The 243793-nt window shown below is 49.0% G+C and overlaps 1 protein-coding gene across 7 annotated transcripts; it reads right to left on the bottom strand.

Annotated features, from left to right (window-relative positions):
- Nucleotides 1-204: 204 nt before the first annotated feature.
- Nucleotides 205-133264, bottom strand: LOC140408828 (Krueppel-like factor 3). 7 transcript variants are annotated; one of them, XM_072496567.1, is made up of 9 exons: nucleotides 103005-103102; nucleotides 90935-90986; nucleotides 87281-87345; nucleotides 34590-34686; nucleotides 20980-21412; nucleotides 19838-19921; nucleotides 19481-19622; nucleotides 8926-9089; nucleotides 205-6687 (listed from the first exon to the last, which is right to left on the bottom strand). In XM_072496567.1, the coding sequence occupies exons 4-9, from the start codon at nucleotides 34644-34646 to the stop codon at nucleotides 6506-6508; spliced, it is 1062 nt and encodes a 353-aa protein (XP_072352668.1). In that variant the 5' UTR covers nucleotides 34647-34686; nucleotides 87281-87345; nucleotides 90935-90986; nucleotides 103005-103102; the 3' UTR covers nucleotides 205-6505. The 7 variants fall into 7 exon arrangements, with proteins under 7 accessions (XP_072352668.1, XP_072352670.1, XP_072352667.1 ...); XM_072496569.1 differs by lacking the exon at nucleotides 103005-103102 and adding an exon at nucleotides 91103-91459; XM_072496566.1 differs by lacking the exons at nucleotides 87281-87345; nucleotides 103005-103102 and adding an exon at nucleotides 133211-133264.
- Between the last annotated feature and the right edge of the window lie 110529 nt (nucleotides 133265-243793).

The raw sequence follows: 243793 nt of genomic DNA, 5'->3' as shown, positions 1-243793 counted from the left end.
GTGCCCAACAGTGGAATCAGTCCTCCTCGATGTCATGTACATTGACTGTTCTGGAATATCAATCGGCCTCTGGTATGGACATTATTTATTCATATTGATTATGTTTGAAGTCGGAGTTGTAGTTAATTACGTGATAAGAAGGCAGAATTACAACTTGGGTGATTGATTCGGCATTGTGCTATATTCACTGATGAAAAAATATACTTTGTGTATATACAGTTTTATTGACAGATGTACAATACATATACATATTGAATACAGAATAAGAAGACTGTACAGTACAAATTTGTGTTCACAGTTTGATATGACAAAATGTCATTACTAAACTCCTATGGGACGATCTAGAAATTAAAAAGAAATAGTAAAAAAAATCTTTATAATTTCACATCTTTAATTATAGAGACTGCAGGCACTATCATATGACTTAAATAAAGTTAACAAGACTTAACATAAACCCAGAATTAGTCTTATTAACCCTTGAAACATAGTCCTATATCGTTCTACATTTTCAGCACAATTTATTGCTTAATCTAGCAGCAATAAACTCGAATACTCAAAGCAGGACTGCAGAGGTGCTGAGCAGATGAATTAATCCTGGCCATTCAAAGGGCATAACACTATAAACTGAGATGTGAAAGTGCTTAATAATGAGTGGTGGATAGAATTAACGTCACAACTTATGTTCTATTACCCTAATATTTTAGAGCAATAATTTTCAAGAACGTAAAATACACTTTTGGAAATCAGAGAAGTATTTTTATAACAGGCTGGCTGTTTTAAATTGTTCTCCAACATTCCTCCCTGTTGTAGGTTCTGATCACCATAAACCCATCACTAGTCAGAAGGTTTGGTGTAAGTGGAGGTGAGGGGGAATTGGGCTAGTTTGACCCACTTGATTGTTCTCACTGTTGCGGTGTCCACTGCATCTGATGGCCTGTCTGAGATCATGGAAAACATCCAGCTGGGGAAGTAAAATTCAAATGACAGGTCTGTAACTAATCACCTTCTGGTTGGAATTGGACTCTGAACTTTTGAACAATTATTGTAAAATTCAATACTTCTACATCTGCATTGTTCAAAAATTGATAACATGCATGCTTTAATAAAAAAAGAATTCATAAAGTAACTGCATTACATGTTTCATAGTTAATAGCATTTTGCTTGATGAATTCTTGCTGGTAAAAATTAATTTCCTCCTCTACTGAATGTTGCCAGGTTCACAGGTCAGTAGAGCAAGCGTTGAGGAACACATTTTTTTTTACCAACTGGCCTTTAAATATTCAATTGATTGTGGTTTTATACACATCCTTCTCCAATTGTTGAAAATTCTACATATTTATATTAAAGTTTAAAAGAATACATTTTAAAAAGTGTGAATACTTAATTTAGGATTTACGGCTGTGCATGTAATGCATAATAAATATCATCCCAATGCACAGTGCAGTTCCAAATAGTCCATCACTACAGGCAATATTTCTGTGGATCAGTTTAAAGTTCTATCTGTAACAACCACCCCATATGATCATTCATACAAAACAAACATATTTACGACATTTTCTTTCATCTGTTCAGCACCTCGAGTTTTCTTGAATGCCTCTTAATATTAATGCTGTCAAGCTATTATCCCAAAACCAACATTTTAAACCAAAACATGTTTTTCCTCCACAAAAAGTTAAAATTCACATTTTTAAGTATCTAAGCTGAGGAGAATTGATTCACAATGTAGATGTCATCTAAATCCCTCTTCCCACCTCAGTATACGACACAGCGTACAATTGGATGTTTCTGTTTTTTACACCCTTGCTGTGTCATTATAAATTTAAAAAAAAAATATTACTTTACTACCATTTGAGGCAGATGTTTTTTTATACAAAACAAGGAACTCACAACATTTTATAATTTATATTGTGAATATTACCTGATTACACTCATTTTCAAGTGCATTTTACTTTAACTTCTTTGAAAGATGTTCTATTGTATGGCAGGTGCCCCACACCCCTCTCCTATGAAAAACCACATCATTCTTTTATATAGAAAACAAAAGAATGACTACAACCCACAAGGCAGGCCAGCTGCCTCAAATTGTGTGTTCACATGTCCTAGTTACCCCTCAGCCCCATGTTTAGCATAGAAATAATTCACTAAAATGTATGTGAATCTGAAGTCCTCAACAGTTTTAGTCCTATTACACAGAATTTTGTACCGTGTGCTTCTGGTATTGAGCATCATCTGCAGTGATGTGCTCAAAATTCCTTATAGGTATTCCTACCAGTGATGACCCACGCTCAGAGTCTGATGCTGAAAAATTGCACTTAGAATATTTAGTTCTTACAAAATTAGTTTACATAGTATTTAAACACAAACTCATTTTGCTGCTCTGTGGAAAGCTACCATTATTTGCCACCATACTATGATGATACAATGAAAATGTATTTGTTTGTCAAAATCAATAAACCAAATTTCCTTCCCATTCTCTCTCTTATAGGATTTACTGCTGCTGGGCTGCAGGCCTATAGATCCAGACAACTCTATCTCCTCTTCTCAGTCCCGCCCGCACCTCCTGTGTTCTTCACCTAAGTAGCTGCTCAAGTGTAGACAGTGGATGTGTTGGGCCACAGTCAAGCCTAATCCTGTCCTAACCTAAAATCCACCCATGCATCACTCTCCAGCATCAGTCAATTGGTCCTGATTGGAACCCAGAATCACACAGCTTTGATTGTTTGTACCAATTTATCCAGAGACATTTAGGCTAGTTGTAGCATCTCCACTGCAGTGAGATTAACTCACACCGTATGAATTTGGTATCAAATCTGTACCCTTCCTGGTCTGTGTGACTCAATTCCAAGCTTTATTAATGCTTTTACCAGCTGAGCCATTAGGTGATCTGCAGAAATAAATGTTGCATCTCAAATTCTATTAGATTTCAAGGAATTTCAATATTTTTGATATTTGGTATGTACATTATTGATTTAAATGCATATTCAAATTGGCTGTAGTGGTCACTAACACAACTTAGGAATCAATGGATGGGATTTTCCAGCCCTTCCTGCTGGCAGGATTTTCTGGTCCCACTGACAAGGTGGGCCCCCTGCAGTAGGTTTCTCGGCAGTAGAATGGGTGAGCCACGTAAAATGCCGTGGATTTTGGCGGGACCAGAAGATCCGCAAGCGGCCAATGGCAAGCCGTCTCTGCTGCCTCCACCGCCAGAAAACATGACGAGGAGGGCGGGGGGGGTGCTGTGAAAAATGTGGCAGAGGCTGCCTGCCATTGGTCAGCAGTGGGATCTACTGGTCCCACTGTTGGCAACGGGGTTTCCCGTTGAATGTACCCCTCACAACCAAGAAACCCACCGCGGGCGTCCACCATTGGCTGAAGATCCCACCAGCGTGAACTGCCAGAAAGTTCCAGCCAGAGTCTTTTCAGAGCACGAACATAGACTGAAAATTGCTGTATTAGTGACTATTTTTTAAAAAAGTAATAGGCGAAATTCAAGGGGAATGATTCACTCAGTACATTTTTGAGCAGTGATTTACATATGTATGTGATGTCAGACTCACATACCCATTTTACAGATTTTATGTTGTCAGAAGTCGGACTGGTAGTTAATCATTTTGTTTCACTGTTCAGCTAAAAGATTGAATTGCTTTAAAAGTTCTACAGAAAACTTGGAACGGTTGGTGATGAATATATTTGAAAAGTTTCTCCCAAGGCAACTGAAATTTACTTCTCAAAATTTGGGATAAATTAATAAAATTGGAATCGAACAAATCACATTTTAAAATGCTTTCTGATGGCTATTAATGTAACTTTACATAGAACGGGGTTCACATCTGCCCTAGATATATCTATATAAAGATATATCTATATACCCTATCCTTTCTGCATTCAACTTGTTGACTCAATACAGTGAAATATGTTAAAATCTTATCAATCGCAAGCAATGAACCAATAATAAAAATATCTACACAAGAGTTTAAAAGACTGATGGTTATTTTTGAGCAGCTTAATATAATTGGTCTCAAATACCTTTAAAACAATTAAATGTTATAACAGTTGCAATAAATGAAAACAATTGAGCTTTGATAAAGTGCCTTGTTTGGCTGATTTTCTTACACCGGTTCCCCCAATTCTTCAATCCCATTTATTATTTTAGGGTTTCAAAAGAAAATTTTGCAGGGTACAGCAACTGCTGCATCTAGTCAATGCACAATGAAACCCCCATTGTATCTATGAATTTCTACCTACCAAAGGAATATGTCAAGGGCATTTGTTGTTGTTTAGCTAAGCTGTTGCTATATCCAATGATAGCAGCATGGAGCAGAATTCTTTGAAACAGAAATTGAAAAACGTTCCTTTATCACGCAGATATTTAAGGAATTTTGTTATTTAAAAAAAATTAATTTAGAGTGCCCAATTCATTTTTTTCCAATTAAGGGGCAATTTAGCGTGGCCAATCCACCTAACCTGCACATCTTTTGGTTGTGGGAGCGAAACCCACGCAAACACGGGAAGAATGTGCAAACTCCGCACGGACAGTGACCCAGGACCGGGATCGAACCTGGGACCTAAGTTTGTTATTTTTAATGTGAATGGAGCCATTTTTGACTCTTACCCATAACAAAGACAAATGGCAACAATATGGGTTATTGATGATTGCAAGACATTTAGAAGTTGTGGACTCACTACACAGCATTACGTTTACCTAATAGTCCTGGCTGTAAGGAATCAAATTTGGCCAAATTATTAAAATGACACAATATGATCAATATTTTAAAATAAATTTTTTAATATTCTACGTTTTTTGACCATCTTATGTTTGATTTGAAATAGTTCTTCCGACAAAGACAGATTCTGAAATTGGGCCTAAATTTGTTTTTGGTTATCTGAATTATTATATCTGGGATCTCACATTTTTCCATCTTTGTTTACCTTCTTAAGTTGGTTACAGATCTAGATCAAATAAAAAAAGATAATTAGACCATTAATGAAATAAAATGTTATGTAGTACAGGGCAAAGAATATGGGCGGGATTCTCCATCCCACCGCACCTATTTCATAGAATTTACAGTGCAGAAGGAAGCCATTCAGCCCATCGAGTTTGCACCGGCTCTTGGAAAGAGCACCCTACCCAAGGTCCACACCTCTACCCTATCCCCATAACCCAGTAACCCCACCCAACACGAAGGGCAATTTTGGACACTAAGGGCAATTTATCATGACCAATCCACCCAACCTGCATATCTTTGGACTGTGGGAGGAAACTGGAGCACACGGAGGAAACCCACGCACACACGGGGTGGATGTGCAGACTCCGCACAGACAGTGACCCAAGCCGGAATCGAACCTGGGACCTTGGAGCTGTGAAGCAATTGTGCTATCCACAATGCTACCGTGCTACCTGCTTTCAGGTGCGGTGCACTCCCGCCGGCAACGGGATCCTCCGTCCCGGGAACCGGTCAATGGGGTTTCTCATTATGGCCACTCCCACGCCGCCGGGAAATCTGCAGGCGTGGGTGCACTGCTGGCAAAGCAGAGGATCACACCAATGCAGAATTCAGCCTTATGTATTTAAACCTCACTCTTACAAATTCTATGGAACTGGATAGGTTGATTTCCTGTTCTTTTTGTTGAGCCTCAGCTCCACCAATGAAAGTGTGAAACTTCCATTTTTGGAATGGGAAACTTTATTTAAATGGAGCATTTCTAATAATGGAGATTGTCAGAAAATGAAGCTTCCATTGTTCATCGATATGAAGAGAAGACATTGTTGGTGAATTCTGGTGCTTAACTCCATTAGAGTGTTGAAGTTGATATTGAAACGTGGACATCACTGCTGAAAAAATGAATGTTTAGAATATCAACGCCGAAGAATTGTCAGATGACATTTGAGAAACAGGAGGCGAGTGCAATCCTGATATGCGTCAACATAGTCATCAAAATAGGCAAGTTCCTCCAATCCCAGGTTATGATCTTTTCTTCTTTCACAGTTATTTGCTTAAGAATTTCCTGGAGTCCTCCACCTCACAAAAAAATATGTAATTTGCACTACATATCTGTCTCTGAACAATGAGAAAAATATTTTTTTTCTGCAAAAACACATTTTGGATGAGGTGCGGTTTTGACAAAGGAAATGGCATACAGCAGCATTCTACACTGAAGCAGTGATTTCACTGGCAAGATGATAAAGACTTATTAATCAATTGAAATGCCGACAATTTCAACAAACAAATCAGGCTGCACAACATGTAATTTTAAATTTATATGATTGCCCAGCCAATGCACACAGTGGGGAATGTTATGCAAAAGACATTCATATTGTTAGATATAACCCCTGCATATAATAAGAAAAACGAGCTTTGTTTCTGTATCAGATACTGACTACATGAAGGTGTTCATTTGCTGACTGATTCAGCCCAGCTGAATCTTCGTTTGTTGAATCTTGGTTAAGTAACTGTATGAATTTAGTTTGCATCCCATCTGGCTCACATGGTGAATGGTGACAGGTTCAGACCAGCATGTGACGCTTTCTGTGCAGGGCGAGGTGGTCTGAACGAGAGAAGCTGCGGTCACAGTCAGGACACTGGAAGGGCTTGATGCCAGTATGCTTGCGGTAGTGCCTGGTTAGCTCATCAGAGCGGGCAAATTTCCACGTGCAACCTTCCCACGTGCATTTGTAGGGCTTCTCACCTTTAGAAAAAAGGAAAAATTAATAACAAACAGTTTGAAGTCATTACAATGGTTCTTATGAATAACTGTTGCATATTATCCAGGCAATCCCTACAGTGCAGAAGGAGACCATGAAATGAAATGAAAACCGCTGATTCGGCCATTCGGCCCACTGAGTCTGCTCTGACCCTCTGAAAGAGCACCTTACCTAGGCCCACTATTGTCAAGGGAATTCCAGACCAAACATCAAAGTAAATGTGAGTCTAGATACAATTGGCCTCACATTGGTTCAGAATAAAGATTAGTCATAATTTTAATTCATTACTATTGCGAAGGCATCAAATTGGAAACTGTAAGAAAAATCATTGAAATGCAAGTTTATTTCCACAGGAACACCAATAATAAAATGACTATGTGCAAATAGGATTCATTTTCAGCATGTATGCATGCACTGACTGAATAAACTGGTGTCAGCCATTCACATGTAAGGCTGTATTATGAATTCCTGCTCTCACTGCATGGGCGTCATTCTCCGACCCCCGCCGGGTCGGAGAATGGCCGTTGGCCGCCGTGAATCCCGCCCCCGCCGAAGTCTCCGGTACTGGAGATTGGGCGGGGGCGGGAAGCGGGCCGCGCCGGTTGGCGGGACCCCCCGCTCAATTCTCCGGCCTGGATGGGCCGAAGTCCCGCCCAGAAATTGCCTGTCCCGCCGGCGTAAATCAAAGCTGGTATTTACCGGCGGGACCAGGCAGCGTGGGCGGGCTCCGGGGTCCTGGGGGGGGGGGGGGGGGGGGGGCGCGGGGCGATCTGACCCCGGGGGGTGCCACCACGGTGGCCTGGCCCGCGATCGGGGCCCTCCGATCCGCGGGCGGGCCTGTGCCGTGGGGGCACTCTTTCCCTTCCGCCTCCGCCACGGCCTCCACCATGGCGGAGGCGGAAGAGACTCTCCCCACTGCGCATGCGCGGGAAACTGTCGGCGGCCGCTGACGCTCCTGCGCATGCGCCGCATTTCCGCGCCAGCTGGCAGGGCAACAAACGCCATTTCCGCCAGCTGGCGGGGCAACAAACGCCATTTCCGCCAGCTGGCGGGGCGGAAATCCCTCCGGCGCCGGCCTAGCCCCTCAATGTTGGGGCTCGGCCCCCAAAGATGCGGAGCATTCCGCACCTTTGGGCCGGCGCGATGCCCGTCTGATTGGCGCCGTTTTGGGCGCCAGTCGGCGGACATCGCGCCGTTGGGGGAGAATTTCGCCCCATATTAGGAATTGAAGCATGAATTCAGTGCAAGATTTCTCATCCAGTAAAATCAATTTGTTCTCTACTAATGTTAGTTTATAATATTCCAGACAATATTAACAGACAAACCAAGAAAATACTTGATATAAAGGGATGATGTCAAGATGATGAACTGAATTGCTTTAAAAAAAAAATAATAATAAAAATTTAGAATACCCAATTAAGGAGAAATTTAGTGCGGCCAATCCATCTCCCCTGCACATCTTTGGGTTGTGGGAGTGAGACCCACACAGACAGAGAGAGAATTTGCAAACTCCACACGGACAGTGACCCGGGGCGAGGATCGAACCTGGGTCCTCGGCTCTGTGAGGCAGCAGTGCTAACCACTGATCCTTCTACAGACGGGCAGCTTTCTCGCTGTGGCCTCTTGGTGCAGGAGTCAACAGTCCTCAACTCCGAACTAAGGGAAGCCGCATACCCTTTATCAGACACATGCAGCACTGACCGCCAACTCCGAGCAGTGTGTCCCGAGGGTCTTGGCCCGCCCAACTGAACTGCATTAATAAACTGTTTATCACTGGACCCCATTGCTGAACAAAAACAGAATAAACACAATTTTTAAAATCAATGGAATAAGTGGCCAGTAATAGCGGACAAAAGGAATTTATCAATGACATTGACCAAAAAAAAGACCGTTTGAACTACCGAAACCAATGCAGCTGAAAAAACATAATTCCGCTTGGAAATTCTGCATGATCCTCCAGCAAGTCAGTGGAATCCTAGGAATATCGTTAGCGTTTTGCTGAAGCTACAAAACATGAGATCAGGAGAAGCCTGCAAAATTCATGTTTGGGTTATTTAAATGATTCCACCAATGTTAGGGATTAGTTTGTACAACTTGATTAAAATGGTGAGGACACATAATCAGTCCCAGATGATTTTTGTACAGACAGTAGCTTAATGACTCCATTATAAAACATCGAGACTCATGAGAAAGAACAATCTCTAAGGCATAATTTCTCTTACCTGTGTGAGTCCGTCTGTGTGCCTTGAGATGCGAGCTCTTTGTGTACACTTTGTTACATCCGTCAAAGTCACACCTGTGTATGCGACGCTTCTTCTGAGTGTCTGGGGATTCAATTGGGTGGGGTCTTGATACAGCGTGTACAATAACTGAAGGAGTATGGCTCCTGTTGATTAGAAAACAAGTATCTCATTTCTTCTGTTCAACTAACAAAGAATTACTCATGCATTCATATCCAATTCCACTTCTTCTGCAGGAGTGTGACTTCAGATAAGACAGTGAAATTTCCAGGTTTGAGCTCATAACGTATGAAAAACATATAACTTGTAATACTTCAATTCAATGCCGATCAGAGGCAGCGTGGCCGATCAAAGCCGGGAAGCCCCGCTCCTGGGATATGCCCAGCACGCCATGCCTCACGAGAGTCAGCGCGATCTCGTGAGACATTGTGATATAAATCCCACACACAATGGGCAGGATCACATTTTGAAATCTGCATATTAGAGCGAAGAAGCAAGCCTCACCCTAATGTGCAGATTCCCGAGGTATCTGAGGCTTTGGGATTCAACCCCTTCACCTCGGAGACCTCGGTTGAGCGCGATTCAGCACTGGTCCCCACAAATGGGGACCAGACGGATCGGCACTCGTGATGGTCTCCCAGGGGATCAGAGACCCCCAGCTGCATGTCCTCTGGGAAGGGTGGTACCCTGGTGCTACCTGGGAACCCTGATGTTGTGTTTGGTCTTTTGTATCTTACAAAGGAATCCACCAAGCTCCTCGATTTGTCCAAACGAGAATCTTTTATTGAGTCTCGTGTGGTAAGATAGCAATCTGTAACAGCAAGTTATGATGGATTCTGCTTATTACTCCTCTGGAATGTGCACCTAACACCGACCATTCACTTGTATGTCTTCTTACCTTCTCGATCTTTTGCTGAAGGTGGCCGGATGTGTCTCTCCTTATATGAGAGTCACTAGCCACATGACCTTGGTCTTGAGACCGCATGGTGTGTCTGCACCGCCAGCTGCTGCTTAGAAGTCGCACACCATCCATCCATGATATTGCCCATAGGCATAGCACCACACCTGGTAGTGTCAGCATGGCAGAGCCACCTTGATGCCAGCCTGGCATTGCCAGCTGGTTTGGTACTGTCAAGGTGTCAAGCTGGCATTTTTTGCATGCGCGCGCGATTGGTCCGGGGTTGCCCAGCTGGGGTGTTGGGGAGTTACGGGGGCCATCCCATAGTCTGTTCATGGTTGGAGGGGGGTGTCAGGGATCATTTGGGGTACCTCGGAGATCGGGACGCCATCTCTCGCCACACCGGGAGCTTCGGCTAGTGAGTCCTGCCTCTGAGAAGTGTCAGCCAATCAAATGGCCAGCAGCTCTTTTGTTCCAGTATCAGGAGCACTAGTCACTAATGGGACTATAGCCCTTGAAGAAAGACCGTGGACCCTGACTTAAGGTAATCCTTGGATTTTATGTGGCCAGGCTGGCAGGCCCCAGTGAGGGAAGTGGGAACATAGAGGAGGTGGACGGTGGGGGTTGGTAGCTCTGATGGACGCATTGTGTGAGAACAGGAGACATCCAACAACTAGACCAACAACTGGGCACTTAGCCCTGGCACCCGCTGCTGGTGCAAAACCCTAGCAGTGTAGGGACGGAGTCATTTAAATGACTATTCATTGGCTATTGAAAGGAGTAATTGGTCTTCAGGCACCTCGGTCATCCAACGTCTTCCTCTCCAAAGGTAAAATCCAAGTGGAGGCGGATAAGCAGTGGGCACATTGCCATCCTGCCCATCTGCCACCCGCTCCAGAAGGATCATAATATTCCAGGTTCAAAGATAATACAATTTTGTGGATCATACACAACGAACACTAAAACAGCTGACTAAAGCTTGAAACCAACCTGAGAATAGCTATCTGTACTTCAATCTGTAACCATCTCTTTGTTTCAGTTTATAAACAGATCTTGAATTATAAAAAAGACTAGGTGTCCCCATTAGTGTTAAAATTACATTTAAGCAAATTGGTTCAAATGTATTTCTTTTTTTAACATGGAACAAAAGCTCATCATATTCTTCCACGTGTCAAATTGGTGGGCTCGAAAATCAAGAAGCTGAAAGAGGGAGCAGACAATTTCTAGGTGGCACTAGGTTATTAAGTGCTCGTCTTAAGTGATCATCCTCAGAGGGCAGCACGGTGGCACAGTGGGTTAGCCCTGCAGCCTCACAGCGCGGAGGTCCCAGATTCGATCCCAGCTCTGAGCCACTGTCCGTATGGAGTTTGCACATTATCCCCGTGTTTGCGTGGGTTTCGCCTCCACAACCCAAAGATGTGCAGGGTAGGTGGATTGGCCACACTAAATTGCCCCTTAATTGGAAAAAATTAATTGGGTACTCTAAATATTTTAAAAAATATGAACATGGCTGATCCTCTATCTCAATGTGATGATTTTACACAGAACACAGAACATACAGTGCAGGAGGAGGCCATTCAGCCTATCGAGCCCACTTAAGCCCTCACTTCCACCCTATCCCCGTAACCCAATAACCCCTCCTAACCTTTTTGGTCACTAAGGGCAATTTATCATGGCCAATCCACCTAACCTGCACGTCTTTGGACTGTGGGAGGAAACCGGAGCACCCGGAGGAAACCCACGCAGACACGGGGAGAACGTGCAGACTCCGCACAGACAGTGACCCAGCGGGGAATCGAACCTGGGACCCTGGCGCTGTGAAGCCACAGCCACTTGTGCTACCGTGCTGCCCTAGTCAATAAGCTTCAAAGGAAGTAAAGTTCACCAAGTATAAATCCTCTATATTCCAAGATGAGCAGCCCTGTTTATTCCTGGACAGCCAATGGATCACTCCACTGCCAGATTTTGAACTCCAGTGGGAGCAAATTAATCTGGGAAGAAGCTCTAAATCTTTGAATAAGGTCCTGTGAAATTTATCGGCAGACAAGCTGTCTTAATGATGATACGGTAAATTAGTAAATAAAATTATGTTCAATTATAACATTTGTTGCACAGTTTGTCAAATGTTCTTTAAAGATTTTAAAACACTGAGTTACATATTGCCAGTAGATCTTTTCTAATTTATCCTTTTGGAACATTATGTTTAAATGTTAAGAAATCTTATAGAATAAGTGATTTTTCCTTTGTTCACTGATGGTATCAAACTCAGGTATGTCGAGATGAATATATTACTCAAACTCAACACTATGCAAAATTTCTGCCTCAAGTGACATAAATGTGAATGACATTTCACCATATTTTAGATTTATCTCGTTACATTTAAATGCCAATTCTGAAATCTTTCTACATCACCATATATGGTTTATTCCCAATTCTTTTGTCAGCCAGTTGCAGTCTCAACTATTTGCATTAAACTGGAGGATGGTTCTGTGATGTCATGTACACTGGGATGTTCTGAATTTCTCAAGTTAAAATAGTCTGTCAGTGAAAGGCTGCAGTCACTCGGTGTGACTGGACAGGAAAATGAAAAGTTCCAACACATGACACCATCCAGTTCGCAAAACCTATATTCACAATTAGACAAATGAGGGAGTACTCAAACTGTGTTCAGTGCCTCTCCCTGAGTGCAGAGGCACGATGGAAGGTCTCTATGAATCCAAACCATTTCATGCCATTATAATTCTACCGCAATGAATTACAAAGCAAACCAGCTTCCATGTTTATGAAATAACACTGCAGTTCCATGTATTTTACTTTGTGACAAAATATAATTCCCAGGAATTATAAATTACAATATTATCTCAAATATTTCTGATTTAAAACATGTATAATGAAGGGACTAATTTCAAGTGTTTCATTCTTCAGCACTGACATCCTTTACCTTGATGAGTGCACCATTATGTTTAAGCTGTACCAGTTTAAACACTGTTCCCGTACCAGCCTCCCCGAACAGGCGCCGGAATGTGGCGACTAGGGGCTTTTCACAGTAACTTCATTTGAAGCCTACTTGTGACAATAAGCGATTTTCATTTCATTTTTCAAGATTTTTTGTTTTTTTAGAATCTAAATTCTCCTCCATTAGTTCTTCTGACTGCAAAAGTTTAGAACTCTGGATTTTTACTGTGGAGCCACTCCTTCAATGTGCTATTAACTGTTTCCTGTTGTTTTGATACAGCCCGTAGGGTGTGGCTGCTCTCTAACACTGATGTCAACACCTAAAAGTAGTTACAGCTGCGGGTCCCACCCACAGGATGTCTGCTACAGAGTCGCCACCTCACAAACAGATTTCCAAAAGGCGCTTTTGTTAGCTTAGTATTTAATATATAAAGATATTTAAATAGATATTAAGGTGACATTCCTGTATCTGCTGAAAAGTTTCGGTGAGGTTTTAAGCAGGAAGCAAGAGGTTTATGCTCAGAAATGACCTTACTTCTAAAATTAGCTTGGATGGGAACTTCACCTCTTTAAATACAGATGACCAAAGAATTCATTGTCTGTACTTTGCAGTCAGTTAATGCACTATAATCGTTCTTTTAGATAAGCTGCTTTTGATAAAGAAAGTTTTCACTAACATGTGTCTATATGGGGGTGGGGATTTTAAAGCACATTCTACCTCTTGAAAGTAAGCTGAGGAATTATTGACCAGTTGTTTGTGTACACTCTGCAATGCATAATTTACCATAGAAACAAGTTACTGCATTATAAAAGTGCAATTGCATAACCTGAACATAATGGAATGGTGCCAAAAGTGGCAGAGACACAATGTACTCTTAGCCTTGAGGCTGGAATATGTGACAGTTTACATGGGTGTCACTATATTTCCTCACCTTTTCTCCAAACACAACATGTATTTATAAAGGACCTTTAATATAATAAAACATCCCAAGCTGCTTAGAGGAACAAGATAAAACAACATTTGATATCTAGCCACATAAGGGGGTATCAGACAGATGGCCAAAAAGCTTGGTCAAAGAAGTAGGTTTTAAGGAACAACTTTAAATAGGCAGGAGACACAGAAAACTTTGGGGAGGGAATTCCAGAGCTAATAGTACAGGCAGCTGAAGACACAGCCACGAATGGTGGAGCAATTTAACTCAGGAGTGCTAAGAGGCCAAAATTAGAGGAGCGCAGATACTTTGGAGGATTGTGCATGTCAAGATTACAGAGATAGGGAAGGATGAGGTCATGGAGGAATTTAAAAACAAGAATGAAAATTAGGAAAGAGTGTCATAACTCAGAGCATTGTAGGGGCGACAACATAGGGGTGGTGGGTGAACAGGACTTGGTGTGAGTAAGGACATGGTCAAGGGTAAAATGTGGGTTTAGCAAAAGCCAATAGACTCCAACCCAATCCATCTATCAACCTTGTGCTTGATGACCTATATTGGCTCCCATCCAGCAATTCCTCAATTTTAAAATTCTCATCCTCCTTTTCAAATTCCTTCAAGCTTTGTCCCTCCCACACTCTGAACCTCATCCAGATCATACAACCCTCTGAGATAACTGCCATCCTCCAATATGCATTCCTATAATTTAATTACTCCACCATTGGCAGCTGCACCTTCTGCTGTCTCGGTCCTAAGCTTTGGAATTTCCCGAAACCTTCCCCTCCTTTGAGATACTATTTAAAACCTCTCTCAGTGACAACGTTTTTGGTCATTTATAGTTTTTTTTAAAGTAACTTGGTGTCAAACCCTGTTTGATAATGCTCCTGAGAAGAGCCTTGGGCTGTTTTCTGATGTTAAAGACCCTCCATAAATATGTCAGCAGGATTCTAGGGGCATCCCCCCCCCCCCCCCACCACCATGGGAATTACGGGTCACCCACTCCACAGCACCCATGCACGAGGGTGACCCGTCCCCCCACGACCCTCCTCAGACTCCCATCTCAGAAACCCCCATCTCAGAGACCCCCCCCAATATCATAGACACCCCCATCAGTTATCTCCCAGCTGTCACCCCTGCCCTTAAGCTAATGAGCAGACCAGGCAGAAACAGTGAAAAGTCACTGTTTTTTAAACTTACCATCCCCTTACACCTGCTGCCTCAGACAGAAGTATTGAAAGCAGCATCTGTTACTTCATAGAAAACCAAAACCACATCACAAGATTTTAAATCCCCTCAGATCCATGGATCTCTGATGGGGCGAATGATCTCTGATATGGAGTCCCTTTTGGGGGTCTGGGCAGAATTTGCTTTGTGGGGAGGGGGGAGGGGGAGAGGTAGCCCTCTGATTAACTTTTGGGCACCAACGTTAAATACTTACCCCCTCGACCCAGCATGTTAGGACCACATTTGAAAACACTTGCACCAATCCGTGCTTATATAAATTCCAGCCAAGAGGCCTGGAGCATCATGGGGGCATGGAGATTTGGGCTTCCTGCCTGTTAATCGGATGCAAACGGGTTCAAATGACCCATTTTCATCCTCTTGCCGGCACGGGGCTTGTAGCTCACTGCTGCCACCGGCGGAGGGGCCACAGAATCGGAACAGGATCGGCACCGACACTTGATTCTCCAGCCCATCGGGAACTCCACTACCGGCAGTGGATGGCCCTTCCTTCCCATTATTATTGTTGTTGTTGAAAAAGATAAATTTGCCCCATTTCTTTTAAGAATTTTCAACCTAAGCATTTCAATGTTAAACCATAAACCAACCTGGAATCCCAGGTATGATTACTTCCATCCTTCTGCAGAGCGAGGGGCAAATGAACTCCTGATGTTGGCAGTGCCACATCCTTTGATACCTGTCTTGTAAGAGTAGATAGAACATAAAAGCACCTTTCAAAGCTATACAGATTCTCTGACCTAATGCTCTCTAAGTACAAGGTCTTGATCCCGCCAGTGTAGTCTTTTCAGGTGGAAGCTGGAATGTGTTAAATGGACCATATACTTACAGCTGGGTGACTGTATATGATAATATTCTAATTCATTTTTAAAACTGTTTCCAATTAAGAGGCACTTTAGCACAGCCAATCCCTCTACCCTGCATATCTTTGGGTTGTGGGGATGAGATCCACGCAGACACAGGGAGAAAGTGCAAACTCCAGAAATATTCTAATTCATGATACTTAGAAATAAATTCCAGAGATGTGGGCAATAATGGCAAAGCAGTACTTATGACCCTTCGGTGGTTTATCTGATGGCATTTAAGAGCCAACTGCATGTGGCTGGAGTCAAATGCAGACTGGACCAGGTAGGGGATGGCAATTTCTCTTGCCTTAACGACATTCCTGAACCTGGGCTTTAGCAACAATCTAGCAGATTTCATTCTAGCCCATTTTTACCAGGTTCTTCAATTCAAATTAATAACCTGCTGTGGTGTGATTTGAACTAATGGTCTCTGTGTGGTCAGTCCAGTGTCAAACCCATTAGGGTATTGTGCTACCTTTAATTACTTTGTTGAAAAAAAAACTGCTACCATAAAACAAGCATTACTGAAAAAAGCTGCCATGTTATTTAATCATGTACATATTAAGAGCAAAGTGTAAAATGTGGCATGTTGGTAAAGACAAATCTTTCCTCAAATCACAAAACAGCTAATGTTGAATTGTAGCAGCACCAATAAGAAACCTATGTGAATACAGCATTAACAAATTTAATGTACACCTATTTTGTTAGCTCCCTTGAGGTTTTACTGAATAAATAGCTGCATAATAAAGACCATGAGGGTCACAGGATGGATCCTTGTTCTCTGTAGAGTTTTCTGACCCAAGGTAACAGTTGGGGACTACAATTTACCTCAGCATCATGTGTTTGGGGGTTACAATACTTTTGTGGCCCCGTAATCATTGCCTAATGAATCTGAGGGAGAGGTGTGTAGAGAGAATAATGATAGGATCAGACTCAATTGCAATGCTAACACCCCTCCCCAAACCCTCACATACTAAATTAAATATTTTTTTGAAATTTAGAGCACCCAATTATTTTTTTCCAATTAAGGGGCAATTTACCACATCCAATCTACCTAACCCCTACCCAGCACATTTATTTGTGGGGGCGAGACCCACGCAGCCACAGGGAGAATGTGCAATCTCCACACAGACAGTGACCCAGGGCTGGGATTGAACCCAGGTCCTCAGCGACGTGATGCAGCAGTGCTAGCCACTGTGCCACCGTGCCGCCCAAATACTAATGAAATAATTCAAACCCATTGTCTAGATTCATGAATGAAAAATGGTCACTAGGTGAAGAATGGGAACTGCAAAGTAACTCAGCAGGGTAATAATATTTTGGGGAAAGGATTAGAGAAAATGTCTGCAAAGGGGAGAAAAACACATTTCAATAACTACATAATTCCTAATAATTTGGTGGGTGTGTTCTACAGCTGCAATGTTGTACAGAATACAGTACACACCTCATACTGGTAAAAGTATTAATATTTAGAACATCTGACACAATGATGGGCAAACTAGGCTAGTGAGTGGGCCGCATGAGTGCCCCTTCTTCACCTTAGTAGGCCGCAAGATTGAAATCAGGGTTGTTCACTAACCATGACATCATGAATAAGATTAAATACATTTAATACACACCAAATAATTCATAATGAGTTATAGAAAATGCTAATTAATTTATAAATTAATAGAACTATCAACCTCAATGGTAAACACAAAATAAATATTTACGCTTTGGACACAGAGGGAGTAATGTTGGCCGGAATTTTCCGGCCCTTTGCTGACGTCGAGACTCTCTGGTCCCACTGACAGCACAACCCCACCCTAAGTTTCCCGGCAGCGTGGAATGGCTTCCATGGGAATTTCCATCGACAACAGCGGGAACAGAGAATCCCGCTTTGAGAAAACACGTGGCTGGGAGGCCGGAGAATCCCGTCCATTGTGTGCAATGAGCATGCACCTTACTGTACTTGGCCTTGCTTTACATGCATATCACTTCAGTCATTTGGTTTGGAAAATCGGGGGAATGTGGCAAACCTGCGCGTGGGAAATGGTCAACAAACTGTCTCGTAGGCAGCACTCAGAACTCAGATGAGCCACATGTCAGGGATCAAACATATGTTTGCCAAAAATTAAGATGGTGATTAGCAACTTATGTAGTCACTATGTCCACTATGCACCAATTAAAATGATACTGCACCAAGTAATAATGATTCAATCACAGTGCAGCATTGAGAATGTGAGCTTGATGTCAAAATATTTTTCATTGTGGAAAGTCATTGGCTAACATAAATGTAGTATTTACATGTTCCGTGGTTTCCTGCCATTATAGCTTGAAACATGACAATGCATTAAATAATAATATCATAATTAGTCCTCTAACCGGTTGTTATAACTCTCAGAATCTGACAGGAATGTCACCATTTGTTAATCTGGGATTACCTGCATAATGTCATTATCTGAAGTTGCTCAACATCTATTTCCAGTAAACTCTTGGGAGTAAATATTCATTATCTCACATACAGCTGTTAAAAGTCAACAACTCTCCAAATGTTCCCATCCTGCCTGTGGTGATGCCTGTCAGACAATCCAATAACACTGAGGACAGCAAGAGTCCAATGGAATCTTGTACTGACTACGCTTGGCAGCCATTGACCGCCTCATCAATGTTCAACTGGGGATGTGTAACGTCACTAAAGCATTCTATAATGCAGTAATGGTCATTTTACTATGCTGTGGCAATAACAGTACTTGCTCAGAAACCATTAAACTATAACACCTCTCGAGTTCCTTACTGCTTGTGGGATCACCCTCTTGTTTCTTACATTACAATGATCTAATTTCAAAAGTCTATTGGTTTTCAAGCAGTTTGGGAGATCCTAAGGTTGTGAAAGGCACTGTACACAACGAGTTGTATTTGCGTGGTGCTTTTAATACAATAAAACATCACAAGGCACTTCACAAGAGGGCTATACAGCAAAAATTGACACCGAGTCATGTAAGGGGATACTAGATCAGATGACCAGAAGCATGGCCAAAGAGGTATGTTTGAAGTAGTGTCTTAAAGAGAGATAGGGCTTTAGTGAAGGAATTGCAAACATTTAAGGCACTGATAAAATAATTTGAGTTTTTAAATACTTTGAATCGTTTCTCGAATCTTTTGCACAGCTGAAGAGCTGTGCATGACTTGGTAATGATCAACTGATAATTCCACCTGTTAACCTGGCATTCGTTATGATGTTCTGTCACAGCAAATAAAAGTGCAATAAATCAAAATCCCGGGATCATTTTCATAGCAATCCCTGATCGAACATGCCACAGCCACTATATACTTACACAAAAGACTTCTGACATCTCTCCTAGCTTCGACTGATGGTTAAGTTTCACTGCCCTTCCCCAGGAACAGAAACTTTCCTACAACCTGCAGGCTTACATTCCTTAAGGGCGCACAAGATCACATGTATAGATGCAATGAAAGACAGGTTGGGTGGCTCACTTAAGCAGTATTTCACAGCGGAAACATGGTGCAACAAAGATGATAGAATTTGAAAGGAAGCACCCCTCAATCTTTTCCCTCCTTTCCCTTCACAAGATTATCCACACACACATCATTTGTGCTCATGTCTTGTACCTCCATATTCATGCCTGAAATAAAAAAGGTCTAGACAAGGTGTACAAACTACTTACTCATGCGGTGTAACTGACTGCATTGGACTGTGGGCTGAAGGAGACACCTCACTGATGCAGTTACTTAAAAAATCGAACTCTTGCTCGCATTTTATCGCTTTCATCATCATGGGATCTTGCTCACCGGAATGAAATAGCTGACCTGCTCAACAGAAAACAAAGGCGCTATCAATCAAAGGCTGAGTTTTTTTTAAGGAGCATGGCAACATATTACACATGAAGAGCAGGCTCTTTATATTCAACGGCAAGCAGCTTTACATCCAATCTCATGTTACTTTTCCATTAGTTACTGGAATTCAGTGACAGTGTACAAATGTCAAAATATTTCCAAGTCAGGAGTGTGTCGTTCTTACTCACCTCCTCGTGGATGGTTACAAAGTTGCACGTGCTGTTGCCTAGAAAGATGTCGTGTACCAGGGATTGCACATTGCAGAAGAGGCCCTAAGAAAGGAAACAAAATAAAAAGGTGAAGTACTCAAGAAAGTAAATGGTGCATCACATTGTAATTTCAATGTCAATTACTTTATATGCAAATTTCAGCTATTTTCAGTGGCAGGTCTACAACCACCTCTCAGCCTTGTTCTCTATCCCCCCCCCCCCCCCCCCCGCCCTGCCATGACACTGCCACTCCTCGGTTTACCATTATATGTAAATACAGGCCGGGCTGGGAGCATTAAAAATAAGTTCTTCCATTCAATTTCTCTCTCATCCATTTCTATTATTTCTATCCTCAGGACATCTCATGGAAGGTGCTGGCAGACTTGAGATGTAGGTAGTCATGGCCCTGGCATGTAAGGCATTGTGGGAAAAGGCACTTTTGAGGCCTCTCTCTTCCAATTGTGATCTGATCCAGATTTCTCTGTTGGCCTTGGTCTCTCTGTCTCTGTAGGACTTACACACGTGTAGTTTCTACCTTCTCCCGAGGCTTTCGTTTCACTGTAGGTCCATCACTGGTGCTGTCACAATCTATCCATAGCAGCACTGCTTTAATTGCCTCTTTAACCATGCCGGGCTCGCTTATGGTGTTGGGAAACTCATTGGGAGACTTCTCGGGGATACTGGTCGATAGCCAGGCCCAGAAAAACAGGTCAAGGTAACAGGGGGAACTGGAAGCATATGGAAGGTCTGCCCTACTGCCACCCCACCACTGGAAGGAAAATCCAACCCATAATGCAAATATACTTAACCAAGTTTTTGATACTTTTGGGAAATTAAATAAATTTGAAATAAGTTCTCTCTTTAATTGCCAACATGACTCAGTGGCATCACTTTCAAGTCTGAGCCAGAGGGTTATGGCTTTGTTGCCTCGGACTTTAAAAATCTAGTCCAACTCTTCATTACAATATTGAGAAGAGTCCAAATTGTCAGTAGTCTCATATAAGCTGCAATGAAATCATTAGTTCATACACCAACATTAAAAAAGGGCAGAGTTTGCTCATACTGTAGATATCTATGACCTGCTCAGATAATACAATGCAGTCCTCAGTAAGTGCACTCACCTTGTTGATTATTTCTCATCTCCTCCTTTATCATTATAGGTTGCGTGTACACGACAGGCTGTACCACCACTGGATGAATAACTGAGTACAAGCCTGAGCGGGATAACAGTGGTGTTGTAAGCACTGTGGGGATGGTCAGCGGCATGCTGATAGGAGGCTGAGGTGACCTCTTATGCGGTGAATTGGATCGAGATATGTTCATTGTAGGAGATGCAGACGATAGCATTGCCATTGAATAGGGGGAAGAGGGGGAGCTTGACATATGCGGAGAGTGCCTTTTGTTCAGTGAAAGATCGACTGGTTCAAGTTGGCTTCCATTAGCCTCAAGCGATTGAAAGAGTCCACTGTGGCAGTCATGGGAGTAAATGATGCTGTGCTTATTCTCCGGTTTAATATCGTTCTTTATTCGGACCCTATACCCATGTTGGAATGGCTGTAAGAAAAAGGTTGGAGAATTATTAGAAAGAACTTTACAACTCTGGAATCACTTTGGATCACTCCAGTTTTTAGCTCTTTGATAATTTGTGAAGTATTGTGAAGATATTAAACATTCACCAGTAGACATCAACCATCCACAGGGAATGTAGTTTCTCATATTTGAACTTTGATCCGAAACGTTGGCATAATTTGAAGGTCAATGGGCAGGATTTGAATCCTATCGATCTGGTGGAAAGCTGATGGGCCATTTAAAACTGGCCATTACTTACCAATCCCAGAGCCACAAAACTGACAGATGCTGATTTTCATTTACTCACTCTACTTTCCCGAGCAGCCAGCAGGACATCTGTCAATCGAACTTCCCATGGCTGCTATGTGGTGGGCACTTGCACACGCGGTGGCTCCCGCCAGGGTACTTCGGTCTTTGGCCCTTTTGCCTGATTTATGACTGATTTTTTTGGAGGAAATGAGTGTAGTTTGATGGAATAGGATCCCTCATACGACTAATGCCCGGTTAGTATTACACAAGGCAGACGCTGAGCAAGGGATCACGGTCAGACTCAGAGGTTCTTTGAGCCTCAGCAGGGGCAGTTCTGGTATAAAGCGGAGGTGGAATTTGCTGTAATGTGGTTGTTTTTGTTATAATGAAAATCTTGCTTGAATAAAAATATATTTTCTGAAAAGGACATCTGTCAATAGCATTTTGGGCCTTGGATGATATAATCTGGACCCACCTGCAATTTTAGCTCAGCAGCTCGAGCAGAAAGTGACTGTGTGTCTCCTGCCAGACCAACCCAGCAGAGAAGAGAATCAGGGCTAGAATAGATCACCCGAAGCTCAGAGGAGCAGGAATTCTCCACCATCGTGTATAAGGAAAAAAATATATATAAACATTTCCTAATTGGCAGCATCAAGTTTACAAAAAGGTAACATATTTTTGAGATTTTAATACAGGTATGCAAAGGTTAAATCAGATTCTTATAATTTAAACCAAGGTTTCTTGAGGTAAAAGAAAACATTCTTGGATTGTGTCCCAAGAGTAGCTTAGGGCATGAAAATATGAAACTATAGTGATGCTTGCTGCTAATAGTAAAATGAATGGTGGTCTTTCAACTTTGTTTCCTCGAATTGTGCTATTATCCAACTTCACACTGTCATCATTATATGTAGAAGAATTACTGGAATTCTTAGGGTTTGAGGATATGTACTGGATTCAAGTTGGAAGCTAAAACAACATTTAGGGTAATCATACACGTGTGAAATTAGAGGTGCTACACAAAACCCAATAGGGAACAGGTGCAATGTGACTAAACTAGAACTTTACCAGATCTAGGGAGTGTGTGGCATAGTGGTTTAGCACTTTTAGCAACTGAATATCTAAAACACCCCTCCATTTACTAAATTACTAAAATGGAATAAAAGGCAATTAAACTTAACAAACTAACAGCTATTAGAATGATGCAATTGACACAATTAAATGCTGTGGAAGAATTTGACCTTTCTTCGAAGAGGAGCTGTCTTCATGTGAAGTGTGTGATATGTCTTGTGTGATATGTCCTTGGTCTTCCACACTGTTTCAATGAAGTTCAATGGAAACTCGAGAAACAGCATCTTGTCTTTTTATTAGGCACGTTGCTACCTTCCAAACTCAACATCAGTTTAACAATTTCAAATCAAAATCATGACTCCTACTTTTTCAGGCAGAAGGAGCTGGTAATGATTTAACTGTTGTCATTTACCATTCTTCTTGTCCAATCTGTTTTGTTTCTTTACTTGTTCCGTTACTCCCCCTTTTACCTCGCACCATCATCCCTTTTGTTATTTAATCTCACCTGCCCTCTAACCAACACAGGCTTTCCCTTTTGTTCTGCCATTCCCTCTTTACCTGACTCTATACTTGCTTTAAACCTATCACATTTCAAACTATTTTAGCTTTGGAGATAGGTCACCGACCTGACCCTAACCCTGTTTCTGTCTTCACAGATACTGCCAGACCTGCTGAGTATTTCCAGCTTTTCCGGTTTTTATTTTTAGATTTATTAGACATTATAATGTGACGACATAACTGACACAGAAATGTGTTATTTCATCGCAACAATGTCACGGGTTGGTGATATTTATGACCATTGGGTTGAAAGTGACATGACTGCCAATTGTCATCTCAGTAATTGAGACATTGTTCCTTTAAGAACCGAACGTTGTCATGCTAAAATTCTGATTGGCAGGATTGCCAGGTTTATTGGCCCATTTGCTTTTTGGAATGTCTGCTGCACTTCATAGATGTGAAGAGACTGATAAAGTCAATGACTGTATATGGTTTTACACAGAACTGGTGACAAACATGGATTTTTTTGTGAATAGGTAGGAGTGGGACAGAAAAAAATTAAACAGGCCAACGTGTTGTCCAGTTATTTTTATTAACTCTTTCTTAATATACACCCAGCCTCCAGATCACAAGAAAAGGTTCTTGCTTCCTCAGGTACTTTATATGTTTACTTGTTTCCTACATTGCAACTTCGGGAAAGTACTTCATTGACTGTGAAATGTTTTGGCACATCACAGAATAATGAAATGAAAGGCGATACATAAAAGCTAGTCTTTCTTTCCTTCTTTCCTCTTTCCCATCCCAGAGTTCCAAGAATCCAAGTGTGGCTCCAAGTTATATGTGACTCCAAGTTATATGTGACTAGATTCCCAATCAGATCATTTGTCAGATATGTCAGCATTAATTAGTGCGGCTGCCAATTCAATATTTTAATCTGTTTTACATCTTCCTCCTGTTGACATATATTAACTCTTTTTGGATTGTCTGGGCAGATGGTTATTTGACTGATAAAACCATTGTGTTCATGCAGAGCATTACTGAGCTCAGGCACAACATTGTGGGGAAACACAGTGCTGTGTTCTGTCTCAATTTCTTGGGGAGTGGAAATCCTCAGTATGATCACTATGGCCTGTCTTTATAACGTTCTTAAGAATTTAGTTAATTGCAGCAATGACAGCAGAAAGGGAGACATTTACACTACTTTTTACCTCAAAAAAATGTGATACTTTAAAGTGTTGAAGATGAAGGCATTAGCCAGGACACTGCACCAAACATTATCACCTAATTTCTGTTCTTTTTGTAAGGATATTGATAGATCATGTAAGAATAATGCCAAATATTTATGTTTTTTTGGCGAAAGAAGCAAGTAAGTGGTAGAAGAGATACTAGCAGGAGTTGCTCATTGCATTTCTATTTGGTAAAATTGATGTTCAGCTCCCCACTCTGTTCGTTCCTATCTAAAATATACAGAATCATTTGAAGATTACTCAGCCCCCCCATTCACAAATACGACAATTGCGTTTTTTCTTCAGCATACATTGCTAAAGAATACAATACCTACATGAACAGTGGAACCTTCAATGATCAACACTATAAACAAATCTCTTTCTACAAATCTTATTCAATGGGCAAAGCTGTATCAATTAACCAATATCCAAATTCTTCCTGCTCATTAAAAGGTACCGAAGTGATGCGAATGTTATCCCCCTGCCTCCCCAATTTAATGCATCATGGAGTCCTTTGTTCAGAAAGGTAACAGCAGTCTCGCCTGTGCTGAATGGTCATGTTGAGCTTTGTTGAATATGAAACCTTATTTGTACTGTTAAACCTCTTGAGATTACATTTGATTCACATCATGATAGCCTGATCTAAGCACAGTTCCCCTGAGTCTTTGGTGAGAGTTGTCTTAAATCAATTCATGCATTGAGAAGTATAGAATTAGATTTAATTAAATTGCTTGCCCATGATAAAGCGCATTTCCTGCAAGCATTAATATCAGTCTATGTGAATCATCTTCTCCACTTCTCCAGACCAAATTAGGGTCAAGAGAAGATAAATTTTCCTCAGAATGTAATGAGAATAAATATTGGCCGCGATTTAATCAAAGGAAATCAGAGTCCGTTCTGGGTGGCCGTTCTGGGTGGGATTCGCTGGGTTGTAGCACCGGGAACAACTGCACAATCGAACGGCACTTTGTTGCTATTTCGGTACTCTCACCTACTTACTCCATACCGCAACCCCTTGCGGAGGCTGCACCTAGTGTCATTTCCTGTACTGAGGAGCTACGATGAGTGGAGCTCCTTACCGCAGGAAGAAATGCTTCTCCATTCGATCCTCGAAATGAACTCGGGCCACCCCCAATGTTCTAACTCACCTATAAGCGGGACTTCAGGTCTCCAGCACCCCACCACACATGGGCAGGGCACCACCGGGCCCGATCCCTGTTGTGGGAAAAATGCCAGCCTGGCAGTGCCCCTGCTAGCCAGGCAATGCCACCTGGAAATCCTGGCAGTGACAGGGTGGTACCCAGGTGGAACTACCAGGTGCCCAGCTGGCACTGCCATGTTGCCAGGCTGGCAGTGTCAAGGTGCCCAGGTGGCATCACCAGTGCCAGGGTTCCACCCTGCCCAGAGGCTGACCACCCGGGGGATTCAGATTGCCTGGGTGAGCCCCCCCCCCCAATCCCAAATGCCGTTCTGCTTGGTGCCCATTTGCGGGAACCAATGCTAAACAGTGCCCAGCTGAAGTCTCCTTGGTGAGGCCAGTAGATTCCGGGTGGCCATTCGATTCGTTGTAGATAAAGTTAAGTGAGCTTCTAAGCTCACTTAACTATGTGATTCTGGACCCCGCACATTGTGGGCATGATCCGAATCGCGATGTCTCACGAGATCTGGTTAATCACGCAAAGCGTAATAACCATCAGGAATCCCGGGAGAGGCCACATCCGATCAAGATTCCGGTGGGGTGGGGCTGGTAAACCGCTCCCAATGTCTCATTTCTTTCCTTTTCCCGACATCACTGAGCTGAAAACTGACAACAGGTCAAATTTGTAACATCATGGATCTAACTCTGTTGCTTTGGGAACTTAGCAGGGATGGAATCTGACTTGCTGTACAAACAAAATACACTGGAGGCTACTAGACTCGCTCTGTTAAACTTCTTACAGCCAATTATCCAAATAAAGAAGCGTCTGCCCTTTGGATAGAAGGCCCGATCAACAAGTCTGTTTTCTACCATGTACCACACTGTACAAAATAACTAACATTTACTAAACAAGTAACGTCCAGGACAAGATATTCTTCCTTTGTGGAAGTTGCAAGACCTGTATAAAGTGGAAATTCTGATCATTGATGGCTGCTTCAAGGATTGAGTCTTTAAAGTGGTGTTGATAATTGCTGCTTTGCTAATGATGCCTGCCTCCCTGCTGACTTTCAACACTATGTTGGAATAAAATGCAAAGTCTGCTGATGTTTCACACCTGATATAGTTATTCACAGTACAGTTTTAAAAAAAAATTCAGTTGGAGTTTTTTTAAGCTTGGCTTATCTATTGGTTCTGACTCTATTGGTTCTGGTACCGGAGTTGGAACCCAGATGTTATGAATTCAAATCTCACTACTTCAAATTGGAATTTCACTACGAACATCAGAACTCGGAGTAGGTGTAGGTAATTCAGCCCCTCGAGCCTGCTCCACCATTCAATACAATCATGGCTGTTCTAATCTTGGCCTTAACTCTACTTTCCCGGCCGCTCTCCATAACCTTATAAACATTTACTAATTAAAAATCTGTCTATCTCCTCCTTAAATTTACTCAATGTTCCGGCGTTCACCACACTCTGGGATGGTGAATTCTATAGATTCACAACCCTTTGAGAGAAATGATTTCTCCTCATCACTGTTTTAAATCTGCTACCCCTTATCCTAAAACTATGAGCCCTCGTTCTAGATTGCCATACAAGAGAAAACATCCTCTCTATGTCTACTTTGTCAATCCCCATTATCATCTTTTATATTCAATTAGATCTCCTCTCATTCTTCCAAACTCGAGAGAGTAATGGCCTAAATCTGACATCAGGGGGAAAAAAAAATGACCGAAAGCTGTTGTAGAAACCCAACGGATTAACAAAGTGGAACAAATGTGAGGCTCAAAACTGGACATCCATGAGATTCTGTGAGTCTTCAGCAGCAGATTTATATGTCATCATAATCTGGGATCTCATGACATAGATCACCATTCCTTCACTGTCACTGGGTCAAAAATTGGGAATCCCTTACAAAGTACTGTTGGCAGTGCTGCACCTGATGGGATGTAGCAATCCAAGAAGGTACCTCACCACCACCTTCTCAAGTACAGTTAGGGATGGGCAACAGATTCTGGGTTTTGCTCAAAATCCTTGAAATAATCAAATAAATATCTGGCACATGCTTCTCTCATCCATGGGCATTGTGCCAAAGGATTGACTCAAGGTCAATGGGGCAGCACCAGGCACACTTGAAGATGAAACAGCAAGCCGGTGAAACAGTTACATGGGGTATCGGCATGCAATAGCACCAAAAGCAGTAGGTTCTACACAGAAAAGTAGAATTCAAACCCAATGGATCTGTAGCACCTCCGCAGTCAGTCAAATAATGGTAACAGATTGAAGTGTTTGCATGTGCCTTCAGCTAAAAGTGCCCAATGAATAATATTACTGTAGCTTCAATTTGAGAGATGCCAATGTTCAGTCAATTTGTTTTACTTCCATGAGATTAAAAATCAACTGATACCCTGAACATAGGAGCAGCATCTCAGTGGGAAGAATCATAACCTGTCCAACAGAATTGGCGTTACCTGATACTGGGGTTTCTGCCCCAACTATTCCAGAACAGCTACAACAGGATCTGCCCAAAAATGAAGTACACACAAAATATTCCATTAGTAATTGACCAAGTGGGGCAGCACAGTGGGTTAGCCCTGCTGCCACTCGGGATCCCAGGTTCGATCCCGGCTCTGGGTCACTATCCGTGTGGAGTTTGCACATTCTCCCAGTGTTAGCGTGGGTTTCACCCCCAGAACCCAAAGACGTGCAGGGTAGGTGGATTGGCCACGCTAAATTGCCCTTTAATTGGAAAAAATGAATTGGGTACTCTAAATCTTTTTAAAAAGCAAAGTAATTGACCAAGTGGAGGATAGTCATTAATGGTTCAGAGGCTCACATGGTAAAACAAGTGGTCAAATGGGATCATTTTAAACTTGACTTTTGAACCACAGGACATTTTGTGGCTTTGCCCAGATAGTGGGCGAGATTCTCCACTCCCGCGCCGGTTGGGAGAATCGCCTGGGCCGCCAAGATTTCCCGGGACACCGGTCCGACGCCCTCCAGCGATTCTCCCAAGCGGCGGGAACGGTCCCGTCGAGTTCCGCGGGCTGCAGGCCGGAGAATCGGCGGAGACACCCAAAATGGCGATTCTCCGGCACCCCCGCTATTCTCAGAGACGGATGGGCCAAGCGGCCAGGCCAAAACGGCGGGTTCTCCCCGGCGCCGTCCATACCTGGTCGCTGCCATCATGAATGGTGCGTGAACGCTGGGGAGGGGGGGGGGGGGGCGGCCTGCGGGGGGGGGGGGGGGGGGGTGAAGGGGGGATCCTGCACCGGGTGGGTACCTTAAATGTGGCATGACCCACGATCGGTGCCCACCGATCGTCGGGCCGTCCTCTCTGAAGGAGGACCTCCTTCCTTCCGCGGCCCCGCAAGATCCGTCCGCCAACTTCTTGCGGGGCGGACTTAGAGAGGACGGCAGCCACGCATGCGCGGGTGACGCCAGTTATACGGCGCCGGCCGCGTCATCTATGCGGCGCCGCCTTTACGCGGGCGACAAGGCCTGGCGCGTGTAGATGACGCGGCCCCGATCCTAGCCCATTGTCAGGGCCTGAATCGGTCGGGATCGGGGCCGTTTTGCGCTGTTGTGAACCTCAACGGCGTTCACGACGGCGCGGCCACTTCGGCGCGGGAGTGGAGAATCCCGCTCAGTGTTTTTGGATTTGTCCAGAAAAGTCTAGGTGAACAAGGTTGAATTTCCGTGATACCAAATCGTTCTTAATTCTTAAACACCGCCAGTCTCTATGTTGGGAACAGATCATCCTCATCACTTAAATCATGTTAATTACAGTATAAATTAAAAAAATAAGATCCTGGAAACAGTCAGTAGATCAGGCAACATCGTTGAGGAGAATAACCGAGTTAATATTTCAAATATAATGAAAGACCATTAACCCTTGGTTTCTTTCTTCACTGATGTTGCCTGACCTGCTAAATGTTCCTACCATCTTATATTTCTATTTGTGATTGCTGGTGCCAGGAATGCAATGAAATGAAAAATGAAATTAAAATTAAATGAAAATAAAATGAAATGGGGGTAAAAACTCCAGTATCAGGTCCTGCCCGTCATTTTTAAATGTCCCTAAAGGTTGCATATATTGTACCGTCGCAAGGATTGTCACTAGTTAATAATAATATTTGAGCCACACAGTCATTTTCACACATTGTCCATATTATTTGCTACAGGCACACTGCTTGCCTGGGTTCCATCACTGGATCGGAATAGCAATGCTCTGACTGCTCCTTCTAAAATTAACGTGACACTTTTGATACAGACTGTAGCAGTGTGACAGCTGACCTCTTCGTTCTGATTTATGTTTTTCCTTTTAACAGTTAGCTGTACTGACCGATCCGGAATTTTATCTAGTGAATAGCTGAGACACAGTTCAGAAAGGCTCTCTCCTTCTCCCCAGAGTTAGGGAGGAAAAGATTGGTCAAAAAATCCTTATTGCGAATGTCAGGGCAGAATATGATGAGGGTTGTCTGTGAATTGCTTTCCAGTTGAATAGTTTTGTTAAGTCCTCGTCAAGGCTCAAATATAAACAAGACGATACTGAGTAGAGCGCATACCTCATGCTAACTCAACGTACAACTGTGCAGCTCTTCCTTGAAATCCCTGAATGATTGATGCTCTGTAACTCCAAAGCTGAAGAAAGAAATCATTTTAGTCAGAGTTTCCACGTCACTGGGGAGGCTTCAGGCCAATCAACATCCAACAATTTGCTTGGAAAACTCTGCCCACGTTTTGACAGCTGTGACAAATTACAGCGCAACAGCTGAGACAATCCACCACATTCTAAAAATCAACAGTGTTCCAAATACAACAACACATTCTAAAAAAAGGCCAATTGGCACCATCTCCTAATGTTGATGGATCCTTTAAAAATATTCTGGGATATGGACCTGTATCTCTGCCAAAAATGAATCATTCTCCCTTGGGCCATACCATTAGCACGGTAGCATTGTGGATAGCACAATTGCTTCACAGCTCCAGGGTCCCAGGTTCGATTCCGGCTTGGGTCACTGTCTGTGCAGAGTCTGCACATCCTCCCCGTGTGTGCGTGGGTTTCCTCCGGGTGCTCCGGTTTCCTCCCACAGTCCAAAGATGTGCAGGTTAGGTGGACTGGCCATGATAAATTGCCCTTAGTGTCCAAAATTGCCCTTAGTGTTGGGTGGGGTTGCTGGGTTATGGGGATAGGGTGGAGGTGTGCCCTTGGGTAGGGTGCTCTTTCCAAGAGCTGGTGTGGACTCGATGGGCCGAATGGCCTCCTTCTGCACTGTAAATTCTATGATGATCTATGATGATCTCTGTGTATCAAGTTTTGTTGAAATTAGTTGATTAGTTTTTGAGATACAGGGCTGAATTTTACTGAGGGCAGGGGTGAACTGCTCACCACCTACCCCTGGAAGGAAAGTCAATCGGCAGACATGCTGCCAGGCAGCCGGGACACAATGGAGATGGGCTAAACTAAACGAGGGTAGGACCTCTTCCCCCTCCGTGGGAGGAAGGACCACCCTTGAGAGCTGCGAGCCAATCTAATTGGCTGAAAACTCTAGCAGTGTTGAAAATGCCAATAGTCAGTAGTGGGCACTGCTGGACTGCAATAAGGAGACTATGTTTGCCACAGAAAGGCATGTTCTGGACTTCAATAATAATAATCTTTCATTAGCATCACAAATAGGCTTACATTAACACTGCAATAAAGCTAACGTGAAAATCCCCTTTTAGGGTGGGAAGGGGTCCGAAAGCACAGGGAGGGGAAAGGAGGGGGGGGCAGCTTTTGGAGGGCAGGCAGTGAGCAAGAGAGAGTGATGATATCTTGGGGGGTGTTTCCCGAATGCACGCAGTGCATCCCCAAGATAAGGTGACCCCCCACACCTTCCTTCTTGCCAATTTTCATCTAGGCCACACAAAAAAAAGAACAACCTGCCCACTCCCACCCAACTGCCCACGCCAGCCATACTATGGCGTGGACAGCATATTATCCCGGTCAATAGGCTTGCTAACAAGCCTAATTGTCCTTTAATTATTCATTTAAATATGACAGGGGAGCTACCGATTTCAGCATCCACCCATCCAGCATTTTGTGAGGGTATGCTCGGAGTGGGCGGGAAAATGATGGGCTAGCCACCTAACTTACTTTACATGCCACCCCACCCACTGAAACACACCTGGCGGGTTGACTGCAAAATCCAGCCCATATTGTTTGCAGACAAATAAATCAACAAACAGGGGCATGAAGATTATCTTTGCCTCCCTGCAATGATGGAGGTAATAATGGTCATGTTATGACTGGCATTGGAAGATGATCTGCATCTGGGAATATTTTTTCCTGCAAATAATCAATGCTTTGAGAAGAAGAGTGAATGAGGGAGGAACATGGCTGAGAATAAAACAAGTAATTCATTGATCATAGCAGCTCCTGAATATTTTGCAACTCATTATTCAATTGTTCCTTAACCATGGCAAGACAAACTCCTCAGTTGTAGCTCTAGATTTACCTGATTTAGTTATTATTTCTACAGAACTGTTCAACAACATTTTGTTTTCACGTAATTTCACGGTTACAATAGTTTACACTAAGGTACCATTCAAATTCCACCCATGGTGTCTAAAGCATTATCCTGGGTCTCTGGAGTACTAGTCCAATGACAATATCACCATGTCACCACCTCCTCGTGGACAGAAAACAGAGTAGGAATAAACAGGACATGTTTGGGTTAGCAGGCTATAATTAGGGAGGTACTACAAGGATGAGTGCTTGGGCCTGAGGGAACTGAGTGTTGCATATTGAAGTTTGCTGGTAATACAGTCAGGTGGAAAGTAAGCAGTGAGGAAGATGCAATCAGGCTGCAGAAGAATATAAACGGGTCAGATGTGTCAACAAGAACATGGCAGATATAATAAAGTGTGAAGTTATCCACTTTAGTGTGAAGAAAAAATATTTAACAGTGAGAGACTGAGAATCTGTGAAATATTTGCAATTGGGGGGAGGGATCTGGGTGTCCTTGCACAAGAATGACAAAGTTAACAAGTGGGTACAGCAAGCAATTAGGAAGACAAATGGTATGTTACCTTAATTACAGAGGAATTGGAGTACAAGAGTAAAGTAGTCTTACTAAAATTATACAGGGCACTGATGAGGCCACACCTACATTGTATAGTTTGTTCTGCTTCTGGAAGGACACACTTGCCCTAGAGGGAGGGCAAAGGTTCACTAGGCTGATTCTTGAGATGAGGAGATTGTTCTACGGACAGATCAAGTAGACTAGGTTTATATTCCCTGGAGTTCAGAAGAATGAGAAGCATTCAAATTGAAACATATTGGGCGGGATTCTCCCGTACCCGGTGGGGCGGGGGGTTCCGGCGGGAAGGAGTGGCGTGAACCACTCCGGCTTCGGGCCGCCCCAAAGGTGCGGAATCCTCCGTACCTTCAGGGGCTAGGCCCGCCCCGGTTGGCGCCCCACCGGCTGGCATGGAAGGCCTTTGGCGCCGCGCCAGCTGGGGCTGAAGGGACTCCGCCGGCCGGCGCGGGTCCGCGCATTCGCGGGAGCGTCAGCGGCTGCTGACGTCAACCCCGCACATGCGCAGAGGGGGGGGTTCACCTACGCATCGGCCATCGCGGAGGCTTACACGGCCGGCGCGTAGGAAAAGAGTGCCCCCACGGCACAGGACCACCCGCGGATCGGTGGGCCTCGATCGCGGGCCAGGCCACCGTGGAGGCACCCCCCCCCCCCCCAGGACCCTGGAGCCTGCCCGCGCCGCCACGTCCCACCGGTAAGGGACCTAGTCCAATATACGACAGTGGGACCTGCATAGAACGAGCGGGACTTCGGCCCAGCGCGGGTTGGAGAATCGCCGGGGGGGGGGGGCCGACCGGCGCGGCATGATTCCCGCCCCCGCCAATTCTCCAGCGCCGGAGAATTCGGCGGCCGGCGGGGGCGGGATTCACGCCACCCCCCGGCAATTCTCCGACCCGGCGGGGGGGGGTCGGAGAATCCCGCCCATTAAATTGTTAAGGGGCTTATTAGGGTAAATGCTTCTCCCTGACTGGGGAAATACAGAAAGTAGGGTTACAGTCTCAGAATAAGGGATTGGCCATTTAGGGCTGAGATGAGGAAACCTTTCTTCATTCAAAGTGCGGTGAATCTTTGGAATTATCCACCCAGAGAGCAGTGCATGCTTATTCGTCGAGTATATTCAAGACAAAGATGGATAGATTTTTGAGTATGAAGATAATTAAGGGTTATGAGCCAGTGTACTTGGGGTAGAAGACCAACCATAATTGCATTGAAAAGCAGAACAGTTTGAGCAACTACATGGCCTACTCCTTCTCGTATTTCGTATCAAGTGGCAGGCAGGGCAGCACGGTGGCGCAGTGGTTAGCACTGCTGCTTCACAGCACCGAGGTCCCAAGTTCGATACCGGCTCTCGGTCACTGTCCGTGTGGAGTTTGCACATTCTCCCACTGTTTGCGTGGGTTTCACCCCCACAACCCAACGATGTGCAGCGTAGGTGGATTAGCCACGTTAAATTGCCCCTTAATTGGAAAATAATGAATTGGGTACTCCAAATTTAAAAACAAATGGCAGGACCTGTTTGAACCTGTTCTTATCCGAAGTCAGGTGGATATTTCCAGCAAAGGGTCATTGGATAATGATCATGAGGAGTGGAAACTCTTGCTTGTGTTCTTCCTTTTATTCCAATTAAGATTAGCTAATGGCACAGACGGTCAATCAAAATGAGAGCTTTTGGACCTGCATGGTTTGGCTATTAATTGGATAAACTCTGTGAGCTGAAACATAATCACATGTTTTGAAGATGGAAATTCTCCTGTAAATTAGCATGACCATTCCACCTGCATTGGTGAAGCATGTAGAAAGTCCTGAATCAGAAAATTGGTAAGACTCTTAAATTGAAGTAATGGATTTTACTCTCGGAGCTATTGCTCCTTAACCAACTATTTGCGATGCCAATTCAAACTCACCATTGAAACTGGCTCCATTGGGTCTTGTTTACCAGGCAAATGGTCAAACATCAGCATTTTGAATATGTTGCAACGCCAGAAGAGTTGTGCTTTCTGCCTGTCAAAAGAAAACGGAAAGTCTTGAGCTTGAATCATGAACTAATTCCGTACCTACACAGAAAGGTCAACTCAAGTGTAGCTGTGGAAGTGTGCCAGAGCATCTGAAATGTAGGCTCCAAGTACAAATGGGGAAGTATCAACCAGTATTGTCCACTTCCTTGAGGGTTGTACAATAGGTTCCCTCTCTCAAACTGCGGAAGAATGACAGATTGATACTAATGAGGGCACACCACTATTGATCTTCATCTATACAAAAAAAAACCCAGCCCAACACAATACCCAAGAAAAGCCAGCTGCTGTGCAGCCTTCCCCCACCATACACCTGCCTCTCCCTGCCCCACCCCTCAAATCTCTTGAGAATATGTCTAATTTTACAGCTGTGTAAGTGAATGGGCTTCCAGTGAGCCAAAATCAGGCCCAATAAATTACATATCTGTGAAAGCTGTGATTTGAATAGTCACTTTTATAATTTTGTAAAATGGTTAAATTTAAAATGGTTTCCATCTGGATCTTAATCTGGATCATAAACTAAGTGTTTGCCAAGTTTTCAGTTGCAGTTCATTCTGTTTACAATGCTAGCTTCTTACATAAATATAAAAATATTTGCATTGTTTTTCTTGTATTAAAGTATTACATTCAAGCTTTTGCATGACACAATGTGACCCAATATAACAAACAAAGGACATAATGTAAGTACATGACTCAGTGCAAATTAAAAGCTGCACTTCATTTATTAACACAAATCATATCCATAAGTTACTTCATCAATACATATTTGAAAAAAAGGATGCACCAAAAATATGCCACACAACAGGAAGTATGAGTCTTTTGGGAATTTTCAATGAAGCGATAAAGTGGAGCTTTCCTGCATTGCAACACAAAACAATGTGAAGAAAAACTAGCTCCATTCAACCCATATCCCAAACACTTTCAGTGCAATTACAAATACACGATTCAATAATTGCAAACTTGCCCCCGGGAAATGCATTTAGATATATGCAGGTGAGGGCTTTTGTGAGGCGATAGGTGAGGGAATTTCCGTTGTTCCAGGCACAAGAAGTTCAAGATAGGGTGATCTCGGGGGTATGGGTCGGGGAGGGCAAGGTGTCGGAAATATACCAAGAGATGAAAGAAGAGGGGGAAGCGCTAATAGAAGAACTGAAAGGTAAATGGGAGGAGGAGCTGGGGGAGGAGATTGAGGAAGGGCTATGGGCCGACGCCCTGGGTAGGGTTAATACCTCCTCCTCGTGTGCCAGGCTCAGTCTGATACAATTTAAGGTGGTTCACAGAGCGCATTTGATGAGGGTGAGGCTGAGTAGGTTCTTTGGGGTAGAGGATAGATGTGAAAGATGTTCAGGGAGCCCGGCGAACCATGTCCATATGTTTTGGTCATGCCCGGCATTGGAGGGGTTCTGGAGAGGAGTGGCTGGGGGCTAGCAATATTTGGAGTAGTGGATGAGCCGGGAGTGCAGGAGGCAAAAGAGGCCGGAATTCTGGCCTTTGCGTCCCTAGTAGCCCGGCGAAGGGCCTTGCTATTCTGGCAGGAGGCGAAGCCCCCTAGCCTGGAGGCCTGGATTAACGACATGGCGGGGTTCATAAAATTGGAGAGAATTAAGTTTGCTTTGAGAGGGTCTGCACAGGGGTTCTACAGGCGGTGGCAACCGTTCCTAGAATATCTCGCGGAGTGTTAGAAGAAGGTCGATCAGCAGCAGCAGCAACCCTGAGGGGGGGGGGGGGGGCGGGGGGGGGGAACGAGAGACTGTTTGAGGGGATGGATGAGCGGGAGATAGCATGGAGGGTGGGCGGAAACGGTACGCGCGGCCAAGAGCCAGTGTATAAAGCTATGTAAATATACCATCTTACAAAGAACAAAGAACAAAGAAATGTACAGCACAGGAACAGGCCCTTCGGCCCTCCAAGCCCGTGCCGACCATACTGCCCGACTAAACTACAATCTTCTACACTTCCTGGGTCCGTATCCTTCTATTCCCATCCTATTCATATATTTGTCAAGATGCCCCTTAAATGTCCCTATCGTCCCTGCTTCCACTACCTCCTCCGGTAGTGAGTTCCAGGCACCCACTACCCTCTGCGTAAAAAACTTGCCTCGTACATCTACTCTAAACCTTGCCCCTCTCACCTTAAACCTATGCCCCCTAGTAATTGACCCCTCTACCCTGGGGAAAAGCCTCTGACTATCCACTCTGTCTATGCCCCTCATAATTTTGTATACCTCTATCAGGTCGCCCCTCAACCTCCTTCGTTCCAGTGAGAACAAACCGAGTTTATTCAATCGCTCCTCATAGCTTATGCCCTCCATACCAGGCAACATTCTGGTAAATCTCTTCTGCACCCTCTCTAAAGCCTCCACATCCTTCTGGTAGTGTGGCGACCAGAATTGAACACTATACTCCAAGTGTGGCCTAACTAAGGTTCTATACAGCTGCAACATGACTTGCCAATTCTTATACTCAATGCCCCGGCCAATGAAGGCAAGCATGCCGTATGCCTTCTTGACTACCTTCTCCACCTGTGTTGCCCCTTTCAATGACCTGTGGACCTGTACTCCTAGATCTCTTGCCTTGTATATATCTTGCTCAGGGAGAATTTGCGTTATTTTGTTACGGGGGGGGGTTATTGTTTGTAAGGGGAAAAAATTGTGTTGTTAAAAAAACCTTAATAAAAATATTTTTTGAAAAATAAATAATTGCGAACATGTGAAGCTGCAGAATGAGTGACTTGTGCAAGATTCTACTTGGATACAAATTATGCATAGCACTAATGAATCTCCCCCTTCCCTCCCACCCCTCCCCCTTCCAAATAAACACTGGGCGGAATTCTCCCCCCACATGCTGGGTGGGAGAATCGCCGGGGCGCCACGCGAGTCCCGCCACGCCGCCCCGGCACCCGCAAGCGATTCTCTCCCTCCCCTCCCCCCCCCACCTCAACCGGCGCAGCGAGAATCACGGCTGGCCGCTGGGAGAATCAGCGCTCGCAACAGGCGAGCGGCGATTCTCCGGCCCAGATGGGGCGAGCAGCCTGCCCAACACGACGGGTTGCCGCCGGCGCCGTCCACACCTGGTCGCTGCCGGCGGGAGCAGCGTGGGAACACTGGGGGGGGGGGGCTCAAAAGGGGTCTGGCCCACGATCGGTGCAGGCCGGCCTCTCTGAAGGAGGACCTCCTTTCCTCCGCCGCCCCGCAAGATCCATCCGACATCTTCTTGCGGGGCGGCCTCGGGGAGGACGGCAACCGCGCATGACATCATTTACGTGGCGCCGGCAGTGTCATTACGCGGCGCCAAGGCCTGGCGCGTGTAAATGACGCGACGCCGCTCCTTGCCCCCCGGGGGCGGGAGAATAGGGAGCTGGGAGCGGGCTCCGACGCCGGAGTGAAACACCCCGGTTTTCACTCCGGCATCGGCATTTGTCTCCTGATGGCAGAATTGCACCCACTGTATTTTCTCAAACAGTTTCAGTGCCTATTTAAAGAGTTCTGCTTTTTCCCCCCAAAACTGCTGAAGATGCACATCTTCTTTATTTCAAAATTCAGGTCGAAGTCTGCAAATAATGTTTTTCCCCTTTTTCAAACACAGCACAGTAATACAGGCAGGCAAAAATAACTTGTGTTTTGTAGCCATCCAACAAAAATTCCACATCGCCTATCACCCCCAATCAAGCGAAATCGTAGAGCGAATGAATAGAACCCTCAAGGCAACCCTCAGGAAAATGGTGCAACAGCACAATACCACATGGGATACGGTTCTCTCCTTTGCACTCATGTTCATAAGGAACCGGACGACCCATGAAGGGAACAGAATACTTGTTCGGGCTTGATTTGGCCAGCCCCACAGTCACCGCCCTCACCCATGAGAAAGCAGTACAGCAGATCCTCGAAAACACTAAAGCAGCCCAGTTCGCCTCAGCTGTTAGGCTGGGCACACGGAAAAAACAAAGTAAAGCATGTTTTGATAAGACGGTACACCCGACGGAATTTTCAGTGGGACAGCAAGTCATGCTCTCCTTGTACAACCCCAGTTCATTTCTTTCCCCCAAATTCGCAGGACCCTACTCCATTTCAGATAGTCAGCCCCTCCGTTTAGAAGATCACTTATCCCAATGGCAAGTCAGGATGGTTTCACATAAATCAGCTTAAGCCTTATGGCACACAGAGCAACCACTCCCACCACATCTCACTTGCAGCAGCAGACGAACACGCCTCGCCCATGGACGACCTATTCCTACCCTCCCCCAACCAGTCCAGCCCGTCCTCGGACACCACATCGACTCCACCCCCCGAGACGCGACTCCGCCCCTCCCTTCATTCGACCAGCACCGACAGCGACAGGGACAGCACTGATACATTAGACCTCATGGAACCGCCACACAATTTCATTTCTGCACCAGGCCCCACTCCCAGCGACTCGGAACAGGATACGTTCGACCCCTTTGAGACCACTTACATAAAAGCCCCTGAACCGGACCCACCGCCCGATGACAATGGATTGCCCCCTACCGCCTCCAATCTAGACAGTAAGCATTTGCACCAAGACAATTCCTACCGACTCATCCGTAACGATGAGATGGACTCCACATCGCCCCAAGCAGCCTTAGCACAGCTACTCCAGTCACGAGTATGGCAACCGGGAGAAGATGATGACTCAGAGTCTGACTCCCACCAGACGAGCCCCTTTGCGACTCTTTTTGCAATAGAACAATGAGGTGTCCAGATGATGGTAAAAAGGAACCGATTGAGGTTTATGGTGTCCTTCTTTCTGATGGAGCCTGCCCGATTTTGTTATTTTAGTTTGCGGTTTTTAAATGTTGAATGTTTGTATTGTGTACGACCCTTTGATAAAGTTTATTCATGGCCCTACGCCACATTTTGATGCAGTCACAACTACTCTTTTAATGCCCATGGTAGTTAGAGGAACTAGTTTGTCGGCAGACACCCATTGATAGTCATAACTACTCTTCTGATTCAACGGCAATCATAAGAGGCAGTTTTTCCACGACGAACACAAATTCTTTTCGTTCTTGTCCGGTCACCCAGGCAGTGGAGTAACGGCACTGGTCCCCGCCCTGCCTGAGGACCCCCATCTGGTCAGCTACGCTCGGGTTGTGCACCTACTGCACTGGTCACCGTCCTACCCGGGGATTTCACCCATTCTTGCCCCACCGTGGCCCATACGCACCCCATTCGGAGCTTTTGGTTTGAAACTCTTTTACTGTTCTTTAAGTCTGTGGTTTAAAGAATGCTCTTTGCCACAAGTTTTGTTTGTTTTCCGGCGACCCTTAGGTTGCACTCCCACATGCTATTTACATTCCAAACACTTGGATGAAACGCTGGACGGAGAAATTATCTGCCCACTCAGCGCATCGATCACACAGGCTGCGAGACTGCTTGCGCTGTGACAGTATTTTCTTTTCGGATGTCTTGTCCCCAAAAATATTTGGTTTAAAAAAAAATGAGGGAGTCAGATATGGTGACAATTCTAATGGGCAATTGATAATAAAAGGAGAGACAGACAGATAGACGAGATATTAAACAAGGTAATAACAGATATCATGCTCGTGTCCACAGGAAATCCAAAACAACAGAAGACAGAGGAAGACCAAAGAAAAAAAAAGAGAAAATGAAAACGGACATCAGGGGCAAAATTCTCCCCCAACGGCGCGATGTCCACCGACTGGCGCCCTAAACGGCGCCAATCAGATGGGCATCGCGCCGCCCCAAAGGTGCGGAATGCTCCGCATCTTTGGGGGCCGAGCCCCGACATTGAGGGGCTAGGCCGGCGCCGGAGGGATTTCCGCCAACCGGCGCGGCCCGATTCCCGCCCAATCTCCGGTACCGGAGACTTCGGCAACCGGCGGGGGCGGGATTCACAGCTGCCAACGGCCATTCTCCGACCCGCTGGGGGGTCGGAGAATGACGCCCCATGATCTGCATTTGGATGTTCGTGGGATCACGACAGTTGCGCGCAGACGCGACCCCCCTGACCCCTACCCCACAGGCCGTGAATGTTTCCCATCCGTGCCATACACCACACCCAGAGACAGTAACTGACACACCAACCTTATAAAATGGTATTCCCTTTCATACATCGTAGAAGCCCTATTAGTGATAGCAATACTCTGTAGTGCCATCCAGACACTGAGACTTCGGAAATGGCGAACGAAAGCCTCCCGCACTCCGGTATAAACACTCAGACCCCCTATTTTCGGAAGCCAGCAAACTCCCCTCTCTCTCTAAGTAAATAAAGTGCATCGACTAATTTTTGTTTGTTCTAATAAAGAAATATGTGAAATTCTGTACTTGAAATGAAATGATAATCGCTTATTGTCACAAGTAGGCTTCAATGAAGTTACTTTGAAAAGCCCCTAGTCGCCACATTCTGGCGCCTATTCGGGGAGGCTGGTACAGGAATCGAACCGTGCTGCTGGCCTGCCGTGGTCTGCTTTAAAATCCAGCGATTTAGCCTTGTGTGCTAAACCAGATCACCATGATACAGAGAAATGTAATGCTGCTATTATATAGTTTATACTGTTTGTAAATTCTTTTGATTGACTAAAGATAGTTTAGAGAAGGATAGTTAAGAGGTTCCCGTGTTTTAAATGAAAAAGAAATGTAATGCATGCTTGAATGTTATAGTGCCCGCCCCTTAGAAGTTTAGAATGAAATGATGTGCATAAAAGCAATTTAGGTAAAGGTTCGAATCCACAGGACAGAGTAGGATAGAACCTGTCCTTGATTGCGGGTGCTCGACTTAGGCAGAGAACAAAGAAGATTCAGTAATATGATCCTTCACGCTTCGCGTTGAGGATCACAAGGAGGGGGTGTAGCCATCTGGGATGGCCACTTTCAGTATATAAAATGGATACTCACAGAGCATACAGGGAAAATGGACAATGCAAAGCAAACAAGCAGGCACAGAACCTGAATGTATATTTGGAAGGCAGTCTGCAGACGGAACCGAAACTCTGGGCCGATTTACATATTGATGGCCCATCTCCGGGAAACAAAGAACTAGTGCTCAGGTAGCTGATCCTGTCCCAGACAGTCCTGCACCACTACCCCAGCAAGAAGACACAAACAAAGCAAGGCCAACAGCCACTTAGGACACGCCCAGCCATCAAGGCACCCTCCCCTTTATTGGCTTAGATCAGTGTTCTTCAAAGTCGGAGGTGTGACCCGCGGGTGGGTCGCGGGCGGGTGTCGGGAGGGTCGCGGAGCCGTTGTCCGCGGTGCTCCCGATCGCACAAATCCCCGCGCAGCAGCTGGCTTTTCATAACGCCGGCTGCAAGCGGCCGCGATCATGTTAAGAAAAAAATTTGGCCACATTGCGCATGCGCGCCGATAATCGGGTACGCATGCGCAGTGCTGCCGCTATTTTTTAAAACCGTTGCAGCTTTTTGTTTTACAAGATCTGTAGTGGTTTTTATTCATTTATTCATTTAATTTTAATTTTTTTCATTTATTCTATTCACTTTTTTTTTACAAGTTCGGGGTTTTTTATTCATTTTTTTCATTTATTTTATTAATTTTTTTTTACAAGTCCGGGGAGGTTTTATTCATTTATTTTACTTTTTTTTTTACAAGTTCAATGGCCATTGTTCCTCTGACCTAAGTGGGCATCCGAAGTTAAGTATAGGTGTTAATGATAGATATAGTTTAGCCTGTAGTGTTATTGTGCATGAGTAAATCATACTGTGTGTAAATAAAGTAGTATTGACTTTGAACTAACTAACTGGTGTATTGGTTCTTTGATCGGTGTTCGGGTTGAACCTTGTGGCGGTATCGAGAGATACCTGGCGACTCTGAAAGTACACTCATAATTGGCATTAAGAAAGGCGACCTTATTAACTGCCATATTTATAGCAGTAAATATAGCAACAGTTTCTACCACAGAACTTCACAGGTAAGCTGGGAGCCAAGTCAGCAGTTCCCACAGGACTCTGTAACCAGAAAGGAAATATTGGTGAAAGTTGCCCTCCAGTTATGTTCCAACATCTAAGTTGTTATTCCAGCTTTTGGATAAATATCTGTCCTGTCATTGTGTTACCATCCCAAAATGAAACCCTGGCTCAAAAAATGCTCACCTTTACTCTTCTAAATAAAATATAGAGGAACAGTCACAAGACCGCCAATTAGTTTAACCGCAAGAAAAAATATATTAAACATGAAAAAATTGGATTATAGTACAATACGGCCTTTACTTCCACAACAATTACACACAGATTTTAGGATTAACATGGATTACAAAGCACACCTTGAGATCCAATGGTCTCAAACACACTAAGTCTCTTTTAAGCATACAAGATGACTGCGGTATGACACACTCCTCTCTGAACCCAAGTGAATGTCTGTGGATTTCTCCTCAAAATCCCCAGAGATCAATATACCCTGAGCCACCTTGTCTTACTGAACTCTGGCTTCCACACGAGTTATTCCAGATTCCACTTTCAAAAGTCACACTTTCAAATCTTTCAAATTATGCTTTTCCTTAGCTGTTTGCATTCCAAAATCCAGACCAGATTTTACAAATGACTCTTTTAAACAAAGGTTCTGCAAGGTGACACGGTGGCACAGTGGTTAGCAGTGCTGCCTCACGCAGCTGAGGACACGGGTTCAATCCCAGTCCATGTGGAGTTCGCATATTCTCCCCGTGTCTACATGGGTCTCACTCCCACAACCCAAAGTTGTGCAGGGTAGATGGATTGGCCACGCTAAATTGCCCCTTCATTGGAAAAATCAAATAAAATATATAATATTTTTTGAAAGTTCTCCTAAAACAAATCGAAACAAAATTTAACTTCTGCTTCACTTTTAACAACAAATCCAGTCCAGGATTTTACACCAGCCCATTTAGGATTTCTTTGTCTTCACTGCTGTACAAACTGTTTGCAATTGTTTTAACTCTCAATTCCTAGGCTGTATTAAAATTACATTAAAAAGTTCCACTGACCCTGTGCGTCCGGGCTGCCCCAGCACTAAAATCTATACCTTATTTCTAATGTTTACCAACACGATGATAAATCCCTTAAAACTACCTTTATTTTGTTAACACACTCCCTAGCTTAATTTGATGAACCAAAATGCAGAAGAGTGGAAGACTCAATGAAATCTATCATGTGTTACTGGTTGGGACATTCAGCTCCCACTATTCAGCTGGCTGCCACTTCACAGTGGATTTGGGCTGGCAACTACCTCACTAAGGATTGACTGAATCTCACGCTGTTGAGGTCAGGGGGAGGGGTGGTGCGGAGTTCCCATTCACTTCGGCACTTCCACCTGCCTCATTCCCACCACAGTTAAAATCAAGGTTTTAGTGATAAATTCCCAGATGGAAAATAGATTGTTATATTAGTTCTAGGCACAGTTACTAAAACATTCTCGTTTTTGACCAATCAGCCCAAATCATACAGCACCTTTTTCAATTAAAAGGAATAGCTTATTCTATTTTAGTGCATTCTCTTCCATTTCCTTTTGCATCATCCCAAGAAGCACAATGCTCCCTAGTTGTGAGAACTGAGGGGACCCTCCCCCTCTGTTTGAGACTATCATTGAGGGACAGGGGTAAGCTGTCCACTTGTTTACCAGACAGTGCAATTTTACAAAACTGAACACACCAAAGGGCTTATCACTCACCGTTGTTTTGAGAGTGAGAATGGATGGCCTCCACAACAATTGAAAACAACCTGCTACTTGAATAACCATGGGAAGGGTGTGCTGGCCTTTGTTAAAAGTTGCATGTGTCATGCCAGAAGTGTGGCATGACTGGTCTCCTCACCCACCCATGCTTGGGGGAGGAATTATGCTCTCCGGAATAGAAATGACAATCTTTTAAGGGCAACAACAAAGGATCTTTAATCATCACCCATCCCAAAGGAGAAAGCAACAAATATGATCTCTTGTCAGAATCCGATTAACACGGCTGCCTGAGATATGCCTGTTACATGCAAATTGTGTTTGAAGCATTTAATTCTAAATTAAAGCATTTCAAGAAAAATAAAGCAGATCTAAAGGAAAGGAAAGAACTTATATTTATGTTGCACCATTCACAACCTTGGGAAGTTCCAAAGCACCTTACAGCCAATAGTATACTTTAAAAAAAAAAAAAATTTTAAGTGCCCAATTTATTTTAGTTTTCCTATTAAGGGGCAATTTAGCGTGCCCAATCCACCTGACCTGCACATCTTTGTGTTGTGTGAGTAAGACCCAAGTAGACACAGGATAATGTGCAAACTCCACACGGACAGTGACCTGGGGCCGGGATCGAACCCAGGTCCTCAGCACCGTGAGGCAGCAATGCTAACCACTCTGCCACAGTGCTGCCCCAATAATGTACTTTTTGACCTGCAGTCACTCTTGTAATGTAGGAAATGTAGGAACCACTTTGTATGCACAGAAATTTCACTCAAACAGCAATTTGATAATGGCCAGATAATTTGCTTCTGTCACGTTGTTCAGAACATGGGGAAACTCTCCTACAAGCAGCACGTGAACAACGGTGCCCGATTTGAGAAAGGTAGATAATAAGTGCTTAATCTAGCTAATAATTCACTAGAGGACTCATTTATGTTACAACACCACTACTGATGACACTTGACTTTGGTGACAGTTCAAGAGAAGCAGGAGATTCACCCAGCGCATAGCATTTCATGGGCCTTTCTGCTCCCAGTAATGCCATCGATAGCGAATATCAACCGGCCAATTTTTCATCAGCAGCGGACAGTTGACTATCGACCTGTGAGAATATTTTCCGTTTGCTGGCATTTAGGCCCAGGAGCAGAAGTGAAAGTCGCGACTGCAGTAACTTGTGCCAGATGACGCAAACATGATAAAATTCCAAAGCACTGGCTGGTCGAGAACATTTCAGAATCACTTCTGCTTAAAGCAGTTCTGTAAAATACACAGGCTTATACAACCCTATACAACCCCAAAGCACCATATTTAACACTAGTTTATGAACAGCAAAATGGATAATGATATTAAAAAAGATAGGATCCACCATACATAGCACATGGACACATTTAATCAAACAGCTATAAACTACATATGCCACACACATCAATGTTGCTGTGAGGCAGTATATACTTCTGCACAAAGAAGATACTAAACCTTCAACAAATCTAAAACAAGGGATTTGATTTTAAAAAAACAGGATAAAATGCTTGAAGTTTCTCTGTCCACTATTTTAAGAATGCGATTAACTAAAATAAAATAAATGTTGACAATACAGTGGCACAGTGGTTAGCACTGTTGCCTCACAGTTCCAGGGACCCGGGTTCAATTCCAGCCACGGGTGACTGTGTGGAGTTTGCACTTTCTCCCAGTGTCTGCGTGGGTTTCCTCCCACAGTCCAAAGATGTGCAGGTTAGGTGGATTGGCTGTGATAAATTGCCGCTTAGTGTCCAAAAGGTTAGGTGAGGTTACGGGGATAGGATGGAGGCGTGGGCTTAAGTAGGGTGCGCTTTACAAAGGCCAGTGCAGACTCGATGGGCCAAATGGCCTCCTTCGGTACTGTAAATTCCATGATCTATGACCTTTGTTTAATTAGCAGACAACCAAATGAGCTTTTATGTTTGTTGTAATTTTCTCACAACACAATTTCAATTTCCAAGTTGTCCAGGTGCAGCAGAAATTCCAGATGTCAGACTGTTTGGATAGAAAGATGCTCTGAATCTGAACAATAAGAAATCTCCCACACATGGAAATAAGCAAATAGCGGTTGCTATTTCCACAATACAAGATTTAAAATAGCTCTTAACAGATAATGATACACTACCAGAACTAGAAGGCATGTGCAAACTCACCATCTCAATATCTTTTCCAAAACTATGTGTTTCACATAGAAGATGTGGGCATTAACTGAAAGGGCTACTTTTTCTATAACACAGAATGAGTCCTGTTTGTAATGGGCATTTGCAAGCCTCTTGGGCAGGGGGGGGGGGGGGGGGGGGGGCATTCCTTTCACTTCCTCACCAATTCCAGGAATCCATATCACACTGTTCATTCGTTAACAAAAATGCACAGTGTCTCTATTTCCTTGGCTAATAGTTTGTGTTGTCATGACCTTCTGTTGAGGAACACGGTTTCATGAGAGGGAAGGAACCAAAGGAAATCAGTATTAGTAGGGAAATGGTGTTGGGGAAATTCATGGGATTGTAGGCCGATGAATCCCGCAGGGATCGGTGTTAGGACCCCAGCTATTCACAATATTTTTTAATGATTTAGATAAGGGAACTAAATATAATATCTCCAAATTTTCAGATGACACAAAGCTGGGTGAGAGGTGAACTGTGAGGAGGATGCAGAGATGCTTCAATGTGATTTAGATAAGTTAAACGAGTGGACAAATGCATGGTAGATGCAGTATAATGTGCATAAATGTGAGGTTTCCATTTTAGTAGCAAAAACAAAGGCTGATTATTATCTGAATGGCTATAGATTGAGAAGGGAAATGCTCAATGAGACCTGGGTGTCCTGGTATACCAGTCACTAAGCATGCAGGTGCAGCAGTAAAGAAGATAAATGGTATGTTGGTATTCGTAGCCTGGAGATTAGAGTACATGCGGGGATCTCTTATGCAGGGCCTTGGTGTGGCCTTACCTGGAATGTTGTGAGCAGTTCTGGTCCTCTTACCTGAGAAAGGATGTTCTTGCTATGGAGCGAGTGCAGGAATGGTTTACCAGCCTAATTCCTGGGATGGCAGGACTGACACACGAGGAGAAATTTAGTTGGTTAGAAATACATTTGCTGGAGTTCAGAAGAATGAGGGGATATCTAACAGAAACCTATAAAATTCTAACAGGACTGGACAGAGTAAATACAGGAAGTATGTTCCCAATGATGGTGGAGTCCAGAACATGGCGACACGGGCTAAGGATATGGGGTAAACCATTTAGGACTGAGATGAGGAGGAATTTCTTCACCCAGAGTGGTGAGCCTGTGGAATTCTCTACCATAGAAAGCAGTTGAGGCCAAAACATGTATGTTTTCAAGAAACAGTTAGTTATAGCTCTTGAGGCTAAAGGGATCAAAGGAAATGAGGGAGGTGGGGGGGGAAATCAGGAACAGGCGACTGAATTGGATGATCAGTCATGATCATAATGAATGGCAGAGCAGGCTCGAAATGCTGAATGACCTACTGCTGCTCCTGTTTTCAATGGGTGCGATTTAACGGCCTCACCTCACCGAAACTGGTGGCACAGCGAGGTCGATGAATGTTGCAAGATTTTGACGCTTCAGATGCCTCAAGATTCATCCTAAACTCGCGAGACAGTGTGATCTGCATCACGCCCCCATTGGGCGAGATGGAAATTAACATATTTAAATGAGCCGTTAAATATGCCTGCACGTATTCATCCAGGGCCTGGGAACTAATGGCCTCGCCAGCGAGACCTCAACCAGGTGCCGTTTAGCAATAGTCTACACCAACATGGCCTTTGGAGACCCCTGGGTGGTTGGGCAGGGCAGTATGGCCCCCGGCTCTCCCTCAAGCTTGGCACTACCAGCCTTGTACCATGGTGCCCTACTCTCTTCCTGCACTGGCGAGTGGAGCTGGTTAGTGTAGGAATTGAGACAAAATGAGGTCCAGAAGTGAAGCAGAGTGCCATTTAATAGTGGGGTCGTTCTCAGCACTGCCAGCGCCGGGAAACACCCGACTAAACGTGGCTGATGTGGTACCCTGTCTCACTTCCATTAAATCACGCCCAAGTGTAGTTGAATAGCGATGTGGATCTCATCCTAAAAGTCGAGGAGAAACGCTCCACCGAACTCACCCAAAAGGAAACCTAGGGGGCGGGATTCTCTGCCCGCGTCTGCCCGGCGACCGGAGAATCCCGCCCGACTTCTCCATTGTCTGCGTCTTGCCCGTGGCGTTCTTGTGGGGGGCGGGGTGGAAGAATCCAGCTATAGAAAGTATTTGGTTGAATCACACCTTTTGGGAGCGATTCTCTCAAAAGGGAACAAGGTCCACTGGCAAGCGTGTTTAGCCGTGTGTTTCTCAGTACACGCAGGGCCGAGAAACACATGGCTAATCAACTCGACTGACAGTGAATAAGGGGCCTGAACGGGGAACGCGCGCCCAAGGCCGTTTTGTACAGTGGGGAGCTCCACCAAAAATGGCATCCTGATCTCCGAGGCCCACAAAACAATCCCTGACCACCACCCCGCCTAAACACACTATGGGAGGGCCCCCACCCCCCCCCCCACCCCCCCCCACCCCCCCGCTTTCTCCCAACACCCATGCCAGGCAACACTGCCCCGATCGCACATGCGCATTAAATGCCTGCTTGGCAATGCCACCTGGGCACCTGCCAGACTGGCACCCAAGTGGCATGGGCCAAGGTGCCAGGCTGGCACTGCCAGGGTACCAAGCAGCACCAGCAGTGCCAGAGCACCACCCTCCCTACCCAAAGAGCATGCAGCTGGGTGCCTCCGGTTCCCTGGGAGAGCCCCATGAGTACCGTTCCGCCTGATCACCATTTGTGGGCAACAGTGCTGAACAGTGCTCGGCCGAGGTCTCTGGGATGAAGGGGTTGAATCCCAAAGCTTCAGGCAAATTTGAAAGCTACTGCGAGGTAAACACAAAAGAAATCGGTACAACTGGCGCCAATACTCACCATGAGGCAGAGGTAGGGTTGCAACAGAAACAAACAGCAATTTTGATTGGCAGCCATCTTGTGCGTCCCCAGCCGGCCCAGTCCACACATGCGCAGTTCTCTGGACGACGCGAACCAGCAAAACAGTGTTTTGCGCATGCGCGAGAAGCCACGCATGCGCAGTTGCGAAAAGAGTGCACAGTAAAGGAAAAGCGATTTGCGCATCCACAATCCATTCCTACGCTTTACGTCACAAGCGTCATGACGTCAGAGGCCCCGGATCACGCCCACTTAAAGGGGAAATGTCCGAAAATTAAAAAGAAGAGTTTTAAAGCCGCAAAACACCATTCTTTCACCTTGAAAGACAGATCAATGCCTGAACGTCTACCAGTAGTTGAAATCAACCTCCGCAGAACCCTGCAACAAGCACTTAGCACCGCCCAAAGAGATGATTTGGTTCTTGAAGACTACTACTCAGACGATTTCTTCCTTGGACACAGAGAGCGCAATGACAACACCGAAACAAAAGAAGATAATTGGTTTATCGAAGAATACTACTCAGACATGGCTGAGTTATTCGGATATGCTGATCACAGCATCAGCAACACGGTTACAAAGCTCAACGCGACTCTACTCATGGTAGATTAATCCGATACCATGATGCCATGGCGGATCGTCGATACATTGGATGACAGCAACCTGTCAAATACCCACGAAGAAGACGAAGCCCACAGAGAGCGGCCTGATGCCACACGAAAAGTGTTTACGCACCATGTAGAGTCCCCGACTCCACACAGAGGGTGGTCCACGCACCACGAAGAGTCCCCGACTCCACACAACAGAGCGATGAAAGACTCCACAGAAAGACCACTGACAACTCCACACAACAGAGCGATGAAAGACTCCACAGCGAGACCACTGCACGACTCCGTTGAGAGCACACAGATCGACTCCACAGCGAGACCACCGCACGACTCCACACAGGGAACGATGCCAGATTCCACAGAGAGAGTGATACAAGCCTCCACAGCGAGCTCGTTGACAGACTCCACAATGGGAGCAACTCAAGACTCCAAAGCACAGTCCATGCATGATCAAGACCATGAAGGTCTATCCACCTTATCTGAGCAACCAGCAGCAGACGATGCACGTCTGCCACGCTCACGTGAACAACAGAATTACTATGACAGTCTGCCCAGATTACTTGAGCCACCAGAAGAAGACTCTGACAGTCTACCAAGCTCATCTAACCAACAAGACGACACTGCAGGTCTACCCACTGTATGTGAGACATGTGACGAAAGCATCCCAATTCCCATACGAGATGTGCAACATCACAGCGAGACTGACAGATCTCAGCTCGTGTGCACAGAGGCACTCGACAATCCAAGTGAATCTACTCGTGAGTCCAGTGCGACCACGTCAATTGAAACCTCATCCACTCGAGCCTCTCCGCGAGAAAATGAAATCTTGAACATTTTGACTCCAGACGAGGAGCATCAAGAAACCAAAGATAGATGATTCAAGTGAACCTGAAATGACTCCGACAGAGAACCATCAAGAAACCAAAGATGATTCAGGTTGTCACCTGATGATTCAGGTGAACGAGAACGGACTCCAGACGGGGACCATCAACAAGCCAAAGATGATTCAAGTGAACCGGACATGACTCCAGTCGGGGAGCACCGAGAAATCAAAGACGAAACGCTCAATGAAACAGTAGATGCCACAAAGGACACTGACACAAGTAATTTTGTGAAGGACTCGAATTCTCCACTCGGAATGGTCATTGAGCGCAACAAACACAACAAAACCTACAAATACAACAACACAGACAACAACAAGAAGCGTACCAAAGGCACCAACGTCAGCAACAAGCATGACAAAACCAACAACATTGGAACAACGACTGGTACAACATGGTACAACTCTGCCAATGCAGGACACTGTGACAGTACAACTCAAGAGAATGGCAAGTGTGCAGACATACCATGGCATGATAACGCATCTTACAAATTCACGTTTGCTACACTACAAACAAGCAGACCAGCTTTCAAGGCAGCTGACATACAGCATCGATACCGCAAACACAGACACCAGTCCAGGTCAGACTGGAAAGATGACATCAAGAATCGCTACCACAAGCATCGAAAAAAAAAAAGAGTCCAAATCAGACAACGAAGTGATTTGAACATTTGAACACCTCCTGATGACTTCTTGGTTCTTTAAGCACAGGGACAGTGACGGCGTTCACAAGGAAATGACAACATCATCGACACTTCAATAACAATCAAGAAAGCCACTCGACCATATAAATTCATGAACTTTGGACTCATAAATATTATTTGGTATTGTATAATCATCACTGTCATCATGACTTGTACATGCCATCACTTATCTACATATTTTGTTCAATTTTCTTTAACCAAGTACAGAAAATATGTAACACAAAAAAAGGGGGGGATGTGGTGATATGCATCACTGTTAAACAAGGGGTTAATGTAAATATACTACAACTAATTAACCACTAGAGGGAGCACTAGAGATGTCATGACATGCAGACATACAGCCAATGGGTCATTACAACAGGACACAACCAATGGGTAATCAGGACATTCAGAGGTGGCATTACCACAAGGGGGCACTTCACGACCCATATAAAAGGACAGGGCACACATGCTCTGTCTTTTTCCACAGACAGCCATCTAGAGGTACATCAGGATTGATCAACAGCATCACACCCAGCACGTGGCTTAGAGCAGGCTGGTAAAGATAGACTGAGTTACTACAGCTAGATTAGCAGAGAGTCAAACTCATTTAAGAACTGTGTTAATAGTTCAATAAACAAGTTGAACTCATTTCATAGTCTGGAGCTACCTTTGTCAAAGCATACATCAAGGAAGCAGCTTATGCTACACGAAGGGGCAGCACGGTAGCATTATGGATAGCACAATTGCTTCACAGCTCCAGGGTCCCAGGTTCGATTCAGGCTTGGGTCACTGTCTGTGCGTAGTCTGCACATTCCTCCCCGTGTGTGCGTGGGTTTCCTCCGGGTGCTCCGGTTTCCTCCCACAGTCCAAAGATGTGCAGGTTAGGTAGATTGGCCATGATAAATTGCCCTTAGTGTTGGGTGGGGTTACTGGGTTATGGGGATAGGGTGGAGGTGTGGACCTTGGGTAGGGGGCTCTTTCCAAGAGCCGGTGCAGACTCGATGGGCCGAATGGCCTCCTTCTGCACTGTAAATTCTATGATAATTCTATGAAGCAGCATAACACAACAGTAGCGAGACAGGTAGATCCTGCAAGAGGGATCTCCCGGCATCTACCGGCCGCGCCACCTTCTGGGCACAATGGGGCCAGTAGACCGTGCCCTATGTATTTATTTGCTGGCTGATTCATTCCATGTAAGTTGGTCCATGGACTGTATTCCCTTAATTATTCACTCATTTGTTGTTTTATGGCAATGTTTATTTATTTAGCAATTACAAAGTCCCTAAGCGAAGCAGTTTCTTGCGGTCCTCTTGTGATGAGTGCAGAAGGGCCTCCGCTGGGATGTAGATTGAACATTCTTTTATGATGGAGGAGCTGCGCTCTGAAATCTAGTGATTCCAAACAAACCTGTTGGACTTTAACCTGGTGTTAGAAAACTTCTTACTGTGCCCACCCCAGTCCAACGCCGGCATCTCCACATCATTCTTTTATGATGTATATAAAAACAAACTTCGAAAGTCGAAGCAGGAGGAGGCCAAGGGCTATATTAATTCCTTCTTGAAACTACACAATGTTTTCACCTCAATTACGTTTTGTGGTAGTGAATTCCACAGATTCACTACTCTCTGGGTGAAGCAATTTCTCCTCAGTCCTAAACGGTTTACCCCTTATTCCTCAAACTATGACCCCTAGTTGTTGAATTCCCGCACCATTTGGAACATTCTTCCTGAATCTACCCGGTCTAATCCTGTTAGAATTTTCGATAAGATCCCCCCTCACTCTTCTAAACGCCAGTGAATTGAATCATAACCGACTTAATCTCTCCTCATATGACCGGAATCAGCCTGGCAAACCTTTGCTGCACTCTCTCCATAGCAAGAACAAGAATATCCTTCCTCAGAGAAGGACACCAAACTGCACACAACACTCCAGGTGTGGCCTCACCAATGTCTGATACAATTATAGTAAAACTTCCTATTCCTATACTCAAATCCTCTTGCTATGAAGGCCAACATATCATTTGCTTTCTTTACTGCCTGCTGTACCTGTGCGCTTACTTTCAGTGACTGATGCACAAGGACACCAAGGTCTCGCTGAGTATCCATCTCTCTCAATTTATACCCATTCAAATAATAATCTGCCTTCCTATTTTTGCTACCAAAATGGATAACCTCACACATAGCCACGTTATACTGCATCTGCCACTTAGCCTGTCCAAATCCCGCTGAAGCATCTCTGCATCCTCCGAACAGGTCACCTTCCAACATGATCCAACTTTATATAATTTGCTAATTTGGAAATATTACATTTAGTTCCCTCGTCCAAATCATTAATATATAATGTGAACAGTTGCCTAGCACAAATCCCTGTCGTACCCCACTAGTCACTGCCTGCCAATCAGAAAAAACCCCATTCATTCCAACTTTTTGCTTTCTGTCTGCTAACCAGTTTTACATCCATCTCAAGACACTATCCCTAATTCCATGCGTTTTAACTTTACATATTAATCTGCAATGTGAGACCTTGTCGAAAGCCTTCTGAAAGTCTAAATAAACCACATCCACTGGGTCTCCCCTGGTCTACTCCACTAGTTACATCATCAAATAATTCCAGTAGATTTGTCAAATATGATTTCCCTTTCATAAATCCATGCTGATTCTGTCAGCACTGATTTCCAAATACTGTCCTATGAAATCCTTGATAATGGACTCTAGCAACTTCCCTACAACTGATGTTAGGCTCACTGGTCTATAGTTCTCTGTTTTCTCTATACCTCCTTTTTGAATAACAGGGTTATATTAGCTACCCTCCAATCTGTAGGAACCATTCCAGAGTCCAAAGAATTTTGGAAATTGACTGCCAATGGATCTACTATTTCTAGGGCTACTTCCTTAAGTACTCTGGGGTGAAGATTGTCAGGCACTGGAGATTTATCAGTCTTCAATCCCATCAATTTTCCCAAAACTATCTACTAATACTAATTTCCTTCATCTCCTCACTAAAACTTTTCTGAGACCTTTCGGGGCATTATTCAGGTCTTCCTTTGTGAACAGTAAGCAGTCTTACAACACCAGGTTAAAGTCCAACAGGTTTGTTTCAAACACTAGCTTTCGGTGTGCTCACCCCAGTCCAACGCCAGCATCTCCACATCATTCCTTTGTGAAGACAGAAGCAAAGTACAAATTTAGTTCCTCAGTCATTTCTTTTTTCTCCATTATGAATTCCCCCATTTCTGACTGTAAGTGGCCTACATTAGTTTTTATCAATCTTTTTCTCTTTACACACTTATAGAAACTTTTACAGTCAGTTTTATGTTCCCTACTAGTTTACTTTCAAATTGTCTTTTCCCTTGTTAATCAATCCTTTAGTCTGCCATTGCTGAATTTTAAACTGTTCCCATTCTCTGGTCTATTGCTTTTTCTTGCTAACTTGTAGGCCTCTTCTTTCAATCTAATCCTATCTCTAATTTCCCTTGTAAGTTATGGTTTGGCTTTGGTTCCCTTTCTACTCTTGCGCCAAATAGGAATAAACAACTTTTGGAGTTCACCTATTTGTTCCATGAATGCCTGCCATTGCCTGTCCGCTGTCTTTCCTTTCACTAATGTTTCCCAGTCCATCATAGCCAACTCATGTCTCATACCATCATAGTTACGTTTATTGACATTCAGAGCCCTAGTGGTGCACAGTTTGCTCCCTCCCACTAGTACATGGAGTTTGGCACTAATGCCCATCTCTGGAGGTTCGCCAAGCAGGGCCATTGCCAGTTCTGAACCTGTTGAGGGTCGACCGGTTTTCCTTAGAAGGCTGAAACCAGGCAGCTGGTGGGTTGGGTTTGAGACCAAGTACTTGTTTGTCATGTCCAATGATTCCTATTTATTTGTCCAGGTGTAATTTGCATTAAAGTTCTGTGTGGGAGGGTTCTTCCAGTTCGGCCTTCTTGATGGGAGTTGGACTTTGGGTGGGCTGAATAGGTCAGCATGGAATTGCAGGTGGGGGACCTTGCAAACATTTTCTATCATTTTGGGACTTGTTTCAAGTCAATGGATATGTGGAGGAGTGATGTTTGCCAGGACAGTGAGCCAAGGGAGTGGTGTTGAGCACAGTGTTCCAGTAATGATACACATGGTAGCACTCAGCTGGATGTCAATTCTATGCATGTGATTATCTTGACCAAACACGGGTGCAGTATTCTGCTACTGAGCGTGAGAGTGCGAGTACTGAGGTTTGGAGGGTGGTGGTAGCAGCACCCCATGTTGAATTGGCTAATTTGGCATCAAGTTATTTTTGTACTTGACCTTGGTTGCAGTTATTGTGAAATATTCTTGGAAGGCCAGTGATCTATTGAAGGTCACTCCAAGGTATGCTGGAATTGGGTGGTGCTTTAACTTGTAGCCATGGACGTTATGCTCTTTATTGGCTTTTGGATTGTAAAGATGCACTGAAAAGGCATTGAACATCTGACATTTCAATTAACTTAGACAACAAAGGAAAAACAACCAACTTTCTGGAAAAGAAGACATGGTTTCCCAATGATTTACCACTGTACGTTGAGGTAAAAGAGCTCCAGGTTATTCATGAAGTCCCACATTCTCAATCTTGTCCCTCGCCTGATGTGAGGTGATCTTCAGGTTAAATCACCAGCAGTCAGCTCTCCCCCTCAAAGGGGAAAGCAGTCTTTGGTCATCTGGAACTATGGTGACTTTACCTCTACCTTAAACATCGCTGTGTGTGAGGTTACTCCATTACGGGCAATGGGAATAATTACTGAGAATATGAAGACAGGACTGCACCATCTTCTGTAATGAGATAAATTTCCTGTAGACAATCAGCTCAGGGACAAGCTTGCTGCACCGGCTTCTGTGGTGCTAAAGATTCTGCTACAACCTCTGTGCTATCCTCCAGCTCTGAAGTGAAGACGTTTCCCTGGGACTGAAGTGTGGGTGTCAATTGACTTTCACCTGTTATAACCTGCCCGGATCCATTGGCTGGGGACACCCATGCGGGAATATGAGCTCCCCCAATGAGGTGGGGCTGGGCAATCCTTAGCAGTGCAGCTGTATAAATAGAGCTGGCCAGTGTGGTACTGGCTAGAGAGAAACTAATAGTGTGCCACTGGTACTTTGTACATATTGTTGTAAATAAAGTTAATTTCTGTTTGACTCTGCAAACTTGTGCTAGATTCTTCATGGTCCTCACAAATACCCTAGTGAAGACCTGATGCTGCTGAGTACTGGAGAAAATGGAGTCTCCATAACTCCCACCTGCTGGCCGGCCTCTCTGTGGGCCCTCAAGGCAGTAAACCAGGCAGGGCAAAGTCAGGGACTGCTCACCAAGTACAGTCACCGTTACGTCTCTCCAGTGTGGCTCCTTCTACCCCCAAATTTTCTCAAGCTGCATTCCAAAGTTCGTTCACCCTGTGGTGATGTGTCTTTTACATCAATGTCTCCACTGTTGCCACCATGTCCTGAGATGGAATCCTTCTTCTTGGATTCTAGGTGTGGGACTTGGTTCTTAGAGAGTGTAGACATACTCTGGTATCTGCTATTTAACACTTGTTTTTAGTACTACATTAAACATGTTACAGGGTAGACAAGTAGCTCTTAGGCATGATTCCAACCTCTCTCTTGAGAGGTCAACACATGACCGACTAGTGTCAGTGGTAAATCATCAATGCCATTTAATAGCAGATCCCATATATTAACCCTTCATACTGCATTCCCGACCTGCGAAGAAGGTACACAGAAAATGCTGTGGGTTTGGGAAGTCAGAGGATAATCAGATTTCCTCCGAAAAATTCTGATGGACCTTTTGCAAATTGAAATGTGTCTCTACAGCCAGGCAAATTTTGGCCCAAGGTACCGACCGGTCTTCTGATCTGCCATCAGAGTTTATCATCAAATTAGCCCAATTTGTTATTTTCTCTCTTCAGTTTTCAGATCTATATTCAGGGCTTTAAATCTAGGGTTTAAAAAAAAAATGTAGCTCCTTTGGTAAACATTTTCTAAATCCAAAGGCGATCGTCCACGTGTGCTTTATGACCACAAGCACTAGCCATGTTTATTCACAGCAACGGCACTGGCAGTGGTGCTGTAACATAAATGGGGGACTGTTAGTGTGTCTGGCAGCACAGAGACCCATCTCAAAGAGGTGGTTTCTTCCACACCGCTGGCAGCAAACATAAATCCCCACAGATACTGGTGCTACACGCTGTGGGACACATTTTGTTCTGGCCACAAACTGGCTGAATTCTCAGCTTGCTGATACAGGTCAGCAATTAATTTCTGTTACTGATTTATTATTGCCCTTATCCTATATTAGAGAAGGGCCATAGTCACAACATTATAAACTTGGAACATCACTTATAAGCAACTGTAAATACGCAAGATTCTGCAAATGACCCTGGGACAACTTAAATGCTCTTATAGGAGGTAAAGGAGATAGATTTACAGGACTTTGCGGAAAGAACAGTGTATACGGAGACTGAGACTAATCAGATCCCTCCTTCAAAGAGCTGGAATGGGCACAATGGACTGAATGGCCTCCTACTTTGTTGTGCTGTTATTTGATTCTATGCTCGAACATTGTACACGAGATGCTTTCAGCATTGTCCCCAGTGCACCAAAACCCACTTTGCAACGGAAAGGACAATTTTAAGCTGGTTAACATAGTGTAGCTGCATCCAGTGCAATTAATATCACATTGTAAAAAAAAAAATGAGAAGACAGAAAGCTTTTAGATAAGCCACTCTGAAAACCTCATGCTTGCCATAAAAACAACTGTAATCTGCAGAAGTGCAATCATTTCAAGGAAATTTAAAACTTATTTTATTGAAAAGCACAACACAAAATAAATTTGAACAATAATGTGACTAGATCATTGATTGCACCTACTGACATCCAAATGGGGATGGTTTAGCACACTGGGCTAAATAGCTGGCTTTTAAAGCAGGCCAGCAGCACGGTTCAATTCCCGTACCAGCCTCCCCGAATAGGCGCCAGAATGTGGCGACTAGGGGCTTTTCACAGTAACTTCATTGAAGCCTACTTGTGACAATAAGCGATTTTCATTTTCATTTCATTAAACATCTTGTGGATGCTGTACAGCGATGACCCGATTCCTTTGAACCAATTACTTTTAGGAACTGGTGTCGTCCCCTCAACGTGAAGCTTTGTAAAGGATTGCTCCTAACTCAACAATGGTTATTTCTGTCCAGTTACCGAGCCTGGGTACATGCATGTGTTCAAAAAGGAAAAAGAAAGGCACCTTTACCAAACAGAAAGCTGGTTAAACGTTGGCTTCCATTCAATTGTTGCCAGTTGATTTTGGCACCGCCATTTCATTTCTGCTGCATTTTCTATCTCTGCTTTTCTAAATTTGTAAGTGCTAAATATGAAAATGGCACTGGATCCAAAACCATTTTCCTTGTGAAAATCAATATATATTATTACAATAGTTTTGGAAACTTCAGGAACGTTAGAATACAGCAATGGAGGACCAAGAAACTGATGAAGGGAGAATAGAATACAAATGTAAACTCGCAAAAAAATATCAAAATGGACTGTAAAAGCTTCTATAGGAATGTAAAAAGGAAACGTTTGGCTAAGATATATGTGGGTCCATTACAGGCAGTCAGGAGAATTTATAATGGGGAACAGAGAAATGGCAGAGAATCTAAATATGTGTCTGTCTTCACTGAAGAAGATACAGGAAGTCTCCCAGAATTAGAGATCCAAGGGATGAGGGAGAATGAGAAATTGAAGGAAATTATTATCAGTAAGAAGATTCACTTAAATTAATAGGACTGCAGATTGATAAGTCCCCGTGACCCGATATTCTACATCCCAGAGTATTGAAAGAGGTTGCTATGGAAATAGTGGATGCATTTTCCAATATACTATAGATTCTGGAACAGTTCATGCAGATTGGAAGGCAGCAACTATCACCCCACTACTAAGAGAGGAGACAGGGAATACTGATGTTTAGCCTTACATCAGTAGTAAGGAAAATGCTCAAATCTATTCTAAAGGATATGATAACTGGACACTTGAATCAAAATGATCTGATTGAGCTATGTCGACATTGATTAATGAGCAGGAAACCTTGGGCAGAATTCTCCCAAAAATGATTAGGTGTCGTGTCGGGCGGGAACCCCCCCCAAAAAAAATCGATGGCACTGGGGCATCGGGGCCCTCCCAGACAGTTTCCCCCTCGGTTCTTGCCCCCTTCTTGCCGACATCAGAGCTGAGACACTCCAGCTTGAAACGGTCTGAGCATATTTAAATGCTGCTTCACACCCTGTGTCAGGTGTCGTAGGCTGGAAGCATTGTGCTCCGTTTGGTGCCTGGCGTGAACCCCGCTTCGGGGCTCTCCCACCATCCTCCTGAAATAGCAGGGTATGCACAGAGTGCAATGTAGGCGGAGAATTGTTTGATTAACCTATTTTGAGGATGTTACGAAGAACAGAATTGATAATGGGGAGTCAGTGTACTTGGATTCTCAAAAGGCTTTTGATTAAGTCCCCACAGGAGATTGATGAGCAAAATGAGAACACATGAGATAGGAGGTAATATACGACATAGATTAAGGATTCGTTTACAGGCAGAAAACAGAGTAGGAATAAATGAGCCATTCTTGTGTTGGCAGGCTGTGACTAGTGAGGTACCGCGAGGATCAATGCGTAGGCCCCAGCTGTTCACAATGATTTGGATGTGGGGGCCAAATGTAATATTTCAAGTTTGCGGGTGTCACAAAACTAGGCAGGAATGTGTGTTGTGAGGAAGATGCAATGCGGCTTCAAGGAGATTTGAACAGGCTTAGTGAGTGGGCAAGAACTTGGCAGATGGCATTTAATATAGAAAGATGTGAAGCTATCCACTTTGGTGAAGAAACAAATGTACAGAGCATTTCTTAAATCGTGAGTGGTTAGAAAGTGTAGATGTATAAAGGGACCTGGGGGTCCTCATCAATAATTCACTGAAAGCTAACACGCAGGGGCAACAAGCAATTAGGAAGGCTAATTGTATGTTAGCCTTTATCGCAAAAGGATTGGAGTACAGGAGTAGCAAACTCATATGGTTGTGGGCGGCACAGTGGCTAGCACTGCTGTCTCACAGCGGCAGAGTCACAGGTTCGATTCTCTGGGTGGGTTTCCTCCGCTTGCTCCAGTTTCCTCCCAAAGTCCAAAGACGTGCAGGTTAGGTAGACTGGCCATGCAGGAATAGGAGGGGGGGGATTAGGCCTAGGTAGGGTGGTATTTCAAGGATCGGTGCAGACTTTAGGGGCCAAATAACCTCCTTCTGCACTGTAGGGATTCTCTGATTCTATGAAAACACACCATACATGAACTTAGACATCTTTCTGTTAAATTTAACCCATTATTTCTGTTAAATAAAGAATTTATATTGCTTATCGCAAATTCAGAACATCCCAAAGTGGTTTGCAGCGAGTGAGGTACTTTTGAAGTGCAGTCAGTGTTGTAACATTGATCACAGTAAGAAGTCTGACAACACCAGGTTAAAGTCCAACAGGTGTATTTGGAATCATGTAGCTCCTTCATCACCTACGAAAGCTAGTGATTCCAAACAAATCTGTTGGACTTTAACCTGGTGTTGTAAGACTCCTTACTGTGCCTACCCCAGTCTAACGTCGGCATCTCCGCATCATAACATTGATCGACAGGGTTGGATATCCAGGAGCCAATGTATGCCCATCAAACTCCCACAATAAACAATTATATAAATAATTAGATAATGTGCTTTAGAAGTTGGTCGAGGGGCAAATGTTGACCACGACAATTCCCCTGGTCATTTAGCCATTTTATCTTTTCATAGACCCGAGATGGCAGATAATGCTTTACTTTAGAATTTCATCTGTGAAACGGAACCTGTGATATTTCAGCAGTCCCTTAGCGCTCTGCTCAAGAGCCACTCTAGATTTTCTCACATTTCTAGAATGGGACTTTTGAATCCAGAACCTTCTGACCCAGAGCTGTGAAAGTGCTACCAAAGTCAGGTGGCGGGATTCACAGATATCGCGGCCAAGTGTTAACGCCGGCGTCAAAAGCAGCACGAGCGACGCCGACATCAACGGGCCTCCAGGCCCAGTAATTCTCCTCTTCTTCGGGGGCTAGAACGCCACCGGAGTGCTGTGCGCTGCTCCGGCGCCGAATGCCGGCGCGAGTCCGCGCATGCTCGCCTAGGCCGGTGTGGGTCCGCGCATGCGCGCCATGGCTGTCTCCGCGCCAGCAAATGCGCGTGGTTGCCGTCTCTGTGCCGGCCCCCAGGCAACATGGTGGAGCCCAACAGGGGCCTGGCTTGGAGAAACATAGGCCCCCCCGGAATGAACACGCCCCGATCGCGGGCCTGGCCACCATGGAGACCCCCACCCAGAGTCGGATAACCCCCCCCCCCCAACCAGGACGGCCCCCGCAGCCAGAATGCAGAGGTCCCGCCAGGTGGGACCATATGTAAACCATGCCGGTGGGACTTGGCGGGCACTTAGCCCGTCGAGCGCGGAGAATCGCCGCGGGGGGGGGCGCTTTCAACGGCCCCCGACTGGCACTGCGGCGACCGCACGGGCGCAATTGGCGCCGATTCTCCGGCGTCGGTGCGGCGTGGCAGGATTTCCCCCCCCACCCGCCGATTCTCCGATTCGGCGCGGGCTCGGAGAATCCCGACCATAATCTTTCTAAAATTACAACAGATGTGTGATTGATGGTCTCTTGTGTATCGCATAAATAATAATATTTTCATTCTGACCATTTCAGCTTTGGCCACTCAGCCGCAGGCACACACAACCACTCCCCCCTTCACCCCCCCCCCCCCTTCCTCCTCGCCTGCTCAACCTCTTTCCTCCCCCCCCCCATTTAGACTTTGCTCTGACTCTTTTCCAAAGTTGTTTGACTTGAGAAAGCTGGGTAGTAGCATTAAGATCAAGATCTTTGGTGGGGAGGGGTACGGGGGTGGGAGGGGCGGCGCGGTGTATACCTGGGCCTTTTCCAAGTAAAGATCCTGAGGTAGGAGCCATGGTGATATCAGTCCAGGCTTATTTATATACAATTATACCCAGACACATGTACTGCCCACTCCGTTCCCTATAATAAACCGTGAGTTTTCTCTGAGGGAACAAAATGTAACATCTCAAAGTTTGCAGATGATACCAAGTTAGGTGGGAGGGTGAATTGTGACGAGGATGCAGGGATCCTACAGCATGATGTGGACAGGTTGGGCGAGTGGGCAAATCAATTACAGATGCAGTATAATTTGGATAAGTGTGAGGTTATTCACTTTGGAAGCAAAAACAGGAAGGCAGATTACTAGCTGAATGGTTGTAAATTGGGAGAGGGGTATGTGCAGCGGGATTTGGGTGTCCTTGTGCACCAGTCCTTACTAAAAGGTGAGCATGCAGGTACAGCAGGCAGTAAAGAAGGCTAATGGTATGTTGGCCTTCATTGCGAGAGGTTTTGAGTACAGAAGCAGGGATGTGTTGCTGCAATTATACAGGGTGAGGCCACACCTAAAACATTGTGTGCAGTTTCCTTTTCTGAGGTAGGATGTTCTTGCTCGAGGGAGTGCAGCGAAGGTTTACCAGATTGATTCCAGGGATGGTGGGACTGATATATGAGGAGAGATTGACTAGGTTAGGATTGGTCTCGCTGGAGTTCAGAAGAATGAGGGGGATCTCATAGAGACTTATAAAATTCTAATTTTACAGGGTACATGCAGGGAAGATGTTCCCAACGGTGGGTGACCAGAGGTCACAGTCTGATGATTCAGGGTAAACCATTTCAGACAGAGATGAGGGGACATTTCTTCACCCAAAGAGTGGTGAGCCTTTGGAATTCATTACCACAGGAAGTAGTTGATGCTAAAATATTGAATATATTCAAGAGACAGCTAGATATAGCACTTGGGACGAATGAGATCAAAGGTTATGGGGAGAAAGCAGGCTTAGCATATTGAGTTGGATGATCAACCATTATTGTGATAAATGGCAGAGCAGGCTCGAAGGGCCAAATGGCCTCCTTCTGCTCCTATTTTCTATGTATCTATGTGAGCCTGTGCCACAGGCCTTTGACACTTTTGTTCTGCCTTGCACTGCTAATAAATATTTATAATTTAGAGTCAGGATGATCATACAAGCTGTGTGATCCACAGTACACTAGTATCATTTGAACATAGTAGGTGTGCTAAATTGCTTTGTGCACATCATCGTCTTTCTCCACCCAGCCCTCGAGCTACCCCAACACACGCCACAATGCCAATTAATGCATAGAGATGTTTGCAAGGCTCAGGGCGACTTAGGTGGGGCTGGAATGGTGATAATAGCTTCACAGTGAATAACATGCATGCCTCAAACATCCTTCTGAATAGCCCCAATAAACATTGTTCAATGATTTATGACTGTAGGTTTTTAGTAGCAGCACACGTAGTGATTCAGCCCATTATTTAATGTAGGATTTTGCGTATCTGATCACTCTCTCTTCCAGTTAAAAACAAATTGTGATACATTTGCCTACCTGCATTGGTTTATGACAGTAATCCATGATAAACACTGCCTAAAATATGTGCTTGGAGATGACGCACAGGTTTCACCATGTTAAACATATGGTGGTTAATAAAGACAGCTAAAATATTTGCTTAGGGTGGAGAGTTTTGCAGTTCTAATATGACCTGCCTGGTGAAGGATGAAGACAGATATTATGGAGCCAAAAACTAGGACAATACATATTCAAAACAAAAACTTTCAGTATATTAAAAGGCAAAAGGTGTGCCTGGATTAAAACTATTCTTAAATGCATCTGAACCAGCAAAGTCATTCAGAGCAAGACTGAGGTTATATAGTTCAATGCTATATGCAGAATCACGCCACGTAAACCTGACAAAGGAGCACATCAATCCACATCTGAAAAGTACAAAAGAAAAGTTCTGGTGAAAGATCAAGCTGAAATGTTGAACCTGATTTTAACCAATTCAAAACCCATCCACTTTGCAGAGTTAAAATCAGACATGGCAACTCTGGCAACAAATCTCTGGTTTCAAAACTATAGGCACTGCAGAGGTGAGAATCACAACATGCAAACAGGCTATCACACTACCCATGTGAATCTTACTCGATTCCCTCAGCGAGTGATTCGCTGGGGTCAGGAATCACCTTGTTAACCTGACAAGTTGGTGCAACTTTTAAGCGCTCCACTCACAACAGACTGTAATTCCAGCCAAGAGGATGTCTGCAAGAAGATCGGCTCCAAGGTTTCTGGATGCTGATAATGACTGAATGCTGAACACTGTGGAAGAGAGGAGGGGCAACCTCTTACCCAGGGTGGGGCGAGGACACGAGCCAGACTGGGATGATATGAGTGCCGGCAGCCTCACCAGGAGGACCAGAAAGTAATGCAGGAATGTGAATGACCTCCTTTGAACTGCTGAGGTGAATAACCACCTGTGTGATCCTGGCACCACACCCCTACCTGTCCCCAGCCATCGGTCCCAAGACCCTGATATGTCCAACCTCCAGGAATACCCAACACAAGCCCTACACTCTTTGGCCAGGTGCCTTGTCCACATATACTACAAGCTAGAAACTATCCCCCCCCAAAAAAAAACTGGCCTGCTGGCGCCTTACAATGTCCTTTCTGTGTCCCCAAGGATAAAGCAGGATATAATCAAAGGGATTGTCAGAAGTCGGGCAGGGGCATGCCAGAGCTACACATCCTCACCCCTTTTGAAGAACGAGTCATGGAACTCACAGGGGGGGGGGTTGAAGGCAACACGGTGGCGCAGTGGTTGGCACTGCTACCTCACGCCGTTGAGGTCCCAAGTTTGATCCCGACCCTGGGTCACAGTCCGTGTGGAGTTTGCACATTCTCCCCGTGTTTACGTGGGTTTCACCCCCACAACCCAAAGATGTGCAGAGTAGGTGGATTGGCCACTCTAAATTGCCTCTTAATTGGAAAAAATTAATTGGGTACGCTAAATTTCTTTTTTAAAAATGGGACTCATGGGGGAGGCGGCAGGTGGGCAGTGGCTGGCATGGAGTTTTGCAGGCACCAAGGAAGTGAGAGTCCAATGCAATTTTATCCAGATGTCCTATCTCTAATGGGTCTTTTGCCCCCCACAACTCTTCCCGAGAGCTGACCCATGTCCTTTGCATTGCAGGATCGCCACCAGATGAGGCCAGGCTGTCTGGGGTCGCTGAACTCCGTCCAGATCCTCAGACACAGATTTCCTGGCAGTGCAATTATCTGAACCACCCATCAGAGCAGAGACAATCATCTCGATGGGTAATGTTAACGGTCAGGCTCCTGGGTCACCCTCTGGTGAACACCACACTCCTGCTGTATCACATCAGGCGGAGGCAGGAACTCCTCAGGGATCTACCAGTCGGAGGGCTGCCCGATCCCAGGGAACAGCTGCCTCCAAGACAGATGTCACGTGGAAAAAGTTATCCCATCATTGATCCGGATGATGCAAATTTAGAGCCAGAATTTACAGAAGCGGGTGTCAGCATCATGCCAGCACCTGCAAGTCAAACTGGAGGAGTCCAGTTGCCTTCATGTGCAGGAGATGTTGCCAACAATGCATAGCACCAGTGTAGTTTCACATAGTTAGTGTGTGGGAGGCGACACTAATTGTAAAATCGTACCATTATACACAATTGCTGTGCCAGTTTGAGCTGCCTTTCACGGTCTGCTCACAAAGTGGGAAGGTTGGGCTGTGGGGTGGGTCGGGGGGGGGGGCGACCCTGGTATCAGAAAGGAGGACAGGTTGAAGGGCAGGGGAATGGAGGGGGTCACAGGGTGATGGGAGGATATGGCGAAAAGGTGACAGGACGAAAGGGTAAGTGGAGTGAAAGAGTCAAGGGCATGTGGGGGAGGGTATGTGGAAGGGGCGGTGGGACGGACGGGCTGGACGGCAGGGGAGGTGGGGGATGGTGATGATGGAGCTGCCAGACTTTAGGCCTCCTATCGGCAAAGCAAGAGTTGATGAGATGATCCCTGTTTTGACGGCCTTGCATAGGCCCTCCAGGGTCTGCCGTGCCAGCTCCGTGTCTTTACTGGGCTCCTCCTGGATGCCCTATTGGTATTCCTCATCCGATGAGGCAAGATGTTCTGATTCCTAGTCCATCGTGTCACCCCGCTGCTGCGCCAGGTTGGGCAGCATGCAGCATGCCCTCTGGGGGCTGTATCGGAAAACTCCACCTGTGCAGTCCAGAGAACAGAAGCACATCTTCAGCAGCCCGGTGCACCGCTTGATGGCACTCCTGGTTGCTGAGTGGGCTTAATCAAACCTCTTTTTTATATTTAGAGTATCCAATTATTTATTTTTCCAATTAAGTGGCAATTTGGTGTGGCCATTCCACCTATCCTGCGCACATTGTTGGGTTGTGGGGCTGATACCCATGCAGACACGGGCAGAATGTGCAAATTCCACACGGACAGTGACCCGGTGCCAGGATCGAATCCGCATCCTCGGCGCTGTAAAGCAGTAGTACTAACCATTGTGCCACCGTGCTGCCCTGGCTTAATCATACCTGGTCTCTGTCTCAGTCTGGGGCCTCCACACAGGCATCATCAGCCATGACCTAAGCGGTTTGGTATTGTCACCCACTGGCTAATCCTTCAGAGTGCGCCAGGATACATGTGTTGTGCTCGCTACTTGGATAACGTGCACATATGATTTGCAGCTGGTGATCACACACCGAACTGCATGTTCAGATAATGGAACCCCTTCCTGATGCTGAAGGGCACCCCCTGTCGAGTCGGTGCTCGGAAGATCACACGAGTGTCATTGGTAACCCTTGAACCTGGGCTATAGCAACAAATCCTGCAACATGGGCATTCAGTAGACCTGGTCCAGGTTAAAGGTGATTTAGTTCAATGCCCGGGCACCTCGGGCCTCTGTGACATCACGGATGCGCCTGTGCGTGGTTGATTGGGAAATCCCATGCGGGTCCCCACTTGAGCCCTGGGAGGAACCAGAGGCATAAAAGTTGAGGACAGCTGTTAATTTGACGACCACTGGGAGCGTGTGGCCTCCTCCCACCCCACGTGGTGCCAGGTTCACCGCCACCTGACATAGGTGCCGCATGGCCCCCTTGTTTAGGCAGAGTTGCCATTGACACATACATGGGTGCCCGACAGCGACTCGAAGGACCACCACCAAGAATAGACACAGAGCCTGATGTGGCGCTACCTTCGTTCCCCCTCCTCAGCCTGACAGACAGCTGGCACTTGAGCCTCACCGGCTGGCTCTTGCTTTTGTGGGCAGGCTCCTGTCATGCAGGGTATTGCCTGGACTGGCCCTGGCACTTCAGTCAGCAAGATCACGCCTCCCTTGACCATCCAATCCCCCCATGATCACCCTGTGTATGACTGGTGAGCTCCCTCACCATTCCCACCACCTGACGTTGCATTAATGAGCTGTTGGCAACAACTAGAATCTTGCACGATCACTTACACTGCCCCATGTCCCCGACTGTATGTCCATGGCGACTGGTCAATGTGACTTCCTCCTTCTCTCTCTGCATGATGTCATCATGGTCTGGGGGACAGTGGATGCCCCTATGTGGGTCCTTGTTCGTGAGGTTCAAGCCCTGCCTATGACTCCCTCGTCCACTGAGCTATGCTTGGATATTGGGCCTGGACTATAGACTGGATCTCATTGATGATGGACTGTTGACAGGAGGCTATAGGCTAGCAGGATTCTTTGGGGGGCACAGGGTCTTGCAGAGGTGAGGAAGGGGGGCTGGTGGATGGTCAGCATTGAACATCATACTGTCTTCTTGCTAACAAGTCACATCACTACTACCATCAGGACAGCCACCGACTACATGTCACTTCAACATTGTCTTGCTGCCCCATCCCATCGCCCCCAACCAATAGTGGCAGCTGCCTGTGTGGTGTTGATGTTCATGCTTTGCAGGTATGCGGCTCTATGTGAAGAGATTGGAGTGTGGGCACATCCTAAAGATGAGAGTCACTGAGGGATATGTGCCTTTGATGGGAGGTTTGCAGCAATGTTATGTTGAGCCAAGGTTTAACACAAAGGTTGTGTCAGGAAGGCGTTCAGGTCTCCTGGATGGTCCGGGATTCATACACTCACACCATGTGATACCAATGGGGCTCCGTTGACGTGCGGGGCCGGGAGAAATCACAGGAGTGGGTCAGCTGATGGTGTTCACTCTGACAGAGGTGGTGTGCCAATGGGGGTTTCAGCTGCCACTGGTGTATGTGTCATTAGTGTGTAGTGAGCTCTGCTGATCCCCGGCTCCATCTGCTGTGGAGCTGTACAACTCAGGGGGTCAAGGTGGTTCCCAACACCTGGTGGCCCAATGAGACATCTTGCCATGCCATCCCCTAATAGAGGGCTGATACATGAGGGTCTTCAGATGGGCAGGGTAAATGGAAATCCACATGATCAGGAGACGTCAGAGCATTCCAAGGAAACTGGCAGCATTCAATGGTTGAAACAGTCTGGAGCCTGACACTAACACCTAAGGAGTGAGTTGCTAGTCTTTCACAGCAGCAATAGTAGTTTCAGGCACGGCATCCCGATCGCGAAGGGGACACCCTTGAGCCCACATCTTTGCCACCAAATCGGTCCCCACTAGCTCTGGGTCACCAGACACACAGCAACCCTGAAAAAAAAAAAGAAAGGCACTTCCTTCCTTACTCCCCTCAAAGACCATGGCACCAGGAAATCTTTTTAAATACTTGTACCAAATCACACCCATGTGACCCCGAGCTGCAGGGGAGGGGCGGGGGATGCATCAGGCTTCCAGTCCATTGATCATTTTCAAATGCATGGTTTTGCTGTCGCCGAGCGGGAAGCCCATCATGGCTAGCAGGGTGGGAGCGGAGACTTGGGACAGGTCTGCCACCCGGCGTCAATCCTGTTTTTGGACTGGCGTGGGAGTCTCCGCCCAATCGGGATTCCCGGTTTTAGCCTGTTTCTTTATTATACCCGTCAGTCCTGAGGATTTGTAATGCAAGGGGAAATCTTAGCCATTTGTACTGCTGGCTGCGAACTTCAGCTGGCAGTGCTGTGAGCTTGTCCAATTCTCAACACAGTGTCAGCAAAGGGTCAGCCAAAATCAGCACCGGAAAGCCAGCTGGTGTTCCATCTACCACACCCCAATAATGTGCCTCAGGCCCAGCCACACCCACTGCTCTGGGGAAATGTCCATTTTCAGACTTTTACCTTTTCTCTCCCTGCAATGTTGCCAATTTGAACCAGGCTATGACAGTCTTATGATCATGAAAGCCACTCTTCTACACTCTTCAAGCACACAGATGATTTCTAGGTTACGTGTCACTTCTGTTTATACACTAAACTAATAAACTAACGCTCCTGCTGCCCCTTCAGACAAGAGTATATTTGTTTTTTCATCCATAAAATATTGGCATCACTGGCAAAGCGAGAATTTGTTGCCCGTCCATAAATACCCTTGAGAAGGCGGTGGCAATCCTCCTCCTTTCATCGCTGCAGTCTGTGTGGTGAAGGCACATCCACACTGCAGTCAAGCAGGGAGTTTCCAGATTTTGACTCTGTAATGCCGAAGGAACAGCAATATATTTTCAAATGATAGTGGTGTATGACAATAGACAATAGAACATTACAGCGCAGTACAGGCTTGGGGAACTTGCAGCTGGTAGTGTTCCCATGTAGCTGCTGCGCTTGTCCTTCGAGAAGTCATGGAATTGGGTAGAAATGAGTCTTGTGAAGTTGCTGCAGTGCACCTTGTAGATGGTACACATTGGAACCATCGTGTACCAATGGTGAAGGGAATGTATTTTTAAGGTGGTGAATGTCAAAAGTTTAGGGAGCTGCATTTTTGGCCAAGCTATCCAGTACATCGACTGACAGCTATCCATCAACTTTGAAAATTCTTCCTAAACATATACTTCTTCATCAAATTTGTACAAATATGAATGTTCAAAGTTGACATTACATAAAGTGTAAAACAAATCAATTTATTTCAATTCTGCAGGTTCCGCACTACATTTAAAGTTAACATTTACAATATTCATTAATTGGCAAACATACAACCAGAGGGGTTTTATACTGGTTACAGTCCCTTGGTGCACTATGATGGAGGGTCATAGATATGGGGTGAGATTCTCAGTTTCCTGGCGGCGATTTCGTAACCACCGATCGGGCGGAGAGTATTTTTACAACGGAATCAGGGGCAGCGCCTGTTTTACGCAGGTTTTGCATGCTCCGCCCCCTCCCAAACGGCGTCATTGCGGCGCGTGCTGCATGCTGGTGAGAAGGCCTCAGGACGTCACCTGAAGGACCTCCGCTCTGGAGGCCGTGCATTTTATGTGGCGCGGCTGCTAGCCCCTCACTGATCACTGGATCGGTGAGGGGGTGCTGCCGATATTTCCCATGTAAAACGCCACGGACCCTCCGCACGTAGCCTCAAATTAGGAGAATTTGGCCCATGATCCTTCCCCATTGCATCTTTCTGGCAGTTGCTCCAAGCTTTAGTTCATCCCTCAGCATGTAGTCCTGGATCTCGGAATCTGCCAAACCTAGGTCATGTCCTGTCCACAAAAGGCAGGATAAATGTAACCTAGCAAATCAAGAGAGTTCTCATAATCAGCAGCAAGGTGGTGGGAGGTATCACTGGTAGTGTCTCAACCTGCATACTGATGCCAAATGTGCTCAGACTCCTCCATGCCATGCCACACTCAAGTTAAATATTGCTTTGATGTCAAGGGCAGTCACTCTCACCTCATCTCTGTAATTCAGCTATTTTGTCCAAGGCTGCAGGATGCTCCGAAGCCTGGTGGCCCCTGTTGATTCCAAACTGACCATTGGTGATCAGGTCATTATTTACTACCATTTTATAGTGCTGTCAACCACTTAACGTTGGCAGGGAGGGTCCAAGTGGTGAAAATGAATATTCTGCCACGGTTCTTGTTTATCCATCAAGCTCTCCAGATCTTTATACCAAAGACCTTTTTTCGGAAAGTGGACACGCTCCTTTCTGACTTCGAATGGGCGGGGAAGGTGCCAAGGGTGGGTAGGACCCTGATACAGAGGCAGAGGTAGCAGGGGGGGTTGGCACTGCCGAACTTGCTACATTATTATTGGGCGGCGAATATGGACAAGGTGCGGTGGTGGTGTGTAGGAGAAGGGGCCGAGTGGGTTATGATGGAGGAGGAATCTTGTAAGGGGTCTAGTTTGAGGGCTATAGTAATGGCAGCATTGCCAATGGCTTCGAGTAGGTATTCAGAGAGCCCGGTGGTGCAGTCCACGGTGAAGATATGGAACCAGTTGAGGGGGCCGGTGAGCCGGGGGGGGGGGGAGGGGTGGACAGTGTATCCAGGAGGTATCTGCAGGTTAGGGACTTTGCACGAAAGGTCTGGAGGTGATTCCCCAGGTTGCCAGGATACACCCTGCTGGAGCGACTGCTGCTTCCGGATGTGGAAGGAGAGAGAAGAATTGGGGATATATATACACACAAGTGGCTGGGGGAGCAGGGAGGCGAGCGGGTGGTGAAGATCAAGAAGAAATGGGAAGTGGAGTTGGGAGGGGAGATCAATTGGGGAGTATGGAGCGAGGCACTGCGTAGGGTAAATGGGACCTCCTCTTGTGCAAGCATGACCATGATACAGTTTAAGGTGGTGCACAGGGTGTATATGACTCGGGCGAGAATGAGTGGGTTCTTTCAGGGGGTATCAGATGAGTGTGAGAGGTGTGGGTGGGGGCCAGCGCATCATGCGCACATATTTTGGGGTTGCAAAAAATTGGGAAGATTCTGGGCGGGAGAGTTTGCGGTCTTAGCCAGGATAGTGGAGGAGGAGGTGGATCCGGACTCTTTGGTGGTGTATTTGCGGTTTCAGAGAAGCCGGAGCTCATGGAGAGGAGGAAGGCCAATGTCTTGGCCTTCGCCTCTCTGATTGCAGGACGGCAAATTTTGCTGGAGTGGCGGTCGGCATCACCACCAGGGGTGGCGGCTTGGTTGGTGACCTGTATGACTTCCTGCGATTAGAGAAGATAAAGCATGAGTTAAGAGGTCCTTCAGGGGTGTTTGAGGAAAGGTGGGGGATGTTTGTGACCGTGTTTGAGGGGCTGTTCGTCGCGGGGCGGGGGGAGTGAAAAAGGAGGAAAATCTGTACAGACTGTATGGTTGATTGTTGGTAAGTATGTTTCCCAGGGTGTTTATTCGCTGTTACCTGGTTTTGAAACATGTTTGTAATAAAATACAATTAAAAAAATGATAGTACTGTCAACAGCCTCATCCATCAATTTCTTGATAATCCATCAATTTCTTGATAATAAAGAGTAGACTGAAGGGGTGATAATTGTCTAGATTTTTTTGTGGACAGACATCCTTGGGAAATTTTCCACATTAATCGGGTAGATGCCAGATGCACTGGAGCAGGTTGGCCAGGGAACTGGCTAGTTCTGGAGCACAAGTATTCACCACAACACTTGGGAATGTTGTCAGGGCTGAGTCTTTGCTGTATCCACTGTGCCCAGTCATTTCCATCTATACAGTGAAGTGAATTGGCTAAAAAGTGGTCTCCACCATTATTAAGGATGGCAATGTTGATGGAATCTCATGCTCCGATTAGTTGTCTAATTGGCCAGTCATGATTGGTTGTGGCAGGACTGCAGATCTTACATCTGAATCACTGGTTGTGGGATTGCTTAGCTCGTGTCTATACCAGTTGGTCTACTGTTTAGTCAGGGCTTTCATGAGCTGAAGCAGGCATCAACTTCATTTGCTGACTCCAAGTTGCCACAGAACATTTTAGTCCCCTCCTTCATATTTAACACTGACTTCTGAAGCCACTCGGCCTCAGACCACATCTCTCGCAGTGTTTTTCTCTCTACCCAGAAAAAATGGTTGGGGCCCCTGGATTCCCTCACCCAGACAGCTGCCTCTCAATGATGCCATTGAGCATCTCTGCCAGCTTCATCATCAAGGTCCATTGTCACAACTACTGAGTTGAAGACAATTAAAATGACAAATATTATACCTCTGAATCCTCCCAGGATGCCACAGGTCTTCAGTGCCAAATTAGCCAGGGAGCCATTGGGACATATGTAATCCAAGTTGCTGACAATCTCAGACTAGCAACTTTATGAGACACGTCTATTGAGTCAGTGATCCAATAATCTTTAATGGATGACTATCAAAATGCTAGTAATTATAGACCAGATATAATTATACATTACACAAATCCAAATCAGTTTCCCCAAATCGTATTTTCAAATTAATCAGTATACATAAATGAACGCACTAACAACTGGGAGGGTCCTTGTAAATGTTCCAAAGTCCTGTCTTTGCTCTTCACATTGTTTGGTTTGCTATTTTTGTCATTTACATACCACCATTGCCACCACCATTCCTCAGCCAGAGACCTGTTCTCTGGTCTCTGCTATTCCAACTCTATAATTGACTACTAAGAACTGCATACTAGTGGTTGGTTCACACCCTTTAACTTGTCACCTTCAGTTATGCATCTCTCCCTACTTCTTTGGCTGAGATCAAGAGCTTGACCTGCATGAACCATGCTGTACCATGGTGCACCACAGGGCATCGGTACACCCACATGGCAGGATGTTGTGATTATAAAGTTACTCATTACAAATCTTACTCAACAGCAAATTAATATATTTATCTTCTGATGTCACCACTGCAATGTGGGTGTGGTACCATACTCGATACACATATTCTTCAATTTGCTGGATCTTGGCCTTCAGCAGAGTGCTGTCATTATTTAAATAACACAACAAGGGCCATTTTTTCCCTTTAAGATTTAAACTTACTTCTTTCTGAGCACAGAATCTGTACAACTAATCAGCTGTGAGGCTTTGCACAACTGACTTTGTGGAATTTTCTCCGACCACATCAATGTTTGGGACTGCATCCCTTGAAAGGACAGGTTAAACATTGTGTTGCCCATCACTTACTGAAGTAGAGCTGTTGGAGGTATCTATCTGAGCGCACGACAGCCTGGTACTTCAGCACAGCTACTTCTGGCATTCGTGTTGTCAGCGGACAGACATCGTTTTGAACTGCATCAGTTTTTTATTAAAGCTTTCCCCTGTTGTTATGCATCCTTCAGTAGTTTTATCAAAACACTGGGGTAGGTTTTCTAAGTTAGCACTTCTGATGTAGAACTTGACATGATGGAAGCAGTGTGGGCCGGCGCAGGGGGCTGGGGGGGGGGGGGGGGGGGTGGGGGGGGGGGGGTAATGTTTTGCAGATGTTCTCAACCAGATAGATTAATTCAGAACATCCATCTCATGAGATTTTATGGTATCAATGGTGTTCGGAGTACGTACTGAAAGCCTACTACACAAAACAACGTTGAATTTTATAATAATTCGCAACCTGCCCAACTCAGAGAGACCACATGGATGGCTCTTGTGACTAATGGCAACATTCAATGTTGGAATAATGGACAGTTATGTGTAGTTAGCGCAATTGATTAACGCCCTGTGAATAGGGCCCAAGTGCCTTTATTCAACATGTCATGTGAGAGTACCTTTAAGAAATGGGTGTGTATATAAATATCTGTAGTGAGAGTACCTTGAAGAAATGGGTGTTTATTGCTGCAGTGATGTCAGAGAGTGGGTGGAGCTGGGCTGTCTATCAGGATTTACTTTCGTTTTAGGCTGTTTGCTGCAGGGTGTGTTTTAGTTTCGTTTTCAGTATTGGAGCTGAAGTCAGACCAAGCAGGTATACTGCCGTTCTCTCTGCCATCAAAAGGCTATCTCTTGATCATTTGGTGAATTCAGAATTATAAATGTTTTCAGTAGTGACTTTAACCTGATGTGCTTCTGTTAAAGGTTTTTTTTTGTAAGTCTTCTGGATGTTAATAGGACAGCGTAAGCATTACTTAGTGTTGTACTCTTTGGGGGTTGTATTTGAATTAATGGTTGCTAAGATGTTCACTGTATGTTTTAAAAAGGTTAACTTGAGTTCATAGAATAAACATTGTTTTGCTTTAAAAAATACTTTTCCATTTCTGTTGTACCATACCTGTAGAGTGGGCCGTGTGCTCCCCATACCACAATCTATTAAAAGTTGTGGGTCAGGTGAATTCCATGATACACTTTGGGGTTCTCTAAACCCTGGCCCATAACAAACAAGATTTATATTCATGTTGTGCTTTTGACATAGAAAAATGTCACATAAAAAGATGCTTCACATGTGTGAGGAAGAATTGATGCTAAACTAAAGGAGAGATTCGGCGAGAATGGTCAATTCCACATGTGGCCCACTATATCAGGAGTGCAATTTAATGTACAAAAAACAGAGTCCTGTTTTGGGCACATATAGCAGGGCCTTTCCCGGCACCTGCTCAAAGAGCTCATGTGGAATGGAGGGATCTGTGTGCCCTAGTACATGAATCTCAAAAGGTTAGCAGGGAAATCTCAACGGTTCTGAGGGGACTTGACAGGGTAGATATTGAGAGGATGAACTGGGGGCATATTTTAAAAAGTGAGGCATCTCCCATTTAAGACGGAGTTGAGGGTGAACTTCTCTGAAAGTATCATGAGTCTTTGAAATTCTCTTCTCTAGTGAGCACCGAAGGCTGCAGGGTAATTGAATATATTCAAAGCTGAGCGAGACAGATTTTTGATTGACAAGGGAGTCAAGTGTTATGGGGGGATAGGCAGGAAAGAGAAGTTAAGGCCACCATCAGATCAGCCATGATCTTATTGAATAGTGGAGCAGTCTAGACAGACTGAATTGCCTACTCTTGCTTCTTATAGTGCAGACAAACATGACACTGTGACACATATTGAGATATTAGAACTGCTTACCAAAACCTTGACCAAAGAGGTAGATTTTAAGGAGAATACAGAGGTTCAGAGGTGCTGCGGTTTTGGGAGGTAATTCCAGAATTTAAGGCCTGGCAAGCAGAGGCACAGCCATCAATGATGGAGGGATGAAAATGAGGGATACACAAGAGATCAGAATTAGAGTTATGCCAATATGTTGGAAGGTTCTAGGTCTAGAGGAGTTTACAGAGATAGAGACAGTTGAAGCCATAAAAGCGATTTGAAAAAGAGGATGAACATTTTTTAAATCGAGGGATTGCCAGATTGGGAGGCAATATAGGTTAATGAGCACAGAGATAATGATTGAACGGGGCTTAGTGCGAGTCAAGATATGGCTTGGATAAGTTTTTGGATAGGCTCATGTTACTTCGGGCAGCTGACCAAGGCAGCATTCTATAGAAGAGGCTAAAAATAGATTTAACCGGGAAGTTACAGAAATTTTATGATGATTTGTTTGTATGCCAATGATTCATTTTCATTGTTTCGTGATTGGCACAATATTCAATGATGAACCTAATTGGATCGAAACCATCCTACTAGTTGAGTCACTAATTCCCAAATGATCCAACTGTTTACCTGGTTTTCAATCACGATTCATTCAGGTACAAATTATTCCTGCACCTTTAATTTATTCGATAACAAGATACATTCTGAAACCAGATACACATCAGTGTCTCTCCTATTATGCACAATGTAATTTTTAAATTTCAAGAAAAAATATGAGTATACAAACCACGCCAGTATACTGTATTAAAATCAGGGTTGCCACACTGCCAAACAATGTTAATTTGTGCTCCTAAATGCCAACCACAACAGTGTCAGGAGCCGAACTGTCCCCACGGTTATACAACAATAGCAATGGGCTCAATTTAACGGGGAGAAAACAGAGTCCTGTTTAGTTAGGGCGTGTTTAGTGTCTCTCGGTGCCTGAAGTGCCGAGAACGACCCCGTTATCAAACGGGACTCTGTTTTTTTTTGTCTCAGCAAGGAACGTCCCGCTAAGGCCGCATTTACTTTGCTTCCTGCACTGACAAGGAACAGGTCTGGACACGATTTAAAAAAAAACATTTTTAGAGTATCCAATTCATTTTTTCCAATAAGGGGCAATTTAGCGTGGTCAATCCATAAGACCATAAGACATAGGAGTGGAAGTAAGGCCATTCGGCCCATCGAGTCCACTCCACCATTCAATCATGGCTGATTTCAACTCCGTTTACCCGCTCTCTCTCCATAGCCCTTAATTCCTCGAGAAATCAAGAATTTATCAACTTCTGTCTTAAAGACACTCAACGTCCCGGCCTTCACCACCCCCTGTGGCAATGAATTCCACAGACCCACCACTCTCTGGCTGAAGAAATTTCTCATCTCTGTTCTAAAGTGACTCCCTTTTATTCTAAGGCTGTGCCCCCGGGTCCTAGTCTCCCCTGTTAATGGAAACAACTTCCCTACATCCACCCTATCTAAGCCATTCATTATCTTGTAAGTTTCTATTAGATCTCCCCTCAACCTCCTAAACTCCAATGAATATAATCCCAGGATCCTCAGACGTTCATCGTATGTTAGGCCTACCATTCCTGGGATCATCCGTGTCAATCTCCGCTGGACCCGCTCCAGTGCCAGTATGTCCTTCCTGAGGTATGGGGCCCAAAATTGCTCACAGTATTCTAAATAGGGCCTAACTAATGCTTTATAAAGCTTCAGAAGTACATCCCTGCTTTGATATTCCAAGCCTCTTGAGATGAATGACAACATTGCATTTGCTTTCTTAATTACGGACTCAACCTGCAAGTTTACCTTTAGAGAATCCTGGACTAGGACTCCCAAGTCCCTTTGCACTTCAGCATTATGAATTTTGTCACCGTTTAGATAATAGTCCACGCCTCTATTCTTTTTTCCAAAGTGCAAGACCTCGCACTTGCCCACGTTGAATTTCATCAGCCATTTCTTGGACCACTCTCCTAAACTGTCTAAATCTTTCTGCAGCCTCCCCACCTCCTCCATACTACCTGCCCCTCCACCTATCTTTGTATCATCGGCAAACTTAGCCAGAATGCCCCCAGTCCCGTCATCTAGATCGTTAATATATAAAGAGAACAGCTGTGGCCCCAACACTGAACCCTGCGGGACACCACTCGTCACCAGTTGCCATTCCGAAAAAGAACCTTTTATCCCAACTCTCTGCTTTCTGCCCGACAGCCAGTCATCAATCCATGTTAGTACCTTGCCTCGAATACCATGGGCCCTTATTTTACTCAGCAGTCTCCCGTGAGGCACCTTATCAAAGGCCTTTTGGAAGTCAAGATAGATAACATCCATTGGCTCTCCTTGGTCTAACCTATTTGTTATCTCTTCAAAGAACTCTAACAGGTTTGTCAGGCAAGACCTCCCCTTACTAAATCCATGCTGACTTGTCCTAATCCGACCCTGCACTTCCAAGAATTTAGAAATCGCATCCTTAACGATGGATTCTAGAATCTTGCCAACAACCGAGGTTAGGCTAATTGGCCTATAATTTTCCATCTTTTTCCTTGTTCCCTTCTTGAACAGGGGGTTTACAACAGCGATTTTCCAATCCTCTGGTACTTTCCCTGACTCCAGTGGCTTTTGAAACATCATCACCAATGCCTCCACTATTTCTTCAGCTATCTCCTTTAGAACTCTAGGATGTAGTCCATCTGGGCCCAGAGATTTATCAATTTTTAGACCTCTTAGTTTCTCTAGCACTTTCTCCTTTGCGATGGCTACCATATTCAACTCTGCCCCCTGACTCTCCTGAATTGTTGGGATATTACTCATGTCTTCTACTGTGAAGACTGACGCAAAGTACTTATTCAGTTCCTCGCCTATTTCCTTGTCTCCTATCACAAAATTACCAGCGTCATTTTGGAGCGGCCCAATGTCAACTTTTGCCTCCCGTTTGTTTTTAATGTATTTAAAGAAACTTTTACTATCATTCCTAATGTTACTGGCTAGCCTACCTTCAAATTTGATCCTCTCTTTCCTTATCTCTCTCTTTGTTATCCTCTGTTTGTTTTTGTAGCCTTCCCAATCTTCTGACTTCCCACTACTCTTTGCCACATTATAGGCTTTCTCTTTTGCTTTGATGCATTCCCTAACTTCCTTTGTCAGCCATGGCTGCCTAATCCCCCCTCTGATAACCTTTCTTTTCTTTGGGGTGAACCTCTGTACTGTGTCCTCAATTACTCCCAGAAACTCCTGCCATTGCTGTTCTACTGTCTTTCCCACTAGGCTCTGCTCCCAGTCGATTTTCGTCAGTTCCCCCCTCATGCCCCTGTAGTTACCTTTATTTAACTGTAACACCTTTACATCTGATTCTACCTTCTTTCTTTCAAATTGGAGATTGAATTCGACCATATTATGATCACTGCCTCCTAAGTGCTCCCTTACTTTAAGATCTTTAATCAAGTCTGGCTCATTACATAACACTAAGTCCAGAATGGCCTGTCCCCTCGTGGGCTCCATCACAAGCTGTTCCAAAAAGCCCTCCTGTAAACATTCAATGAATTCCCTTTCCTTGGGTCCACTGGCAGTATTATTTACCCAGTCCACCTGCATATTAAAGTCCCCCATGATCACTGTGACCTTGCCTTTCTGACATGCACTTTCTATTTCGTGGTGCACCTTGTGCCCCCGGTCCTGACCACTAGCTTGCACATTTTTGGGTTGTGGGAACAAAACGCATGCAAACACAGGGAGAATGTGCAAACTCCACACGGACAGTGACCCAGAGCCGGGATTGAACCTGGGACCTCGGCGCCGTGAGGCCACAGTGCTAACTCACTGCGCCACCGTGCTGCCCGGGGGCACCATTTTTAATTGCCACACCAATCTCTCAACTCCGCTCATACTCCCCACCGCAGCCTCGGGAACTCCCCAATGCCCACTCTACCTGCTGTGGGATCCTCGAGTGGCCTCTCACCCCACATTATAAGGGCAGGGCACCTTGAGGCCCCATCCCTACAACGGGCAACCTGCACCTGGGCACATTGGCACTGCCAGTCTTGCACCCTGACAGTGCCCCTTCCAGCCTGGCAATGCCAGCCAGGCACCCTGGCACTGCCAGGGTACATGGGTGGCACTTCTAAGGTGCCCAGGTGTCAGAGGTGGTGCCACGGTACCTCTCTGCCCAGAGCCCAACCACTGGGGGGGGGGGCCTCCGATGGCCTGGGAGAACCCTCCCAGGTGCCATTCTGCCTGCTACACATCTGTGTGGACCTGTGCTAAATGGTACCATGCGAGGTCCCCCAGGTGTGGACATTTGTTCCCAGGCCTCGGGAGCATCGGACAATGACATATTTAAGTGAGCAGTTGGGGCAGCACAGTGGCGCATTGGTTAGCACTGCTGCCTCACGGCACGAGGTCCCAGGTTTGATACTGGCCCCGGGTCATGTGGCATTTGCACATTCTCTCCATGTTTGCGTGGGTTTGACCCCCACAACCTAAAGATGTGCAGGGTAGGTAGATTGGCCATGCTAAATTGCGCCTTAATTGGAAAAAATGAATTGGGTACTCTAAATTTTAAAAAAAGTGAGCAGTTATGTAAATCTGGATCTCGCTCTTGCTGGGCGAGATCCAGATCATGACGTCTTGTGAGATCTCGTTAGATCTCGCAAGGCTTTCCGAGCATCGCAAATCTCACGAGAGGCCTCTCATGAGATTTAATAGCCTCGTTGTGTCATCGAGTCAGGTGCAACGGGCGTTCAATCGTTGGTCAATATATGGTACAGCTATGAGCATAGTCTACTTTCTTCACCGTTGGGAACAAACGTTTACTCTTTTCTGTGAGTGCTCTGAAAAAGTACAAGAAATGGGGCAAGCTCCTTCATTAAATGGTTATTGAAGCTACCACAAGCATGTTCCAAACTCAAAGGGCTGAACTGATTTGAATTCGGACTGATTTTGTTTCAGGTGAGCTACCGGTGAAAACAGGGCCATTTAAACAGGGAAAAACTTGCATTTATATCGCACCTTCAAAACCACATCCCAAAGTACTTCACAACCAATGAAGTGCTTCTTTTAAAATGTATTTACTGATACACGACAGGAAAAGCAGCAGTCAAATTCGCACAGCAAGCTCCCACAAATAACAAAGTGATAATGACCAGATAATCTGTTTTTCCAATGTTGATTCAAGGATAAATATTGGCCAGGAATAGCTCCCCTGCTCCTTCACATTCACCTGAGAGGACACAAAGGGCCTCAGGTTAACATCTTATGTGAAAGATGGCACCTTTGACAGGACAGCTCTCCATCAGTACTGAACTGGAGTATCAGTGGAGTTTTATGCTAAAGCCCTGAAGGGGAAATCAAACCCACAATCTTCTGATTCCGAGGGGTGAGTGCTACGTTTGACGCACCTTTCTGTGCATGTTTCTTCTCTTTATTCACAATGCCATATTAAACACCATGCCAAAAACATTGACCTTTTCGGACTTCACACCCTTATTTTGGATCAGCACTGAAACCCCCAGATCTCAACAACAATTATCCACCCTTGAGAGAGAGAGAGGGGGGGGGGGGGGGGGCACGTACATGCTCAGCTCAACATTTAGAGAGCCATCTGTTGGCTATGGACAGATGTGAGGAAGGGTGAAAATATAATTCAAGCAATCCAATTTGTTTTTTTTTGTAGAATTTGAGATAATACCGCAACTTTACAATAATGAGAAGTATAAATTGTTTCACATACCTGGATGAAAATCAGTTAATACACTTTGGATCTTTCATAACATTTTAAACATTGTAAATCTGATTCAACTGATTTTAGGGGCTGTTTAGCACAGGGCTAAATCGCTGGCTTTGAAAGCAGACCAAGGCAGGCCAGCAGCACGGTTCAATTCCTGTACCAGCCTCCCCGAACAGGCGGCGGAATGTGGCGACTAGGGGCTTTTCACAGTAACTTCATTTGAAGCCTACTTGTGACAATAAGCGATTTTCATTTCATTTTCAAATTATGCCTGCTCCCTCGATTCTGGGGTGCAGGGGGGTGGATGATGGTGGACGTAGAATAATAAGCAGTTCCCTTTTGATCTATTCTCTGGTCCATAAGCATTGCTATGTTCACAAATGTTCATGACTGTACCTTACCGACTCCGGAGGTAGAATATTTACATTTCTGGCTGCTTCACCATGAAAAACAGGATTTAATTAATTTACTTTAACCCTATTTTTTAAAAACGGAGTAAAAGTCCCCAAGTAGCAAGATCCAGAGTTAACATAACTTAAGATTTATTTTGCTCTTCCTCTTTTTGATCTGCCAACTAAAAACTAAACCAGTAGAATGGTTCTTAGTTACTTATCTTGAGAGATAGATCTCACTGCAGTCCACATTTAAATTGGGTGTTATTATAGATTCCCTACATGGTGCAGAAGGAGGCCATTCAGCCCATCGAGTCTACACCGGCCCTCTGAAAGAGCACCCTACCTAGGATCATTCCCCACCCTATCCCTGTAACTCCATAGCCCCACCTAACTTTTGGACACTACGGGAAATTTATCATGGCCAATCCACCTAAGCCGCACATCTTTGGACTGTGGGAGGAGACTGGAGCACCTGGAGGAAACCCATGCAGACATGGGGAGAAAGTGCAAACACCACACACAGTCACCGGAGGCCGGAATTAAACCTGGATCCCTGGCACTGTGTCACCGTGCTGCCAATTAATCAACATATAACTAGAAACTTATTTTCTATGCTTTTGTGCAAGTCAGACACCGGATCAAGATCTTAAAGTAAGAGTCTGAAAATTCACAGCCCTGTCAATAAGCAGTTTAGTTCCACAGTGAGGAGACAGGACTTCATTGAACTGTGACCATTCAAGGGATTGGATTCAATCAAGTTAAAAAGTTAGGTTTTGTACAAAGTTAGGACCATTGAAACATTGAAAAAAGATATTTCACAGTAAAGCATTGCAAAGGACTCCCACCGATCCCTTCATAAATACACTCTTTAAATCACACTTGTTTAAAGCTATTTTTAGCAACTGGCTGCGTTTTAAGGTGGCTTCCTTATAAGGATTCTATTTTCTCAATTACTGAGGGAGACATAAACCATGTCGGTTATAACAGGTCACAGTATATTTGAGTGGCTTAGATAGAATAAGCTAACCAGATGTTCCAGTTTAACACAGGATAGTTCCACTTTTGATGACACTATCCGGGTTGTATTTTTCTTTGGTCAGCCGATTGTCTGGATTTAATCTTTTAAATGTTACTAAAACATGTTTTTTCGGAAAAAGTCAATTGATCCCGATTGATCCATCTTCAACCATCACCCTATTTTTCAGGATGTCTGATAGCTCTTTGGTTTTTGTTATGAAGCCTCCATCTTTATGAAGAATTGTTTGGCAGTTCTATTGCTTAAATAAGGAGAGGTGCCAGAGGGAAAACAGTGATACCTACCACGTGCAAATGGTGGGTGATACATTTTATATTTACACCACTGCCTCTTGTCAGAAAAGAATGTTTGTCATTGATTATTATGTTTCTTTTAAAAGTAACCCCACCACCACAAACCCACCAACTTTCATCTCCTAGTTATTGCAGTAGAATTCCCTGGATTGAAACATTTGAAATCTAGCCAAATTGGGTTGTGAACATTTCTCTTTGCGTACTCAGGAATGACTTTTAAGAAAGGTTTTGCTGTGCTATTTCAGGGAGAACTAAGCTAACTGCCATAGGAAACGCTGTACTGCATGCTGGAAAATAACAGCGCAAGTTCACATTACTTTTCCACTGCTCTTTCTCAACAAAACCATCCAAAAGTCTCCTGTAGAGTGCTATTAATGTAAGCAAACAATCCACCTTTTCTTCTGTTAATAAATGTTTCTGTGGCACTCTTCGTTCCTGCCTTTCCACACCCAGCCCCAAGGCTCTTTTGTCAGGGCTGTTTAACTTGCCCAAACAAGACAGAAATTTGGAAACATAATCCACCCATTCCCGCCTAGTGAAACCAAGCAACCACTTCTGTATGCAAATGAGGTGGATGGGGAGGCAAAACCAATAAACTGTGAGCAATTGTCCAATGGCATTAACCAATTGGGTCATGTAAATAGCTACAGCTTAGTCAGGCATGAAGAGAGAAACTTGCTGCATTTTACCAATCATTCATCTCACCACTAAAATTCAGTTATGGGCCTAAACAAAAACAAAATGTCAATCAAATATAGACATAAAAACACAAAGAAATACTGGCTAATGCGGTCAGGTCCACAGCTCAAGGTTAAAAATGGCATACTCTGGAGGAAAGTCTTATATTTGAAATATTCTTATTTTCAGAAGCTGCCACTTAATCTAATTGAATGGTCAATTGTCTCTGAATACAAAGTCGACACGTTACACTTCTGAACCTAAATGCATCAAAATCGGTGACCCACAAAAGGAGAGCAAATATTCATTTTTTAAAATAAATTCAGAGTACCCAATTCTTTTTTTTCCCCCCCAATTAAAAGGCAATTTAGCGTGGCTACTCCACCTATCTGCACTTTTTTGGGTTGTGGGGGTGAGACCCACGCAGACAGGGGGAGAATGTGCAAACTCCACATGGACAGTGACCCGGGGCCGGAATCAAACCCGGGTTCTCAGCGCTGTGAGGCAGCAGTGCTAACCACTGCGCCACCGTGCTTGTTTCAGACAAACAAAAGCATTTTCTGAGGAACATGTTCTCAGCTCAAACTGTGATTCACCTCCAATGCTCCAAGATCAAATTTCACTCAGCAAAACTTTTACCCAAAGGACACAATGAACCAAATTGGCACAATTTCCTATCCCAGCTGCCCCACAGCAACAAGGCGACGTTAGATATACTTTGTCTAATTATTACACACAACTGTCTAATGATTCACATGGATTTATGAAAATCCATTATAATCCAAACTAACTGCATTTTTCAACAAATCAAAAAACGTGGATGTTATTTGCAGTATGGCAAAACAATATAAAAAACTATTTACGAACAAGAAACTGCCGATTTAACAAGTCTTTTTGAAAAGTTGTTTGTGCCATAATGAATTAGAATTTGCATTTTTCTGACAGGTTAAGTCTTGCCAAAATCAGTCACGATGCCCCAGGATTATTCTGGAGAGCAAAGTCAGGACCCAGCCTCTATTACCCACTTTTATCAACAATTGCCTTAAACCCCTCTCTCCTAATCCCTCCACTTTCACCTTTTAAGAAGTGCTCATGGACTTCCTTGTCAATTGGATTAAAATCATCTCCCGTCATCTAAGATCAATTTAGCTACTTTTGCTGCTTTCCCCAGCAAACCAAACCTCCTCCCAAGCTGCTCTTGATCTAGCCACGAATCCATGTCCTCTAGTTTCCTCCCATGTTCCCTCAAGCCCTCATCAACGCATTTGTGTCGCGGTGGGTTAGCATTGCTGCCTCACAGCGCTGAGGTCCCAGGTTCGATCCCGCTCTGGGTCACTGTCCGTGTGGAGTTTGCACATCCTCCCTATGTTTGCGGGGGTTTCGACCCCACAGCCCAAAAATGTGCAAGCTAGGTCATGCTAAATTGCCCCTTAATTGGAAAAAATGAATTGGTACTATAAATTTTTTTAAAAAGTGAATTTCCCCAGTTTTTGCAAGGATCGCCTGTCACATGTAGATGGGCTGAAGCAAACACTGATCTGATTCAGATCAGCTGAATTGAAATCACAGCTGATTGGTCACCTGTACAGCAGGATTGACCAAATCTTGTGACTGCCCCATCTCCTGAGCAGAAAGGGATCGCAGTGGTGCACAGGTGAAGAAGAGCACAGCGTAAGGGCGGGAAGGCAAGAAAAGAAAAGGAGCCAAGTGATTCTTTTTTTAAATAGATGCCATCTTTAGTAAAATTCACAAAACTGTCAACAACGTGCATTGTTGTCGTAGAAATGCACACTAGTTCTATTTGATTCACTAAGAATGGCAACGGTGACTGATTGAGGGGAGAGTTGAATTTGTTCAATTTTATCATCCTGCCAGACATTTTCACACAAGCCACAAACATCCTGAGTCCTGCTAACAATGCTCATGCTCGTACACTTGGAAAATATTTTTTCTTGTTTGCTGATGACTGAAGCGAATCATATCGGAGTATAAACAATGAAACATTTGAGACAAAGTTAAACCACTAAATTCAAGATGAAATGACATTTTAAATGTATGCAAACATTTACCATTCGTTATTTAAGTTAAAAACAGCCAGCTATGGAGAAGAAAGAATATTAGGCAGTTTTAAATGTGGTATTCTGTCAGCCATCCCTTCCCATCCAAAAATCTCTAGGGAGTGCACTTGAGCCAACTCCCTCAGACAATACCCCCCTTATCAGAGCAGACTGCTGTCTGGTTTCCTGTCTCAAACCCACACTTCTGCTTGGGGCAAGAATATAACTTTATAGCAGAGTGCTTTGCTAATTATTTCCAATTTTATAAAATCAGGTTGCATAACATGTGTTGCTGTTTGACTACGATTGCTACATTAAATATTTTCATCGATAGATTATAAGTCGTACCAACAAACTAATACTTGGTCAATAATTATTTTACATCATTCTTGTTTGCTATGCATATGCCAGAACAATCTACACTCAATTCTGTCAGATTAGATCATTTTTGAATCAGCATGCTGACCTCTGTTGGAATACTCAGTTTGTTTCAAGTCAAGCTAAGCTAATTAAATGAAATTTGAGAACTTAAATATTTCATAATCGTCTGATAAAAGAACGAGACTGAGCTCCACACTGACCTTTTGAACTCACACGAACACACAACTTGTTACGAGTCAATCATTAACTATTTCAAAATGTTTCCTAACCGAATAACAAGAAAATAGATAATAAATCATTTTCTCTGTTCCCTGATGTACACATCACCAATAGATGAACAAATAAGGCCTGTATCCTTCTTTTATTAAATTGCATGAAAGAGTGAGAAGCACAGATTGCTACTACAGTCAATTGCTTACACTGTCTACAGTTGAAGTGATGCTTAAAATGAAAATATTGGAAATATTCTGCAGGCTCCCAACATCTGTAAAAAAAATGAGGCATTTTTAAGGCACAGATCTTTCACCAGAACACCCTACCATAGATTGTGGCACACTAGTCTACCCTTGATGTCCCGAAAACTCCTTCCAAAAATGGGGCTTGGCTCATACAGCAGGGTAGAATCATAGAATAGAATCCCTACAGTGCATAAAGAGGCCATTTAGCCTATCGAGTCTGCACCGACCCTCTGCAAGAGCACCCTACCTAGGCCCAAACCCCACACTATCCCCCTAACCCCACCTTAGGGTCAATTTAGCATGGTCAATCCACCTAACCTGCACATCTTTGGACTGTGGGAGGAAACTTGAGCACCCGGAGGAAACCCACACAGGCGCGGGGAGAAAGTACAAACTCCACACAGTCACCCGAGGTCGGAATCGAATCCGTGTCCCTGGCGCTGTGAGGCAGCAGTGCTAACCATTGTGCCACTATGCTGCCTGTGTGAACCAGTGTAGCCATTTTGAAATGTGAAAACAAAATGGTAATTCAAGTCAAATCCATGTTACACATTTTATTGAATGAATTAATTCTACAAGGATATCTTTAACCACAATCAAAACATTTTATAAACTGTCAAATGCATTCAGCATCCAATGTAACAAATTCATTCAAAGTCACTTAATTTGGCTATGGCATTATCATAAGTATCCCACTCTGGGAGCAGTTGCAGTTTCAGAATCATCTCTCCACAACAAATCATGGTCTTCGCCATCCATTGAATTGTATATTCTGCATTTGTGCACAATCTGATAACAGCTTCAGCATTAATAGCATCAAGCGGTTTGATGATGAAATCAGATAAAACATCAAGTGGGCAGTGTATATATTTCCACTCCTTCTCGGTCGACCATTCATTTGGCATGAACACCATCTCCAAATGGCTTGTTGGGGCAGCTGAAATATGGATGTTAGATCCTTGGGTATAAATGTAATGTGAATGCTATTTCTTCACAGGGACCTCTTAATCTCCTCGGTTACGTGGGATCTGAACCATCCCACACTAATGGCTGTGTACATAAGGCACCGGGACACCTATTCCAAACATTATTGATCCACAACATCACTCCATTCTCATCCATCCAACTCTTGTCATGGACATTCTCAAAACATCCTGCATGGAACTTGCCTTTTGGCTTGATTTTGTTTGCAAATTGCAACTTAATTCCATTCCGTTGGCCATGACGGCTAGTATCGTGAATCTTGCCTTCTCCTCTCCTGTGGTTTTCACGAGAACTGTTTAAATCTGTCCACTCCACAGTTTTACTGCTGGGCATCATGAAATTCCCGAATGTTTCACACATGTTGCCCATGTGTCATACATGTTGCCCATGTGTCATATTGGGTAATCGTGTTTTGCCATGGCCTGAAACCGGTAACTTTTCCAGCGGAAACTGGTCAATTTGGCATTGAGGTCTTTTGGTAGTCTCTGAGGAATCTTGGCTTTCTGCTAGACATTTTCATTCCAGATCGCAGTTGCACCAACTAGTTACAGCACTGAAATCTTTGCTGCACATCGGCTGAGATTTTCTGCGTCTGATGGGCCCACTTGCATACACAGGCATGTATTTCTGGTGCTGCTTTAACAGATAATTTTCAGGAACCCATTCTGATAATTGTTTCTCAAGATCAGAGTGGTGGTCGGTCCCTGTTTTTATGGCGGACTTGTCTTGGGCATCTATTTCAAGACAGATACCTTCTTTATCCATTCTTGCACTAGTTTTTCATGAACACCGAATCTGCTTGCTGCAGCACAGTTATTTGACAAGTTATTGAATGTTATGACCTTTAGCTTGAAACCAGTTTCACTTTTCATTCTTTTTTTTAAACCAGAGAACCTATTTCTGTTCATTACTCGCCATGTGCAGTCTGCTCTGTGTGGATGTGTTTTAAACTCGCACGCATCTTCATGACAACACGGGCTGCATTTCTGGCCTGTATTGCTTGTTTATTCCCATGCGCCAACTTGCAAGCTCAATAAAACATATGTATCTGGGGTGAAAACGTGAGGCCGACTCCAAATGCAAGTATAGTATTACAGGTGATTGATTACCTGTAGTATTACCTTCACTGTCTAATGGTCAAAATCTTGGAACTCCCTTCCTAACAGCACTATAGGTGCACACCAGATGGGCACAGGCACAGTTCAAGAAGGCAGCTCACCACCATCTTCTCAAGTGCAATAAATGCTGGCCTAGCCAGCGAAGCTCACATCCTATGAAAGAATAAGTCTTAAAAAGCATGTCTTAGCTGAAAAAGTGTTGACTTATACACCTAGTGACATTGAAAACATATTTTGTGCTGTGCTGATTTTTACCTCGTGATCAAGTTTGAACTTGTAAAGTTAATCTGTCTTTCCCATTTTTGGATGGTGATAATACCCTTGTAGCATTTTCTATATTCCATATTTCCACTTTTATCACCAGAAATATAAGTGTCCTATGGCTGCAATCTAATTGGAATAATAAGCAGACATCCTTGATTCTAGCATATGGTGATGTTATCCTATCATTGTCATATTCATAAGAAATACGAGTTGGATGAGACCATTAGGCTTTTGGAACAAGATCCACTTATTTGTCATGCCGAAGGTACATGATAATGTCACAACTTTCTGGGGTCAAGCGCGCATAACAGCTGGACAGTTAAAAAGCAAGGCAAACTAGGTGCTGTGTTAAATTAAGGAGACTGTTTTATTACTACTTTTTTAAAGTTATGAAGCGACTTCTACTTTGTAAGTGATGCAACAATGACAGAATAATTTTAGTGTTGGGTCCTGATCGGACTCTGTAACAGTCACTTGGGTTTAACAATCCACAGAGCACAACTGGGCATGGTGGCAGCAATGAAGGCGTCATTTGGATATCCCTAATACTGCATAAATTTAAGCAGAGTTGTCCCTCTTGATTGACAGTATGGACACGCACTCTCAATCATTCAAAGGTTTTCTGGTGGGAGTAGAAATGTATCCATGTTTGTTTTTACATTTACATAGTGGTCTGAGCTTCACAAGCTGAACGGTTGTGTTGATGTAGTGAGGAGACTGCACTTACAACTGTCAAAATGGCAATTCAATGGAATTAGCATTCAATCAGTTAAACTTTTCAATGTGCTTAACTTCTTAAACTGATCAAAGCAGCCTTACATACAATGCATGATGTCTTGTCTCCTCAAGGCATCATGCCGACCATAAGTAAACTAAGGCTGCTCCTGTGTAAGAGTGGTTGTTGGTGCCACTAGCTCTTGTGGTGTGGTCTCCTGGAGCCAGAGGAAAATCCAGAGTGAACGTAGCAGATTCAGTAAGGCCAGCCACCAGCAGCACCCTCTTTTCATATTGGTTTTCCTAAACAAAACGTGTCCATTCACTCTGGGACTGATGCAGAGTGCAGCATGCATACTTAGAACAGCTTGCACATACACCCCCAAAAATGGATGTGTGAGCAACAATAAAGCCAAATTGAAAGATCTTCTTGAAAAGGGGCTTGGTTGTGCGTCAATAATAGATGCAACAGAATCACTCCCATATAGTAAATTAAGCATGACCAAGGAGGAGGTAATCAAGGCAGAGCACTTACCTTGCCTCTTCACTCATCTAATGTTGTCCCTTTCTCAGGCAATAGGTTCCTCCTGGAAAACGAAACAATCATGAAAATGTTATAATTTCAATGGTAATAATATTGCAGAAAAGTTTATTTAAAATAAAGTTAGGAAAGTCACTTAAATACATCACAAATCTGACTTACAGCAACAGGATCACTCCTTTGTTTGTCTCAGCTCCCAGAGCCCTGGGTACATTAACTTTTCTGTCAGAAAGAAAATAAGTGCGCAGCCACACTTGATCGTCTAGTTCAAATCAGTTTGTAAACTGTTATCTCATGAAAAAGCTTCAACTTCCCTGACTGGAAACAACCAGGCTGAAGTAACTACCAGTGCTGAAACATGTCAATAGATAATGCCTCTGGGGGAAGGAAGGGGCCCCGGGGGTGGGACAGGGCCGGGACAGGGCTGCAACTCCTCTGGTAGAAAACAACCTAAACAGGAAAGAACATTGAAATAGCACTTGGAATGCATGACGCAAAGCTCAGCCTTGAAACAAAGAGCAGGAAACCGCTCTGGCTGGCTGAGGTGGAGTGAAACTAGGGAGAGGCATTTACACATTCTAAACAGCCTTATTTACATGGCCAGCTGGGCCAGCCCGGGTCAGGTGGTTTTGAGGAAATGATCATTGGCTGCTTGCCATTTGAATGCCGACTGGCATCGATGTGTTCTTTAGTTAGGAGAATGATTCTTTGAAATATTTAATCCAGATTTAACCTGTTTTTTTTGAGTTTGCTACTGTTTGCCCAAATGCACAAGTGACACCTTATGGGCTTACAGATCTTTCAAGGAAAACAAATCCTCTTTCATTTGAGACAGTTCTGTTAAACCTTGTCCACAATTCCTGGGGCTGAATTAATCCCTTTTTTCACAAGGTAAAATATTATCGCTTCTGGTGCCAGTGTTGATGTGAATTTAGGGATGAAGAAAAACAATCAAGTATTTATTAACATTATTTACATGGTCTGTCTAGGAGATTCACTGCATTCAGCTCCTCATTTCTCCAAAAATTGGATAAAGTCTACACAATATAGCTCCTTCACTGTCGATCATAAGTCAAATCAAATTCTTAAACATGAAAGCACAAAGACAATTATATTAAACAAGTATTATTGAGTAATATGAACCTTCATATCACTCCCTCATGTTAGTTCCTTTGTCATTATCACCAACACTGACTAACAAACAAGTATTATTGTAGATTGGTTTCCTTATCTACTGCAGGTTTAACTGTGGAAATCTGCATCAGGTACAGTAACCATTCTTATCAAACCAAGCTGATCAATTTCATAGGATTTATAAGACTTTAGACTTAATATATGAATTTAGACCATCTAAGTTTAATATTGTTCTTACTGCCTTGTTAATGGACAAAGAGCTTACCTAAACTGTCAGTGAATACATGCACTTCCCCCACCAGATACAACTAAATTTAAACGTCTAGCCTCCTCCCTCAGCCTGTTGCTAGTCAGCCCAGTCACGCCCTTATGGCTGTTAACACCATTTAGTAAAATATTTGGCACAAGTTACAATACAATACTCTGAAGGCACAGAACACAAAATTTAACACATTGAATCTGTTTGAAGGTGTTTCTTTAAAAGGATAGACCATTTTGAATGTGAATCTGGTCAAATATGTAAAATTGGATAAATATTCCTGAAATGGGTATATTTGTTTTATTTTGGATTGATCTGAATCCAAAAATAATTAGTGTTTATCGCTAGTTACCTCCATACCTTTCATTGATTTGACCTGTAGAGGGAACCAGTTTTGCACTGAATATGATTCTATCAACTTAGTACTCCAGTGCCTGTGATTCCTGCAGAGATTATAAACTGAGGGTAGGTGACACGGGCGTCATCTCTATTTACTACACGAGTGAAGCTGCGCACTTATCTCAAACTCAAAGGTATCAGTGGGTCTATTCGGCTTTTCCTATGAATGCAATGAATAATATTTCATATATTTTGTTTCAATGCACTGCTTTCATTGAGTTTTTGAACTGTTTCCTTTCTGCAGTCTCACTGGATTGTTTTTTAATTCATTTTTATGGGATGTGGGTGCTGCTGGTTAAGCCAGCATTTATTGCCCACCCCTAGGCCCTTCAGAAGGTGGTGGTGGGTTGCCTTCTTGAACTGCTGCAGCCCTTGAGATGTAAGTGCACCTACTGTACTGTTAAGGAAGGAGTTCCAGGATGTTGCCCAAGCGACAGTGAAGGAACAGCGATATATTTCCAAGTCAGGTTGGTGAGTGACTTGGAGGGGAACCTCCAGGTGGTGGGTTTCCAGGTATCTGCTTCTCGTGTCCTTCTAGATGGTAGTGGTCGTGGGTTTGGAAGGTGCTGTCTAAGGAACCTTGGCGAGTTACTGCAGTGCATCTTGTAGATGGTACACATGGCTGCCACTGTTCGTCAGTGGTGGAGGGTATCAATGTTTGTGTCTTGCACACAGGACTTTGTGACCCATATTTTGAGATATCTTTGAAATATTGGTATTTGAAATATTCCCCCTCACACCTTTCTATGTATAAAGGTCCAGGGGCCGGTACAGACTCGATGGGCCAAATGGCTTCCTTCTGCACTGTAAATTCTATGGGTGGAATTCTCTGATAATGGGGCTATGTCCCCACGCCCGTGAGAAAACGGACGCGAATCACTCTGGACTTTCCTGGAGAAATTCCAGAGTGATTTTCCGTTTTGAAGGGGGCTAGCAGGACCTTGGAGTGTTCCTCGCAGCTCCGGCTGCCGATACGGGGCCCTGCACTTCCGGCCGTGGGTCCACGCAACATAGCGGACCCACACCATGGGCCGGCCCTGACAATATAGGCCCCCCCCAAGATCGCGCGCGCCCGCTGATCGGTGGCCCCCAATCGTGGGTCTGGCCGTCCTGGAGGCCCCCCCCTGGTGATGGATCCCCCCCGCCGCCATACCAGGGTGGCTGCAGACTGAGTCCGCAGCCGCCACTTCGAGCTGCCGCCGGGTGGAACCATGAGTGAACCACGCCGGTGGGAACTCAGCCAGTTGTCGGCGGGTGCCTCTTTCAATGGTCCCCGACTGGTGCCGCGTCGACCGCGCGCATGCGACTGGCGGTGATCCTCCGGTCCCCAGGGAATCGGGGGAAGGCGTTGGACCCAATCGCGGGTCTGACGCCCCATTCTCCGCCCCCGCACCGAGCGTGATTGTGGTGCGAATGCTCAGAAAATCCTGGCCTATGATTCTATAAACACAGGGTATAGGTTAAGAATTTTGAGACTAGTAACTTAAGATACTTTTATTTTTAAGGGTGTGGCCATGCATATTTGGAAGAGACTGTTTATTTTTATTGTTGGAGCAATGTTGCCTTGTAAGGGAGCCGGTATTGACGCCTATAATAATAATCTTAGGCTTACATTAACACTGCAATGAAATTATTGTGAAAAGCCCCTAGTCACCACATTCCAGCGCCTGTTCGGGCACAAAGTGGGAGAATTCAGATTGTGCAATTAACCGAACAAGCACGTCTTTCGGGGCTTGTGGGAGGAAACCGGAGCATCTGGAGGAAACCCATGCAGCCACGGGGAGAATATGCAGACTCCGCAGATAGTGATCCAAGCGGGAATCGAACCTGGGACCCTGGCGCTGTAAGGCAACAGTAATCACCACTGTGCTATTGTGCTGCCCACCTAATGGGGTTAGGTAAACATGATTTGACCCTTAATGCTGTAACTTCTCCTCAAGAAATTACTGTGTGATAACTGAACCCTCAGTATCATTTTCCCAAAACAGATATATATATATATATATATAAAGCACACTAATATCAAATATACGGAGCGGGTTTCTCCGTCCCGCTGCACCAGATTTCCATTTCACCGGTTGGTCAATGGGGTATTCCTTTGTGCGGCAGTCCCATGTCGTCGGGAAACCCCCGGGCTGCCGGCAGAATGGAGAATCCCGACGGTGGTGAATTCAGCCCATGGTATCTTCCAAGCAGAGAATTATTGGAAAATTTAAAAAATGTTTTCGTCAGATCACTTGGTCAACCACAGAGATTAAAACGCAAGCTTCTGATGGACAAGTCCTATCCTAAACCTCCAGTGGTAAAGCCAAAGTCCACTGGGCTTCACTTGAGGCCAGCTACTAGTAAGATCTAATTGTAGGTCAAATTTTAACTCTTACGTAAGTAAATGGTTTTTGAGGGAGAAAATCTTGCCAATGACCCTTACATCTGCAGGACAGGAACCAACAGTTCCAGCATATCACTAAACCAGTAGAAATGTAGTCAGACACTGGGGTGAAGGATCAAGGTGTTGCGAGCATTCAAATTACACTCACTCCCTACCCACTACCACCGCAAGCACCACCCCCCCAACTCCATTATATGAGATCCCTAATTTTGCTGTGTTGTCTGTGAGAACTTAGTGGGATTCCAACAGAAAACAAACCAATAAATTGAGAAAATAACTGTGAGCCACGATTCATGTTCACAGCAATGTTACACAGAGCCTCTGGCTCAAGTCCCTTTGGGTATTTTTTGCCTGTGGTCTGTGGACCACATAGTACTCAAGTGATTTTCGCACGGTCTCTGTTTTTGAATCGGGACCTATCTGGAGATGTCTTGTGCTGGAAATTTAAATCTAGTCTTGTGTTGATTGCAATTTATAAGAATGCCATGCTCTGCAACATTTGCCAATAATCCAGATCTTCTGGTTCTCACATAAGAGAAGAAAAGCAGAACATTTTTAAAAAGATGTGAAATTTGTAATTGTTGATGTTCAGAGGGACTTGTGTGTACTTGTGTGAGAATACATAAAACTGGACTGCAAGTACAGCAAGAAATTAGGAATACAAATGGTACGCTGGACTTTTATTGCAAGGGGTTTGGAGTACAAGAATAAAGACGTCTTGTACAGGGTTTTGACAGGACCACACCTGGAATACTGTGCGGAGTTTAGGCCTCCACCTTCATGGAAGAATATACTCGCATTAAAAAGAGAGGCCTTGTGGATGGCATTCCTGCCTGAGTCAGAAGCTCTGGGTTTGAGTCCCAACCCAGGATGTGGTGGCCAAAGCAATGCATTGTTAAATACAGCCAAACATGTGCTCATCATGCTGCAAATCCTTCCAACATAAGCCAATGGCAGGTGGTAATAGTGGGTGTGAGTCCTGGGCAGCCGTGATGGGGGAATGGTTGGAGCCTCTACTATCAGTATCCATAGATGCAGACTGGAACATGCATGTCAAAGTGCATGTTGCCATAACAATGCGGACTCCCTGCGTGAACACGCTATACCATATTTGGATTGGAGGCAGTACAGCAAAGGTCCACTTGAATGACCCATGGAATTAAAGGATTGTCCTATAATGAGAAGCTGAGTGAATTATACCCATGTTCCCTGGAATTTAAAAAAATGAGAGGTGATCTCATTGAAACATTTACGATTACTGAGGGGCTTGACAGGGTAGATACTGAGAGACTCTTTCCCCTGGCTGGGGATTCTAGAACAGTTTCAAGATAAGGGATCGATCATTTATGACTAAGATGAGGAGAAATTTCATCCATTTTGGGGCTGTGAATCTTTGGACTTCTCTACCCAAGAGGATTGTGGATGCTCCATCATTGAATACAATTAGGTGGATTTTTGGTCTTTCAGGGGTGCAACGATATGGGACGTGAAAATGGATTTGAAATCCAAGATCAGCCATGATCCTATTGAATGGTGGTACAGGCTCGTATCATCTGCTCATGCTCCTATTTCTTATGAACATAATGTTCTTATTAACCCTTTCAATCTCAGAGTTCCTGGCAGAGACAAGCTTGCATCTTTGGAACTTGAGAATCCCAGAAGGTTCAAGCAAGAAACAGGATTCCTATTAAACAACTAGACACTAGAATAGCATATTGTCATACCAATATTTATAGGGCAAAGGGCGCGATTTAATGGGAAAAGAACAGAGTCCTGTTTTGGACGCGTTGAGCAGGATATTTCCTGCTGCTAGCAGTGTTAACAACAACCCTGCTATTAAACGGGATGCTGCTTCTTTTCCGGGCTTTGCCGACGAACACCCCGCCAACGTTGCACTTAAGACTCGGTGCTTTAGAGCTCAGCTCCACAGTGCAGGGAGAGATCGCCTCCCCCCCCACCATCCGGTGACTTCGGAATCCCCCAACTTACCAATCGGCGTCCTCGAGCCCCCGCACCCCACCTCATAAATGAAGGGCACCCCCAGGCCTGATCTCCGGCCCAAGAAACCTGGCACATGAGCAAATTGGCACTGCCAGCCTGGCACTCTGGCAGTGCCCTCACCAGCATAGTGGTGTCACTGGGCACTCAGGGTGTCACTATCAGAGTGCTGGGCTGGCAGTGCTCAGATGCCCGGGTGGCATCAGGAGTGCCAACGCACCTCCCTGCCCAGAGCCCGACCATCTGGGGGCCACGGCAGGGTCTCCGAGGCCAGGCCGTTTGATCCTGCGCCATGGGTAACACCGGTGCAGATTTATTCAAGTGAGATTAACTACACTTGAATATGCAAATCTGGATGTTGCCCATTTTAGGCAGGATCCAGATTGCAACACCTCGAGATCTCGTTAGATCTCACGAGGGATAACAACCGTCGTAAATCTCGCGAGAGGCCTCTGGTGAGATTTAATGGCCTAGTCACGTCACTGGGCATGCGCAACAAGGCTGGTAGATCATGCTCAATGTTTTTAAGATGAATACAATAAACTTACTGAGGTCCACACTGCAATTACACATGTATTTAACATAGCAAAACATCTCAAGAATTAACAGGAGCATGCTCAAATAACATTTGAGACTGAATCACACAGGAAATATTAGATGAGCTGTCCAAATGCTTGATCAAAATTATAGTTTTTAAGGTCTGTCGTAAAGAAGGAAAAGTAGAGAGGTATTTGGCGGGAATTGGAATAAAGTACCGCAACTTCTGAAGACAGTCAATGTGCCACAACTAAATGGAGTGCAAAACAGGGCTTCCTTTTATTTGTTACTCAGTATCTTGCATTAGTATCTGATTAACACACACATTTTCCTTGATCAGTCATGTCCCTTGAGACTAGTTTGTTTTACTTCTTGATCGAAAGACTATCAGCAGAGGGTATGAACGATCATAATAATGTGGCTGAGCAGTTACAAAGCAAGATACAGAAACTCATGATATGTTCTACACAGATTTTTAAATAACTACACAAACTTACTTCAAAACAGTCAATGAATTTTATTAGTGGCTGTTCAATATTATTAATGGGGCTTCTCTGGAAGATCAAGCCATGCCTGTTCATACAGGAGAAAAGCTAGACGCTGTTCAAACCAAATATTACACCATTAGGTAGAACAGAATCACTCATAATATATAAATAGAACAAACCAGTAAGATTATGATTCTCTTTCCTCAACTTTACCCAGGCAGAAACACTTCATTAACAGAGTGACATACTATAGGTCCCAAAAATTAATCCTTTTTTATTTTATAAATATTTTTATTAGCTTTTTCAAAATGTTTTACATTATTTAACCAACATTTTTAACAATCCCTCCCTCAACCCGAAAACAATTCACCAGCTAACTAACTACCCCGCTTTTTTAGCTGCTGACTGAGGCGAATTCCTTAAAGCGAGATATGAAAGGACGCCATCTCTTGTGCCTCATTCCCTCTTAAACTAAATTTAACCTTCTCAAGGCTGAGAAACTCCATTACGTCTCCCGTATTGAGGCACAGGGTTTAGCAACTGACCTCCAAACCAACAGGATCCATCTCCTCGCCACCAGCTAAGATATCTTCCCCCACTCCGGCAAGTCCTCCAGCCTGAATACGACCCCAAGGGGACTGGGTTCTAGGTCCAACCATAACACGGTCGACATGGTGCTAAAGAAGGTGCTGCAAAGTTTTCTCAGTTTTCAGGCATGACCAAATTATACGCACATGATTAGCTGCCCCCTCCCACACCTGTCACAAGTGTCCTCAACCCTTTTGAATAGGCAACTCATTCTGGACTTCGTCAAATGTGTTCTGTGAACTATCTTTAATTGAATTAGTGCCAACCTCACGCACGAGGTTGATGTATTTACCCGGCGTAAAATTTTGCGTCATAGCTTTTCCTCCAAAGACTTCACCTAATTCAAGAATGCACATCATGAATTGAACTGCTAAGGTATCGTTTGCCAGAGCCATTGACCAACCGTTACATTTTCAGCAGATTCACAACATTGCTGAAAGATCAAGGAGCATTCACCAATATGATCATCAGCATAAGTTTCAACTCTAGATTTTGCTGATCTTCGTAAAGTGAAGGAAATGTGTCCCACTGGGGACCTAGTCCTGTAACACTCATTACATTAAGCTGATGATTTCTATGGTGCTGTGCCTACTGTTGGTGCACAGAATTAAACGAGAAAGCAGGAGTAGAAAGAATAAAGTGGGACAATTGGAGGAAGAGCCATTTAATCAATTATTTATCTTACTTAATTAAACTAAATAAATAAAGCATGTCTGGATCCTTGACAATACTATAACTGCTTATCCCAACTCAATCTTTTTGGGATTATGTATTTTCTCCTTTTGCAATAAGTTTGAAGCTTTAATGTAATAATGTCATGCTTTGCCTTAACCTCACTATTGATCACACCCATCAATCAATTCATCAGATTAAATAAACAAATCCTAACCTGAACTCACCCATATGAAACCAACAATAAGGAATACATTTTTAATTTGCCATTATCATTTACATTGAAGGAATGTGTTAACTTCTTTTAGTACACCTCAAAGGTGGCAATTTGTAATTGAATTATACTTCTGTTTCTTCATAAAATTTATTTCCCTTTTCTCCACTCTGCTTAATGCACTGAACCTTTCTGGGATTCAGTTGTGCATGCACCAGTAGACCTTCTGTAAATTGTCCAACGGACCATTCTTACTGCGAGAGCCTGAGGAAATAAGGACTGATTTCAACTTGGCTAGTCTGCCGGAAATGAAATGAAAAGAAATGAAAATCGCTTATTGTCACAAGTAGGCTTTAAATGAAGTTACTGTGAAAAGCCCCTAGTCGCCACATTCCGGCGCCTGTTCGGGGAGGCTGGTAAAGGAATTGAACCGTGCTGCTGGTCTGCCTTGGTCTGCTTGAGGCCTTAGTGGAATTTAAATCGCTTTTGTGAACTTATTACCTGTTCGTGTTACATGGTCATATTCTGGGCCTACTGCTTGGTGGCCTGGGTATCTGTCTAAATTAGGTGGCAACTTCAGAACTGAATGCAAATTGGGATCCTATTTGCTTATACATTTGGTGTAATTTCAAGGGACAACTGGACAGGCTGTATATTCATAAAGGGGAAGTGATTCCCCAAAAAGCATGATATTTATGGCGCCAGGTGGAGTTAGCGGGCTTCCCCCAGGCTTCACAAGAATAATGTGGCTGTTGCATCCCTCTGCTCCACCCTCCACAATTGGTTCCCTCCCTCCAAAGCATTGGATATTGTTCTGGCCTCTGGCATGCAGCCACTGGCTGTTTAGTAATGAGGTCACAGCCTGGAGATACACTTTGCCTTCCACCTGGTTAAGGTTGTAACATGATATGGAGCTAAAACAGGCAGATAGAGTGAAGATACATATAAGCCAGGATTTAATTGCATAGTAGGAGTCTCGAAGGGCCAAATGTCCTACTTCTGTTCCTATGTTCAGGTGATCCGGTGACAGAAGGCTAGTCACAGAGTAAAAACCTACTCTGGAGTGCCATCAGCCCAACCAGCCACAGTTAACATCACAAGGAACCCCAATGCTGTCCTTATTCAAGAGTCAGACACACAGGGGTGGTTTCAGGCAACAGTCTGGAAAGGAATTTAGGCTAACTATTGTTTTCTCCCTTGTAGATGTACCCCATTCTACTGGCTGAAATCAGTCAGGTATGAGCTCTATAACCTTACCATGATATTTACAGCTCAATGTCACATCATTCGATGCATGTACACATTGAGCCAGTGGAGAAAGCCTTTCATTGTAGCAGTTTTAAAATCAGGGACATGCCATATTCCAAAATAAACCATTTATTTCATCCATTTTATATCAATCAAGCTTCTTCCCAACCTGTGTATTTCAAATCTCCAAAGCAATGACCTTAAGTGTCCTGGGGAAGGTTTGGAATCAGGCAGTAGGCAAAAATCATGCACAAATCTTGATTAAATTATTCATCCCTTTTGGCCAAAGATGAACCTTATGAATATTAAAATGGCAATTCAACACTACATTTAAGTATTCAAAACAAATCTGTGTTAAATCACAAATCTGCATTAAAGGCACAAATTCATAAAGTGGTTGCCAAATTCCTCTTTGCTTGTTTACAAAGACATTAATCCCCACAGAAGTGTCAACAATTTGCATGGAGACTGCCCCTTTAAAAAAATCACAGAATGGTGATAGCACAGAAGCCCCATTCAGTCCCTTTCCATGCTGGCTCCCTGAAAGAACTCACCTAGTTCCACTCCTCTGCTTTTCCTGTTAACCCTGCAAGTTCCCGCTCTTCAAATATTTACTATTTGATGAAGATTAAAGTCACCATATTCCCAGATGACCTTAGGTTGCTCTCCCATTCAGTAGAGAGCTGAGGATCACCACACCTCAAGCGAGGGACAAGGTTGAGAAGACGGGGCCTTCATGAATAACCTCAGCCAGTATGGGAACTGAATCCACGCTGTTGGCCTTGCTCTGCATCACAAACCAGCTGCCCAGCCAATGGAGCTAAACCGGCCCCCAAGAGTACTTTGCAGATGATGTACGTACATGTATTCAAAACACAGAATTCAGTGGGTGATCGCAGTAACAAAACAAGCAACGGTGAGACTCAGAACTTCTTTCATGAGTTTGGGCAGAGTCTCAGGTTAAATGGAATTACCATCCCAAGTGGTTCTTAGACTAACCACAGAGTTTTGACATTAGTATACTGTGCCACATCTTTTTTACATCCAAGTTGAGCCCTGGTACATTAGGAATCTTTCCACTTCGAAATCAGAATAGATCAAAGCTGAAATATTTTCACTTTTGACCATGTCGGAAAGATTTGACAGGGCAGCAAAAAAAGCCTATTGGGAAGGTATGCACGGAGAAAATGCTGCAACCATTTCATTGCTGCTTTTAGACTAGCCACAGAGTTTTGACATTAGTAATCAGTGCCACATCTTTTTTATGTGGTCCCCAAAGCTCTTCAATTGAGTGCAGGGCAAGGCACTTCTTCACAATGACTACACAGATAAAGAGATCTCTAGGTACCTTTTCACACGCTCGCACATTGCATATTGTTATTCCTTACCCGGCTCACTTTTACCACCCAGGCCACAAAATTTTGTTTTTGGCTAAACATGTCCAAATCACCGAAGGACGATAATATTTCTTTGTGGTGTAAGTAATAGGACAAAAACTGCAACTTGATATATTTTAGCGCTGCAATTCTTCCTGGATGTGGCTCATTTATACTCCCCCAGATTAAAATAGTTGTTTACACTTTGTGTGCATTATTAAAGCCCCTGAACTAAAACTTTGTTTTGTGTGTTCCTTTTTGGCACAAGAGTTAAAATAAAATTAGATTCGCCCAGTTCAGTTAATCTATCAAATTGGCTTCTTTCTCCTCCTGGATATAGGTGACAGGACTATCACCAAGGAAAAGGAAATGACTTAGATACCAGGCAGCAACAGATGAGTAAACAGGCCAGAGCTTCATACATTATGCAATAGCAGCCTCGCAATATATAGACAGAATTTTGGGAATCTGATAAAATTAAATGGATATGAATGTGAATAGATGGAAGTTTGAGAGAGGGAGTCGACTGTGTAAGAGTGACAAAAGAGTCAGAGACAGAAAGACGGGAGGAAACACAATTAGAACTGAGTAGGAATAAGGAATATCTTCCACAAAATGTTTAACACTGGCCCTCCATTCACTTCCACCAACAACTGAACTGCAGCTTGTAGATTTCAAAACATTTCAAGCAAACTGCACATACCATCACATATACATATGTAACTGAACACATCAACAGTATAATTTTAAAGTAAAACTTACTTGTCTCAGTTTAGTAAATTCCCCACTGTAGTCCTTGAATTCAAACACTCTGCTTTCTCTCTCCCTTTGAGAATGTAATGTGAATCCTACTGCCCTGAACACTGCCAATACCCTCTGCAATCACATGACCACCCAAATTTAGGGCGTGCCCAGAGGGGGAAGGGTGGAGTTATAAAAGGTTTGGACTATACTCCTAACATTGCTCAGAATCTCCTCAGACTTTCATAGTACAACTATTTATAATTTGTAAAAAGAACTTGACAAATTAAACTCCATCTCATAGTGCCAATTTACTGAGAATAAAATGAGAACGTTTCTGGATCCACTGTTAAGAATATCTTACAGATCTGTGGAAGTAGTGATTGTATGTACAAATGTGAATCTAAAGGAAAGGGAAAACTATAAAAGTGGTCAGTAGCCCTTTCTTGTGCTTATAAATCCTGTTTGAGCCAGAAAATGCAAAGAAGCATTAAGCCAGCAGGTTCAGTGAGAGGCTATTGAGGTTTTGCTGAAATGCTGTGTTAAAAGACTGGAGCTGTTGATGGAGATCTGCCAAGATTTTTGTGCAAAGCCCGACTAGAAGATTGCCAACAAAGCAAACGGAGAAGAATTAACATTGACTGAATGTTGAGTCAGTCCAGAAAGTAGAATCTGCAGCAAAGTAGAGGCTGTTTTTTACACAGTAAGTTTGTCAAGATCTGGAATGTGCTATCTGAAAGGATGGTGGAAGCAGATTCAATATTAACTTTCAAAAGAGAATTTGATAAATACAAGCAAAATGCTGCGGCTGATGGAAATCTGAAATAAAAACAGAAAATGCTGGAAAAACTCGGCAGGTCTGGCAGAACCTGTAGTGGGAGAAACAGAGTTAACTTTGGGAGCCACTTTACATGCCCATGTTCATGGATATATGTTTGTTGTATACATGCATACACATTGAGCAAGTATGTGACCATTTCCCATTTTGCGTTTGTTCCATAACATATGGGATGTGGCACGCCAATCAATGAACAAATTAATCCCATTTGATGATCAGTTCTGTCAACTAGATTTATTGATACTCTGTGTTGTGGCAGCACGGTGGTGCAGTGGTTAGCACTGCTGCCTCATGGCGCCGAGGACCCGGGCTCAATCCCGGCTCTGGGTCACTGTCCGTGTGGAGTTTCCACAGCCTCCCCGTGTCTGCATGGGTTTCGCCACCACAACCCAAAGATGTGCAGAGTAGGTGGATTGGCCACGCTAAATTGCCCCTTAATTAGATAAAATGAATTGGATACACTAAATTTTAAAAAAACTTGCTCTGAGTTGGCAGCCTTCTTTTACTTGTTCAACATTGTATTTTAATATATATAAAATCCAAAACCTTGCATCCAAATGAATTGTAGGGGGAAAATTGATCTCACTCCTGTAAAGTGTGAGATTACAGCCTTCTCATGCCTGCCTTGTTCTGACTTTCTTGATTTCCCTGATAACTGAGCATCACAATTTCTTTCACTGCAGAAAGTGCAATGATGGAATTTGCATCTGCAACTGAGAGAGTTGCGACGACTGAAAAGGACGAGGATAAAAGAGAATAGTGACAAAATTATGTTAATGCAACATTTATTTTGCACTACAGGAAGAAGTGTTGGATTGCATGCGATGTTTTCACAACATACTTACCTCATCCTAAAGTAATCGAAAGCAGAACTCCAGACATTGCACGCACTGGCTCCTACTACCAACATTATAGATTGTGAATAGCTGAAAGAATTGTCCAGTCCAGTGGTGAACACCATGAGAATTTGATTTTCTGGATGTAGGAGGGGTTCATGATTCCTGGATCTCCATCCCTACATGCTCATTTTAAAATCATTTGTGCAACACCATTCTGTTGCACTCATTTGACATCAATTGCACTCATAAGCAAACATTAGCCATCATTTAACTTTGCAAATATTGTAACTGACATCGTCATCAATTGCCCAAAATCACAGCGCTCCAACATTTATAATTAGCAGCATCACTTAAGTATTCTGACACCACAAAACAATCCGACTTAATTTTCAATATTTCTGAATTCGCATAGCTTCAAATTGAACTCAATTTAGGGAAGGCAGACTTGGTTTTAACATAAGGTTTAACAAGTTGGACTGCCTGGACTGTATGCAGAACAATGGGCGTCATTCTCCGCCCCCCCAGAGGGTCGGAGAATGGCCGTTGGCCGCCGTGAATCCCGCCCCCGCCGAAGTCTCCGAAGGGAGAAAAGTCGGCGGGGCGTTAATGGCGCCGCTGCCGCGGAGAATGTCACGGGTCTGCGCAAGGCAGCCGATTTTCGGCCTGCCGATATTCTCCCTTCCGGATGGGCCGAAGTCCCGTCGACGTGATGACCGTTCACGTCGACGTGAATCAAACCTCCTTTTCATCGGCGTGACCCGGTGCTCCAGGCTCACGCCGACCAGCGAGGAGGTGAGTGACGGCCTGGGGGGTTGGCTCTGGGCAGAAAATGGCGTGGCCGCAGACTGATTGCGTGAGGAGAGGTGTGTCTCGGCTTGTGTGTGTGTGTGCGCGGCGGGGGGGGCGGGGGGGGGGTGGTTAGAGTAGGCTGGGCTCCGGGGGAGTGCCGGGAGGGGGTCTGTGCCGGGGTGGAGGTTGGGGGGGGGGGTCCGTGCTGGGGTGGAGGTTGGGGGTTGGAGGGGGTCCGTGCTGGGGTGGAGGTTGGGGGTTGGAGGGGGTCCGTGCTGGGGTGGAGGTTGGGGGTTGGAGGGGGTCCGTGCCGGGGTGGAGGTTGGGGGGGGGTCCGTGCCGGGGTGGAGGTTGGGGGGGGGGTCCGTGCTGGGGTGGAGGTTGGGGGGGGGTCCGTGCTGGGGTGGAGGTTGGGGAGGGGGTCCGTGCCGGGGTGGAGGTTGTGGGGGGGGTCCGTGCTGGGGTGGAGGTTGGGGGGGGGGTCCGTGCTGGGGTGGAGGTTGGGGAGGGGGTCCGTGCTGGGGTGGAGGTTGGGGGGGGTCCGTGCTGGGGTGGAGGTTGGGGAGGGGGTCCGTGCTGTGGTGGAGGTTGGGGGTTGGAGGGGGTCCGTGCCGGGGTGGAGGTTGGGGGGGGTCCGTGCTGGGGTGGAGGTTGGGGGTTGGAGGGGGTCCGTGCCGGGGTCGAGGTTGGGGGGGGGGTTCCGTGCTGGGGTGGAGGTTGGGGAGGGGGTCCGTGCCGGGGTGGAGGTTGTGGGGGGGGTCTGTGCTGGGGTGGAGGTTGGGGAGGGGGTCCGTGCTGGGGTGGAGGTTGGGGGTTGGAGGGGGTCCGTGCCGGGGTGGAGGTTGGGGGGGGGGTCCGTGCTGGGGTGGAGGTTGGGGGTTGGAGGGGGTCCGTGCCGGGGTGGAGGTTGGGGGGGGAGGTCCGTGCTGGGGTGGAGGTTAGGGAGGGGGTCCGTGCCGGGGTGGAGGTTGGGGGGGTGTCCGTGCCGGGGTGGAGGTTGGGGGGGGGGTGTCCGTACCGGGGTGGAGGTTGGGGGGGGGGGGGTCCGTGCTGGGGTGGAGGTTGGGGGGGGGGGTACGTGCTGGGTTGGAGGTTGGGGAGGGGGTCCGTGCCAAGGAGGGTGATGGGAGCGCAAATGAGTTGGTCCACCTGGCCAGGTGCCAGCCTCCAACAGTTGGACCCATGCGGTCCATGCCACCTGGCTGGGGGGAGGAGGGGATATGGGCAATGATGGCATGTCGTCGTTCCCCTCCTCCTCCCCACCAGGCCGTCATGTTTTCAGATCATCCAGCGATGTTGGCCGCCGTGGTGGCAGCCGCTCATGTCTATGTTGCCCTGGATGAGGAGGAGGAAGAGGAGGAGGAGGAGGAGGAGGAGGAGCGTGCCAGAGAGGCGGCGCAGGCTGCTGCAGAGGGGCAGGCGGCAGCCGCCCAGGCTGGAGGGACACCTGACCGACAGGACGAGGAGGGGGAGGAGGACGTCGCGGCCCCACGGCAACGGAGGCACCCGAGGGCGCCCCGTGTGTACCGGCCCCGCCAGTCATACCAGGACCTTACGGACCGGGAATGCAGGAGGAGACTCCGGATGAGCCGGGAAACCGTGGCACACATCTGCCACCTGCTGGCACACCTGTCACCGCGTGGCACTGGCGGGGGACACCCTCTCCCCGTGTCCGTCAAGGTTACGGTGGCCCTGAACTTTTATGCAACGGGGTCATTCCAGGCACCGAGTGGGGACCTGTCCGGCATATCGCAGACATCGGTGCACCGGTGCATCCGGGCAGTGACAGATGCCCTTTATGCCATGGCGCACCGCTACATCCGCTTCCCCGTGGACCGGGCCAGCCAAGATGCCCGGGCCGTGGGCTTCTCTGCCGTGGCCGGGTTCCCCATGGTCCAGGGCGCGATCGATGGGATGCACGTCGCCGTGCGGCCACCTGCAGATAACAGGGCCGTGTTCACCAATAGGAAGGGGACCTATTCGATGAACGTACAGGTGGTCTGCGACCACCGCATGATGATCCTGCACGTCTGCGCCCGTCACCCAGGCAGTGTACACGACTCATTCGTGTTGTCGCGGTCATCCATCCCCGGCATGTACGAGGGACGCCATCCCCGGCTGAGGGGCTGGTTGCTGGGCGACAGGGGCTACCCATTGCGATCGTGGCTGATGACGCCTATACGGAGGCCACGCAATGAGGCGGAGAACCGCTACAATGATGCCCATGTAGCGACAAGGGGAGTGATCGAGAGGTGCTTTGGTGTGCTGAAGATGCGTTTCAGGTGCCTGGACCTCTCTGGGGGCGCCCTCCAGTATCGGTCAGATAGGGTCGGCCGCATCATTGTGGTGTGCTGCGTCCTGCACAACATAGCCCAGCAGAGGGGCGATGTGCCGCAGGCAGAGGAGGGCGGAGTGGAGGAGCAGCAGGAAGAGGCCCAGTCCTCCCCAGATGAGGGGATGGGGGGCAATGGTCAGGGCAGACGGGGTAGACACAGGCGGGTGGCTGTCCACCGTTACCGGCTGGCCCAGCGGGCACGGGACAGACTGATAGCCGCCCACTTCACTGACTAGATGGGCGTGGGAATCGGGTAGTATGGCCACAGACCGCACACCATGGCAACAGCCGACCACCCACACCCCCCACCCATCCACCCACCCAGCACCCTCACCCCCCTCCCCAACCCCACCCACCCCACCCGCATGCACACCACCGCCCCCCCCCCCCCTTGCCGATCCACCGGCGGCACAACGGGCCGGGCTCACCCAGTTGCGGGTGGACGCGTGTCTATCGCAGGCCATGGAGGATGATGACAACCCGCCCTGCGATGAGCTCCTGGCTCTCCATCGTTGGACTATGTCTGACCCATGGCCACAGTACCACCATCCACCCGGACCATCCCTGCATGCGGCTGTGACACTGCAGCGCACGGTCCCGTCCTCTGCCCGGGGGATGTTGATGGCGGCCCAGGGGGAAGGGGGCAGACTCACCTGGGGCTGAGGTAAGACCACCCCTCACACACACACTTGCGCTCAACATACATGACACGCCCGCACACTTTGGACAGAGCACAAAGGCAGCTTCGGTAGGTGTAACATTGACTTTAATAACCAAAGGAGTTCATGCACATGCCCTAGCCCCTAAAACTCATCTGTGCCCTGCACCCGTGCCAACTTACTCAGTGTCTAATTGTTTGGCCTTACGGGCCCTTTGACTACGTCTATGTGGTTCCCCAGACGGTACAGCAGAACTGGAGGTGGATTCCTGTGATTCCTGCCCTCTGACACTGGATCCCTTTGGCGGCCGTTTCCTGGGGCGTCCTGGCCTAGATGGGCCAGGCTGCGGCCCGGGCGACTGGGATGGCGAGCTGCCAGCCTGTCCTGCCCGTTGCCCACCCGATGCACCTGGGACGGAAGGGGGGGAGTCCGAGGTGTCGCGGTGTACCGGGACCTCCCCTACAGAGGGAGCCGGGACGGACCACACCACCTCCTCCTCCCTCGGGGTGCCCGATGGCCCCCAGGCCTCTACATGGGTGGGGGATGCGAACGGACTGGCCATCCGACGCCCCCCCGACATCTGGCGCTGCCAGTCCTGGAGGCCCATGCTGGTATCGACAGGGGTCTGCAGGTTTGCAGCCATGGAGCCCAGGGTGTTGTCAAACCCTGTCTGTGACAGTGCGACGCCGGCTCGCACATGGCCACTGGCGCCGATGCCCTCAGCGATGGCCTGCTGAGACTGGGCCATGGCCTGCAGAGACTGGGCCATAACCTGCAGAGACTGGGCCATGGCCTGCAGAGACTGGGCCATGGCCTGCAGAGACTGGGCCATGGCCTGCAGAGACTGGGCTATGGCCTGCTGAGACTGGGCCATGGCCTGCTGAGACTGGGCCATGGCCTGCTGAGACTGGGCTATGGCGTTGAGCGCCTCTGCCATCTGGCGCTGGCACTGGCTCATGGCCTCCTGTGAGAGGGCAGCCATTTCCTGGGCCACAGACGCTGCCTGCACGGAAGGCCCCAGGCCTCGCAAACCGTTCCCCATGTCTGACACCGTCGCAACCATTGCCTCCACCCGTGCTGTGTCAGCCTGGGTGGCACACATGACCGGGACCACTCCCAGCTCCTGGACGCGGGTGGACTCCTCCACCTGCAACCGCAGCCGCCACAAGCCACCCGTCACCCTCTTCGCTCGTCTCCGGGTCGGTGGTTGCATCGGATCTATGTGTGGGTGTGGTAACTGCAGGAACCCGGGATCCATCTGGGCGGCCTGGGCTGCCCTCCGACCGCCCGGTCCCTCTGCTGCTCCTACCTCCACCTGCTGTACCGGGACGGCTGTGTTGTGCGCACCAGTGGGTGTACCAGACGCCTCATCACTAAAGTGCCCAACCGTGGTGAGTGTTTCTGCGATGGTGGAGGGTGTTGGTGACAGCAGTGGCGTTGTGTCGTGCTCTTCGTCCCACTCTGACTCCATGGCACTTTGGGGTGGGGGTTCGTCTCCACCCATCCACTCTGAGTCACTGTCCGGTATTTCGTCTTCCCGGGTAGGGGTGTCCTGGGTAGTGCTGTCCCGGGTAGTGCTGTCCCGGGTAGGGGTGTCCTGGGTAGTGCTGTCCCGGGTAGTGCTGTCCCGGGTAGTGCTGTCCCGGGTAGTGCTGTCCCGGGTAGTGCTGTCCCGGGTAGTGCTGTCCCGGGTAGGGGTGTCCTGGGTAGTGCTGTCCCGGATAGTGGTGTCCTGGGTAGTGGTGTCCTGGGTAGTGGTGTCCTGGGTAGTGGTGTCCTGGCTCGGATGTGACGGGGGCCTGTGGCTGCCCCCCTCATCGCTGGGTGGTCGCTCCCGCACGTGACGGGGGTGTCGTCTCCCTGTTGCTCCAGGTCTCTCCGTCCCCCGCGGTGTGCGAGGGGCATCCTGCGGGCGTCGCATGCTGGAGGGTCCGGGTCTCTCCGTCTCCCGTGGTGTGCGAGGGGCATCCTGCGGGCGTCGCATGCTGGAGGGTCCGGGTCTCTCCGTCTCCCATGGTCACCGAGGGGCATCCTGCGGGCGTCGCATGCTGGAGGGTCCGGGTCTCTCCGTCTCCCGTGGTGTGCGAGGGGCATCCTGCGGGCGTCGCATGCTGGAGGGTCCGGGTCTCTCCGTCTCCCGTGGTCTCCGAGGGGCATCCTGCGGGCGTCGCATGCTGGAGGGTCCGGGTCTCTCCGTCTCCCGTGGTCTCCGAGGGGCATCCTGCGGGCGTCGCATGCTGGAGGGTCCGGGTCTCTCCGTCTCCTGTGGTCTCCGAGGGGCATCCTGCGGGCGGTGTGCATCTGCGGGGATGGGTGCCTGGACGTTTGGTCCTGCGATACACAATGAAGCATGCATGGTTAGACATCAGGCAGTGATCAGATGATACGGGGGAGGGGGATATAGGGGAGGGGGGATATGGGGACGGGCTGTCGGTGGCTCACTTGCTGGTGGGCCCCCGACCTCTGCATCAGCAACCTCCCGGTCCTCAGGTCCGCCAGCCAGTTCCAGGGCCCTTTCCTCGTGTACGGTCAGTGGCCTCTCATCAGCGGGCCCTCCTCCAGTCCTCACATGCTCCCTATTGTTGTGTGCGCGCTTCTCCTGTGGGGGGGGGGGGTGGCAGGGGTAAAAGGCAACAGTGTTAGGCAGGTATATGAATGCACGCCATCGGTTGCGCGTGCATTGCAGAGGTTAAGGTTAGGGCTGGATTCACTTGGGGATATGGGGGATATGGGGGAGGGGGGATATGGGGGATATGGGGGAGGGGGATATGGGGGATATGGGGGAGGGGGAGATATGGGGGATATGGGGGAGGGGGGGATATGGGGGAGGGGGGATATGGGGGAGGGGGGATATGGGGAGGGGGGATATGGGGGAGGGGGGATATGGGGGAGGGGGGATATGGGGAGGGGGGATATGGGGGAGGGGGGATATGGGGGAGGGGGGATATGGGGATATGGGGAGGGGGGATATGGGGGATATGGGGGAGGGGGGATATGGGGGAGAGGGGGTTATGGGGGAGGGGGGGTTATGGGGGAGGGGGGGTTATGGGGAGGGGGGGTTATGGGGGATATGGGGGATATGGGGGAGGGGGGATATGGGGGAGGGGGGATATGGGGGGAGGGGGGATATGGGGGAGGGGGATATGGGGGAGGGGGATATGGGGGAGGGGGGATATGGGGGATATGGGGGAGGGGGATATGGGGGAGGGGGATATGGGGGAGGGGGGATATGGGGGAGGGGGGATATGGGGGAGGGGGATATGGGGGAGGGGGGATATGGGGGATATGGGGGATATGGGGAGGGGGATATGGGGGAGGGGGGATATGGGGAGGGGGGATATGGGGGAGGGGGGATATGGGGGAGGAGGGATATGGGGGATATGGGGGAGGGGGATATGGGGGATATGGGGGATATGAGGGAGGGGGGATATGGGGGAGGGGGGATATGGGGGAGGGGGGATATGGGGGAGGGGGGATATGGGGGAGGGGGGATATAGGGGAGGCTCACCCTGCCTGCTCTGACGAGGTCGTTCACCTTCTTGCGGCACTGGGTGCCTGTCCGTGGTGTCAGGGCCACAGCGGTGACGGCCTCTGCCACTTCCCTCCACAGACGCCGGCTGTGGCGTGGGGCAACTCTGCGGCCGTGCCCGGGATACAGGGCGTCTCTTCTCTGCTCCACCGCATCCAGGAGCACCTCCACATCGCGTGACTCGAACCTCGGGGCTGAGCGACGGCCAGCCATCCAGTCGGGTGTTGCGGTCGGGTGTTCCGGTCGGTTGGGGGGGGAGCTGCGCGGCCTTATGAGCCGTCACGCCGTGCAGCGCGTATGACGCTGCACGGCGTGAACCACTGCGGAAGCGCGGATCCCGTTACGTCGCTGCTAGCCCATTTCGGGCCAGAGACTATCGTCCCATTTTTATGACGTGACGCAAGTGGGATTTGCGCCGTTTTTGCGCCGATCGGCGGACTTTCCGACGATAACGGAGAATTTCGCCCAATATCTTTCACTGTACCTCGGTACACGTGACAATAAATCAAATCAAATGGTTCAGAGTTTATCTTTGAACCTTATGGTGCAGCACATCAGTGGCAGATCCTAACTCACCTGTGTTACACCTCCCCCAAAGATTGCAGCAGTTTTAAGCTCCACCACATCCCCCACACCCCGAGAGAAATTTCTACCCCCTGATCAATTTCCCCCCTACTATTCCACCATCAATTTTCTCCATTACCACCATATCAACAATTTTCTGTTGTCCCTGAAACCCCAATCACCCCAAATTGCAGGTTCTCTCTCCCTTCCATTCTCTCTCCCACCCTTATTCTCCACCTCTGCCTCCCCACCCCTTCCACTCCACATCTCACCTTCCCACTTCACCTCTCACTCCTCTAACCTTCCCTTTCCACCTCTCTCCCTCCCCAACCTTCCCTCTCCACCTCTTTCACCCATCCTCCTTCTCCACCTCTCTTTGCCGCCTCCCCGCTCTACCTCTCTCTCTCTCCCACTTCACCAACTCTCCCCGCCCCTTTCTCCACCTCACACTTCCGCACCTCTCCCTCCCCACCCACTCTCCTTGTCAACCTCTCTTTCCCCACCCCTTCCACTCTATCTCTCTGACCCCTTCTATCTCCCCACCCCTCCCGCTCCACCTCTCTCTCCCCACCCCACACTCCATCTCTCACCCTCCCACTCCACCACTCTCTCCACACCTCTCTCCCCACCTCTCTCTCCCACCGTTCCTTTCCATCTCTCTCTCCCCTCTCCACCTCTCTCTTCCCCACCCTTCGTCTCCAATTCTCTCACCCCCACCTTTCCACCCTACCTCCTCATTCCCACCCTCCCTCTCTCCCCTCCTCTTCCTCTATCTCCCCAGCTCTCTCCACCTCTCGAGCCCCTACTTCTCCATCTCCACCTCTTTCTCACCATCCTGCCCTCTACCTCTCTCTCCCCCACCCTCCCTTTAAAAATCTTTTTACCCCCACCCTCTCTCCACCCCTCTCTCCCCCACCATTTGCAGTCAGAGATGCCACAATGCTGCTGATCTTCACTCAAACCCATTCCAAATTAGGTCAATTGATGTCAAATGATTGCTGATTGTGTTTAAGCGCATTGAGCACAAAAATGTGATCAAAGCTTTAGGTTTGTCATGTTTCACCATGTCCCAGGTTTTGTTTGAGGAAAGTCCTCAATAACAATGGTCGCGCTTTACTGGCCACACCTCGTCCCGGGAGAGGCCACTCCTGGGATTCCTGACAGTTAGACCATAAGACCATAAGACATAGGAGCAGAAGTAAGGCCATTCAGACCATCGAGTCCACTCCACCATTCAATCATGGCTGATTTCAACTCCGTTTACCCGCTCTCTCTCCATAGCCCTTAATTCCTCGAGAAATCAAGAATTTATCAACTTCTGTCTTAAAGACACTCAACGTCCCGGCCTCCACCGCCCTCTGTGGCAATGAATTCCACAGACCCACCACTCTCTGGCTGAAGACATTTCTCCTCATCTCTGTTCTAAAGTGACTCCCTTTTATTCTAAGGCTGTGCCCCCGGGTCCTAGTCTCCCCTGTTAATGGAAACAACTTCCCTACGTCCACCCTATCTAAGCCATTCATTATCTTGTAAGTTTCTATTAGATCTCCCCTCAACCTCCTAAACTCCAATGAATATAATCCCAGGATCCTCAGACATTCATCGTATGTTAGGCCTACCATTCCTGGGATCATCCGTGTGAATCTCCGCTGGACCCGCTCCAGTGCCAGTATGTCCTTCCTGAGGTGTGGGGCCCAAAATTGCTCACATTATTCTAAATGGGGCCTAACTAATGCTTTATAAAGCTTCAGAAGTACATCCCTGCTTTTATATTCCAAGCCTCGAGATAAATGACAACATTGCATTTGCTTTCTTAATTATGGACTCAACCTGCAAGTTTACCTTTAGAGAATCCTGGACTAGGACTCCCAAGTCCCTTTGCACTTCAGCATTATGAATTTTGTCATCGTTTAGAAAATAGTCCATGCCTCTATTCTTTTTTCCAAAGTGCAAGACCTCGCACTTGCCCACGTTGAATTTCATCAGCCATTTCTTGGACCACTCTCCTAAACTGTCTAAATCTTTCTGCAGCCTCCCCACCTCCTCCATACTACCTGCCCCTCCACCTATCTTTGTATCATCGGCAAACTTAGCCAGAATGCCCCCAGTCCCGTCATCTAGATCGTTAATATATAAAGAGAACAGCTGTGGCCCCAACACTGAACCCTGCGGGACACCACTCGTCACCGGTTGCCATTCCGAAAAAGAACCTTTTATCCCAACTCTCTTCCTTCTGCCTGACAACCAATCATCAATCCATGTTAGTACCTTGCCTCGAATACCATGGGCCCTTATTTTACTCAGCAGTCTCCCGTGAGGCACCTTATCAAAGGCCTTTTGGAAGTCAAGATAGATAACATCCATTGGCTCTCCTTGGTCTAACCTAGTTGTTATCTCTTCAAAGAACTCTAACAGGTTTGTCAGGCACGACCTCCCCTTACTAAATCCATGCTGACTTGTCCTAATCCGACCCTGCACTTCCAAGAATTTAGAAATCTCATCCTTAACAATGGATTCTAGAATCTTGCCAACAACCGAGGTTAGGCTAATTGGCCTATAATTTTCCATCTTTTTCCTTGTTCCCTTCTTGAACAGGGGGGTTACAACAGCGATTTTCCAATCCTCTGGCACTTTCCCTGACTCCAGTGACTTTTGAAAGATCATAACTAACACCTCCACTATTTCTTCAGTTGTCACGCCTCGTGAACTCTAACCAGATCTCACGAGACATCGTGATCGGGATCCTGCCCACAATAGGCGGGACCCAGACACGCAAAGTTAAGTTACCTTAAAAGCCCACTTAACTATGTCTATGCTGGATCGAACGGCCACCTGGCATTTACCGGCCTCGTCGGGATCCCAGCCAGGTGACATTTAACATTGGTCCCCGCAAATGGGAATCAGACAGAACGGCACTCTGCGGGGTCATTCAGGCGATCAGAGGCCCCTCGGTGGTTGGCCTCTGGGCAGGGTAGCATTGCTGATGCCACTCAGGAATCTTGGCACTGCCAGACTGGTACCCCGGCAGTGCCACCTTGGTGCCACACTGGCACTGCTGGAGTGCCCAAGTGGCACTGTCAGGCTGGCATGGGCACTGCCAGGGTGCCAGGCTGGCAGTATTAAGGTGCCACGCTGACATTCTGCTGATGCCAGGGATTGGGTCTGGGGATACCCTATCCATGTGATGTGGGGCGCAGGGGGCCCAAGGACCCCCTTACAGGTGAGTTGGGGTATTAGGGGTCGGGAGGGCGAGAGATCAGCATACCATTTAAAAATGGCACCTGATCTCTTCCTCCACTAAAAAGCTGCGCTTGTCGGAGTTCCTCAGTGCAGGAAATTATGCTAAGTGCGGCCTCGGGGATGGAGGGGAGGTGGGGGATGCTCACTGCCATGGTCCACAGTAGCAACAAAGTGCCGTTAGATAGCAGGCCGTTCCCAACACTTTAGAACGGCCTCTGATTTTTATTCATTCCATTGCTGCCAATGTCTTAAAGGGGATTGTTCTAATTGAAAACAATGTTACAAAGGTAAGTTTGCAGTGTGTTATTGCTGAAAGTACCCACCATACCAGGAAGGTGAATGTTGGTCAACCTCTTGGACTCCAGTTCCAAAAGCATTGCTCCTCACAATCCTGAGATTTCCATTAGGAGACAGGGGCCCAGATTGAATTATAGTGATTCTAACCCCAGAGGGCTGGGCCCAGTTCCTGCAGATAGGTGCGTAGTGAGGCCTTTAAGCCAAATTTGAAACTTGGTTACTCATCATTTCCAATCAGGAGCATTTCAGGGATTTTAGAGGCAGAGTGATCAGCAAGTGTCGCAGCCCAGTGAGGAGAGAGCACAATGCTGAGATATCTGTGTTGACGGGTGACAGGCTGAAACAATGGAACATATGGATAGTAAGCTGAGGGGGTACAAAAATGAAAGCTAGAAAAAGGTGAACAATGCAAAGATGTAAGCTGTCCAGAAATTGTCGGAGAGAAAGTGAAAGGTCACCTCAACGATTACTATCAGAATAGTATAAACTTCAACATGCAAACATAGTACAAGGAGAGAGTGATGCAAGGGTTAAACTACGGAAAGAATATGAACACAACTCATTGGCTTCTTGAGAGAACATAAAGTATTATGATCTTTTTGACTCTTTCAACTTTTGGTGTGTTTTTCTAACACGCCGAGGCTCCTCCTTTCCCCCTGCCAACTGATTTCTGATCGGCGATTGATGGACTGCAACTCACTAAAGGGCTTTTGTAAAAACTATCCACCTTGCAGAAACTGGCTGATGCAGCAGTTCAGATCAACAGTGTCCTTCCTGGCTCCCCCTCCCTTTGATCTCAACCGGCTCTTCTGAGTATACGTAGCAAGGTGTGAGGCTGCTTGAGACCTTATTAAATGTGATCTGGTGATGTCTGAATGGAAGCCTCTGTGTCATTCCCATCAGTGGAGTGCTAATTAGGTAAATTCTGCTTTGGGGAACCAGGAACGTTTTGTTTTCCTTTGCCTGAACTCCAAATTCCTTCTCTCCTACAAAACCTCAGCACAGCGCCAAACTGCATGCCAAAGTTGTGAGCAGTTTAGTTAAGCCTGATGTAATGATCATGGTGGGGGGGGCGGTGAGGTCATTGTCGAGGATGTGGAGTTTGTGCCTGATGTGTTGGGTAGGCTGGGTCGATGTGGACTGCACTTGATGCAGAGTAGCGAGAGACAGACCTCCAACACTTGATAAGATGTAACACAATTTTATCATCTAAACTATTATACATGTTCAACTGTGGGTTGACACCATGCTGACTTGGCTGGAGACCTGATACTAGCCTAACCAGACTTACTAGCTACCACATGGTGTTTGCACTGGCCAGCTCATTAACTCTGACTGTCCCTGAGGCTGGGTCCCGAGAGAGCGAGAAAACTGGTGCTCTCTGGCTTTATAGTGGTCGTGTCCTGTCTGGTGATTGGCTGCTCTGTTCTGTGTGCTTACTGGTCATCCTGTGTGTCAATCACTGCCTGTCTGCACTCTATTGTTTACATAGATGTATATTATGGCAGTGCCTGGACCAAAATCAGCATTTTCATGCGGTTTTGCCAATGTTCACCTGCAAGGATGTTCACTTGCAAGGAATTGCAGTTCATCCAGGATTATGCATTGGAGGACGAAGCTAACAGCAAAGAGACAGTGAAATGGTGACTGTCAGCCCTCATACACACCATGCTCTTCATCCACTCTCAACTGGGCGGCACTGTAGCACAGTAGTTAGCACTGTTGCTTCACAGTGCAAGGGTCCAGGGTTTGATTCCCAGCTTGGGTCACTGTCGGTGCGGAGTCTGCACGTTCTCCTCGTGTCTGCGTGGGTTTCCTCTGGGTGCTCTGGTTTCCTCCCACAAAGTCCTGAAAGACGTGCTTATCTTTCTCCTTCCCCCATCCTGAATTACCCTCTCTATCCCTCACTCCTACCTCCATTGCTCACCACCTCCTCTACCTCTCAACCCCTTGTCCCCCACCCTGCATGCCACTTGTTAGGTGAATTGGACATTCTGAATTCTCCCTCCGTGTACGCAAATAGGCGCCACAGTGTGGCAACGAGGGGATTTTCACAGTAACCTCATTGCAGTGTTAATGTAAGCCTACTTGTGACACTAATAAAGATTATTATGATACCATCCCCTCATGTCCTCCATGCCAACCAATGCTTCTCTGCCCATGGATCTTTATAGCTCCTATGCCAACTTAATGCCAACACATGCAACCTTTGCCCTTATATCTACCATGCCAACTCACCCAGTATCTACCATGGGCAGATCTCAGAAGACATTCTGAGATTAAATAGTATAAACTTCTCAGTATCTATTCTAGATTTTGGGTGCGATCTAATGACCATGTCACCCCGACTTGGGATGTGATGTGGCTGGTAAATCTCACAAGAGGATTCTCACGAGATTTACCCGGCTCGCCATGCCTCATGAGAATCTAACGGAATCTTGCGAGATGTCATGATCTGGATCCTGCCCACAATGGGTGGGAACTAAATTTTCATTTTTAAGTGTGCACTTAGACATACTTAAATCTGTCTCCGCCAGAGCTAATTGGCCGACGGAATCTAATGGCCTCGCCGAGGAAATCCCAGCTGGGTGTCATTTAGCACTGGTCTCCACCAATGGGGACCAGGTGGCACAGCACTTGGGTGGTCTCCCAGGTGATCGGAAGCTCTCGGGTGGTCGGTCTGTGGGCCGGGTGTAACCCTGGCACTGCTGAAGCCACTCAGGTACCTTGGCACTGCCAGCCTGGAACCATGGCAGTGACACCTGGACACTCTGGCAGTGCCATCTGGGTACCACACTGGCACTGCCAAGGGTCTCAGGTTCCACTTCCAGCCTGGTGGGATGGTACCAGGCTGACAGTGTCAAGGTGCCCGGGAGGCATTTTGGCTGCGCCGGGGTGTGCCCTGCCATTATGAGGTCTTGGTGATCGCCTTATAGGTGAGTTGGAGCATTGGGGGGGGGGGGTGTTCCGGAGGCCGTGGTGAGAGGTCTAGAGATTGGGGCACCATTTAAAAATGACACCCCAATCGCTTCCTGCTCTGGCGCAAGAAGTCGTTGGTGCAGGAAATGGGACTAAGTGCGGCCATGGCGGGGCATTCCTCGCTGAGGCCTGAAATGAAGCAGAGTCCCGTTTAATAGCAGGGTCGATCTCAGCATTGCCAGCACTGGGGAAAATGGCTAAACATTCTCTGTTTCATTCTCGTTAAATTGTGCCCCTTATTTTTTCAAAAAATATACTTTCATTCATAAAATCTCATTTACTACATTTACCTTCCTCCAACTACATAATCGCTCATAAAAACAAACAGTTCATTCAAGTGTATAATCCCTTATAAGTGCGCACATCTAATTAATGTGCATAATTCCTTATAAAGAGGGCAGCATGGTGGTGCAGTGGGTTAGCACTGCGGCCTCACGGTGCCGAGGTCCCAGGTTCAATCCCGGCTCTGGATCACTGTCCGAGCGGAGTTTGCACATTCTCCCTGTGTTTGCATGCGTTTCGCCCCCTCAAACCAAAAATGTGCAAGCTAGGTGGATTGGCCACGCTACATTGCCCCTTAATTGGAAAAAATTGGGTACTCTAAATTTAAAAATAAACAATAATAATTCCTTATAAAGACAGGAATTGGAACTCATAGCCTAATTTCAAAGAGTGTATAACCACATGGAGCTGTAAATCAAACCATAAAATGGTAGGCACCATACTGTGATAATTGAAGGTTGTGGAATCAGTCATTTGGCACTCATCCAGTATTGATAGCTCCCATGTTTATGTCAACACACAGGGCGACTTGTTCCATATTTTTTCAGAGTTTCAGGCTCTGACTTAAACCCAGCGTGTAGCTCTCCAGCTGGAGCTTTTAGTTCAGATTTTGTCCAGATTGTTAGCCACTCTGAAATATAAATTCAGGGGCATGGTGTACACCATCACTGTGGCAGGGAGGGGCCTGATATAGCCAGCCAGGCTGGCTCCATGCAATCCGAGGCGGATTTTACAAATGTCGCCCCGATCAGCACAGAATGAAAATCCCCCACCCCCGCCATGGACATGGGGGACTTCCTACACCCACAGGCATTGGGGGTTCACCCTGCCCCAACCAACATCAGAACCAGGGCCTTTCACCGCACCCTCACGACAAGCACAGCATCGGGAACGCTCATCAGCCAACACCCCCCTCCCCCTGCCCACCATCAGCATCGGGGGCTCCTCCCCCCACAAACATAACACGAACCCTGCCCCAAATGGGGCTCCACAGAGGGTCTGCCCCCATGGCACTGTCCTAACACAGGTTGGCACTGCCAGGTTGGAAATGTCAAGCTGGTAATGGCAACCTGGCAGTGTCAATCTGTGCCAGAGACATACTTACCTTTGCTTGTCGCGATGGTAAGGTTTGAATATTCAGCAAGCGGTGTTCATGTGGTGAGAAAGATCAGTAATGAGATTAAAAAGGATGCAAAACTATTAAAATTAGTTTCTCGCCCTTTGTGGGCATGAACCTCGTTACGTCAAATGTGAGTGGCGTGGAAAATCGAGAAGCGAGAATCTCGTTTCCCAATTCCCCCGAGACTTTGTACCTGCATTGCTGTTCTTGCTGACGGTGGATGCAGACACAAAATCGCCCCCTTAGAGTGAAATAGCAAACAATGATATTTTTAAACACTCCAGGTAATTTTTTACAAAGATTTAAAGGACAGGCCCCGATGGGCCAAGCTGCCGCCCGTTTTCGGCCAGTCCTGCCAGCGTGGATGAGACAATGTCCATACCGGCAGGACCTGGCTCTGAGGGTGGCTTGCAGAGTCCTCAGGGGGGCGCGGGTGGATCCGGCCCCAGGGGGGCCCCCATGGTGGCCTGGCCCGTGATCGGGGCCCACCGATCTGCGGGCGGGCCTGTGCTGCGAGGGCATTCTTTCCCTCCGCGCCGGCCTCTGTAAGGCTCCGCGATGGCCGGCGCGGAGAAGAAACCCCCTGCGCATGTGCAGGAAACATGCCAGCGGTTCTTTGCATGCGCCAGAACACCCTGGCGCTCCTGCGCATGCGCCAACTCGCGCCGGCCAGCGGAGGCCCTTCGGCACCAGTTGGCGCGGCGCCAACCACTCCAGCGCCGGCCTAGCCCCCCGGAAGTGCGGAGGATTCGGCACCTTCCGGGCGGCCCGACGCCAGAGTTGTTCACGCCACTCTTTGGCACCGGTACGGCCCGCCCCGCCGATTGCGGGAGAATCCCGCCCCTGATATCCTATAACATATACACCTGGCCCTGGATCTTCTTAAACCACCCATTGAATATTGCCTATCGGCCTAGACTTCCGGGTGCGGCTATGCAGAGCTAGGTCGCATATTCGGCAGCTCCTGCTTGGAACGGACTTTTGGGCTCTTTTACAGGGCCCCCACGGCATTTGTTTGACATTTCCCGGTGTGGAAAGAAGGCTGCAATATTCCCCCGACAGTGTCCCCCAGGAAGGGTATGTCTCTTGGTTGCCAGACACACGCAGAAACAGTAAAAGATTTGGCTGCAACTGCAGGATAAACAGGGCCTCTTCCAGCATGCAGGCGGGGGAAGGGCAAGCTTAAAGCTGCAAGCTGACCTGAGGGCCTGTATCAAAAGTGAATTCTAGCAGCAGAGGGAACAACTGTGAAAAGACCTCATCAAGGCCACTGAAGGGACTTCCGGTTGCGGTGATGCCTAGCTAGCCGCACGCTTCGGCGGCTCCAGCTCCGACGGACCTTCGGGCTCTTTTAAGAGCCCCAACGGGGAATTTTTCGACGACGCAACCCGGTGTGGGGCGTGAGAAGGGAGTCCCCCCCAAACGAAGGAGGAAAAAACCGGCGGCGGTGGCTGCAGCACGAGGAATCGTCGACCAAAGGGTCAGAAAGAGAGAAGTACAAGATGGCGGCGGAGAAAGCGCAGGCGACATGGGGGCCTGAGCATGAAATTGTGAGACGGTGCGTGGAGCTGCTGAAGAGGGAGGTGCTGACCCCGTTGCTGCAGGCAATTGAGTGGCTCAAGGAGACATTAAAGACCCAGGAGACAGAGCTCCGTGTGGTGGAGCAGAAGGTGACAGATATTGAGGACGAGATCCTGGGCCTGGCGGTTAAGACACAGACGCACGAGGCACTTCATAAAAAGTGTACTGAAAGGATCGAAGCCCTAGAAAATGGAGCGCGAAGGAAGAACCTTCGGATACTGGGTCTCCCTGAGGGTGTGGAAGGAGTGGACTGTGGAGCGTACGCAAGTACGATGCTGAGCTCACTGATGGGTGCTGAGGCCCCTACGGGCCCCTTGGAGGTGGAGTGGGCAAATCGGATTCCGGCGAGAAGACCAAAAGCGGGAGAACCACCCAGGGCGATAATCGTGCGATTTTACCGCCTTAAGGATAGAGAAGAGGTCCTGAGATGGGCTAAAAAGGTGCGGAGTAGCAGATGGGAGAATGCAGTGGTACGGGTATACCAGGATTGGAGTGCGGAGGTGGCGAGAAGGAGGGCGAGCTTCAACCGAGCCAAAGAGGTGTTGCATAAAAGGAAGGTGAAGTTCGGGATGCTGCAGCCGGCAAGACTATGGGTCACGTATCAGGAGAGACACCATTATTTCGAGACGGCGGAGGAAGCATGGACCTTCATCAAAGAAGAGAAATTGGATCGGAACTGAGGGACTGATGCTGCAGGAAATGTTATTGTTAATGTTACGGTGGAAGTTAATTGAGAAGTAAACAGGGAAGGGGGGAGACATTGGGGAAATGTGGGCGCCGGTGAGGGGGGAAAGACGGGACATAGTTGGAGAATGGGGAAGGGGAGGGGGAGGGGAAAGGGAGCTGCGCCATAAGAGGCAGGTCAGGTAAAGGGATGTTCCCGCACCAGAAAGAATAAGGCGGGAAGACAGGCGCAAGGCAGATGGGAGTTCCCCACATGGGGGGGGGTCGAGGAGTGAGCAGGAGTAGCCGGGGTCAGTTGAAGTCAGCTGACTTACGGAAGTAATATGGGGGGAGCAATCATGCTAGAAAGAGATCTAGCGGGGAGGGGGGGAGGGAGGGGGAGGGGGGGGGGGGGACAACTGGGTTGCTGCTGCGGAAATCCAAAAGGAAATAGCTAAAGAGTGGGTGGGCGGGGATGGTGTGCGACGCTGGGGGAGCGAGCGGGAGCGCGGAGGCGGGATATGGGACTGGCCTAGAGAAGGTAATGGCTAGTCGACACGGGAGGGGGGCAGGTAGCCCCTTAGTGAGGCTGATCACGTGGAACGTGAGAGGCCTGAACGGACCGATAAAAAGGGCCAGAGTGCTCGCGCATTTGAAAGGACTAAGGGCAGACGTGGTTATGCTCCAAGAGACGCACCTAAAGGTGGCGGACCAAGTTAGGCTAAGGAAAGGATGGGTGGGACAGGTGTTCCACTCAGGACTGGACGCAAAGAATAGAGGGGTGGCCATTTTGGTGGGGAAACAGGTCGCATTTGAAGCAAAGAACATCGTAGCAGATAGCGGAGGTAGATATGTAATGGTGAGTGGCAGGCTGGAGGGAATGGAGGTCGTGTTGGTTAACGTGTATGCCCCAAACTGGGACGATGCGGGATTTATGAGACGGATGCTGGGGCGTATACCGGACCTGGAGGTAGGAAACTTGATTTTAGGAGGGGACTTTAATACGGTGCTGGACCCGGGGCTAGATAGATCCAGCTCAAGGACCGGAAGAAGGCCGGCAGCGGCCAAGGTACTTAAGGGGTTTATGGACCAAATGGGGGGAGTGGATCCATGGCGATTTCTTAGACCTAGGGCTAGGGAGTTTTCCTTCTTCTCCCATGTCCATAAAGTGTACTCCCGGATAGATTTTTTTGTTTTGGGAAGGTCGTTGATCTCTAGGGTGGAAGAAGCGGAGTACTCAGCCATAGCGGTTTCGGATCATGCCCCACATTGGGTGGACCTGGAATTAGGAGAGGAAAGGGAGCAGAGAACACTCTGGCGATTAGATGTGGGACTGATGGCGGATGAGGGAGTGTGTGCAAGAGTGCGGGGGTGTATTGAGAGATATCTGGAGGTCAATGACGACGGCGAGGTCCCTGTGGGAGTGGTATGGGAAGCACTAAAAGCGGTGGTCAGAGGAGAGCTGATCTCCATTGGGGTCCACAAAAGGAAAACAGAGGCCAAGGAAAGGGAAAGGTTACTGGGGGAGATTTTAAGGGTGGATAGGGAATTTGCAGAGACCCCGGAGGAGGAATTGTACAGGGAGAGGAGACGACTCCAGACGGAATTTGACCTTCTGACCACCAGAAAGGCGGAGGTACTGTGGAGGAAGGCACAGGGGAGGAGGTATGAATATGGGGAAAAGGCGAGTCGCCTGTTGGCTCATCAATTGCGAAAGAGGGCAGCAGCGAGGGAGATAGGAGGAATTAGAGACGAAAGGGGAGACACGGTGCGAAGGGCAGGAAAGATAAATGAGGTGTTCAAGACCTTCTATGAGGAACTGTATAGGTCTCAACCCCCAGAGGGAGAGGAGGAGATGCGGCAGTTCCTGGACCAATTGAGGTTCCCGAAAGTGGAGGAGCGGGGGGTGGTAGGCCTGGGGGCACCGATTGGGGTGGACGAGGTTATTAAGGGACTGGGAAGCATGCAAGCAGGGAAGGCCCCAGGACCAGACGGGTTCCCGGTGGAGTATTACAGAAAATATGTGGACTTGTTGGCCCCGTTGATGGTGAGGACGTTCAATGAGGCCAGGAAAGGGGGGACTCTACCCCCGACGATGTCGGAGGCGACGATATCGTTAATTTTGAAGAAGGATAAAGATCCGTTGCAGTGCGGGTCCTATAGACCCATTTCATTGTTGAACGTGGACGCCAAATTGTTGGCAAAGGTACTGGCATCGAGGATAGAGGACTGTGTCCCGGGGGTGGTGCACGAAGGCCAGACAGGGTTCGTAAAAGGGAGACAACTGAATGTTAACGTGCGACGACTATTAGGGGTGATAATGATGCCCCCAGTGGAGGGGGAGGCAGAGATAGTGGCGGCAATGGACGCAGAGAAGGCATTTGATAGGGTGGAGTGGGAGTATTTATGGGAAGTGTTAAGGAGGTTTGGGTTTGGGAACGGGTTTATTAGCTGGGTTAGACTTCTTTATGGGGCTCCAACGGCAAGCGTAGTTACAGGTCGACATAGATCGGAGTATTTCCGACTATATAGGGGAACAAGACAGGGATGCCCGCTGTCTCCATTGTTGTTCGCGTTGGCAATTGAACCTCTGGCCATGGCGTTGAGAGACTCCAGAAAATGGAGAGGGGTGATTAGAGGGGGAGAAGAACACCGAGTCTCGTTATATGCGGATGGCCTATTGTTATACGTGTCGGACCCAGCGGGGGGAATGATAGAGGTTATGCAAATTTTGAGGGGGTTCGGGGATTTCTCGGGGTATAGGCTAAACATGGGGAAGAGTGAATTATTTGTGATACATCCAGGGGACCAGAGTAGAGTGATAGAAGGCTTGCCTCTAAGGAAAGTGGAAAGAAACTTCCGATACCTGGGGATTCAGATCGCTAGGAGCTGGGGAACCTTGCACAGACTTAATCTGACACGGTTGGTAGAACAAATGGAGGAGGACTTCAAGAGGTGGGACATGCAGCCTCTATCGCTGGCGGGCAGGGTGCAAGCAATTAAGATGATGGTCCTCCCGAGGTTCTTATTTGTATTTCAATGTCTCCCTATACTAATCACTAAGACCTTTTTTAATAAAATAGACAGGAGCATCACGAGCTTCGTGTGGGCAGGGAAAGTTCCGAGAGTAAGGAGGGGGTTCCTTCAGCGTAGTAGGGACAGAGGAGGATTGGCACTACCGAACTTGGGCGATTACTATTGGGCCGCCAATGTGGCAATGATACGTAAATGGATGATGGAGGGTGAGGGAGCGGCGTGGGAAAGACTGGAGAGAAAGTCCTGTAAAGGGACGAGTTTAGAGGCGCTGGTGACGGCGCCGCTACCGATCTCACCTAAAAAGTTTACCACGAACCCGGTGGTGGCGGCAACATTGAATATCTGGGGACAGTGGAGGCGACAGAGAGGGGTGCGGGGAGCCCTGGTGGGGTCCCCAATCAGGAACAACCATAGGTTCGCCCCAGGAAGAATGGATGGAGGATTTCAGAGCTGGTTCCAGTTGGGAATTAGGAGGGTGGGAGATTTATTTATAGATGGGACTTTTGCGAGCTTGGGAGCATTGGAGGAAAAGTATAAGTTGCCCCGGGGAAATTTCTTGCGATATATGCAGGTGAGGGCATTTACTAGACAACAGGTGAGGGAATTTCCGTTGCTCCCGACACAGGGGATACAGGACAGGGTGCTTTCAGGGGTGTGGGTCGGAGAGGGCAAGGTGTCAGAGATTTACCGAGAGATGAGGGAAGAGGGGGAGGAGTCGGTGGGCGAACTAAAAGGAAAGTGGGAAGAAGAACTAGGGGAGGAGATAGAGGAGGGTATGTGGGCTGATGCCCTAAGCAGGGTAAATTCCTCTTCCTCATGCGCCAGGCTTAGCCTGATTCAATTTAAGGTGCTACATAGAGCACACATAACGGGAGCAAGATTGAACAGGTTCTTTGGAGTGGAGGACAAATGTGGGAGGTGTGGCGGGAGCCCGGCAAACCACGCACATATGTTTTGGGCATGCCCGGCACTGGAAGGGTATTGGAAGGGAGTGACGGGAGTGATTTCGCGGGTGGTGAAGGCCCGGGTCAAACCAGGCTCGGGGTTAGCTCTATTTGGAGTTGCGGAAGAGCCGGGAGTGCAGGAGGCGAAAGAGGCCGACGTTGTGGCCTTTGCGTCCCTAGTAGCCCGGCGCAGGATCCTACTCATGTGGAAGGAGGCGAAACCCCCCGGACTGGAGGCCTGGGTAAATGATATGGCGGGGTTCATTAAACTGGAGCAGATAAAGTTTGCCCTGAGAGGATCGGCTCAAGGGTTCACCAGGCGGTGGCAGCCATTTCTCGACTACCTAGGGGAACGTTAGAGGGAAGACAGATGACCAGCAGCAGCAACCCAGGGGGAGGGGGGGGGGGGGTTTAGTTTAGGTCAAAGATAAAGGGGTTTTGTTACTTGTGTATTGTTTAAAATTTCTGTATTGTTATTGTTGCGTTTGCTTTGTAAGAGGGGACAAATTGTTGTTAGGGAAAAAAATTTCAATAAAACATTTATATAAAAAAAAAGAAAATTGCCTATCCACACAGACAGAGTCTAGTCCCTTCATTATTTGAAAGCTTTGATCAAATACCCTTGAAGTATGTTTTTCTAAGAAAAAAGACCCAGATCTCTGAACTTAGTTTGGTAACTAAGGGATTTTAACTTTATTATGAATAGAAAGGCTTCTCATCTGATACTGTTTTAGAGCTTCAATATCTTCCGTTTATTCATGAAGGTCCACCTTTTCAAGCTTGCCCCTCACCTGAGGTGTGGTGATCGTCAGGATAAATCTGCACCAGTCAGCTCTCCCCGGCAAACAGGAAAGCAGCCTATGGCCATCTGGGACTATGGCGACTTTACTTTTAGTTTATCATCCCCCATTTGAAGGGGCTGAGTTAAGGACAATGGAATGTTTGATTCAATAACAATATAGCTTTTTCTGTTTTATATATGATCAACAATATATCTAAATGGGGCAGCAATATATCTAAATGGGGCAGCACGGTGGCGCAGTGATTAGCACTTCTGCCTCACGGCGCAGATGACCCGTGATCGATCCCGGCTCTGGGTCACTGTCCGTGTGGAGTTTGCACATTCTCCCCGTGTCAGCATGGTATCACCCCCACAACCCAAAGATGTGCAGGGTAGGTGGATTGGCCATGCTAAATTGACCCTTAATTGGAAAAACGAATTGGGAATTATAAATTTATTTAAAACAACAATATATCTAAATACTCATCTGTAAATTGACAGCACTTAACACTGGGGAGTCAATGTTGGATGGGGGGAGGGGGGTTCTGGTGGGGGTTGGGTGGGTATGGCTTGCATTGTGGGGGGTAAGCCTCGGATGGACTTTGGGGACAAGCACGGTAGAACAGTAGTTAGCACTGTTGGTTCACAGCGCCAGGGTCCCAGGTTCGATTCCCAGCTTGGGTCACTGTCTGTGTGGAGTCTGCATGTTCTCATTGTGTCTGTGTGGGTTTCCTCCGGGTGCTCCGGTTTCCTCCCACAAGTCCTGAAAGACGTGCTTGTGAGGTGAATTGAACTTTTACCAATTCTCCCTCAGTGCACCCCAACAGGCGCCAGAGTGTGTCGACTAAGGGCTTTTCACAGTAACTTCATTGCAGTGTTAATGTAAGCCAACTTGTGACAATAAAGATTATTATTATTGTTAAGTGTCATGTGAGAGTACTTTTAAGACATGGATGTTTAAGCAATGAACATTTAAGAAAACAGTGATGTCATAGAGTGGGTGGAGCTCAGCTCAGGCCAGCCATTTTGCAGGTTTTTAGTTTCAGTTTTAAAAGCAGTGTGTGTGTGTTTCCAGAGAGTTGCAAGTTTTGCAGTTTGGTTTTGCTGAGAGCAGGTAAAAAGTGCCTGGCTGGTTTTGCTGAGAGCAGATTAAAAGTAGAAAGCCAGTTTGCGACAGTCTCTGCCATTCTACAGAAAATATATATATCCTTTAACCTGATGTGATACTGTTTAAGGGTGTTAAGTCTCTTGGAAGTTTGAAGGAACATTTTAAGGAATTATTTACTGTTGCAATATTTTCTGAGTTATCTTTGAAGTAAGGGGTGTTAAGAGATCCAATGTTTATTTAAGATGTTAAGTTGAGTTCATGGAATAAACAGTGTTTTGTGTTTAAAAACCCACGTGTCCATAATTGTCTCCCCACACCTAGGGAAAAAGCCGTGTGCTCGGAAAAGCAACAAATCCATTAAAGGGAGGTTGGTTGAACTCCATGATACATTTTGGGGTTCTGAAAAGCCTCGCCCATAACATAAGAGTGACCCGTTGGCTCACCGCAAGGTCCACCGTGCCAGCACCATGATTGTCAAGACCTGTAGTGATTTTCACCCATGTGATTCCCAGTCTGGAGGAGCCCAGCCCACTAAATGGGTCTTAATGACCCATCTGCGTCCTCCCGCTGGCTCAGGGCACGAACCTCGATCCTAATACCAGCAGGGAGCCGGAGCATCAGGGCGTTAATCCTGTTTTCTTCACTACTGCTGGATTCTCCGCCTCACTGGGAACTCCACTGCCAGCAGCGCGAGGCTGAGAATTTTGCACATAGATTCATTACATGGACATAATATCAAAGATTTGCGGATGGTACAGAACGTGGCAATGTTATAAATAATGAGGAGGATATTAACAGATTTCAGAAGGACATAGTGTGGTGAAATTGGCAGACAGATGGCAGATTGAATGCAGGGAAATGCAAAATGATTTATTTTGCAAGGAAAAATATGGAGATGTAAGGTGAGATCAGTACAGGATGCAGCCGGAAAAATCGGGCGAGTGGTCTCTCGCAAGATTTACCCGGCTCGCTCTCCCTCGCAAGATCTAACGAGATCTCATGAGGCGTCACAAACTGGATCCTGCCCACAATAGGCGGGACCTAAATTTGCATATTAAAGTGTGCTGAGAACATGCACTTGTTGGATCTAACCAGCGTCCGCGATCGAATCTCCTCGCAGAGGAGACCCCAGCCGGGTGCCGTTTAACACTGTTCTCCACAAACAGGGACCAGGCGGAGCGGCACTTGGGGCATCTCCCAGGCACTCAGAGGTCCCGGGTGGTTGGCCCCTGGACAGGGTGGCACCCTGACACTGCTGATGCCACCTGGACATCTTGGCAGTGCCAGGCTGGCACCCGGGGCATTTAGAAATGGCGCCCAAACTCTTCCTGCACTGCCGAGTGAAGCTCATTGGTGGAGGAAATGGGACTGACTGAGTGTGGCTTTGATGAGGCGTTCCTCGCTGAGGTCCCAAAATGAAGCAGAGTCCCATCTAACAGTGGGGTTGTTCTTGACGCTGCTAGAGCAGGAAAACACCTAGCTAAATGAGACTCTGTTTCATTTCCGTTAAATTACGCCCATAATATAACCTAAATGGCACATTTTTAAAGGGGATGTAGAAACAAAGAGACTTTGGAATTATTTACACAAATCATGGAAAGTGATGGAAAAACAGAAGTGGCAGAAAACTCTGCTTTCCTACATTACATTTTTATTTAATCACATGGACACCAGTTTCACGGAGCTTGGAAATTCTGGCAGGTAAAAGGAGGCAAGAATGATCAATTAGCTTATGGTAAGTGCAGTTACAATGCTGCTCAGATTTATTCCTGCTGTTGCAAACTTAACACTGGAATCTCTGTGAACCCCAATTGTTCCTCACTATCTGACTGTCAACCCTGTGATTTCCATACCACAGTCTCCTGCAATCTCCAGCCCTAGCTCCCTACAATCTCCCAACCCGAGCCTCATGCAATCACTGGCCCCCAGCTCCAGCTGATGTCCAGCCCCAGTCCCCTGCAATCTCCGGCCTCCAGCCTCCTGCAATCTCTGGCCTCCAGCTCCCTGCAATCTCTGGCCCCTAGCTCTCCACAATCCCCCCTGCCCTCCACAATCTCTGGTCCCTAACTCCCCAGAATCTCCCACCCCCACCCCTCCTACAATCTGCAACCCCTAGCCCCCCGCCGTCTCTGGCTCTTAGCTCCCCACAATCTCCCACCCCCAGCCCCCCACAGTCTCTGGCCCCAGCTCCCCACAATCTCCCACCCCAGCTCCCCACAATCTCCCACCCCCAGCTCCCCACAGTCTTTGACTTCCATTATTTCTGACTCCTCCATTTGCTTGACACCCGCTCTGCAGTGGCTTTCCTACTCCACAGGTGGTCTCTCTGTCAATCAGGCTGGCTGAAAACTTTGAAAGGCGTCTTGTGGGTAAGCCCTGTCTGGGAAACATTTTTGGTTTTCTAGAAATCTGTACCCTCTCTTGCTGTTTTCCTGGCCCTGAGTAAACTTTGGGCCCATAGAGGACAAAACAAAAGCAGACAATTGTTTCAGCGTTCAGTGTCCCAAAGGAAAGTGAGCGGGTCTGTTTGGAGGTGAGACAGCTGGTCATGCACGATGATGCAGCAGCCAGCCTATTAGCTAGGCATAGTTGAGTGGCCTAGCCAATTGTGTGGCAGGGACGGGCAGAAAGCCACTGATCCTATGGTTACCTCATGGCGGTTACAGGTCTGGGCACCATAATTAAATAGCACCTGGAGAAGCATTCACTCTCTGAAAACCAGCAGCATCAATGGGTCTGTCTGAGAGGAGGATTCTGAGTTTAAACCCCCTCCCAATCTGCCACATTTGGGTTCCTGGAGCTGCAGGCCATCACCCTGCACTCTCCCTCAATCACCTTTGACCTTCCCTCCACCATCCTTGACCTTCCTCCATCTGTGACCCTTGAGCCACCCACCAGCAATCTTTATCAACTATGTGTTAACCTAAAACTGCCCCCCACCCTCCAGAATGCTGGACCTGCCCACGCCAAAATCCTCAATGCGACCTCTATGACCCAGAACCTGCCCTAGATTGTGCTCGAATCTCACAGCCTCACCATTGACCTGGCCTCAATCATCCTTGATCTCCCATCTTTCATGCTTGTGCTGCCTTCGATAGAGATTGATCTTCCCTTTGTCATCTGGCTCTGTCCCTCTGTCCCCCACGACCCTTCTTAGGCCCACCACAACCTGACATTCCTCCTCAGGAAAACCATGTCTGACCTCCCTGAGCAGCCACTGAAGCAGCTTAGCCTCCTCTTCCCAAACAATGTTCCCTGCACAAAAAAAGCAGCTCCTACTCACTCATAATCCACCAGGAAGAGTACCTCACCGTCTGTACGCCACCTTTAAGCAGTTGTCAATCTGAAGGCACATGATTCTCGTTTGCAACCTTAATCACAAAGGTACAATTTAATCTGGAACCATTAATGCTTTAATGAGTACGCCTATGAATTAGAAATAGATTCCCACCTCTTGCTGTCAGAAACCATGGACTGGAATTCTCAGGCCATTGGGATTCTCTTTTCCCGCTGGCAGTGCTCCCTTGCCCACAGGTTTTCTGGCAGTGTGGGGTGGGTTCAATGGGAAATCCCATTGACAAGCGGTAGGAAGAGAGAATGCCACCTCCAGCGAACGGCATGCCGCTAAGAATCATGCGGCTGGGGGACTGGAGAATCCTGCCCATGGGACGCGATTCTCCAGCCTCATTGCATTCTCGAACAGTTTGGCAAACAGTTTGCGATGTAACCTGCCCGCTCCCATAGGTGAAATCAGGATCTCGCCGTAGTGTGGCGAGAAACCAAATATCATCATTTAAACCCTATTTCCATACATTTAACAAGAGCACCCCCATGTCCAATGGCCTCCCATCATTCAGAGGCCTCCCCAGCAAGTGCTCATGCTGGCAACGATTAGTATTCCTTTTGAAAAACGTGAACCTGGCACAAGGGCATCAGTGAGGAGCCAAGGAGGTGAGTATCCATGTTTGGTCACAGGCAAAGTGCTCAGGAGTGCTGGGCTTGCCAGCCCAACCCAGTGCTCGGTGGGGTGTGGAGGACCCTCCGCAGGGGTGGGCTGCCACGGTGGGGGGGGGGGGGGGGGGGGGAGGGGGGGGGGATGCCTGGAGAGATGGGCAAAGGATACAGGGGTTGGCCTGCATTGCAGAAGGAAATGACAGAGGCATCATAATGATTTTGTGAAAACATGTTTAATGTGTTGTACAAGCCCCACTCCTTTCTTTTTTATAAATTTAGAATACCCAATTTTTTTTTTCCAATTAAGGGGCAATTTAGCATGGCCAATCCACCTAACCTACACATCTTTGGGTTGTGGGGGTGAAACTCATGCAGACATGATGAGAATGTGCAAACGCCACACGGACAGTGACCCAGGGCCGGGATTCGAACCTGGGTCCTCGGCGCCGTAGGCAACAGTGCTAACCACTGTGCCGCGTGCCGCCCCCAAACTCCTCTCCTGATGTTGCCGCTCCCCCACACCCACAACCCCCTCCCCCCCTCCCCACCCCTTACCTAACCCCCCACCCCCCTCCACCCCCTCCCCTCTCCCTCGGTTCCCGCATCATGCTTGGTCTTCCTTGCTCTACCACTACATCTTGATGTTTCCCCAGGGTGCACATCAAAGGTGGAGGCAGCCAGCTGCTTACCTCATCCCGTGGCCTTCGATGCCCCTGATGGGCGTCCTCCGGGGGCTCTGGGCCAGAGGGCCCCGACTCACTTGTCTGCAGCACATAATAATAATCTCTATTAGTGTCACAAGTAGGCTTACATTAACACTGCAATGAAGTTACTGTAAAAATCCCCTAGTCGCCACACTCTAGCACCAGTTCAGGTGTAGTGAGGGAGAATTCAGAATGTCCAATTCACCTAACAGTATGTCATTCGGGACTTGTAGGAGGAAGCTGGAGTATCCGGAGGAAACCCACGCAGACACCCTGGTCCCTGGCGCTGTGAAGCAACAGTGCTAACCACTGTGCTACCGTGCCGCATGCACAGCTGCGCCACCCTGTCCCGTGTGCTGACTGCGAGACACAACCTCATCAGAGGGGTGGAACTCAGGGGAGCTGGTGACCAACATCCCCAGTCCATGGGATGGGTCCAGCTTGGCACCCGGCATCTCCCCCTCCTGATTGGTGCTCTTAGGGCCCTGGGGTCGACCTTGGGATGGAAGGGTAGCTGGCTCAAGCCCCGGCTGCCCCTGCATCATCTGGCTCTGCCAGCCCTGGCGGTTCCCCATGGTCTGCACCGCTGTGTCTACGCCCTCGATGATGCTCCTCAGTGACCGGGCCTTGCTCAGCTGCACCTCAGTCATGCCCACCTGCGACTGGGACAAGCTCCGCAGCTCCTCGGCCATGCCCATCTAAGAGCAGGACATGACCCACAGAACCTCACCAAAGTTAGCCTGGTAGCGGATGACATCCGCCAGCGAGTCGAACATCCAGCCGAGACCCTCAGACGTGGCCGTCACCGACTGCACAACGCCTTGGACACCTTCACTCATGGTGCCGACGTAGTGCACCAGGCTCTCCACTGTGGTCGCCACCCTGGCAGTGTTGGCCTTGGGTGCCACTGATTGCTGGCACCATCCCTTGCACCCCTAACCTCTGGGGCTCCTCCAAGCAGCTATGGATCTGCTGGAGTGACGCTGACATCTCCCTCTGAATGCCCAGGTTGGTCCCCATCATCTCCATCAACTCTGGGTAACCCACTTCCACAGGCTCAGCATCAGGCTGGGACCCAGCTGGGTTCAGGGATACAGCAGACCTCCGACTGCTGTCTCGCCTGGGGGGTCCTGCCTCCACCTGATGTGCACTATTAGCAGTGTGGTGCTCACCAGATTGTGCCCCAGATGTCTGTCCACTAACATTCCACACCGAGGTGCATGTATATGCCCTGGTGGAGGGTGGGGATGACAGCTGTGCCGAGACTACAGTTGCAACCTCGGAGTCTCCTCCAAGGTGCTCTCCTTTGAGTCAGGAGAGGGTGACATCCAGGATGGGCTGGTGCCGTCGGCTGGAAGGCCTAAGACCATAAGACCATAAGACATAGGAGTGGAAGTAAGGCCATTCGGCCCATCGAGTCCACTCCACCATTCAATCATGGCTGATTTCAACTCCATTTACCCGCTCTCTCTCCATAGCCCTTAATTCCTCGAGAAATCAAGAATTTATCAACTTCTGTCTTAAAGACACTCAACGTCCTGGCCTCCACCCCCCTCTGTGGCAATGAATTCCACAGACCCACCACTCTCTGGCTGAAGAGATTTCTCCTCATCTCTGTTCTAACAGGAGAATGGACATGTAGTCAGTGGGAGGGATGGGTCAGTCATTAAGTCAATCACTGTTTGACAGGTGCCCCGGGTGGAGCCCGGTGGTTCCTCACCTCTGCGGCGTCCCCCAGCCTCCGCGTGGCTGACCAATCTAGGGGAGCGTTGGTGTCTACTCACTCCTGCTGCCCAGTGTAGGTCATTGACCTTTTTTTGGCACTGAAGGCCAGTCTTCCTGTCATACTACACCCCGAGCTCACAGCTGCCGCCACCTCATTCCAGGCAGCCCTGGCTGCCCTATGGCTCACCCTCCGGGACCCTCGGAGGAACAGGACATCCCTCTGGCCTCCACTGCATCTGGGAGCCTCCCCGGGTCAGCATCTCCGAATCTTGGGGCCGATCTCCTCGCCATTGTTGTAAGCTGGCTGGGGTTGGTTGAGCAGGTGTACTTTAAGTACTGCTCGACCTTGTTAGCAGGGGGCTGGCGAGCGTGGTGCCGGCGAATCAGCTGGCGAGCCTTCATTTGCGATGAGAAGCCCGTGAGGCATCGTTAAGTGGACCAATTAATGATGAATTGCGTTGCCGGCCTCGCTGGGCTGAACGCCGGGAAGCTCATGGCAATTCCCACTCACTACCACACTTAGAAGTGTTCCCAGAGAATTGCGCCCATGATCTGTCTTTAATCTGTTGTCAATTTACTTCCCAACTTCCATTCCGCCTTTGGGATGCTGATATTTTGCCTCGCACACAATGAAGTCCCCCTATCCACCTCATTTACCAATCCCGGAAGATTCACAAGATTCTGCCCAAAGAAGAGACACTAAACCTTAATAAATCACTGGTCAAATTTCTGCTCCTGTGTCGTGTTCCATTCTGGACACCACACTGCATAAAACATTTCAAGACCTTGAGATGGTGCAGAGGAGATTTATCAGCTCCCAGGAAGGGACAATTCAGTTTTGTGGAGGAGCTGATGTTGTTCTCCACAAAGTAGGGAAGACTTAATGAAGGTGTTTAGGAAGGGATTTGAATTAGTAGATTGCGTGAACCTTTTGTCACCTGCAGGACAGTCAGTAAATAAAGGACATACTTTAATATAACTGATACTAAAGCCAGGAGAAGGTAAGTAGATATTTTTATGCAGCAACTTGTTGGGACCTGGAATGCACCAACTGAAAAAGTGGTGGGAGCAGGTTTCAATAGGAACTTTCAAAAGGATATTAGATATTTTTTCAAAAAGAAAACATTTGCAGGGCTGTGGGGAAAGAGCAAGGAAGTGGGACTAATTAGACAGTTCCTTCAAAGTGTCGGATTGTGTGTGATGGGCCGAATGGGCTTATTCTGTATCGTCATCATTTTTTTATTTTAAAAAAATATTTTTATTGCAGTTTTTCATTTTATACACTGTGCAGTAGACAACGTTATGTGCATTGGGTACAATGGTACAATATACAAGAAATTTCCATTGTTATCAATACCCCTCCACGGTCCCTCCATCCCTCCCTTTAAAAAAAATTTTTTTTTTTAAATTCTCCTCCTTTTTCACATTTTCTCCCACATTTGCACCCATCAACAATAAACAATAATCAGCAAGGACTTCCGGTTGCGGCTATGCGCAGCTAAGCCGCACGATTCGGCAGCTCCCGCTATTATGGACTTTCGGGCTCATTGGAGGAGCCCCAACGGAAATTTTTTTTTTGAAGACAACCCGTGGGGAAGTGAAGAGAGAGGTCCCCCTCCAACTTTTATGGACCGGACCAGAAGTGCAATGGCCAAAAAAGCGGCATTGGAGCAGCGGGAGAAGCGAGGGAAAAAAATCAAAATGGCGGCGGCCAGGGACAAAGCGGAGTGCGGGCCGGAGCTGCAGGAATTCATCAAGCGCTGCTTCAAGGAGCTGCGCAAGGAGATGCTGGCGGTAATTGAAGGACTAGGGATAACCCAGAAGGCCCACGAGGTGAAGATCCAGGAAGTACAGAAAAGAGTCAGTGAGACTGAGGACGAGCTCTTGGGCCTGGCGGTGAGAGTGGAGCAGCACGAGGCGCTACACAAGAGGTGGGCGGGAAGACTCGAAGACCTGGAGAATAGGTCGAGGAGAAAGAATCTGCGGATCCTGGGTCTCCCAGAAGGAGTGGAGGGGGCCGATGCCGTGGCATACGCGATGCTTGGGGCGATGATGGGCGCGCAGGCCCCTTCGAGGTCGCTGGAGCTGGACGGGGCACACCGGGTGCTGGCGAGGAAGCCCAAGGCAAATGAGCCGCCAAGGGCGATGGTGGTGAGATTTCACCGGTTCACGGACAGAGAGAGGGTCCTGAAATGGGCCAAGAAGGAGCGGAGCAGCAAGTGGGACAATGCAGAGATCCGAATATACCTGGACTGGAGCACGGACGTTGCAAAGCGGAGAGCGGGTTTCAACCGGGCCAAAGCGGTGTTGCATCGGAAAGGAGTGAAATTTGGAATGCTGCAGCCAGCGCGATTGTGGGTCACATACAAGGACCAACACTATTACTTTGAAACGCCTGAAGAGGCGTGGACCCATGTACAAGCCGAAAAGTTGGACTCTAACTGAGGGTTTGTGAAGGTGGGGGGGATGTTTGAGGTTTGATGTGCGATGGTTGTTGTATATAGGGGGTCAATCACGCGCAGGAAATGTTACATGGGCTGGGGGAGAGAGACAAGGCCGCGGAACTGCGCCAGAGGGGACGGGGCAGGCTTTGGAAAGCGCGGGGTTTTTCCCGCGTGCGGGAAGAAAGGCGGGTAGGGGAACGAAGGAACGCATATTGATTGGGAGACTCCCACACGGGGAGGTCAAATGGACGGTGGGGGAAGCCGGGGTCAGCAGGTGTCAGCTGACTTACGGGAGTGATATGGGGGAGCAAAAAAGCTAGACAGGGGTCTAGCGGGGGGAGGGGAGGGGGGGGGGAGGGGGGAAGGGGGGGAAAAAAAGGTTGCTGCTGCACTGGCCGAAAGGGAATGGGACACAGAAGGGGGGGGGGGGGGGTTGGTGAGAGCCCCTCCAATCCGGCTGATAACGTGGAACGTGAGGGGCCTGAATGGGCCGGTGAAAAGGGCTCGAGTGTTCGCGCACTTGAAGGGACTGAAGGCAGACGTGGTCATGCTCCAAGAGACACACCTGAAGGTGGCGGACCAGGTCAGGTTAAGAAAGGGATGGGTAGGACAGGTATTCCACTCGGGACTGGACGCGAAGAATAGAGGGGTGGCAATATTGGTGGGAAAGCATGTGTCATTTGAGGCCAAGACTATTGTAGCGGACAATGGAGGGCGATATGTAATGGTGAGCGGTAGGTTGCAAGGGACGTGGGTGGTGTTGGTAAACGTATACGCCCCGAACTGGGATGATGCTGGATTCATGAAGCGCATGTTGGGGCGCATTCCGGACCTGGAGGTAGGAGGCCTGATAATGGGAGGGGACTTCAATACAGTGCTGGACCCAGCACTGGACTGCTCCAGATCAAGGACTGGAAAGAGGCCGGCGGCGGCCAAGGTGCTTAGGGGGTTTATGGATCAGATGGGGGGAGTGGACCCATGGAGGTTTGCAAGGCCGCAGGCCAGGGAATTTTCTTTCTTCTCCCACGTGCACAAAGCCTACTCCCGGATAGATTTTTTTGTTCTGGGCAGGGCACTCATCCCGAGGGTGGAGGGGACGGAGTATTCGGCCATAGCCATTTCGGATCACGCCCCGCACTGGGTGGAAATGGGGCTGGGAGAGGAAAGGGACCAACGCCCGCTGTGGCGGCTGGATGTGGGACTGCTGGCAGATGAGGTGGTGTGTGGGAAGGTGAGGGGGTGTATCGAAAGGTACTTGGAGGCCAACGACAACGGGGAGGTGCGGGTGGGGGTGGTATGGGAGGCGTTGCATGCGGTGATTAGGGGAGAGCTAATCTCCATCAGGGCTCATAGGGAGAGGACAGAGGGCATGGTAAGGGAGAGGTTAGTGGGGGAGATTTTGAGAGTGGACAGGAGATACGCAGAGGCCCCGGAGGAAAGATTACTTGGGGAAAGATGACGGCTCCAGACGGAGTTTGACCTGTTGACCACAGGGAAGGCAGAGGCACAGTGGAGGCAGGCGCAGGGGGCAACCTACGAGTATGGGGAAAAGGCTAGTCGGATGCTGGCACACCAGGTCTGTAAGAGGACGGCAGCGAGGGAAATAGGGGGAATCAAAGATGGAAGGGGAGCCACGGTTCGGAGTGCGACAAAAATAAACAAGGTAATCAAGGCCTTCTATGAAGAGCTGTACAGATCCCAGCCCCCAGCGGGGGAAGAGGGGATGAGACGATTCCTAGACCAACTGAGATTCCCGAGGGTGGAGGAGCAAGAGGTGGCTGGTTTGGGGGCACCGATTGGGTTGGAGGAGCTGAGCAAGGGTTTGGGGAGTATGCAGGCGGGGAAGGCCCCGGGGCTGGACGGGTTCCCGGTGGAGTTCTACAGAAAGTACGTAGACCTGTTGGCCCCGCTACTGGTGAGGACCTTTAATGAGGCAAGAGAGGAGGGGACCCTGCCCCCGACAATGTCGGAAGCGACAATTTCTTTGATCCTAAAGCGGGACAAGGACCCACTGCAATGTGGATCGTACAGGCCGATCTCGCTCCTCAATGTGGATGCTAAGTTGTTGGCAAAAGTGCTGGCCACGAGGATTGAGGACTGTGTCCTGGGGGTGATCCATGAGGACCAGACGGGATTCGTAAAGGGCAGGCAATTAAACACTCATGTGCGGCGGCTCTTAAACATGATAATGATGCCATCGGAGGAGGGAGAGGCGGAGATAGTGGCAGCTATGGACGCGGAAAAGGCCTTTGACCGAGTAGAGTGGGAGTACCTCTGGGAGGTGCTGCGTAGGTTAGGGTTCGGGGGAGGGTACATCAGTTGGGTTAAGCTCCTTTACAGAGTCCCGGTGGTGAGTGTAGTGACGAACCGGCGGAGGTCGGAGTACTTTCGGCTGTACCGAGGAATGAGGCAGGGGTGCCCCCTGTCCCCCCTGTTGTTTGCATTGGCGATCAAACCATTGGCCATGTCATTGAGGGAGTTTAATAAATGGAGGGGGGTGGTCCGAGGGGGAGAAGAGCATCGGGTGTCGCTATATGCGGATGACCTGTTGTTGTACGTGGCGGATCCAATGGAGGGGATGGTGGAGGTCATGCAGACTTTAAGGGAGTTTGGGGAGTTTTCGGGCTATAAGCTCAATGTAGGGAAGAGTGAGCTCTTTGTATTACAGGCAGGGGACCAAGAAAGAGGGATAGGGGACCTACCGCTGAGGAGGGCGACGGGGAGTTTTCGGTATCTGGGGATCCAGATAGCCAGGAGTTGGGGGGCCCGACATAAACTTAATCTGACGAGGTTGGTGGAGCAAATGGAGGAGGACTTCAAAAGATGGGACATGTTACCGCTCTCGCTGGCGGGTAGAGTGCAGTCGGTCAAAATGGTGGTCCTTCCGAGGTTTCTGTTTGTGTTTCAGTGCCTTCCCATCGTGATCACCAAGGGCTTTTTTTAAGAGAGTAGGTCGGAGTATTATGGGGTTTGTGTAGGTGAATAAGACCCCGAGGGTAAGGAGAGGGTTCCTGGAACGCAGTAGGGACCGAGGAGGGTTGGCGCTGCCAGACCTAGGGAGCTACTACTGGGCAGCAAATGTGGCGATGATCCGCAAGTGGGTTATGGAGGGAGAGGGGGCGGCATGGAAGAGGATGGAGATGGCGTCCTGTAAAGGAACGAGCCTGGGGGCGTTGGTGACGGCAACGCTGCCGTTCTCGCCGTCAAAGTATACCACGAGCCCAGTGGTGGCGGCAACGCTAAGGATCTGGGGCCAGTGGAGACGGCACAGGGGTGCACTGGGAGTCTCGGTGTGGTCCCCGATCAGGGGTAACCACCGGTTTGTCCCGGGGAAGATGGGCGGGGGGTTCCAGAGCCGGCACCGGGCGGGGATGAGAAGAATGGGGGACCTGTTCATTGACGGGACGTTTGCGAGCCGAGGGGCACTGGAGGAGAAGTTTGAGTTACCCCTGGGAAATGCCTTTAGATATATGCAGGTGAGGGCATTTGTGAGGCGACAGGTGAGGGAATTCCCGTTGCTCCCGGCACAAGAAATTCAAGACAGCGTGATCTTGGGTGTATGTGTCGGGGAGGGCAAGGTGTCGGCAATACACCAGGAGTTGAAAGAAGAAGGGGAAGCGCTGGTAGAAGAGCTGAAGGATAAATGGGAGGAGGAGCTTGGGGAGGAGATCGAGGAAGGTCTGTGGGCTGATGCCATAGGTAGGATTAATTCCTCCTCCTCATGTGCCAGGCACAGCCGTATACAATTTAAGGTGGTTCACAGAGCTCACTTGACGGGGGCGAGGTTGAGCAGGTTCTTTGGGGTAGAGGGCAGATGTGGAAGGTGCTCAGGGAGCCCGGCGGACCATGTCCATATGTTTTGGTCATGCCCGGCACTGGAGGGGTTCTGGAGAGGAGTGGCAGGAGCAATATCTCAGGTGGTGAAAGTTCGGGTCAAGCCAAGCTGGGGGCTAGCAATATTTGTATTAGTGGACGAGCCGGGAGTGCAGGAGGCGAAAGAGGCCGGCATTCTGGCCTTTGCGTCCCTAGTAGCCCGGCGAAGGGTCTTGCTCATGTGGAAGGAGGCGAAGCCCCCTAGCGTGGAGGCCTGGATAAACGACATGGCTGGGTTCATAAAGCTGGAGAGGATTAAGTTTGCCTTGAGAGGGTCTGCGCAGGGGTTCTACAGGCGGTGGCAACCGTTCCTAGACTATCTCGCGGAGCGTTAGAGGAAGATCGGTCAGCAGCAGCAGCAACCCGGGGGGGGGTGGGGGGGGGGGTGGGGGGGGGGGGTGGGTAGGGGGAGGGGAGGGAATGGGGGATTGCTTGAGGGGATGAATGAGCAAGAGATAACATGAAGGGTGGGGGAAACTGGCACGTGCGGGAGAGAGCCAGTGTATAAAGCTATTTAAATATACCATTTTGCCATGTATATATCTTTCTCAGTGCGATTTCTTGTTATTTTGTTACGGGGGGGGGGGTATTGTTTGTAAGGGAGAAAAATTGTGTTGTTAAAAAACTTTAATAAATATACTTTTAAAAAAAAACAATAATCAGCAAGATATGTCAATCCCCATAATAACAATGATCCCATCTATCCACCAACCCCCCCAAACCTCAACCCGCATGTTTACATAAACAAATGGCAAAAAGGAATCAGGGATGACCCGTAGTCACCCTTAATCTACACAGCTCCCCACCCCCCCCCCCACCCACCCCCCCAACCAACGCCGTCCAGCCTCTGAGAGAGTACCGTACATGATACCCCAGAGTTGTATACCCCCCCCCCCCCCCCCCCCCCCCCAAGTCTCCAGCTCCTCCCGTCCACTGCCTCTTGTAAAACTCCTCCTCCCAACCTCGGTTCCTTCCCCCCAACTTTCCACCCCGGCTAGACCACTCGGACCCTGTTCTGCCAGGCTCCGATGGTTGCAGCCCCTCCCCCCACCTCACTCCCGTTCACTGGCCGGCTTAAACCGGCCAGCGTGGAGGCCCCCGCCCGGGTCCCTTTCTCCCCTGCCCGGTCCTAGGAAAGCCCAAAGATCCCCTTTTAGCACACAAACCCCCCATATCTACCTACACCCCAAAGAGCCCTCATTTCGAGTGAAAGTCCCGTCCCTTCCCTTGTCCAAATATATACAACATTGGCTCCTTTAATCTCTACACCCGCACGCAGTGATACATAAAAGAAGAAAATACAGTCATGAGGTTACATCGGCACATGGCCGTTCCTCAATTTGTCAGTTCTGCCACAGTCCTTCTGCTTTCGCAAACTCCTCCGCTGCTTCCGCCGTTCCAAAATAAATGTTCCTGAGCTTATAAGTCACCCTCAGCTTCGCTGGATATACAATGCCGCACTGCACCTTGCTAATGTACAGTGCCCTCTTCACCCGGTTGAAGGCAGCCTGCCTCCTCGCCAGCTCCACCGTAAAGTCCTGGTATACGCGTATACCAGCTCCAGCCCACTGCACCACCCACTTCTGCTTGGCGCAGCTCAGGACCTTCTCCTTCACACTGTACCTACGGTAGCACAGAGTCACTACCCTTGGCGGCTCACTCGCCTTTGGTACAGGCCTCCACGACCGATGAGCCCGATCCAGTTCATATCGGGAGGGATCCTCCCCCTCCCCCAATAGTTTCGCCAGCATCGCGGCAAAATACTCAGTCGGCTTCGGTCCTTCAACTCCTTCGGGCAGCCCCACAATCCTCAAATTCTGTCGCCTGGATCTGTTTTCCAGGTCTTCCATTTTTCCTCGCAGATCCTTGTTAGTTCCATCACCTTCCGCATCTCCTTCCCCATCGAGGCAAGTTGATCACCGTGCTGCAATAACGTCTCCTCCACTTCCTTCAGCACCTCCCCTTGCTCTTGCACCTCCGCCACTGCACTCGCCACCTCCGTCCTCACCGGGGAAACCGCCTCCTCCACCAGCACACTCAACACCTCCCTCATCTCCTTCCTCACCGTCTCCATGCGTTTCGCAATCTGCGCCAACTGCTTTTCGAATTCCGCAGGCATCACCTTAGTTATTTCTTCAGCCGTAAGCACTGCGGCCTCCCCTGGTGCTCCAGCCTCCATTTTCTTTGCTGACCCCGCGGTGACCTTTCCACTCCCCAACGGACTTTTAGCTGCTTTTTCACAGCCGTTTTTTTTGGGCTGCTTTTTGACACCCTCCCTCCCTTTTTATTGCTTTAAGATATTTTCTTAGGTCTCATATTATACAGTTGACAATTGTCATGTATTTACATATATTGAGGTTCTTTCCCCTTCTCCTCTCCCCTTTGTAGATTGAACCCGCCCCCCCCCCCTCTCCTCTTCTCTCTCCCCCCCCCCATCCTGTTTACAGTGTTTCTTTGGAGGTTCTGTTCTTTGCGGCCTTGCTCTTGGCCCCCTATTATGCCTTTTGCCCATTGTCCAGCTTCCCTATCCCCCTCCCTCCCCTTCCTGTCTGTTCCCTGCAGTCTTGTTGCCTCCCGTGTGCCCACCCCTTCCCTTGCTCTATCGGCTGTTGGATTCGAACACGTCCTGGAAAAAGATGGTGAATGACCTCTGTGTTTTGTGGAATCTCGGATAGTGAACTTGATCTGCTCCAGGTGGAGAAATTCCGACAGCTCTGCCAGCCAGTCTGCAGCTGTGGATGGTGCTGCCAATTGCCAGCTGAGCAGGATTCTTCGGCGGGTGACTAGGGAAGCAAAGGTAAGGGCGTCGGTACCCTTCCCCATGAATAGTTCTGGCTGGTTCGATACCCCGAAGACTGCCACTCTCGGGCACGGCTCCACCCTCACCCCCACAACCTTGGACATTGCCTTGAAGAAGGCTGGCCAGAAGCCGAACGTCTGTGACATGCGCAGAACATGTGGGTGTGCTAGGATGGGCCTCCCTGGCACCGTTCACATTTGTCTTCCACCTCCGGGAAGAACCTGCTCATTCGGGTTCTTGTCAGATGCACTCTGTGCACCACTTTCAGTTACATGAGGCTTAGCCTTGCACATGAGGAGGTGGTGTTGGCCCTGCTCAGTGCTTCACACCAGAGTCCCCACCCTATTTCAATCCCAAGTTCTTCCTCCCATTTTTTCCGCGTTTCGGCCAGTGGGGCACGTGCCCTTTCTAATAGTCGTTCGTACAGGCCCCCGCAGTCCCCCCTGCCAGGTTACCCACTCCAGTAGTTCCTCTAGCATTCTGTGCCTTGGGGTCCGTGAATATGCTGTGTTGTCTCCTTGAGGAGAAAGTTCTTAACCTGGAGGTGTCGGAGTTCGTTCCCGCTTGGTAGCTACAGTCTGTCTGTCAGTTCCTTTAAGGTCGCTAGCCTGTCCCCTGTGCAAAATTCCCATTGGGTCCCGGTGCTTTTCCTGCCTGCATGGAGCTAATGCTCTCCATGACCTCTCCTAGTCATAGTGGTGCTTCCAGCCCCCTCCGCTATCGTCTCCAATGGCTGGCATGTCCAGTTCCTGGAGGAACTGTTTCATCCCCGAGTTCTCGTCGGGGGGTTCGGAGGTGTACAGCCCCCTCGGTACAAGGCCTTGAACATAGAACATAGAACATAGAACAATACAGCGCAGTACAGGCCCTTCGGCCCACGATGTTGCACCGAAACAAAAGCCATCTAACCTACACTATGCCATTATCATCCATATGTTTATCCAATAAACTTTTAAATGCCCTCAATGTTGGCGAGTTCACTACTGTAGCAGGTAAGGCATTCCACGGCCTCACTACTCTTTGCGTAAAGAACCTACCTCTGACCTCTGTCCTATATCTATTACCCCTCAGTTTAAAGTTATGTCCCCTCGTGCCAGCCATATCCATCCGCGGGAGAAGGCTCTCACTGTCCACCCTATCCAACCCCCTGACCATTTTGTATGCCTCTATTAAGTCTCCTCTTAACCTTCTTCTCTCCAACGAAAACAACCTCAAGTCCATCAGCCTTTCCTCATAAGATTTTCCCTCCATACCAGGCAACATCCTGGTAAATCTCCTCTGCACCCGCTCCAAAGCCTCCACGTCCTTCCTATAATGCGGTGACCAGAACTGTACGCAATACTCCAAATGCGGCCGTACCAGAGTTCTGTACAGCTGCAACATGACCTCCCGACTCCGGAACTCAATCCCTCTACCAATAAAGGCCAACACTCCATAGGCCTTCTTCACAACCCTATCAACCTGGGTGGCAACTTTCAGGGATCTATGTACATGGACACCTAGATCCCTCTGTTCATCCACACTTTCAAGAACTTTACCATTAGCCAAATATTCCGCATTCCTGTTATTCCTTCCAAAGTGAATCACCTCACACTTCTCTACATTAAACTCCATTTGCCACCTCTCAGCCCAGCTCTGCAGCTTATCTATATCCCTCTGTAACCTGCTACATCCTTCCACACGATCGACAACACCACCGACTTTAGTATCGTCTGCAAATTTACTCACCCACCCTTCTGCGCCTTCCTCTAGGTCATTGATAAAAATGACAAACAGCAACGGCCCCAGAACAGATCCTTGTGGTACTCCACTTGTGACTGTACTCCATTCTGAACATTTCCCATCAACCACCATCCTCTGTCTTCTTTCAGCTAGCCAATTTCTGATCCACATCTCTAAATCACCCTCAATCCCCAGCCTCCGTATTTTTTGCAATAGCCTACCGTGGGGAACCTTATCAAACGCTTTGCTGAAATCCATAGACACCACATCAACTGCTCTACCCTCGTCTACCTGTTCAGTCACCTTCTCAAAGAACTCAATAAGGCTTGTGAGGCATGACCTACCCTTCACAAAGCCATGCTGACTATCCCTGATCATATTATTCCTATCTAGATGATTATAAATCTTGTCTCTTATAATCCCCTCCAAGACTTTACCCACTACAGACGTGAGGCTCACCGGTCTATAGTTGCCGGGGTTGTCTCTGCTCCCCTTTTTGAACAAAGGGACCACATTTGCTGTCCTCCAGTCCTCTAGCACTATTCCTGTAGCCAATGATGACATAAAAATCAAAGCCAAAGGTCCAGCAATCTCTTCCCTGGCCTCCCATAGAATCCTAGGATAAATCCCATCAGGTCCCGGGGACTTATCTATTTTCAGCCTGTCCAGAATTGCCAACACCTCTTCCCTACGTACCTCAATGCCATCTATTCTATTAGCCTGGGGCTCAGCATTCTCCTCCACAACATTATCTTTTTCCTGAGTGAATACTGACGAAAAATATTCATTTAGTATCTCGCCTATCTCTTCAGACTCCACACACAATTTCCCATCCCTGTCCTTGACTGGTCCTACTCTTTCCCTAGTCATTCGCTTATTCCTGACATACCTATAGAAAGCTTTTGGGTTTTCCTTGATCCTTCCTGCCAAATACTTCTCATGTCCCCTCCTTGCTCGTCTTAGCTCTCACTTTAGATCCTTCCTCGCTACCTTGTAACTATCCATCGCCCCAACCGAAACTTCACACTTCATCTTCACATAGGCCTCCTTCTTCCTCTTAACAAGAGATTCCACTTCCTTGGTAAACCACGGTTCCCTCGCTCGACGCCTTCCTCCCTGTCTGACCGGTACATACTTATCAAGAACACGCAGTAGCTGATCCTTGAACAAGCCCCACTTATCCAGTGTGCCCAACACTTGCAGCCTACTTCTCCACCTTATCCCCCCCAAGTCACGTCTAATGGCATCATAATTGCCCTTCCCCCAGCTATAACTCTTGCCCTGCGGTGTATACTTATCCCTTTCCATCATTAACGTAAACGTCACCGAATTGTGGTCACTGTCCCCAAAGTGCTCTCCTACCTCCAAATCCAACACCTGGCCTGGTTCATTACCCAAAACCAAATCCAACGTGGCCTCGCCTCTTGTTGGCCTGTCAACATATTGTTTCAGGAAACCCTCCTGCACACACTGTACAAAAAACGACCCATCTATTGTACTCGAACTATATCTTTTCCAGTCAATATTTGGAAAGTTAAAGTCTCCCATAATAACTACCCTGTTACTTTCGCTCATATCCAGAATCATCTTCGCCATCCTTTCCTCTACATCCCTGGAACTATTAGGAGGCCTATAAAAAACTCCCAACAGGGTGACCTCTCCTTTCCTGTTTCTAACTTCAGCCCATACTACCTCGGAAGAAGAGTCCCCATCTAGCATCCTCTCCGCCACCGTAATACTGCTCTTGACTAGCAGCGCCACACCTCCCCCTCTTTTGCCTCCTTCTCTGAGCTTACTAAAACACCTAAACCCCGGAACCTGCAACATCCATTCCTGTCCCTGCTCTATCCATGTCTCCGAAATGGCCACAACATCGAAGTCCCAGGTACCAACCCACGCTGCCAGTTCCCCTACCTTGTTTCGTATACTCCTGGCATTGAAGTAGACACACTTCAAACCACCTACCTGAACACTGGCCCCCTCCTGCGACGTCAAATCTGTGCTACTGACCACTTTGTTAACCTTTTTTGGTTTGGCTACCAGTCCGCCTCTGCTATCCTTCACCCTCGTGGCTACCTGCTTTCGCAGTTGGTGAGCCAGCAGACGGCTAGTCTTCTCTCCATGCTCATAGACAGCCCTCCCCGTGCCTGGCAGAGTTAGTGCACTGCTTTCCTGGTAGATCACAGGTTAAAGTCCACGTGTAGCTTTTTCCATCATCATTTTATGATTCTTTGATTCTAATGAGGTTAAACCGTTCATGGGCATTTGGTCTGGATGAATTCCTGTTAAATATTTACAGTAAGTGGTGAATCAATAAAACTTGGATTTAGTTATTATTAATTTAAAAGTTGGATTAATTTAAGCTAAACAATATGCATGTATGTTGTGTAGCAAACCATTATGGTGATCTGAATATTATAATAGAAACAAATTACTTCATTGGCAGCTTTTTGCAGAAAATCCAAAAAGTGATAATATTTGTGATTATTTTGTTGTACGATTAATAATTTGACAAACATCCATTTGAGTCATGGGTTTTTTAACACAATTTCCATTCTTACTTTGCCTCCTCCCTGCTCTAAATCCCTTACCTTTGGCAACAAATTGCTGAACTACAGTTAGGTTTGGCAATCTCCATCACCACAGCCTCTTTCCACTTTGCCTGAAGGTGGTTGAGTGAGGTCCACATCAGCAGCCACACCCACATGCGAACTGACATAAATTCCAATAATAAATAGTTGGCAGGTTTGAATGCCTTTGTTTGCCAGGATAGCTTTTCCACTGCCAGAGTGTCCCTGTCACTGCTGGGATAAGCATATCGCTCCTGGCGTGTAAACATGGAACCAGAATACTGCTATTGCACATTCAGACATCCTGTGTAAGCATGTCCAGCCTAGGTACAGATTTTCAACCCGGCATTTTCCACATTAGAAAAGCTACGAACTGCAATATTCACAACAACCACCCCACTCCAACCACTCACACATCTATCTTCTATCCCGAAAAACTTGCTCATCCTCGCCGCCGTCATGTGTGCCCGGTGGACCACCTCAACGGTGGACAGGAGAGTGTCGGTGGCTGGTGGTGGAAGGGTAAGAGGGGGGAGCATGTTAAAAGATTTAAGTTGGGCAATTCATCCCCAATCCTCCCTGGAGATGCTCATTGCTGTTCTCTCAGCAAGAGGTTTCATGCAAGCATTCCAACCTTGTGAGGTGGAAAACTTCATGATCATATTTAAACTGAGCTTTTACAGTGTAATCAGTAGCCTGCTTTTACATTTAAAAATTGAGGCGTGGGTCTCCCAGGATTTGGGAAAACTGGCAGGAGTGGGTGGGGTGGAGTAGTGGCAGGAACTGCTGGAGTTAAGCATGTTTATAGCACTTCCTGAGGGATGGGAGATGCAGGAGTGTTTCCCCTGGACCCTCAAGAAAACCTTCAGCATCCTCCTAGCCTAGAGTGGCCTATCTTTGAGGAGGTAACAAGGAAGTTAGACAAAAGAGAACCAGTAGATGTGATTTATTTAGATTTCCAGAAGGCCTTTGACAAGGTGCCGCATAGGAGACTGTTGAATAAGTTAAAAGCCCATGGTGTTAAGGGTAAGATCCTGGCATGAATAGAGGACTGGCTGGCTGGCAGAAGGCAGAGAGTGGGGATAAAGGGGTCTTCTTCAGGATGGCAGCCGGTGACTAGTGGTGTGCCTCAGGGGTCTGTGCTGGGACCACAACTTTTCACAATATACATTAATGATCTGGAAGAAGGAACTGAAAGCACTGTTGCTAAGTTCGTAGATGATACAAAGATCTGTAGAGGGACAGGTAGTATTGAGGAAGCAAGGGGGCTGCAGAAGGATTTGGACAAGGTAAGAGAATGGGCAATGAAGTGGCAAATAAAATACAACGTGGAAAAGTGTGAGGTTATGCTCTTTGGAAGGAGGAATTTAGGCATAGACTATTTTCCAAATGGGGAAATGCTTAAGAAATCAGAAGCACAAAGGGACTTGGGAGTCCTTGTTCACGATTCTCTTAATGTGCAGGTTCAGTCGGCAGTTAAGAAGGCAAATGCAATGTTAGCATTCATGTCAAGAGGGCTAGAATGCAAGACCAGGGATGTACTTCTGAGGCTATACGGCTCTGGTCAGGCCTTATTTGGAGTATTGTGAGCAGTTTTGGGCCCCATACCTAAGGAAGGATGTGCTGGCCTTGGAAAGGGTCCAGAGGAGGATCACAAGAATGATCCCTGGAATGAAGAACTTGTCGTATGAGGAACAGTTGAGGACTCTGGGTCTGTACTCGTTGGAGTTTAGAAGGATGAGGGAGGATCTTATTGAAACTTACAGGATACTGCGAGGTCTGGATAGAGTGGATGTTGAGAGGATGTTTCCACTTGTAGGAGAAACTAGAACCAGAGGGCACCATCTCAGACGAAAGGGACTATCCTTTAAAACGGAGATGAGGAGGAATTTCTTCAGCCAGAGGGTGGTGAATCTGATTAACTCTTTGCTGCAGAAGGCTGTGGAGGCCAAATCACTGAGTGTCTTTTAAAAAAAAAATATTTATTTAGGTATTTATAGAACATAGAACATAGAACAATACAGCGCAGTACAGGCCCTTCGGCCCACGATGTTGCACCGAAACAAAAGCCATCTAACCTACACTATGCAACATTTTTATAACAATAATAAAAACAATAACATTGACATGGTAAAATAAACATTTCCCCACCCGACCCAATCTTCACACACCTCAACCATCTAACACCTATCCGCCCGCCCGCCCCCCCCTTCAGAGTGCTGCTTCTGCCGATATTTTAATTTTCCCCGAGAAAGTCGACGAACGGCTGCCACCTCCGAGAGAACCCCAACATGGACCCTCTCAAGGCAAACATTATTTTCTCAAGACTGAGAAACCCAGCCATGTCACTAACCCAGGTCTCTACACTCGGGGGCTTCGAGTCCCTCCACATTAAAAGGATCCGTCTCCGGGCTACTCGGGAGGCAAAGGCTAGGACGTCGGCCTCTTTCACTCCCTGAACTCCCGGATCTTCTGACACTCCAAAGGTCGCTATCTCTGGACTCGGCGCCACCCGAGTTCCTAGCACCATGGACATCGCCTTCGCAAACCCCTGCCAAAGCCCTCTGAGTTTCGGGCATGCCCAGAACATGTGGACATGGTTTGCTGGGGTCCCCAGGCACCTCGCACATCTATCTTTGACCCCGAAAAACTTGCTCATCCTTGCCGCCGTCATGTGTGCCCGGTGGACCACCTTAAATTGTATTAGGCTGAGCCTGGCACATGAAGAGGAGGAATTGACCCTGCTTAGGGCGTCTGCCCATAGACCCTCCTCTAACTCGCCACCTAGCTCGTCCTCCCACTTGCCCTTAAGCTCCTCCACCGGGGTTTCCTCCGCCTCCAACAGCTCCTGGTAGATAACCGACACCTTCCCCTCCCCTACACAGGTACCGGAAACTACTCTATCCTGTATCTCCCATGGCGGCAGCAGCGGAAAGGCCGGTGCCTGCTTTCTCAGGAAGTCTTGCACTTGCAAATATCTAAAACCATTCACTGGCGGCAGTTTAAATTTATCCTCCAGCGCCTTCAAGCCGGGAAAGCTCCCATCTATAAATAGATCCCCCATCCTTCTAATTCCTGCCCTCTGCCAGCTCTGGAACCAGCCATCCAGCCTGCCCAGTGCAAACCTCTGGTTGTTGCAAATCGGGGTCCAGACCGATTTCTTATACTTCTTCCATTGTCCCCAGATCTTTGGTGCCGCCACTACTACCGGACTTGTGGAGTATTCGGCCGGCGAGAATGGCAGAGGTGCCGTTACTAATGCTCCCAGACTGGTGCCTTTACATGACGCTGCCTCCAGCAACTCCAATGCCGACCCCTCCCCCATTACCCACTTCCTAATCATGGCTATGTTAGCCGCCCAGTAGTAGTTGTCGAAGTTCGGCAGCGCCAACCCACCCTCCCCCCGACTACGTTCCAACCACATTTACTTCACCCGCGGGGTTTTATTCGCCCATACAAAGCCCGAGATGATCTTGTTCACCCACTTGGAAAAGGCCTTAGGGATGAAGATGGGCAGGCACTGAAAGACAAACAGAAATCTGGGGAGGACCGTCATTTTCACGGTCTGTACCCCCCCCCGAACCTGCTCCTGCCAGTTCCTCAAAGCTCTTAGCGCCATGGCCAGTGGCTCTATAGCTAGAGCAAACAATAACGGGGAGAGGGGACGCCCTTGCCTCGTCCCTCGATATAATTTAAAATACCCCGACCCCAGCCGATTCATACGCACGCTCACTACAGGCGCCTGGTAGAGCAACCACACCCAGCCAATAAAGCCCTCACCAATCCCAAATCTTCCCAGCGCCTCCCACAGGTACTCCCACTCCACCCGATCAAAAGCTTTCTCCGCATCCATCGCTACCACCACCTCCGCCTCTCCTCTTTCTGAGGGCATCATAATAATCACAGAGTGTCTTTAAGACAGAGATAGATAGGTTCTTGATTAATAAGGGGATCAGGGGTTATGGGGAGAAAGCAGGAGAATGGGGATGAGAAAGTATCAGCCATGATTGAATGGCGGAGCAGACTTGATGGGCCGAGTGGCCTAATTCTGCCCCCATGTCTTTTGGTCTTATGGTCTTATCCCTGCTGCAGTTATCGACCTTCCTCCTGCCCCAGTCCCAACCTCTTGCTCCCTCCCCAGCCAGATTGTCGGGGACTGTCGCCAAGGGGGCCCTGGCTACAGCCTTCTGACACTCGATTTGGCAAGCTGATTGGCTGCTGGCAGAAAATATAATGAGGTCCTGTCATTAAATTCAATGGCCCTGGCCTTGTGGGGTTTCCCCATGGCACTGTGCTCACAGCACTGACCTTACCTCATTGTAAATATTGGGTCGCAGCCTTTATGCAAATGCGGCAGGGTGAGTGGGGGGAAAGGGGGGGGGGGTGGGGGGAGGTTCAACTTGGAGGTGTTACTGTTCAAAGTAGCTAGGCAAAGTTTTAGGTGTTTGGGGATTCAGGTGATGAGGAATGGGCTACGATGCACAGATGGAATTTGACAACATTGGTGGAGGAGATTAGTGGGGATTTTAAGAGATGGGATACGTTACCACCTCACACTGACACGGAGGGTGGTAAAGGCAATGTGCTGCCAATGTTCCTGATTGTTTTCCAAACTGATGCTCGATCAATAACTCCAGAAGCGAGATTGGAAGACAATTGAAGGCTTTATTGGACTAGGTGTTTCCCCCAGCAGCGCAGGTACAGAATGCAACTACTGGGGAGACACAGGCTCTTATACTCCGCCTTACTGGGCGGAACCAGCAGACAGGCTTCACCAATGATCTTCCTGTCTCAGGTACCTCCCACACCAATGATCAAACTAGGTACCGTAATACCCCTAATACCGACTACCACATTCACCTCCTGTTTAAAAAAAAAGTGTCCGGCTGGGGTGGTGGTCTCGCGTCATACAGTGGTAGAGGCTATGGTGATACCCATCGGTGGTACAGTGTTTTGCCTTGTTACATGTCACAACTATTTACAGTATTCATTTTACATGTACATATCAGAATGAAGCAATTAGTCGATCGGGGGCCCTGGTCGTCCTCGGTGATCGTCACAGTGCAGGCGCCGGCTCGGGCATCCGTGACTCCGGGAGCATGACTTTGGCTTCTTCGGTAGCTTCATCACCCCTGTGTGGGACCAGTGGAAGAACCGATCCACCTGGGAAGGGGGCGGCCGTGGGGTGCGCCGGTGGGAGGGAGGGTGGGGTTGGTGGGGGGGGGGGGGGGGGGGGGGTGGTGAGTGGGGATCCAGCGGGCACCAGGTTCCGTAGGGTGACCATATCCTGTCGGCCGTCGGGGTAGGCGTACTGAGGGTTAGCGTGAAAGAGGTTGACCCTCTCTACCAATGGGTCCGACTTGTGCGCCCGCACGTGTTTGCGGAGCAGAATGGGCCCAGGAGCTGCCAGCCAGGTTGGGAGCGAGGGCCCGGAGGAGGACTTCCTAGGGAAGACCAGGCGACGTTCATGAGGTGTTTCATTTGTCATGGTACACAGCAGTGATCGGATCGAGTGGAGTGCATCAGGAAGGACCTCCTGCCAGCGGGAGACTAGGAGATTCCTGGACCGTAGGGCCAGTAGGACGGTCTTCCAGACCATTCTGTTCTCCCTCTCTTCCTGTCCGTTTTCCCGGGGGTTATAACTGGTCGTCCAGCTCGAGGCGATGCCCTTGCTGAGCAGGAATTGACGCAGTTCGTCGCTCATGATGGAGGACCCCCTATCGCTGTGTATGTAGTCGGGGAAACCGAACAGGGCAAAGATACTGTGGAGGGCTTTTATGACAGTGGCTGCGGTCATGTCTGGGCAGGGGATGGCGAATGGGAACTGGGAGTATTCGTCAATCATGTTCAGGAAGTACGTGTTGCGGTCGGTGGAGGGGAAGGGCCCTTTGAAGTCAATACTGAGGCGTTCAAAGGGACGGGATGCCTTTATCAGGTGCGCTTTCTCTGGCCTGTAGAAGTGCGGCTTGCACTCTGCGCAGATTTGGCAGTTCCTGGTGGCGGTCCTGACTTCCTTGAGGGAGTAGGGCAGGCTACGGGTCTTGATAAAATGGAAGAATCAAGTGACCCCCGGGTGGCAGAGGTCCTCATGGTGGGCCCGGAGTCAGTCCACTTGTGCGTTGGCACATGTGCCGCGGGATAGGACATCAGGAGGCTCGTTTAGCTTCCCGGGACGATACAAGATCTCATAGTTGTAGGTGGAGAGCTCGATCCTCCACCGTAAGATCTTATCGTTCTTTATCTTGCCCCGCTGTGCATTACTGAACATGAAAGCTACCGACTGTTGGTCAGTGAGGAGCATGAATCTCCTGACGACCAGGTAATGCCTCCAGTGCCGCACAGCTTCTACTATGGCCTGGGCATCCTTTTCAACGGAGGAATGACGGATTTCTGAAGCATGGAGGGTGTGTGAGAAGAAGGCCACGGGCCTGCCGCTTGGTTGAGGGTGGCCGTCAGAGCTACGTCGGACGTGTCGCTCTCGACTTGGAAGGGAAGCGGTTCATCGTGGCCTTTGCGATATCCGCCTTTATGCGGCTGAAGGCCTGGCGGGCCTCTGACGACAGGGGGAAAACCGAGGATTGGATTAGCGGGCGGGCCTTGTCCGCATAATTGGGGACCCACTGGGCGTAATATGAAAAAAACCCCAGGCAGCGTTTCAGGCCGTGGAGCAATGGGGGAGGGGAAACTCCATGAGGGGGCGCATGCGTTCGGGATCTGGGCCTATGACTCCATCATGCACTATGTAGCCGAGGATGGCTAGACGGTCTGTGCTGAACACTCATTTGTCCTTGTTGTAGGTTAAGTTAAGGGTTTTTGCGGTTTGGAGGAATTTGCGGAGGTTGGTGTCATGGTCCTGCTGGTCGTGGTCGCAGATGTTGACGTTGTCAAGGCACGGAAACGTGGCCCGCAAACCATACCGGTCAGCCATTCGGTCCATCTCCTGTTGGAAGACCGAGACTCCATTTGTGACACCGAAGGGAACCCTTAGGAAGTGGTAGAGCCGCCATCTGCTTCGAATGCAGTGTACTTGCGGTCACCCGGGCGGATGGGGAGCTGGTGGTCGGCGGATTTGAGGTCCACCATGGAAAAGACCTTGTATTGTGCAATCTGATTGACCAGATCAGATATGTGGGGGAGAGGGTACGCGTCGAGCTGCATATACCTGTTGATGGTCTGACTATAATCGATGACCATCCTATGCTTCTACCCGGTCTTTACAACCACTACTTGAACTCTCCAGGGGCGGTTGCAAGCCTCGATAATACCTTCCTTCAGTAGCCGCTGGACTTCCGACCTAATGAAGGTCCGGTCCTGGGCACTGTACCGTCTGCACCTGGTGGCGACGGGTTTGCAATCCGGGGTGAGGTTCGCAAAAAGGGAAGGCGGGTCGACCTTGAGGGTCGCGAGGCTGCAGACAGTGAGGGGGAGTATAGGGCCGCCGAATTTAAAGGTTAAGCTCTGGAGGTTGCATTGCAAGTCGAATCCCAGGAGCGTGGCAGTGCAGAGGTGAGGGAGGACGTTGAGTCGGCAATTTTTAAATTCTCTTCCCTGGACTGTGAGGTTCGCTACGCAGCACCCCTTGATCTCTACAGAGTGAGACCCGGAGGCCAGGGAGAATCTTGGTTAACTGGGTGTATGGGAAGAGAACAGCGCCTTATCATTTTGGGGTGTATGAAGCTCTCTGTGCTCCCGGAGTTGATCAGGCAGGTTGTTTTGCACCCGTTGAGGAGCACAGTCATCGTCGCGGTCGAGAGCCTTCGGGGCCGAGACTGGTCCAGGGTCACCGAGACTGGTCCAGAGTCTTATACTCCGCCTGACTGGGCGGAACCAGCAGGCAGGCTTTACCAATGATCTTCCTGTCTCAGGTACCTCCCATACCAATGATCTTACAGCCGCAACCTAGGTACCATAATACCCCTAATACTGACTACCACACAAACCCTCCCAATCTTTCTCCCTAGGCCTTCTTCCAGGAGTTGGAGACGGTGATCTTGGAGTTCATATGGACAGGGGAGGTGCCTAGTGTAAAGAGGGCTCTGTTGCAGAGGTAGAAAGGACGGTTGCCGCTCCAGAACCTGCTGCATTATTATTGGGCAGCGAATGTGGAGAAGGTGAGGTGACAGTAGAGGAGTGGGCAGAGTGGGTCAGGATAGAAGAGGGTTCCTGTATAGGATGCAGTCTGAGGGCCACAATGACAGCTCCGCTGCCATTAGAGGTATACAAGGAGCCCGGTGGTACAGTCGACGGTCAGGGTGTGGAATCAGCTGAGGAGACATTTTAAGCTGGAGAGGATGTTAGTGTTGAAGCCACTGTGTGGGAACGACAGGTTCTAGTGGGGAGATGGATGGGATGTATGGGAAATGGAGGGAGGCGGGGCTGGAAAGGGTGAGGGTCTTGTACTCAGAAGGGAAGTTTGCAAGTCCAGCTGAGTTGCGGTTTGAGTTGAGTTGCCGAGGGGGAGTGAATTTAGATATACGAGGTGAGGGACTTTGTGCGAAAAGAGTGGAGGGTGTTTCCCAAGTTGCCGGCGTACACTTTATTGGAGCAACTACTGCTCCTGGATTGGAGTGGGTAGGACTGGAGATATGATGGTCGGGGGAGCAGGGGTGAGGATCAAGAAAAAATTGGAGGAGGAGTTGGGAGGAAATAGGCTTGGGACTGCGGTGCAAGGCGATGCAGAGGGTGAACTCGACCTCAACCTGCGCAAGGATGAGCTTGACCCAGTTTAAGGTGGCGCATCGGGGACATATAACTTGGGCGAGGATGAGTGGGTTCTTCCAGGGGATGGCCGATGAGTGCGAGAAGTGTGGGCGGGGGCCAGCGAATTATGCACACATGTTTTGGGGTTGCGAGAAGCTGGAGAGATTCTGGGAGGGGGTGTTTGGAATGATATCTAAGATCGTGAGGATGGGGATCAAGCCAGACCCAACGGTGGTGATTTTTGGGATACTGGAAGTGCTGGGGCTTCTGGACAGGAAGGGGGCCAATGCTGTGGCCTTCACCTCTCTAATTGCCTGGTGAAGGATCCTGCTAAACTGGAGGTCAGATATGTCTCCCTGGGTGGTGGCCTGGCTGGGGGACTTGTACAACTTTCTCCAGTTCGAGAAGATCAAGCTTGAGTTGAGGGGGGTCAGCAGAGGTCTTCGAGATGTGGTGGGGGTTGTGGTGTAGAAATGTTCATGGGGGGGGGGGGGCAGGGGGAGTGATGGAGGGTGAGGAGGAGGGAGGGGAAAAATTGTACAAACCGCGGACTGTGATTTTGTTGAATATGTATTTTATATGTTGCTGTTTTACACATGTTTGGAATAAAGTACATCTTTAAAAAAAAAGAAGAGTGCAGGCTCAGAGGGGAGAGGAGACATGGAGCGTGATTGTTATAGACTGAAGGGCAATGGGGTGAGGTTGAACGGTAACAGACGGGAGAGGAATGGTTCTATTGGGTCGATCAAGGGTGATGGGAGGAGGAAAGTTGGTGGGTGACGGGGGTGGTTGGAACGTGGTGGAGTGGGTCTGAATTGTGACGCACAGCATTTAAAAAATATGTTCATCAAAACACTTTTGCTGTAAAAGTGTGATCCTTCGAAGTGGGAAGGGGATTGTTTTGAGTGGGTGGAGTTAATGGTGAGAACAATTAGCCGACTAAGGGACCCGAATGATCATGAGGCAACTGGACATATGAACCATGCTCAGGCATGTTTTCTCCATGGTGAAGTCGACACAGCAGCAAGTTTGCCTCCTGACTCATGGGCCTCATAACAATGAGATTCGAGCAGGTCAGAAGCTGCAAGGGACACTGTGCTAACCACAACTCAGGAGTCAGCTCCATGGGTCTGAGGGTTGGGGAGGGGAGAAACACAATAATGTGGCTGTTTATATTCTCGAGGGTTCTGAGTCTTTAGCTATAAATCTATCAATCTACCAGTTGGGCAAACTCAATGACAAAGCCTCCAGTGCCTAATGGGATGGAGACTTCCAAACCCTCACCGCCCTCAGAGCGTTAACATTCCTACACATCTCAATTGTAGATAGCCTACATCTTACTCTGAGACTGCATCCCCTTATTCTGGACAGCCCAACCTTGGGAAACACCCTTCCTGCATCCAGCCTGTAAAACCCTGTAGAAGGTCTTTATGCTTCACATAGATAACCTTTCAGTCCTCTGTACTCTCAAGCCTACAAGTTCCATTCTCCTCACTTCACCTCAAAGGACAATCCCATAGTTCTTGGAATCAGTCTGGTGAACCTTGGTTGCAATTCCTTAGAAACGTAAAAAATAGGAGCCATTCGGCCCTTCGATCCTTCTCCACCGTTCGTTATGATCATGGCTGATCATGAAATTCAGTAACCTGTTCCCGCTTTCACCACATATCCTTTAATCCCTTTAGCCTCAGAAGCTACATCTAACTCATTCTTCAAAACATACATGTTTTGTCCTCAACTACTTTGTGTTCACGAATTCCACAGGCTCACCCTCTCTGGGTGAAGAAACGTCTCCTCATCTCAGTCCAAATGGTCTACTCCCATATCCTCAGATTGTGACCTCTGGTCCTGGACTCCCCCACCTATGGAAACATCCTTCCTGCATCTACCCTGTCTCGTCATGTTAGAAGTAACAAGATGAACAGGACACACAATACTCTAGGTGAGGTCTCACCAAGGCTGTAGACAACTGCAGCCAGACCTCTTTAATCCTACATTCAGTCCTTCTTGCAATGACTGGCAGCTTGCCAGGTGCCCCCTTACTTGCCGTCTGCACCTGCATGTTAGCTCACAGTTACTTTTGAACAAGAACAGCCAGGTCCATTTTGGTTCAGATTTCTCATTATCTCATCATTTAGGAAAGACACTCAATTGCTATTCCTCTGAACACAGTGAAGAGCCTCACACTTTTGATCCTCATACTCCATCTGCCATGTTCCTGGCTGTTCACTTCCTCTGTCTAACTCCCCTTGAGGCCTCTTCACGTCCTCCTCATAAGTCACATCAGGACAATGGCTGACCATGCAATGATTTGGCTGAAAAAACTGTGCAGCCAACATTCTCAGAGGGCTAAGTAATATCAGCTGGGTTGCCTGTTGTGTCCCACATTCACAACTGATGGCCAAGACTTAAACATGCTCAAGTCTGGACCTCGACCCAGGAGGTAACGGCAGGGACGGTGACTTCTTGCCCACCCCTGCCATGAGATTTGCCGTGCTCTTCACAGATGCATAAGTAATAAGCTGAACAGAGCAAGATTGCACTGGTCAGCCTTCCTGCCCGCCCCCCCTCGGCAGTGGAAACCACTGCCACTTCTGCTCCCATCACCAAACCTGGACTCCAGAACAGAAGATTCCACCCAAGAGCTCAGTTTAATATATTTTTAAATTTAGAGTACCCAATCATTTTTTTCAGAAGGATCCCCTCGACAACAGTTAGGTCATCCTTTATGTTATAGCATTGGTGGCATTGCCCCTTCTGCCAGCCATCCATGAGGTGATGTATGACCCGTTGCAGCAGAGGGTCCTTGGCGATCTCTTCTCAAATGATGCCGAGTCGTTCGTCGGATGACAGGAGGGTGCTGGCACACAGTTTCACCTGCGCCTCGATGTCGTGCATCAAGTCTACCTGCTCACATGGCGAGGTGATGGCACGGGATAGGGCATCCGCGAAGATCAGCTCCTACCCAGGTGTGTAAACCAGTTCAAAATCAGACTTGCGGAGTCGAAGGAGAATGCGCTGGAGCCTGGGTGTCACGTCATTTAAGTCTTTGTGTATAATGTGCACTAGGGGTCTGTGGTCCGTCTCTACGTTAAAGGTCAGGAGACTAAAGACATAATCGTGGAATTTCACGATGCCAGTGAGCAGGCCCAGGCATTCTTTCTCGAAGCGTTGCTCAGTGGGGGTCATGACCCTGGACGCTTAGGCCACTGGAGCCCAAGACGAGGTGTCGTCCTTCTGCAGGAGCACCGCCCCAATGCCGTCCTGGCTGGCGTCTGTGGAGATCTTGGTCTCCTTCGCTGGGTCAAAGAAAGCTAAAACAGGAGTGGTAGTTAGCTTCGCTTTCAACTCAAGCCACTCTTCTTGATGTGCGGGCAGCCACTGGAAAGGGGTGGACTTTTTCACAAGGTGTCTGAGGGCCGTGGTGTGTGACGCGAGACTGGGAATGAACTTCCCCAGAAAGTTCACCATCCCCAAGAAGCGGAGGACTGCCTTCTTGTCCTCTGGAGTCTGCATCGTGTTGATTGCCTGGACCTTGTCTGAGACAGGCTGCACTCCCTGTTGTGAGATCTGATCGCCCAGAAACTTAATTGACGACCTGCCAAAGGAGCATTTGGTTTTATTGAGCTTCAGGCCGTTGGCATGTATGCGCCTGAAGACTTGCTGCAGGCGGGCAATATGTTCCTCTGGGGTCGTGGACCAGATGATGATGTTGTCAACATAGACCCGTACACCGTTAATGCCCTCGAGCATTTGCTCCATTTTTCGATGAAAGATTTCGGAGGCCGACACAATGCCAAATGGCATTCGGTTGTAGCAATATCTCCCAAAGGGAGTGTTAAATGTGCAGAGCTTCCTGCTGGACTCGTCCAGTTGTATCTGTCAGAAGCCCTTCGATGCATCCAGCTTTGTAAAGTATTTGGCATGCGCCATTTCACTCGTCAGCTCCTCCCGCTTCGGGATCGGGTAGTGTTCCCTCATAATGTTGCGATTCAGATCCTTGGGATTGATGCAAATGCGCAGTTCTCCAGAGGGCTTCTTGACGCAGACCATCGAGCTGACCCAGTCAGTTGGTTCCGTCACCTTGGATATTATTCCTTGATCCTGGAGATCCTGCAGCTGCGCCTTCAGACGGTCTTTGAGGGGCGCCGGCACCCGGCGCGATGCATGGATGACAGGCGTGGCATCAGGCCTGAGCAGAATTTTATAGCGGTAGGGCAGCGTGCCCATCCCTGTGAACACACCCGGGTACTGCAGTAGGAGCTCCTCAATGTCGGCTTGCAGAGTGTCGTCAGCTGAGGGCATGGCATGTACCCGCTGAACTAGCTGGAGGAGCTTGCATGCTCGGTCACCCAGCAGAGAAGCCTTGCCGGGCAGGACGATCTCAAACCGTAAAGTGGTCTTGACGGCCCTGTTGGATACCTACAGGTGACAGGACCCTAGCGCCGCGATGGCATTCCCATTGTAGTCGAGCAACTGGCAGGCCAGTGGAAGAATGGTCGGCTGTCTTTGGATACGAGCAAGATCTGCTTTGGATATTAGTTTGGCTGAAGCACCGGTGTCCAGTTTGAACCGGATGCTGCAATTGTTGACTTGTACTGTGGCACGCCACTCGTCCACACAATCCACTTAGAATGGGCGTGTGTGTTGGTGAATGTGAGGAGGCATGGTGATGATGCCCACTCGATGTGGGGACTTCGGGCAGTCGTCCTCTGGATCAGTGATGGGATCCGGTTCCAAGTCCAGCAGCCCTTGCTGCACACTTCAAACTCGTCTACGTTGGAACTGGTACCACTGGCCCCCTGTCGGAGGTGCAGATCTGCACAGAGCAGCATAACGGCCAAGCTTCTTGCAGTTGAGACATCGCCTGCCTCTCGCAGGGCATTGCCGCTTTAAATGGGCGGTGCCACAGTTGGGGCACGTCATCACGTTGACGTCATGATGCTCGACGTGTCGTCGCACATGCGCAGTGCGGTCAGCCGCAGCTCACGCCTGCGCAGTGTAATCTTCGGCCGCTTCGTTTCCCGACCCTGATGCGCATGTGTGGGACCCCTGGAAAAGCGCGCGAATTGGCCGCCTTCATCGATGCTCAGGCCCCGCATTCGGGCGATGGCCTGTACACTCTCAGCCTCGTGGGAGGAGAGTTGGTCCTGCTTTGCCGACTTCAGGTGGGAATAGAGACTTTTCGCCAGTTCGTGGACTTTGCATGTCTTGATGGCCACTGGCAGGGTCATATTTTAAATTTTGAGGAGCTGCTCCCGCAGGGCATCGGAGTGGACGCCAAACACGATCTGATCCCTGATGAGGGAGTCAGCGGTGTCTCCGTGGTTGCAGGACTGCGCTAGAATGCAAAGCTGAGTAAGAAAAGACTGAACAGGCTCGTCCTTACCCTGAAGGCGCTGCTGGAATACATAACGCTCGAAGCTTTCGTTTGTATCGACCTCGCAGTGACTGTCGAATTTGGCGAGGAGAGTCTGGAACTTGGTCTTGTCCTCACCATCGGAGAAAGTGAGCGAATTGAAGATTTAGATGGCCTGGTCCCCAGCAGGAGACAACAGCAGGACGATTTTTCGCGCATCGGAGGCACTTTCGGGGCCCAAGGCCTCAAGGTATAGGCTGAATTTCTGCTTGAAGACCCGCCAGTTGGTGCCAAGGTTCCCAGAGATCCGGAGCTGCGGAGGTGCCTGGATCTTTTCCATGCCACAGGAAGGCAGTTGCTGGTCTTCAGAGAATTTTTGAAGGTAAATTACTTAGAGGCAGTAGCCACTTCTGGTATCACGTCGTGTTGTTCACCCTGGGGTAACACGGATTGCACACAATGCAATTAACTGATCAAGTATACACCAAACGTGGGCGTTGGTTCAATATGAGATTTATTGAACTCGAGCAACAAAACACACAGCTGCCTGTGGGTTGACTCTCTACTACCCTAAGTAACTAAAGCTAACTATCTAGACCAGGCTAGCTCTGATCCACGTGTAGGAGGTGTTGAATGATTTGTACACCCTGACTATCACGAGAGCTATCACCAGTGGAAAGAGGCAGAGTGCTGATGCCTTGTGTGTTTTATAGGTGGAAGCTCCCTCTGGTGTCCCGTCTTGTGATTGGTTGTGTTTTGTTCTGTATATTGATTGGCTCACCTGGGTGTCTGTCACTGCCTGCTTTTACCTCATGACGTGCATGGGTGCATATTATGACAATGCTGTTCTTCAGTTAGATTCAATTACAGATCCAGCTTTTTAAAAAAATATATATTTTATTTAAAATTTTTTGGCCAAACAAAACAATACAAAGGTTTTCCTTTTTACAACAATAAAACAGTATAAATAACAGAGGCCATTTTAACAAATAAATAAATAATATATAAACTAAATGGCAACTGCCATAACAAAAATAATAACTCTCCAAAAATAAAATCAAACAATCCAATATACAGAACCTAGTACAAATATCTATACACAAACATCCCTGAGGACCCGCCTGGGCCCTCCCCCCTGGGTTGCTGCTGTTACCTTCCCATTTCCTTTATCGTTCTGCGAGGTAGTTAATGAACGGTTGCCACCACCTGGTGAACCCTTGAGCCGAACCCCTTAGTGCGAACTTTATCTGTTCTAACTTTATAAACCCTGCCATGTCATTTATCCAGGTCTCCACGCCCGGGGGTTTGGTTTCCTTCCACATAAGCAATATCCTTCGCCGGGCTACTAGGGACGCAAAGGCCAAGACATCAGCCTCTTTCGCCTCCTGCACTCCCGGCTCTTCTGCAACCCCGAATATAGCCAACCCCCAGCTTGGTTCGACCCGGACCCCCACCACCTTCGAAAGCACCTTTGCCACCCCCACCCAGAACCCCTGCAGTGCCGGACATGACCAAAACATGTGGGTGTGGTTTGCTGGGCTTCTCGAGCATCTCCCACACCTATCCTCTACCCCGAAAAATTTACTGAGCCTTGCTCCGGTCATATGCGCCCTGTGTAAAACCTTGAATTGTATCAGGCTTAGCCTGGTGCACGAGGACGACGAGTTTACCCTACGTAGGGCATCAGCCCACAGCCCCTCCTCAATCTCTTCCCCCGGCTCTTCTTCCCATTTCCCCTTCAGCTCATCCACCATGATCTCCCCCTCGTCCCTCATTTCCCTATATATATCCGACACCTACCATCCCCCACTCATGTCCCTGAGACCACTCTATCTTGAATCTCCTGCGTCGGGAGCTGCGGGAATTCCCTCACCTGCTGCCTCGCAAAAGCCCTCAGTTGCATGTATCAAAATTCGTTCTCTTGGGGCAAACCATATTTTTCCGTCAGCGCTCCCAGACTCGCAAACGTCCCGTCTACGAACAGATCTCTCAGTTGCACAACCCCAGCTCTCTGCCCTGCTCCAAATCCCCCATCCATTCTCCCCGGGACAAACCTATGGTTATTTCTTATCGGGGACCGCACCGAGGCTCCCGTCCTTCCCCTATGTCGTCTCCACTGCCCCCAAATTTTTAGTGTTGCCACCACCACTGGACTTGTGGTGTATTTCTTCGGGGAGAACGGCAACGGCGCCATCACCATTGCTTGTAGGCTGGTTCCTTTGCAGGACGCCATCTCCAATCTCTTCCACGCCGCTCCCTCCCCTTCTCCCATCCACTTACACACCATTGAGATATTGGCGGCCCAGTAGTATTCACTTAGGATCGGTAGTGCCAGCTCCCCCCTATCCCTGCTACGCTGCAAGAACCCCCTCCTCACTCTCGGGGTCTTCCCGGCCCACACAAAACTCATGACACTTTTCTCAATTTTCTTAAAAAAAGCCTTTGTGACCATCACCGGAAGGCACTGAAACACAAAACGGAATCTCGGGAGGACTACCATTTTGCCCGCCTGCACTCTACCCACCAGTGACAGGGGCACCATGTCCCATCTCTTAAAATCCTCCTCCATCTGTTCCACCAATCTTGTTAAATTAAGCCTATGTAAGGTTCCCCAACTCCTGGCTATCTGAATCCCTAAGTACCGGAAATCTCTTGTTACCTTCCTCAGCGGTAAGTCATCTATTCCCCTGCTCTGCTCCCCCGGATGCACCACAAACAACTCACTCTTCCCCACATTCAATTTGTACCCCGAAAATTCCCCAAACTCCCTGAGTGTCTGCATTATCTCAGGCATCCACTGGGTCCGCAACATACAGCAATAAATCATCTGCATACAAAGATACCCGGTGTTCTTCTCCTCCACTGAGTACTCCCCTCCACTTCCTGGAGCCCCTCAGTGCTATGGCCAGGGGCTCAATCGCCAATGCAAACAGTAACGGAGACAGGGGACACCCCTGCCTCGTCCCTCTATGAAGACGGAAGTAGTCAGACCTCTGTCTGACCACGCTCGCCACCGGGGCCCTGTACAGCAGCTGTACCCATCCAATAAACCCTTCTCCAAAACCAAATCTCCTCAGCACCTCCCACAGATAATCCCACTCCACTCTGTCGAATGCTTTCTCGGCGTCCATCGCCACCACTATCTCCGCCTCCCCCTCTGGTGGGGGCATCATCTTTACCCCTAGCAACCTCCGTATGTTCGTGTTCAGCTGTCTCCCCTTAACGAACCCAGTTTGATCCACGTGGACCACTCCCGGGACACAGTCCTCTATCCTCGTCGCCATCATCTTGGCCAGGAGATTAGCATCTACATTTAAAAGGGAAATGGGCCTGTAGGACCCACACTGCAGCGGGTCTTTTTCCTTCTTCAAAAGGAGCGATATCGTTGCCTCTGACATAGTCGGGGGCAGCTGCCCCCTTTCCCTGGCCTCATTAAAGGTTCTCGTCAAAAGCGGGGCCAGTAGGTCCATATACTTCCTATAAAATTCCACCGGGAATCCGTCCGGTCGCGGGGCCTTCCCCGCCTGCATGCTCCCAATCCCTTTTACCACCTCCTCCATCTCAATCTGTGCTCCCAGTCCCGCCCTCTCCTGCTCCTCCACCTTAGGGAATTCCAGCTGATCCAAGAAACACATCATTCCCTCCTTCCCTTCTGGGGGCTGAGCCTTATATAACCTCTCATAAAATGCCTTGAACATCCCGTTCACTCTCTCCGCTCCCCGTTCCATCTCTCCCTCCTCATCTCTCACTCCACCTATCTCCCTCGCTGCTCTCCTCTTCCTCAATTGGTGGGCCAGTAGCCGACTCGCCTTCTCTCCATACTCATACTGCACCCCCTGTGCCCTCCTCCACTGTGCCTCTGCCTTGCCCGTGGTCAGCAGGTCAAATTCCACATGTAGCCTTTGTCTTTCCCTGTACAGTCCCTCCTCCGGTGCCTCTGCATATTGCCTGTCCACCCTCAAAAGTTCTTTCAGCAATCGCTCCCTTTCTTTACCCTCTTGCTTCCCTTTATGTGCCCTTATGGATATCAGTTCCCCTCTAACCACCGCCTTCAACGCCTCCCAGACCACTCCCACCTGAACCTCTCCATTGTCATTCAGCTCCAAGTACCTTTCGATGCACCCCTTCACCCTTAAACATACCCCCTCATCCGCCAATAAGCCCATATCCATTCTCCAGAGTGGGTGCTGTTCTTTTTCCTCTCCTACCTCCAGGTCTACCCAATGTGGAGCGTGGTCCGAAATAGCTACGGCCGTATATTCCGTCCCTGTCACCTTCGGAATCAATGCCCTTCCCAAGACAAAAAAGTCTATCCGTGAGTATACTTTGTGAACATGGGAGAAAAATGAGAACTCCTTACTCCTAGGCCTACTAAATCTCCAGGGGTCTACCCCTCCCATCTGCTCCATGAAGTCCTTGAGCACCCTGGCCGCTGCCGGCCTCCTCCTGGTCCTGGACCTTGACCGGTCCAGCCCTGGATCAAGCACTGTATTGAAGTCTCCCCCCATTACCAACTTTCCCGCCTCCAGGTCTGGGATACGTCCCAACATATGCCTCATAAAATTTGCATCATCCCAGTTCGGGGCGTATACGTTCACCAGAACCACCGCCTCCCCTTGCAATCTGCCACTCACCATCACATATCTACCCCCACTATCCGCCACTATGGTCTTTGCCTCAAACAGTACCCGTTTCCCCACTAAGATTGCCACCCCCCGTTCTGCGCATCTAAACCAGAATGAAACACCTGCCCCACCCATCCTTTACGTAGTCTGACCTGATCTATCAGTTTCAGATGCGTCTCCTGCAACATAGCCACATCTGCCTTTAATTTCTTTAGGTGTGCGAGTACCCGTGCCCTTTTAATCAGCCCGTTCAGCCCTCTCATGTTCCACGTGATCAGCCAGGTTGGGGGGCTCTTTACCCCCCCCTTTGTCGACTAGCCATCCCCTTTTTTAACCCAGCTCCTCTCCCGGTTCCCACGTACCCGTGTATCCCTCCGACGGCGCCCTCCCACCTCGGCCACCCCATCCCATAACAGCTCCCCCTTCTCCTTAGCAGCAGCAACCCAGTTAACCCCCCCCTCCCCGCTAGATCCCCCTCTAGCGTAGTTGCACCCCCCATTTTGCTCCCAGAAGTCAGCGAACTCTGGCTGACCTCGGCTTCCCCCCTTGTCCTCGGCCCCCACTGTGCGAGGCCCCCTCCTTCCTGCGTCCCTGTTCCCGCCATAATTACCATAGCGCGGGAACAAAGCCTGCGTTTCCCACTCGGCCCCGCCCCTAATGGCTGGCGCCCACAGTTCCTCATACTTTCTCCCCCCCCCCCCACCCCCCAACATGGGGAAGAGAGAAAAGTTACAGGATCGCAAAATTAATCAAATTGAAAAATCATCCCCCCCCCCCCTTTTCCTCGCCCCACATAATCACCCCACCACTTTGTCCCAAAAGTTCTTTCTCTCGCCAGACTATTCCAGCTTCTCGTCCACAATGAATGTCCACGCCTCTTCTGCCGTCTCAAAGTAGTGGTGCTTCCCTTGGTGTGTGACCCACAATCTTGCCGGTTGCAACATTCCAAACTGGATCTTCTTTTTGTGAAGCAACGCCTTAGCCAGATTGAAACTTGCCCTCCTTCTCGCCACCTCTGCAGTCCAATCCTGGTATACGCGGATCACCGCGTTCTCCCACCTACAGCTCCGAGTTTTTTTCGCCCATCTGAGGACCGTCTCTCTGTCATTGTAGCGGAGAAACCTCACCACTATAGCTCGAGGTATTTCTCCAGCCTTCGGTCTTCGTGCCAAAACTTGATAAGCTCCCTCCACCTCCAAAGGGCCCGTCGGGGCCTCCGATCCCATTAGCGAGTGAAGCACCGTGCTCACATATGTCCCGACGTCCGCCCCTTCTGCGCCTTCGGGAAGACCCAGAACTCTTAAATTCTTCCTCCTCGAATTATTCTCCAGTACTTCCAACCTCTCCACACACCTTTTGTGCTGTGCCTCGTGCATCTCTGCCTTCACCACCAGGCCCTGTATTTCGTCTTCATTTTCAGCAGCCTTTGCCTTCACGATCCGAAGCTCCAGCTCTTGGGTCTTCTGCTCCTCCTTTAGCCCTTCAATCGTTTGTAGTATCGGGGCCAACAGCTCCTTCTTCAACTCCTTTTTCAGCTCTTCCACACAGCGCCGCAGGAACTCTTGTTGCTCTGGGCCCCATAACAAACGGCCACCTTCCAACGCCACCTTGCTTTGAGCTTCCCTTCCTTACCGCTGCTCCAGCGGATCCTCCGCAATCCGGCCGCTATCCTCTCTCTTATCCATGCATGTCCGGGGGGATTCCCTTCTGGTTTACCGCACAGTGTTTTTGGCCATTTAAATTGCCGTTGGGGCTCCTATTAAGAGCCCAAAAGTCCATTCCAACGGGAGCTGCCGAAACGTGCGACTTAGCTGCTCATCGCCGCACCCGGAAGTCCCAGATCCAGCTTCCTGAGTACACACAGGGATAGTGCCTCCTGGGCCCTCACCTCTGCATATTTTCTGGACACTCTTCCTCGCTGGTGCAGCTACTCCTCAATCCCCTACAGATCAGCCATTTTTCAAAAATAAATTGAGTGTACCTAATTATTTTTTCCAATTAAGTGGTAATTTAGCGTGGCCAATCCACCTACCCTGCACACCTGTGGGTTGTGGGGGGTGAAACCCACGCAGACATGGGGAGAATGTGCAAACTCCACATAGACAGTGACCCTGGGCCGCGATTGAACCTGGGTCCTCAGCGCTGTAGGCAGCAGTGCTAACCACTGCGCCACCGTGCTGCCCTAGATCAGCCATTATAAAAGTAATAGCGTAATATTTTAATAACTTAAATTCTTCTTTTGAGGAGGGGAAGACCAAAGTTCGTCCAACGTGATTTCAACCTCTATTGGACACGTGTAATCATCACCTGATATTGGTACGTGTTATGTTCTGTGTTATGGCTGCAGTAAAGATTAACACAGAACATTTAAGGCGCGATTCTCCCAGCCCCGCGCCGGGCCGGAGAATCACCGCAACCGCGCCACGTCGCCCCGATGCCGGCACACGATTCTCCGAGGTGCGGATGCGCGGGTTGGCGCGGCGCCCATTTGGCGCCGGGAAGGGAGGCTGGAGCGGCGTGAACCACTCCTGCGCCGTGCTGGCCTCCTGTGGGGGCCAAAATCGGTTGCCCCCGTGCCCGCTTCGCGCCATCGTGAAACGCGACGGCGCTCATGACGGCACGAACACTTAATCTCCATTTTGGAGAATCGCGCCTCTAGTTCTTTTACTCGTAAGATAATTTATTAACAAGATGAACATGTGGAAAGATAACTAACGAACTATGATACAAACAGTAATGAATGAATTAATTCAGTGAATTCTCCTGGAGCTACTTCCAGTGTGACTATCCTCTTGTACGACTTACTACCAACTGCCGAATCTCTCAAGTGACATGGTGGATCTCTATCGCCACCTGCTGGTTGGAGGTCATACCAATAACTATGTACATTGATAGATAACTACATACATTGATGTGCACATGCATATCATCACAGTACGTTTAAGACACAAATGTCTGAAATGGTGAGGTCCAATGATCTTACCCGCCCGCCCACCATCTCTGCATCTGTGAACCGCACCACTCAGATTTCACCCTTGCGTATCACAAGAGAACTCAGGTAGATGTTACCATCTACCCCTGAAGTACGACATTTCCCAACAATCCTGCAAAATGCCTTCTGGTAAATCAGGACAATTAATCCAAATGCAATTTTGATAATTCACATCATTATTTTAACCAGTCATTAATTGGGAATATAGGACTGCATTTTAGTGTTGAAGAGGGTTTAGGTGCAGATAAGGGGAGAGGTTAAAACTGACAAATTTGATGAGTGACAGAATACCAGCACCAAACTGTTGATTCCGCCATTTTGTTGCAGCACGTTTGGCTGCCTGCTCTAAAGCCCTCAGGAGAAGTAGGTTGTTAAATTCCATATGTTAATTGCTCAATCAGAGTGAGATTAGCACACTGTTTTCAGTTTCACATTGGGTTCACAGGTTTCCCAGGTTTCCTGAAACTTGCCGGGGCACAAAAGGCAGGCAGTGATTGAGCGGACTGTATTGAGAGGGCGGTTTTGCTTCTGCAATGAAGAATGAGGAATCCAGATATTTGCTCAAAATGTTGCAGATGTTGACAAATGCAATTATGGTGAGCTCCAACAGCCCACACATCCTGCTTACCCACAGCCATCATCTTTTAATGTATTTTTTTTCTGCAGTACAGTTTGAAGAACCCTTCTCACCCTCTGGTATCTTACTCAAGCATCCATTTTTGGATGAGTTAAGAGAGTGAATATTGAATATCGGTGGGCGGAGCCAGATCGTCACTAATCCTCTCCCTACTTAATGGCCACACCGGTCAACTTTTAGCTGAGTTAGTTTGACAATAATCAATAATGGGAGCCCTAGCCAATTTTCCTCTTCCTAAATGAGGAACACCAAGACCAGTTGTAACACCACGACCCGCACCCGGACTCAGATCAACTAACTTGAAGGAATTTGGGATCTTTGTGGTCTGTATGGGTCAACCTCAAGGAGCCATGTCTCGAGGGAACAGAAATCATCTTTGACTGGTGTGACCAGAATAAAAACAACAGCCAGCCATATGTTTCTCAGCTGCCCGCCATTCGCTGGTGGTGGGATTCTATCTTCCCACTGACTGTCCATGGGATTTCCCGTTGTAACCATGCCTCTGTGAAACCCGCTGGCGGAGCTGTGCTGCTGGCGGGAAAATTGAAACGCAACGACCGGAGAATCCCAGCCAACATTTACAAAGCACCTAATAACCCAGTAAACATCACTGGGGGCTTCACAAATAGAAATAAGGGAGGAACTGCTCAGCCCGAGCTGAAGAGATGGGCTGTCAAGTTTTCAGGTATTCTTCAAAGGTAATGAGAGACGTACAGATATGGAGAAACGGAAACTTAAGGGAAGAGGCTCCCAGGTGCAGGACTAAGATGGAAATGTGGAAGCAGGACTGTGCAAGGGCAATCTGGTGGAACTGGAACACGGAGGAAGCTTGATGAAGGAAAATGGTACAGTCGACTGTGTTGAACGCTGTGGAAAGCTCAAGGAAGAGAAACAGAGATGATGTGTCCTTGTCACAGAGTGTGTAAATTGTGCCTGAGCAGAGCAGTCCTAAAGCGATGAGGGAACACCTACAAAGTGACTGGAGATTGTCATGATATTCAAACACACACATCATGATAGACACACCAACAGACAAATCAGAGCACACAACACCACAACCAATCACAGACAAAGACAGGGACAGTATAAAAGGACAAACACGACACCTGGTGGGCAGTAGATCTGGGGACAAGGACAACGACGAGACCTGTTTTAACATCACAGACAGGGAGTCCCCACGTGCAGAGTATCAAGACAAAACTGTAGATAGTAAGTTTGAATAAAATAGCGTTGTACCAAATACAACTGTGTTGGCTCATCTGTGTGTCAGAACGCCCAACACCACATGGTACAGGAGTGGATCGATACCTGCCGACTAACCTGCCATTCTGGACATGGACCTCACCAATAAACCGCAGCCGTTGCAAGTCGCGGGGAACCTTGGTACCAATTGGAAGATCTTCAAGCAGCGATTCGACCTGTACATCCGAGCCAACGAGAAACAGAGTGCCTCGGACGAAACAAAGATTGCAATGCTCCTCTCCTACGCAGGTCAGCACGCCATCGATGTCTTCAACTCACTGGTGTTCGAAGAAGGCGAAAACCAATCCAAGTATGACACAGTCATCCTCAAGCTAGACCAGCACTTTAATGTTGAAGTGAATGAAAGTTTTGAAAGATATCTCTTTCAGCAACGCCTGCAAGGTAAGGAGGAGCTTTTTCAACCCTTTTTGACGCACCTCCGAATTCTAGCGCAGTCCTGCGGTTATGGCAACACCTCAGAGACCATGATCAGGGACCAGATTGTTTTTGGCGTTGCCTCCAGTGGCCTACGCCAGCAGCTTCTTATAATCAAAAGCCTCACCTTAGCGTCTGCAGTGGAAACCTGTGTCCTCCACGAGAATGCAACCAGCCGTTTTGCCCGATTTCAGGCGTCCGAATTGGCACGGAGGGGGTCCCCAGCCGTCGAATCAGCAAGCCAGGCCGCCCATGACGCCGAACGCATCCAGGCCATCGATTATCTCCCGACCCGCGGCCCCGACGAGAGCGGCCGCTTCCCGCGGTCTCCCGCGCTTGTGCGCGCCAAAACCAACGGCAACATCGAGGGACGCACCGCGCAGGCGCGCCCAATGCAAGATCGCACTGCGCATGCGCAGTGGCGCAACGAACGCCGTGACGTCATGACGTGCGGCAACTGTGGAGCTGTACACTTAAAAGGGCAATGTCCTGCTAAAAACCGACAGTGCCTCCGATGTGGCAAGATGGGCCACTATGCTGCCTACTGTTGTGCGGCTCAACCCATGGATCCTACACATCTCCGACAACCTCGCAGACACGTCAGGACCGTCCAGCCCACGCATCAAGACTTCCAGCTAAATGATGCAGATGACCAGGATGCCTTCCGTGTTTCCGTCATCGATGTAAACAGGGTCAACGCCATCAATCCGGCCGTTGAGTGGAGTGCCACCCTAACGGTCAACCGATCACACGTCACCTTCCGTCTGGACACCGGCGCATCCGCCAACCTGATTGCATATTCTGAATTCCAGGCCATGAAGGTCAAACCACCCATCACGCCATCCCGGCTCAAGATGGTTGATTATAACAGGAACGTCATCCCGTCCATGGGTTCTTGCCAGCTACAGGTAACTCACAGGACGCACACGGCCACACTCCCCTTCGAAGTTGTTGGCTCATCAAAAGATTTGTTACTGGGCGCACAGGCATGTAAGGTCCTTCACCTGGTACAGCGCATTATGTCTCTCTCTCCAGATGAGATATCCGACTTCCCGGATGCTGAGTTCCACGCAAATCTCCATTCCCTCCTTGCATGGGGATTTGAAGGCATGGGGACATTGCCATACACTTACAAGATTCGCCTCAAACCGGACGCCATCCCGGTCGTTCACGCACCTCACAGGGTTCCTGCGCCACTCAAAGACCGCCTCAAGTTGCAGCTGCAGGCTCTTCAGGACCAAGGGGTCCTATCCAGGGTCACGGAGCCCACGCCATGGGTCAGCTCCATGGTCTGTGTAAAAAAGCCCTCTGGCGAGATCCGCATATGCATAGATCCTAAAGATCTAAATAACAACATTATGTGGGAACACTATCCCATCCCCAAACGAGAGGAAATCACCAGCGAGATGGCCCAAGCCAAAATATTTACCAAACTGGATGCGTCCAAAGGATTTTGGCAGATCCAATTGGACCCGGCCAGCCGAAGGCTATGCACGTTTAACACCCCTTTCGGCAGGTTCTGCTACAACTGGATGCCATTTGGCATCATCTCGGCATCTGAGGTTTTCCACCGAATCATGGAGCAGATGATGGAAGGCATCGAAGGGGTACGTGTATATGTGGACGATATCATCATTTGGTCCACCACTCCGCAGGAGCACATGCATCGTCTAAGACGCGTCTTCGCCCGCATACGACAAAATGGCCTGCGTCTCAACTGCGCCAAGTGTGCTTTTGGCCAGACTGAGCTGAAGTTCCTCGGGGACCACATCTCACAATCAGGGGTCCGTCCCAATGCAGACAAAATTAGCGCCATCACAGCCATGCCACGGCCGACTGACAAGAAGGCTGTCCTAAGATTCTTGGGCATGGTCAACTTCCTTGGGAAGTTCATTCCCAACCTGGCTTCTCATACAACGAATATGCGCCATCTCGTGAAGAAATCAACAGAATTCCAATGGCAACAATCGCACCAGCTGGAATGGGAGGAGCTCAAGCACAAACTGGTCACGGCACCAGTGTTGGCGTTCTTCGACACGGCTCGCCCCACAAAAATCTCAACGGATGCCAGCCAATCTGGTATTAGAGCAGTACTCTTGCAGAAAGATAGCACGTCGTCATGGGCCCCGGTTGCATATGCCTCACGAGCCATGACCCCTACGGAACAGCGCTACGCGCAAATAGAAAAAGAATGCCTGGGCTTGTTAACTGGATTGGACAAGTTCCACAATTATGTGTATGGTCTTCCACGATTCATGGTCGAAACTGACCACCGCCCCCTGGTCAACATAATAAACAAGGACCTGAACGACATGACCCCTCGCCTCCAGCGCATCTTACTTAAACTCAGGAGGTATGATTTCGAACTGATCTACACTCCGGGGAAGGATCTCATTGTGGCGGACACGCTCTCCCGAGCAGTGAGTACACCACCAGATGCGGAGGGGTTCGTATGTCAAATTGAGGCACACGTTACTCTGACAGCAGCAAACCTGCCGGCTGACGACCCAAGTCTGGCCCGCATACGCGCAGAGACAGCGACTGACCCCCTTCTACAGCGAGTGATGCGCCACAGGGCGGAAGGGTGGCTCAAAGGGCAGTGCCCGCAGTTTTATAATGTGCGAGATGACCTTACCAACATTGACGGGGTCCTTATGAAGTTAGACAGGATTGTCATTCTGCACAGCATGCGCCAGATGATTCTTAATCAACTACACGAAGGCCACTTGGGAGTCGAGAAATGCAGACGGAGGGCCCGAAAGGCGGTATATTGGCCGGGTATTAATGAAGACATAGCCAACATGGTGCTCAATTGCACAACCTGTCAGAGGTTTCAGCCGGCGCAACCTCCGGAGACGCTTCTACCACACGAGGTGGTGACGTCCCCCTGGGCGAAGGTGGGTGTTGACCTATTTCACGCACTCGGCAGAGATTACATGATTATTATAGATTACTTTTCCAATTACCCAGAAGTCATACCTCTACATGATCTGACGTCGTCCACAGTCATTGGGGCCTGCAAGGAAACATTTGCTCGCCATGGCATTCCAATGACTGTCATGTCGGACAATGGACCCTGTTTCGCCAGCCGTGAATGGTCGTCCTTTGCCGCAGCATATGGTTTCACTCATGTGACGTCCAGCCCTCTACATCCACAGTTGAATGGGAAGGCAGAGAAGGGCGTTCACATTGCCAAGCGGCTCCTCTGCAAGGCGGCTGCTGCCGGATCGGACTTTAACCTCGCCTTGCTGGCCTATCAATCGGCCCCGCTAGCCACGGGTCTCTCGCCAGCACAGCTCCTGATGGGTCGCTCCCTCAGGACGACTGTGCCATCCATCCTGGCACCAACAACGGACCATGATACGGTTCTTCGTAAGATGCAAATGCAGCGTGATCGCCAGAAGAGTCTGTACGACACACGGGCGACGGACATTCCCCCCCCCCGTCCTCCGGAGACAAAGTACGCGTCCATCTACCGCATGGTGGCTGGTCAGCACCGGCCGAAGTTCTATGACGTGTGGCTCCCCGCTCGTTCCTGATACGCATGCCGGATGGTTCAGTGCGTCGCCGCAATCGGCGCGCCCTTCGCCGACTTCCACGCTCGCAGCCACACTGTACACACACGCCGGATCCTCAACAGGCTTCCGAGGATGACTTCGTGGAGCTGCCGCAGATCACGCCCCTTCCATCGCCACCCATGGCCATGCTTGCACATCAGCCGGTGGTTCTTGACCCACCCTTGAGGCGGTCAACCCGAATTCGTCGCACGCCCATTAGACTGGACTTATAACACTGTTCATACGTTTAAAAAGTTAAACACCACTGTATTATAACCTGTTGTTGTTTATCGTTCCAGATATCGTTTGACCGGACCACTATTCAAAGTTTCATTTCGCATTCATGTTTTGTTATGGTACAACCTCGTTAGCATGACGCACCCGACATCGCCCCATGTAAATAGTTACGTCATATGCACATGCTGTACACTAACCCTAACACACACTCTTAGATGCACTCATGACACGATTATATTTATAACCACGTAGGCACATATCTTTGTAAAAAGGGGGGGATGTCATGATATTCAAACACACACATCATGATAGACACACCAACAGACAAATCAGAACACACAACACCACAACCAATCACAGACAAAGACAGGGACAGTATAAAAGGACAAACATGACACCTGGTGGGCAGTAGATCTGGGGACAAGGACAACGACAAGACCTGTTTTAGCATCACAGACAGGGAGTCCCCACATGCAGAGTATCAAGACAAAACTGTAGATAGTAAGTTTGAATAAAACAGCGTTGTACCAAATACAACTGTGTTGGCTCATCTGTGTGTCAGAACGCCCAACACCACAGAGATCAGAGCTTGAGTATGGCAGAGACCGAGGAAGGTCAGGAACAGGGAGGAGAGGAAGAGGAGAAAGCAGCAGAGGTAGCTCTAAGGCTGATCTCAGTCTTAGAAATGAAGAAATCAATCAGCTCTTCACACTTGGTGAGGATGGAAGGGGGCAGTTCGTCATAAGAAAAAAAGCCTTGGGAGGTCCTTTGTTTCCAGGATGATCCTGGAACACTGGGCAGTTCTGACTGAGGAAAAATAAAGTCTCACACACATGGTTGAGCCATTTCTGACAATGAATAACTCCGACAGAGCAGAAATCTATGGGAGAGGTCTGGAAGCTAAAATCAGTGTCAACAAACCAGGTTTTGAGGAAGCTTTTAAGTTCAGGAGGGAGGGACTGAAATGAAATCACTTTAAATAAATCACTTTTCCTCATCCTCTAAATCCTCCTGCCAGTCAATCTTTTTTATGGGGCATACTATCTGGAACAAAAGCAAACACATTACTGAAATAACGTTTTTCCATGTTTTAAATATGATGAAAGCCCAGACTGCCTGGATAATGGTATTTAATCTAACTTCAATTATGACTGAATACTGCAAATGAAGCTTCTATTTATTTTCTTGTTGTCATGATATTCAGATAAACATCATGGTGCAAACACACATACACACTGGTGGACAAATCAACGGACCAATCAACACACACGCAACATCACAGCCAATCACAAGCAAGAGCACACGCACTATAAAACGGGGAACACCACAGTTCCCGCGCATTCCAGCAGGAGACAGCTCAGGGCACAGAGCTCACAGCAAGCCACTCAGACATACACCATGTGCTGAGTGCCTCTCTAAGATAGTGTTAGGGCTGGGTCCACAGGTTAAAGGGTAAAGAATGAACCACAGTCATAAGTTTACAGATGTTGTTATTGATAGTAATAAAACAGAGTTGTACCATCTGCAACCGTGTTGGTTTGTCTGCATAGCGGAACACCCAACACGACACTTGTCACAAACCATTCTGAATTATTTAAACCACTTCTATGTTCTAATAACAGCCCTAATGGCTTTGGGTACTGCATGGTTTCCTGACAAGAGTTCATGAAAAATGTTGAGTAGCAATAAGTTTTGTAGCTCCGATCATAACACCATTGGCAATCCGCAGCATTCAATGCCACATGTAGCCCAACCCTGGCCACTAGTTAGCATTGGTCCCATTTGGAAATCAACACGCATTGCACATAGATTACTGTTTGATTGATTTTGACTGTGTAAATGGGTTGAAAATTCTTCTGGTGGTCATTAAAAAAGAATTGAAATGATAAATGCTCCATATGTTTTGCAAACTATTTTTGGCTGATGAAAGACAGATTCTGTTCATTGGCAAATGCTCCAACAAAGTACAGTCATAAATTGATCTATGATTTTTCTTTGTTCCGTTTTTGATTAGTTGTGTCTGTTGCCTTGCAGTGAGATGCTTATTTTCTGCCTTTCACTCCTCCACGCCCTGCCCTCCACCCTCTGCACTCTGCACCTGCTTCTTAACAATGTTTAACTATGGTAACACCCTCTAGCTAAACTCTCCCAGCTGGGTCGAAACTTGCTAAGGCATTTCAAATCGCCTTAGTGACAAAGTTTACAGACCAGAAAAGTTGTTAAATGTCTTTAAACAACATGGCAAGAAATTATGTTGTGATTTGTCTTCTGCAAATTAACAAAATGTTTTCTTTTGTGTACCTGGCTGAATTTGGTTTCCTGTTCGTTGGAAACTGGTGCTGCACTTTGGCAAGGCTGCGATCTCTCTGTTTATGTTAAACCAAAGATGTAAAGATAAGAAATATACAGATTAAAAGAAACATCACTGGCCTCAGCTATTTCTTCATTCCGTTGGCAGCGTACAGAGAGTCTTCTGGGAATACAAACAATGTGGATTCCATTGTTCACTCCCATGAAATATAACTTTCTGAGCTTCAGATTGAATATCTTTCACTTCCAGGTTTGGGTTCAGTGACCGAAAAATGGGTTAGTGGTTATGAAGTCAATACTTGGGACCAAATTAATATTAATGATTGCCTCCGATTACAGATCAGCAGAAAACAGGGACATGTCCCTTCCCAAGATGGCAGCGAATTGATATCCATACTAATCACAATCTGCTTAGGAAAATTGACACACATGCTCTTTATATCTGGAAGTGTCTTACACATAGTAACCATAATGATGGAGTTTGTACAGTTAATTTATGAGCTACTGAACTCTCGTGTTTGTACCCAGAGAGATCCACCGTTGAGGTGCCTGAAGGCTAATGGAAGTATGTGAGTAAATAAACGTCTTTCATGCCAAACTCATAGCGCAGTCTGACACTGCTCTCCCACATGAGAATTCTCAAGCTATTTAAGTGCTAACCTATGGCAGAATTTGGTTGAGGGGGGAGGGGGGAGGGGGGAGGGGGGAGAGGGGGGAGGGGGGAGAGGGGGGAGGGGGGAGGGGGGGAGGGGGGGGAGGGGGGGAGGGGGGGAGGGGGAGGGGAGGAGGAGAGGAGGGGGAGGGGAGGAGGAGAGGAGGGGGAGGGGAGGGGGAGAGGAGGGGGAGGGGAGGGGGAGAGCAGGGGGAGGGGAGAGGAGGAGGAGAGGAGGGGAGGAGGAGGAGAGGAGGGGAGGGGGAGGGGGAGGAGGGGGGGGGGAGGGGGAGGGGAGGGGAGGAGGGGGGGGAGGGGGAGGGGAGGGGGGGGAGGGGGAGGGGAGGGGGGGGAGGGGGAGGGGAGGGGAGGAGGGGGGGGGAGGGGGAGGGGAGGGGGGGGAGGGGGAGGGGGGAGGGGAGGGGGGGGAGGGGGAGGGGAGGGGGAGGGGGAGGGGGAGGGGGAGGGGAGGGGGAGGGGGAGGGGAGGGGAGGGGAGGGGAGGGGGAGGGGAGGGGGAGGGGGAGGGGAGGGGGAGGGGAGGGGAGGGGGAGGGGAGGGGGAGGGGGGGAGGGGAGGGGGAGGGGAGGGGGAGGGGGAGGAGGGGAGGGGGAGGGGGGGAGGGGAGGAGGAGGGGGGAGGGGAGGAGGAGGGGGGAGGGGAGGAGGAGGGGGGAGGGAGGAGGGGGGGAGGGAGGAGGGGGGAGGGAGGGGGGAGGGGGAGGGGGGGAGGGGGAGGGGGGGAGGGGGAGGGGGGGAGGGGGAGGGGGGGAGGGGGAGGGGGGAGGGGGGAGAGGGGGAGGGGGAGGGGGGGAGGGGGCGAGGGGGAGGGGGGAGGGGGAGGGGGAGGGGGAGGGGGGAGGGGGAGGGGGGGAGGGGGGAGGGGGAGGGGGCGAGGGGGAGGGGGAGGGGAGGGGGGCGAGGGGGGGGGGGGGCGAGGGGGGGGCGAGGGGGGGGGGCGAGGGGGGGGGAGGGGGCGAGGGGGAGGGGAGGGGGAGGGGAGGGGGCGAGGGGGAGGGGAGGGGGCGAGGGGGAGGGGAGGGGGGGAGGGGAGGGGAGGGGGGAGGGGAGGGGAGGGGAGGGGGCGAGGGGGAGGGGAGGGGGGGGAGGGGGAGGGGAGGGGGGGAGGGGGAGGGGAGGGAGGGGGGCGAGGGGGAGGGGGGCGAGGGGGAGGGGGGCGAGGGGGAGGGGGGGGGGCGGAGGGGGGGGCGAGGGGGAGGGGGGGGGCGGAGGGGGGGGGCGAGGGGGAGGGGGGGAGGGGGCGAGGGGGAGGGGGGGAGGGGGCGAGGGGGAGGGGGGGAGGGGGCGAGGGGGCGAGGGGAGGGGGGGAGGGGGAGGGGGAGGGGGGGGAGGAGGGGGAGGGGGGAGGGGGGAGAGGGGGAGGGGGGGGGAGAGGGGAGGGGAGAGGGGAGGGGAGAGGGGAGGGGAGAGGGGAGGGGAGAGGGGAGGGGAGAGGGGAGGGGAGAGGGGAGCGGGGAGGGGAGAGGGGAGGGGGGAGGGGAGAGGGGAGGGGGGAGGGGAGAGGGGAGGGGGGAGGGGAGGGGGGAGGGGGGAGGGGGGAGGGGGGAGGGGGGAGGGGAGGGGGGAGGGGGGAGGGGAGGGGGGAGGGGGAGGGGAGGGGGGAGGGGGGAGGGGGGGGGAGGGGGGGGGAGGGGGGGGGGGGAGGGGGGGGGGAGGGGGGGGGGGGGAGGGGGGGGGAGGAGGGGGGGGGGGGAGGGGGGGGGAGGAGGGGGGGGGGGGGGGAGGGGGGGGGGGAGGGGGGGGGAGGGGGGGGAGGGGGGAGGGGGGGGGAGGGGGGAGGGGGGGGGGAGGGGGGGGGAGGGGGGAGGGGGGGGAGGGGGGGGAGGGGGGGAGAGGGGGGGAGGGGGAGGGAGGGGAGGGGAGGGAGGGGAGGGGCGGGAGGGGGGAGGGGGGAGGAAGGGGGAGGGGGGGAGGAAGGGAGGGGGAGGGGGGGAGGAAGGGAGGGGGAGGGGGAGGGAGGGGGAGGGAGGGGGAGGGAGGAGGGGAGGGAGGGGGAGGGTGGAGGGGAGGGAGGAGGGGAGGGAGGGAGGGTGGAGGGGAGGGGAAGGGGAGGGGAGGGGAGGAGGGGGAGGGGAGGTGGAGGGGAGGGGGAGGAGGGGGAGGGGAGGAGGAGGGGAGGGGGAGGGGGAGGAGGAGGGGGAGGGGAGGAGGAGGGGGGAGGGGGAGGAGGAGGGGGAGGGGGAGGGGAGGAGGAGGAGGAGGGGGGGAGGGGGAGGAGGAGGGGGAGGGGAGGAGGAGGGGGGAGGGGAGGAGGAGGGGGGAGGGGAGGAGGAGGGGGAGGGGAGGAGGTGGGGGGAGGGGAGGAGGAGGGGGGAGGGGGGAGGGGGAGGGGGAGGGAGGGGGAGGGGGAGGGAGGAGGAGGGAGAGGAGGAGGGGGAGGGGGAGGGGGGGGAGGGGGAGGGGGAGGGAGGGGGAGGGGGAGGGAGGGGGAGGGGGAGGGAGGGGGAGGGGGAGGGGGAGGGAGGGGGAGGGGGAGGGAGGGGGAGGGGGAGGGGGAGGGAGGGGGAGGGGGAGGGGGTGGGAGGGGGAGGGGGAGGGGGAGGGAGGGGGAGGGGGAGGGAGGGAGGGGGTGGGAGGGGGGAGGGAGGGGGGTGGGTGGGAGGGGGAGGGGGGGAGGAGGGGGAGGGGGGAGGGAGGGAGGGGGGAGGGGAGGAAGGGGGTGGGGGGGGGAGGGGGGGGGAGGGGGGGAGGGGGGGAGGGGGGGGAGGGGGGGGGAGGGGGGGAGGGGGGGAGGGGAGGGGGGGAGGGGGGGAGGGGAGGGGGGGTGGGGGGGTGGGGGGGGGGGGGAGGGGAGGGGGGGAGGAGGGGAGGGGGGAGGAAGGGGGGAGGAAGGGAGGGGCGGAGGAAGGGAGGGGGGAGGAAGGGAGGGGGGGAGGAAGGGAGGGGGGAGGAAGGGAGGGGGGAGGGGGGGAGGAAGGGGGGGGGAGGGGGGGAGGAAGGGAGGGGGGAGGGGGGGGAGGGAGGGGGGGAGGGGGGGAGGGGGGGAGGGAGGGGGAGGGGAGGGGAGGGGGAGGAAGGGGGAGGAAGGGGTGGAGGGGGGAGGAAGGGGGGGAGGAAGGGGGGGGAGGGGGGAGGAAGGGGGGGAGGGGGGAGGAAGGGGGGGGGAGGGGGGGAGGAAGGGGGGAGGGGGGGAGGAAGGGGGGGGTCGGAGGGGGGGAGGGGGGAGGAGGGGGGGAGGGGGGAGGAAGGGGGGAGGAAGGGGGGGAGGGGGGGAGGGGGGGAAGGGGGGGAGGGGGGGAGGGGGGGAGGGAGGGGGAGGGAGGGGGGGGAGGAAGGGGGGGAGGGAGGGGGGAGGGAGGGGGGAGGGAGGGGGGGGAGGAAGGGGGGGAGGAGGGGGGGAGGGAGGGGGGAGGGGGGGAGGAGGGGGGGAGGAGGGGAGGAGGGGGGGAGGAGGGGAGGGAGGGGAGGGGAGGGAGGAGGGGGGAGAGGAGTGGGGGGAGAGGAGGGGGGGTAGGAGTGGAGGGAGAGGGGAGAGGGGAGGGAGAGGGGAGAGGGGAGAGGGGAGAGGGGAGAGGGGAGAGGGGAGAGGGGAGAGGGGAGAGGGGAGGGGGGAGGGGGGAGGGGGGGAGGGAGGAGGGGAGGAGGGGAGGGAGGAGGGAGGAGGGGAGGGGGAGGAGGGGATGGGAGGGGAGGGAGGAGGGGAGGGGAGAGGGAGGAGGGGGAGAGGGAGGAGGGGGGAGGGAGGAGGGGGGAGGAGGGAGGAGGGGGGAGGAGGGGGAGGGGAGGGAGGAGTGGGGAGGGGAGGGATGGGAGGGATGGGGGGGAGGGGAGGGATGGGGAGGGAGGGAGGGGGGAGGGGGGATGGGGTAGGGGGGGGAGGAGGGGGGAGGGGGGGAGGAGGGGGGGAGGAGGAGGGGGGAGGGGGTGGAGGAGGAGGGGGGAGGGGGAGAAGGGAGGGGGAAGGGGAGGGGAGTGGAGGGGGGGGATAGCTGCAACAGCACGTCACCCTATGGTGAGGTTCCCTCTTTGCGATGGAACGTGGCCATTTTTTTAATTGACAAGTTTTTAAAGTTGCTGACAGCGTGCCTCAAGGTGGAGACTCTCCCTCTCTCTATCCATCTTACCTGAAATGGCAGACTGCAGCTGCTTCCCATCTGGAAAGCCGCCTATAAACCCTTCAGCTTCAAGATCTGCCACCATACTTAATTGGATTGTGATTATGCAATTTGACCACGAATTGGTTAATTCAGGGAAAACCACTGCTGGGTGTCTGCTTCCCACAGTGCAGGCCCGGGATGACCCTGATGTTGGGGTCCCAACTCTAAAGCCCCTAATATGACTCTGCCACTGTCTGCTGTGTAGGCAAAGAGTTTGTACAATACACATATGACAAACAAATTGGCATATTGCAGGTAGGTGTGTGTGTGGGGGGAGGGTTAACTGAAGATAAGACCACCAGTAAAAACACCCTTATTCCTACATTCTCAACAATTGTCACATTTATAAGATTAGAAACTCCAACTACCACCTCTGTACAAGGTGAGTGAACAGCCTCCATTATGCACAAATGATCCTCCCCACCTGGCTTTTCTTTATGCCAAATGATTATCACCCAAATGAAAAAATTTGTCCTTTGGAATCATAAGCTGGATTGTTCCAGCCCCTTTCGCGGTGTGCTTTCTGGTTTTCTGGCTGCTGGTGAGTTCTTCTGATCCCGCTGAAGTCAATGGCCATTTGATTTGCTCACCCATCCTGCTGCCAGGGAATCTGCCATGTGGGCCGTCTTCAGAGAGACCAGAAGATCCCACTGGCAGGGAGGGCTGGAAAATCCCATCCATAGACATTAACTCGGACCAAAAACTATGAGATCAGCACTAATATATCAAATAGAAAACTCGAGAATGATTAAAATGTGAAACTCAATATCAAAAGGGTAGTTGAGATGACTAGAATAAATACATTGTGGGGAAATTAGATGAACACACGAAAGAGAAAAGAATAGAAGGATATGTTGATGGGGTTAGATGAAGAAGTGTTTAAGGATGCTCATTGTGGAGCATAAACTTTGGTGTTGGCCTTTTGGACCAAAAGCTTGCCAATGCAGGAAGAGATTAGGGTTCCCTTGCCAGCCTAGCAGTGGGCTGGGGATAGGGTTCACCTCATGGTGAAAATCCTGTACAGTGGCCCCATGGCGAGCGACAGACCAACACCACCAGCTCTGAATACTTCGAACTGCACAGAGGCATAAGGCAAGGTAGCCCGCTGTCTCCGCTTCTATTTGCCCTGGCAGCCGAGCCTTTGGCGATCGCCCTCAGAGCGGCAAAAAACTGGAAGGGAATCTGAACAGGACGCAGAGAGCGCAGAGTCTCACTCTATGCGGATGAGCTGGTCCTCTACATCTGGATCCCTCAATAGTTCCTACAAAGAAAAATAAACATGGGGGGCCTGGCTGTTCCAAACCTACAATACTATCACTGGACAGCAGATAAGCAGAAAGAGTGAGGGGTTGGGTGAAGGAACCGGAAATGAAATGGGTGAGGATGGAGGAAAGCTCCTTCCTGTACAGGGTTGACCCTCCGAGCCCGCGCCACGGCAGCACTCCTATCCCCACCAGCCAAACACTCAACAAGCCCAGTGGTGGTAGCCACACTCCGAACCTGGAATCAAATGAGACAGCAGTTCAGCCTAATCGAAATGCCCACTCTGGCCCCCACTTGCGGCAACCATAGGTTCATGCCAGCCAGGCTAAACGGCAGCTTTAAAAAGTGGAGTCAGGACGGTGGGGACGCTGACTTCTAGGGACTTCTATACGGAGGACAGACTAGCGATCTTAGAGGAACTGACAGAAAAACTACAGCTACCCAACGGAAATGAACTGTGACACCCACAGATAAAGAACTTCCTCCGCAAGGAGACAACAACATACCCACACGCCCCAAGACACACAATATTAGGTTAGAGGAACCACCAACCAGCAGACCAACAGAGACAGCTACGGGGCCTAGAGCCCGACCGGAGCGGGTGCAAGCAAATAAAATTAAATAGAAAAATACCTCAAAGGAACACCTAAACAAATGGGAGGGGCGGGGTCGAGGAGACAGAGGGTGATGACAATGGACAAGGTGGAACAGGGGAAGGGTTGTGGAAGAACTGTACATATGTAAATACATGACAATCACCTTTTGTAAACTATGAATTCCAATAAAAATATTTCAAAATAACGAAAAAGGAAAGTGGGGTTGGGGGAGGGGTGGGGGTTCAAGCTTTGGGGGTTATTTCCAATGTTGGAGTTTGTAAATTGTATCTGGTCTACACAGATTTGTTTGTTGATTTTGTATTGTAGAGAATTAAAAACTTTAATTAAAACATTTGAAAAAAACTTTACCCAGAGCAAGATATGTTCCGATGGGGCTCACAAAATCTTCTGCAGTTCTGTGCATGTCTCGGATATATTTTTCCACTGGAATGAGTACGTGTTTGGGCAGCTTATCCCCTTATTATACTTGAGCATGAAGCATAACCTGGTGCCATGAGGAAAATCAGGCAGAGATAATTGTATGTTTGTAATGGAGCCTGATCATTTTCCATGCATTGGTTTGTACGAATATATAATCTGTTATGTAAGCTTCGTTCTGCAAGCGCCATCCCCAGACCTAGTTTTCCTCTTGGTGTTCCACTCAGCGATGCTTTATGTCCAAGTATCACTCCTAATACAACAGGAGTTGAAAATTGCCGACCGGGCCAGGTATCCTGGCCAGTCATCCTATTTATGTAAATACTTTTCCACCCCGTTTTCAGCCTGAAGACCACAGTGGAATGGTGGTGAGGGCGGAGAATCAAGGGGGAGTCTCAAAATGGCTTTCACACTAATGGAATTTCCCTGCTCGATTGTCCCCACCCCCAGCCAATGACATAATTGGGTTCCCACGATGAAAAGTCAGGAACTCCATTACCATATATTTAAGTATCATTAGTGGGTTTTCCTGCTGCATCATCCCCTCACATAAGGAAATCCTCCCACCGGCATGACATCATGTCAGCGGGGTTAACAACGGATCTGGCGAACGGGCCCCGCTGGGGCGTGCAGGTAACTACAGCCCGTAGGGTGAAGAGGGTCATGCCCAGGCAGTGGGCAGTGCCATGGTTCAGTACCAAGGGTGGGGCCTCCATTGGGAATGTTTGGGGGTTTCCCACCGGGTGTGGGGGTGGGCGGTTGGGGGAGGGGGAGGTGGTGGGTCCCATGTCCATGGGGGGTGGAAGGGGGTGTTTCCGTTTCCATAGCAATGTGCCCCAATGTGTAAGGGGCCAAGGTTGCTGGTGGGGTGGGGTGGGCTCATGAAGACGTGGATCCCACCCTTTCCATTTTCTTTCCAAAGTGTTTGAAATTAGGTGGGGAAAGGCAGATGGTGGGTCTGCACTCTGCTTTTTCCACTCAAGACAACACTTTGAAAAAGAATCATTAAATAACACCCAGGGAAATCAGCCTGAGGACCATAGGTTAGCCCAGCATCCACAACGTCAAGCATGTGTTGAAATATTATGTGTTGAAATATTCTGAACCAAAGCCAGGACAAGCTTTCACAATCATACAGAAAACGTTTTGATCCTGATGTGATAAACACATGTTTCACTTGTTTATCAAAATTAAATTGCGACTGGCCCCACAAGTCTGGTTAAGGAGAGCAGAAAGACTTTTAATGGGCTCAAATATGAATGGGCGACTCAGGCTACAAATGTTCTTGGCAGATAAACAAAATGAATGAGTAAGTAACCAATCAACTGACTTCTAGTCACAAAAGTTCTGGCCCGCCCAATAACTAGGAATAAGTGCAGGAATATAGGTTTGCAAGTTATCAGCGAACATTGTTTATCATTGTTGAACATTGTTGTCAAACTCAAATAGTAAATGGCAATTTACTTCTCTCGAATAGTGATTCTGTGGAAAGCAGCGTCCATCTGTCTTTTACTTGTCAAATACTCCAGAGCAATATTTGTTTAGTTTTCAACCATAATGATTTGCTGTATAATGCCACAGACTTTAGAATTTCCCCATCAATGATAAAAAAAAATGGTTATGATATAGTGCAATGCAAGCTACCAAGTTAAACAAGGACCAGCTCAATTGTTCACAACATTGGGAATTCTGAGAAGTTCGGTTTCAGAGCTTGTCACTTGGCTAAAGAATCAATTAGTAATTGATTTGGCAAATTAACAAAGCTAAAGACTATATACCTGCATTAGAAACCAGAAAAATAATGTCCAGTTCTTGGTATTTTTTATATCAGGTGTGTCAGTTATTAATTTAATTTTTTTTAAATTTAGAGTACCCAATTATTTTTTTCCAATTAAGGGGCAATTTAGCGTGGCCAATCCACCAAACCTGCACATCTTTGGGTTGTGGGGGTGAATCCCACACAGCCACAGGGAGAATGTGCAAACTCCACACGGACAGTGACCCGGGGCCGGGATTGAACCCGGATCCTCAGCGCCGCAGGCAGCAGTGCTAACCACTATGCCACCGTGCCGCCCAGTTGTGTCAGTTATATTGCTGAATGAACAAGAGGAAAATTAAAATATGCTCCATGGTAGAACAGCGAATAGCTATAGTTGTGCCACATAGTTTAGTCACATGAAACTAACATTGATTGCCGTAAAAACCCATCTGTTTCACTAATGCTCTTTAGAGAACTAAATCTACTGTCCTTACTTGTTCTGGCCAGATCCACAATAATACCGTTGACGCTTACTTGCTCTCTCAAATGGCTGAGCAAGCCACTCAGTTGTTCCAAACTGTAACAGAAGTGTTGAAAAATCCAGCATTGATCCAGGCACTAGAAACAATGACACATGCAGTCCTATTGACCCCGAAAGGTCCTTAAGATTATTGGGGGCTTCTGCCAAAATTGGAAGAGTTGTCCCATTGTCCTATGGACTAGCCAAGCAACAGCCTGACATAGACATACTGGCAGAATCATACCTTACAGCCAATGTCCCAGACACCACCACTGTCCTGTCCCTCTGACAGTATAGTGGTACACAGTCAGGATGCAGTTGCCATTAGAGTCCTCAACATTGACTCAAGCCCCCATTGAGACTCATGCCATCAGGTTAACATGGGCAAGGAAATCACCAACTGTCCTTTCTCAGTTGACACTTTGTGCGCCTCCATTTTTAAAAATAAATTTAGAGTGGCCAATTCTTTTTTAGGAGGCAATTTAGCGTGGCCAATTCACCTATCTTGCACATCTTTGTGTTCTGGGGGTGAGGCCCACGCAGGCACGGGGAGAATGTGCAAACTTCACATGGACAGTGACCTGCGGCCGGGTCCCCAGTGCCGTGAGGCAGCAGTGCTAACCACTGCGCCACCATGCCGCCCTTGCTCCTCCATTTTTAACACTACTTGAAAAAAAAAATCACTGAGGGTACAAAATGTACTCTGGGTGGGGGGATTACAATATCCATCACCAGAAATGGCTCAGTAGCACCACTTCTGATCGAACTGGCTGAGTTCTAAATGAAATATCTACCAGATTCTTGATGAGGAGCCTTGGCCATACCAATAATAATATATGACAATTGCTTATTGCCACAAGTAGCTTCAATGAAGTTACTGTGAAAAGCCCCTAGTCACCACATTCCGGCACCTGTTCGGGGAGGCGCTGCTGGTCTTGTTCTGCATTACAAGCCAGCTGTCTTAGCCCACTGTGCTAAACCAGCCCCAGTCTACCTGTCAAGGATGTATTTGTAAAAGGTAGCATTGATAGGAATGATCACCACCAGAGGTCACCTTCCATCTTGTGTGGTGCTAGCACCCTGCTAAATGAGATAGATTCAGAACAATTGAACAAATCAAACTGGGCATCCTTTGGGTACTGTAGGCCAGCAGCAGCAGGAATTGTATTCCACAACTATCTCTAACCTCATGACCCATCTTTTCTCTCACTTCACAATTGCTATCAAACTAAGTGATCAACCCTGGTTCAATGGAAAGTGAAAGAGGTCATGCCAGGAGTAGCACTGGGAATACCAACAACATGTGGTATTATTCTGGTGAAGCTACAATACAGAACTACATGTCTGTCTATCAGCAGAAGCAGCATGCGATAGAAAGACTAAGCAACCCCACAACGAACAGATTAGATCAAAACTTTGCTGTCCAGGTACATCGAGTTATGAATGATGGTGGACAATTAAACAACTAACCAGAGGAGGAGGCTCCACAAACATCCTCAATGATGGGAGACCCCAGCACATCAATGCAAAAGACAAAGCTGAAGCATTTGCAATCATCTTGTGGCAGAGAGGCTGAGTGAATGATCCATCTTGACCTCTTCTGAGGTTCCCATCATCACAGATGCCAGTTTTCAGCCAATGTGATTCATTTCACGTGAATTCCATTAGATTTTCCACTATTGATGTTAGACTGATGGCCTGCAGTTACCTTTCTCCTTTTTTTGAACAGGGATGTAATATTTGAAATCTTCCAGCCCTCTAGACTGGGGCTGGTTTAGCACAGTAGCCAAGGAGGATCGAAACATTGTGGTCAGACTTTCTGCTCTCTTCACCCTAACTTTCTTCAGCATCTACACTTGTTAACTTTGAGAGATTCTAAGCTATTTAGCATCTCCTTTCTATCTATTTTTATTCAATCCAGTATTTTGACTGACCATTAATTTCAGCCTCTCCTACTGTGAAGACAGATGCAAAGTACGCATTCAGTCATATCTTCTGCCTCCACAAGATTCCTTTATTATACCCTAATTGGCTCCATCATTCTTTTCAATACCTGTTTAATTTTTATATGTTTATTAAGATTTTGGGGTTTCCCTAAACTGCTACCTACTGTTTTTTTCTCATGCTCCAGCTTTGCATTTCCTATTTTGCCTTTCAATTTTCCCCTGCATTTGTGTGTTTTTTTGACTATAGTCTGCTCCTGTTATTTGTTGGAAATATTCTTTTCGGTTTTATTATAACTTGCATTTCCTGTCATCTAAGTAGTTCTAGGTTTGGATTTTCCACCTTTCCTCCTTATGGGCCTATGCTTGGCTGAACTATCCTCACTGTGAAAGCCTGACCGTCGTAATTTCGTGATTTTTTCACTAATCTTTGTTTCCGGTCAATCTGTGTGACATTCCTCCTTGAATCACTAAAGTGGCTCTCTTCTAGTTGGCTATTTTGATCTTTGATTTTTCTTTGTCCCTGTCTGTAGCTACTTTAAATTTAATTGTATTATGATCACTATTACCCTGATGTTTCCCTCTGAAACGCATTCCACTCGTCCTACTTCATTCTTCGACTTCCTCGTATGTTGATTTCCTTACACATTTTAGGAATTCTTCACCCTCCTTGACCTTTACTGTTCCCGCCCCCCCCCCCAAATCTATTTAAGGTTATTGAAGCCCCCTACAATTCCTGCTCCATTATTTTAACATTTGCCAGGAATTTATCCCACTGATTATTTCTAAGAGTAAGCATCCTGCAATGTGACAGCACCTTTTTGTTCCTTAAATCAAACAAAATTGATTCAGTCTTCAGTATGTATTGTTTTGTAGAATTATTAATTCTTGATAAACATTCCCACCCACTTTTATCTTTTATCCTTCCCTATCCCTCTTGAGTACATTGTAGCCCAGTAAGCTTCATTCCCATATCTGGTCATGTTTAAGTCAGAACTCTGGCATAGCCACTATATCTTAATTCCGTATGATAACTTGTAACTCATCAACTTTATTTGTAACACTCCTCTTATCAGTGCACATGCACTCCAACACCATGCTAGTCAGCTTTGCTTTTTCACTTTATCCAAGTCCTGTACTTTCCACACTATTCTTTGTTCCGGTACTGTTTGTCTTTCCTTATTTTCTATCCGCCTTTTCTCTTTATGCCGCCACATTGTGGTGCAGTAAATAAGATGTAAGATGAACGTCAGAAAGTGTAATTGCATTAAGGTGAATGGACCTCTGGAATACGTTACCAGGGAAAACTATTGGAGCAAAAAGAATTAAAATGTCCAAGAGGTAACTCGACATATCTCTGAAAAGGGAAGTGGTATATGGTGACAAAGCAGTGAGTTTGGGTTGTGATGAACCTAAAAGAGGATGAATAACCTTTTGCTCTTCCTAAAAATTATTCTCTTGTTACCCCATTAAAATGCTTGATGTTATATTCAAATTCAATGGTGGCATGTTCACATTCTTGAATTCTGAATGTGTGGCGCCTGTTACTCTCTGTTCCATCGTCAGAACAGAGCAGGGAGTGGTTGACAGTGAACATAATTACATTGCCTAACTCAGATGTTGCTCATTTGGATAGGCACCAAAGCATTTCTTTCAAATCTTTAAAGACAATGTGCTGATTGTTCCCACAGCAGGAGATAGAACACGTTATGTCTGTAGTTAGCTTTAAAAAGAATAATACAGCCTGCAACCTAAATTGCAGAAATGAAAGGTGAAAATAAAGTTGTCAAGCAGTCCAACGTCAAGATTCTGAGCCATGATTTGCTAATATCTGGAACTTGTTTAGCGTATCCTAACCAAGAATGTGTATAAATTCTAAATATCCATAGTGAAATAACTGCAGAGAGGAAAGAAACTGATCCACATGGGAATTATGTAAAGCTAGATGTACCCTCATTCATGGGATGTGGATGCCATTGGCCAGTGTGACAACGGGGAAGGTTCGGAAATTGGTTCGAAGATGTAGTGGGAAATTTTAGGGGTTAACAGCCTGAGGGTAAAACTGCTAGCCCTGTGCCAGATGTGCACGCCCACACCTGGTCTGAGTTACATTGTCCCATTCACACTTGAACTCGTTAATGTGAATAAACACGATACCCATGCTCAGCCGGAGTGAATCACTCAAAATCTATTGTCCTCCGGGACACTCTAGTCTGACCTGATATTAGCCAATTATAGAGTCTGATGGCCTCTTCTGGAGGGTAGTTGCATATTCATAGTATGGCCCTATTCGTTTGTGTAATAGGGAGTGGATAATGAAAAGTCCAAATAGCGATGATGATTTCAAGTCTGGACGCGGCTGGACAGAACTATCTTTGAGGGGCTGGGCAGAGCTTAGAGAGATAAAAGAATCCTGTTCGAATAGATGAGAGCAGAAGATTTTGGAAACCGATCGAGAGAAGCCATGAAGAAACTATGACAGAGACAGGCTTTTGGAAAAGGAGACTTGCTAACAGCAGGAATATGTTTGCACTGCAAGTTTCATTTAACCTGCCTGTGAAAGTGGAGTTGAGAGCTTTATGTTCATTTTATGTGCTGCTATTGGGAAATAGTGTGTTAGGGTTCAGAGATACATGCGAGCTGTTCTTGTTAGATTTGAAGTTTAAATGTTTAAATATTGTTTTTCTTCTAATATTATAATAAAGTTTTGTTTATAAAAATAACCAAGCCCTATTTCTCCTGCAAACACTCCTGGAGCGAATCGGTCTTTCGCACAGTCTTAACAATAATAAAAATGTTGCAGTTCGAGGCCAGTATCTTAGCCACTGTTGGGTTCTGGTCTAATGTCCGTAACAGCCAGCCATCCCCCAATTCACACTTGAGAAGGTGACGGTGAGCCAACGTTTTAAAATTAATTCTTGGTATGTGGGCAACGCTGGGCTGGGCCAGCTTATATAGCCCATCCCTAATTGCTCTGTGTAGGTGATGGTGAGCTGCCTTCGTGAACCGCTGTAGTCTATGAGGCGTAGGTATGGCCACAGTGCTGCTCAGGAGGGAGTTCCGGGATTTTCACCTCAAACAATAAAAGAACGGCGATATATTTCCAAGTCATTGTGGCGGGTGGCTGAGAGGGGAACTTGCATGAGGTGGTGTTCCCATGCACCCACTGCCCTTGACCTTCTAGGTGGTAGAGGTCACAGCTTTGGAAGATGCTGTTGAAGGAACCTTGGTAAGTTGCTGCAGTGCATATCTTGTAGATGATACAATGTTTAAGATGAATGTTCTGGTGTTGGACAAGCGGTTGCTTTGTCTTGGGGTGGTATGGAACTTCTTGAGTGTTGTTTGAACTGCACCCATCCAGGCAAGTGGAGGGTATTCCATCATACTTCCGACTTCTGACTTTTAGAGTGGGAGTCGGGAGGTGAGTTTATTTGCTACAAAATATCTGACATCTGACCTGCTCTTGTAGCCATTGTATTTATTTGGCTATTCCAGTTCAGTTTCTGGTAAATAGTAACCCCTAAGATGTTGATGTTCCCTATAAGACACTATTCACATCGCTCTATGCTGCTCTTGCTTATGTCGTAATTGCTTTGTTATTTTGCCCTTGTTCCAGACTGTTACTAATTACTTATTTGTCGATGTACTGTGTACTTTTTCGCATTCACTGTAACTATCTACTATTTTTTTTTGTCTCCTGTGTGTGTACTGTGTATGTTTCCTTGGCCGCAGAAAAACACTTTTCACTGTACTTCAGTACATGTGACAATAAATAAATCAAATCAAAACCAAATCCACCTAAACTGCACATCATTGGGTTTTAGGGGTGAAACCCACACAGGCACGGGGAGAATGTACAAACTCCACACAGACAGTGACCCTCGGGCCGGGATCGAACCCGGGTCCTCAGCACCGTAGACAGCAGTGCTAACCATTGTGCCACCATGCCCGCCCCGATTCCTCCATTTTCATTGCAATCATAGCCCTAGCGCTTTGAAGGCCTGTTGGTGCATTGCACATTCCCTGCCACTGCTCAATTATTCTTCTCTCAATGTCCTCCAATATAAAAGAGTTGCATCCAGCTGAACAAACCTAAGAGATCATTGCACTCTCTATTGTGATCTTTCCACTACTGTCCATGCCACCACCTTCTGCTCTTGCTCATTTGTGAAGTGCGAGTCACCAGGTGAAAGCTCAATTATCTCTCTTACTGGTCCAACCGAACTCTAACGACTGAATAAAATGATCCCGCGCCAACGGTGGGTTCCGCACCACAAACTCGGCAGCCTTCTGACATCAGAGCCTGCCACGGTCTCACAATGATAATACGCCATCTTGCTGCCATCAAAGGGCAGAAGGGAGGGGAGGGGAGGGGGGGGGGGGAAGAGGGAGGAGACAGGGAATAATAGAGGGGAACCAGAGAGGGGGGGTAGGCAAGGGAATGACAGCCGGAAGGAGAGCACGGGAAACAACAACAAACTTGGCAAACACTGCTGACATCTTAACTGTAAGAAGTCTTACAACACCGGGTTAAAGTCCAACAGGTTTGTTTCAAACACTAGCTTTCAGAGTACTGCTCCTTCCTCAGATGAATGAGGTGGCCTTCAGGACGCGCGGCAACGCAGAATCGCCGAGCAGAAACTTATAACCAAGTTCCGCACACATGAGTGCGGCCTCAACCAGGACCTGGGATTCATGTTGCATTACATTCATCCCCCACCATCTGGCCTGCAAAATCCTACCAACTGTCCTGGCTTGACACAATTCACACCTCTTTAACCTGGGGTTACCCCTATCTCTGGATCTGTAAACACTTAATTACCTGCAAGTGCTCACATTCAAAGCATTGTCTGGCATCTTTGAATTTGTCTATATATATGTTTCTGGAACATACCTCTTCATTCACCTGAGGAAGGAGCAGTGCTCCGAAAGCTAGTGTTTGAAACAAACCTGTTGGACTTTAACCTGGTGTTGTAAGACTTACTGTGCTCACCCCAGTCCAACACTGGCATCTCCACATCATGACATCTTAACTATTCTTGAAGAAGTCGATGAATGGCTGCCATCTCTGGGAAAACCCCTTCACAGACCCTCGCAAGGCGAAATTTATCTTTTCTCGCCTGAGAAACTCTGCCAGGTGAGTTTTCTCATATTTGAAGAGCTTGAAAGCCAATCTGATGCTGCTGCAAGAGGCCCATCTGAGGGTGAAGGACCAGGTCAAGGCTTCGGAAGGGCTGGGTGAGTCAGGTGTTCCACTTGGGCTTTGATAGTAGGATCCGGGCAATAACATTATTGATGGTTAAGAGAGTGAGGTTTCAGATGGAGAAGGTGGTAGTTGACCAGGAGGGCAGGTACGTTGTGGTAATGGGTGCTTTGGAGGGGAGTTGGTGGTGTTGGTTAGCGTGTACGGCCCGAATTAGGACGATGTAGGGTTTATGAAGAGAATGTTGGCTGCCATACCGAATTTCGATATGCACCAGTTAATACTGAGGGTGGACTTAAAGACAGTGCTGGATCTGAAGGTGGATAGATCTAAGCTGTGTTCACTGAAGGAGATGGAGGGGACGAACCTGTGAAGGTTTCTGCATCCGTGGGCAGGCGGTATTTTTATTTGTTGCCATTACACGATGTTTATATCAAGGATCGACTTTTTTACCATGGGTAAGGCGTTGTTGTTGGGGGTGAAGAAAGTGGAATACTCGGCAATTGTTATCTTTGGTGGATGTGGTCCTGGAGAAGGGACTGGCACAGAGGTCAGTGTGGAGGTTGGATGATGGCAGATCTGAATTTTTGTACAAAGGATGAGGAAGGTGTTGAAGATTATGTGGGGTTTATAGGAAAGGGGAGATTTCACTGTCAGTAGTTTGGGAGGCACTGAAGGTGGTGATAATGGGTGAGATCATCTTGTTGAAGGCTCAGGTGGAGAGGGAGGCAAGGGAGGAGCGGCAGTGGTTGGTAGAGGAAATCTTGAAGTGGATGGGAATAATGCAGAGAATACTTTTTTTAATAAGTATTTTATTCAACAAATGTTCAACATTTCCACAATACAACACCCAAACAGCTCCAAGCAACCCCCAAACAAACAAACAAACAAGATATCCCGCCACCTCCCCAGTCAACGGTAACAAATGCCCAAAAATCCATACGAAACAATGCCTAACAATTGTAGAATTCCTCCTTCATCCCCCTCAGCTCGAACTTTACCTTCTCCAGGGTCAAAAACGACAGTAGATTCCCCCCGCCACGCCGAGGCGCAGGGTGGAGAGACTGACTTCCACCCCGATAAACCCGCCTTCGAGCGATCAATGAGGCAAAGGCTAAGACATCTGTCCCCGCGTCCGCCTGCAGCTCGAGCTGGTCTGCCACCCCGAATATGGCTTCTAGGGGGCCGATCTTCACATCCACATGTAAGACCCCTGAAATTGTCCTGAATACCGACCTCCAAAAATGTATTAGTTTCGGAGAGGACTAAAACATGTGAACATAATTTGCAGGGTCCCTCGCACATTGCTCTCAGGTATCCTACACCCCGTCGAACAGTCGGCTCATCCTTGATTTAGTGAGGTGTGTCCTACACACGATCTTGAGCTGAATCAGCCCCAACCTTGCAGCACCTCACACCACAGTTACTCTTCTAGCGCCATCCCCAGCTCCCCTTCCCACTTTGCCTTAATCCCCTCCATGGACACCCCATCCTCCTCCAGGATCCTCACGTAAATCGCCGCGATGACTCCCTTATCCAATCTTCCTGCTGACAACACCTCCTCCAACAACAAGGAGGCCGACGCTACCGGGAAAGTCAGGAATACCTTCCTTGCAAAGTCCCACACCTGCATGCACCTAAACACCTCTCTCTGTGTCTCCATGTTTCTCTCCCAAATCTTCCAGACTCGCGAATCGTCCCCCAAGGACCAAATCCTTCATTTCACTGATACCCTTCTCCTCCCAACCCCTAAACCTCGCATCCATCCTGCCTGGCTCGAACCCATGATTCCCCTAATCGGCATCCCCCCCGACCCAGCCCTCAATTTAAAGTGCAGCCTAAACTGCCTCCAAATCCTCAATGTGGCCACCACCAAATATTTTCCTGGGGGCATCGGGAGCGATGCCATTGCCAGTGCCCACAACCCCGACCCCCTGCAAGAGCCCACCTCCACCCTTACCCACAGAGCCCTCCCCTCCTTACACCATCCTCTCACCTTCTCAGCATTTGCCGCCAAATAATAATAAAGCAAGTTCGAGAGGCCTAGCCCCCCTTTCCGCCTTCCACTCAGTAATATCACCTTCCTCATCCTGGACACCACCCGCTCAAGAACGAGGAGATCAACCTGTCCACACCCTTCAAGAATGATTTAGGTAGAAAGACCGACAGGCACTGGAACAGAAATAGGAACTGTGGCAACACATTCATTTTGACAGCCTGCACCCAGCCTGCCAATGACAGAGGGAGATTGTCCCACCTTACCAAACTGGTCGTCACCCTCCCCATCAAACTGGTAAAATTAAACGTCCGGAGCCCTGCCCAATCCCGAGCCACCTGCCCACCCAGATACTTAAACTGAGATGGCGCCAAGCAGAATGGCACCCCTCCCACCCCGTTCCCACTCCCAGTGGGGCGACATGAAAACCTCACTTCTCCATAGGTTTAACTTGTACCCTGAGAACGTGCCAAACCTCTGAAGCAGCTCCATTATACCCCCTAATGATTCTTTCAGCTCCGAGATGAAGAGGAGCAGATCATCTGCATATAGGGATATCCTATGTTCTACTCCACCCCTCACTTTCTTGTTCCACAACTCCGGGCTCCTTAGAGCAATGGCCAAGAGCTCTATAGCCAATGCCACCAGAAGGGGGGATATAGGGCACCCCTGTCATGCCCCGATGTAATGCAAAATACCCCGAGTTCGAATTATGCATACGCCCTTGGTTCCTTATAGCAGCCGCACCTATGCCCCAAACTTTGGCGCGTACCCAAACCTCTCCAGTACAGCCATCAGATAAACCCATTCTACCCGATCAAATGCTTTCTCTGCATCCAGAGCCACTACCATTTCCGTCTCCCTTCCCTCTGCTGAAGAGAACACCACATTCAGCAACCCCCTCACGTTCGAGAACAGCTGCCTTCCCTTAACGAACCCAGTCTGGTCTTTCCCAATCACCTTGGGCAAACACCCCTCTAGCCTTAACGCTAACACCTTTGCCAAAGTTTTGGCATCTATATTCAGCAGAGAGGTGGGTCTATATGACCCATACTCCACCAGGTCTTTATCTTTCTTTATCAGTAACAAGGTGGAAGCCTACCCCATCATTTGTGGCAAGACACCCCTGACAATCGCGTCTTCGAACATGCCCACCATCAGCGAAACCAGCTTGTCTTTTAATTTCTTATAGAATTTGGCTGGGAACCCTTTGAGCCCGCCTCCTTCCCTGCCTGCATCCTCCCAATTGCCTCCTTCATCTCTTGCACCCTCACCAGCTCCTCCAACCCCGCCCTATCCTCCTCTCCCAACCTCAGGTACTCATCCAAGAACTTCCTTATCGCCCGTTCCTCTTCTGGAGGCTCTGATATATATAACTCTCTATAAGACTCTTCAAATACTTTCTTCATCTGCTCTGGAGCCACCACCACCTTCCCTGCCTTATTACATATCCGAACTATCTCCCTCTCTGCTCAAAGTTGGTCAGCCAGCATGCTTTCCCAATACTCATATACCGCCCCTCCCACCTTTCTTCGCTGACATACCACTTTCCCCGTGGACAGTTGATCGAACCTTGCTTGTATCTCCTTCCTCTTAACCAGGTGACCCGGTCCGTGCCGTCATCTCTATTAGTCTTTGGCGTTCTTCCCTCTCCACCCTGTCTACCTAAGCCTTAAACAAAATCACCTCCCCCCCCCCCTTACTCCCGCTTTCAATGCCTCCCAGACCACTGATTGCGAGACCTCCCCCGTACAATTAAACATCACATATTCCTCGAACACCTTCCCAATCTTCTCACAGAAGCTCCAGTCTGCTAAAAGCCCCACATCCATTTGCCACCCCGGACTCTGAACTATCCCTTTTTCCAATACCACATCTATCCAGTGCGGGGTATAATCCGAAATCATGGTTGCTGAGTACTCAGATCTCTAAATCCCAGCCAATAGTGCCTTTCCCACCTCGAAGAAGTCAATTCTTGAGTATACCGTGGAGAAAAAAGAATACTCCCACACCTCTGGATGTAGGAACCTCCTGGATCTACTCCTCCTTGCTCCCCCATAAGCCCAGTCAACGCTTTTACAGCCCCCCCACCAGATTGCGACAGCGAGCATGCTGGGACTAGTCCCCCTACTTTCAGCTCATGGGTATCCATCACCTTTGCCAAACCCTGCATCATCCCAGTTGGGACAATATGTGCTCACTAGCCTATCCTCCAGCGCACCTCCTATGAACCTGCCCCCCTGGTCCTCCGCCACCTTCTCCATCTGAAACCGCACCCTCCTACCTCCCAATTCCACCACACCCCGAGCCCTACTGTCAAACCCCGAGTGGAATACCTGACTCACCCATCCCTTCCGAAGCCTCACCTGATATTTCACCCTCAGATGTGTCTCCTGCAGCATCACTACATCAGCCTTTAAGCTCTTCAAATGAGTGAAAACCTTTGATCTCTCCACAGACCCCCTAACAACCTCACGTTACTATTCTGACTGGGGGTCTCTCATTAAACCCCCCCCCCCCACAAAGCTAGTGCACATATCCCACAAACCCAAAATACGTATAACAAACTTTAAACACAGCTAGACTACCCTCCTGCATTCAACAAACCCCAAGGCCCCTACATTCCCACCACCATATCCAGAAATGGAAAACACAATAAAAGAAAAACAAAGACAAAGCCCAGTCCCCTTCCCCTCAATCCAGATCTCATTTCAGTCCTAATCCTTCAGCCTTCACGGACGCCTCCACCATTCCGAAATAGAGATCCTTCGAGTTGCAGTCAATCACAACTGCGCGGGTTAGACCATTCCAAACAGCATGCCTTTATTTAGAGTGATGCCTTCACCCATCCGAAGGCCACCCGCTTTCTCGCCAAATCCACCGTCAAACCTTGGTGTATTTGTATACCAGCACCCTCCCACTTCACCTCTCGCCTCTGCTTCGCCCAATTTAGGGCCTGTCTACCTTAGCCTTAAACAAAATCACCTTGGCCATTGTGCTGAGGTGCTTGGATAAGCGGAAGGGGATAGTGAGGGGGTGGTTGAGTATAGGGTGTCTCTGTATGCTGATGATTTGTTGCTGTACAGCTCCAACCCGGGTTCTTCAGTGGGGGATATAATGCGACTGCTTAGGAGATTTTGCGCTTTTTGGGGTTATAAGTTGAATCTGGAAAAGAGTGAGTGTTTTTTTGGTGTTTTCCAGGGGGAGGGGGGGAGGGGGCGGCGGGGGCTGCTTTGGGCAGGAGGGGTGTTGCCATTTCTTGGCAACTGCCCACTTTAGGTACTTGGGAGTGCAGGTGGCTCGGGATTAGGCTTGCCACTGTAAATTGAATTTCACCAGCCTGGTGGATGGGGTCAAGGCGGATTTACTGAGATGAGACAGCCTGCCCCTGGGCAGCACGGTGGCACCTTGCTGTCTCATGGTAACGAGGCCCCGGGTCACTGTCTGTGTGGAGTTTGCACATTCTCCCTGTGTCTGCATGGGTCTCACCCCTACAATCAAAAGATGTGCAGGCTAGGTGGATTGGCCACACTATATTGCCCCTTAATTGGAAAAAAAGAATTGGGTACTCTAAAAAAAATTTTTTTAAAGTTTTTTTAAACGCCTTCCCCTATTGTTGTCAGGCTGGGAGCAGGCGATTAACATTTTATTTTGCCACAGCTTTTATTTTTATTTCAGTACCTCCCAGTCTTTTTGACGAAACGTTTTTTATGGGAGTGGAACAGTTGATTTTGTCATTTGTTTGGGCAGGTAAGGTAGCGAGGATTAGGAAGCCAGTGCTTCAGAGAGTGGGCCAGTCAGGGGACCTGGCCCTTCCGAATCTGGTGTACTATTATTGGGGGGGAATGCGGAGAAGGTGTGGGGTTGGGACAGGGAGCGGAGGCTTTATGGGTGAAGATGGAGGCAGGCTCTTGTAAGGGGTCGGGGTTGCAGGCGCTGGCAATGGTGCTGCTACCATTCACCCCAGGGAAATATTCAAAGACACAGAACAAAGAACAAAGAACAAAGAAAAATGACAGCACAGTAACAGGCCCTTTGGCCCTCCAAGCCTGCGCCGATCCAGATCCTCTATCTAAAACTGTCGCCTATTTTCTAAGGATCTGTACCCCTCTGCTCCCTGCCCATTCATGTATCTGTCTAGATACATCTTAAATGCCGCTATCATGCCCGCCTCTACCACCTCCGCCGGCAATGCATTCCAGGCACCCACCACCCTCTGTGTAAAGAACTTTCCACGCTTATCTCCCTTAAACTTTTCATGGAGTCTTGTGGTGGTGGCCACATTGAAGATATGGCGGCAATGTCGGCTGCACGTTTGGTTAAGGCAGGGTCGATGTGGATGCCGATCTGAGGGAATCATGGGTTTGAGTCAGCGAGAATGGATGCGAGGTTTCGGGGATGGGAGGAGCAGGGTGTGATGGAAATGAAGGATTTATTTCTGGAAGGGCGGTTTGCGAGTTTGGAAGAGTTGGGGGAGAGGTTGGGATCCCGCGGTGGGAGGTTTTGTGCAGGTGCTGGATTTCACGCTGAAGGTTTTCCCGACCTTTCCGATGGCACCGCCCTCCTCGTTGTTGGAGGGGCTGCTGTCGGTGATGGGGCTGGAGGGGGTCATCTCTGCGATCTACAGGAGGATTTTGGAGGACGCTGTGGTGTCGTTGAAGGGGGTTAAGGCCAATTGGGAGGAGGAACTGAGGTTGATTATGGAGGGGTGGTTGTGGTTTCATGTGCTGCGGAGGGTGAATGCCTCAACCTTGTGCACGAGCTCTGGGGTTGATTCAGCTAAAGGTGCTACATATTGCGCAGCTGACGCAGTCGGGGATGAGCCAATTGTCTGAGGGAGTGAAGGACATCTGTGAACGGTGCAGGAGGGATCCGGCCAGCCATATACATGTTATGGTCCTGCCCAAAGTTGGAGAGGTTTTGGGGGTCGTTCGTCAGCCCCATGTCAGCGATTTTGCACGTGGATTTTGAGCCCCATCATCTGGGGGCCATATTTAGGGTGTCGGACTTGCCAGAGCTGCAAAAGAGAGCGGGGGCAGATAGTTTAACCTTCACTTCGCTGATTGCTCGCAGGTAGGTCCTGTTGGGTTGGAGGTCAGCTTCTCCACCCTGTGCCTCGGTATGGCTGGGGGTTCTGATAGAGATTTTGGGCAGCACGGTAGCACAAGTGGATAGCACTGTGGCTTCACAGTGCCAGGGTCCCAGGTTCGATTCCCCGCTGGGTCACTGTCTGTGCGGAGTCTGCATGTTCTCCCCGTGTCTGCGTGGGTTTCCTCCGGGTGCTCCGGCTTCCTCCCACAGTCCAAAGACGTGCAGGCTAGGTGGATTGGCCATGATAAATTGCCCTTAGTGCCCAAAAAAGGTGAGGGGGGGTTATTGGGTTATGGGGATAGGGTGGAAGTGAGGGCTTAAGTGGGTCGGTGCAGACTCGATGGGCTGAATGGCCTCCTTCTGCACTGTATGTTCTATGTTCTATGTATTTGGGGAATGTCAAATTTGTTTTGAGGGCGGGCGTGTCAGGGGTTCCACAAGAGATGGGATTTGTTTATATTACATTTTAAAGAATTGGTTACCGTCAGCTGTTTCGGGGGGTCACAGTGGAGCTTTGAGTTCGGGATATTGTGGGGTGGAGGTGGTGGTTTGGGGTCTTTGTTGTCTGTACTTTGTTGTGTTGCATATTTAAAATGTTAAAATATTAAAAACCTGAATAAAAATATTTTTTTAAAAACCTTGGCCGGGCAGCGACCCCTCACATCCCAGACCTGCGCTATTTCCCAAGAGAACACTTATCACCTCAACTGGTGCACCAACAAGCGACTAGCCTTTGCCCTTGTTCGTAAGAAACTCCCCATAAACATTGCAACAAGCACACCGCCCTACTCATTGAGAGAAGCCTAAATTCCATCTGTAACATCTTCCCACTGGCCAGCAATTCCGGTGTCTGATTGATCGAGTATTAACGGTCCATCCCCAAGGTGATGACCACCAACCTCTGCCTCTCCCCTTTCGCTCTTCTTCTTATGCACCTTGAAAGAAATAACCTCCCCTCTGACCACCACCTGCAATGCCTCCCACAACATGGAAGGGGAAATCTCCTCACTCCTATTAAATCTGAAATACTCTTCAATGGTGGAGGAGCACCCTCTCGCAAAAGCTCTTATCCGCCAACAGCGAAGCATCAAACTTCCACGCGGGGTGATGAGTGGGGCCTGACCCAACCATCACGTCCATGTAGGTTGGAGGATAATCAGAAATCACTATCGCTGAGTACCACAACTTCACCACCCCCGGCAGCAGAGACCTACCTGCAAAGAAAAATCAAAGACCTGGTGAACCTGAGAAAAGAACAAAAAACTCTTCTCCCCAAGGTGTAGAAATCTCCAAGAGTCAGCTCCCCAAATCTGCTCCATGAAGGTCAACGGTGCCTGTTGTTGCTCTCTTTGGTTGATTCTAAATATGGCGGTCAATATGGTCACCTTCCTTAATCCTAATTACGTTTGCTTTAGAGTCGCCAGGTATCTCTCGATACCGCCACAAGGTTCAAACTCGAATACTGATCAAAGAGCCAATACACCAGTTAGTTAGTTCAAAGTCAATACTATTTATTTACACACACAGCAATATCTACTCATGCACGAAATACTACAGACTAAACTATCACTACTGCTAAAGCCTATACTTAGCTTCGGGCGCCCACTCAATCAGAGGAACAATGACCGTTGTTCGGTTCTGAGGCTGCTGGGGTCGAAGTGGTAGACGGGAACAGCTAAGGTCGTCCGTCTGGTAGTGAGCGTTGACCTTGGACTTACTTGTTTCTGGTGTAGCTGGTGGAAGGGTCTCTCCGCTTTGAGAGCCGATTCCAAGAGAGCGATTCTCTCTTGGGGCCTCCTTCGTATACCCGAAGGGGGCTTCGCGCTCTTTTGGGCGAGCCTTGAACTTGGTCCCAATCAATTGGGCCATTTCTTGATCATTTGCATTGATCTTGACCAATAAAGGGGTGGGTGCCCTGATGGCTGGGCGTGTCCTAGGTGGCCGTTGGCCTGGCTTTGTTTTCTGCTTTCGGTTTGGGGAACTGGCGCCGTGACAGGTCAGTTACTAAAGTATCTTCCTTTGTTCCCGGAGATGGGCCATCCATATGCTAATGGGCCGACAGTTTCAGTCTCGTCTGGGAGCTACGGCTCCAATATGCAGACAGGCTCTGTGCCTGCTTGCTTTCCTAACATTGTCCATTTTTCCCTGCAATCTTTGCAAATGTCCATTTTGTATTCTGGAAGTGGCCATCCCAGATGGCTACACTTTGCCTTCGCAGAAAGCCTCAACACCTTAGGCCTCGATTTATCCAGCCAGGGATCTAATATGCAATTAAAGTCCCGTCTCATGATTAGCTGATGAGAATCAAATTCAGAATCAAAAGACAACAACTTATTAATAAAAGTTCTGTTGTTCCATTCTGGTGCATGCACATTGACCAGCACAATTGTCGCACTCACTCACAGCCCACTAACCACTACATACCTCTCATTCGGATCAGTCAACATTTTCCCCACTGAAAATGCTACCCTCTTACTAATCAGGGTCGCTGCTCCCCTGGTCCTACTATCAAACTTTGAATGAAACACCTGTCCCACCCAACCCTTCTGTTACCTTATCTAATCTCTAACCTGTAAATGGGTTTCCTGCAGCAGCACCACATCAGCTTTCAAAATCTTAAGGTGCGTAAACACCAGGATCTCTTTAACCCCCTTACATTCCATGTGACCAGCCGGATGGGGTTCATCTACCACCCCTCTTACCAGAGTCAGCCATTCCCACTTCGTGAGGCAGTCCAGCAACCCTCCGGGAAGGGCCGACACCAGGTCCATCCAAGATGGCTGCCAGATCTCCCAATACAACTAGACAAAGAAAAGTCCCCAGCCACTGTTAGAAGACTAACCCACCCCTCTCCTCCACCCTCCTAACACCACACACAAACAACCAAATAAATCACAACTAGGTCCCCAAATACACTCTCCCCAACACCAAACCCCAATCACCCAATAACTCTAACCTCTAAATTCATATTTAATAAACCCCCCATTCATTCGAGCCGCAGATAATCCCACCCCTTCACTTCAGTTGACTAACTATTCCAGCTAGCGGGGCAGCTCCCACACAGAGAACCATTCATTTTTTTTTAATAAATATTTTATTGAAAATTTTTGAACAACCAACACAGTACATTGTGCATCCTTTACACAATATGATAACAACACAAATAACAATGACCTATTTTATAAACAAAAAATGAATAAATAATAAATAACAAAAATGAAAACTAACCCTAATTGGCACCTGCCTTATCACAAGTAACACTCTCCAAAAATATAATTTAACAGTCCAATATATAATTATCTGTCGCAACAACCTATACATATTATACAGTATATATTAACAACCCTGAGAGTCCTTCTGGTTCCTCCTCCCCCCCCCTCCCCCCCCCCTCCCCCCCCCCCCCCCCCCACCCCCCCCTCCCCCCGATCCTGGGCTGTTGCTGCTGCCTTCTTTTTTCCATTCCATCTATCTTTCTGCAAGGTATTCGACGAACGGTTGCCACCGCCTGGTGAACCCTTGAGCCGACCCCCTTAGAACGAACTTAATCCGCTCTAGCTTTATAAACCCTGCCATGTCATTTATCCAGGTCTCCACCCCCGGGGGCTTGGCTTCTTTCCACATTAACAATATCCTGCGCCGGGCTACTAGGGACGCAAAGGCGAAAACATCGGCCTCTCTCGCCTCCTGCACTCCCGGCTCTTGTGCAACCCCAAATATAGCCAACCCCCAGCTTGGTTCGACCCGGACCCCCACTACTTTTGAAAGCACCTTTGTCACCCCCATCCAAAACCCCTGTAGTGCCGGGCATGACCAAAACATATGGGTATGATTCGCTGGGCTTCTCGAGCACCTCGCACACCTATCCTCCACCCCAAAAAATTTACTGAGCCGTGCTCCAGTCATATGCGCCCTGTGTAATACCTTAAACTGAATCAGGCTTAGCCTGGCACACGAGGACGACGAGTTTACCCTGCTTAGGGCATCTGCCCACAGCCCCTCCTCGATCTCCTCCCCCAGCTCTTCTTCCCATTTCCCTTTTAGTTCATCTACCATAGTCTCCCCTTCGTCCCTCATTTCCCTATATATATCTGACACCTTACCATCCCCCACCCATGTCTTTGAGATCACTCTGTCCTGCACCTCTTGTGTCGGGAGCTGCGGGAATTCCCTCACCTGTTGCCTCGCAAAAGCCCTCAGTTGCATATACCTGAATGCATTCCCTTGGGGCAATCCATATTTCTCGGTCAGCGCTCCCAGACTCGCAAACTTCCCATCCACAAACAGATCTTTCAGTTGCATTATTCCTGCTCTTTGCCACATTCCATATCCCCCATCCATTCCATCCGGGGCAAACCTATGGTTGTTTCTTATCGGGGACCCCCCCAAGGCTCCAGTCTTTCCCCGATGCCGTCTCCACTGTCCCCAAATCTTCAGTGTAGCCACCACCACCGGGCTTGTGGTGTAGTTCCTCGGTGAGAATGCAATGGGGCTGTCACCATAGCCTGTAGGCTAGTCCCCCTACAGGACGCCCTCTCTAATCTCTTCCACGCCGCTCCCTCCTCCTCTCCCATCCACTTACTCACCATTGAAATATTAGCGGCCCAATAATACTCACTTAGGCTCGGTAGTGCCAGCACCCCCCCTCCTATCCCTGCTACGCTGTAAGAATCCCTTCCTCACTCTCGGGGTCTTCCCGGCCCACACAAAACCCATGATGCTCTTTTCAATCCTTTTAAAAAAAGCCTTCGTGATCACCACCGGGAGGCACTGAAACACAAAGAGGAATCTCGGGAGGACCACCATCTTAACCGCCTGCACCCTCCCTGCCAGTGACAGGGATACCATATCCCATCTCTTGAAATCCTCCTCCATTTGTTCCACCAACCGCGTTAAATTTAACCTATGCAATGTGCCCCAATTCTTGGCTATCTGGATCCCCAGGTAACAAAAGTCCCTTGTTACCTTCCTCAACGGTAGGTCCTCTATTTCTCTACTCTGCTCCCCTGGATGCACCACAAACAACTCACTTTTCCCCATGTTCAATTTATACCCTGAAAAATCCCCAAACTCCCCAAGTATCCGCATTATTTCTGGCATCCCCTCCGCCGGGTCTGCCACGTATAGTAGCAAATCGTCCGCATACAAAGATACCCGGTGTTCTTCTCCTCCTCTAAGTACTCCCCTCCACTTCTTGGAACCCCTCAACGCTATCGCCAGGGGCTCAATCGCCAGTGCAAACAATAATGGGGACAGAGGGCATCCCTGCCTTGTCCCTCTCTGGAGCCGAAAATATGCAGATCCCCGTCCATTCGTGACCACGCTCGCCATCGGGGCCCTATACAACAGCTGCACCCATCTAACATACCCCTCTCCAAAACCAAATCTCCTCAACACCTCCCACAAATAATCCCACTCCACTCTATCAAATGCTTTCTCGGCATCCATCGCCACTACTATCTCCGTTTCCCCCTCTGGTGGGGCCATCATCATTACCCCTAACAGCCTCCGTATATTCGTGTTCAGCTGTCTCCCCTTCACAAACCCAGTTTGGTCCTCGTGGACCATCCCCGGGACACATTCCTCTATTCGCATTGCCATTACCTTGGCCAGGATCTTGGCATCTACATTTAGGAGGGAAATAGGTCTATAGGACCCGCATTGTAGCGGGTCCTTTTCCTTCTTTAAGAGAAGCGATATCGTTGCTTCAGACATAGTCGGGGGCAGTTGTCCCCTTTCCTTTGCCTCATTAAAGGTCCTCGTCAATACCGGGGCGAGCAAGTCCACATATTTTCTATAGAATTCGACTGGGAATCCATCCGGTCCCGGGGCCTTTCCCGCCTGCATGCTCCTAATTCCTTTCACCACTTCTTCTACCTCGATCTGTGCTCCCAGTCCCACCCTTTCCTGCTCTTCCACCTTGGGAAATTCCAGCCGATCCAAGAAGCCCATCATTCTCTCCCTCCCATACGGGGGTTGAGCTTCATATATTTTTTATAAAATGTCTTGAACACTCCATTCACTCTCTCCGCTCCCCGCTCCATCTCTCCTTCCTCATCCCTCACTCCCCCTATTTCCCTCGCTGCTCCCCTTTTCCTCAATTGGTGTGCCAGCAACCTGCTCGCCTTCTCCCCATATTCGTACTGTACACTCTGTGCCTTCCTCCATTGTGCCTCTGCAGTGCCTGTAGTCAGCAAGTCAAATTCTACATGTAGCCTTTGCCTTTCCCTGTACAGTCCCTCCTCCGGTGCTTCCGCATATTGTCTGTCCACCCTCAAAAGTTCTTGCAGCAACCGCTCCCGTTCCTTACTCTCCTGCTTCCCTTTATGTGCCCTTATTGATATCAGCTCCCCTCTAACCACCGCCTTCAGCGCCTCACAGACCACTCCCACCTGGACCTCCCCATTATCATTGAGTTCCAAGTACTTTTCAATGCACCCCCTCACCCTTAGACACACCCCCTCATCTGCCATTAGTCCCATGTCCATTCTCCAGGGTGGGAGCCCTCCTGTTTCCTCCCCTATCTCCAAGTCTACCCAGTGTGGAGCGTGATCCGAAATGGCTATAGCCGTATACTCCGTTCCCCTCACCTTCGGGATCAACGCCCTTCCCAGCACAAAAAAGTCTATTCGCGAGTAGACTTTATGGACATAGGAGAAAAACGAGAACTCCTTACTCCTAGGTCTGCTAAATCTCCACGGGTCTACACCTCCCATCTGCTCCATAAAATCTTTAAGTACCTTGGCTGCTGCCGGCCTCCTTCCAGTCCTGGACTTCGACCTATCCAGCCCTGGTTCCAACACCGTATTAAAATCTCCCCCCATTATCAGCTTTCCCATCTCTAGGTCCGGAATGCGTCCTAGCATCCGCCTCATAAAATTGGCATCATCCCAGTTCGGGGCATATACGTTTACCAAAACCACCGACTCCCCCTGTAGTTTGCCACTCACCATCACGTATCGGTCCCCGTTATCCGCCACTATAGTCTTTGCCTCGAACATTACCCGCTTCCCCACTAATATAGCCACCCCCCTGTTTTTCGCATCTAGCCCCGAATGGAACACCCGCCCCACCCATCCTTTGCGTAGCCTAACCTGGTCTATCAGTTTCAGGTGCGTTTCCTGTAACATAACCACATCTGCATTAAGTTTCTTAAGGTGTGCGAGTATCCGTGCCCTCTTTATCGGCCCGTTCAGCCCTCTCACGTTCCACGTGATCAGCACGGTTGGGGGGCTTCCTACCCCCCCCCCCCCCTTGTCGATTAGCCATCCCCTTTTTCCAGCTCCTCACCCGGTTCCCACGCAGCTGTATCTCCCCCAGGCGGTGCCCCCCCGCCCATCCCCTCCCATACCAGCTCTCCCCTCTCCCCAGCAGCAGCAACCCAGTAATTCCCCCCTCCCACCCCCCCCGCTAGATCCCCCGCTAGCGTAATTACTCCCCCCATGTTGCTCCCAGAAGTCAGCAAACTCTGGCCGACCTCGGCTTCCCCCCGTGACCTCGGCTCGCACCGTGCGACGCCCCCTCCTTCCTGCTTCTCTATTCCCGCCATGATTATCATAGCACGGGAACCAAGCCCTTGGCCCCGCCCCCAATGGCCAACGCCCCATCTCCCCCACCTCCCCTCCTCCTCCATCACCACCTGTGGAAGAGAGAAAAGTTACCACATCGCAGGATTAGTACATAAAACTCCTCTTTCCCCCCTTTTTAACCCCCCTCTTCGCCTCCCACATTCGCCCCACCACTTTGTTCAAACGTTCTTTTTAATAACCCGCTCATTCCAGTTTTTCTTCCACAATAAAGGTCCACGCTTCATCCGCCGTCTCAAAGTAGTGGTGCCTCCCTCGATATGTGACCCACAGTCTTGCCGGTTGCAGCATTCCAAATTTTATCTTCTTTTTATGAAGCACCGCCTTGGCCCGATTAAAGCTCGCCCTCCTTCTCGCCACCTCCGCACTCCAGTCTTGATAAACGCGGATCACCGCGTTCTCCCATTTACTGCTCCGAGTTTTCTTTGCCCATCTAAGGACCATTTCTCTATCCTTAAAACAGAGGAATCTCATCACTATGGCTCTGGGAATTTCTCCTGCTCTCGGTCCTCGCGCCATCACTCAGTATGCTCCCTCCACCTCCAACGGACCCGCCGGGGCCTCCGCTCCCATTAACCAGTGCAGCATCGTGCTCACATATGCCCCGACGTCCGCTCCCTCCACACCTTCAGGAAGACCAAGAATCCTCAGGTTGTTCCTCCTTGCGTTGTTCTCCAGTGCCTCCAACCTTTCCACACATCGTTTCTGATGTGCCTCATGCGTCTCCGTCTTCACCACCAGGCCCTGTATGTCGTCCTCATTCTCGGCTGCCTTTGTCTTCACGACCCGAAGCTCCCGCTCCTGGGTCTTTTGTTCCTCCTTTAGCCCTTCGATCGCCTGTAGTATCGGGGTCAACAGCTCTTTCTTCATTTCCTTTTTGAGCTCTTCCACACAGCATTTCAAGAACTCTTGTTGTTCAGGGCCCCATGTTAAACTGCCACCTTCCGACGCCATCTTGGTTTTTGCTTGCCTTCCTTGCCGCTGTTCTAAAGGATCCACTGCAATCCGGCCACTTTCTCCTCCTTTTTTCATCCGTATCCAGGGGGGATTCCCTTCTGGTTTACCGCACAGTGTTTTTAGCCGTCAAAATTGCCGTTGGGGCTCCTATCAAGAGCCCAAAAGTCCGTTTCACCGGGAGCTGCCGAAACGTGCGACTCAGCTGGTCATCGCCGCACCCGGAAGTCAGAGAACCATTCATAACACCAAGATTCCAGAACACCAAAACAACCGTCACCCAAAGCTGGCTTTATTAATTACGAAAGAGAATAACATTAACAGTAAACAACACCCGTTCCATCAGCCCCCACAGCACAATTCTACATGTAAAGTTACAAACAATCCCATCTACACCTCTTCAACTATTAATAAGAAAAGAAAGGCAAATAGAAAACCTGAACAGTCCGCACCCACCTCCAAACACTCCTCAACCCATACAAAATAGGATTATTTCAACCCCAGTCCATTCCTTGGGATGAGTGCCTCCACTTCCCCTGGAGTCTCGAAGTAGTGGTCCTTGTTTTCGTAGGTCACCCAAAAATCTCAAAAAGGGTAAACCATGCCAAACCGAACGTTTTAACGATACAGCCCTGCCTTGGCCTAGTTGTTCTCCTGAACAACTCCACTCCAACATCTTGATATATCCTCACTTTGTGGCCTTCCCGATGGCTTTCCGATGCTCCTTTGCTCATCGTAAAATTCTGTCTTTATCTTGGCAGCTTTGGAATCCCACAATAAACGCACGAGGTGGCTCCCCAGCACATGGCCTCTGCCTCAACAACCTGTGGGCTCAATCCAGCTCTTGAGGGCACCATTTCTCCCTCCCCACTATCTTCCAGAGCAACTGTGCCATAAACATTCTCGGGTTCGGGCCCTCCAACCCCCCTGGCAATCCAACCACCCTCATATTCTGCCATCTAAACCGATTTTTAAGATCATCCACCTTGGGACGGCATGTGGCGCAGCGGTTAGCACTGGGACTGCGGCGTCGAGGACCCTGGTTCGAATCCCGGCCCTGGGTCACTGCCCGTGTGGAGTTTGCACATTCTCCCATGTCTACGTGGGTCTCACCCCCACAACCCAAAGATGCGCAGGTTAGGTAATTGGCCAAGCTAAATTGCCCCTTAATTGGAAACAAAATAATTGGGTACTCTGAATTTAAAAAAGAAAGATCATCCACCTTAGCCCTCAAGCTCTTATTGTCGGCCACCACCGTTGCCATTTCCACCTGGTTGCCCTACCTCGACAGAGCAACCCCTACCTCCTGCAGCACTGAACCCTGCTTCTTTACCACCTCATCCACCTTAGCCAGGGCCCCTTGAATTGAGGAAATAGACGCCTCGATCGCTTTTTCAAGGTCTTCTGATGTCTCTCGCCACAGTTTCTGCAACTCCATAGCTAGAATTTTTAAAGTTGGAGGGGTGGTCCCTGGCATTGTACTTGCCTCCGCCATTTTCTTTCTTACCAAGGCACTCAAGGCCTCAATGTTTGAAGCTGTTTCTCTCCTCTTTTGTTGCCTGGTTCAGTACTAATTGTGCACCACTTTCTTGTGGGGCACTTACACAATCGAGTTTTAAATTTGCATTGCCAGCCAGGCAAAAAGAGCCTAAACTGCGATCCCCATGCAGAGCTCCCACACGTGCAACCACTCCGTTACATGCCGCAACGGAAGTCAGAATTAGCTAATAGTTAACCAGCTGTATTTGCTGTATAGTTCATTATAGTTCTTGTTATTAATAACAAGTAATTGTGTTTACATTTACATTTACAAACCTGATGACTGTAATTATTGGGCAGCCAAGGACCAAAGACTTTGGGTATTTTTATAATAATTATTGGTTAATTCACTTGTGTTGTGGTTCCAGAACAAGTGGAGCTGGAATTGACCAGCCACTAGCCCAGTGTGACACTAACACTGCAGCCTCACAGCGCCAGGGACCTGGGTTTAATTCTGGTCTCGGGTGACTATCTGTGTGCCGTTTGAATGTTCTCCCAATGTCTGCGTGGGTTTCCTCCGGATGCTCCAGTTTCCTCCCACAGTCCAAAAATGTGCAGGTTAGGTGGATTGGCCATGCTAAATTGCCCTTTAGTGTCCAGTGATGTTCAGGTTTTTCACAGTGTTGGTACAGACTCAATGGGCTGAATGGACTCCTGCACTGCAGGAATTATATGATTCTGTAGGAATTCTATGGAGAGTGTGGTGGAGCAGGCCTCATCCAGCCAGAGGAATGTCTGGGTTTATCTGGAGACTGAATCTGCATCACATGATAAGCCTCTCGAATTGTCCTTAAGGCAAGAGTGCTGGATGTTCAGTGCAAGGTCCGTGAGGATTTGTCAGGTATACCAGAAGGGTAGCATCCCGTCGGTCATGATCAGAGCTCTTTGAAGCAGCAGGCTGTCATCTCTTACCTCATCCTTGCCATCGCCGCTCGAGGATTGGTCCCCTTCTGGCTGTCTTTATCCTCCAGGGCATCTTCATTTTGGATGGCGATGTTATGAAGGGCACAGCAAACTATGACCATCAGAGACACACATGAAGGAGAGTACTGCAATGCACTTCCAGATCTGTCCTGGCATCGGAAATGCATCTTGAAGAGTCCAATGGTCTGCTCCACTGTAGCCCTGGTGATGGCTCTCGTTGTCCCTCCTTTCGGGGGAAACCAGAAATGGCAGCAAATCCTCGGGCTCTCTCATTCGGGTTTTTAGCTGTGTGAAGGTGATGTAATTGCTGGAACACTGCCTCTGCGAACATCTTGATGCAATGGTGTGCAGCAGGCTATGTTATCTCAGTCAGGTCTCTGCAGGCTGGATGGAATGAGGCTGTCGGGAAAAAGTTCAACGCCATTGTCACCTCCAGGGCGACAGGCATCAGATGGTCCCCAAGACAGTTGGATGAGATCTCCTCAGCCAGCATCTCACAAAATGATGTTACATTTGCCCTTGAAAGCCCCTGTGTCTTCTCCAGCACTGAGTCTTATTCAGTTGCAGGTCCCTAAATCACTGCCTTCATTTGCTCGGGGAAGCATCAAGCCATCTGAGCCTCTGATCAGGGTTTCTAGGCTCCTCCTCACCATCAGGGTCCGGCATTGCTCTGTCCCCCTTCCTGAGTACATACTGCATCCTAAACCTCCCTCTGATTCCTTAAATCTCTCACCCTTCACCTGCTCCTCCTCTCTTCCTCACTGAAAGTCATGTCTCCAACCGAGGCAACACAATCCAGAACTTTTATACCTTACGGGAGGAAGAACAGTCAATGAACAATCAAAAGGGCCCCCTGAATGAGAGGAGAGTCTTTCTGATAAGAAAATATTTGCAGTCTAACTCTGCCCAGTAAAGGAGCAGTCCCTGCAGTCACTGGAGTTTGAATTGCAAAGTTGTGACTGTGCTCTCAACTGCAGTCTGACACCTCACCGAGACAAGCATGCCCTTCAAAACGCAGTTTCCCCCCCTGTCATAAATCTCATTCTTAAGATATTATTGACTTCTGACCACATTATTCCAGCGAGGTAGATAGTTAGTTGGATCAATTGAGTTTTAAATTACCATTTCAATAATGCAGGTGGGTTCCTAACTTTTTGACCCGTCCGTGTGTGATATAAAGCATTGTGATGATCTTGTGAACGGTGCCTGATACCAGCATCACAATACTCTCTGCAAAGCGGAAAAGCCTTCCGATCACAGAGTGTTTTATTTTGCCCTAAGTTTCTGAACAGTTCTGTGATGGTGCATGCTCAGAAGAATACAGTTTCTCTGACGAATCACTGCTTGTGTCCTCCACCAACTGCTACTCCACACATGAAGGCCCTGTCAGACATGGAAGACATGAATCAATCCAGACATGGTAAAGGTAGAAGTTATCATGACAAAGATGATCGTATTTCACCTGCTGTTGAAATCAAGCCATCATTGACTGAGTGTCGTATGACATCTGGGTCACTGATGTTTAATTGTGTCACCATATAAGCTAGGAGCTCCGCAACTCCCCACCCCCCAAAGGCAAGGGCACTGAAACTCAACTGGTCTCTGGTATTTCCTCTGCATTTGTCAGTTGCAGTTGTATGAATGATCAGCTCCAATTCTCCCCCCCGTCTGTGTTCTGTGTTTTCTTCTCCTACAACAAGGGAAAGAACAGGCCCAGGACTGAATACATAGATACATAGGTACACAGAAGATAGGAGCAGGAGGAGGCCTTTCGGCCCTTCGACCCTGCTCTGCCATTTATCACGATCATGGCTGATCATCCAACTCAATAGCCTAATCCTGCTTTCTCCCCATAGCATTTGATCCCATTCGCCCCAAGTGCTATATCTAGCCACCTCTTGAATATATTCAATGTTTTAGCATCAACTACTTCCTGTGGTAATGAATTCCACAAGCTCACCACTCTTTGGGTGAAGAAATGCCTCCTCGCCTTTGTCTGAAATGGTTCACCATGAATCCTCAGACTGTGACCCCTACTTCTGGACACACCCACCATGGGAACATCTGCCCTGTATCTACCCTGTCTAGTCCTGTTAGAATTTTTAAAGTCTCTATGAGATTCCCCCTCATTCTTCTGAACTCGAGCGAGAACAATCCCAATCTAGTCAATCTCTCCTCATATATTAGTCCCGCCATCCCTGGAATCAGCCTGGTAAACCTTCGCTGCACTCCCTTGAGAGCAAGAACATCCTTCCTCAGAAAAGGAGACCAAAACTGCACAAAATATTCTAGGCGTGGCCTCACCATGGCCCTGTATAATTGCAGCAACACATCCCTGCTTCTGTACTCGAAACCTCTCGCAATGAAGGCCAACATACCATTAGCCTTCTTTACCGCCTGCTGTACCTGCATGCTTACCTTCAGCGACTGATGCACAAGGACACCCAGGTCCCGCTGCACATTCCCCTCTCCCAATTTACAACCATTCAGGTATTCCAAAGTGAATAATCTCACACTTATCCAAATTATACTGCATCTGCCATTGATTTGTCCACTCGCCCAACCTGTCCACAGCATGCTGTAGGATCCCTGCATCCTCGTCACAGTTTACCTTCCCACCCAACTTGGTATAATCTGCAAACTTTGAGATGTTACATTTTGTTCCCTCATCCAAATCATTAATATATATTGTGAATAGCTGGAGTCCCAGCATCGATCCCTGTGGCACCCCATTAGTTACTGCCTTCCAATTTGAAAAAGATCCATTAATTCCTACTCTTTGTTTCCTCTCTGCCAACCAGCTTTCTATCCACCTCAATATATTTCCCCATGCACTTAATTTTGCACAATAATTTCTTTTGCGGGACTTTGTCAAATGCCTTCTGAAGGTCCAAATATACCACATCGACTGGCTCCCCCTTGTTAACTGTACTGGTTACATCTTCAAAGAATTCCAACAGATTTGTCAAGCATGATTTGCCCTTCATAAAGCCATGTTGACTCTGACTGATCTGCCACTGCTTTCCAAATGTTCTTCTATAAAGTCCTTGATAATGGATTCAAGAATTTCCCCCACTACCGATGTTAGGCTTACTGGTCTATAATTCCCTGCTTTCTCTCTACCTCCCTTTTTGAATATTGGAGTGACATGAGCTACCCTCCAATCTGCAGGGACAGTTCCAGAGTCTATAGAATCCCAGAAGATGACCACCAATGCATCCACTATTTCCAGTTCCACCTCCTTAAGCACTCTGGGATGCAGATTCTCAGGCCCTGGGGATTTATCTGCCTTCAACCCCATCAATTTTCCCAGCACCATTTCTCTACTAATGTTGATCTCCCTCAATTCTTCCCTTTCACTAAAACTTTCATTCTCCAACATTTCTGGTATCTGATTTGTGTCCTCTTTTGTGAAGACAGAACCAAAGTACGTATTCAATTGATCAGCCATTTCTTTGTCCCTTATTATGCATTCTCCTATTCTGTCTTTACCAGTCACTTTCTCTTCACATATCTATAGAAACTCTTAGTGCCAGTCTTTATGTTACCTGCAAACTTACTTTCTTACTCTAGTTTCCCCTTCTTTCTTTAATTTAAATTTTTTTTTAGAGTATCCAATTCATTTTTTTCCCAATTAAGGGGCAATTTAGTGTGGCCAACCCACCTACCCTGCACATCTCTGGGTTGTGGAGGCGAAACCCACGCAAACACAGGGAGAATGTGCAAACTCCACACGGTCAGTGACCCAGAGCCGGGATCGAACCTGGGATCTCAGCGCCGTGAGTCAGCAATGCTAACCACTGCGCCACCATGCTGCCCCTCTTCTTAATCAATCCCTTCATCCTTCTTTGCTGAACTCTAAACTGTTCCCAATCCACAGACCTATTATTTTTCTTGGCCAATTTGTATGCTTCTTCCTTGAATCGGACACTATTTCTAATTTCCCTTGTAATCCATGGATTGGCCCTCTTACCCATTTTGCTTTTGTGCCGGAATGTAATGGTCAGTGTTTGCCTGAGGGTTGAGGAGCATTTGGTGTGGATGACATTGAGAGAGAGGCATGGCATTGCATAAGGGTGAGGATGCGTGGGAGTGGTAAATGATTAGATGTGGATGTGAGGAAGTGCTTAAACACAACGGATGGATGGGTGTGCAAGATAAATAGGTGTGAGGAGCGATGCGGTGGAGTAGGATTTGGAAAGCAGATTGAGGATTTGGGATGATGTCCACAGCAGGATCTAGGTGAAGGTGAAACTACTCAACCATTCATGACCTACTTCAGGCCATTATAGTGCTTCCTCCTCTGAATCTAGGGGTGTGACACTGATTTCTTCCTCCCTTTGTGGGGAATTGTCACATGAGAGGAAAGGATTGAACTCTGGTGTCATGATCTATTTAGCTTCACTGTTGAGATTCGCGGTTGAATGGCCACTTGGGTGAAGAGCTGTGGACTGTGGTAATTGTGAAACCTGACATCAGCAAGAGCTTTTAGCAAAGGAGGGTGGAAAACTGGCAGAGGAAGAATTTGGTCAACGTATAGGGAAATAGAATTTTAGAAAAATTGGCCTACAGTATGATTGGGGAAAGGGTTGTACAGTCCCTCCTGTCAGCAGATGTGGAAAGGTTGGCCAAGTATGTGCTAAAAAGTTACAACAAGTCAGTAGATCAGAGGTGCATGCTTATATATATATATAGCTATCCCTGACATTATGCTTGGCTGAGATTATGAGGGCAATGTTCAGTCAGTGAGAACGATGGCACAGGCACAAAATATGGCGCGGATTGGGAAACACGATTCTTGCCGGTAAGATCGCGTTTTCCAATTTTCCAGGCCTCTTTCCAGTGGTGTAACGAGAATCCCTCCACAGAAGGTCAGGAACCACATTTCAATATGTTAGCAGTGCATCAGTGATCCTTCCCGTTGAGACTACCCCCCCCCCCTTACTGAATATTCACTGGACGCCGGCGTGATGTTACAACAGCTGTCTACAAATGGGAACTCGGCAACCTCACCTCCGAAGGGAATATTGGAGGTGGGCGCTCCGATCACCATCACCCTTCAGGAATCCTATTGCACATGGGGCACTGGAAAGGATGTGGGGGGACACAGATAAATGCATCTCTGGGCTGGCGGGGTTCAATATCGACATCTCGATGGGGTGGGGTCGCTCGCAGGCCTTAACAGCCCTTCATGTCTATGAGCCTCCAGGTTTAAAGAAGTCTGGCAGCTGGTTTGCAGACAGTGCTTCCAGTGTCTTGCTTGCTGGGCTTGTGGTGATACCACCACTGAGGGATTGCCCTTCTATTTAAAAAAAAAATTATTAAGGCATTTTAAACACAACCAAAACCAGAAGAAGAACAAACAGGAAACCTCATAACAAATAAATAACATCCAATCACCCCACCCTCCCTGTCATTCCTCTCCACCCATCCTGCCTCCCCCATTTTAACCCCTTTATCCCCCTCCCTATCTCCACCCACCCCTCCTCTGCTGACATCTTAACTGTCCTTGAAGAAGTCGATGAACAGCTGCCACCTCCGGGCAAACCCGTCCACTGATCCCCTCAAGGCGAACTTAATTTTCTCCAGCCTAAGGAACTCAGCTAGGTCGCTCACCCACACCCCCGGCTTCGGCGGCCCCGAGTCCCTCCAAGTCAATAAATTCTGTCTGCGGGCTACCAGACGTCGGCCTCTCTTGCCTCTGGACTCCCGGGTCTACCGGCACTCTAAATATCGCCACTTCTGAACTTGGGGCCACCTTCACCTTCACCTTCAGCACCTCAGACATTACGTCCGCAAACCCCTGCCAGAACCCCTTCAGCTTCGGACATGCCCAAAACATGTGACCATGGTTCGCAGGCTTCGCCGCGCACCGTCCACACCTGTCCTCTACTCCCTCAAAGAACCTGCTCAGCCTGGCAACCGTCATTTGTGCCCTATACACTATCTTGAATTGAATAAGGCTAAGCCTAGCACACGAGGAAGTTGCAATTACCCTCCTCAAAGACTCCTCCCAAACCCAGCCTCCATTCCACCCCCCCAACCTCCTCCCACTTCCGTTTAACTTCTCCTATTGGGGCTCCCTCCCAGTCCATTCCCACCTTGTAAATCTCGGATACCTTACCGTCACCCACTCCTGTTTTCGATACCACCTTGTCCTGTAGCTCCGGGGGCGGCAGATCGGGAAAGGATGAGATGCTTCCTCACATAATTCCGCACATGTAAGTACCGGAACCCATTCTATTTTTTTTCTTTTTTATAAATTTAGAGTACCCAATTCATTTTTTCCAATTAAGGGGCAATTTAGTGTGGCCAATCCGTCTAGCCTGCACATCTGTGGGTTGTGGGGGCGAAACCCACGCAAACACGTTGAGAATGTGCAAACTCCACACGGACAGTGACCCAGAGCCGGGATCGAACCTGGGACCTCGGCGCTATGAGGCAGCAGTGCTATCCACTGTGCCACCGTGATGTCCTTCGGTACCGATTCTCACCGGGCAGCTCATACTCCTCTTCCAATTCCTCTAAACTCGAAACGCTGCTCCCCACAAACATGTCCCCAAACCGCTCAACCCCATCTGTCGCCACCCTCGAAACCCCGCATCTAGTTAGGTGGACTGGCCATGCTAAATTGCCCTTAGTGTCCAAAATTGCCCTTAGTGTTGGGTGGGGTAACTGGGTTATGGGGATAGGGTGGATGTGTGCGGTTGGGAAGGGTGCTCTTTCCAAGAGCCGGTGCAGACTCGATGGGCCGAATGGCTTCCTTCTGTACTGTAAATTCTATGAATCTATAAGCCCCCCGGTGCAAATCTATGATTCCCGCAGATCGGTGCCCACAGCGAGGCACCCTCCAACCTCCAATGCCAACGTCACTGTCCCCACACCCTCAGGGCAGCCACAGCCACGGGGTTCGTGGAGCACTTGGCTTGGAAGAACTGCAGAGGCACCATCAATTATGCCCCGAACCTTGTGCCCTTACAAGATGCTGCCTCCATCCGCTGCCTGCCAACCCCTCCCCCACCACCCACTTCCTAACCATGGCTATATTCATTGCCAAGTAATAATTCATTATATTTAGCAAGGCCAGCATCCCCCCCCCCCCCCCCACGTGTCCCCGCCCCCCCCTCTCGCGTCCCCTCTCCAACAGCACCTTCTTTAACAGTGGAGATTTCCCTGCCGACACAAACTCCAGAATCAGAGCATTAATTTTCCTGAAGAAAGAATTTGGAATGAAGATCGGGAGGTTCTGGAAAACGAATAAGAGCCTGGGGTGATATCGTCATTTTTATTGTTTGCACCCGCCCCGCCAGCGACAAAGGGAGCACGTCCCACCTCTTAAAGTCCCCCCTCATCTGTTCCACCAACTGCGCCAAATTCAATTTACGTAGTTGTTCCCATCCCCGCGCCACCTGGATATCAAAATACCTAAAGCTCGCCCCCACCATTTTAAACGGCAGCTTGCCCAAACTCCTCTCCTGCCCCCTTGCCTAGATCAGGAAGACCTGACTCTTCCCCATGTTTAACTTATATCCAGAAAACTGTCCGAGTTCCTCGAAAATATTCTTAATTCCTCCAATACCTCCCAGTGGATTTGATGTGTAAAGCAGCAGATCGTTCACATATAGCGAGGCCCGTGCTCCATGTAGGAGTGTTTTCCAAGGCCTGAGTATTGAGCCAGCCTTAACGTGGGGTTCGTCCCTTATTATTAGGCCTTAGCTTAATAAACAGAGCAGACACACAACAATATTGGATAAGATGGCTTTTATGATCCCAAGCTTGGTTTCGTGTACACGAGTGATGGACCTGGATAATGCCAAGATCGATTTGCTGAACACTGATAAAAACACATCAATTATACAATTTCCAAAAATCAATAGCTCACCCCAGTTGGACTCGATCCAATCCCTGAAGCTGTCATGTTCAAACAATCGAATAAAATTTTGATCAACCCATGATTGTCACCTGTTGTTTACCAAGGTTCGATGTCCATTTTAAGTTGTTTTCCCCATCCTAATATCACCGTCAGATCCTGTCCACCATTGTCCAGCTCGGGACAGGATGTCAGTACCGGCTTCCTCTTTACTCCATGGATTGTTTTAGAAGATATTGGGGGGCCAGTGATAAAACTTGTTTACTATGTAATCTGCTGACCACAGATCTTGTGTATCTCAAAAACATGGGCAAGTTAGCTAGCCTAAATCCCATCATGCATTGTGGCCACTGCTTGTAGCCAGAGCCAACATGGGGCGAAATTCTCCGTAATCGGCGCTATGTCCGCCGACCGGTGCCAAAAACGGCGCAAATCAGCCGGGCATCGCTCCGCCCCAAAGGTGCGGAATCCTCCGCATCTTGGGGGGCCGAGCCCTAACCTTGAGGGGCTAGGCCCGCGCCGCACTGATTTCCCCCCCGCCAGCTGGCAGGAAAGGCCTTTGGTGCCCCGCCAGCTGGCGCGGAAATGACATTGCCGGGCGGCGCATGCGCAGGAGCGTTAGCGGCCTCTCACGGCATCCCCGTGCATGCGCAGTGGAGGGGGCCTCTTCCGCCTCCGCCATGGTGGAGACCATGGCGAAGGCGGAAGGAAAAGAGTGCCCCCATGGCACAGGCCCGCCCGTGGATCGGTGGGCCTCGATCGCGGGCCAGGCCACCGTGGGGGCACGCCCCGGGGCCAGATCGCCCCGTGCCCCCCACAGGACCCCGGAACCCGCCGCGCCGCCTTGTCCCGCTGGTAAGAGAGGTGGTTTGATCCACGCCGGCGGGACAGGCATTCCAGCAGCGGGACTTCGGCCCATCCGGGCCGGAGAATCGCCGGGAGGGGGCCCACCAACCGGCGCGGCGCGATTCCCGACCCCGCCAAATCTCCGGTGCCGGAGAATTCGGCAACCAGCGGGGGTGGGATTTACGCCAGCCCCCGGCGATTCTCCGACACGGCGGGGGGTCGGAGAATCTCGCCCATGATTATCACTTCTATGTCATAAAATACAGGTTTAATGGTTAATAATGATTACTGGGTATACTTTCTATGATTAATCTCTATCCTTAATAAACTACCTTATGTAGAACTACTCTAGTGGCATCCTAGCGATTCAGCTTTAAGAGGTCTCATCGCTGGACACCCCCTTCACCCCCCCTTCACCCCCCCCCCCCCTCCCCCCCCTCCCACACTATCCCTCTCCAACTCCTTGATGCTTTAAGCGCCATTGCCAGTGGCTCTATCACCAAGGCAAAGAGCAACAGGGAGAGTGGCCATCCCTGGCTTGACCCATGGTGCAGTCCAAAGTACCCCAAACTCACCCAATTCATCCTTACACTCAGTATTGGCGCCCTATACAGCAACCAGACCAGTTCACAAACCCCTACCCGAACCGTTCCAGCACTTCCCACAGATACTCCCATTCCACCCGATTAAATGCCTTCTCCGCGTCCGTAGCGACCGCCACCTCCACCTCCTGTCCCTCCGGGAGCATCATTATCACATTTAATAACCGCCTACAGATTAGCTGAGGCCGACAGATGCCTGCACTTTACAAACCCTGTCTGGTCCTCCCCTATCACCCCTGGCACACAGTCCTCTAATCTTGAGGCCAAGATCTTTGCCAGCAGTTTGTCATCCACATTCAGCAGCGATATTGGGCGGTAGGACCCACACTGGTCCGGGTCGTTATCCTTCTTCAGAATTAAGGATATCGAAGCCTGTGATAACATAGGGGGAAGTTCCCCCTTATCCCTCACCTCATTGTATGCCCTTACTAGCAGGGGCCCCAGATAACTTCTTGCAAAATTCCACTGGGAACCCATCTGGGCCAGAGCCTTGCCTGCCTGCATTGCCCCCATACCCTCCATTAACTCCACCCAATCCAATGGGGGCCTCCAGCCCCTCTACCAGGTCCTCCTCTACCTTGGGGAACTCCAACCCATCAAGGAATCGCAGCATTCCCTCCTCCACGGCCAGGGGCTCCGATTCACAGAGCCTCTTATAAAAATTCCTCAAAAACCCCATTCACCCCCACCGTGTCCAGTACCACTCTTCCTCTCCCATCTTTCACCTTTCCGATCACCCTCGCCCCTTCCTGCTTCCTGAGTTGGTGAGCCAGCATCCTACTCGCCTTCTCCCCATATTCATACACTGCCCCCCCTAAGCCTTCCGCAACTGCCCTACTGCCTTCCCCGTGGGCACCAGCCTGAACTCCGTCTGGAGCTTCTGACGCTTCTTCAACAACCCTGCCTCTGGGGCCTCTGAATACCACCTATCAACCCGCAGAACCTCCTCCGCCAGCCTTGCCATCTCTGCCCGCTTTGTCCTATCCCTATGTGCCCGGATCGATATAAACTCCCCTCTGACCACTGCCTTAAGCGCCTCCCATAGCGTGGCGGAAGAAACCTCCCCCCTGTCACTCAGCTCCATGAACCCCCGAATGGCGGCCCTCACCCGCTCACACACCTCCTCATCCGTTAACAACCCCACATCTAACCTCCATGGCGGGTGCTGGCCCCCACTCCCTGGTCCGCTTGCAAGTCCACCCAGTGTGACGCGGGGTCCGAGACCACAATCGCCAAATACCGCGAGTCGACCACCCCACCAGCAGAGTCTTATCCAACACAAAGTAATCGATCAGTGGGTACATCCTGTGCACATGGGAGAAGTACGAAAATTCCTTCACCCTCGGCCTCCCAAAACATCACAGGTCTACCCCCCCATGCGCTCCATGAATCCCTCCAGCTCCTTCGTCGCCGCCGACACCCTCCCTGACCTCGGGCTCGACCGGTCCAACCTTGGATCAATGACCGAGTTAAAGTCCCTCCCCATAATCAACCGGTGCGAGTCCAGGTCCAGGATCTTCCCCAACACCCACTCATGAATTCAACATCGTCCGAATTTGGGGCATTAATGTTCACCAAAACCACTGATATCCCCTCCAATTTCCCGCTCACCATCACAAACCTTCCCCTTGGATCTGCCAATATATTCCCCACCTCAAATGCTACCCATTTATTTATCAGCACTGTCACCCACTGCATCTTCATATCTAATCCTAAATGGGGGACTTGCCTTACCCACCCTTTCCTTCGTCTAATCTGGTCCCCAATCTTCAAGTACGTTTCGTGCAAAAAGGCCACCTTCAAGCTCCTCAATTGCGTGAACACGCGCGACCATTTGACTGGCCCATTCAGCCCTCACACATTCCATGTGACCAGCCTGGTTGGGGGGCATCCCGCCCCCCTCACCTGCCGATCAACCATATCCCTTCTTGGGCCAGCCCACGGCCCGTGTCACGCGAACCTCCAGGCCCGCCCTCGGGTATCCACCGTCACCAACCCCTTCCCCACAACGCCACAACAGCCTCACCTGTGGCTTCCTCATCAGCACCCTATGCACCCAGTCGACCTCCAGGAGCCGGTCAAAGGCCCCCTCTCCCATCAGCTGCTCCAGCATTTTGCCCACATATGCGCCAGCGTCCGCTCCCTCTATGCTCTCTGGCATCCCAACAATTCTTAACTTTTGTCTGCGGGAGTGGTTCTCCAGACTCTCCACCTTCTCCTTTAGCCGCTTCTGGGTCTCCCGCATCATCCTATCCTCAGCTGCCAATGAGATAAGCTGCTCCTCATGCTCCCCCACCGCCTCCTCCACTTTCTGTGTCACCTGGCTCTGGGTCTCCAGCCTCAACTCCACCCGATCGATCCCTGCTTTCAGCGGATCCACCACCTTCGCCAGGTCCTCCTGAGCCTCCCTTCTCTGCTGGCTAAACTTCTCATTCAGGAAGTCCACCAGCTGTTCCATCGACAATTGGGCTGGTAGGGCCGACCCTTTACCCTCCGCCACCTTCCCCTGTGCCGCAGGAAGAGTTTCTTGTGCTCGCAACTCCTTCCTTCTCCACCCACTTCTGGTCCACGCCTCCATCCACTGACTCAACCAGTGAAGTAAAACGTTCCTCCACCACCTCTACACGTTTTTCACCTAAACATCTGCTGGTATGGAGGAAAAAGACCGGAAAAACTGCCTCGAGCGGGAGCTGCCAAATGTGCAACCGCTCACTGGTGACGACCAGGACTAGGTTGTGAAGACTTCTCTCCCACCTGGGGTCTGATATCCGCATGAACTGTGGTTCATGCGGGTGGTCATCGTGATGATGGCGACATTCATGGGCAGGGTGCTAAAGTGATTGGCCAGACGCTGCAGGAGAATAATGATGATTTACGGTGAGGATAGAGCGATTCTCCTTTTTTCCTCTATGTCGGACTCCGTCTTGACAGAGTTGAATGTGACCTGCCAATGAACTGGCTTATCTTAGGGCCAGAGAGGCCGAATGACACATCTCAGCTCCTACCGCATCCGAGGTCAGGGGCCCTGGTGGTTTTCTCCACTGACAGATGAGCTGGTCAGACTCCACATGTTTTCAGTCCTTGGCATCCTCATAACTAGAGAATACCGGCAGATATGAGAAGCCTGAGCGTTGATGTTGCGGGGTGAACATTCCATGCATGAGGGGTTGGGGGTGGGTGGGGAACTGGGGACAATGCCAGCAGCAGTGTGACATTCTCACACTACACAGGGATGAAGCGCTGATTTTGCGCGAGTGTTTGCGAAATATGGTGCCATGACAAGACAACATTGAGAATCCTTATGGGTGAGCAAAGTGATTTTTAATACAAATGCACTATTACAATGTTGACTTATCTCTACTGGTGCCCAGGTTCTCCCGTGCCCACTGAGTGCCTATGATTGTGTATTCCTCTCTACATTCCCGCTACATCTCGGTGTATCCCCAGTATCCACAGCTGAGGTTGAGGCAGCCTGCTGACTTCCACGTTCTGTTGCCTGAGGTGATCTTGGTGGATGTTCCCTGTGGATATTGAGTGTTCGGGCCTACCTTTGGGCTGCATGGGTGTTTCAGTGCTGTCCTCCTCGGTATGCAGGGCTGGAGGTGTGCTGCTCACAGGGAGGAGGCTGTCAGGTAGGCTGGACAGCCCCCAGGATCTCCTGGGTGGAAGGCTCCGAGCTGCTCTCCTGCCTATCCTCTTCCCTTTGGGTAGTCAGGTGCCTCGGAACTCCTCTATGGGTTAGAGGGGCAGATGGGTGAGATCCAGAAGCCCCGCTATGGATTCCCACTAGCGCCTGCACCATGCAGTTGAAGCCCGGCACTAAGGTGCTCATGCCCTCAGCCAAAGAGGTAATGAGCTGACCCGTGGAGCGGGCATCCCCCACCATGGAATCCACATCTTGTATCAAGGTCTCCGCTGAGGACGCAACCCTCGCAGTGTTGACCTGATTATGTTGGAGTGACTACACCACCTTCTTGAAAAGAAGGCGATGGGACTCTTCTAGTCATCCTTGCAGTCCGAAGAGGGATACTGTCATACATTCCTGATGCTCAAGACTCTGCCTTTGCTGTTCCAGTGGCTCTAGGACAACCAGACTCAGAAGCATGTCATCGGCCTGGGGCTCAGCAGAGTCCTGGACTCCGGTATCCCTCCGAATGCCGGATTTCTGGGACGTTCCTTCCTCCCCTTTCTTTGGATCTTCAGGTGCGAGGTGCTCACCAGTGAGTGACCTAGAAACCTGCCTACTAGTTAATCCCACTGAGGTGTGAGGATCTGCGCTGGTGGAGGGTGTGGGTGAAAGCTGTGACACCTCCTCGATGCTTGTCTCTGAGGTGTCTCCCTCGGAGCTGCTCTGGTCTGTGGTCTCCAGAAAGTGCAAGGGTGCTCTGGTCTGGTCGACTGATTGAACTGCAAGCAAAGTGAGATGGTAATAGTGCAGTGTTTTTCAAACTTTTTTGCCCGGGACCCATTTTGACCAACTGGCCATCCTTCAGGACCCACGGTGGCTGACCTTTGTGAACCATGCCCCCTGACCCACCATTTTTGGTTTCCCATTAATGCGGCATGTGCACCTGCTTGGTCCGCACGGTCTCAATTGCTTTGTCATTCAATGTTACAATTTTGCTAAGGACTTCAGCTGATGATTTTTAAAATAAATTTAGAGTACCCAATTATTTTCTTTCCCAGTTAAGGGACAATTTAGCGTGGCCAATCCACCTAACCTGCACATCTTTGGGTTGTGGGGGTGAAACCCACGCAGACATGGGGCGAATGTGCAAACTCCACACGGCCAGTGACCCAGGGCTGGGATTCAAACCCGGGTCCTCAGCGCTGCAATCTCAGTGCTAACCACTGCACCACATGCTGCCCTTCAGCTGACAATTTAAGTTCTCGCTGCATCCTTTGAAAGAAAATCAAGAGGTTTGTCCTCAAACTCAGCATGCCTTTGAAGTCTTCAAATGCCTTTGAAGTTTTGAAGGTTTTAAACTTTCATTTGCCAATACTTCCCTGCATATAACACACATGGGCTTTGCATCCTGATTTGCATTGGCACAATTAACTAAGCCATACCACAAGAAATCATCTTTATACTGCTATATTACTGATTTCAGCTTCTGTGGATTCTCCTGAACAGCTCACACCACCACTGTTTTGTCCGGCTGTGGATTCTTCTGAGCAGTTCTCTCTAGCAGATTCAATTGTGAGATCCTGGCCTGTCTGTGTCTCTGGCCCTCTCTTCCCAATTACAAAATGACCCATTTTAAATTCTTCAGTGCTGTTGCCTGCTTGCTGCTAACAAAATGGAGGAATCTCTCTTCAGCCCAGGGCACGTGACGTCAGCATGACCTGCTCTCTGCTGCTGCTACAGGCATCAATTTTTAAAATATCTGTTCCAGGGTCAGCGCGCTGATATCAGGAGGAGGCGGTCAGGGCACAGGCTTGCGCTCTGCTAAGGGGACACACGTGCGCGGGAAAGCCAGTATTCTGAAAGTCAGTTGCGGCTGACATTTTTAAAAGTATGGCATGGCCATTGAGGACTACTTCCCGCAATTAGGAACAGTTCTCCTGAACAGTTCTCTCTCCAAAGGTTCTGCACAGAGAAAAGCAAGTAGAAACCTGGTTACTAAATTTATTCATGGGTAGTATTTAATATATAATGGTTTGCTTAATTGGAATATAGTGGCGGGTTTAGGAAGACAGTTAAGGTTTCTTCTTTTACTTTCTGCACTGTAAACTCTATGATTCTATGATTAAGAACTGCTGTATCTGTTAACTGTAAGGCTATTTATTTGTCGCTAATATGGTTAATTCTGTGATTATATTAGTTTGTTTTCACATAAAGATATCTATGGGTCAGTGTTATCACTCCTGCGGTGCAGTACCATTTCCTCATGGTTTGACAAATTGCAAATTGTTGGGTTAACTTTTAGGATCATAACAAAATGGAAGGGGTGTCAATCAAGCGGGCTGGCTTGTCCTGAACGATGTCAAGCTTCTAGAGTGTTGTTGGAGCTGCACTCATCCAGGCAAGTGGGGAGTATTCCATTACACTCCTGACTTGTGCCTTGAAGGTGGTGGTAAGACTTTGGAGGGCCAGGAGGTGAGTTATTCGATGCAGGATTCTTAGCATCTGATCTACTCTTGTAGCCACAGTATTTATATGGCTAGTCCAGTTCAGTTCCTGGTCAATGGCAATTCCCATGATGCTGATAGTGGGGGATTCAGCGATGGTAATATCATTAAATGTCAAGGGGTGATTGTTAGATGCCCTCTTGTTGGAGATGGCCAATGCCTGGCATTTGTATGGCGCAAATGTTACTTGCCACTTGTCAGCCCAAACCTGGATATGGACTGCTTCAGTACTTGAAAGTCGCAATGGTGCTAAACATTGTGCAGTCATCAGTGAACATCCTCACTTCTGATCTTATGATGGCAGTACGGTCATTGATGAAGCAGCTGAAGATGTTTGGGCCTACGACACTATCCTGAGAAACTCCTGCAGTGATGTCTTGGAGCTGAGATGACTGACCTCCAACAACCATCTTCATTTGTGTCAGGTATGACTCAAACTAGTGAAGAGATTACCCCCCCACCTCCCCGATTTCTATTGACTCCAGTTTTGTTGGGATCTTTAATGCCACACTTGATCAAATGCGGCCTTGGTATCAAGGACAGTCTATCTCACCTCATCTCCGGAGTTCAGCTTTTTGAACTAAAGCTGTAACTGGGTCAGGACTTGAGTGGGCCGGCAGAATCCAAACTGAACATTCGTGAGCAGGTTAATGCTGAGCAAGTACCACTTGATAGGGCTGCTGCTGATGACTTCCACATTGTTGATGATCGAGAATAGACTGTTGGGCTGGCAAATTGGGTGTGTTGGGGTTATCCTGCTTTTTGTGTACAGGACATAGCTGGACAATTTTTCACATTGCTGGGTAGCTGTGCTGGAACATGCAGCACGTTCTGGGGCACAAGTCTGTCCTTTGCCTTATCCAGTGCCTTCAGCCATTTCTTGATATCATGTGGGGTGAATCGAATTGGCTGAAGACTGGCATCTGTGATGCTGGGGATCTCCGGAGGAGACAGAGATAGATCATCCACTGGGCACTTCAGTTTGAAGATTATTGCTTTGCTTTTTGCACGAATGTGCTGGGATCCTCCATTGAGGATGGGGATATTTGTGGAGTCTCCTCCTCCAGTGAGTTGTTTAATTGTCCACCACCGTTCATGGCTGGATGTGGCAGGACTGCAGAGCTTAGATCTGATCCGCTGGCTGTGTGATTCACTTGGCTCTGTCTATTACCTGCTACTTATGCTGTTTGGTGCGCAGGTCCTGCTGTGTTGTAGCTTCAATAGGTTGCTCTTCATTGAACCAGAGTTGAATCCCTGGATTGGTGGTAATGGTAGAGTGGGGGATATGCTGGACCATGAGGTCGCAGATTGTGGTTGAGTACAATTCTTTTGCTGCTGACGGCCCATAGTGTCTCATGGTTGCTCACTCTTGAGTGACTATATTTTGGTTCCAGATCTATTCCATTTGGCACAGTGGTAGTCCCACACAACACGAGGGTATCATTAATGTGAAGACGGGACTTTACCTCCACAAGGTCTGTGCGATGATTGGTGAGGATGAGCTCCAGTAAGTTTTCCTCGTTTGCTGGTTCTCTCATCATCTGCTGCAGGCCCATGCAGTCTAGCAGCAATGATTAGCTAGGTCAATCAATAGTGGTGCTACCGATCCACACTTTATGATGGAAACCACCCTTGGTTTAGCACAGGGCTAAAGAGCTGGCTTTTAAAGCAGACCAAGGCAGGCCAGCAGCACGGTTCAATTCCTTGACCAGCCTCCCGAACAGGCGCCGGAATGTGGTGACTAGGGGCTTTTCACAGTAACTTCATTTGAAGCCTACTTGTGACAATGAGCGATTTTCATTTCATTTCATCTCATTTCAACATGATGCAGTACTGATTCATCAGCTAAGGGGGGATGTACAAGGTAATTAGCAGGAGGTTTCCTTACCCATATTTGACCCGATGGCTCTATTTTGTCAGCTGTCTACTTTACTTTTCTTTAGGACAGCTCTAAATTTTGGCATTAGCCCCATCTGTTAAAGGAAGACTGCAAGGTTGACGGGGCTGAGTTTGCCATTGTCTTTTCTGGTGCTAGCCAATGACGGGTGGAGCAGAGGAGGGACGCCCTGTATCCCGGGCACAGCCGCAGAGTTGCCCCACGCCACAGCCGGCGTCTGTGGAGGGAAGTGGCAGAGGCCGTCACCGCTGCGGCCCTGACACCACGGACAGGCACCCAGTGCCACAAGAAGGTGAACGACCTCGTCAGAGCAGGCAGGGTGAGCCTCCCATATCCCCCACCTCCCCCATATCCCCCTCCCCCATATCCCCCCTCCCCCATATCCCCCTCCCCCATATCCCCCCTCACCCATATCCCCCCTCCCCCATATCCCCCCTCCCCCATATCCCCCCTCCCCCATATCCCCCCTCCCTCATATCCCCCATATCCCCCCTCCCCCATATCCCCCCTCCCCCATATCCCCATATCTCCCCCTCCCCCATATCCCCCCTCCGCCATATCCCCCCTCCCCATATCCCCCCTCCCCATATCCCCCATATCCCCCCTCCCCATTTCCCCCCTCCCCCATATCCCCCTCCCCCATATCCCCCCTCCCCCATATCCCCCTCCCCCATATCCCCCCTCCCCCATATCCCCCCTCCCCATATCCCCCATATCCCCCCTCCCTCATATCCCCCCTCCCCATATCCCCATATACCCCCTCCCCCATATCCCCCCTCCCCCATATGCCCCCTCCCCATATCCCCCATATCCCCCCTCCCCATATCCCCCCTCCCCATATCCCCCATATCCCCCCTCCCCATATCCCCCATATCCCCCCTCCCCCATATCCCCCATATCCCCCCTCCCTCATATCCCCCATATCCCCCCTCCCCCATATCCCCCATATCCCCCCTCTCCCATATCCCCCTCCCCCATATCCCCCCTCCCCCATATCCCCCATATCCCCCCTCCCCCATATCCCCCCTCCCCATATCCCCCATATCCCCCCTCCCCCATATCCCCCCTCCCTCGCACACCACAGGAGACGGAGAGACCCGCACCCTCCAGCATGCGACGCCCGCAGGATGCCCCTCGGAGGCCACGGGAGACGGAGAGACCTGGAGCGACAGGGAGACGACACCCCCGTCACGTGCGGGAGCGACCACCCAGCGACGAGGGGGGCAGCCACAAGCCCCCGTCACATCCGAGCCAGGACACCACTACCCAGGACACCACTACCCGGGACAGCACTACCCAGGAAGACGAAATACCGGACAGTGACTCAGAGTGGATGGGTGGAGACGAACCCCCACCCCAAAGTGCCATGGACTCAGAGTGGGATGAAGAGCACGACACAACGCCACTGCTGTCACCAACACCCTCCACCATCGCAGAAACACTCACCTCGGTTGGGCACTTTAGTGATGAGGCGTCTGGTACACTCACTGGTGCGCACAACACAGCCGACCCCACCCCAACCTCCACCTCGGCACGGACCACCCCCCAACCTCCACCCCGGCACGGACCCCACCCCAACCTCCACCCCGGCACGGACCCCCCCCCAACCTCCACCGCGGCACGGATCCCCCCCCAACCACCACCCTGGCACGGACCCCCCCCAACCTCCACCCCGGCACGGACCCCCCCAACCTCCACCCCAGCTCGGACCCCCCATCCCCCTCCCCGGCACGGACCCCCCCCCAACCTCCACCCCGGCACGGACCCCCCCCCCAAACTCCACCCCGGCACGGACCCCCCCCAACTTCCACCCCGGCACTGACCCCCCCCAACCTCCACCCCGGCACGGAGCCCCCCCAACCTCCACCCCGGCACGGACCCCCCCCCAACCTCCACCCCGGCACGGACCCCCCCAACCTCCACCCCGGCACGGACCCCCCCCCCAACCTCCACCCCGGTACGGATCCCCCCCAACCTCCACCCCGGCACGGACCCCCCATCCCCCTCCCCGGCACGGACCCCCCCCAACCTCCACCCCGGCACGGACCCCCCCATAACCTCCACCCCGGCACGGACCCCCCCCCCAACCTCCACCCAGGCACGGACCCCCCCCCAACCTCCACCCCGGCACGGACCCACCCCAACCTCCACCCCGGCACGGACCACCCCCCAACTCCACCCCGGCACAGACCCCCCCCCAACCTCCACCCCGGCACGGACCCCCCCCAACCTCCACCCCGGTACAGACCCCCCCCCCCAACCTCCACCCCGGCACGGACCCCCCCCAACCTCCACCCCGGCACGGACCCCCCCCAACCTCCACCCCGGCACGGCCACCCCCCAACCTCCACCCCGGCACGGACCCCACCCCAACCTCCACCCCGGCACGGACCCCCCCCCAACCTCCACCGCGGCACGGATCCCCCCCCAACCACCACCCTGGCACGGACCCCCCCCAACCTCCACCCCGGCACGGACCCCCCCAACCTCCACCCCAGCTCGGACCCCCCATCCCCCTCCCCGGCACGGACCCCCCCCCAACCTCCACCCCGGCACGGACCCCCCCCCAAACTCCACCCCGGCACGGACCCCCCCCAACTTCCACCCCGGCACTGACCCCCCCCAACCTCCACCCCGGCACGGAGCCCCCCCAACCTCCACCCCGGCACGGACCCCCCCCCAACCTCCACCCCGGCACGGATCCCCCATCCCCCTCCCCGGCACGGACCCCCCCCCAACCTCCACCCCGGCACGGACCCCCCCCCCAAACTCCACCCCGGCACGGACCCCCCCCAACTTCCACCCCGGCACTGACCCCCCCCAACCTCCACCCCGGCACGGAGCCCCCCCAACCTCCACCCCGGCACGGACCCCCCCCCAACCTCCACCCCGGCACGGACCCCCCCAACCTCCACCCCGGCACGGACCCCCCCCCCCCCAACCTCCACCCCGGTACGGATCCCCCCCAACCTCCACCCCGGCACGGACCCCCCATCCCCCTCCCCGGCACGGACCCCCCCCAACCTCCACCCCGGCACGGACCCCCCCATAACCTCCACCCCGGCACGGACCCCCCCCCCAACCTCCACCCAGGCACGGACCCCCCCCCAACCTCCACCCCGGCACGGACCCACCCCAACCTCCACCCCGGCACGGACCACCCCCCAACTCCACCCCGGCACAGACCCCCCCCCAACCTCCACCCCGGCACGGACCCCCCCCAACCTCCACCCCGGTACAGAACCCCCCCCCCAACCTCCACCCCGGCACGGACCCCCCCCAACCTCCACCCCGGCACGGACCCCCCCCAACCTCCACCCCGGCACGGCCACCCCCCAACCTCCACCCCGGCACGGACCCCCCATCCCCCTCCCCGGCACGGACCCACCCCCCAACCTCCACCCCAGCACGGATGCCCCATCCCCCTCCCCGGCACGGACCCCCCCCAGCCTCCACCCCGGCACGGACCCCCCCCCAACCTCCACCCTGGCACGGATCCCCCCCCAACCTCCACCCCGGCACGGACCCCCACCCCAACCTCCACCCCGGCACGGACCCCTCCCCCCAACCTCCACCCCGGCACGGACCCCCCCCAACCTCCACCCCGGCACGGAACCCCCATCCCCCTCCCCGGCACGGACCCCCCCCCCAACCTCCACCCCGGCACGGATCCCCCATCCCCCTCCCCGGCACGGACCCCCCCAAAACCTCCACCCCGGCACGGACCCCCCCCCCCAACCTCCACCCCGGCATGGACCCCCCCCCAACCTCCATCCCGGCACGGACCCCCCCCAACCTCCACCACGGCACGTACTCCCCCCCCAACCTCCACCCCGGCACGGACCCCCCCAACCTCCACCCCGGCACGGACCCCCCCCCCAACCTCCACCCAGGTACGGATCCCCCCCAACCTCCACCCCGGCACGGACCCCCCATCCCCCTCCCCGGCACGGACCCCCCCCCAACCTCCACCCCGGCACGGACCCCCCCATAACCTCCACCCCGGCACGGACCCCCCCCCAACCTCCACCCAGGCACGGACCCCCCCCCAACCTCCACCCCGGCACGGACCCACCCCAACCTCCACCCCGGCACGGACCACCCCCCAACTCCACCCCGGCACAGACCCCCCCCCAACCTCCACCCCGGCACGGACCCCCCCCAACCTCCACCCCGGTACAGACCCCCCCCCCCAACCTCCACCCCGGCACGGACCCCCCCAACCTCCACCCCGGCACGGACCCCCCCCAACCTCCACCCCGGCACGGCCACCCCCCAACCTCCACCCCGGCACGGACCCCCCATCCCCCTCCCCGGCACAGACCCACCCACCAACCTCCACCCCAGCACGGATGCCCCATCCCCCTCCCCGGCACGGACCCCCCCCAACCTCCACCCCGGCACAGACCCCCCCCCAACCTCCACCCTGGCACGGATCCCCCCCCAACCTCCACCCCGGCACGGACCCCCACCCCAACCTCCACCCCGGCACGGACCCCTCCCCCCAACCTCCACCCCGGCACGGACCCCCCCCAACCTCCACCCCGGCACGGAACCCCCATCCCCCTCCCCGGCACGGACCCCCCCCCCCCAACCTCCACCCCGGCACGGATCCCCCATCCCCCTCCCCGGCACGGACCCCCCCCCAACCTCCACCCCGGCACGGAGCCCCCCCCAACCTCCACCCCGGCATGGACCCCCCCCCAACCTCCATCCCGGCACGGACCCCCCCCAACCTCCACCACGGCACGTACTCCCCCCCCAACCTCCACCCCGGCACGGAGCCCCCCCAACCTCCACCCCGGCACGGACCCCCCCCCCAACTTCTACCCTGGCACGGACCCCCCCACAACCTCCACCCCGGCACGGACCCCCCCAACCTCCACCCCGGCACGGACCCCCCCCAACCTCCACCCCGACATGGACCACCCATCCCCCTCCCCGGCACGGACCCCACCCCCAAACTCCACCCCGGCACGGACCCCCCATCCCCCTCCCCAGCACGGACCCCCCCCAACCTCCACCCCAGCACGGACCCCCCCCAACCTCCACCCCGCACGGACCCCCCCCAACCTGCACCCCGGCACGGACCCCCCCCCCCAACCTCCACCCCGGCACGGACCCCCCCCCAACCTCCACCCCGGCACGGACCCCCCCCAACCTCCACCCCGGCACGGACCCCCCATCCCCCTCCCCGGAACGGACCCCCCCCCAACCTCCACCCCGGCACGGACCCCCTCCCGGCACTCCCCCGGAGCCCAGCCTACTCTAACCACCCCCCCCCCCCCGCCGCACACACACACACACAACCCGAGACACACCTCTCCTCACGCATTCAGACTGCGGCCACGCCATCGCCTGCCCAGAGCCAACCCCCCAGGCCGTCACGCACCTCCACGCTGGTCGGCGTGAACCTGGAGCACAGGGTCACGCCGATGAAAAGGTGGTTTAATTTCCGTCGACGTGAACGGTCATCACGTCGACGGGACTTCGGCCCATCCGGAAGGGAGAATATTGGCAGGCCGAAAATCGGCTGCCTTGCGCAGACCCGTGCCATTCTCCGACGGCAGCGGCGACATTAACGCCCCGCCGACTTTTCTCCCTTCGGAGACTTTGGCAACCGGCGGGGGCGGGATTCACGGCGGCCAACGGCCATTCTCCGACCCTCTGGGGGGGTCGGAGAATGACACCCATGGTGTCTGATGTGGACCGGTTGCAGCGGTATGCGAATTGCAATGGATCAAGGTGTTCTGGGAGTATGGAGGTGATGCACTTCATGATCAACCTCTCGAAGCACTTCATTACGACTGAAGTCAGGGCCACTGGTCGGTAGTCATTGAGGCACGTTGCCTGGTTCTTCTTTGGTACCGGTATGGTGGTGGTCTTCTTGAAGCCTGTTCGTGCGTGTTCTCAGACTTATGTATCTCCTGCCCGATGGAAGAAATTGGAAGAGCGAGTAATCCGGGTGGGAGTTGCCATACCAGGCTGTGATGCAACCAGATAGGATGCTTTCTATGGTGCATCTATAAAGGTTGGTAAGAGTTAATGTAGACATGCCGAGTTTCCTTAGTTTCCTGAGGAAGTGTAGGCGCTGTTGTGCTTTCTTGATGGTAGCGTCGACGTGGGTGGACCAGGACAGAGCTTTGGCGATATGCACCCTGATTGGAAGCCCTCACGGCTATTGAAAGCGGCTCTATTGCCAGGGCAATAAAAGTGGAGAGAGTGGCCACCCCTGCCTAGTGCCCCTATTCAAGTGGAAGTGGTCTGAATATAAAGTATTTGTATGAACGGTGGCAGTAGGGGCGTTGTATATTAAAAAAATTAATTTAGAGAACCCAATTCATTTTTGCCAATTAAGGGCCAATTTAGTGTGGCCAATCCACCTACTTTGCCATCTTTTGGGTTATGGGGGTGAAGCCCACACAAACACGGGGTGAATGTGCAAACTCCACACAGATAGTGAGCCAGAACCAGGATAGCACCTGGAAGCTTGGCGTTGTGAAGCAACAATGTTAACCACTGCGCCACCGTGCTGCCCTTAGGAGCATTGTATAACAACCGCATCTATGAGACAAATTTATGGCTGAATCAAATCTTCCAAGAATCTCAAACAAATAGTCCCTTTCTACCCTGTCAAATGCTTTCTCTGCATCTAGAGATACGAACACCTCTGGCTTGGGTACAGGAGAGGGGGAAAGTATAACTTTTAAAAGGTTATGTACATTAGCTGATAATTGACGGCCTGTTTGGTCCTCTGAAATTATGCTTGGAAGGCAAGGCTCCAACTGGAGCAACAGAACCTTAGCAAGCGGCTTAACATCTGCATTTAGGAGTGAGATGGGTCAATATGAACCACACTCGGTCGGGTCCTTGTCCATCTTAAGGAGCAAGGAAACAGTAATGTTTGGAGGCAATAAACTCGGGATAGGGAGACATTAAACATATATAACATCAAAGGTGTGAGCTGTTCCGAGAACCTCTTGTGAAATTCAATTGGAAAGCCATCCAGGCCAGCCGCCTTACCAACCTGCATCAGACCAATGCATTTTCAAATCTTGACGGGGCGCAATGGGGAGTCCAATGTGCAACTTTTGACTGTTTTGACAGCTGGGATGGGCAGGTTATCCAGGAAATCTGACATAATGGACTTGTCCACGAGAGACTCAGATTTATGCAGATCACAGTCATATGATTTAAAAGCCGCATTGACCTGGAGAGAGGCGGAAACGAGGTTGCTGCCCGGGTTGAGTATCTGAGGGATCTCACGGGAGGCCGCTTGGCGTTTAGGTTGGTGAGCTAGAAGATGACTGGCCTTCTGCATATATTTGTATAAAGTACCCCCGGAGCGGTGTATCTGACGTACAACCTTATTGCTGATCAGTAGTTCAAACTGGATCTGCAACGTATAGTCTGTTTGCGTATGGTTCTGGAGTGGGATCGAGTGTGTACTGGGGGTCTACCTCTAAAATGGAGTCCACCAGCCTCTGTTGTTCTAACTTCATCATCTCTAGCACATGTACACTATAAGAAATAATTTCCTCCCTAAGGACGGCCTTAAGAGTTTCTACAACGTCAAAGGGGAGTTTGAGTCAGATCTAATTAATTTCATGTAGTCATCAATAGAGGTGGATAGGTACTCGCAAAAAATTTTATCAGCCAGAAAATCAGTTTCCAATCTCCAGGGTGGACATTGGGCGGGGCCAAACTTCAGAAACAGATCAACAAAGTGTGGGACGTGGACTGAGACCACAATTGCTGAGTACTCAGCCGCCACAAACGATGGGAGGAGAGCCCTATCTAAAACGAAAAAGTCAATGCATGAGTAGGTATGGTGAACATGAGAAAAAAAGGAGAGATCCTTGTCATTCGGGTGCAAAAACACCAGGAGTCTACCCCACATCTGAGCCATAAAAGAAAACAAAGCCCTGGCCATCCCCGATGGGACAAAAGATTTGGGTTTAGAACGATCCAATTTATCCAGAATACAGATCAGATCGCCTCCTAAACTAAGGTGATGTGAGTCAAGGTTGGGAGGGGAGCTAAAATAGAGTTAATGAAATTCACTCCACTGCAATCCGCATATCGCCGCAACCAGCCCACAGCAGACGCCATTTCCCTGGCCCTACATTCATCCCTAGAGCATCTCGACAACAAGGACCCCTACATCAGACTCCAATTTATTGACGACAGCTCTGCCTTCAACACCATAATCCCAGCCAAGCTCATATCAAAGCTCCAAAACCTAGGACTTGGCTCCCCACTCTGCAACAGGATCCTCGCTTTTCTGACCAACAGACCACAATCAGTAAGAATGAACAACAACACCTCCTCCACAATAGTCCTCAATACCAGGGCCCTGCAAGGCTGCGTACTTAGCCCCCTACTCTACTCCCTGTACACACACGACTGCGTGACAAAATTTGGTTCCAACTCCATCTACAAATTTGCTGACGATACGACCATAGTGGGCCGGATCTCGAATAACGACGAGTCAGAATACAGGAGGGAGATATAGAACCTAGTGGAGTGGTGCAGCGACAACATCTCTCCCTAAATGCCAGCAAAACTAAAGAGCTGACCATTGTCTTCACGAAACAAAGTATTGTACACATCCCTGTCAGCATCAACGGGGTCGAGGTGGAGATTGTTAGCAGTTTCAAATTCCTTGGGGTACACATCACCAAAAATCTGGCCTGGCCCACGCATTTCGACGCTACCACCAAGAAAGCACAACAGCGCCTATACTTCCTCAGGAAACTAAGGAAATTCGGCATGTCCGCATTAACTCTTACCAACTTTTACATTTGCACCATAGAAAGCACACTATCTGGCTGCATCACAGCCTGGTATGGCAACTGCTCGGCCCAGGACCGCAAGAAACTTCAGAGAGTCGTGAACACAGCCCAGTCCATCACACAAACCTGCCTCCCATCCATTGACTCTATCTACACCTCCCGCTGCCTGGGGAAAGCGGACAGCATAATCAAAGACCCTTCCTACCCGGCTTACTCACTCTTCCAACTTCTTCCATCGGGCAGGAGATACAAAAGTCTGAGAACACACACGAACAGACTCAAAAACAGCTTCTTCCCCACTGTCACCAGACTCCTAAATGACCCTCTTATGGACTGACCTGATTAACATGACACCCCTGTATGCTTCATCCGATGCCAGTGCTTTTGTAGTTACATTGTATATGTTGTGTTGCCCTATTATGTATTTTCTTTTATTCCCCTTTCTTCTCATGTACTTAATGATCTGTTGAGCTGCTTGCAGAAAAATATTTTCACTGTACCTCGGTACACGTGACAATAAACAAATCCAATCAACTCATCCCAGTTAGGAGCATAGATATTGACCAGAACTACTGGGATGTTCGACAGGGAGCCACAAACTATTGCATATCGACCATTGGGGTCAGCCAAAATCTGAGAAGAGGAGAATTGGACTCTTTTATTAATCAAAATTGCCGTGCCCCTGGCCCTGCTATTGAAACTAGAATGTAAAACTTGCCCAACCCATCCTTTGCATAGCCTGGACTGATCCTTAATCTGTAAATAGGTTTCCTGCAAAAAAACAATATCCGAGTTTAGGCTCTTAAGATAAGCAAATGCTCTTGACTATTTTATAGGGCCATTCAAACCCCTACCGTTCCAGGTAATCAGTCGGATTGGCGGTCTCATTCCACCCCTCAAACCGGAGTCAGCCATTCCCAAGGAGAGAGCTTAAACAAGGGGCACAAATAAGACAAAGCAAGAAGATCTACCCAAGTTGGCCACTTAGCCAAGTCAGGTGACTTGACAAAGAGAGACAAGCAGACACAGTCAGCAAACTGAAAGTAAAACTAAATCTCACTTCACCCCACCCACCCCTGCGACCCAAAGGCGTCATCGCAGTCGAGCATAACCACACCCAAAAACAAATGAAACACCGGCAAACAATCCTCATCCACCATCTTGTGGAACAGGTCTGAGAAATACTGAATAGGGGTGAGGCCTTCGATCCCCTCTGGTAACCCCACAATACGAACATTCTGTCTTCTGGATCTGTTCTGTCATTCAGCATAGCTGTTAATGTTCTGTTACCTTTGATCACAGAAGCAAAGTCGGACTCCAAGGAGGTGATCCTGTCACTATGGTCAGATAATTCAGTCTTCATGCCCTTCACTGTGGTTCGTGGTGCTTTGATGATCTTGCTGATGGTCTCAAGAACAAAACGAATGGGGCCAAGGCCTGCTCGATTGATCTTTAAAGATCCGTAGACAAGCTTTATCGATATTTTGGTGAGTGCTTCTCCACCTATCGCTGGCCCCCTATCCAGCCCCACCGCTCCACGTACCCCACAACAGTATAAGTCTGACCCTTTTACAGTTCTCTCTACTTAGACAAAGAGTCACCCAGACTCAAAATGTTAGCTCCCTTCTCTCTCCACAGATGCTGTCAGGCTTGCTGAGATTATCCAGTATTTTGTTTTTGTTTTAGATTCCAACATCCACAGTAATTTGCTTTTATTCTAAATTCATCTTGGGCCCATTAGAATAAAGTAAATTAGTATACTTCCTTGTCAAATGACTCCTTCCAAAGTGTATCATCTCACACTTTTCATTTGATGCCTCCTCCAAATTTAATCTTTCCTTATTGCAGTAACTGCCTCCTGAACTAACAATGCAATGCCTCCTCCTCTTTTACCCCCTCCTCTGTCTTGTCTGAAGATTCTATATCCCGGGATTTTGAGCTGCCAATCCTGCCTCTCACTCAACCATGCCTCTGTGATAGCTGTTAGATCATAATTACACATGTCAATCATTGCCTTTAATTCATCCGTTTTACCTTTAATACTCCTGGCATTAAAATAGAGGCTATCCAGCCTTGTCTTACTCCCTTGAAACTTACTACCGCTGTATTGCCTCTGACCTGATTGCTTTTCTATGTTATGTTATGTCCCTATTCTGCTATCAGTCTGTGTCCCTTCCCCCTTGCCAAACTCATTTAAACTCTTCTCAACAGCACTAGCAACCCGGAGCAAGGATGTTGAAGTATTTAAAATCTTGATGAGCCTGGACAGAGTAGACTTCCCATTGGTGAAAGGACCAAGGCCCAGAGGGCACAGATTTAAGATAATTATCAATGAATCAAAAGTGTTATGAGAAAAGCCTTTTTCACACCAGTGGTTTGGGTCTGGAATTCATTGCGTGATGGAGGCAGGTTTGATGGAGGCATTCAAGAGGGAATTAGATGATGATTTGAAAAGAAACAATGAACAATGTCATGGGGAGAAGGCAGGAGAATGGCTCAGTCAGAGAGCCAGTGTAGACATGATGTGCCAAATGGTCTCCTTCTGCATTGATTCTGTGAAGTGCTCATATACCGGAGACATGACAGCAGACATTACATGGATGGACTCCTCCAGCCTTTGGTCCGTGCTGTGCATGGCTGTGGCATCTCTGCCTGAAGCTCCCTGGCATGTCCCTGCATCTCCAACATGTCTCTTATGGCTGAGGCCAGATACTCATCATCTGCATGGGGCTGAGCAGGGGCCTGGTCTCCAACAGTCCTCCAAGTGTCAGAGACCTAGGCTGTCACTTCCTAAACCAGCTGTGGAGCTGTGTCAGTAGGTGCTCACCAGATTGTGACCCTAAGCCTACTCTAGAATGTGCACCCATCAAGGTAAGTGCACCTGTGTTGGTGGAGGGTGCAGGTAAACACCTTGAGGGAGCATCCTCTGATACTTCTAAGGCATGATCCTCAGTGTCACTTTGCAGTGAGTAAACTGTGTCACTTACCCTGGTGAAATGCCGCTTATCATCCTCTGCCTGCATTGCTGGGCAATTCACTTGTGGCACTATCACGTGGGTATATTTGTATTGAAGCATTAATTACTCATAAGGGATTGTGCAAACCAGTCATGGGTTCATTTATTGATTCCAGGCACATATGAATAGAAAGCTTGAAGGACATCAGAGCTGCAGAGGTGTGTGTCTGTGTTCTGCTCCATGCCAAAGTGAAACTGAGGTTGGATAACATGACACACTTCCCTTCCAGTGATGTCATGCTGCCATCACTGAAACGCATTTAGAACATTCTCCCTTTCTTTTTAAAGATACATTCCCCTCCTTCAATGGAGTATAACTATTAACAATACATGCTCATATTTAGTTGCCATTACATAATTGTATTGGACTGGCAAATCTATAAACCTCTAATGCATAGATGTAATCAGCTGGTATGCCCAGATCTTGTAAAGTTCACCTTGTCTGGAGGTTTCTCTAATTGCTCACAGTGATCTGTGGGATTGCCATTCTTGGATATGGTTCCTGGTTGCAGTTGGGATCTTGTCCCAGGACTGTACAGTGGTTGAGGAGCTGGAATGGATCTGATTTGTCCTTGGTTATGTCTCATTGTTGACTTCATAAGACCTTGGTTCTGAACAAATCCTTTCCACATCAGCTGGTTGCCGTGGATCCTCTGCTATGGGATCCTGGATGAAAACCTTTCAATGCTGTACCCACATTTTTATTGTGCACATTGGTCAGCTTCTCTTGCAGTTTTAAAATTTGCTGTCTAGTTTCTGAGCGAGTAGAATAGTTAAGAGTAAGTGGACTGGTATGCACTGGTCTGCTGAACATGAGTTCTGCCGGTGATGGAATAGTTGCGCTTAAAGGTCTTTCTCTCAGGTGGCAAGATGTAACTAGTGGGATGCTACAGAGTTCGGTCCTCGGCCCCCAACCATTTACAATCTATATTAGACATGGATACATGGATAGAAGGCTCTACAGCCAAATTTGCAGATTACACTAAAATAGGTGGGACACTAAATTGCAATGAGGAAATAAGAATCTTACAAATGGATGTAGATAGGTTAGGTGAGTGAATCAAAATGTGGCAGATGGAGTTTAACATGGATAAGTGTGAGGTCATTCATTTTAGTCGGAAAAATGGAAAGGCGACTTATTATCTAAATCATAGAATCATAGAATTTACAGTGCAGAAGGAGGCCATTCGGCCCATCGGGTCTGCACCGGCCCCTGGAAAGAGCACCCTACCCAAGCCCACACCTTCACCCTATCCCACAGTGACCCCACCCAACCTTTTTGAACACAAAGGGCAATTTAGCATGGCCAATCCACCTAACCTGCACATCTTTGAAGAAACGGGGAGAGACTTCAATGATCTCCAATGCAGAGGGATCTGGATGCCTTTGTGCATGAGTCACAGAAAACTAGCAAGCAGGTACAGCAGATAATAAAGAAAGCAAATGGAATGTTGGCATTTATAGCTAAAGGAATAGAGTATAAAGGCAAGGAAGTGTTGTTACAACTGTACAAGGCACTGGTGAGACCGCACCTGGAGTATTGCGCAATTTTGTTCCCTTTATTTGAGGAGGGATGTAGTTGCATTGGAGGAAGTTCAGAGGAGG

The sequence above is a fragment of the Scyliorhinus torazame genome, chromosome 3, assembly GCF_047496885.1.
Source record: "Scyliorhinus torazame isolate Kashiwa2021f chromosome 3, sScyTor2.1, whole genome shotgun sequence".
Taxonomy (NCBI): Eukaryota; Metazoa; Chordata; class Chondrichthyes; order Carcharhiniformes; family Scyliorhinidae; genus Scyliorhinus; species Scyliorhinus torazame.
The sequence above is the reverse complement of the archived record's forward strand: the minus strand, read 5'-3'. Positions and strand labels throughout refer to the sequence as shown.

What these genes read in the sequence shown, in the direction of transcription:
- LOC140408828 (XM_072496566.1), bottom strand. An exon ending in TTGTAACCATCCACGAGGAG is followed by an intron (nt 19,623 to 19,837) that starts GTGAGTAAGAAC and finishes TCTGTTGAGCAG; the next exon opens with GTCAGCTATTTCATTCCGGT. An exon ending in CAGTCAGTTACACCGCATGA is followed by an intron (nt 9,090 to 19,480) that starts GTAAGTAGTTTG and finishes TCTAATCAACAG; the next exon opens with GAGCCATACTCCTTCAGTTA.